The following is a 243,793-nucleotide window of genomic DNA, read 5'->3' as shown; positions in this document are numbered from 1 at the left end:
TTATACAAGAAACATTAGGTACAGAAAGAGGTAGTATATGGTAGTCCGTGGACATGCTGAATATGACCACAGCCGAAAACTATACTTCTCTAGGCGCAGCATGTACAAGTTTAAAAAAGTGTGTCATTTCTGATTTAGTAAACAACGTGTAATATTTAAATTTAATGGTGGAAAGTGCAAAGAAGTTTGATAATGCTATTTCAATAACTCATAGAAACTATATACATACACCTAATGAATTCATCTCTTTATTGCATGTTGCTATTTAAAAAAAATGTACAGTCTCATAACACATACAACATTTTTTCTTGGTACTATAACAACAGTCTTGCACCTAAAGACTAAGTGGTTCCAACTACTAAGCTAATAAGATACAAGACATATAATTAAGTTTACAAATTATGCTTTTTCTTTTTGGCATTAATTTAAAAAAACAAACAAAAAACTTTAAAAATACACACCCAAGAGAGAAAAAGTGGCTACTTACACCAGCACCAATCTAAAAAGTAGGTTTTTTTTCAACAATGGCACATGGAATTACCTGCACACAGCTTTCGGGGAAAGAAACGAAAAATGGAAATGGCAAAGAAGGCCTACCAGGATGGCCACACCAAAATGAGGATGATTAACAAGGGCGAGAGGAACATGCTACACAAACTTGCTCCTTTATGTGACTCTCCCTCCACTTGTCCATTCCTTAAACTGTAAAACAAAGCCATTTTCAAAAGACAGTTCCAAACTTGAGCCAGATCAAATTTCTCCCACTCTAAATAGAAAAGAATATATATAGAGGCACTTTAGTTAAGGAATAGACAAACCCACTAGCACATCCCACCCCTTCTCACCTCCAAACTTTTTTGCGTGAAGTCTCGTCTGCACCTTTAATGTGGTGTACTTGCAGACCTTGGGACCTAGGAGCTGGGGGGAGCGTGACGTCTGCTGTGTATTTGTGACTGTTTTATTTGCTAGAGTCATTTACTTCCATATAATGTGTAGAAAGTCGCTAAGTTTGCAATGAAGGGGGCAAAACATAAAACCACGGCTCTTGCCAACTCTTAGAGCACTATTTCACAGCTTTCACGTAGCGCAGAGACCTTGGCATCTGCGCTAGGCATTATAGTTTATACAAATTATTTTTAAATAGCACAATTCCTGTACAGCGCACGCATTGGTATTCTTTCTGCCCCTTAACCATCCCCGTTAGAGCATAAGCTCCTTGAGGGCAGAGGCTCTGTCCTGCTTACCATTGTAGCCCTACTATGCCTGGCACATGGTAGGTGTTTCAATAAATATTCGTTAATTGACTGAAAAACTCAATTTAGTGAGTAAACAATGTTCTAGTGCAATTGGACAAACTACTCTCTCCACAGGAAACCCAACCACAACAGGATCGATGGAAAGAACATAGAGAACCTTAGCTCCCCTCCCTCACGACAAATAAATAAAGCAAAGCAAAAAAAAAAAAAAAAAAAAAGAAAAAGAAAAAGAAAAAAAAAGTAACAGTCCTCTTTATATATCATATAATTTAAGGATATTAAGAGTTGGTAGGTTAATGGTAAGCATCTATATCTTATTTTCTAATATTCATTGTTTTTATTCATTTCTCCCTGAGAGCTTTATCTTTTGGACTGAAATTTTACAGGTAGTGTTACTGACACACAATTTAAAATGACAACATATAAACAGCAAACCACTTTGAACATAGTTAGAGATAAATAGCTCTTGGCATCTCTGTTGGTGGTGTTGAAATTTTGTGCATTCACTAAGTGTCCTTTATTCCAGACCTATAATTACAGAAGATGCAGCTAGTCCTACAAAACAGAAAATACCAAAAAGAAAAAAGAAAAAACGAAAAAAAAAGGCACCCCATAAAATTTTTTTAAAAATAATTTTTATCCCTTCAGAGAATTCCTCCTTTTAGGTCTTGGGTGGGAAATTATTTTTAAAGTTTATAGATCTATACTGTTAGGAAAACAAGCACATTGTGGTAATTTTGTCCTTTAACAAGAGCATTGATTGCATTTAGATAAATAGTGTTCTTTCCAAAAGCAATGTAAAGAAATCATCAAGAGTGCTTGGCAGAGAACTCGATGAAATTAGGGGAAAAAATTGATGTCCAAGTTTTAAACAGATAAAAGAACTCTGATTGACATTCTATGTAATTCAGATGGTGTGCAAGATGTTCTCAATAAACATTCACAGACTGCATCCCCATACCAATGTCAGAAATTCTACGCTGGTCCTATCCGCTACTGCTGCGATGCACCAGCACCGTATCGTCAACTATCAAAAACCATTTTAAATCTATATTTTTCCAACACCACTTTCACCAATGAAAATAATTTCAAAGTATATCAAGCTTGGAAACCATAAAATATTTCTCAAGCTTTATTTATTTTTTTGCTTTTTTTCTTTTTACTCTAGGGAATGTCTCTGTATCTCTTTGAGGAGATAGTATTGTGCTTCTGAACAGTCACGGTGTTCAGGGGAAGAAGGTGAACCACTCGATATGAATGCATACACAAAGGGGTTCTGAGCACATACATAAACATAGATTTTTTTTTTTTTAACCAAACATATACGTCTCCAGACAACACTCAGACTTCTATATACATTTCTTAATATATACACACACACACATTTATATACACACACATTCACGCATTCCCTCACAGATGAAAGGAGAAATTGCCACTGTTTGGATTGCAAGGCAGTGTAATGAAAAGTTCTAGTCACTTCAAAGGGCCGCTAATGAGCTTTCTAAAAAAAAAAGGTATTCAAGGGAAGTTAGAAATTAAGTTTTGTGACCGGTCTCTCCCGGCTGCTGTCCGTCATCTGGTTGGTAACGCGCTTGCGATTCCGTTTCAGTTTAGAAAGGTCTTTGTCAAACACTTCTCCTGAGCGCAAAGCGGACACCAGGTCATCAAACTCTCCGCCTTCTTCACTGTTCTCTTTCGCTTTCCTCATCTTCCGTTCCCTTTCACGCTGTTCCTTGAGCTGCGAATGGAAAGCAACCACTTAGAGAAGTGTCGAAATAGCGTGTATTGGTATTCGGTGGAGACGAGCTCTGTGGAACGTGGCAGCGCTTCAGGCCCACTGAGCCATGTCTGCCGACAGCGGCCAGCCCCCTTGGATGTCACGAGAGGGTGACTGGGCTGTGAGGGCTCAACACAGAAGCAAGGGACAATAGAAAAAATGACCACCACTTTGTGATTAGATTCTTGCCGTCTAGAATCTGGGTAAACCTCATGATATTCAGGTTAAAAAGAGAGCAACCGAGGCTACTCATATGTCTATGATGGAATGAGAAAGTTATCACTATTAAATAGACCCCCAATATTGGCCTCTTTGGTATAGAGACACTAAAAGCAAATGCTCATTAGGCCAAGTTCCTGACATCAAAGGCTAAGCCTGTATCTACCGTGAATGCCTGGAACCCGTGATGCAAGAGTTACTGTTAAAAGAGCTAAATAATATGCATACATTATAGAAAATTCAGATATTCAAATAAACAAAAGGGGAAAAATAATCCTTAATTCTATCAAGAGATAACCATTATGAACCTTCTGGGGTATATCCCACCACTAGTAACATTTATTCTACACACACACAAATATTTCACATAGAAACAATTCTGTAAGCTTTCTCACATCATTAAATATTCTTTAAAGACACGACTTTTAAGGACTACATAAACAGTCCACTATGTAGCTATTATATCATTTAGGACGAATGCCCAGTTGGTAAACACTTAGGTTGTTCCAGGTTAGGGCTTATTATAAAGACTGCCTCTCTCTTTGTGCAAATGCATGATTATTTCTTTTGATTTCTAAGAAGTGGAACTCCAGATCAAAGGATGTGGATATATATTTTTTAGGCTTTGGATATAGACTGCCACATTGCCCACGAGAAACTTTATACCGATGGAAACTTCCCGCAGCATTCCAGAGAGGACTTTGATGCCCTCCTTCCTGCCAGCATCAGAGCGCTTCCTAAAAACCAAGGAGATGTGGCAGTGGAACTTCCAAGAGGTGGAACTGGCCGGTTAACCACGCTCTTACCTGAGCCTCCATGCGAGCTCGGCGCTCTTCCTCCTCCTTCTTCTTCCTCATGTTTTCATTCTCTTGCTTGGCTTCTGACACAGCCTGAAGAAACTGATCAAAAATGCCAAAGAACTCATCTGGCTGTATTTTGCTGGCCTCTTCCCCAAAGTGTTTCACTGCTTTAGTAAACTGCAAAAAAGAAGGGTTTAAGAAGTTCGGTGTTCCAAAAGAATACCATGATCACGTAAATATCAATCTCTCAAGGAGCTAAAGCTTCAACTGAGTCAAACATAACTCGCTGGATTTATCTACCTCTATATTTACCTAACAATCGTTTCTAAAGGAAAAAATTTAATACTCCATGACTTGGGAAACCATTCATTCTTGTCCACCTCCTTTCAGCTTAACGTCTATGATTGCATCCTATGATTTTTTTTTTTATTAACTGAACAGTAGTAAAAACAAGAAAGCAGAATATCACAGGGCAGAGCACTTCGGACATAAAACTAATAGCAAACACAGCAGGGGTAAGGAAACTTGTACTTTTAACTTTTCTTTGAAGTAGTTTAATACCATTTATTGGTGCCATGTGGTTAATATCAAAAGCAAATGGGATACAGTGTTTCTTAGCTGTTTTTCCTAATCATAAATAATGCTGGTATTACTATACTTCCTGGGCCTCAATTAGAAAACAATCACTGATTATGGAATCATTAAGGCAACCCAAAATTCATGACTGAGAATGCAATTTTATTCTAAATCCTTTGTTTTAGAACCCCTTTCAAGGCAAATCTTTTAAAAACAGATAAAATGCAAAATATTAAGGGAGAATTTTTAAAAATTAAGTTAAAAAATATATATGGCAACAAAATAGCATAGCCAGTCTTTCTAGTTGTAACATTTCTGTTTTCAATTCTTCTGGTAGTGAGCTTCATAACTCGAGACAGTATGCTTTCAAGTGTCTTAGCATTATTATGACCATTCAAATCCTGTTCAGTGCCAGTCAAGTTGTTTTTTAGAACTATACCTCCTTCTGTTAGGATCTAATACTATTACGCCTAAACTACAAAGGACGGTGTTTCTAGCTTCAAGGTTGAACGAATTCTCACTCCCTATGCCCAATCAACCACTTAAAAATTTCCAGATCTTTCATTTTCTTCACATTTAGAAACTCGGGTTGGAGAGGATTGCATAAATACTTCATGGTCTAATTGCTTTGATTTTTCTTGCATTACTTGCCTTTAATATATTACGTTTTTCTGATATTTTGGCAATACTATCTACATAAAGGAAATATTTTCAACATTTATTCTTAAGACAACTTTCAATTGTTCTTTATATATGTATTTCCTATCTTTAAATTTTTAATAATGTTCTTTTTCTCTTCACCGAGGCATTCTCAATCTTTTACTTATTTGGAAATATTAGAAACTAAGCTCTTAAGGGAAAAATACAACATTCTTCACACACCACACACAGTGCTTTAGCTTGCTCCATGGTTTTACAAGCTAATTTCCAAAAGTTCTGGTATGAACAAAACAGCAATAGATAGCCTACAATTGAGTTTCTAAAACATTCAAGTTCATGCACTTCAAGCCATCCTGAATGATCTTTTTATCTAGGAATTCTAGTGACGATGAAGTCATGTATATTTTAGTCTTAGAAATCTGAAGAAAAGTAGTCCCAGACTAAAGTTCCCACACTAAAATTACAAAAAAAAAAAAAAAAAAAAAAAAAAAGTAGGGTGTGTATGAATAAAAAATTAGCTATTCCCCTGATTCTTAGAAAAATGTTTGCGCCCTTGCTGCAGTAGGTAGTGTATCGCCTGGTTTGAGGTGGGGGCCATCACAGTGGAGGCTGCTGACATCAGTTCACTGATTTCAATCAGGGGTATCGGGGGCTGGACTTCTAGCAGCGGTCAAACATACCTTGTCTTCCATTTATTTGATAACATTGGAGGGGGGGTTTCATGTCAAGATTAGCTAATGTATCTTAACCCATTCTGCTCTGAACATTAAGCAGTAGGTGTGTATACTTGCACACACCATCACCCATATCTACAACTGAACAGGGGCCACAGCAAAATGAGACGCATTACTCAAGCTTCAAGGGAAAGGTTCAAGTTAAAGCAAGAGTGTTGTCGCAACTGAGAGATGGGCGGTGCGGAGGAACTCAACAGGGTGGGTAGCAGCGTAACGTCGGCTATTAACAATGAGAAGGGGATAAGAGAACGTGTACATGGACGTGAATGTGTATGAATTGTGGAAGAGGAATTAAGCAGAGAGAGACAGACAGAGAGACATGGCAAGGGGATTTTAAGGTGTTGGTTATTTGCCAATGAAAACTTTTCCTTTACGGGAAAACAAGATTTTGTAATACCAATATTCACTTTCTAAAAAAGTCTTATTAAAAATATGCCTTTTGCAACAAGGCTGTGAATTAAAGTGCCTATCATTTAGTAAGCTCTTCTAGAGATTTAAAGAGGGACTATCCTGTCCTCCTAAGTCTCTCTCTCGGGTAAGCATCTCAGGTAAGTTTCTGAAGCACAAGGCCTCGGGCACACCTGATCTTACCTTTCATCCTGCCCTTGGTTTTCATAATCTACACTTTTCTGTTTCCCAGAGATAATTACTTTGATCCAATAACAACCAAGAGAAAATTATCTAAGTATTTACTTGTTTTACACCATCCAGATACTTCAAGATCTTATTAACCTAAAAGCAACACAGGCCAGTTAGACAGAAAGGGTGTGTTTCAATTGATCACAGTCCTAGAAATGAAAGTATACTTATATCTGAAAGTACCAGCCCTGTCAAGAAACACTCAGTGCACAAGGCGAAATTTACCAGGTCTTTAGCTTCTGCTAGAAGATCTTCAACGTCAGAGAAGCTGAAGCTGGCTACGGTAATGAACTGGCTGACAACAGACACAAACTTATCTCCAGGCTGTGGGGGCTGAGACTTCTGATATTCCAGCTCCTTAAACACAGGAAGTAGATAATGTCAGCGCAGGATTCACGTGCAGATACACCTTGTCTCATTTTCCTTATGCCTCAAATTTAATAAGTCAGAATGGCAAACACTTCAAAACTAATATGAAACATTTTATGACAGTCCAGCTCTCCTTGCCCCTCCGCCCACCCTGCCAGAGCCATGCCCATGTGCCCACACACACTTGCAAAATGCAATTTAACCAATCATCCAAGTACTTTATCAGTGTGATTTTGTATACTGGCTTTAGAATGTAAGTAGATTAGCATTTGGATGAAATTAATAGAAGTTAAACAAATAATGGAGAGCAAATTGAATTGAAAGCAAGGGAATTTGATTGTTGATATTCTGTGCTCAGAACTCTGGTACTTTTGATTTTTTCCTTCTTTCCATCTCTGCCGAGTCTACTTATTTCCTAAGCTGTGATATCTAGGTCAGTAGAATTTCCATTGTAGCGTTCAGCACCATTATGTCATTTTTCTTCTCATCATCAAATCCATAACGTTTGGATTTTGTGAGCAGACAAGTAGGAGTATTAGTGTCTTATTAATTACCCATCGTCTCCATTACCAGGATGATGAACACAGATTATTCAAATCAATTTCAATAATAATTTCAACCACTGCCGGATGCATTTTCTTATTTCATCCCACAAAGTTTCCGTGAGTGAGGCATTATTATCCCAATTGTACAGACACATAAATTGAGGTTCAGAAGGATTAAATTCTTTGCTCAAAGTCAAGTAGCTGATAAGTGATAGAGCCAAAATTTGAACTCACGTCTGCCTGACTCCGGGGTCTCAGTAACAATCATTCTGTATATTCACTGACCTAATCTAGATCTCTATTTTCTTCCATAACTGCTTTGGCAGACAGTCTAACAAGCAGGAGGGTAGAGATCACCGGTTCTGATTCAGCTCTACTGCTGATTTGGTTCTTATCCATGGCAAGTAGCCTGAGCCTTAGTTTCTTTACTCATAAAAGGAGGGCAATATACACATCCTCATGGGAATCAAACGAAATAAAAGTGGAAACTCTTATAAATCATGAAACTTGCTCTGATGAAAAGAAATTGCCACGATTCTAGTTCTTTGAATGGAAAGGGAGTGTATGTATGTGTGAGATGCAGAGATGTAAAAGCAATTTTGAAGTGTTTCATGAAAGTATAATTTCATAAGAATTCCATCTGATACCTTCAAACAATATGGTCAATTTGTGCAAAGCACAACTGGGACACATGAATATTTGGACAGGTTAAAGTCTGCCTCCCAATATTTCCTTCCTCTTCACATTTAAGCTGCCAGGGGTGGTGGGGGCTTCTGTAGACCCTTTCTTATGAAGAGTGTGTGGGCCTGTATGACCCAGGGGCTGGAGAGAGTTCAGCAAAACAACCCTCAATAAACCCCCTAAACACATAACTTCTTTGGGACCCCACTCTCACCCTTGCTCTGAACTAGCTCAGAGGCAGGGGTCAGAGCATCCATTATCAGGCTTTAGGACTGTCATAACTGCCACGTTAGTTTCAAGAGAGCTTTTTACTGGGAGGAAATGGCAGCAGAGTGAAGGCTATAAAACAAGCCTCGTCCCAAACCACCCTTATCCAGTTTGGCCTCTGAAAGCCGAGGACCATCCTTCATGCTCACTCACTGTCTCTCAGCCCACAGGAGCTGGAAAAAGAGTGCACTCGGTTCATCTCCTGCTCTTTTTTTTTTTTTTTTTAAGGCACACGGGCTTAGTTGCTCCGCGGCATGTGGGATCTTCCTGGAGCAGGGATGGAACCCGTGTTCCCTGCATTGGCAGGCGGATTCTTAACCACTGCGCCACCTGGGAAGCCCTCTCCTGCTCTTTTTAAACAGCGACCCACCCCACCCCTCTCCCCTAAAATAAGCAAAAGAAGAAAACCTTACATGCTCCTTAATTTATTAAAAATAGAAAAGGTTAGATACTGTGACTTGAATTTTTATTAGAGCTATTTCTTCAATGAAGTCAACTACTTTCTACAGCACAATTTTATGATTATAAGAAGGAGGGTCCCCCTGGCATTAGTAATAAATGATCTGTGGGCCACCTTCCCGAGCTGCCTGCCAACCAGCCTCCTTCACCAAGTGCCAAGCCAGAGCTCTGTCTGCTCCCCCAAGCGAGGCTTCTCACCCCAACCCGCCCCCATCCTGGAGGCGCCCCTGTGCAGTATCCACGCAGAGTTAAGTCCACCGGCTCCAGCACTCTGGCCTGCCTTCCTTCCATGGGGCCCAGGCCCAGGTCATCTTGTATGCCTGGGGACAGCCTCCCTCCTCTGTACCTAAGTTCATCCTACCTCCTTCTAAGCTACAGCTCAAAGTTCATCTGACCCAGAAGAGAAGCTTCCTCTCACACACACCAGCCCATTCCCTAAGCCTCAGGCTAACCTAAATCCCCACTTCCTCCTCAAGGCACCTTAGGAGGTGAACTGGACTGACTGCTCCCGGCCCCTGTAACACCTGGAGATGGCAAGGATTCTGTCATCGTGATCCCCTTGACTTGAGCATGGACTGTCCCCTAAGGTGATCAAAAATTAATCCCCAAAGGAAGACCTAAAGACAATAGAGAAGTTCCATTGCTCCACTGAGAGTAAACATCATTTATGAAGAGAATAGGGACACTGAGAGGACCTTGAAGATCCTCTAGCCCGATCCACTTTCATGAGTCCTGCCTCACAGGTAGGAAAGTGGTGGAACTCTGGCTCCAGTTTCCCAGTTCCTGCTCCCGTGATGCCCCCATGACATCCTGCTGCCCGCCACTGCGTCACCAGGCTAAACACAGCCTGCCTCTGCTTCTCCGTTGTTAACTTTTTCTTTTTTTAAACAATAAACGTTTATACCAGCACGCCACATGACAAAGCAACCAGCAACTCCTCCGCTGGACACCATCACCAGCACCACAGAGAGTGAAGGGACTGGGAATTAGAGCAAGAAGCAGATACTCACCATCTCTACTGCTTTCAGGCCACTTCTCAAGGTGCTTATTTCTTTGTCCAGCTCAGTCATGCTGTTACAAATGGCAACATTTTAGTAACCAACATGGGACTTACACTTATTGCAGTATATATATGATGAGTTTAAATATTTCATGCTTGGAAGTGCACACTAGTTTATTTTCAATATTTAAAATACACATCTGAACTCTGACAGCAACATTTTAAACTTATGAAATTTAGGTATGGAAGTATGTTTTTTGTTTTCCACAGCCAGCAGGTATAATATATGTAGGTTAAAAGGGCAGAATAGAAATACATCGTGTTTCAGTCTCACAAAAATCTCACTTAAGCACATTGCTGTATGGAAATAAATTTCTTGCCACGTGTGGCTCCCTTTGCACAAGGGAAGGAAACAGCTGGTCCACAATCACGTGTGTGCTGAGCTCTTGTTACTTGTGTTGCTTTTCATGACAGCTTTGGTAGTATGAATATTACGAGGTGATGGCCTACATTTCAATCAACGATGATTTTTCTTAAAGTTTTAAACAGAGAAAGTTTCCTGGGTTTCTCACATAATACGTTTTATTTGATGGCTTTTAAATATTAGAGATTGTAACTTAATTCCCACAAAGAATTCACATGTAAACAAATTCACCGATACTTCATTTACTTCAACATTTTCATGTCTTACATGGTACATTTCTACCAAACTCTACAAAGGGAAGACATTAGCCTGCTCATCAGATTTTTAAAAATCACTGCAAAAAGATGCAGTTTAAATATGTTTTTTAAAAAAGGGGGAGGGGGGCAAAAGGAAGCAGGAAGAGCGGTAAGGTGACGTGCCTGCCCCTCACGGTCTCTGAATAGTGGTGTGAAGTGTGTGGGAAAAGTCTGGCGACTTTCCACTTTATTTTTAGTTCCTTCATTTGCATAAAGACTGCCTTCCATTAAAAGGTTGCTTGGTTTCGGGAGTGTGTGCATATGGGAAAATTACTAGCAACACCCTGACCTGTAGGACTTCTATTTGCTTAAAAACGTATCCTCGTATCCTCATTTAACTAAGGGTGCTCCCACCTGTATTTTAAGAGCACCACCCTTTCCAACTACTAGTGAAACCACACTGCTCCCCTAGACTCTTCATAACTCAGAAAATTAGGTTTTGTAGAAGTTAAAAATTGCACCCAGGAGTATTCCAAAACAGCTAGAACAAGTATACACTGACCCTTGAACAACGCAGGTGTGAACTGTGCGGGTCCAATTATATGCAGATTTTTTTCAATAATTATGTACTATATGATCTGTGGTTGACTGAATCCTCAGATGTGGAGGACCCCCATATAGGAAGGGTTAACTATAAAGTTATATGTTGGATTTTCAGCTGTGTGGTGGGGACTGGGCGGTGTGTTGGTACCCTTAACCCCGCTGTTCAAGAGTCAACCGTATATTCAAAATCCTGTAGCACATCTCAGTGACTTGGATAGGATTCAAACTTTATTTCATATACTATTCAGGGGAAAGCAAACAGAAGGACCCTCTTCATGTGATGCTAGCTATCTCAATGGCTAACCCCCAGTCCAATGGATTTAAAAAACTGAAACAATTCACTCTGAGAACTTACTTTACTTTTGCTGCTTGAGGAATGTCCCGCAGCTCCTCATTTAGATTGAGAACCTTGGGGTATTTATTTTCCACAATGGTTATGAGATAGTGCAAAAGCGTAATGTTCCTACAATTAAAGAAGGAGAGAGTATTAAACATGATTAATATCTGCATATGATTTGTATATTCAAGTGACTGACTCCACAAGAATGGTATATTCCTGCATTTGTAGGTTCCTGAAAGGCAGGGATTCTTAAGAGAAAGGGAGAAAAGGAGAGCCTTCATGGGATTTACATAAATATGTGTCAGGAGGGGAGAGCAGGGGATAAGAATTACATTTTTTGCCCATAACGAGGATCCTTTAAAATCTGGGTAATGTGATGGGTGATGGAAATGAGTCTGAACCATTGCCAATGGGGACATCCCCTCATGGTGCATCCACCCAAAGGCGAGGCCTGACCTGCGAGTTCCCAACAAGCAGGGTGGGGTGGGGAGTGAGGGATGTTCAGTCCACTAAAGAGGACAGCTAATTTTCAAGTCTACAAGTACAGAACAGCAACTCATTGGTGGGAATTACTGGCAATTCTCATTTAAGGTTTCTTTCAACTGGGTGATAGTATTTTTCCCCTCTGACCTCATTTGTTTTGCTGTTGCAGCAAAGTATGGCTGGAAAGTTAGAAAGCCCCCTATTTCAAGGCCGGGCCTGGAAGTGGGCCAGGACTGTGCCATCGTGGATATGATACCCTCACAGCCTAATTTTAGCAACACTTCAGCTCCTAAGTGCATAACCAACTCCCTCTTCGGTGGTGACAGGGCTGAACCCTGACTGACCTGGGTTGAAAAGGCGGGTGTCTGATAACACTATCTATGAGGCCACGCCATGGTAGTCTGGTCCCCTGTCCCCAACTCTGACGCACATTACAATCACCTGGACCCCAGATGCATAAGCCAACCTGAGATTTACTAAGTGGAATAACCTGAGATTCATTAGTTGGACTGAGGTGCGGCCAGGTGTGGGTACTTTTAAAAACTCCTCACCGAGTCTAACAGTCAAGATCAAGAACCACTTAGTCTAGTGAAAATTACCATAATCAGGAGGACACAAATGCATTTCTTTAAAAGCATTTCCACAATTTTTAGGCAGTCCGCTAATTCACAAGGCTAAGTCACAACAGTTTCCCCCTGCTCCCCTGCCCTTCCTGACCCCAACTAAAGTGAACCAGTGCTACCAAGCAGTTTCTTCCCCATATCAATGCAAACCATTTCTGGCTACCCTAGCAGCTTCCTCTAAGTCAATGGAATCCTATTCCTCTGAGTCAGTTGGCCCCCATGGAAAAAAATTTCCCCTTATTTTTCTTGCTTTCAATAATTAGGAAAACACTGCTCAGCAAAGTAAAAACAGTGGCTAATAGTTCTGGCCACTTATTTTGTAGATGTTCAGCTGTATTGTTCCACTTCAATTTTGCCTTTCATAGAGTTTACATATCCGCCACGTGCCAGCTGTGTGAGGGGCAAAATCTCAGCGCCCATCACGAGAAAGACTATGCCATTTTCCTTCATTGTTTCAGAGAAATGCTTTGTTATTTAGAGAAATTTATTTAACTAACCATATGTACCTTTTTTTTTAGTATAGAAAGACTTAAAACCAGATCAGAACGTCCACATTTGTTTGCTATCCAAATAACACATTTGAGTGAATATAAATTTCTAAATAATAGAAACAACTAAACAGCTTCACATTTGATTATTTCTTGGTCATTACCAGAAACAAGCCTTTAATGCAGAGTGAAGACGGAAAAGAAAAAGATTAGAAATATTTTTATTGTTTTGAAAAGGCTTATTGTGTATTGCATAAATTTTAAAGCATTAACTAGCAGATAATCATGTAGTTAGTGCCAGGTTCTCGGTAAGTTGGAAGGCAGGGGTGGCAGGGATGGGGGGGTGGGGGCAAAGGGTATTACGGGCCTGTGTATGTGTAAGTGAGTGAGTGAGTGAGTGACAGAGAGAGAGGGAGAATAGTACTGACTGGTGGTGAGGGCTTCCTTCCTCCCCAGCCTGCAAGCCCAGTTGAAGAGACTACCCTTCCTTAAAAGATGGCTGCTCTTTATGCGCAAGTAAGAGGCAGCAGTTACCTACTACGACCTCCAAATAAAATCAGTCTGTCAGTAGAGCACAGCTGTGGGCAGACCACTAGAACAGTTGTCAAATACCTGTAAGGCCAAACATCTTGCTGGTCGTGACCTCAGACAAGCTAAATAAGCCACCTGACCCTGCTGCCTGACCCCGCCACCTGACCCTGCCTCAGTTTTTCTGATAACAGGTGATACAGCACTTGGCCTGGGGACGTCACAGGCTATTGTGACAATCAAATGTGAACGGGAATCTGAAAGGATCAAGGGCTTAACATTAAAAATAAAGTGGTGTTGATAGAATCAGCTGCCCTTTGCTAAACTATTTCTACGTGATGCAAAAATAAGGCTTAGCCCTACAACTGAACACACTGCTTGTTTCTTATTGGATGGATTTAGCATTATTTGCCATAATGCTATGCTTCACTAACCCTACAGAAAATATAGAGTAAAAAGCCTCACTGGCTGGGAATAATTAGGGTGAACAGCCCATATTTTTAAAAAGAATTTGGGTTATAGAGAAGTTTACCTTAAAAACAAATTCCTTCCAAGTCAGTGAGAACCTCAGAGAAACACAGCTCTCAGGGAAGCTAGAGTTAATACGCCTAACGCCCTTACTTGGAAGTGACACTAGCACATTTTCACATTCTGGTGTCACTTTCTAGGAAGCATTTTAATGAGTCTTGGGATGAGCAGCTGAACACCAACAGCCAACATGCATTTATATATTGTCAATTTTTCATATAGCTGCTAGCTTCCAGGTACCAAGGAAAACATAACCTAAAAAGCCGACAAGCATCACATTCTATCATCAGCTGTCAGTTTTTCATTTCTGTGGAGGAGCTGCAATTAGGAGAGGTCAGGAGGAGGCTACCAGGATGCTGATAATGTTCTGCTTCTTAATCTGGGCACTAGTTTACACAGATGTATTCAATTTGTGAAAATTCATCAAGCTGTACATTTACGGTGAGTGAATTTGTCTTTTGTGTATTACACGCTTAATAAAAAGTTTACCCAAGAAAACCCCAAACACAAAAAACTTGGACTAGATGATCCCGTGGAATGAAAATGAAGGATAACTGGCCCAGTGGGAACTGGGGGATACGTGCGGTCATGAGACAGGTAAGAGAGGAGCCAATGTTGGAGAAGGAAAGAGTAGAAGAGAAGTGCAGACCAGATGCTTCAGTATCAGGAGGACCAGAGGGTGCAAAGCTGAGCCCCGACCTGAGCGCCTGGGTCTTCCATACTTACTTGTCAATACTGGATTTTGTGTCAGCAATCTTATTTAGGCTGGATATCTTGAATCCATATGCATTGCCTCTTTGGCCTTTATTCATGTAATTTCCAAATGCCAAAACCACTTCTAGCAACTGCTTCAGGGCACCACTCCTAAACACCTCTTCTGAACCAGAACGAATTGCTTCAAAACAAAATACACACAGCTATCACAACCAAGACTTTTCAATGATACCCATCCTAAATCCACACACCTGATAGCAGATACTGGAGATGTAAGATGGGGTCTTTAGACTACCAGGGAGCACTTTCTGAACACCTATACCAGAAGCAAAGAGCAAGGGGGCGAGGAGAGTCAGCTCAATTTGTTCAAGAGACCCAGAGACAGCTGCACAATCCTAGCCTTGCTCAGTCTTTTTCTCAGCTGACTCACCGACTGTAAGCAGTTAGGAATATGTACAGCAGCAACTGCATTTTCCACATTCCTTTGCAAACCCTTTCTTGCCTGGTGGGAGTCAGATCATAGGACTATTGATCAATTTCACTGATAGAAAAACTTGGCAAACGTGTGACATGTCACAGCTGGCAGGTGTCATCAGGACCCCGAGGTCAGCCTGCACTGTGTGGCTGTGCTCTTCAATTGCCCACATTTCAAACACCTAAAAATTTAACAGTCTCTAAAATTAAACCATATACCAGTCTCAAATCTTCCCTTAGAAAAATCCAGTAAGGCCCCGTTATAAGAAAGCTAACTGTAGGTTTAATGCCAGTAGCGATCAAATAAATTCCTCACCAACACCCAGAGAGCAAAAGCTCAGTTCTGCAGAGGAGTCCAGGGGGTGTGCTGTGAGTTCCAGAACCCAGGCTAGGCCAGCAAGCCAAGTGCAGACCTTAAGTAATTATCTGCCAGAATTCCAACAGATTTCAAGCAACAAACAAATAAACAAACAAAAAACACCAAAGGGATCCTATTTACTACATGCACTTGCACTGCACTTGTAAATGGGCACTTGAACATCATTTCTAGTCTGGGCGGCTTGACTTTACCTTCTACTTTGGGTTTCACTTCTGCCACACGCTCTGCAAACTTCTTTTTGAAGTACAGCGATTGCAATCTTTGCTGATAATGATTAATTCTGCAAGAGCAAGCATCAGAAAATGAACATTTACTTAATACACCTGTGGTCACTCAATAGTTATGGAGGGGACGGTATCTTAGAGCAACCACACGTGCGTGTGCGGACACACACACACACACACACACACACACACACACACACACACACACACACACACACTTCCTCTCCTGGACAAGAGCACAGGGCCTGAGGCCAGGTGCACCTGGAGAGCTCGTTTCCCACTGCCCTACAGGGAGTGTTCGGGCAAGTGCAGCAGGTCCTTAGCCCCAATCAGCTTACACAATTTCTAAAAGAAAGTGAGAGCTAACTGCTGTTGACTAAAGCTCCCTTCCCTGAGTCCCAGTAGCTCTTAAGAACAGAAAAGAGATAGAAAGGAATGAAAATGTAAAGACTCCCCACTTCTGCCAATAAAGGGCTGTTGCCTGCACTCTTCCCGAGCTGATCCACTTTCCACAAAGTCTGCAGAACTGTAGGATAAAACTTGCCTCCAGCATTCTCTCTTTACATCATCCTCTCTCTACTCACATCCCCCAACCTTCCACTTTCTTCACAGCTAGGTCCCTATCTCTGCCCCTCAGGGCTAGAAAGCTCTGCCTTCCAGGATAGCAACTAGTGACCAGGGGTAACAGGGAACTGGCCTCTGGTCACCACCAAGATAGGCTGCTTGGTGTTTCTCAGCAGGTGAGGGAGGCATTCCTGCCCAGGCCTTCTGAAGTCATTGCCTAACCTGCTCTCTGGTGGAACCTTCAGTCCAGTAGGACTAGGGATCAGCCCTCGTCCAAAACTATACCATATAATCAGACAGATGCAGCCCAGGTTCTGCTTTTATTAGGTGACCTTGAGTAGGAACCTTAACTCCCCCAATCAGCTGGCACAGAATACCTCCCTGCCTGACAGCCCTCCCAGCAGGGCTGATGGGAGGATTAAGACACATGCAAAGATCTAGAGTTACTAAGAGGTGATTATTGCAGGTGGCCATGTATTTGTCCACACAGCGTTGCTGGGCACACCTGTCAAAATTTCAAAACCATCCTTTGTTCTACAGTAGCATACAAAATGGCAAGTTGAGATGAAACAACAAAAATAAGCCCAGATAATGGCAGAAGTGCAGACTGAGAGGCATGTTCACCTTGGCCACCAGGTAGGCCACTGGCACTCGGGGGAGAAGCTCTGCCCTGGGGTGGACTGAGAGTTTCAGGACCACTGGTCCTTATCTAATGCCGAATCAATTCGCTAGGCCTGGAATGGCAAGTCAGCTCAGCTCACACGCCAAACTCAATTACAGAGCAGCGGCTGCCGCAGGGCTTTCTGGAGAAGGGCTGAGGACGCTTGCCAAGACTCCGTGGGCGGAGTGCCACGATGGATTAGCGACGTCTGCATGTGTCATGATTTGACATCCAGACCCTGGCTATTTAGTTATGTGGGCTCCAGGTAGATACCTCTGAGTCTGTCCATTTTCTTTTTCCTATTTTACAATAACCTTGAAATGTTGAGGTACAAAAAGGAGTGAGCTGGAATCCCAAGAGATCAAAGTGGTGAGGAGAAGGACACTGACTGGAACCCGGAAGTTATGACTTGATTACGTCAAAGTACATGAGCCAAAGAGGCCCAGAAATAGAGATAACTGTAAAGAAACCTTGACCTTGGCTCACCCATGGGCGAGAACTCACATGAACAAAATAATCACGTTCCACACAATTCAGACTTGAGGAGATTTTGAGATTTAAAAAGGCTTCAAGTTAAGACAGGTTAATTGGCGCAAATAATTCAACAGGAATCAAAAGTTTCACTTCCTTAGAAAGGCCAGGGGCATCTTTGCTTTTTAAACATTTTCAAACTCACCTGCTCATCTCGAAAAGGAATCTATCAGCCTTGGCCATCCGATCCAGTTCGTGTTTATGTTCTTCCAACAGATCAATGTCACTTTTTTCGGGAACAAATTTCAAGAGCTAAAAAGTACATGCAAATATTAAAACTGAGGTTTATAATTTAAATTCTTGCCCTAATTTTTCACCCGTTTGGTTAAATTTGTCCCAAGATGAAATTTTAACTTTTAATTTATAAGCTTTCCTCACAGGTGATTGTTAAGATACAATGAAGTGATTAAATCTTTCCATTTAGGTGGCCATAAGGTACAAACTTCCAGTCATAAGACAAATCAGTGCTGGGGTGTAGGTACAACATGATGGTTATAATCAACACTGCTGCTTGATATACATGAACGTTATTAAGAGAGTAAATCCTGAGTTCTCATCGCAAAGGAAAAAAAATTTACTTATGTGAGATGACGGATGCTAACCTAGCTTATTGTGGAAATCATTTCACATTTATAAGTCAAACCATTCTGCCATAACCTTAAATTTATAGTGATATATGCCAATTATAGTTCAATAAAACTGGAAAAAATACTTTCTATTTTTACTTGAAAGTAATTAAACTGGTGTAAGATTCATTTCTGGTACCTATCTATTCTATAGTACCTCTCAAATCAGAATTGGGAAGTTCTTTACCAGAACCCACTTTACATAGACCATCAGAGGGACCTTGGAGATCCAACCTTCTCATGAGAAGATGCTACAACTGAGGTCCAGAGAGATTAGGCCACTCACCCAGGATTATAAAGCAAGTGCATGTGATCTTCAGAAATAGAACCTGGGTCTCTTCCAGCTCTATGTTTTTTGTTTTCCTTTTTCTATTACATCATACTGAAATGAGTAATTCTATGTGTATTTCCCAATCAATTTGCTTATTTCTTTGGCTCATCTAATTTCATCTCATTTTTTGCTCCACGTAGAGTTGGGTGAGAGGAACACAGTGGGATTTGAAGTTTTTGATTCCATATTTTATTTCGGAGGAAGAAATGAGCATGGGATGTGGAAGAGATAGCATTAATACTTAAAGTTGAAAAAGCACTTCTGTATGTGTCTAATTTTCTTTAAAGGCACAAATGTGTATGTGTATGCCCAGGCCTGTGCTTCTGTGCTATTTTCTAGATCAAATATTCTTGGACTTAAAAAAAAAAAAATTACACTGAGCCTCTGGACACCGAGATCCTCCCCATAACTTGATGCTGGCATTGGCTGGTCCATTTAGCAGGTTTTCAAATGTTTGTTGGATTTAACTAACGGACCTCAGAAAAGGCAGTCAGTCTGGGTACCACCAGCAGAGAAGGAGAACTGGAACTACAGGGAAGGAGATGAACAGTGTGAGGAAGGAAATATATTCCAGGCAGAGTGCTATTATGCTGGGCTCTGGGATGGGCAGCACAGCACTCACGCAGGAGGAAGAGTGGCTGTCACGGCAGTGCGGGCGCGCAGTGGTGGGCAAGGTCAGGGAGGAGCAAGGGCCTCGTGAGAAATTTAGTCCTTATTTTGAGGGCATGGGATGTAACTTAAAATCTCAAGTAGGGGGATGAGTTTGCACTTTAAAAAATCACTCTGCCTGCAGAATGGAGAAAGAATTAGAAAGGATCAAAAGTATTAGGGGGTTGTGATTAGATCGTTGATGGAGTAATCCAAGTGAGAGATGGTGGTGGCCTGGAGTAGGTAGTGGACAGGTTCTAGAGCTATTTAGGAGGCTTGAACTGGCCTGACCTGTTGACTGTGGTAGACGAGGGTCAGAAGGATGAGGTCCAGGCTTCCGGCTTAGGCAACAACGTACACAGAGTACAACAGGGAACCCAGGAGGAGAAGGTTGGAGGAGGGTGGGTGAGGAGAAGGTGAATTTAGTGTTTGAAATACTGGCAAGGGAACCAAGTAGTGACTTCTAGTAGGCAGGTGGACAAATGGGTCTGAAATTTTAAAGAAATCTGGAAGATAAAGCTTTAGTGTGGATTACAACATGCATGGATGTGAGTAAGGTGACCAGGGGGCCCATCAAGAGAAAAAAGCAGGGCTGGAGAGAAGCCAGTATTTGTGGGATGAGGACCAGAAGAAGAGGAACCTTCCTAGGAGGCAGTGGAGGGGCCTGTGTGGAATTGCAAGGCCAAGGGAAGAGGAGTTTCACCCTGGGGCAAGTGGCCATCGGTGTCACACACCACCAATTCATCAAGAAAGATAAGGACTGCAAAGTGTCCCCTGGCTCTGTCAACAAGAAAGCGAACGTCCTTTGTGAGAACAGCTTCAGGGGGGTGAGGAAAAGTGAACAAGCTTTCAAGAACTGACTGTGTCAAAGAAGAGAGGACAGTAGCAGATGGAGATGTGCGGTCTTAAGAGGTGTGTGTGTGAAGCGCTGGGACTTGAACAAGTTACATGTTGAGAGGGTGAGGTGGAAGACCTCGAGGAGAGGGGCAGGGCCCTCTGACTGGGTGGGGTCCCTGAGCAGAAGGAAAGGATGGGCCAGAGCAGAGTCCAAGGACACCCCCTCTCTCCTAACGGGGTGGAAGGAGGAAAGATGGAAGGGGATGCCAGGGAGTTTGCAGGTCTGGCAGCCTGAGAGCTTCTAGACATGGATGCTCTGAGGTTCAAATGGTAACAATGGACAGGACAGGTATCTTTCTGTTCTTCCTCAGTGCTGGAGGGAAGGTAGCGGGGCAAGGGAAGGAAGGAGGAAGAGAGAGGACAAGGCTTATTTTTCCCCGAGTTTGGATTTTTACCTTCTGGACAAGGAAATTCAGTTCTAGTTTCAGGGGTCTCCCCATACCTGCCTGGCTGAGCCTACAGGCCCCTGTTCAGGAAAACACAGATACTTGTTATTCACAAGAGCAAGTGAGAGGCGCAGGCTAAAGGCTCAGGCCTTCGCAAGGTAGAGTCAAGAACAGGCCATGTATGGACAGTTTTGAGAGGAATGAAGGTCAGACAAACGCCTGGAGATAAGGAGAAAGGTGTGCATCCCAAGAAAGAGGACAGCATGGATCTCACCTGCGATCTGATCTCAGTGGCTAAAAGCAGCAGGAGAGGAGGAGAGGAATGTGGCTCAAATGCCGGTTATAACGAGCAGTAAAGGACGCTGTGCGAAGGCAAAGGAAGCAGAGGAAGGGCGGGCAGAATAAGGAGGAAAAGAAAGAGCCCAGGAGACAAGCAGACAGCAAGACACTCAGAACTATAAGGAGACTCCAGGTCAAATGTATCCCACTTGGCAGATTCTGCTTCAGCAGACTGATTTTCTTACTTGTATTTATTTGAAATACATTCTATTTGCACTACAAGCCCTTTTGGCAAGATTCTGAAATCCCTTCCCTCAAGGAGGAATTTTGCTGGATGCAATTTCATAGTAAACAGATCTTGAGGAATTTTAAACATACAACCTTGTTGATAGAGACTGAAGACCTAAGGACTAAAGCAGCTTTCTGCCTAGTTCTTCAGTCTCGGTGGAGCAATTTCTGATGCAGGCATTTGGAGCACAGGGTCACCTGGGGGCCAGGGAGGGACAGAGGGCAGCTGGACTCCACTCTCTTGGGGCAGAGACTCTGTTTTGACTGGTAGTCTGTAAGGGAGGGAAGAGTGTGCAGAGGAGCTGCAAAATGCTCAAAAAGAGGAATTTTCAGCTTAGGAATACTTTTAAACTATTTATACACAGAGCACCCTAGCGGTCTTGGAAACACGGTCATTAACTATTTTGGGAACTAAATCAAACCTTAAAAGGACAGCAGGAGAAGTTTTTCCACTGTTAAGTGTGAGGGTTTTCACCCAGGATGGCTGCAGAGGTTTCAGGGAGGGTTGGGTCCACATAGGTGTGGCAACACTGCATACATCACTCCCCCCTGCCATGTGTCTAAGGCCTTTTGGGAAATCAGTGAGAACAGTGGAAGATGCACACGCAAACAGGCACTCCACCAGGAGCAGCTCCACCACACGGGATTCCTGTTAGCAGTGCAAAATATTCTTTTCCTCTGCTCCTGGGAGCTGAGCACGCCTACAGGTGACACCTCAAGGTCAGCCTGGAATCATGATCACCTGTGTTTACTGTTGACCTTAAGTGGATCTAGCTCTAACAAACGGAGGCCTCTTGACCAAAATTTCTCAAAATGTGCTTCTGTAGCAGGGACAGTGAGATAAAGAGACAGAACAGGCTTGGAGCATTTAGAGACTGTCCGAACAATACACAGAAAAATTTAGGGCCAGGCTGAGAGAGAGGTAACAATCCCTGGGGCATCTGCTAGTACAGTATCATCAACAGTATCATTTGGGAGATAACTGAACCAAGCTGCTGACAACACACCACATGGTTGGAGGGGCTGCACGGAGCATGCTACAGAAACAATGCATGAAGAAAGGCTAGGGCACCACACCTGATTTATTGCCTGGCCACAAAAAACACAAATTACCTTCCGATACCACGGACAAGGATGTATACTGACTGTGTATAAATCTACCCTACACTTGCTACCGCCAGCGTCTGAATTTACTGCCATTTACAACACAGGAAGAGTGCCCCACAACGTGTGGAGACAGGGCACCGCCCCAAGAAGTTTACACCCCACCTTATGACACATACGAGTGTTTGGATGAAGATGACGGTGCTGGGGGTTAACAGTGGCTTTTGTGGTTGTGGGAGTGGTGAGCCAAGACCAACACACAAGTTGTGTCAGGGATTAAGTGATGACTCAGTTTATGCATTGCAGTCCGTGATCTCACAGTGCTGAAATTCTCAGTATTCCGGTGATGTTTTCCACACTAAAGCTAGGAGATTTATAGGACCTGCTAAGGAGTAACAACTTGATGGCAGGCAGCATGAGAGACAGATTCCAGCATCAAGGGTCCCAGGCATTTGACAAACCCTGGACCGTCCTTCTTACCCATCATTTTGGAAACAAAGGAAGAATCAAGTCCTAGAATCTTCTAACAGAGCCGCGTGGAACCTTGGTTCAACCTCCTCAATTCAGAGATGAGGAAATCGGCTACTGGCAACAACCAGGTTTCTTTCCTCAGTGCCGGCTCCCTGCTGAGAGGCCGTCACCTGTGCTCTGAGTGCTGCCTGGCAGCTCACCTGTTCCAACATGTCCTTGGGCAGATCCTCCTGCTCGTCCATGGTTAGAATTGCCCGTTTGATTTCATCATTGGATAATTTCAACCTGGAGAAAGAATATTTTATTTGTTGTGAATGATATTGGCTTGAGTAGTAAAAATTTAATATTAAGGTAACTCATTTTGCTACTGCAGCTGCTGATATTCAAGTGCCATTTGTTTTTCTCAAAATCTCTCAGTGAAAGCTTATTTCCTGACAATGTTGCACCTAAAAATAGTATTTTGAAACTGCTTTAACATTCTCTCAGGGCTTTGTAATGCTCTGCTGACACAGAGAACAAGGCTGTTATGTTCTACCATTTAGTTTCCTTAAGCGTGGGATTGGAAGATGAGAATTGGGAAACACCCCCACAGCTGTTTTCTTTACTACATAGTATCCATGAATTGCAGGTGAAAGGGGAAAACTAACTTTTCAACTTATGTGTCAGGAGTGTTTAAAGTTTGCTCTCTTATTAAAGATGGATTGTGAGAAGCTTAGCAGGATCTATGTTACTGTTAAAAAACTGAACAGCTGATATACAAGATAAAATGTATAGCTGAGGAGTTTTCATATATACTATTTCATTTGGCATTCAAATGAACTGTGACGATTTTTTTTTTAACTGAGGAAGAAACTGAGGGCTCAGAATGGCTAAGTGATTTGCCCAAGGTCAAACATATACAAAGAGGCAGTATCTAACACAAGCCCAAGACTTTTGATTGCTAATCCTAAATTCTTTTTACAAATAATTCTTATCTAGTTAATATCTCATAAGGAAGGATTTAGGCAAAAACCCAAATCTGTTTTCTGTTTTTCTGTCTACCATTAATTCATATGATTTACTAATTTACATTAAGGATTTGTGTCTTGATTCTGGCAGGACAACAAAGTGTTGACTATGAAAAGAGTTGACATTAAAACATACTTGTAAAAATGTGGTTTTATCACATACAACCAAAAGTCTTAACCAGGGCAAAAAAATCTTAATCAGATTATTAGCTGTAACAATAGGGTCATTCTTTTGTTCTACTTGTAAGCATCAGACCCAGACTTATGTAAAAACTCTTACTTCCTCATAAGCTACCAGTAATGTGTTACAGTACCATTATTCGATCTGTTCTTCTAGTTTATGATCTTCAAGAAGAATGACATTTAGGACTGGGGATAAAGACATAAACACACAAACATAGAGCAAGGCATACAGCCTTCACGTGTAATGTCTGAAGGAAGGGGCTGTGGCATCAGACAGGCTGTGCCCACGTCCTGGCTCTGACACGTCTTGGTCAGTGTGACCTTGGAAAAATTTTCTTCTTCAGCCTAAGTTTCTTCATCTATAAAATACAGGTAATAATGGCTATGTAAAAAAAAAAAAAAAGGATTTGTGTGTGTGTGTTAAGTGAAATAATGCATGCAGAGTGGTTAGCATAGTGTCAGGCCACAGAAAGGGCTCAATAAGCTATATATACACTCTGCGAGGCAGACGTTTGCACTCTGGGGACGGGGGGCTGGGGGGGTGGGGAAGCAGCAGTACTTATGTACTGAATAACAGAAATAGTCAAGGGCAGCTGTTTGATCAATAAACAGCGCTTAGGAGGGGTTTCATGAACTTCCCAAAGTGCTCTCACACCGTTATTTCACCCGAGTTTCTTCTCTGTATATAGCACCCATTAGGCCCAGGAGTATTAGAATTAGAAGATATGGTACTTATTTTAAAGGTGATTATAATGTTTGAGAGAATCAGATGATAAGCTGGAACACTGCACATACGCGTGCATAAAGCGCACGTGCTTACCTGTGCTCTCCCAGGTAAACGAGGCGGCTGGACGAGCACAGGGGTGGCCACAAAGCCCGTGAGAAAGAGCCCGGGGGTGGAGCTGGATGAGACACAGCCCACTCTGGACACCCCTGGCTTGTCCTTTTCTCTAGATTTTGACATGATCTTGTTAAAACCATCCATCCTGCCATTGAAACTGAATGTTGTTTCACGTACCAATAAGTAGGCCCAGGAAGGAACAGATTTGGGAAGCCTATTGTACAAATACCTTTCGTTTCTATTTCATGCTTTCAAACCCAAATAGAGCACCTAGGCAACATGCTAAATTGTCCATGTTCTAGAATAAGACCCATTCTCTTCCCTAGTCCAAGTTGTAGCGCCATCATAACTCCTGGGCTGTGGACAGTGACTCTAGACCTGGGCAGATGCCTCCAGATTGATTCAGTCATTCTGGAGAAAATCATTTTCCATGAACATGTTCACTAGAACATCAAGATGGAAAACCCCCAAACTTAAGTGGAACAATTTAGCCAAGTTTGCATGGGTGAAACATATGATGGGGGAAACTGTATCCTAGCATCAGGGTTTCCACCATATGGGCCCTGAGTAGCCCTAGATTCCGGGACCTAAAGGCTCCTGAGTCCTGTAAGGGCAAACGCCACCGTGTCGCCATGCAAGGCCAAAGAAGCGGGACATTAGGGAGGGCTGAAAATGCCACTAATGAAAACCAGCTGGCTGTGGAAACATCTATAGTCATCACAAGAAAAGCTCCACTTATTAAAAAAAAAGAAAAAGATTAGTTCTGTTCACACTGACTTGAAGAAACTACTTTATGGTGTCTTTCTGCTGAGTCCTTCTGTTTTGCATTTAGGAGAAAAGGAGTTGAACATCAGAGTGAGAACAATACTTGAAGTATCAGATTTGCATTTCATTAGCTCCCCATATGGAGTGCAGGACTTCTTGCTTTTGAAATTGTATATACTTATGCTGCTTAACCCCCAGAGGCTGTCTGGACTAAACACTAGCTCTAATTCATAACAATTTTGGTTTCCCTTAATGTGGCCCACAAAGAGACTTGAGACTTTAATGGCTAGTACTTAAGAAAATCTACCTGTCAACATCCTGCCTTGCACGTGGCCTGTGGGAGCAGATAAAGAAGCTGTACCTTTGGGGAAAGAGGAGAAGGGTACACGGCCCTCCAGGAGGCATCTATAAGTTGCCAAAGAGTTCTTAGTATCGTCTGTCATCCACAGAATGAGTTGCTAATCTCTGTAATTTAAGGACCCTACCAACCCTAACCTTTTAATTGCTTTTAAAGCTTGGCAGTGTTCTGATGTGCGGGAGGGTGGCAACTTGTGAGACATCCACTTCAACTTTCCTTGCAAGGCAGGAAACAAACTGGCCATTTAAAACCAGTATTTAACTCCACCTTGCTCTACTCAAGTATTTCAAAAATTTGCCAAGAGAGCTAGAACATCCAGGCATAATTCGACTAAGTTAAGGATGGATGGCTAGATCAGCCTTAGCTCTGCTTCAGTGGATTTAAGCCAAATTCCTCTACTTTAAAATAGCTTTTTGTGGTTTACTACACCCCAGCTGTCATGTTAAGTGAGCATCTGGAAAAAAAGGATGGCAGAACACTTCATAAAAGTGTATTTTAGGTAGGTTCATTTTGCAGTATAAGCCAGCTTCCAAGTTTCTTTCTTCCTCCCCTCCCCTTTCCCTTACCTTTCCTTCCTTCCTTTTTTTTTTTTTTTTTTTTTTCAAATGGAAGGGAGAATTTGTTTTAGGGAATAAAGCAGAGTGAATTTTATGTTGCCACATGTCGCCTGCGTGCACACAGCAGAGAAGCAGTTGCTGGCTCTGCCAGGGGCCTGAGGAATGGCTCTCATCGTGTCCATTCCACTCACTTCTCAAGTCTGTGAAAGGGAAGGTCCCTGGTGGCCTGGAACTTTACACCTTCCAGACAGCCCCTTTCTGGGAGCTGTGAGGGACCCTGGCCACTCACGCTGTGAACACATGAAACGGGCCTGCACTTCCTCCCCTGCTTGGACCCTGGGATGAGAAGGGCTTTCCTTCCAGTTGCCTTCTCTGCTCCAGGTGAGGCCGTGGCAGGTGCCCCTGGCCAAAGGGTCCACGAACATTCGCAGTGTGGGGGTAAGGAAGAGCTTTTAAAGATAACCAAACACTGCAGACACACGCACATCACAATTCTGCCCACAGAACATGCCACGGGCTTTCACTGTGGTGGAATTTGGTGTAATGGCTGCATTGCTGGTAGTTAAATTCCTAGTCAGCAAGATAAGACACAGAGAGGGCTGCCAGTCTTTGGGAATGAAATAAGTAGAAAAGAAGAAAGACAGTAAGTGTGGAAAGGTAGGAAATCTTGACATCAAGTTGGAAACACTCGTACTCATTGTCCCCAGGCACAAAATCAGTCTCCAAATGCTAGTGACAGTTTTCATCTCTCTCCAGTCTGTCCCTCATCAGGTCTTAGCTGGGCAACAAAAAGAGCTTCCTATCTGATGGCAGCCTGTGTCTCCAGCTCTCGACCCTTTCTGACCTATGCTGCAAACCCGTGAGAGATCAAACTCAAAACCTTAAGACAGTGTTCTTCTCCTCCGGAACAAACGGCACCAATTCCAGATGGCCCGGGTACACACACGGGCCACTAACGGAGCAGCTGCCACACGCAGGCACTCTGTCAGGGCTTCTCGCAGGCTGAGGCTCATTCTTACAAGCCCACCACTTTCATTACCTCCACTTTATAGACTGACCCTGGGCTGACTCAGGCCCTTTACAAAGGCATCAGGTCTGGATCTCAGGCCCTCCTGCCTGGTCTCATTTAATCCAAGTGATGATCGTCTGCTGCAATTGCAGGGCTCTCTCTATAGCTCTGCCTGTACCCCATCCGGTGCCTTTGCTCCTGCTGCACCCTTGGAACTGCCTCCCGCCCCCCTGCCCGTGTAACTGGTAATGCCCCTCGAGGCCCACCTTCTCGGGGAAACCCTGCTGCTGCCCCTCTCTCTCCCCTGGTTGGGCTCCCCATCTCCTTCCAGCCAGACCCGTCTAGGGCCTGAGCTGTTCACAAGTCATCTCGCCAGTGTCACTCTTCTTCTCCAATGAGCCACGGGCTGCGAAGGGCAACAGTGTGATCTCAAGTCTTGGGACGTCCTATGGCACCCAGCACAGTGCCAGGCAAATAAATACTCCAAAGTGGCAACTCTAAGGAAAAAGTATCAACACAGGTTGTCACAGCCCTCCCCTCCTTGAAGCCCCTCGCTCCTTCTGTGTGTAGTCATGCATTGCCAGCGAAAAGGGGAGAGTGAAAGCAAGGTAAACGGCTGACAGGTTAAACAACTAAATAAAAAACCAAATTAGTTTTGCTTAATTTCTTTTGCCTTTAGCCCTGTTCTTTCCTGACAAGAGAGTAAAACTATTGACCAACGAGCAGAAAAGCATGTGGTACTGAATCCTCCGTGGCAGAGAAGGTTTTAGACCTTGATCAATAGACCCAATCACCATAAGGTGAACTGGGTCTCAAAATCGCCTTGCTATGCATAATACATTTTTAAATTATGCTCATTGTAATACTTATTCATTAAATTGGATATTCATGACAATTTAATAGATACGAGGCAAGTTTTTGAAATTGCCTTCTACAGAGTTTAGACACATTCAGGTTCTAAGTCACCTTAGCCTTTGACACTTTTGATGTAACAAGGGAATGACGTACCTCAAATATGAAACAATTCCTCCAATAATGGGATGGGAAATTTGCCAGAAAGAGTTATAACCTTATCTATAACTAGCGTAATTACCCTCGGTGGCCTCTTGTACTGAGAATAATCTGTCTGTGAGGAACTGGGTCACAGCTGGAGCACTTAAACGCTATAAGAATTCAGAGTGATGGCTCCCTTTGTCAGGTTGCTGTAAAGTGCTCCTCCAGACTGCAGAAGCACAAAATAGAGGGGGAAATTCTAGGGTTTAAAAAAAAAACTTTCCCCAAATTTTCATTTAATTTTGCTGTTAAGTAAAAACATTATTTATAAAAAGAAGTTGTAACAAAACATACTGTATAGACTATAGAAAAAAAAAATATGTAGGCTGTTAAAACTATTTTCAATGGTGTCTTCCTGAACAAAAGTGGGGAGAAACACAGGGCCTGGCCATTTACACAGCTTCCAGCCAGAGGCAGAAATTAAATGCTAACAGGACGGTTCATGTTACTTTACTAAGCTGTATTAAAATTCAGGGGTCTTACCAAGTTTCAGTTTCTCTTTCACTAAAAGAAACACTTGCTCTCTAAGTAATATATGTCCGGCTATCAATCAAGCTTCTATGCTGCAAACCAAGGAGCAGTGCTTTGTGTTCAAAGAAACCTACTCTAAGGACCATGTGAAAAATAAGAACTCCTTTCTGTCTTTATTCTCCCTAAAAGTCACCTTATACCAGCCTTGATACATATACAACATTCTTTCCAGAACGTAACCAAAGTGACATACTTAACGCCCCAAAGTTCAGGGTTTTTTACATTTTACCTCACTTCATCAGCAATAGGTATCTCTGCCTAATGTGAAAGTCCCTTTTAGAGAAAAGAAGAAACTAGATTCAGAAAAGCTAGTTGAAATGCCCAGGACAACCTGACACATTGCCTGAAGCTATAATCAGATTCCAGACTTCCAGATTTCCTTTCTTCTTTTCAAGTTCCAAGGCCATGATGGTTCACTAACTATGAGAAATACTTCTGAACAGGGCTGAACTGGACGAATTAGCACTTCACTGAGGCTTGAGTTTTACATATTTTTTTAGTCATAAAAATGTTCACAAAGAGCACAAAATGATATAATATTGAAGAATAAAAAGGTGACTTTAGAAAAACCAAAATGAAACAAAGAGGCTTCATGCCTTCATCATGGGTGCCGATTCTGCAGCAGTGTTACTTCAGTGGCCAAAACAGCTCTAAAGTCAAGAGGTATAAATAACAGTAAAGTCCGTTTTATAGGCTCTCTGGAAAAACAAAACATTGATTTGAGATGTTCTGCTTTTTAAAATTGAGGAGTCTGTGGAAATTAAACCACAAGAAAGTAGGCATCTAGCTCTGACATATTTCATGAGGAAAAGGAAGCACTAATGGTCCTCTTCACGTCAGAGAGAAGAAATTCAGGGAACTGACCCTCAGCAGAGTGCAGGTGAAAGAACAAGTTCCAACATGTGGTTTGGAGCCACATGACAGAAAAGTTGGTCCTACCAGAAATGTTTAGACAACATCAACAATACCTCGATAGAAGGATGTTGCAATTCTGAGCTCTCCGACCATCAATCACCGAAAGCTCTCTGACTTTAAGTTTGGAGCCCAGTGTGTCATCAATGGCGTCTGCTTCTTTCTATAAAGAGCATGAAATAAATACATCAAAGTCAAACTGGGACATTCCAACTTCAGACACACAGCTTCCCTTTATAATTGCTGTTTACACACACACACACACACACACGCAGGCGCACGCATGTACACACGCACGCGCGCACGCGCAAAGCCGAGATGGCAAGAGGGGGAGGGTAGGGAGGTGGTGGAATTGAAACAAAGGCTAAAATTTAGTTGACAAAGGAAAATAACAAGAAAAGCTGACCACCCACATTTGAAAAAGCATTATTTGGAAGAACAAAGTGCTTCTAAGTTGAAGATGCATAAATTATCAATGAGCAGTACCCTCCTTTTGTCCCGCAAATCCCGATGGAGAGCAGACAGAAGGACTGTCACTATGAATCAAGCTCAGCTGAGGCGTGCCACTGCCGGTCCAGCCATTGGCAGGGCTCATTCACCCCAGAACCATTTGCATCCTGAACACTCAGAAAGCTGAACAATAAAACCTCCCAAACGTCTTCATGTGCAACAGGAAGCTCCCAAGCCCAGATGGTACCTTTCATTACCCTGATGGACAACGGGGAGGGCGCAGTACAAGGCATTAGTTCAGTTTACTTCAATTAACGATAGAACACTACTTGCACACTCTGCTGCTGTACAGAGAGCTGTAGGCAATGAGGGCCAGGCATAATTTATGGTGGAAGAGCCATAAGACAATTGTACATAAAATACTGTTTGAGTAAACAGGGCATCGAGGTGAAAACACAGACTGACTTGATAAATAGCAAGCTTGATTTTATTCAAGGTCAGGATCACTTTAAAAAATAGATCATGGCATTTAAAAACTGTAAGAACGAAAGATAAAAAAAGAAAAAAAAAAGAAAAAGAAAAAGAAAAACTATAAGGAAACCAAAGAGTTCTGGAACTGAATAACGGTTTAGGAAACAAAGACAACATGGAGTTTATAAGAGGTACCATGTGACCAAACTTTACCTGTTTCATGTGCTGAGATTTCAGGCGTACCTCTAAATAGTCAGTTAAGAGTTGAAACCCAACATGGAATTAACTAGGCATTGCATTACTCTATCAGAAAAAAACAGAAACAAAAACAAAAACCAAAAAAAATGGGAAAACGAAGACATTTTGAGCTTATAGTAGGCTAAGCAAGGTGTGGGTTTTAGCTCACTTACCTGCTTGGAGTTACTGTTCACAAAGAAATCCTACAGCCATGGCAGAGGCATGGAAAAGGCAAATCAGATACATGCAGTTCAGAAATCACAGCAAGAGATGGGAGAAAGTCAAGGAAATCAGTGACATGGGGTAAGAGGTGATTTCTGCCCCCAGGAGCAGCCGCAAGAGGTGATGAAGAGGAGTCTGACTGAAGAGCAGGGCACTAAGCATTCAGGGTAGAGAGAGAAGACGGCATGTGCTATACACAAGTTTCAAAGGTGGCAAGTCAAATTCAGAAATGAAAAGACTTAAAACACCCCCGAAAGACTCAAATTGGGGAAGGAACCAATCCTCTTTGAAGGGACCACTGGGCTCCCTTCATTCAACAAAATGATTTTCACTTGAAATAGGGAAACTGTCAATCAACTCTATCGACTTTGAGGGAACTACTTCCACTGTCATGTACCACCAGCAAAACATGCTTTTTTGAGATGATAATCTCCTGTCTTCCTGTGTCATAGGGAAGGATTAAGAAAAGAAATAAGACAAGTTCAACAATATAGGCCAGTAAAACCAACCCTCAGTACCCCTTGAGAGTCCAAACAATACCCGTGGGTGCTCTGGGTAGGTATGAGGAAAAAGGCAGAACTTGCAATTAAGAGACAATCAGTGATTCATGGGCTGTGCAGCCATTGGTGGTCCTGTCCCCACTGCCTCGGGGCCGTTCATGCGTACAAGGTCAACAGCCTCTGCTTAAAATCGTTCATAGAAAAGACTTGGAGTGAAGAAGGGAAAGAGGAAGGAGTAATTGACACGTTATGAGAAAGGCAGTTTTCTTTGCATATTTTTGCCATGATGGCACGAATAAAGCTTCGGTGTGCAAAACACACCCCAGCTTTCAGGCCAACTACTTGCACAACCGGCATTTACTCAGCAGATTCCTTACGGCCTCACTGTCCCAGCAGCACTGCCAAGGCCCATTTTACACAGATGAGCTGTTTCATATCATTCTTCGAATGGGAAACAAAAGGTATCCTCCCCTTACTCCACCCATGCAAGGAGGGATTACTTTTCTGGAATGGCATTTTAAAAAATAAATTGATAACCACATGAAACCTTGCTTTCCTCTGATGTCACAGTTTTCTTTTGTCCCTGTTGTAACTGTCAAGTTTTTTACCCTGAAACTCCTTAGGACTCTTTCCCTGTAAAAGCAGTTTCTGCTTTCAAGGGCAGAAAAAACTTTGGTGACGTGAACTCCATGAGGTCACCTTACCCTACTTTTTTCTCTTAAAGAGACAAGTTGCAAGTTGAATTTACACCCTGCTCTCCCTGTCTGGCCTTCAAAGAAGAAACTTCCCGCGCATCGGGACCGGGGTCCAGTGCGGAGAGCCCTTCGTCCTGGGACACGGGGCGCGGCCGGAAAGGCGGCCGTCCCCTTGCCCGTCATGCACCACACGTTCATGGGGAACCTGGTGCTAAACCATTCGTAGACAACCTGCTTCTGGGTCGGGGTTTCGTATGTAGCAGAGCAGCTCCCTCACTGTGATCTATTGAAAGTCAGCCCTCGACACAAGGGTTTGTAAAAAAAAAAAAAAAAAAAAAGAAGAAGAAGAAACTTGTATGAAGCTCTCTGGCAACTCATTCTCCGTAAACTCCCACTGTCAGGAAATTAAGACCTCTGACCCCTACTGTAGCGGGCTACAGAACCAGGCCCCTAGCATTTACTAGGGATGTGACTTGGGGCTCAGTTTCACCATCTGTAAAATGAAACAACTGGATTATTATTGTAAGGATTAAATGTGATATGCACGTAAAGCATTTTGTACAGTACCTGTCATATTTATGAGCACAGAAGCTATCATACATAACAATTATTTTATCTTTCAATGCGATGATCAAGTCCATTTTTTCGCCTTTTGCTCTGCTTTTCAGCTGAGTTGAGAAACAGCTGGTCAAGATCTCCCTCCCATTTGTAACCAGCAGCAGCACTAAGTGTGACAGTTAATAGCTAAGTAATGTATCTTATCTTTTGAGAGGTGAGGATGAGGAACGCCAAGGGAGAGTTCGGTTAATTGGAGGTCTTGAGATTCTCCTTCTTTCAGAGTCCTTCACTCATCACATTTTAAATAAAATCACAACGCTTCTTAGATGGGGAATTTTAAAAAATAATGATACTTCTGGGCCTATTTCAAATAAGTTAACATTCTTTTTGAAACTTTAAATTATTCACTAATTGGCTTGGGCCAAACCCAACAGAATTGTCTACATGTGGCTCCACCTAACAGGATGTCTGATTTTTCCAGATGATTTTTGGTGTAGGGCTTAGGGTTTGGAAAATAAATAGGAAGTTGGGGCTTGCATTTTTAGCAGTCAGTGCTGATAAATTCCTATAGAGAGGGTTTCACCATGAAATAATGACTTGACATTTCGTAGACAATGACAACCTTTACATGGGTGGTTCTTAATCTTTTTTGTACGTTGAGATCCCTTTGCAAATCTGATAAAAGCTGAAGAGCCCTCTCCAGAGAAATGCACGCACTAATATTTATATAAAACCCTATATTTAATTAACTCTCACTATGTTGTCCACTTATAGAACCTCTACCTTATACTTTGGTCCTAAGAAAAACCACCATTTACAATTTTTATCTTCTGCCTTCATGTGCCATGACTAAGGACCAAGCTTGTTGAAATCAATGTCCTAAATCATATAATTTTTCAATGTAAAAACTAGATATGCAGAATGGAAAACAAAAAAAGAATAAGAAAAGAAATTTCTTTGACCATTCACAAAAACTCAGAAGATACCACTGAATACTCCAAACGGGACCCCAAGGATGACTTGTATATTACATGTTAGCAGGAGAATTAGATTCTGGAGCCCAGGGTAGTAGTTATCCTTTGTTCTCTAAGTCAGAGTAAAGAGGCTTTGAAATGTTATACCATGTGCTGATAACAGGACCCATAAAGAAGGGGTGTTCCCGGTAAAGAGCAGGGACGAGGAGTGGAGATAGCCAGCTGTTCATTTGTTGCTACATAGATATGGGCTCCTTTTGGTAAATGTAGTACCTTTTCCCTCTGTCCAACTGCGTAGATAGAAAGAATGAATTTATAATATCTCAAGATGAAAATTTCCCACAAAACAAATATGAATATTATTTAATTGTATCTGAAATAGCACTACTAGGCAATGTGCAACATTATGTATTAAAATGAGTCTTTTGTGGCTGGCCTAGAAATAATGTATAGTACAGTTTCAATGAAGAAAAGAGGTTCTGAGATTCAAGACATTGACTTTCAAATGAACTTCTGGAATGCGAGCAGGGTGAATAACTGTGTGGTATTAAATTCCATTTCATGTGGCACACAAGCTTACATAATCAGCTCTGCCCACCTTTGATATCCACACTGGAAAAAAAAAATCCTGAATAGAAATAGTCTTGTTCTTAATACTGGAGTTAAAGAAAATCCTTTACAAAGTCTAACCTTCATAATCAATAAAGCCAAGCTGTGAGAACAAAGGGAAACTGAGAACTGTGCCACTTGTGCACCTGTCTGGACACTGAAGACACCCTGAGCCATATTCTTATTATGTGTGACACAGGAATAATAATACTCGCCTCAGAGCTGGTGTGCGGATTAAATGAACAAACAAGTGTAAGAGTTCCTTGAGAAATAAATTTTAGGGTTGACGAGAGTGGGACTGCATGTACTGGACTCAGCACCAAAAGCATAATGGATACTTAATACTGATGATTGCCTTTTAGTCTGTATCCCAGTTATTTGCAGATTCTCCTCATCCCTGCATTTATGCCATAAGCTGCATTACAGACCTGTGCAACAGTTTAACACGTGTGTCCTTTGAAATACTTCATATATAAAGCAGGTGGTACAAATATCTGTTGTTTTTAATGATTCAATATTTCTCATATCACCGGGGCGTATCTTGTGTGTGTGTGTACATTTACTTATATCAAATCTCTCCTAAATGTGATTAATCAGTGTTCACCTAAATTATACTAATCTGAAGCTTGAAATTTTTTTCAAAATCTTACTCTGTGTGGTGTTCCTTTTGCATGCACACACACAATGGTATTCATGTGTTCTCTGCCTCCCTGAGAAATTTACTTGGCCACACAACGGGCTGAGATCCAAAGAGTCTGACCAGGGTTTTATAACTCTGGAGGGAAGAAAGAGGAGATATCACTGGAAAAAAAAAGTTCCCGGTATTCACTTGGGAGTAGAAAAGAGAGCAATTCAAGTGTGACAATAATTATATAGAGCATTGCCAAGACTAAAATGAAAATGCATAGGTCTTGACGTTGCCACTACTTACGAGACCAGGGGACACAACGACAGGCACCCTGTTTCCTTTATCCTATGTGTTCCTACTAGTCTGTCTTCATCTTTTGATTTTCTGTCTCTCAACATTCAATAAGTTCAATGAAATGGCTCAAATTACCTTTATTTGGGAAACACATTATGGTTTAAAAATTCTCATCTCACGTTCTTACACCAAGAGGGGAAACATACTTGAGTCAAGCTGAGCAGGTGTGCTGAAATCTTTCTCTGGGAAGTACTGTCGGAAATGTCACAAATGATTCTACTTGCCGGTCTACTACTTAGTGTTAAGTGCAACTGAAATGTTCTGGTCTATCCTGACTGGCATGACTACTGATTACTTAAACAGTAATTGGTTGCTAGGAGACAGTTACCCAATTGCTAGGCTCTCTGCAGCCCTGTCTCCCGGAGCTCTTGAGAACTGTCCACATATTTGTCCCAGAGCATTTTGGCAGCATCCTTCTTCACCTTCTGCTGAAAGCCGGTTAATTATGAGTCTTGTAAACTTGGGTCTTTCAACCACCTGCCTTCATAATAAATGCAGCCCACAAGCTCAGACTTGAATAGCATCATTTGGAATGACTGCTGTTTTCTTTTCATTTTATTTACTTCTCTAAGTTCCCAAACCTTCATCTTAGGCAACCAGAATGGACCAGTATTAGTGACTGAAACTGAAGCAGGAAATCAAGGTGATGTGTAATGAGGTCAGAAGATTATTTGAATCTACCAGGAAATTGGCTAAAATGTCCTACTTCATGTTAAGGCCCAGAGGAAACCTTCATGGGACAGGGAGTGGGTGGGGGGAGAGAGAGAGAGAGAGAGGGAGGGAGGGAGGGAGGGAGGGAGGAGGCCTGTTGGGGCCATTTAGGAATGAATCTGGTCCAAGTACCTGCCATACAAGAGCTCTCAACACATCTTTTGTTTGTCCTTTGAAAGATAAGGTATCTTGCTTTCAACTAGACAATGTCCTATCTTCTTTTTCTTCATTTTCCTTTATTTGGTGTGTATGACATTGCGCAAGTTACCTTCATACTTTGTGGGGGGAGCGGGGTCCCAGCTGAGGGCTCCTATTTTAGAGTCATCCTGCCATGGCAGGCAACCACCTGCATTTTTGTACTTTATTAAAATAGCATTAAGGGCACCACAGAGAAGCATTCCCTCACTTCAGGGAAAATATTCTGCCTAAAAGACATACTACTTTTTCTTTTCAGTTTTAGTTGCATCAAAGGTCACTTTGAAAAAGAAAACCCTCAGCTGTTGTTTCTCCCCCGTGCCAGTCCGTCTTCTCCCTCGTGCTTGGCAGTTCTGTCCCGAGATACTCTTTCTTGGGAACCAGGCCAAGATGAAGCAGACGAGGAAGTGTGCTGCTGGTCTGAGGATGCCCCACCCTAGGCAGGATTCACGCAGGAGTTAAGGGCCTCCCAGCAAAGCCCAAGGAAAGCCCCTGTGCAGATGCCCAGCATCTGCCTGTTCCTGTTTAAGACGCATTCTGCTCTCATCATTTCTCTCCTCAGTCCCCCTCAGCACTTTTCTCCTTACACTCTGGGACTCACTTTTTCCCTTCCCAGATCTCCGATTGACCGGTGAAGACCCCACTGCACCTTTTCCTTGTTCTTCTGAGTCTCTCTGCACCAAGCCACTTTGCTGTGAACCCTACCAAGATACCCTCTCGGGAGTGAGAGGCACCGCACAGATGTGGCTGAGCCCCACAGAGGAACGCTGCCGGCTGGGCCAGGTCAGCCCACAGCAGACCAAATGGCACGTTCTCACACCATCGTGCTGTTCGCCTTTCAGAAGCTCCTCGGGTCCTGTCTGTCCCACTGCCATCCCCACGCTTGCTCAACCTTCACAGCCCCACTGCTGAGTCGATCAAGTTCATGACAGAGTAAAAGCTCTCTAGGTTCTATCTAGCTGCCAACGTATAGTCATTTACCAACCCCCACACTGCTAAAAGTTTCACCTATTTCAAAAAAGCAGTCCCCTTCTGATAATAAGCATTTGAGATATAATAACTAAAATAGCTTCAGACACAAACACTGTGGGACAACACTACAAGTTAGGTAACTCTCCTATTAATATTTTCCCCTGATGACCCCTTTGACTAAGCACAAATGACAATAAGATACAGAGCTCCTTCCACCAACGGAGACAAGGTTGCAGAAAGACACCAGAGTACGAAACTCCCTAACAAGGAGCTTCCACATGTACACACACACACACACACACACACACACACACACACACACACAAACTGACAGGACGCACATGCAGACCCACATGCCATGCTATTTGCAGGAATGTACCAGGGCAGACCAAACAGCCTAGAACTAAGATGCCTATCATATCACGGTTATGGCAGATGGCCTGGCGATCATGCATAAGAACATGATTTCTTAATTATTTTAGCCTCTGGAGGGTACGTGCTCTTACCTGCTGTCTTTGGTAAGCAGAGAACGTTCTTTCCAGGTCTTCAAGATCTAGAACTTTGAAGACTTTTGTATCATCGATTTCGGTCCATACTGTTCCTTCCAGTTTGTTCTGCAAACACCAAGTTAATGAGGGCTGGGGTTTATAGTTAGACATAAAAAGAACAGATGTAGTTATTTTTTAAAAAGTGCTGCTTTCTCAAATTTTTCACTCTACCAGATGCTCAGAGTGAGCTGGCTTCAAATATCATGTCATTTATTTCAGGAGCTTTATCACTTACATATCTGAGCTGGTATCACTTGCATATCCGAGTCCACACTAGAGAATGAAACCTGATGGCCATTCCTGCCTCCCTGTCAGGGACAGCACAGTGGACCACTAATGCTATCCATCAGAGGGGAGACTGGAACAAGTGGCTTACCTCAGGCAGCTTAGACCAGTTGAAGGATTTCAGGGCATTTGTGGGCTGAGGAATATTCTTCTTCTTGAGTGCTAGACCCAGGGGAGCACCAGGAGGTGGCATGATTCCTCCCAAGGGAGGAGGTCCTGGGGGAGGAGGGGGACCACCGGGGGGGAGGGGAGGGGGGGGGGGAGGAAGCATTCCACCAGGCAGAGGTGGGGGCGGTGGGGGAGGGAGGAGAGGCCCTGGCACAGAGGAAGGAAAGGGCCCCCCAGGGGCTCCAGGTGAGGCTCCACCAGGGACTGAAGCGCAGATGGCCCTCTGAAAAATAAAAATACGAAAAGGGAAGATCAACGGAAGAAGTAAATTCACTGGATGATTTTTAGGGTCTGAAACTTTGTCTACCATGTACATTATGGAGAAATTCACACATCTGAGAATGTGGGTTTAAAGGGGCAGTAAGTCAACCGGACTTGTGTGTGGCACTCTAGTGCTTATTTGCAAAGGGCTCACATGTCTCTCATTTCTGGTACCATCCTCCAGTTTGGTTTTCATGAAATCAGTTTTCATTTTAAGAAGCTCATGTGATTTCCTTGCTCTTGTGAGAGGATCTGCACTGGAGAACACACACCCCAACCACCTCTGCCAACGTGCAAGGCAAGCAGAGGCAGCAGGTCACACCACCACCACGATGGGTCAGCAGCCGGTTCATGCTCTATTCCCCCTACCCCGGGCAGAGCTGTCTACTGAAGGGCGGGGGCTCCGGGATCAGGAGGCCTCAGCAGCTGCCCAGCAACAGGGCCCCGCGGCCTCACCCTGCTGAGCTCGTGGAGCTGGGCCGTGAGGTCCGCCACCTGCTGCTTCACTTGCTTGTGCTCAGTGGTCTCCTTTTCAAGTTTCTCTTTCATTTTATTTAAGGTCTGCATCATCTCTTCCTTCTCCTGGGTCTTGGCATCGCATTCTCGCTCTTTCTTTTCCAATTTCTGTTGTAACTCATTGTGTTCTGCACGTGAAAACAATTGGACATGAAAACGGCAAACTCTTCAAAGCTGAAGCATTTTCTCTAAACAGAAAATCGACAGAAGGTGAGTATGAGGCTCTTTATTAGGTAAATAGCATTCCTCTTCTCCATCAAAGGAAGCAACTCATGGGCTCAATGGTGCTTGTGCTTCAAGGGGGCTTTGGATGAACAACTTTATCAACTACCTTCTGTAACAGGCTGAAGAGGCCCTCCAGTCACAGTTTCAAAGATGGGACACAGGTGCGAGCAACTATTTGTGGAGGTGAATGGTGGTGGCTTGGTATTTAATTCAGAATCCTGTCCTAGAAATGGCCCTTTAGTCACACTAGGGAAAACAACTATTAACAGGCCCTCTTTTCACAGCTTAGAAATGAGAACAAGAGTACACTCTAAATATATGCAGTTTATTGTCAAAAATAAAAATAAAAAAAATAAAAAGAAATGAGAACGAGAGAAATGCAGTGTTCATTAGCTGGGTTTGCTGCCTCAGGTCCCACTAGCAGGGGGCTGAAAAGGAAGATCCTGCCCTGGGAGGATGTGCCGGGCCAGACCCAGGGTCTGTCCCAGTGTGGCACTACTGCTCCCACTCCCCTCGGAGGGCCCCTTGGACTTGAAGTGTTCCATGCTCTGACAAACAATCATTAAAACTTGCGAAAGCAAATGTTATCATCTTAGCATTACACACCTGAGGGGCAGTTGTACCTGCTGAGCGTGAGAATCACCATAATATGAGGAGAAAAATATTAGCTCTCAGCTGCAGTTGCACTGACTCCCCCAATTCTGCTATAATGGAATAAGGCATCCCATTTAGCATAATGCTTACCTACGTTGCCAACACGCCTGCTAACTCTAACACTGACAGGAGTGATGCTCTTTGGAAAAGAGGACTAACGAAGTTTAGGCTGTAGATTTTCATTTCAAATATTTGGCCTCAACCTCTAGTCTTTTTATATCAATAAACCCACTAGAGATAAAACCTACTGGGGCAGAGCTATACAGAGTTGGTCTCTATTTCTGAATTTGATAATATTCAAATTCTTGCTTTCTCCGTCTCTTACTTTCTCTTTTCTCTTCTGAGTCCTCCAAAATCAGAGATTGCAGAGAAGGGTTCAAGTCACTAAAACCCTTGGATTTTTACCAGCCTTGGAGTTAAGATAACCATCAACCCACTTCTACCACTCTGTGGATGCTTCCCTGACTTCTTTGGCGACATCGACCCCACTGCATCCCACTTTCCTTCTTCTATCTCCGTTTCATTCCTCTTCGACAACTGTCAGACCTGACGTCCTATTACTGGTAATTAGCCTTTGACAAATCTGGCCACGCCTCAGAACCACCTGAGAGATCTTAACATTTTAGGACCCCCAGACCCCATTCCAGGGAGTCTATTCTATAGATCAGGGGCAGGACTTAGGAACCTGTGGTTTTCAACTACTACTTAGAGGATTCTGATGTAATGCCAGGTTTGGGAAGCTCCAGCCTAAAGGATTATCTCCACAAATGGTCCCCATTTGCTAAGCTTTTATTCAGCACTTTCTGGGTATACTGCACTACAGAGACTTCTCCCCATACATTCTCCATCTTTCAGGTCCATAGAACTTCCTGTCTCCTCACAGCCTCCAGCCTTTGAGAAATTCATCAGCAGGTACCCTATTTAACAGAACTTTGCTACTTGACACTTTCAGAGAAGAATTAATTTTACTGACAATATTTCCTTTGTTGTGCTCTACACATGACCTCACTTTAAACCATCCCATTCCTCCAACTGACCTTGGCCATTTCCTCTTGTACCACCTCAGCCGTCTAAATCCCACAAAACTTTCTATCATTTATAGGCAACTAATCAATGCCAGGTTCTATGCTAAAGTCCTTATACTTGTCATCAATCTTCACAACAACCCTGTGAGTTAGGTGTAATCTTCATTTTCCAGGCAAAGACTGGAGGAGTAAAGGGCATGACTTAGCCTACCCACACAGTCAGGCGGGGGCAGAGCTGAGACTCAGACCCAGAGCCCAGCGCAGTCATCCAGTATGCACCCACTGCACGCAGGACTGAATGACTCCAAAGCTTGTGCCCTAAGTACTCCCTTCAACTTGCACACCCGAGTCTCCCTGCTCTAGGGTATATCCCTAATACACCACTCATTGACCATCTTCTCTGGTATAATTCTCTCTTTACCCTAACTTGTAGTCAGTGTCTCTATTCTTTCTATAGCAGTTTCTGGAATTAATTTATAAAAATGTGTATGCAACCTCACTTATTTGAGGTCAATCTGAATGCATATGAGAAAACCATAATATAACAGAACTTCATTTTTGGTATTTTCCTGCATGAGTGGTGAGTCTGCTTTTCTGCTCAATGGGCAAAATGTAATGAGAGGGAAGGAAATGCTTCAGCATCTCTTGGACCATCTTCTCAACACATTGAATACTGGGGTGAGTGCTACCTATGTCATGGGCTGTGACTGAATCACTTGTATAGGGAAAAGGAAGTCAGTTAACCAGCATAGTCAAAGAGTAGTGGCTGGGAGTATGATTGTTTTCTCAAAGGGCCTAACTTTAATTTGCTAATATTTTGAAGGAGGCGAAAAGTTATACTCATTCTGTGCGTGGCTGGCACGATGACAGGCACAAATGACCCCCCCAAGTCATTTGATGCTGAGTGTTTATATCAAAGACACACTGAGATACTCACCAATAGCTGGTCTGTTAATGTTTCATAACATGCACATCTACAAGGGTCAGTGATTTTCTGCATGATTTCTCTTTTTGTAACTGGTGGCAAATTAAGGTCACGTGGAGAATTGGGTCACTGAAACCAAGTGGCTCGTGCTTCTCTTTTAAAACTCTGGGTAATCCCTGGTGTCCCTGATTATAGTTCTTAAAATCTAGTGTGCTTTAAAGAGCAGTTATGAGGAAGGCTGGGATGAATGGTAGTTAAGAAAATCTGAATTAGTGAATACTGAGCAGCAAATGCTTCAAAAAATGTAGATGATTATAAAGAAAGGATAAAATATTTGGGAATCAGCAAGACAACTAAGATAGTCTGATTCAAGAAAAACCGGGCAAAATGCCCTGAAGACATTGGGAGAAAAGGCTGTTTATGCACCAAAGTCAATAAGAAGCATTAATGCAAATTTCTAAAGTATACAGTAAGGAGAGCTGTCCAGTAACTGGTAACACGACCTCTTCTTTTGTCAGGACCTCGTCATTTACCTTTTCTCATTTTTTCTGCTTGTTCTTTCCACTGCTTAACTTCATTTTCATTAACCAACCTGTAAAATAGTTAAAGGAGCACTCATTACAAAAAGCGTAAAAGACCCACTGCTAAATGCATGCTCTCTAGGTACAAAAATTGTTTAACGCAGAGAAAGTCCTCAGCATGCTTGAAACTCATTTTAAACCCAGATGTTAGGTACATATATTACACGAATACTCCTATCTGACCTCTAGAACATTTCGGTTCTCCCAGCTGCTGTTGTGAAGTAGGATAAAACAAATGTCTTACGTTGTTGCTATTATCTCAAGGGCAGCAAAATAAGAAGAAACTTACATCCGTACGACATTCTTAATATTAAAGTTTTCCAAAGGCGTGGAGTCAGGGTCCTGACCTTTGTCATTCTGAATAACTATTTGCTGTATAATTCTATCTAGGAGCAGCCAGTACTGAACGGTGTTGCCACTTCTCTTGTCTGAAAAAGAACAGAACCGTGGAAATACTTCAAGTGGTTCCAAAACACGAACGAGTATTTTCCAACAGTGGTCACCTGCCAGAGCCACAGAACCAGACAGATGTTTACAACCCTTCCCAACGTTTCTGCAATTCTGACACGTGATGATCATTCACATGATTGAGAGGCACTTTCTACCCCCTTCTACATGTGTTGGAAGGCATATATGTATTTTATTTTTAAAATCAAAGCAAATTATACTTCATTTCATTGTGAGAATGTCACAACACCCCTTCAGCTGTGCAGAGACACACTGGGCTGTCATAAAACCAAGGTTTGGAATCCCTGGAGTGCACCCAACCTAAGCCACACTTTTCAGAAGACAGAGCCCTTTGGATCATATCCAAACATTCACAAACACATGTGTAAGTCACAAATACACTCACAAGGCATTTGGAGGCAGTGGTGCAGGATGGACATGAAATGAGGGTAAGCTTCACTGTGGGTCAGCCTCTTCCTGGTCAGCTCAAACATCTGAGTAGCACTTTTTGTGTCTATGTGAACCTGTTTCATATGAAAAAGAAATCTAAGTCAAACATCCAAGTTCTTCAATCCCTGCAAGGTAAGGTAAGCAATTCCAAGGCAAACAGAAGCTAATCCTGCCACTTAGATAGCAAAACAGAAATCTGATTTTGCTCTTAGGTTACATGTCATCTCTATTACACACGTTACAACAGGGAAATTCGTGAGCTGCTGAGTCCAATCAGAATAACTGTAAGCACACGTACCAGTTCAAATCTTTTGGCAAATTCTAGTTCGTCTTCATTTCGGAGCATTTCAAAAAAATCTAAATGCCTGAAAGACAAAGAAAAGCTCTTAAAAGTAGAACATCCTACAAACACAGGCACATAGGAATCAGGACATAAATATTAAGGCCTTTCCTAAAATTCCAGAGATCTCTCTAAAAGAAGTACAACAACAAAATTCAAATGTCTTCTTTTAACTATGTTCTAAGGAAAAAAAACATCACCTAACTGAAATGAGATCACCACAAGAGACAAATCTAAAAGGCTAGGATGCCGTACACAGAAGACAATTCCTAAGAGTTTATCAAATTCAAAAACAACCATATCCAGATTCTACTCACAGAATCTCTTAATGGAAAAACAAGGCCGTATAACTAACTTGACTGACCACTGAATTAAAGATTACAAAAGGAATGTTCATGCCTTTCGCTTATTCATACAAATATTTATTGAGCCCCTACTATTGACACTGGGGATGCTCAGTTCTTTGAAGACAAATCCATCCACGTAAAGGGAGTAGAGAATGATGGGAGGTGAGGTGAGGTGAGGAATATGAACACAGTGGCTGGAAAAGGTCTCTCTGCATGGGAACAAGGGAACAAGTGGTTTGGACATCTGTGGGAAGACCTTTTAATGCTGAGGAAACAGCAGGTGCAAAGGCCCCGAGGCAAGAGTATTTTGACATATTTGTAGAATGTCAAGGAGAAAAGCATGGTGGAGTGCGTGAACAAGGGAGAAGGGTGGTAGCAGGAAGGCTCAGAGAACTTGTAGGGCATGTTAGAAATCATAAAATGATTGCAGACAAGAGCAGATGAGCAGGAAAATGGAAATTAACATTCACAGAACGTCCATCAAAGGTGCCACGTGATTCCACATGTTTTACAGTAGACTTTCCTAACAGCCCTGAAAGACAGTGTCATCAACATCATTACTTCTTCAGGTATAAAAACAGGAAGGTGAGTAACTTGATCAGAACACACAGCAAGTAAGCGGCAGAACTAGGATATGGATTCAAGTCGAATGGCAAAACCTACACTAAGTTCTCTACACATGTGCTGCTGCTTTCACTGAGAAAGTCTTACTATAAAAACATCATTACCTGGTTAACATTTTGGTACAAGTTCCTTAAGTCACAAGTAGTTCACAGACTAGCACTATACACATGGAAAATGCATGAACTATCTCATATCGCAACAGCGTGACTTACCTATCTAATGTTGAATTTTCATGTTCCCTTAATTTATCTATTACAGGTTGAATTCCCAACATCAGAAATTCATAGCGAAGATGAAGTCTAAAGTCCAAACTTTCCTGAAAGTAAAAGGATGATGGAATACACTTTTAAGCTCTTTAGACTACATAGTTGGTAATGTTTTTTAAAAAAAATTCTTCTTTAATAATATATGTTTTAAATTGTGGTACAGAAGGCTCTTACCACGCCTGCACCTTGGCTGAGCACTGCATTGATGAAGGACATGATGGCAGTCTTGAGACTCACTTCATCTCGATACCGCCCCGTGCTTTTATCCAAGTCATTAATTAACGTCTACCAAGGAGGCAAATGTGAAAACAAAGGGCTGAAGTTACTAACCATATACTCATTTCATTAATTTTTTAATACTCAGAAGTTAATTTTTAAAATCTGGTGTTTAGTCAGAATTACATTGCTCCATAGAAAGCTACCTTTTCCCTCTTAAGATTAATCCTAAAAACTTTACTTTCAAAATTCTTACATCATATATGTTCATGTGTACATGTATACAAAGTACAGAAGACTGTGCTTTGTGAACTCTGCTCGCTTTTTATATTTGAGTATAAACTTGGTGACATAATCCCACTGTTTATATTGATCCTAAATGAAGACTAGCAACACATGGACTTTTCAGGGAACACCCATTTAGTGGCTCGAGAAGTGTGCTATATAACGTGTAGGAAGCAGGGCTACAGTTTTAAGTTCAGTACAGTAGTCTCCCCTTACCCACAGGGGATACGTTCCAACAGCCCAGTGGATGCCTGAAACTGTGGATGGTACTGAACCCTATATACACTCCTGCACAGACTATGTTTTTCCTATATTAACAGCTGGGTGGTGTACACAGTGTGGGTATTCTAGACAAAGGGATGATTCACATCCTGGGAGGGAGTGAGCAGCATGGCACGAGATTTCATGTTACTTGGAACAGCTGCACAATTTAAAACTTATGAATTGTTTATTTCTGGAATTTTCCATTTAATATTTTCAGACCACAGTTGACCCGGGTAATTAGCACTGTGGAAAGTAAAAATGCAGGTAAAGGGGGACTACTGTAAATCCACAACCCCAGACTGGTCAACTGCAGAAAGAACATTCTACTCTCTACCTAAGAGGAAGGAAATGCCTGAAGTCACAACATGAATGCTCACCACAGGGGGAAATCTCAAGTTATATACGTTCCCCCTTCGGTGCCAGGAGAGGCACCTGTCGGAAGGCAGGAATGAAGAAGTGGCGAGGAAGCACCCACCTGAAAGCGGGTTCTCTCGCTGGCGTACTTCTGGTAGTGCAGCATGGCCTGCAGAACCTTCTTGTGGCCCCCAGGAACCAGGCACACAGCGCCCAAGATTTCCAGCACAGCCACCTTCGTCTTAATGTTCTCTGTGCTCAGACTCTGAGCAATTACATTAATACTCTCAGAATGAGCCAGGACGTGAGCCCGCCCTTGAGAGTTGTTCATTAGCGCCTTTATACACCCAATGAGAGAGGTATGTACGCGAGACTCCGAGGTCTCGTAGTCCATGGTCTTTAGAAAGTTGAGAATACACGACAGGCCGTCCAAGTCAATGAATCTGGTTACAAACCTGTCACAAGGAGAGAGTTAAAATCTATCAGACTTCAGTCTCTTTGGAATTTTTTTAATGGCTCTTAACAGAAAAGTTTAGGGGGGTGGTGGGCAGGAGGAACTAAGAAGAGGTAGTTCCTGAAGTACTAAAAGGCTGACACTGATGAAGGCTTCTTAATTGGAGGCCTCTTCCTTGGCACAGACCTGATGGCCAGGTCTAAGCAGAGTGCTAAAAAATCCCCATTTAGTTAAAAAGATCTTAACTGATATGAATAACCAATTAACAGATCGTATAACCACATAAAACCAGGAACAATTAGACGCTCAGAATATCCGCCTTAAGTTAAAGTCATCTGCTGATCCTGTGGTAAGATAGCATCCAGTCCCCATGCATGTTTAAGTGTTGATCACTGATCCAGACAGGTCACATACCAAGAGCATCCTTAAACTCCAGGATATTTACTTGTCAAACAAATGATAATCTATCTCCTCAAGATTTTATAGCAAAACCCTTCTTTTGTTTCACATGCTGTATGGAATCCCAATATATAAAATAAAAAACAAATAAAAGCAATACTTTATTACTGTACATTAATTTTTTTGGATATTTATAGCACTTATTTCCTGTAAAGTCAATGAGAATAATTCACAGTGCACATCTGTAGGTTAAGCCTCTGAAGAGCTCAGAAGTAAGTAACATAACCTTGATGTGACTTCTCCAGAAATTTCCAAACTTATTTAGCCTTGGATAACCATTAACATCTGAGAATGCAGAACACACACACAGAGGGAAACACTGATCTCATTAGGACAGGCCAGGAAACTTCTGATATACAACTGCATATGATTTTTGAGGAATCAGAACATTTTTATTAGCATTTTATAGTCAAATATAGGGAATTTATTTTCCAGCTATTTCACATCACCCAGATCTAGCCAAGCTTCATTCACAGCACTTGTGCTAATGAAATGCACCTGTATGCACCCCCATATCTCACCAAACCTTAGAGGTGTTCATGGAAAATGAAGGTGTGGGAGACACACAGTAGAAGCTGATTACTCATCTATTTCTTTTATCACAGTTTTATTGAGATATAACTCACATGCCATAAAATTCATACTTTCAAATGTACAATAGAGTGAGTTTTAATACATTCACAGAGTTGTGCAGCCATTGTCACTACTTGATTTTAGAACACTTTAATCACCTCCAAAAGACCATTTTCCTCTCTCCCTAACCCCAGGCAACCACTCTTTTTTCTGTCTCTATAGATTGGCCTTTTCTGGATATTCCAAATAAATGGAATCATACAATATGTGGTCCTTTGTGTATGGCTTCTTCCACTTTGCATAAATGCTTTCAAGGCTCATCCATGTTGCAGCATGTATCAGTACTCCATTCCTTTTTATGGTTGAAAAATATTCTGTTGTATGTACATGTCACATTTATCAATTCATCAGTTGATAGAATTTGGGTGTTTCCAACTTCTGGCTATTATGAATAATGCTAATATTTGCATACAAGGTTTTAGGGATGTGTTTTCATTTCCCTTGGCTATATATCGAGGAGTAGAATTGTTGGGTCATGTGGCAACACTATGTTTAATATTCTGAGGAACTGTCCAACTATTTTCCAGAATGGTTGCACCATTTTACATTCCCCCCAGCAATGAATGAGGGTTGCAATTTCTCCACATCTGCACCAATACCTGCTAGTCTCTGCCTTTTTTTATTTTAGCCATCTTCATGGATGTCTGTGTAACTTTTAATTGAAGAAAAACAATTTATTCAATGATTCAATGATTAAAGTATTTCATACATGGTTTGATTACATGTTTTTAATTTAAGACTTCCTCAAAAGTTTGGCTATTGCAGAAAAATGAAAAAGAAAGGAAGGGAAGAAAGAAGGGAGGAAGTAAGTAGAAAAGAAGAAAAAGAAAAGAGACAAGTGCTATATGCTACCCAGTAAAAAATTACCTCATTGGTTTTGTCCTTAGTGCTGTCTTCAAACTCTCTATAGTTTTACTTCTCTCTTCTTCCTCTTCCTTCTCTAAAGCCAGCAGAGATTTTCTCTGTGCAAAGAAAAGTTACTTCTTCAAATTCTATGTTTTAACTATAGTACAAGCAAGACAAGTCCACAGATTACATGCTTCTATCACTTCTAATACAAATAATCAGTAATACTATGACTAAAATTTACCACAGGCAAAATGTAGCGCAAAAGCACCAAGAATTCCACAAATTCATTCTCTCTACTACGACTTAGTTCTTTTGAATTTAAATAGTTTTAAGAAATTGTTGAGAAATCTCTTAGAGATTAAGTTGTCCAAACACTTGTGTAACTATTCTATAACTACACCCTGATGAAGATATTACTATTTATATTTGGTAGAAAGAAGATTAGACCTGTAGTTAAATACAACATTCTGGCAATTACAGTTAATAACATTATCACACTATCAAACAGAAGTGGGCAGCAACGTTCCCCTGCTCTCTCTCCTCTTCCTCAGCCAAAAAGAGTAATCTTTCACACTCTTTACTACAACAAATTATTTTTTAAGAGGAATTATTAAATTGGACCTGATACAAATATAGACAATTCCTTCAGAGTAAGTGCTTAAGTTTTAGAAATGAATCAACACCATTTGGAAATCAGGATATGGTGGGTGGGTGGGTGTGTGTGTGTGGGGGGGTGTGTGTGTGTGGGGGTGTGGGGGTGTGTGCGCGTGTGCGCGCGCGCACTGTCTTCCTACCCAGGTATCTACTAGAGCAGCGCTTCTCACACTTTAACATGGATCTGGGGATCTTGTTAAAATGCGCGTCCTGGTTTGGCAGGTCTGCAGTGAAGCCTGATGCTGCACTCCTGACGGGTTTCCACGCGATGCTTATGATGCAGTCTGTGGACCTCACTTCAAAGAGCAAGGCCCTAAGGCAGCAGATCTCAGCTGATATTATTAAGTCATGAATGCTAGTAAGGTGCACAGGCTTGTTAAAAAGCCTTTCTCATTCCCTTTACCCCATGGTCAGCTAGATGTACTGAAAGCATCCCCAAGTCTCATGGCCCCAGGTGCCTCCACCCACGGAACCACAGGGCCCTTGCCGTCCCCCTACTCTTAACATGAGCTTCCCCAGTCTCAGTCTTTTATTTTTTATTTTTTTTACCTATTACCTATTCTGATAAAATGCATGGTTGGGAAACAGATCGGGGTATTGAAGAAAACATTTGGTTCTTATCCACGTGTTTCAATGGTCCAGTCTCTCTCTCTCTCTCTCAGGACCATATATCATCAAGGGGTGACTTTATTTAATTTTTTCACGTTAACGGTACAAAGCATTAAGTAACTAAATGCTAACTAAAGCCTAAATTTGACTTCACACTTAGGAGGATAAAGCCCAAAGCAAACATATATCAGTGTCATTTATGGCAAGTGAAATAAAAATCAGTAAAGTCTTGTTGTGTAAACTTGAACTGTTTCTGCTGAAGCTGTCCTCTTGCTGGTGACATGCCTGGACAGCTGTCACCAGAGGATGGCAGGGGAAGAGGCTGCGTGCAGAAATAGCCAATGAATTTCTTTACAGCTCCGTGAGACCCATCTCCTGGAAAATTTAGCACAAATCCAGCCAAGTACGTTTAATCCCCTGTGGCACAGCTGAACTTGTTTTAGACTCTCAAGTCATCACTTTGAATCTGTAGCCCAGAATCGAGACTCTAATGAACATCACTTCTTCTTCCTAAGTTTAGTCACACAAACCTCTCCTGAGTTAAAGACTACACACCTTTCTGACTGCGGCTCACTAATACTAAATAAAGATCCACATATTGATCCTCTTAACAATCTCGGAGAGGGTGGAACCTCTAAATAAAGGCAGACTACATTAAGACTCTCCCTAGCAGAGTTGGGAGATTTATGAAGAGTTAAGAAATTTAAATTGGAATTTCCTTTCTCAATATAAGGACTACTACTTTCCTCTCAAAACAGAAGACAGTATGCTCTTTTCTGTGTATAGTACTATTAGAACTGAATCTAGGATTGTTTATTGTATTGAGAAAATTGAGGTTATATCGATGAACCTGATATTCTAAAGTGACTTTTTGAAAGAAAATAATCTATATGAAGTCTCAAGTTTTCAAGCCTCACATTTATAGAGAAGTCTAAACTTGCAGCTTTTCACAGAAAAGTGGGATATGCCGACATTTCTGAGGATGGCTGCTGAGCCAGACACCCAGCACACACTGGCCAGGCCTGTGGTGGCTCCTTGGTGCTCTAAGCACTTACTGAATCCCTGCTCACATGAGGACTGGGCAAAGGACAAAGTGCATCCCGGCAGAGGATCTTCCAGTCAAAGCTGCTAAGGTTTACACTGGAACACGGAAGGCCGAGAGGTGCACAAACCAGACACAGAAACCATTCCTGGCTGGGAGTCTGGAGCTAAGCTCCTGTTTGAAATATTTCATTGGTGTCAAATTAATAAGCCAACCCACTAAGCACACTGAACTTCACCTCACATCCTAGCTCCCTGAGAGTGCACGCACAAGCCACACACCAAGAAAGCCCAGGTCCTTCTGGAACACGCACTCTTTTATTATACTGTTTTTCACTCTTTAAAAGCCAACAGATCACTCAGGGGTCCTTTAAAGAACAAAGCATTCTTGTTATGAGGCTTCCGTAGAGTAACTGAGCTTGTTCCACAAAGGGTTTCACAGACCAGTAAGCGCTGCAGTTCTTTACCTGGACTGTTTATCAGACTCTCCAGATGCCTGTCCCACCTCAGAAAAGCTGGGAGGTGGGGGCATGGGTGGGATTACCAGGCCTCTTTCACGTGCCAAAGGATTTTAAAAACTCAGAGAGGCCAGCTGGAAAGGAGTCTTTGAGCTTAGACTGATAGGTTTAAATTCCAGCTCTACCACTTCCAAATGAGATGACCTTGGGCAAGGTAACCTTTCTCTGAGTCTCAGACTCCTTATCTATAAATAGCACTTAGAGCATAGGGTGCTTGTAAGGATTTAAAACAGCATGTAAAGTGCCTGGTATTCTGCCTGTCACATGAGGCACACTCAACAGCAGTAGCTGCTACCGATGCTGAGGACAATGGCTGATGACAACGTGGATCAACACCCCTCCAACAATTCCCAAAGCAGAGAGCCAAGAGCTTAGCTGCAAGGCCCAGAGAGGATTCAGAGGACACATGCGCCTTTGCAGTCCCCAGGGACAATGTCTCAGGATTTCTGCTGTGTGCTGTCAGGAACTCTTCCAACACAGAGAGTGGCTAGAACTATGGGGGGAGGCGGTGGCCACATACAGGGTGAAAAAAACCAGGAAACTCAGCATAGGGTTTCTGGTCTCATCAGGCCTCCGTGCTCCTTTATGGACGCAAGAGTGGTAAGGCCTCATTATATCATCAGCTGTTTTGATGTCTTTTACCCTTAACCCTGGAAAGAAGCTGGCTTTGTCCTTCAAGGAGCATTAGAAAGCTTTGTTAGGTGTTTAACCCACAAAGAAGAGCAAAGTGACAATTTAAGAGCCTGGAGGCACTCTTGGAGAGAACTTTGGATCAGGAAGCAAATATAAATAACTAAAATGTAGATGACTCATGAATGTTGTCCAAGGAGCTAGATGAAGGAGAAGGGAGACTCTTGAAGTGCCACATACCAGCATGTCACAGACCCTCTAGTGCAGGAAATGAGCTAGGCTGACTCTGGACAAGGCATGGAGTAAGTCACTAAAGGCCAAAGTAACCTAACTGCCCCAAAATTTGAAGAAAGGAAAAATCCATAGTTATTTAGTACTTCTCCATTGATGGAAGTGAATTCATCAGCAAAGGAGCAACTTCCTTTGTTAGACATCAAATAAGGCTGACTTAATTGGAAAGAGAGACAGCCTGCCTGACAGCTCTTATTTTACCTAACAGCCAAGAACAAGAATTCAGAAAATAACCTTTACGTGCAAGAAATGTAAAAGGCTCTATATTGTAATTGCTTAGGCGGGTGTAGAGAAAATCCCTGACGGTTATCACAAGCCTCATGTTCTGATAACATATTTGTACAAATGCTGAGATCATCCTTTTCTCATCTTTGTCATTGTGCAGGAGGCCTGGGATATGGATTTGGTGGTTATTTTCTGTTCTTTTCTGCTATGCTTCTAGAGAAACCCTTGGGCAAAAGCTCGGGCAATTTCTTCTATAATTTATACAGCCCCGTTCACATTTACCATGGTGTTTATTATTCATTGTGTGATAGCAGAAGAAGCATCTTCAAAGAAAAAGCTAGAAAAGAGGAAGTTACGAAAAGTCAAGGCCTCTGAAAGTTTAGCAAAAGTGTGACTGATTCACATATTCTAGTCAGTTTTTAACTGTTGCAGCAGCAGCAACATATTAGACAATCTAGAATGTTTATTCCAAGTGATAAGAAACAAATTCTCCACAAGGACTCTGGGGACAGCAGGAAAGGGAGAGGTAGAGAAAGTATTATGGAAGCTATCACCTGCTTGAATTTAATAAACTCAAAGTTGAACCTAACAGATTAACTCTTAAAATCGTAAGTGTGCCCATGGAGGCAAAGACTGCTCTACTGTGGGCAACCTCCAATTTTTATCAACACAAACAGGATTCAGGCTATTAAGGCTCAAATGTGGATGATGTGTTTTCTGCTGGATCAACAGATGCCCCTCAAGCAGCTCAAAACGCTGACATCACAGAGACATCCAGGTGATCAAAATGCACTATTTTAGACACGGAGAATGCATTTTTAGCAATTATGGAATCAAAAATCCATGTACTAAAGATTTCCCAAGGACATCTCAGCATTTTATTATTATTATGCCTTTTCACTAAACCATGTATTCCATGAACTTTTTTGTTATTTATATGAATAAAAGAGTACCTTCATACCCTGTAAGATTAAGAACCCAGGAACTAAGAAAAGTCCTTACCTTAAAAAAAAGAAGAAGAAGAAGAGAAAAGGGATGGGAGAGTTTCATTGTACTATTCTTAAATGGTATTAACTTTTAGAACGGTACCGCTCTATCAAAGTTCCAAATGACTGGTAAGAGGAATTGCAAGTTAAAGTTGAACAGAGGCCAGATTTATGATTATATTTCCTCTAATAATATTGAACTCACTTATATTTTAGTATGTGCTGATTTTATGTAAAACATGCTAGAAAAAATCATTTTGCCAAGTACCACTCCTGCCTCCTCTTGCTCCCCCAACACTGAGCATTATGAATGGATTTGGGGAAGATAATGACATTTGGTGGTTCTTACTCAAGTGAGCTTACTGTGCAACTGTGTGCTTCCTACTAAACTTGCATTTTAAGCTATGTGTTGGAGAACAGAAAGGATACCTACAGCAGCCATGGAATTGAGCTGATCAATGTAGAATTCAGGCCAACTTGTTGCTCCCTTGTTTTCTTCCTGGTCCTAAAGAGAAAGAAAAAAAAAAAAGTAATATACCACCAGATGTATACACACAACAGTCATAAGCACATGTGACTTTCAGAGCCTCTAGATGACGGCCCATACAAACCACTAGAAGACACTGAGATACAAGATATTTGTCTTTTAATGTTGGCTTTAAATCATCAGACTGTCCCCTTCATCAGTGTGGTCTTCCTGATCCAATTTCCACAGAAAGTGCTAAAGTCAGAATTAGGTGTGACAAAGGGGACATTTTCTGAACCAGGGATCAAGGGGAGTTGAAATGGGAACTTAGCCACACATGGTATGATGCTGTTTTCCTTCAGTGGCACAATAACATTGGGAACGGCTCTGTGTTTGCTGCAAAGGACAAAGGATCTCTAAGTCCTGTGTTGCACTGAGGACAGTATTGCTGGATTACACCTGGGTGTGTCTGGATGAAACCCATGAAAGATGGAAAGTTATCTTTAAAAATGACTGCAGGATTTGGTCAGTTGTTAACTAGACTTTTTCAGCTAGTTTATTCAGACTCCAATAGACAGTAAATATTCTGAAGAAGGGTCTCATTTGATGTGACCAAAATTAGGTGGTGTTTCAGACGAAGAGGTAACATAAAGCCTGACATTGGATAGAAGGTAATGAAACGAACACACATTAATCCCAAGTTCAGCTCTCATGCCATGATAGCTTGTGAGTTTGAGATAATGTAATATATCTGAGCTGAAGAGAACTGAAACCCAAGGAATTCAGGAACCCATTCCTCAACCGCTCCAGTCAGTCTTGCATCTTACAAACCAGGGCGAATTGAAGCCAGCACCAGAGCCCCCAGGGCTTCTGTGGGTGGCAGATCTATGCCAACCTGAGCTCACACCTCCCCACAAAATCAGGTGGCTGTGCCCTCTGCTCCATTGGAGCATCGAGCCCACTTGAAGATGGCACTGTGGTGGGAGATTTCCACACGTTTGCAAACCTGTGTGGCTGTAAGTCACTTGTGTGATCAAACAAACTTGAAGGGGAAATTTTCAGCTCTTCTCCAGCTTCACATTCAGAGAGCACCGTAGTACAATCGCTGTCTCCTGTCTCCATGGAGAAGAGCTGGGCCAGGTACACGGAGCTGCTACTGGACAATGAAGCAGTTACTGCCTATTTACTGTCAGGATCCCCATACTTGGGATAACAGCTTCAAGGTAGAGCTATTAATTTCAGTCCTACACTTTACTTAAAAGAAAGGAAACAAACTGTCTCTAAACAAATCTTTCCCAAGTCTACTCTGGTGACATAAAAGAAACAGTTTCAAAACTATTCTTTAGTCACAAAAAGGGGCAAAGTAACTATTGCTTACAGCATCTTAAAAGCTGGCAGTAACTGATATCTGAACTCAGAGAGTTACATGAATTTCATCTGGAGACTGACCAGGCCAGATGATGGGGACAAAGGCTGTAGCAGCAGCTTTGAAGTTGGACTGGATTACACTTCCATGGTTTTAAAAAGCTTAGGAAATCTGATGAGTTTTTAGAACAGCCCCTGATTATTATTTTATATGTTAATAAAATAGCTACAATGGTAGTGTAAATGCTGAACCCTTCTCTCCTCTTAAAATTGAGTATTCGAGTTAGCAAAACCCCCCTCTTACCAATGTATTCAGCAAGCCAAAACCCACAGTGATATTCAATGGTATTTGAACCTATAAAATGAAATAGAGGTGCCAGATCTTTCTGGTCCCTCAAACTAGGGTAAATTTCCAAAACTACAACAAAATCACATCCCATGTCTGGGGTCCCATGAGAGCCTGATGTAAGCTTAATAGTCATGGTTATGGAACAGAGATCATTTTAGAAGCTTAAGATTAGTATATAGAGAGAAATCTTTACACTTTGAAAATGCTTTTAAAATAATATAAACAGATTAAGAGTAGATCTAGATTCTGCAGTCAAAATAAGGGGGAGAAAGCTGCATTTTTGTTTTACATGCCTCAGCGCTGAGAAAATCAAATGAGCTAACGTATGTGAAAGCTCCTTGTAAAAATACTAAGTGTTATCACTATATCCCTAGGGGGGTGATCCTCAGAGTTCTTCACTTTAGCAATGAATCTTCAGTTTCCCCTGTGCCATTCCCTGGTCCTTCTATACATATTTGTGCTACAGTAGCCAAGAGAAACTCACACCTGTGAACCAAATCTCCCCTTCTTCATGTGACTGTTGGAGTCTGTAGTAATACAGAGACACCAGCAAGAAGGAGGTGGATACAGTTGTTCTCCGAGATCCCCTAAAGGGCCCTGGACCCGGAAATTTGCCAAGGGGGAGACTTTCTCCTAAAAAGTCCATGAGAGAGATCGTTGATGGAAGGGTAACATGTATAACTTTCCTGGAAGGGAACTGGGCCCTACATATTACCAATCTCTCACACGGGTTATGCTTTGAGCCATCTGTCTTGGTTCTATTTACTTGTTCTGGAGAAACAAGTGGAAAAATACAGAAGCTTGTATAAACTGTATTACTGTAGTTGTAATGGAAGCAACAGCAATATCCAACACATACAGAGCTTACTCCGCGTCAAACACTGCTCTAAGCACTGTGCTCTTCATTCAATCTACTCTGCGAGGTAGATGCAGTTATTACACTCATTTTACTGAAGAGGAAACAGAGGCAAAGGGAGGACAGATGTGTTGCTAAAGGTCATCCTGCTGGAAATTCAGAGGCAGTGGGAAAGAATCATGGCAACCTCTTTAGATTACCTCAGGTTAACCACAAGCAACACACGCTGAGTGCAAAGCTGGCCTTTCACTCTTCACCACTTCACTGTAAGAGACTCAGACACGGTTAGCAGCCAAAAATGAGTTCACCTTCCCCTAAACCCTTCTGAATATTATTCTAAGGCCCAATGTCTTACCCAGGCTACCTGTGAACCCTCTCTCTAGACTTTCTGCAGGAACTCTTCCACCCCTCTATCAACACCTCATCTATCTTTATAATGTGTGCATGCAGACGGCACTTAAGAAGCTTTTCCCAACCTGTTCTCCTGTTCTGTTATACACCTCACGTTACCGGCTGTCTTCATGGGGATTTCTCAAGAGCCACTGAAGATAAGCCCATAGCACTGACCAGCTGTGGACACTGAAACTGTAAACAAAACTCTTCCTCAACCATGTACATCTAACCCTACTTGTGGCTACCTATTTCCCTGATTCCATTAGAAATTTTCTATAATAATCAAGAATATTGCCTTCATTCTATTATTTTAAAAAGTTGCTTTTCCCTTCTCTTTTAAAACAGATTGTAGGTAATCCTCAAAGACACCTAGAGAAGGTTGCCCTATGGGAATACAAGTTCTAGCAATCACATTAAATGCTCTTTTTATTCTACCTACAGAATGGATAATTCATATTAATGTTTAATTTTGTTTCCTCTTGAAAATGTAATAAGCATTTATATGTCTATCTTTAGAAGGTCCGTTAGATGATTAGAATTGAAATGACAAATATTTTGTTATTAAATTCTCCAGTGATAACTGCTTTTTGAGAATATTTGCAGACATCACTTATATTCAGAGAGATGATATGAGGGAAAAATGACCAGACAGGCCATGCAAAGATGAGATTCCAGAACTTATTTGTTGGTTTAGTCAATCAGCATCTCTTGCTAAGTTTGATTATCTTTGGGACTTGTTTTTTTTCTGTTCAAAATAACAGGTGAGACTAGACTGTTTCTAAAGTCCCTGCAAGCTCTAAGATTCTACATGCCTCTAATAGTGAGATGTCATGGAAAACACAGTTTGTTACTGTATTTAGCCTGAGAGTCCAATTTCTTTTTTTTTTTGCTGTTGTTGTTTCTAAATAATTGATGTGATTACTGTTAAGTTCTATTTTTTTAAATAAATAAACAAATTTATTTATTTATTTATTTATTGGCTGCATTGGGTCTTTGTTGCTGCACAAGGGCTTTTTCTAGATGTGGTGAGCAGGGGCTACTCTTCATTGTGGTGCATGGGCTCCTCATTGCGGTGGCTTCTCTTGTTGTGGAGCACGGGCTCTAGGCGCGTGGGCTTCAGTAGTTGCAGCACATGGGCTCGATACTTGTGGCTCATGGGCTCTAGAGCACAGGCTCAATGGTTGTGGTACATGGGCTTAGTTGCTCTGCGGCATGTGGGATCTTCCTGGAGCAGGGATTGAACCCATGTTCCCTGCATTGGCAGGTGAATTCTTAACCACTGCGCAACCTAGGAAGTCCCACGAGAGCCCAATTTCTACAATCAATAATTAAAAAAACAGTTTTTAATTCAATGTTATTTTATTATCTCTCTAATCCAACTCATCCTGTGTTCTCAGTAGCTTGACAGTCATCAATAAGAGAGTATTCATGGACAAAATTTCCTGCTGGATGAACACTTTGACACTCTGCCTTTGCTTTCAAACTGCACTGACTACAGCTTTAACCTGTTTCCTTGGTTTTCCACTTTGCTCCTACAATCTCAGACTCTAAAAAAACAAAACAACAAAACAATAAAAACCTCTTTGCTAGAAAAGGCAACTTGTAGAGTGCAAGGGACCTCCAAGAATACTGACTTTTTTTTTTTTTTTAAATCAGGCTCTAATCAACCAACTCATTTAGAAGGTAAAGAAATAAATAGTCTGTTTCTAACCTTACTTCATTTTCAACAGGCACATTTTTCACTCCGTATCTCTGGTCAGTGGCTATTTAAAAAAAAAAAATCCAAGAGATCCTCCCTCATCCTCTTTTAAATGCTCAACAGTGCATTTGTTTTTCTCAGCATCAGTTTGCCCACAAGAATAAATTTTGCATTATTTATTTGTTTGCACGCTTTCTGAAGTAAGCATTCACAGCTGTATCCCAGACTTGTCTCTCACTTCACTATCACCTCTCTCTCAATCCAAGCTGACTGTATTCTACTTCTTCTGCCATGATGAACAGACAGGCATTTGAATCCTCAGCTATTCACTACCTTAAGTGACTTCTAGGCAAGCAAGGTAAGCAACCTCTGTGTGTGACTCAGTTTTACTTTCCTTTTCTGTAAAAGGGGTACCTACCTCACTGGGTCATGGTGAGGATTTAATAAGTTAATACAAGTAAATAAAGCTCTGGGAACAGTACACACAGAAATGCTCAAAAAATGTTAGCTAAGATGATACTGTTTCAGGATCTCCAACTATGGCCATTCTAAGTCCTTGTTACTAGGACTGCAAAAATTTGGAGAGTTTGGAGGTAAATTTTGGCAGTAGTTGTTCACATTTAAAACACACACAGCCTTTGACTCTGTAAGTTTACTTTCAGGAATTTACCCCGTGATTACACTTGCACAGATACATATTACAAAGATTTGTTTCACTGCAGTGCTGTTTGGAAGGCAGCTATGCTCACCACTATACCACCAACGCAGGCTCACTGCAGTGCTGTTTGAATTAGCATATAATGAAGTTAATAAGTATATGGAAAGGGGAATGGTTGAATAAACTACTTTGTAGCAGTAGCAAAGAGCGAAGTAGAGTTGTATAATGATATTAAAAATGAACAAGTACATGATGGAGGGGAAAAAATGCTTCAAAATAGTTTCCATCTATAAAAATATACGTGGGGCTTCCCTGGAGGTGCAGTGGTTAAGAATCTGCCTGCCAATGCAGGGGACACAGGTTTGATCCCTGGTCCGGGAAGATCCCACATGCCATGGAACAACTAAGCCAGTGAGCCACAACTACTGAGCCTGCACTCTAGAGCCCGTGAGCCACAACTATTGAGCCCGCGTGCCACAGCTACTGAAGCCCGTGCACCTAGAGCCCGTGCACCTAGAGCCCGTGCTCTGCAACAAAAGAAGCCACTACAATGAGAAGCCTGTGCACCGCAACGAAGAGTAGCTCCCACTCACCACAACTAGAGAAAGCCCACACGCAGCAACAAAGACCCAACACAGCCAATAAATAAATAAATAAATATTAAAAAAACATATGTACACTACACACAACCATTGCTGCAAATAGATATAATAAATGTAACAACAGCTACCCCTGGGTAGCAGTAGGAAAAGTCTTTTAGTTATAAACTTTTGTACAATTCAAACTTTCATTTTACTAAGAACATGCTCTATTTTCACAGTTAAAATAGAAGTAAGTTTGAAAGCATTATGTGTTCTGTTAGGACAAAAGCTTTGCTTTTTCTAATGTTTTGTGTGACATGAATTACATCAGGTCAACACTCTGCAACATTTGGGGTGTTCCTGTTCTCCATCCCTGGGGCACCCCTCTGCTCCCTACAGCAAATTATTTTAAAACATTTCTCTAATTATCTTCTCTTACTGGATTTTCTATTTCTAAAACAGACTGCTAATCCTAATATCAGCAGTTTATGCAGCCAAAGAAACTGTATGATCTGGGCTAAGACTGATGTACCCGAAGCATGCTACCATTTTCTAAAATTTCTACACTTACATATTTGCATTGCAAATAGTTTCCTGATAGCAGCTGAAGCCTTTCAGTGACAGAAGTGGGTCTCAAAGTGCAGTTTAAATATTAAGTCTTAATGTAAAGAATACTTCTTTCGAAATTAGCACAGGACAAATTCTTAATAGGATCAAGTCGTAATATGTAAGAACTGGTACAGTTTTTCTTTAGTTTAAGATGCTCTTAGAAGGCCCAAAATAGGCTGTGCGAAGGTCAATCAATTGTAAAGGACACATTCTGTGGTTGTTCACTAGACCACAAATCATAGGCTAGAGCAACATGCACTTGGCCAACTAAAGCCATAAATCTCTATTCAGTTACAAACCCATGAGGTTCTTAGATAACCCGTTAGGAAAGAAAGACACACTCTTTCACCATCTAGATTGGCTAAAAATCTTCTAGCGATATATTAATATAATAGTACCATCAACTCAGAAACAGTAGAGACATATTGAGGTTTAACTAAGTGAATTTCAATAGCAGAAAGGTACTGTTCCAGTATGATACAAAGTAAACTTCATTCTAATAATGTTCATCACAGGACAAAGGCAACTAAGTACTAATAAAAACCTGTACTGTTTTTAAAGAAAATGCTATTAGAAAATATGTTAACTATGATTGTACAGGCTCAAGAAATTCTATCCCTTGTTAATGATCAAAATAGTCACCTATTGCATTACATTGTCCTTCCTGTTGTGGATTTCACGGGCTCAGACCCATATACTAATAAATACAACAGATGTTAAATTCACTCTATATCTAGAATTTTTATAGAATACTAGGCAGAAAGGGCCAGACAGGTCAAAATATTTTATTCTATTAGGTATGTCTCCAAGATGTGTGTGGCATCTAATAAACTCAACTGAACCACAGGAAGCAGATGCCAGTGCGGGTGAGACCAGGTCTAAGGAACAGGGAAGGAAGAGCAGGATGGATAAAAGATGGAAAAATATTTTGTGGAAGGCCTTGCTAATAACTTCTGCTAACTTTCCCTTCTAGCTCAATAGTAGTATAATTGGCATCTTCTTGAAAGATGGCCATGATGAAGTATGGAATAGCCAGCTTTTTCTGTAAAGGGCCAGATCATATATATTTTAAGCTTTGTAGACCACACAGTCTGTTGCAACTACTCAGTTCAGCTCTGCCCTTGTACAGAGTGAAAGCAGCTATAGATAACATTTAAAGAGTGAGCCCTGTTATGCTTCAGTAACACTTTATCTACAAAAACAGGTTATGGGCCAGATTTAACCCACGGGCCATAGTTTGCCAACCCCTGTGCTAGATTAAGCTTGGTTCTCAAGAGGGCAGGAGTACATCGATCAAAATTCTTACTTGGTCACCAACTATTTTCCAAGCCTTCTCCTCTCCTTGAAGCCACTATGTGTCCAGTAAACCCCAGTTATAAGTTCAGATGAGCACATAAGTGTGTGGAACTTGCCCAGTAATGTGCACTTTTGCAAGAGAAAGAGCAGGACCTGCCACAGCCTGAACAGTCTACCTTCTTACCAAGCTCGCTGGTTCCTGAAATCTCATTTTTTTAAATAGCACAGAATCATTAGGCCCTTTAAATCCTGATATCTGCCTCCAACTCTTTCCCTCTTGTTCTTTTCTCATCAGGAAGAGAAAACCCAACAGGTCCACAAATCTGGATTTCTGGGACGGTAGATTTACTCAGTCCTTCCAACACCTACCTCTGACCCCTGGCCGTGGGCTAAAACTATATCCTATATCCGAAGTTTGCCAAAGGCAGGCAATTGGTTTCAAAAAAATAATTCCTATGTGGTTACATTTCAAGATAGTCATGTGGTTCCTGGAACTGGCAAACCTGGTTACATGTTTTGGCCACTGCCACAATTACACAGCAAATGCATTTGCTGCCAAAATCCGGTTTGGCCCACAGAAGGCATGGTTACAGAACAGCAGCTTCTTCATCTGCCAGGAAATCCAACACCTCCTCCAAAGCCTCAGGATGTCAGTCGTTTTCTGCAAAGACTGGAGGGTGACCGGCAATAACAATAGCTTTCATATTCAGCATTTAGAATCACAGAAGAGCAAACTTCCTTCCCCATTTTTCCTAATGCTACAAAACATCTGTGTGTTTTTAAGGCAAGCCATCACATAATTATATAGCTACGTCTTTGACCCTAGAGACCCCCTAGTCTGAGTTTCGCCTCACAGGAATTCCTTATAGAAGGTCACTGGCAGGTGACTGATCATATGTTCTCTGAGAGAAGGCTTCAAGGGTCCACATTGTTTGGAATCAGCACTCTCACTGACTTAGAAAATTCACCTCATAACTGAATTGACAGATGTCTCCTTGTAACTTCAAGTACTTGTTGGCCTTAGTTTTGCCCTTGGGAACTACATGGAATAAGTCTAGTTTCTTCTATGAACAAGAACCCAACAAATATTTAAATGATTTGAATAAGGCCATGATGTCCTCCCAAAGTCACCTCCTAATGAGGCCAAAAATTCTCCACTGACTGAATAGCGAATGTTTATCTTCCTCAATTCACAGATAAATCTAAAACTTTCCATAAGTTCATCACACCCTCATGTCTACTACTTGGAAAAACAACTCCAATATATCCACCTGAAATCCTATGAAAGGGCGCTTCTCACGTGCTTGTCAGTGATGTTCAACTCTACATGGTCTCTACTGAGAGGGCACCAGGAAGATATCTGACTGGAATGTCTCTCCAAAAGGAAACAGAACAAGTTCTTGCTTTCCTGATGGTCCACAACAAATAACGATTATGATTTAGAATAAAAGATATATGAAACAGAGGTAAACATGGATAGTCCTTATCTTATCAAGTACACATATTTTAACAAAGTTAGCCATAAATTTAACAGTAAAATTGGTTTTCCTATTATAAGATTGAGGACACTTTATCTCTAAAACATAAATATAAGTTAACAGAAATTAAATAGGACCTAGGCTCACTAACCGCCAAGAAACTATAGGGAAGTTTAGGTTCCTTTAGAGCACTGTTTTTCACGTCTCTGGACTGTACATCTGCTTCCCCTCCTGTACATCCATCCCTTCAAAGATCACAGGAACTTCTTGCATGTTTGAAGCCTGACACCTCTTCTGACAATTGAGTTCTGCTTCTTCCCCTTCTCTGGTGGATGCAGATATAAAATTCAGTAAAACTGATATACAATGAATGTTTTCTCCTAGGGGGCTTACCACTCTCATACAATGTACTCATTTAAAATATGACTAAAGATCTCAGATTACTTAAGGTATCTATCAATTCTATGTTTAACCTTCTGAATTGATAAAGGATAATTTTTTTTAAAGGTAAAATCATGGCATGAACTCAAGTCAAAGATTTTGTTGAACTCATTTATAAATGAGAGAGAACCAGTAAGATGTTACAACAGGTTCAAAAGAAAATCTGAAGAGCAAAGGTATATATAAACATTGGTTTACAAACAGATGCAAAACTGGTCAATAGGGCAGTAATCAACTGGATTAGACACAAGTCATTTCAGTGGACAAGAATCATTTGTGTTGCTATCAGTTTTTTTTGAACAATTTGCAGACTTATTAAATAGCTCAAAGATAGTAAAAAATGGAGACCACTGTGAAGAGTGCTATAGGCAGAACATTCAGCAATTTTTTTTTCCTCTGGCATTTCAATATAACTACAATTTAGCAAAAATAAAAGATGTATGACTAGTACTTCCTGGTTGAAGAGGACACAGTCTACAAAGGTGGAATGTGGAAGCCAAGCTGTATGACCAACATCTTGTACCAGACTCTCACACCTAAATCACACAAATGCTCAGGCTTGCCCAAAGGTTTTGCTGAAGAACACCTATCCCATCCTGACCACTTCACCTCAATTCTGCCTGTTTCTGTTGCCTTGTCTAGTCTGTGTGGCATGCTTTCTATTTGTGCATCCTTGAGTCTCTGACTTAAAACCACTGAGACTATTCTACTCTACCCCCCTTTACCCACAGGTGCACCTGGTCCTTTATCCTCCCTAGAAATTTGCTAGGCAAATAGCTGGAGTACTTCTAAGAGAATTCTTGCACTGCTCACCAAAAAAAAAAAAAAAAGCAGTGAACTTGGTGAGTTTAGACTCACTTCCCACCTCTCCTACCCCCACCCCTCAGCCATAAAGAAAACTACACTTGACCACTGTTCCCTTAAAAAAATCTGGCTTGTGCTACTCCTCAGCCAGCTATCATTTTTGTTCTCCTTGAAATCACATACACCAGAAAAGCAAGTAAAGGGTTCCACTTTAAAGACATCTAGTCTCTCTGTGGGAACAGCAGCAATGAAACAAAGAGTAACAATGTGACTTCCAGAGTAAAGAAACCAGCTGCATTTTTTAAACAGCTCAGGGGCCCAGTCTGTTCCAATACCCTCTTCATTCCTGAAAAAGCCTTGGCAGACTTCACAGAATTGAAATCTTAAAAGTCATATGCTACAGGGTCCTGGGGGAAAATGCATTTCATGTGCTAATATAGTTAAGAAAATAGCCACAATCCTTACCTAGAACTAAAAGCTGAGATGTACAGTCCACTTTACAAACTATGAGACATTTATTTTATTTATTTTAACAAGTCACTTCTTTGGCAAAGCACTTCATGGCATGGAATATGACTGGAGCCTAAACATCTCAATCAGTGTAATTCCAACATCTGAAGCCAATTTTAGATGACAATTTCCCTTCATTTTCACGGCAAAGAAAAAGAAACAGGCTCCAATTATTATTTTCAGAAATGATACAAGCCCACATTCCCCTGTTGCCTATGACACAAAGGTGTGCAATGACATAAAACAAATTACTTCTATGTAGCTTGGTAAGAGTCAAGTCTTTGACCCACATGTCATCTGAGAGTGCTATAGACCCAGGTACAATTTAGTCCAGCTGGTTGGTAAATTAACATGTTTGGACACACATCACTAAACCCTTATGCAGTGTGGAAATCCAATCAGTGGTGTCAATGGCCTTTCTTGCCTCACATCTTGCTACCAGATTTGCTACCAGACCAGCCTTTCAGAATGTTGTAAAGCAGGTTTTGATGGTCTGTAACCTGCTCTTGGGAAAACAATCAAAGTGTTTATGATCTGCAATATAATGCTTAACACAAGGCCATAAAGAGAGGACTTTGGAAAATAGTAATTAAGCTATGAAGAAAATCAGGGGAAACAGTGAGCCCATAAAGGCATATTCCATTCAGGGAAACAGTCTCAGGATGCCTGTGAAAGATGCTACCACGGGGTTAACTGTCCCCTAGAAGGAGAGTCATAACCATAGTTCTGATTTTAAGCCATCATTGGCTCTACAGAATACTGCTGAATTAATGACAGCATTTTTGGCAAAGAAAGAAGAAAGAAAAGCATCAGTTGGAAGATGTCACTGTCTCAGAAATGTCTAAATGTGAGGATGTGGGGGAGTACATCTTAGAAACTGAGGAAATATAGACTGCTTTTCCTTATGTATGGCGACAGGTAAAAGGATGCCATCTTAAGACTCCTCCAGTCAAATGCTGTTGCATAGTGCATTCAAGAATAACAAGAGAATTTAAGACACTAATTTAAAGCTGGTATTCTTCAGTAGACTTTCTACGGTAACCCGTTTTAGTTCCACATATTACTCAGTTCCTGGAGTATAAGGAATCTGGAGAACTCTGCATAGGAGTTATTAGTGGCACATTCTAACTTACACTGGAAGCTCAAGGCTTCTTCCTACTTCCCAAGGAGGAGAAGCTCTGAAATGCACCAACCGCAACGTGGATTCAATAACATTAGGTGTGCTAGAGCTATTAGTGAAAAGAATGAAATGAATACATATATACAAAAAACTCAGGAAAAGTGGCTTTTTTCCTTCCCTGATCTCTTTTCCAAAGTGGATACTTTCTTCTACTGATGTCTTTCATAAACCTATCTCCCGCAGCTGGTGAAGTCAGGCAGGCTTGTGGTGGTCTTTTTACGAAAGTAAGTGCCATAGCACCTAGAGAATCTGCAGAGAACTAGGGAGAGACCCAAGGGAGAGAAGCATGGAATGTGATACTTATGTATGACCACAATCCAGGCACAAGAGGAGCCTTCAAGGGCAAGGAGGGCAAATATCTGCTACATGTGCCACATCCTCCCATCAGGTGTCATGGCAGACAGTGCTATGCAAGTACCTCACTATTCACATTGAGATCCTTCATAACCTCCAAATGCTTCTCGAAGTGCTCCAGGCTTCAACCCCTAGTTGTTTAGAGTTAGCAATCAAGATAAATCTTTTGCCATCTCTGCTTGGAGTTATTCATAGTGCACTCATTTAACCATGGAAGGAAGCCACGGTCCAAAGGAAAATGGAAACAGAGGGTGCTTTGTTGGTCTGGAGTGTCTCATGAGCTACATGTCCCTGGGCTGGTGATAACCGGAACAGGCTGCCAGTTCCAGATTCTCATATGTGAGATATAGCAATCCTCCTTTCCAGAGACAGTGACAGCTGAGAACACTCATTCAATGTGCAATTCTACACCTGCACGTTGCAGAATTTTGGAAATGCAGTGGAGCTGTGCATATGTGCTTCAACACACAGGCAAGGGGCTCAGAGGGCCTCACAGAGTTGTGTTTATTTTTTTTAAAGAGTTTTTTTAATAAATTTATTTATTTATTGGTTGCATTGGGTCTTTGCTGCTGCACACAGGCTTTCTCTAGTTGGGGCGAGCGGGGGCTACTCTTTGTTGTGGTGTGTGGGCTTCTCATTGCTGTGGCTTCTCTTGCTGTGGAGCACAGGCTCCAGGTGCACAGGCTTCAGCAGTGGCAGCACGCATGTGCACGTGTGGGCTCAGTAGTTGTGGCTTAAGGGCTCTAGAGCACAGGCTCAGTACTTGTTGCTCACAGGCTTAGTTGCTCTGTGGCATGTGGGATCTTTCCGGCCCTGGGATTGAACCCATGTTCCCTGCATTGGCAGGCGGATTCTTAACCACTGCACCGCCACCAGGGAAGTACCATAGTTGCATTTAGAACCTTGGTTCCACAATAGCACTGTTGACAAGTACTCTATGGCAAAGACTGAGAGTCCCAAGATTGTCACGTATTCCAAACTCTGCAGTCGACCCTTGATGGAATTTGTCCTATAGCCGAGCTGTCAGAAGGAATCTGCTTAAGAATTAAGACTTGGAAGCCCAAGACAGCTGCTCTGCAGTAGCTGAGAATGACTGCCCTCCCAGGGCCTCCATTCAAACCCACAGCTCTAAGTCTCTTCCAGTGACCGCAGCCGATGCAGGAGTGTTCTCCCCACCAATGCAGGCATGAGTGACAAGCACAGAGTGAAAGCTGTGGGATTTGCTTCTCCAGCCCCTATTCCAGAGGGGGAAATAGAGTTCCACAGGACACACAACCCCCACACTCCCCACGACTCTGTGTTAATTGGTTTGTCCAACTGAGATACCTTACTTTGTCTCAGTTATATATTGCTTATTTTTATTGTTGTTTGAAAGACTGTAAGTGAATGCAAAACACAGGGTCATTCTCTCCCACCCTCTTCTACCCTGGTGTTCCCTATTTAGAGGGAAAGCAGGGCCTTGGATAAAGGGTGTTACTCACTGAAGAAACGCAAGTATGAAGAAGCACAAAAGAGAGACAGCAGCCACAAAGCAGATACATATTCACTGTTTTTACAATGCTGCAAAGAACAAAGCAGAGTGAAGTACTCATAGACTGAAGAATCAACAGTCCCCAAATCCGCGAACTGACTAGTACATGGAAACCAGCCAGAATTTAGGCATGGAGGCTGGACGGTGGGTTACCCATCTCAATTTCTCAATATCTGAAGGAATCAAGGAGTACAAGAAAGGGGAGGGGCTTTCACAAGTTGTATAAAGAGATGACTGAGATAAAGGTGCTCTGGTTAGAGGAGAAGAAAGTAAACGATTGTGTGCTCTTGCAGTCACCGCAAGTGTGCCTGATGGTGCACATGTGCCGATGCCGCACCTGCACCTTAGTCACCCACTAGGGATGCGGTGGGTACCTCAGAGGAACTTCCTGTGTTTGGTGATGGCATATATCAGTCAAGCGCTGGCTAAAGATAGAAACACAGTTTGCCTGGGTCTGGACCTGAGGGTGCAAAGAGGTCTAGAGGAGAGGAAGAGTGAACCACACAGCAAGCAGTTTCCTTTGCAGTCACACCAAATAAACATAATGCTGAGTGAATGGTCCATTTTTAAGTACTTGGAATATTTTGTACTTTTGTCCAGTGTCATGGATATTTGAACGGAATGCTTTGATTTTCTAAACTTGGGTTTTTCTTTTTAAAATGAAATGTTTACTTTCTATTCCAGGAATTTTTACTTTAATTTGATTTGCTAAGATATACAGGAGAAAACTGAAGAACTTATTACAATGTCTTGTACCTAAAATTACATAAAGTGATTGATCAGGACAACCAGACACTAGTTCCTTCCCCTCAGACAATACCAAGCCCTCAGATGGTTGGCAACTAATTCACTGCAGGTATAAACTATTACAACCACTTTAGAGAGCAATTATAGATGAAAATGTTCAAATCAAATGACCCAGTAATGACATGTCTGGGTGCCCACCCTAGAGAGATTCTTGAACACATACATAAGGATGTTCATTGCAATTTTTTTTAAATAATAAAAACTTGTTAACAGACATTATCCAAAGGGGGATAAAAATAATTAAACTGTGGCATGTTCATATAATGAAGCACTATATTGCAGTTAAAATGAAAAGATACCATATATTGTCTATGAATAAACACATTCAGAATAAGATAATATATATATGGGCAAAGCAAAAAACACATACCACCTTCAGAACAGAGGTCACCTTTGGGCTTCAACTATATTTATAATGTTTTACTTCTTTCTTAAAAATCCAAGGTGAGTATGATAAAATGTTAGCATTTGTTAATAAACACGGGTGTTTACTATAGTCTGTACTTTTCTGTACATGTAAAAATTGCACACACACACCATAACCAACCAGAAAATACTAATTTATCACATGATTGAGGAAAAAGTTATCAGAAGTTTGTTAGTTTTCTTTTTTAGAAATTTTAGAGAATGTCAATTTGTTGGAACCCAGAATGTCCACTCTGGTAATTAGGTTTAAGACTCCTAACAATAGCAGCCACTCTGGAAAACAGTATGGAGGATTCTCAAAAAACTAAAAATAGAACTACCATGTGACACTGCAATTCCATTCCTGGGTATATATCCCAAAAAACCAAAAACACTAATTCGAAAAGATATATGCACCCCAATGTTCATAGCAACATTATTTACAATTGCTAAGATATGGAAGCGACCCAAATGTCCATCAACAGATGAATGGATAGAGAAGACGTGGTGTATATACACACAATGGAGTACTACTCAGCCATAATAAAGAATGAAAAGTTGCCATTTGCAGCAACATGGATGGACTTGGAGGGCATTAAGCTAAGTGAAATAAGTCAGACAGAGAAAGACAAAGATCATTTATATGTGGAATCTAAAAAATACAACAAACTAGTGAATATAACAAAAAAAGCAGCAGACTCACAGATATAGAGAACAAACTAGTGGTTCCCAGTGGGGAGAGGGAAGGCGCAAGGGGCCAGGTGGGGTAGGAGATTAAGAGGTACAAACTACTATGAATAAAATAAGCTACAATATATCGTAATATATTGTACAACACAGGGAATATAGCCAATATTTTATAATAACTATACATGGAGTATAACCTTTAAAAATTGTGAATCACTATATTGTACACCTGTAAATTCCATAGTATCGTACATCAACTATACTTCAATAAAAAGACTCCCAACAATAACAGTATCTGCAACTGTGGTGAAACTTTTTTATTACAATATTTCCTCAACAGTGACATTTTGTTGTTGTTGTTGTTTTTTTAACTTAATTTCAGAATCCATACAGCTAGAACCCACTGCTGGATTATAATACTGCAACTCTGAACAAATTTTGTTACTGAGAAGAGAACCTGTAAATATGGTTCATTCTGACCTAATAAGCTACTCATTTGTGAAAACCGGCTTGTTTAATGGAACCTTTTGGTGTTGTGTCCTACAAAGGGACCTTCCCCCATTGCAAACATAGAAGTTGCAATGTTTTCATCTAAACCTATTCTTTAATTGTCTTATTTTGAAAAACTGAAGATATTTATCAACGACTTGGCTTTCCTAGGCCACAAAGAAGGAACTTTAATTTTATTGAAAAACTGGCTTGACCCACACACATGTCCACTTCCTAGAGTTCAAGTTGTGTTCACAATTGCTTGCCAGGCAAGCCCAGTGAAGTGAGCATCTCCACGGGCTGCCCGGGGTCAGCAGGGACTGAGTGCTGCGGTGGCAGATGGATGAAAGGAAGAAAAAAGTGGAGTTTGACTTCCTCTTGGCCTCCATTATCCAAGACATAAATTAAGGATGTTCCTGAAATCAAGTTCAGGGCTCTACCCAGAAGTTAAGGGACTGCCTGTTGACCACCACTACCCTAGAAATTTTGAATTAAAAGGGACCCCTTTTTTACCAACTTCTGATGCTCACAATAAAGACTACTTGGTCTCTTCCCTTATCTACACAACGTATCCTCCTACCTTACTACCTCCACCTCCAAACTGTCCTTTGAGCAACTAAGGAAGAGGTGCTTTTGAAATCCTCACTGCTGTTCTGAGAAAACCAGGTATCATTATTTACTAACATGGGGCTGAGTCCCAGGCTAGCACGAGTGTGAACAAGCAGACACTCAGTCCACACCACTGTTTCAATTATTGTCACCATCACTGACACTGCCAGTGATAACAGCTAACACTGCCAGGTCCCAAGTTCTCCAACAACTTCGAAATCATATTTTCTCAATTTTCACAACAATCTTATGAAACTGACCTCATGGTACAGAGAAGAGAGAAATCAGAGGGGTTAAAAAATACACCCCAGGTCATACAGCTAGCGAATAAGGGGTATCCTGCCTTCTCAGCTTACCCTTTGGATGGCCTTTAACTAAGCAAAGTCTTTCTCATAGCTATTACTCAGCTTCTATTTATCTCGGAAAAAAAAACCCAGCATCAGACACATTACACCACAGTATAGAACAACTGTGAGGGACAAACATAATTTAGGAAACCTGCAGGCAGATCCATTAATGGAAAGACTTTTGGAGCCAATCCACCCCAAGGGAGGTCCTCTCACTGACAGTATCTCAAGACTAAAAAACAGAGAACTTGACAGAACTGGAGTGTAACACCCCAACAGAAGAATCCAGAAGTTGTCCACTCACTTCAGCAAGTACCAAAGAAGAAAGATAGATATGTTTTGGTTCATTCTATGGGCAGGTTTGTTCACTGCTTCTTCATTAATGAAGCTGAGTCAACGTTAATTAAAACACCAGCCGAGTTCAGGACCATCTGGACACTCCATGGCAGGGGTGGTAGCAGGCGCAGCTGGAATGATAGAATTGGTAACACTGGGAGGAAAAAATGCCCCCAAACTGGTACTATTAAACAAAGGGATTATAGGAAGAGGAGGCAAATAAATACTCATGAACCAACTACCCTTTATTGGGATACAACTTGGGTTTAAGGGCTGCCAGCGGCAGAGAATCCTTGAATTTTGTACTCCAATTCTAAGATCTGGTGCTCATTTTGATAACTCTGGCTTTGGTAACAAAAAGAAAATAAAGACAGAAAATGGGTCACTGGCTATGAGATTATGCTACTTCGGGGGGAAAGGGCCATGAAAAACATGCCTTCAGTGGATTTCTGGGCAGAGAGCTGAGGCCATCTCATCACGGCCAAGAATCACCATGTTTTCACAGTCACTGCCTAAAGAGATAAATAGTATTGAAAAACTCTGGGTGGTTTACAGATTTATCTTTGTTTTAATCCTCCCAGGGAAGGGTAAATAGAGAGAGTAAAAGGTTCCCGAGCTAAAGGGGGAAAAAAAAAAAGCCAGGGTTGTCTCTACAACACAAGCACTGATTGCATTTTAAATAATATTTATTTTTCCTCCTAATTTCAAAGAGAAACATGTGGTGGCTTAGTAATGTTCAAGTTGGCTAGGCTGAACCAACTTGCCCACATCCTTTCTTGTATGTTTCTGGATGAGGTGAGCCACAAGAGACTCTCAAGGGAGCCGCGGAGGGTGGCAGTGAAGCAGCAGCCATTTTGTAGTCCATAGGCGTTGTCCTTTATCTGCTGGCTCACCCCATTGGTTTGGAACACTAGGCAGGTCTGCAACTGCTCCACCTTTCCCTGGATCCTCCTCCAGCTTCTCGTGGGTCAAGTGTATGTGTGTGTGTATTGAGCTCCATGACTAATGGCTCAGGCTTCTGCAGGACACCCACCCCAGCGTCAGGCAGTGAGAACTGCCACAGGCTTCAGTCTGTCCCTGTGGGCTCCAGCCTGTCCTCGCTACCCTCCACCACTTTACATCTACCCTCCTTCCCAACCGCCTGCTCCACGGACAGGAAGCAAAGACAGCAGCTTTCGGGGGAGTGCTTAGCCAGCTTCTGTGATTACATAAGGGTTAATCTCTTTGCTCTGCACGTGTGTTTCCCCCAGTAGTCCTGCGTTTATGACTGAAACCTGACAGATACAAAATACACTATACACATTTTTTTAAAAGAGCAATTTTATTTTTACAATCAGAAAAACAAACAATAAACCCACCTTAACCCAAGGTAGGAAGAAGAACAATGCACTGTGGAAAATTTGGGAAATATTTGTATAAGGAAAAAAATAAATCAAATAAACCACCCACAATCCCACCAAACAACGGTTTCTGTCTGCCTATTTCTATATCTACTCTTTGCAAACTTTCGATCATACTGATTACAGTTTTATATCTTTTTTTAAACTTCATCATTACATGCTGAGCAATTTCCCATGTCATCAAAATTGCCTTGAAAGCATGACTCCTCAGTGGGAGGAAGATGCTGTTATGGTTGTGTACGGCAACACAACCCTCCCCCTTTAAGGGGTTTACCATCATTGGCTTTCAGAGACCACACTGCAAAGAACACCTCACACACAGTTCTTTGCCTGAATCTTTCATCACTTCTATGGGATCAACTCCTAGAAGATGCATGTTTCAGGCTCCGGATACGTATTATCAAGTGGTTTTGGTCACCATCTTTAGGCCCATCAACATCTCATACTAGGCCAGTGTTCAAAATATTTATCAACAGAATAACATGGACATCAATGGATTGGAACTAATGATGCAATATGGGAACAGGGTCCTGGAGTCCCCTGCTTGTCATGCTAGGAGTTAACCCTTGAGGCCGTGAATCATGAAGGAAGACTGGTGGGCTCTTGGGGGGAAGGTCAGATTGTCAGGGCAGTTTTTATTTGGAGGGCTTGAGGCAGATGCTCTTTACCATCGGAACTGGCTATATTTTGACAGCTACCACAGTTTCATTGGGGTATTTACACCCAGTGAACAGTCTGAGTTAGTGTTTTCACCTGACTTCTCTGGGCTGAACAAACCTCAGCTATTTCAGTCTTCCCCTCAGTGTCTTCATTTTTCAAAAGTTTAAGCCTCTCTATAGATTTCCTATCAAGCTCTACAAACTATGTTTAGTAAAGATCAGATTACCCAACGGTCTAAACTTGACCTTTTAAGCACTGACAAAAAGGACAAAGAACAAAGTACAAATCAAGAGGGAAAGGGTGCAGTGTATGTAAACACAACTCAGCTGTTGGAAAAGGAGCCCGTTTCTAGATGATGGGATGAAAGCATGACAATCGGCTCCCTCACTGGCATAACCCCAGGAGGGATCGAAGTGATAAAGGAACTGCCGTCCCCATCACACACATACCCCCCAGAGCTTGGAGGCTCCATCCTCTGTCCCCCGAGCCTGTCTGTTTACCCCAGTATGGAGCTTATGGAAAGACTGGGCAATTATTTGATTTTATCTGCTTCTTCTACCTGGGTCGTCCACTCCAGGAAATTTGACTGACTTGTTTAATCATCCTCAGAATCTAGCCAACAGTCTGCCCCAGATACTCAGTACACATCAGGGTGAATCACACACCAACTAGCCCCTTGCCAACTGCATTGCTTCACTGACTGAAGTACCAGATCTGCAAAGCTTGTTGTTTTTTTACTGCTTCAATCTGGGATTAGACACACATCCTCATTTCTCACAGCCAGGGAATATGCAGACAAGGTAGGGAGTTTCAGAGCCTGGAGATACCCATTGTCCTTCAGCTACTGTGCTTCCCTCATCTATGCTTCAGAGAAGTAGAGGGGGAAAGACAGCACAGTCTTATTTCTAATCATTTTTACTTCTGCCACATTCTGTAACCCCTTAGCACTTAGGAGTACAAATGTCAACTGGAATTCATTATCAGGGTGAAAACTCAATGGCAGGAGACCAAACCAGGTACTTCTAAAGAAATCTAGAAATATAGTTATGGAGATCTAGTTTTCTCCCTTTTACTGGCTCCCTCTTCCAAATCTCAACATCTAGCAAAGTGGGCACCTGAAAACCTAACGCTCACTCTACTGCATATTCCAACAACTATAGCAAAGAAGGATGAGGAGACCTAACCTCTCGTCCTTCTTCCCTTCCCTTTAGGAGATTGGGAACAACCAGAGGATTAACGTATCAACATCGCACTTCCTTGCTGTCCAGCTGGTTTGTCTGACAGTTGTGTAGAAGACCGATGGTTCCTTTTGTCTTTAATTCCACTACTTTAGCATATGTTCCTTTAAATCCCTGTTTTGATCAAAACACTTCCTCCCTGTGCTCCAGACACAGGAAGGCCTCCACTCTCCAGGATCAGGTTAGACAAGATTCTTGAGTGATTTAATTAAACTGGAGTCAAACATAAACTCGGCAGCAGAGTAAAAACTCACCTTCTCCAAACTAGAGCTTAAAAGACACAGGAATGTAATATGGAGAACCCAGAGCCACTTACTTAAGGCTTGGTTTAGGGACCAGAAATGGAAGGAGGAAAAATTAGGCATAGTCATCAAATTCTGATCTTTGCCTCAAATATCTGATGTCACTACAGCTAACAGCTTCTAATCCTGTTCACTTACTTTGTGAACTCTGAAGCTCATGGAAGCGAAAAAAGTATTTTCTGGATATGTATAAGGTCTGGTTAAGTGGCAAAACTATTGCAACTGCTCCTATGAAGAAGTGCGATTAAAGAAGATTTCTTCCTGTGCTGATAAGATTGCTGTTGCCATAACACAGTGAGTACACCATCTTAGTTTCTCCTCTCCGAAGTCCCGTTCCTTACTTTTCCCAGGGTTTAAAAATCATGTTAACAATAAGCAAATACCGCATGGCCAGATGCCTTTCGTGGTCAGATGGTTCATTGTTTAAAAAGCTTCAGTTTAAAATCCAAAAGATTGTTAACAGATGCAGTTTCTGGCTGGAGACTGGGAAAAACCTCACTTAAACAAAAGAGCATGTTGTGATTGGAACTAAAAAGGGAATTACCTTTAAAGATAAGAACCACAAACATTTCCTATTTGAAAATACCCCCAGCCCCACCAACAGAACCTTTTTTTGGACCTTTTGTAAAAGTAAAAAAAAAAAAAAATTGACAGTGGGCTGCTGCATATGACAAACCACGGCTGACCAACCAGCTCCGTCATTTTTACAGATCTGTTTGGACTTTCAGCAAGGCTGCAGCATCCATCTCTTGCTCTCCCCCGGATTACTCCATTAGGCAAAACCCCAATTAATTTCTTTCCAATTATTTTAGCCCCAGAAATACATTTGCAGCTTTCATTTTGGCTCTGGAAATGGGTTTTCAACCAGAGGACTAAGATAGAGCCGTTTGAGAAATGAACACAGCTCGATAAGCAGACAGCCACCACCGGGACTCAAGTCTCTGTTGGATGGAAAGGAGCCACTTGGCCGTGGAAGGGCTGGCCCCATCTTCAGTTCCCAGTCCTGCTTGTCTCCATGACTGCTGTGCACTTTTACACAGAGAGTCTGCTTTTTACCAGCTCTGTTTCTGTTGGCGTTTGTGGGCCCTTACTCCATGGCTTCACTCTGTGTGAGAACATCTACGATGCCCTAGGTTCTAATCTTGAAAGATGGAAAGTCTGAAGGAGCCATGGGGGTGTGGCTTCTCCTTGGCCTGAGAAATGAATGTGGTCGGGCTTGCTGGTGACAAGTCTGATTTGAAAAGGTGATGCAAGAGATGGTCCAAGGAAAACAGTCTGTTCTCGGTGTTAAGCACGGCCACCACGGGCTGCCTTCTGAGAACGGGCGACCTGTCCCGAAGGACGTTCTCTGAAGAGAGGCAAACATCGTGCCCTTTTTGTGCTTAGGTTTTTGTGTTCTCTTATTCATTGTGTCACTTCCCGATTTATTACAGGGCCCCGAAAGGTCAGTTTCAGACCAAAGGCACAGCATAGTTTTAATAGTGTGAGAAGCTCTAATCAATAAAATCCTTAGTCAAGCCATTTTAAAGCGAGGCAGATCTATAAGCCCATGGGATTCCTCCAGAAGTTCAGATGGCCTTTCCATCAGCCACACCACTGATAAGTCATAAAAGGAATCCAAGCTGCTGGAATGAAGCTCGCAGCAGGACTGCACTCCCAAGGATCTGTGCACTCCCAGGTCCTTGCAGGAAGAGCCCATGCCTCAGGAGATGGGATTCTGAGGCCAGTGGCCACAACCATATCCAACCTCCTGCAAAAGCCAACCCCACCACGTACACAGGAGACAGGGTTTGCAAGGGGATTTGATAGGCCTGGAAATTGAAAAATGAGCAGCAGCTGTGAGCCCGAGGTCATTACTATCCTCCAGGGTTTGCCTTTTCTAATCTAAGGGGCAGTAGTTTCCATGATTAACTTTCAATTGCCATCAAGGGTGTAATAAAATCTGGGAAAGAAGAAAACCTTCCCTTTGGTAAACTGCTCCCATTTTCCTGCCCTTTCCTTTCCTCCAGCATATTCTCAATCCCCACTTCATGTTGTTTCCTAATTTTGAGGAAAAAAATCTGCGCTCGGATGAGCCAAAATGGACAATGTCCTGTGTGTACTCAGGTACTTAAGGATTTTTCTTTCTTACTTCTAGGGGCCAGGTCTTGAAGACAGCTGCATGAAAAGTTCTCTTATTTTTCAAGACCATACAATACCATCACTCTCGGGACAGATCACATTTTAGTTTTAATTTTAAAATTCTTTTATTTTAAAATCTTTTTCCTGAGCCATTGACCATCAGTTCGACAGAGACGTTTTCTAGTTGGGAAGATGTGCACAGAGAGAAAGAGAAGAGGACATACTCATTCACAACACATCCTACTGGTCACCACAGGATTAGGAACCCTTAAGGCTCCAACTTGATCTGACCTGATAGTGGCTCAGAAATTATCTTGAGAGGCTACAGCTGGACATGTCTCTTAGCAAAGGCACCTGGAACCAAACCCCACACATAGTTTTATCAATTACAATGGCTCAGGTGGAAAATCAAATGTGCTTTAGATTGAGAGTTAGGTATAACACTCAGGACAATTCAGTGGTTCATTCATCATACTTTTGCTTTTAAGTATCAGATGCTGGAGTTACAAAGGTTATAAAGCTGGCGGGAGAGGGGCACACACAGGTCACTGCTAGAGAGATGCTCCCGGGCAGGGGCCATGCCACTTACACAAGGCAGCAAAGGCGGGGTGGGCGGGAGTGGGGTGGGGGCGAGAGCAGCCATGGGGGCAAATGGAGGTCCCCAAATGTATCCTAGTCCCCCAACGAAAGGCTTCCCTGGCTGATACCATGTCTTGACAAAATATTGGATTGCTATAGTTTGTTCCCCTGCTTCCAGAGGTTAGTCATTGAGCGTCCACTCCTGTTGGAGAGACAACATTTTTCTTAGGTGCTAGCCCGGCCCTTCCCACTTCCCCGTCTTGATTCAAGTATCTCCCAGAACAGAAGGGAAAGTGGCAAAAAGTGGCCATGAACAGAACTGGTTCCAAAAATGAGGGAGAGAACAGCCTAAGAATTTGTCACAGGGTTTAAAAGACGGCAGAGTGAGCTTTACTGCAGGAGATACAGGCCATGGGGTGATGCCTAGTGCCGGGGAAGCTAGGGAATAGAGTTAGGTGTGTTTGCTGCCCTCTACACCCTTTCTCCCCTCCTCCAAAGGTACTAGCACCCCCAGCTTTTATGTGGGGATGACCACCCGGAATAAGACTGCATCCTGGTAGGGGGGTGTGGCCACGTAGCTAACAGTGCGATGTGAGAGGAATTCGGGTATGTAACTCCCGACTGTGGCCCTAAGAGCCGGGGCCATATTCCTCCCTTTCCTTCCATCCCTAGTTTGGAATGTGAAATGGCTGGAAGAGCCACCTCGCACCATGAGGACAGGCCACACCTAAGAGATGGTGAAATGGAAAACCGGTAGAAGGTAGTCACAGGGGACTGTGAAAACTACAACTGTGAAACCACAACACTAGTCCTCACCTACCTACATACAAACTTTCATGTAAAGGGCAAGGGAAAAAAACACTTCAATCTTCTGAAAGCTGATGTTATTTTGGGTCTCATTCACACAGTGTTATGAATAATGGTGTGAGGTGAGGGGCGCAATGAAGTGTTGATGAAAACAACATCCAAGGAGCTGGTCCTTTACCAACATGCAGCGCTGAGGCCACAACAGGACACATTCAATCTGGTTTTTATGTTGCAAAGAGCTGCCTGAATGCCGGTGGTGAAATGGGAGAGCAAAGGGCACTAAAAATGATAATTTTCCAGTTAACCATCATCATGAATATCTTACCTTTTTCTTGCTACAGTATATTTGCCATTTTTTCTCTGCTGGAAGTGCAAACATGGCTTCCCTGTGTTTGTCTGTGAGGTCAAGTTCATCCTGAGAAGAAAAATAATAATAATTATTTCACAGATGAAATGTTATTCCTACAAGGGAAGTTATCAGCATCATCAGGGTGAGAAAATGACACCAACGCATATTTAGATGAACTTGGGAAAGACCAAGAAGCTAAGTGAGGTGTATGTTAGCAGCATTAAGAAAGCAGGTCCTCGGCCTGGGGCAAGGCACGGAGCACAGCGCGAGGGACAGGCACAGCCCTACACCTACCAAAGGGCTGGGGGCAGGGGGCTGAGCACGGGCAGAACTGTCCTGGGCCACCTGTACTGCTGCAGAGGGTCCATCGAGCAGAGTTAAAGCTCCAGAGTCTGGAAGGATTTAATCATACTACAGTTGAGGGTTTGGTAAGGATGGTGCCACAAACACTGACTAGCGGGATGGGCCCTGAGGGACATGATGAGGGAGTGGAGGAACAGAACCAAAGGCCGGGATGTGGTAACAGACTGGAGTGTTTGGGGGACACTGACAGCTTAGCTGAAGCATTGGGTTTATGCAAAGAATCATCAGATGAAAGATTTGAGAGGTAAGGAGTGACTCATTTGTGGAAAATCTTAAATGCCAGATTAGGGAGTTTATTTTCTTGACCAAGAAGAGCCAATGAAGAGCATCCCCATAAGCATCACCAAAAGCATCACCAATATTTGTTAAGCCCTTTACATGCCAAGCGTCGTGCAGGCATTTTCTCGTTTAGCTCTCACAACCACCAGAAGAGGTCCACTCATGACTACATCCTCCTTGTAATAATAATACCTGTTGTAATACAGCTGGGGGAAATTTTGGCAGAAGGTTGGGTAAGTAACCTGCTCAAAGACCACACGCCTGGTAAATGATGGGGCTGGCGTTTCAGTCTAGAGCTGTCTGACTCCAGGGCCCAGACTCTTAGCCGCTAAGACCAGTGTCCGGAAACATTAATTTTATAGCGGTGTGCAGCTTGGATTGGACACTAACAGGTGGCAATTTATGAACATCCATAACTAACGAACAACAATGGGATGATGACTATAAAGCGCACAGAGAATAGTTCTTGGCATTTAATAACTCACTCCATGGTCAGCATTATTATTGGTGTTGAGCATCTGGTACATTTTTATTCCTATAGGAAAAGTTAAATCTATTTAAGGGTGGCAGATTGATGGGTATAAGACATATTTTAAATTGCTATAAATTAAGCACAATAATAAGGTTCAGATATCTGAGGCGTATAATGCCTTCAGAGTATACCTACAGCTCTTCCACTCATGGACAACGGCCTCCCATCTTACACTCCTACCTCCACTGGGTCATCAAGCCCTATCATTTCTTCCTTGAAAAACCTTACAATTTTCCCTTTGTTTTGTTTCCAGTGAAACCACCCAAACTTATGCCCTAATCACCTCTCCCCTGGCTGTGGCCCCAGCCTTCCCACTGTTCCTCCTTGCCTTTTCCATCCTTCCCACAGCATAGCCACAGATACACCACAGTAGTAGTCCTCAGACTTGAGTGAGCAAAAGAATCACCTGGAAGGCTCCTTACATCATTGACTGCCCAGCGCTGAGGACTGAGCAGGTGGGAGGAAATGCAAAATGTCATTGGTTCCACACTGCCTGCAAAATTAATTATACATCCCTCAGCCTGTCGTTTGAGACCTCCCACTTCTAACCCCAACTTAATTTGCCAGGCTTGCTTCTGGCTATCCTCTTATGCTCTATCTTGTTAACACCTGTACCTCCAGGGCCCAGCCATGCAAGGTTTGATACAGGCAGGCTGCCGGGGAAATTCTTCCTCTCATTAAGCCTTTGCTTCCCCATCACCAGGATGGGCCTGTCATTTCTCTCACAGGGCTATGTGAGGATTAGCAATATCAACTCAGCAGGTAGTAATGCCTGGCACAGGGAGAGGTAACTGTACCACAGTTTTCTCATCATTTAAATACAAATCAGGTGCTATTTTCTTTTAAGCTCAAGGTAAACAGTTATGGCACTAAAACACACACCCACACACAATTACACTCTAACCACAAGAAGCTAGTTAAGAATTTCAACAATGAAAAACCAGAGAAGGAATGAAAAATATTTACAGAAAATTCCATTATAAGGTAATGTGTTAAAAGTGTTAAAATTTTGACCTGCAACCATTATATATGTGAAGTAATTATTTTTCTTCCTTTCTTCCTTTTTTAATTTCCTGTAAGTTACGCCTGCTCTCATCTATTAATGGACGGGGGGCGGGGGGGGGGTGTGGCAGGGATGGTGACATAAATCACTTCCCAACAGTTAGGGTTTTCTGGGGATGGGTGTGGGGGTCAGGTCAGTTATTCAAACAGCTCGATAATATGGTGCTTAGTCTGGGGGACAGGGCTGTGATTTGTGAGAGAGAACAGTGCTATTAATCTTGCATCCTTTACTACACTTCAGCACTGTGTTTTCCCTAACTGAGCAGAGGTGTGAAGAAACATGTGAATCCTAAAAACCTAGGAATTCACAGCAAAAAAAAACACTGCTGCTTTGCTGAGACACAGAAATGACCAATTTGGGGACTTTCCTGGTGGCGCAGTGGTTAAGAATCTGCCTGCCAATGCAGGGCACATGAGTTCGATCCCTGGTCCAGGAAGATTCCACATGCCACAGAGCAACTAACCCCGTGCGCCACAACTACTGAAGCCTGCACACCTAGAGCAGAAGCCAAAGCAATGAGAAGCCTGTGCACTGCACCGAAGAGTAGCCCCGGCTTGCTGCAGCTAGAGAAAGAGCGTGTGCAACAATGAAGACCCAACACAGGCAATAAATAAATAAATAAACAATGAAAATAAAAGAAAAAGAAACGACCAATTTTGAATTGAGAGGACTCAGCTGAACGAGGACTTCAGGGCAGAAGGTTTCATGCAAGGAGAGAATTTCCAAAAAATAAAAAAGTTAAAAATGGCTATAGGTCCTCCGAATATAATTTGGGATTATAGTAAGAAAATGGGACGGCATCCGTGGAGACTGCTGATAGTAATAGCTCACAATTATCGAGCACTCTCTGTGTGCTGAGTAGTAGCATTTTATATGGATTAACCCAGTTTATTCTCACAATAATCCTATAAAGTGGGGAATATTACCCCACTTTCCAGGAGACTGAATCAGAGAGAGTAAATCGCCTGCTCAAGGTAACAAAGCTAGTCAACGGTGGAGGAGGAACTTGAGGCTGGGCCGTCTGGTTCCAGAGCCTGTGTTCTTAACCACTAGTCCATTCATTCTACTGATCATTCAACAGGTGGGTAAAAGCATGACACGTATGCTAACAGGAAAACACATCCATAAGCTGCACTCTCGGCCTGCGGGGCCCGCTCGAAGAGGAGGATTTTGTTGTCAGACATCCCTGAGTTCTAGGTCTGGCTCTTATGGATTACGTCACCTTCAACAAGTGACTTAACCTTGGAATGTCAATTTCCTTCACCTCAGTAATGAGAATGATAATATATATCTGGTGGCCTTCTCTCAAGCAACCAAATTCATGCAACCAAAACATGTTTTGAGCATCTACTAAATGTTAGGCATGCGGGAGATAGAAACGTATCACAGAGCTCATGTGCTGGGCGGGGCAGAAGGGAAATCAAATAACACAACCCAAGGGATGATCACATGGAGCTGAGCTGTGAGAACCCACTTGCTGTGGGGAGAGGAGGGGCAGTGAAGGCTGTGAGAGAAGTGAAGGGAGATCTAAGAAATAAATAGGAATTAAATAGGTTAAAAGCACCGCAGACAGTGAACAGCAGCCTTGCAGGCCACTGTGAGCTTTGGTCTTTATCTTGAGAGCAATCAGCGGTCACTGGTAGATCTGAGCGAGGAGTGGCATAGATTAAATAATAATTGGGAGTGTCTAGGCACAATGCCTAGAGTGTAATGAGACCCCCCCACCCCTCCATTCCAAAAGTATCTCTGCTGTGACTCATTCTGGTTTAACAATACAGCTGAAAGAAGCATGCAAGACTTTAAGAGACTATCACACGGCCTTAGAGATCAATCAATACCTACTGGATGTCCTACCCATTCCAGGACCACGGCCAGACATTACAAAGGATGCAAAGATGAATAACAGAGCTGGATCTCATGGAATTTAGATTCTAGTTAGGAAGACAAGATGACAGAAGGCTTCGACAGTTCCTCTTCTTCTCAGGGTAAAGCCCAAATTCCTTCGCTGGTAGGTAGGGCCCTTCCTGATTTGGTCTTTGCTGACTTGCCCCGCCTCTCCTCCTCCTCTTCCTCCTCCTCCTCCTCCTCCTCCTCCTCCTCCCCTCCCCCTCCCCTTCCTCTTCCCTCTCCACCAGCAGCCATCTTTCAGCACTTGGCATTACAAGTTGCCCATTTCTGAAACTTTTGCACATGCTGTTCCCTTTTCCCAGAGAGCCCCTCCCACCATATCTAAGGATAAATCCTGTTTATCTACGCTTTTTCAAGGGATCCGTTATTCCCCCCAGGCAGCCTACCCTGACTTTCCTGGGGCGGGCAGCCCCTCTCTGCTCTCCTAACCTTATGGCATCTATCACATTGCTGCAGCTATGTTATTGGCGTGTCTGACTCCCTTTCTAGACTCACCCCCAGGGGGCAGGAATGAATTTATTCTGTTCATCTTTGCATTAATTGGCAGTCCCCCAAACAATATCTGATATAGCTGGATTACAAAAAAAAAAAGTCAGTGAGGGAAGGTGAGGCAGCTGGGAAGGAAAGAGAGAGGGCATTATGGTGGGACATAGTGAAGATCAATGCATTTTGATGATTAAAACCCATTCTTCTTTTCTTTTTCTGGCAGTAAGATGTACATACGGTAAATGCACATTCTTAAGTATACAATTTTCGAGTTTGGCAAAGGTACACACTGAAATCGTTTTTGCACTTTCATGCTTCAGAGACTGGTTGTACCATTTTACTCTCCCACCAGCAAGAGATGGCAGTTCCAGTTACTCCACATTCTCATAAACATTTGGTGCTATGTCTTTTTAATTTCAGCCATCCTAGTTTATATGAAGTGGTATCTCAATGTAGTTTTAATTTGCATTTTCCTGATTACAACTGATGCTGAATATACCTTTGAGCAAGTCCATGTGCCATTCAAACAGACTCTTTTATAAGGTATCTACTCAAATCTTTTGCCCATTTCTGAGTTGCCTGTCTTATTGCTGCAAAACATGTCCTTTGTCAGAGGTATGTACTGAGAGTATTTTGCCTCACCTGTGTCTTTTCATTTTGTTAAGTCTATTTTGATCACTGTGTTTTTTTTAATGAAATATAACTTATTAATATTATTTCTTTTAGAGTTAGTGCTTTTTGTCTTCTGTAAGAAATCTTGCAAGTTGCAGATCAGATTAAAAAAAATATTCTATGGTTTCTTATGGAAGCTGCTAGTTTTAGTTTTACCTTCCATGTGTGAATCTACACCTCATCTCATGGACACCACTCCTGGAGTCATTCTTTGGTTACAAAATGGATGGATTGCTTTTGGGTTCTTTCCAGCTACTTGTACTCATTTAGATACTCGTTGTTGGGCAAGTTGGGGAATGAAAGCACTATTAATGGAAGGAGGAAAAAGAACAGAGTACAAACTAATTTGAAATCATCTCACACATTAGTTTCTTCAAAGCTATGAAATTACTTCAAAGTAATATTACAAGAGATTTTTTCATTTTGATAATTCAAATACTGAAAGAGGCAATCATGAAAAACAAAATAATCAGGATCACTGTACCTCAGATAGTATCTCTTTACATTAATTTTTTTTTAAGAAAAAAGTCAACCTATAGCAGCAGAAGGCAGCTCAGTGGGTGCTTGGTGCCAGAGTCAGGAGCAGAGATTGACTGCAAATGGACACAAGATGGAGATGAGATGATGGAACTGTTCTAGAATGGGATTGTGGTGAAGGTTGCAAAACTATGTAACTACAAAAACACATTGAACTGTACACTTACAATGGATCAATTCTATGGCTTGTAAATTACATCTCAATAAAGTTCTAAAAAACAAAAAATCAAGCCTGGGTGTTGGAGCCCCAGAAAAACAAAAAATTCAGAGTAAATAGAGCCTTGTGTACCTAGTAAGGAAAGAAAATTCTGGTTGAACATTAGATAAACTGAGGAATTGTTTAGAAGAGAAACTGACTGAAAAGAAATGTATGAAGAGGAGGGCAAGGGAAAAAGCAGACCTCTTTAGAGTAAGTAGTTCAATCTGGGAAATGTTACAACTTCAGATACAAGTTTTTGTTTGAAACCAGGATCACTTCCACGAAATACTCTCCTCCTTTCCTTGAAAATTACATAGATTCTGTTAGTATGCATTCCATTTAGGCCAAGAGATAGGCAATGTTTCCCCCAATGTCCCTTAACATTAAATTAGGTGATTAGGTTAATATCAACGGTTGAAGTCCTGAAGAACTTTTTCAGTGCTTTTTGTTTTTCCTGCGTGGTGGCCTAGAGAAGAGTATTGGCTCCTCTGTGGGTTAATAGCCAAGTTTTTACACTAAGATTAACAAATAAATGTAGTTAGCCCAATCCCAGGAAGTATCTGCTGCTTCTAGATCACTTTACTTTTACTTTTTACCTCTCACCTTACTTTTTGGGTCCCCCCCCCCCTTTTTTTGCAATCTGGCTATGTCAGATATTGTTTTGGGGACTGGCAATTAATGGAAAGATAAATAGAATAAATTTAATTCCTGCTAATATAACTTAGACTAGGATGGCCTAGCTCCTTTCATTGGCCTAAGAATTTTTTTTCATATTATTCTTTCTTGGATAGAGTTTTAAAAGTTAAAGGAAAATGATTTAGCAAATGATAAAAAAAGAAACATCTGCACCAAGCATCACTCCTCTCCACAGAAAGCTCAAGTTTCTTAAAAACTGAAACCAATGAAAAAAATCCTAAAGGCTCTTTTTCTTAGAGAAGATATCAATTATATTTTCCATATCTTTATAAAATATTTATTTCATATAGTCATAATACCTTGGAGAAAAGGTAATAATTAGATATTTTTTTTATTAAGAAGAAAAGGACTCTGAAGGAAGCCCAGCTGTGGGAACTAAAGTTCTAGGAAGCCTAACAAAGCATATTATTAAGCCCCACTTCTAAAAGATTCTGCACAAAGAAAACCCCACCACTCTAGAGTAAGCAGGCAGCTCTATAGAGACATCTATATAAATCAGAAAACAACTGGCACAGTACAAATAAACTGAAGGAAATGGATTGATCTGCTAGATAAAGCAAGGGGAGGAATTTTGAAATAACATACAATAAGGGTCTTGAATGAGTTGAAAAGCTCTTTTCAGAGATGTAAGCTAAAGTGAAATATGGGATTATTTATAACACCTTCAGTGCAGTATTTAAAGCATTTATTCTTTGAAAATCTACCAAGTCAATAGATTTCAGTGAGCCAGCAAGAAGTGAGTTTTTCAGCTAAAAAAGAAATCTCTAATAAAGGAATTCAGGATTTCTATTTCTAATGAGTTAAGCTAACTCTAGATTCACAAAGAAGTAGGAAGACATTCGATGAATGCTGGGAGAAATGGAGATTAAAAATATGAGGCGAGAGAGAAGCTAAGACAGGTCCTTGGGGCTACCCTGCCAATCAACCCACTGTTGTGTATGTGTTTCTATTTGAGGTTGTTGGGGGTTTTGTTTTGGCTTTGTTTGTTTGGTTTTTAAATGTTCCTTGACAAGGTAATCATCCATCTGACTTAACATACAGAGCTCAGAGAATTTTTACCATTTTATTATTCAGACAAGGCTAACTTTTCTCCTTCAAATTAAATACACCAGGTATTTACCTACAGCAAACAGGCCCAAGTCACCTATCCTAACCCCACCCACCAAAGGTCTCCCCTATGCCCCGCAGGCAGCAACCCCCTGGTTCACCTCACATACACCCAACATCAGCAGTGCCTTCCCTGGACTTAGTCCTCTCCCTTGTCCACCCTTACCTCCCATCCCACAACTTAACACCACCGATATAAGTCTAACCCTCTCAGAGGGACCAGTGACCAAGCCTTAAGTCACATGACACGGCGATAAGTACCACACCGGGGGAAAAGGCCAGACAAGGCAGTGGAGGGCTGAAGGCTGACGCTTTGGCAGCAGCAGAATTACACTTTTATAAACATAGGGAGAAAATGTACTATTCAGCTGTAATAAATCATTTAATTTATGAACATCCATCCTTAACACAGCAAATGACCATCACATCCAGGAGTCATGAATTGCCATCACAGCTCTTAAAATTTAACCACAATGATCCTGAGAAGAGTATTTTGTTTTCATAGGGGTGGTGTGGAAACCTGAAATTTAGATAAGACTTGTGTTGGTTTAAATAGAGGTGTATTCAGTGAATTATTACCTGTTCCTAACCAATCAGGAAAGGCATAAATGGGAAACAACAGAGAATGTTAAGTCCCAAACGGGATGTGTACACACAGAGAACAAACCTTGAGGGTTTTCAGCCTGTCAGAGTTCTGCCAACGTTCTTAGTCATTACAAAAAATGCCACAATATGACTCACCGCCACCTACACAGTAATGTTCTCTGTGTCTGACAGACGTGTTTTCATTCGACATATAAAAATAAGTGAGAAATCCCACAAGCAAAGGCTGACTAATAGAAATAATTTTTAGCTTCTTACTACCCACGGTTAATTGTTTTATACTATTTCCTCTCCTACTTTTAATAGTAGGCAATGCAAACTATATCCAGTTTGCTTGACAAAGTCTGCTGCTCAACCCGTAGGCTTCTTATTTGGCTTCTCTGTGTTACTTCAACTAGAAACTCATTAGAGTAACTTTAACTTTTAATTAGTCTGCATCATCAGCAGTTTTCCAGTAATCTAAAATAAATAACTCTATTTTAATTATATGTTAAAATCACCTCCCAATATCCATCCAGCCACCCAAATTTCCAACTTTTATATTTATAATCTAATACAACTTTTGTTGACAAGGCTTAATTGAGAGAATTTCTAAGCAGTGTTTTCCTAATTGAATGGAGGGATTTTGTCTCCTGAGACACAGAATCAGCTTGTAGAGTGACAGAGGAGAGAGGCACCCTAAGGCCCTGTGGGCAACTGCGAAGCTGAGTTCCACAAACATCCCCTCCCTCAGTGACACCAGCACTACTACTGCCCAGACCCCTCCCCCACCAGCTCAGCATGTCCTCCAGAGACTTGGAGGCAGCTCAGCAGACACTTTTAGGTTTTAATTGGGTCAAAAGATATCTGGCACAATAAGTCTCTTCCCACACTGCAGCTATTTATTTATTTTACCACATAATATAGGGTAGAGAGACTGTTAAAGACAGAAAACATTTCTTAGACATCATCACCCTTAGCCTTTTAATCTGCTGTCCTTCAGGCCAGCCGCTCTGGTGCTATCACAGTAACTGCCATCCACATGAAGAGGAAGAGTAAAGAGAATGACAACGAGTGGGTAGGGATGCAGGAAGAGTGCGGGAATCAGCCCAAATCTATCACTACTACTTCAAGAATAATTCAAAATAGGAACCCAGCTGCGGAATGATTCAGCCGTCATTAATTCCTACACGCACGCACACACGCATACACCCACTCTCACACATCCAATACTTCCTGAGCATCTCGTGTGTAATCCTTTAGTATTTAGTTATTCATCCAGGCCAAAAGCATTTACTGAGCGTTGATTCTGGGCCAGCCACTGCTCTAGACCCTGGGGATCCTGAGAGTGGAAAAGCCAGATACGATGTATCATTCTGCTCTCAGTGCAAAGGTGCATGTTCACAGTGGATTTAACATGATGAGTGTCCATGTGTGAATAAGCTCAAACCAATTGTTTAAAAGATGGCAAAGGACTTTTTTCCTTCTATATCCAAGAAATACCCATCTTTCCTGAAAACAACCCATGTATATATTCTAAGTGACCTTCCAGTCATTTGGTTTAGTTTAGTTCCTAAACATTACATTGTGTGATGAAATAAACAGCTAGCAGCTGCAGGATGTTTCCAGTGGATTCATTTAAAATTGGATATGAGGGGGAAAATTCCAACTTTTTTAGGAATCTGGTTTTCTAAAATATATATTATATATTACATATATTATATATATATTTTTTTCCTTCATCAATGAACAAGAAAAATCATAACTAAAAGATGTAGCTAGCACTGAGCTCCTACAACCTGAATCAAGAAACAGTTTGAAATTCCAGAGGAATTCTGGGAATTGAAAGTAGAGGAGGGGGGATTCCAATCATAGTGGATAAAAAAAGAGTCGAGGATAGCTTAGAACTGAAACACACGATCCATGTATTGGGATCCACAGGCCATGTGACATATGCTTTGTGAGAGCAAATGGTGTTTAAATGATTTCCAGTGCATCAATATATATTCTCAAGTGCAGTTTTTTGTACTAACTACCAGATTGTTCTAGCCATTACTGAAACACATTTTCAAAATTACACTTTAAAGCTTACCTAAACCACACTACTTATGGAGATCAAATTATCTTCCCAGTCTTTAAAACCTATATTGGTTTGTATGGGGACATGTAAAGAGTTGGCAAGTGGTGCAGTTTGCTGACTTTGTGTAACTCACACATGGTAGCCTGAGGATTACGTTAAATAATCAGATTTTAAATTGTAGCCAAAAGCTACATACTGCAGAGCGTCTCTTTAGGACCCATAGTAATGAAAATCATCTAGGCCAAGGGGACTCATAACCATTTTCTCAAAAACATTATTAGTTCAGAGATGGTTCTACAGTATTTGTATAAAAAAAAATAAAGTTTTCATATTTCTTTCCTCCATCTCTTCCTGTGCCCCTACCCCATTTCAGTCCCTAATCTAAATTAAGAAGCACCCAGAAATAAATGGATTGATAACAGACTATCTAATATGAAGTAAAGAATGTAAATTTAACAACTTGGAGAAAACAACATTTGGAACGGTCTTGATGAGATAAAATATAAATTTAGGACCAGGAGTAAAATGGTTTTGTGGTTTTATTTTAAGCTTTCCTGGATTTGTTTTTGTGAATCCGAAGACAAGAAGAAAACTTTGAAAACCATCTTGACCATCTTACTGTCTCTAAGCAGCCAGGACCTCAACCAGTAAAAAGAGGTGTACACGTATATTGTCCATTGGAACGAAGATCTACTGCCAATCCTACTTGATTCCTGGATGTATTACAAAGTTCTATTCAAAAGTAAAATTGATATGAGCAAGCAAAACCACCTATATCAACATCCCCTGTATCACAAACTATCAGCTGTTCTCAGGGCCTAAGTTATTTGTTTATAAAGTTCTGGGTTTAGGATCATTTTTGGGTCCTCTTTAAACTGACTGTATATTGGCAGTAGTTCATACCCACCCCATAGGAATTTTAGCACTGAACACATTTAAGCCCATATCTACATTCCCACTTTCCTTTGTGAGGCACTGCATGTTTTCATACTGTTTCAAACATCTTTCTACGAACCTATCTAGTTGATTTATTCAAAAATGCCACAGTGTCAAGGGAATATCTACTTAATATTTTTTTTCTTCTCTGTCAACTAACCATGTCTTTTAGATAAACAGAATTTTCTCTTTTGACTTTTATAGGTTTGTCAATTGAAAAGAATTTTTAACTTCATGGAAATTGAACTATTTTGATATCAATTCCTTCATTAGACTACGATTTTTGGCTTCCAGACAACTGAACACTGAGACTATTCTAGATGTATCTTTGAAGTCTTTATACAGTCTGATTTCCTCTGCTTAATTACCAAGCAATCCTTTACACTCCAATTAAGAAACAATAGATTAAAACTATGACTTCTTATAAGCAGTTTTTTGGTTCTTCCATTGGGTTAAAATTAAACATTCTTCCTATCCAATTTTTTCATCTTTCTTGGAGACAAGAAACGGAATAGCTCCTGCAAGAAACTTTCTATTCTTAGTTGTGGTCTTCATATAAAGGGCAAATTTTAAAAATAAACAGATAAAAAGTATTGAAACTTTTAAGTGATTCTGGTGATAATGGAAGAATTTTATTATTAAAGAGGGCTTATAATAGGCCTAGTAATAAAAGAAATTATGTTGACAGCCTGAGAAGATGGGTACCAATTGACATGACTAGTAAAAGAATAAAATCTGTACACTGGTAAATCATAAAACTAACTTGGATTCCTGTAGCTCCTTTCATACCAAAGTGACTTCAGAACATAATGAAAAATGAGGAGATTACAGATGTAGGTTCCCAAGGGAATTCACCTGGCACAGCTTACCTTGTCTGTGAATTCATCTAACTCTGATATATCAACTAAATCCTCTTACTCCTACTATCTTCATTTCTCAAAGTCTATTCTGGTTACTAATGCTGAGTGTCCTCAGGACTTAATAATAATAAAACTGACCCATACGTAGTAAGTGATTATGAACATACAAATCTTCTCATTACCCACCATCACTATCTTCCCCACTGAGCTGTTCACTTTTGTTGACAATTCTCAATTGTATAAAAGGTGATCATGAATGAGTTTCTCAATAAGTTTCTTTAAAATATTTTATGTTTCCTGGAAGGCACAGCACTGTATAACAAATTATCCCAGAACATTAGATCCATTGGCCAAATAAATGGAAGACTAAACATGTTCAGGTGTCTATGTATTTGGATAGAAAATTGGAAGGGGACTCTTCGTAAATTCTCTTCCTTTCCATTTCAAAATTGAAGTAGCCAGAGGAGGTAAGCATTGAAACAAGGCATCTCACCTCAACAACTGGACTCAAAGGAAAACATACTCAAAATCTACCCAAGGAGACATGACACTTTTTGCTAAAGCTTACTGACACCTCACAGAGACTGCAGTGAGCAAGGGTTATTTTTGTAAATATAACCAGATAGTGAAATATTTTGACGTACTTTGGTATATTTAGTTCATTGAGAAAAGCTGTAAGAAAGCAGAGGTACTGTCCTTTGGCTCAAATAAGAATCTGAGCTATATAATTAAATTAACACAACCATCCTCATCCCCTTTTCCTGGCTCTCAGAATCCCAGTCTGCCCAGGCTCCTATTTCACGCTCCATCTACACTGAACTTTCAGTTCCTTGAGCCTTCCCCATTTTTTCTCTCACCTCCCAGCCCTATACATGCTGTTTTCACTGTCTGTAACATGCTTTTCTCTCCTCTTTGCCTGAATAATTCCTTCCTGTTTTTCATGTCTTACATTAAATATCACTTCCTCCAGGAAGGTTTCCAAGATCCTTCCACACTAGATACCTGTGAGGCTTGGGGGTAGATGTCAGTAAGTAGCATCTTCCTTCTCCAACAAGAATGGAATTAAATGACAGCTAGGTTAAGAAATCAAGCAAATGGAGATCAAAATACCTCCCTCTTCACTCCTGAAAGCTGGGTTGGAGAATCCAACTTTCATTGTAGACAAGTGGGCTTGTTGAGATTTCAGTGCTGAATTAGACACTTCGTCACCAGTCATGGAGTTAGCTGAACAACAGCAGAACTCCCCAAGGGGGTTCAATTCTATGAAATTTATAGCACCAAGGGTCACAGAATGTATGCTTTCTGAAAGCAGGCTGAGTTGCAGAGAATTACAGAGAGGGAGAGAGCCTAAGCTATGTATATTCCAAAGAGGGGATGGAAGAGAAGCCGAGAACGTTAGCCACTTCCTGGCAAGAGAGCTAAGGGTGATGGAAATGAAACCTGTGAGTCAGCTCTCACCTTGTGAACAAAGGGGAATAAAGGTTCTTCCCCAAGAAACTGCACTGTTAGAGCTGCCCCTCTCATAGCCCTCAGTCACAGCGGATAAGAGTGCATGTTCTGTTGCCTGTTTTCCCTGCTAGACCTTCAACCCCACAAAGTCATTAAGGACCAGTCGTCTCAGGCCCAGCACAGAGCAGGCACTTAACACACACACACATACATCAAAAGAATTACTCTGTCAATTAATAACACATTCTTCTGTTTATCCCAAAGGAAATCTTCCACTGCCAACATTAAGATGGAAAAAGTTACTTGAACAAGGACAGTGCACAGAGCTATCATCCCCTAGTAGTCTTCAAATATGTCGGTGGGGATAACCTAAGACCTAAAAACCCTGCGGAAAAGACATGACTTTAGCTGAAGCTTATTTTCTGGGAAAAGTGCTGAGTCTCAGATTGCTTACGTTCTTGATTTGTGGCTGAGGCAGAGGACAAAGCAGAAGTGGAGAGGGGAGGCGGGGGAGGCAATGCAGAAAAAGGATTGATGCTCAAAAACCATAAAATATATGGTTACATATATTACACTAATTCTCAACATTTTATTTTTAAATATCCCAAATCATTTAGAAATTGTTGGCAGGAAGACTTTATTTCTATTTGGCAATTCACACACACACAAACACAAATTCCCAAGCTACACGCCCTCAGTTCTCCAGGAGGTACAGAACCACTGTAAAAGCAGCTGGTCAATCGGTAGGGAGTGGAAAATAGCAAGAGCTGGCAAAGGTGTGGAAAAACTGGAACTCTCACATACTGCTGGTGTAAATATAAAATGGTGCAGTGCAGCCACTTTGGAAAACAGCCTGGAAGTTCCTCAAAAGTTATACACAGTGTTACATATGACCCAGAAATCCCACTCGCAGGTATATATCCAGGAGAACTGAAACTATACTTCCACACACAAAAAACTTGTATATGAACGTTTAGAGCAGCAATACTCATAATTGCTAAAGACTGTCAACAACCCACTGTCCATCAACGAGTGGATAAACAAAATGTGGTATGTCCATACAATGGAATATTATTCAACAATAACAAGAAATGAAGTACTGATACATGCTACAACTTGGAAAAGCCTTGAAAAGATTACGTTAAGTGAAACGAGGCAGTCGCAAAGGACCACATATTATATGATTCCATTATATGAAATGACCAGAATAGGCAAATTTACAGAAAGTAGATTAGTGGCTGCCTGGGGATGGTAGGGTTGAAAAGAAGTGGCAAGTGGTGACTCACGGGTAAGGGAGTTGTTTTGGGGGGCGATGAAAATGTACTAAAATGTACTGTAGTGATGTGGGCACTACTCTGTGAATATACCAAAAGTCAGTGAGTTGTTCACCTTACATAGGTGAATTATATGCTATGTGAATTGTACCCCCACAAAGCTGTTACTAAAAAAAAAAAGCGGGGGGGGGGGGGAACAAATCTGATTCTGGGACCTCCAGAAACCACTACATCCTGAAATTGGAATGCTCCAGACTGCCTCACCTATGGCACGGAGACAGAGTGTGAGGCACTGCTCAGGGCCCACGTTCTTTAAAGATTCACATGGCCAACCTCCCATCTAGGCTTGCTTTATTTATGAGATGATAAGGTTGCAGTAAGCAATTCTGAAAGTGACCTATTTGATATCACTTTTAAATACATCAAATGAGTGACTCATCGGAAGAGACAAAGGAAACTTGCTTACAACAACTGGCCCTGATGAGATGCTTTCCATCAGATAGAGGCAGAATGGCCTGCGAGTTAGGACCCAAGCTGGTGCACTCACAGAGGGCAGATCAGCTTTGGAGAAAAGGAAAAACCTGGGATATTTGCCTGGGGTGTTGTGCCCAGAAAATAGAATTATCTCCCATCCTTCTCGCTGCTCTAGGATATGGGGTATAAAGTACCCATGATTAGGTGCCAGCCTTTTAAAAGAAGTTGTCTTTAATCTTCGCACTAACCCTATCAGAGAGATGGCATTATCCCCATTTTATAGGCGAGGAAATAAACTCAAATTCCAATAGAAACCATCTCAAAGGCAGTTATCCTAGACTGTGGCGTGCTCTGACTCCAGGGGCCACACGTGCTCCGCCTCCCCACAGGGCTTCCCTCTCCTGTGCATGGGCACAGGCACGACTGCTCCTGCAACTGCTCGAGAGAACCCAGTTATCCTAGACTGTGGCGTGCTCTGACTCCAGGGACCATGCGTGCTCCGCCTCCCCACAGGGCTTCCCTCTCCTGTGCATGGGCACAGGCACGACTGCTCCTGCAACTGCTCGAGAGAATCCAGGGCAGAGGCTTCCAGTGGCTTTGAGCCCACCTCCCTTGTCCCAGGACACCCCTGGCAGTTGGATGGGGATTTGTGGTACAAGTCCCTGAAGTCCAGAGTAGACAAAAATCCATCCATCGCTCACCAGGACAGATACAAACCTCAAGATAATTTGTTTTCCAATGGTTTTGGCTTAAAGTTCTGGATTGGCATCGGCTTCTTAACAACTAACAGCTGTGGGCAATTTTCACACAGAATAAAGACATCGATAAGGCAGAGAGTGGAATTTTCTCCCTCATGAATACAGAACAATGAGCTGTCTTCAAGATGTACATGGAGCTGCCACCACACAGGCTTTGGCGTGGGTCTCATTTTGGGAGGCTGACAGGATACAACTGAAAGGACGATGGAGGTGGACGCTTTGAGGGTGCTGGCTCTGCCCATCAGCTCCACCACCACTGAGGAGGCCTTCATCTATCAGCAACATCTGTCTCCTTAGGTGGACTTTTCGTTTTAAAATACTTTAACTGGCAATAACGCCAAGCCCCTCAAGGCATCATTCCTGCCTTTCTTGATAGCCATCATGACACATGAGTCACTGCCCTTCCCTGGGACAGGACTGTGTCCTCCACCCATGCCAATGACCTCGGGCTCAGCCACGTGACTTCTGCTGCCAGTCCTTTCAGAAGGATGATACGCCCTGACCCTGTGAACTCAGGAGTGGTCATGTGATTTGTGTTGGCCAAAGAAATGTGGGCTGAAGTGAAACCTGTCCTTTCCAAGCATAAGCTTAGAGGCTGCTAGCAGTTCATTGGGCTTCTCTTTCCTACTCCACCAGGCCTAGGTCCTGAGTCGCAGACGGCACAGAGCAGAACCACAGCTGACTCACAGGTGGACATGCGGCCTCAGCAAGAGAGACGCCTCTGCTGTTGTAACCACTGAGGTTTTGCTGTCATAGGAAAAACTAGCTGCAGATGACCAAGACAACAATGATCCCCTCCACTTCTCTCCTCACTTTTAATCCCTCCTCACAACTCTCACCTCCTCCAGAAAGTCTTCCCTGACCACCCTCCTCATCATTGTGTCCTACACCTCACAACACATCTACACAGAGGTCTGTGTGCTTCCTCCTTCAGTAAGCTTACACCTCTCATACTACTGAGACTGTTAGCGCTTTGGGATCAGGTTCTCGTTTTCCATGTTGAACCTCCTCACTAACATCTAGAACCGAGTTCTGCATGTGGTGGAAATGGGAGAGGGTAGAAATTCCTGAAACGCTGAAAATATTCAATGTAATCAAGTGTAAACATGCTGCCAGGAGTCCTCTCTTCTTTTCCCCACCAATTTTCGTTGGTAATCAGACCATCAATCCACTCAGGAGGCCAGAACTCAAACATCAGCTTCACAGTACTCTCTCTTCTTGACTTATCTCATAAGAGAAGCTTATAGATGAATCCTGGTCCACCAAAGCTGGAGTGATGCCATCAGTTCAGCTATGCCCTGGAGGGCAGAGACACAGCCTACGCTACTTTCTTGACCTAAGACTCATGTAAAATGATAGCAGTCTCTAGCATCTGTTGAACAATATAAATGGTCTGATTAGAACTAAGTCCATTACAAAATGCCAGTGGTGATCAAGCGAGGACAGAGTCCTCATGTAACATCTATTCAGCACCTAAGAAGGGGCAGGCTTTGGGCCATTCCCTCTCTGCATTGTTCTCATTTAAACATTACATCAAACCTAGGAGAAAGTGGGTTTTTTCCTTCTACTTTCCAGAATATAGGCTCAGAAAAGTAATATGCTTTTCCCATACTGAGACAGATAATGAAGTCAGAGCAGTAATTTGAAGCAAGGCCTTCCTAATGCCCGTGCCAGGGCTCCTGACCATGCCACAGTACCCTCTGAAATGCAGAACGGAAAGAAACACTACGTCGCAGATGCTTGAGAAACTAAGTTGAAATGAGCACCTACATCTCTTGATGAAGGGGTCCGACACTAGATACATCTTTCACTTCAGTACAGTGGATTCTAAAATATGATAGCATCTAGAAAAGGCTTCCCACAACAGTTATTATTGCAGTCCTATCATTAGGCTAAATAATTATCCTCTACTTCAGTAATGATGTCTCTCATCCAAGGATCAAGGACAGGAGGGACAGTATGACTAATTTTTTAAAAGACACTAATACTACACACGAGGAGTGGCAGGAAGTCACTGGGGGAAGCCCAGGAGGTGCGAAGCAGAGGAAGGAAATATTTGCGCACACAAGCATCTCAGGTTGGGATGGGGAGGAATTAGAAACGGCAACTTAGGATGCAGTAGTGCCACATATTTGAAAACCTAAAGGTCTAAATCCCTCCACTTAAAGCACCAGCAAAGCCCTCTGATATGGCGATGCTACCCTTTTCTTTCTCCTTTTCCACAGGCTCAGTGCTGACAGTGGGGGTGCAGATCTAAGGGACAGATGGGGGCCATTTCAGCAAAGAAAGGCAGGCCCGTGTCTAACCAAACCGTCCACATCCTCTCCCCTCCCTCCCGGCTGCTAACCACCCCTGGGATGGAAGTCTGAGACTCACCACGAGTTCACTGAACATGACGTCCAGCTCCTCCACAGGCGGCATGGGTAATGCTGGCTCCATGGTCTGAAGCGCAAAGTTGCTATCATTTCGCAGCCGATACGTGATTTCTGGGTGATCATTATTTCGGAAACAGCAGAAGATGAATGAAATCCCTCGTCCGCCTCTCTTCCTCGGGGCCATAGCTGAATTCTGTTCTATTTCTTGACCGATTAAACTCTGCCAAAAGAGGACATGACACGTTAAGAATACAAAAATGGATAATGTATATATATTTTTCAAGTCAGACCAATTCAAGAAAGAGCCCCATGTGCTGGAAGTAACATCAGTGGAGCTGACAGCTGGAGGCAACGTCCACAGGGCATAGAGGACAAGCCCAAGAGGGTCTGCAGTCCAGCTGGGCAGAGAGCACATGTCTGTCTAGTCACTTGTTGAATGTTTCCTATGACCCACTGCTGAGCAAACAGTACCACTCCAGGTACCCCACCCCACGGCACATGCTCCAATAGCACTGGGCTCCTGGCCATTCTCTGCACGTCATGTGCTCTTTCTTGCTAACCCATATTGTTCTTGTTACTTCCCTGTAAGAATGACCTTCTCTGGGACTTCTCTGGTGGCACAGTGGTTAAGAATCCACCTGCCAATGCAGGGGACATGGGTACGATCCCTGGTCTGGGAAGATCCCACATGCCGTGGAGCAACTAAGCCCATGTGAAACAACTGCTGAGCCTGTGTGCCACGACTACGGAAGCCCGCGTGCCTAGAGCCGGTGCTCGACAATGAGAGAGGCCGCCGCAATGAGAAGCCCATGCACTGCAACAAAGAGTGGCCCCTGCTCGCTGCAGCTAGAGGAAGCCCGAGCACAGCAACAAAGACCCGGGCAGCCACTAAATAAATAAATAAATAACTTAAAAAAAAAAAAAAAAAAAAAAAAAAGAATGACCTTCTCTTCCTTGCCACCTAGAAGATCTCTTACTTATCCTATAGGGTTCGATGGCAATTTCTCCTTTACCATCACCACCCCCCCGCCCCACCCAGTAGAATTAATCATATATTTGCTAAGGCATATCTATCCATTCCAGCTCATGTCACAGTCTAAGTTCCTTAGGAACGTGTCATCCTGTTAGCCTGGGATAACTCAAAGCAGGGGGAAGGGGCTGTGCATCAAGCGACTTGGTGGCCTTAGTGCCCCGCACAGCACCAGGAAGACAGACACTCAGCTGATGTTTATTGTGTTGAATACATTCATAACAAAGGAGGAGTGACTCAACATGAGCTAGAAGGGTCCGATATTTCTAAACAGAAAAGATCAAAAGATTTCACTGATAGAGAGATGGTTAGATAAATTACAGTATATTCACATAATGGAATATTACACACTCACTAAAAAGCATGAGGCATCTGTGCATGTAGATGTGGAAAAAATGTTCAAGATGCTATATGATATGTATACTATATACTACAGGATTACAAGTTTTAAAGCATTTATGAATATACATAAGGAAGTGTTATCAGCAGTAACCTCCAAAATAAAAAGAGGGGATCGGAAAACTACTCCTTTTCACTTTATACCCTTTTGAATTTGAATTTTTACCCTAAAAATACATTTTTACTGACTGCAAAGTTCTTTTTTAAGTTACAACTATATGTATTGTCTTAGAAAAATTTCTAAGTTATAATGTCAAGTGAAAAAAGCAACTCAAAGAATAATGTGTATAACGTGCCATAGTATCTTTGAAAAACAATCTTATACAAAACCCTAAATAATTTACATGAAGCTGCAAAGCAAAAGGCCTGGGATGATACACAGCAACTTCCTAACTCTGAGAGAGGAAGGGGACGGTGAAAAGGCAAGAAAGGAAACATACTTTTTTATGATATATATTTTTACGATGACCACATCTTCCTGTATAGCTTCCACTGATTTTCAATTTTTAAAAAGAGATGGGATTGAAAGGAAAAAGAAAGGTGGAATAGGAGTTGGCCCTTGGTGAGCTAGAAGGGCAGAGGTGGAGAGCCACATCTGTGCCGGGAAGACGGCAGGAACAGGGTGTGTGAATTCCAGGGAGGTGCCACAGGCGTCAGAGTAGAGAGAAGGGCTGGTGTGGAGAAGCTGCAACCCAGAGGGGGGAGTCTGGGTATATCCCAGCAGCAACTGGGAGTCTCACTTAAAAGTCTCCCCTCCACTTTTCTCTTCAAAAAAATAAAATAAAAAATAAGAAAAGATTAGAAAAAGCAGATGTGGTTAGGTCTTGATTATTCTCATTCTTTAGTGCTATGGGCAGGTGACTTTGATGGAGAAGCTACAGTGACCGCTGAGCATCACAGAGAGTGCTCTACAGATGATCAGAAAATGTTCGAAAACGTATTAATGCCCCCGTCCTGACAAGCACAGCACGTGCGAGATGCAGGGCTAACTAACACTTCCTGAGATGGAAAAGAAAACCTGAGGGGGAGGCAGAGGCCCGCAACTATCCTCAAACTGATTTCTATGGGCTGCTCCATAGAAACAGGATCAGAGCGGGGTCACCCCCCAGGCTGGGTTTAAAATCAATGGGTAGAAGCTATAAGGAGACATAAGGAAGAATTTTCTAATCCTGTGATTGGGATAGGATGCAGGTGAGGAGTCCCTGGTTCCACTGTCTTCAGACTAGCGTTACCTGTTAGAAATGCCTAAGGTGTAAGGTACCCCAACTCTTAAATGGGAGACAGAAGAGAGATTAGAGATTTTCAGCTAAGTGCTGAGTTGAGCTTCTCACTCCAGCTTCAATTCCAGCAGCTCCACTTTTATCCTTTTTGGATATGATATATGAGGTATCAATCTTTTTTATAAAAACATCCTGTGGCTACTCACTGCAATTATAAGAACATGCAAAGGCCACGCAACAGCCTCCAAGGGGCGTCACAATCTGGCTCCTGCCTGCCTCCCCACCTCACCATGTAGCACTCTCTGTATGCGTCACTGCACTTCAACTACACTGGCCATGCTGGGTCCTGCCTCAGGGCCTTTGCATCAGCCATGTCCTTGACTGGCATGTTCTGTCCACATCTGTGCGTGGCTGGTTCTTCTCATCATTAAGGCCTCAGCATGAATTTCACTTTCTCAGGAAACCATCCCCAACCACTGTATCTGCTGCAGTCCTGTTCCATGCTCCAGTCACTCTCTATCCCTTTACCCCGTTTGAAGTTCTTCAGGACAAATACCTTCAGGGCAAATAATCCTATATGATTATTTCATGAGGGCAGGGGCCTTGCACATATTGCTCGTGGCTGGGCCCCCAGCACATGATAGTACATGGGACACATGTGCATTGGATATTCATGTATTTAACAGTAGACTTTTACATAAAGTCTCATTTAAACAAAGTACTTCAAAAAAAATTTTAGACTATGGGACATGGGGATGAAAGTCAAGGGGTCCTTAAGTTTTATCTGTAAGATTTGAATTTTTAAAGAACAATGTATCCATCCATTCTTTATGCAATTAAAAATAAAAGTGTACACACAGAAGAGAGACCAGAAGCAAGTGTGTCAACATTTAACAATGGTTAATTCTGCATAGTGAGGAAATGCAGGCCTTCTTTGAACTTTGTTCTTAAGTCTTAAAAAGTAAAACCCAACTTATGGACTTATGGGATCACTTCCAAATCAGAGAATCCAATTTCAAAATCTGTCACCAGTTTCTTGATTGTGTAATTTATGATACAAACTCAGGTAAAAAATCTCATAAATAACTATGATCTGCAAACACTTCTAGAGAAAAGCTCTCCACTCACTTTAAGCGGCTGTGGCTTCCAAAAGCCAGCAACTGGAAGCCTCTGAGCTGGGAAGGGAGAAAAGAGGTTAACAGCAAGGTATCTATCATGGAGCCCTAGGTGATGATCTAACTCACTCTGGAATAAAGACTTAGCCAAGGTACCCAATATCCCATTCTGTGGAAGCAGACAACTCCTGGCCTAGGGAGAACTTGTGCAAGGTCATATGAGACACATGCAGTGCCTGGGATTCCTCTGGTAAATGTGTATTAATATGTACCATATACCAGGTATGACAGTAGGCACCTAAGGATACAGAAAGCAGTGGGTCACTAGGAGCTTCTAATCTGGTGGGGGAGAGTAGTGCACCAAATAAGTATAACAAAAGCAACATGCCACATCATACAGTAAGTGCTATGTAATTAAGCAGGAACTATGTAGGGGAGAATCTGGTCCCTGATGCTTGTGTGGAAGTTTGACAGATATTAGAAAGCAAGTCACTTAGGCAGAGGGAACAGTGCAAACAAAGGCATGAGTTAGGAAGGGGCATGGAATACATGGGGAGTGAGGGGTGGTATGTACGGGTGATGCTGTGTAACATCTTCCTGCAGCTGAGCCCTAGAGGGTCTCATCTCCTTACTCAAAACCTACCATTGGCTCCCCAACACCATTCTAAATTGGAGTTCAGTGTGCCATCAAATCCAATCCCAGCTCGCTGTTTCCATCTTTTCTATTTCCTTAAAAGTAACCTACGCGTTAGCCAATAGACCGTTTTCCATGCCCCATAAATATCTTGCACTTCTGTCATCTTGCATCCAGATGGTCCATTCATTTCTTCTGCCCTTATCTTTGTCAACAGTGTCCCACCCCGACAGTACCAATCCCGAGAGTACTCAGTGCAGGAAGCCTCATCTGCTGGTGGTACATGAAATTTGGTTCAATATTTCTGAAGGGCAATTTATTCATTTATTTATTTATTTTTAAATTAACATTTATTTTATTGGCTGTGTTGGGTCTTTTTTTGCTGTGTGAGGGCTTTCTTTTTAGTTGTGGTGAGTGGGGGCTACTCTTCGTTGTGGTGCACAGGCTTCTCATTGCTGTGGCTTCTCTTGTTGCGGAGCATGGGCTCTAGGCGCATGGGCTTCCGTAGTTGCAGCACATGGGCTCAGTAGTTGTGGCTCACGGGCTCTAAAGCGCAGGCTCAATAGCTGTGGCGCACGGACTTAGTTGCTCCACCGCATGTGGGATCATCCTGGAGCAGGGATCGAACCCGTGTCCCCTGCACTGGCAGGCGAATTCTCAACCACTGCGCCACCTAGGAAGCCCTGAAGGGCAATTTATTAAGGCCCTAAAATAGCCACAATTTTGACCTAGAATTTCTACTTCTGGAAATATATCCCACGGATATATTCAGAGATACTATCAAAGGTGTTTTTACAAAAATTTTCAAAGCATGATCTATATGAGCAAATAAACAAGGGCATAAAATAGGTGCTAGTAATAGAGAACTATATGAAAAGGGTAAATAAATTATGGTACAACTAGATGATAGAACATTATGCCGCCCTTTGAAAAAGAATACTTAATACAAGGATATACTATACAGCACAGGGAATATAGCCAATAATTTATAAAAACTATAAATGGAATATAAGCCATAAAAATTATCAATCACTATGTTACACATCTGAAACTAATATAACATCGTAAATCGACTATAACTTAAAAAAATTAAAAAGAATATTTAATGACATGCAAATATTTATGATATATGAAATTTAAAAAAAGTACGCAATGTCCCATTTATGTATGAAAAAAATGTATATATTGGGTTGGCCAAAAAGTTTGTTTGGGCTTTTGGCAGCATCTTATGGTAAAACCCGAACGAACTTTTTGGCCAACCCAATATATGGGCAGAAAAGAAGGACGAAAAAATACACCAAAATATGAGCAGCAGTTAGCTCACGTCAGCTGTACGGATTACTTTAAAAAACCCCAAAACTCTTGTACTTTCCAAGATGTTCTCACAATGAAGACACACCACTTTCACAATTAATGAAACGACAAGATTTTTAAAAAACACTTTATATGATTATTTGTTTATGTAACAGAGGAGGGGGAAATGTGTATGCAAAAATGTTCCTAACAAAAACTTCTAAGTTATGGTGATCTACACACCAGCTTCTCAAACTATCTGTGCTGAAGGACAGTTTTCCCACCAATCTGTTACAAACATATTTTTGTAAAATATGGTACAAATGTCTCAGTAATGTCACATTGCTATAAGGCTTTCTCTAAGTGTGTAGTCCTTGCACTTCGTTAACCAGCACAGGTAGGCAGCAATGGCGCTGATGTACACCAGGAGACAGGAGGTAAGACATCTCATTAAACTGTAACTGTTCAAGTTTGTCTCCTGTGTGTATCCTCAGGGCAGGAATCACATCCCACTCAAGTGTCCTACAGACCCCACCACTCCCAGTCTGTAAACTGAAGAGAGACTGTTTAGAGGCTACTGACATGGTCTGACTGTGTGCTCACCTGTGGCAGGGGGTGGGGGAGGCAGTGTTCAGGCTGCTCGGAGATGAAGTCAAGAGAACAAAGCAGGAGAAGGCAAGTTCACGGAGGGCCACAGATCCATGCTTAGCCTTAGAGTTCACTGGCAGGCAGTCTTGCTAACCTACCCACCCATCTGAAAGTGATCTGGGCCCTGTGAGCATTTTGAGACCCCTACCATGCACAGCCAACAGGTACGGTCATCTGTGGTCTGGGTTTTTCTTCCCCCATTGAGGAGTCAACTTCACAGGGAAAAGTGCCCACAGCATGTGTTGTGCCACGCCTCACACACATAGGAGGGCAACCAATGTATTTGAGAAATGAATAAAGAGAGTAATTACTTTACTTTTGCATTTTACAAGTTGTTTCACTTAAACACAAGTTATACTACCTTCTGGCAGTACTGGAGAGAGGCACAGGGGAAACATTAAGATCTAAGAAAAATCACTCCAAAGTTCAAGTCTTAAAAATATGCCAACAGTTCTATAAACGCAGGAATACTAAGGGGTCTTGGCTAATTTCTAAGATGGGTAATAAGATATAAAGCCTATTACATTTAAGGACCTAATTGAAATCATTTTTATAAGGACAAATATTGCCTTTGATAGGTAATTTGCGTTTAAAAGCCTCAGTAAGTCCTGAAGACCAAGTTTTTAGTCTGGCCCCTCTGTGGAACCCCAAATACAAGGGCCTCCACTAAACCCCTCTTTAAACTGTAGATGATGGCAAAACTGAGATTTCCAACAAACAGCCATTTTTAACGCACTTATCTGGAGCTCCACTGTTGAGAGCCTAGCTTCCTAGACATAGATCAAAACAGGAAGCAAAAGTAATCATCCCACTTCACCCCTCAGTGGCAGAAGGACTTCTGGCCCGCTCTCTCTCTTTTTTTTTTTTTATATATTTATTTATTTATTTGTTTATTTTTTATTTTATTGGCTGTGTTGGGTCTTTTTTTGCTGTGTGAGGGCTTTCTTTTTAGTTGTGGTGAGTGGGGGCTACTCTTTGTTGTGGTGTGCGGGCTCCTCATTGCCGTGGCTTCTCTTGTTGCGGAGCACAGGCTCTAGGCACGTGGGCTTCAGTAGTTGCAGCACATAGGCTCAACAGCTGTGGCTCACGGGCTCTAAAGCACAGGCTCAATAGTTGTGGTGCATGGGCTTAGTTGTTCCGTGGCATGTGGGATATTCCTGGAGTAGGGATCGAACCCGTGTCCCCTGCATCGGCAGGCAGATTCTCAACCACTGCGCCACCTAGGAAGTCCCTGGCCAGCTCTCTTAACTGCTCTAGCACTGCACTAATGAGTGATCCCAGTGACTGCCTGTGCACAAGATTCTAGAAGCACATTCACACCCATCACTTCTTTCCATTATCCCCATTTGACAAGATGAGACTTAACAGGAGACTTGGGAGAGAGCAGGGTGATTAGGAAGAGTAATTTGAGAGAGTCTTGATTTGCTGGAGAAGGTGAAGAGATGCTTATTCGGAACAGCCTGATGGTTGGGAGTGGGGAGAGAGGCTTGCGGGGGTCAGAACCTGCTGGCTTAATTCAGCTGGAATCCAGTCCCCACCCTCTCTAACCTCAAGGCCACAACCTTAGTTCAGCCTCCTCTCATCTCTCATCTGAATGACTACGATGGTTTCTTAACTCCTCTTCCTGACACTAGTCTAGGGGTTGACAAACCTTTTCTGAAAAGGGCCAGATAGTAAATATTTTAGGCTTGGTAGGCCAGTAAGCCTCTAACACAGCTGCTCAAGCCTGCCACATCATGAAAGCAGCCACAGACATCTGTGAACAAGGGCATGCGTGTGTGCCAATAAACCTTTATCTGTGGACACTAAAATTGAATTTTATATAACTTCCTCATGTCACAAATATTTATTTTAAACCATTTAAAAATGTGGAAACCATCCTTAGCTCACTGACCATACAAGAATAGGTGGCGTGCCCATGTGGACCTGTGGGCTAAAGGCTGCAACAGCTGCCCTAGACCATCGCATTTATCCATTTAGTTCATTGTGTCCAACGTTCATCAGGTATCAATTAGGTGCCAAATACTGTGCTAGGCACTAAAGAAAAAGGGATGAAAATAAGACAATGTGCCCTCAGGGAACCTACCTGATTTGAAGAAGGCAGCGGGGAAAATCAAGTAAACTAAAGCATAATTACTGATTTTAGTTAGTGCTACAGGGGATGCAAAGAGAAAATGAAAGAAAATGGTGGTGGTGGTGATGGTGCTGGTGGGAGGGGACGGCTCCTTTACATAGTGTGACCTGAGAGGGGGCATTTAAAGTGCGCTCTGATGTATAAATGGGACCAGCTCTGCAAAGCGTCAGGGAAGAGGACTCCAGGCAGCAGGAGTGTGTGCAGAAACCCAGGGCAGGTGTGGACCTTGGCACTTTTGGGTCGGGGAGGAGGACCGGCGGGGCTGGAGCACAGTGAGTAACGGGGGTGCTGTTAAGAGAGACGAGGTGGCAGGGGGCAGGGGCCCAGACCCCCTAGGGCCTCGCACACCGGAGTGAGGGGTCTGGGATTTATTCTCAGCACATCATAAATCCGACTGTGCCACTCAGTTCTTCAGTGTCTCCTGGATACGGTCCAGCTTCCCAGGCGGGACCACAAGACCCTCCACGGCCTGCCATTGCCTCCTGTTTTCTACCCTCTTCTCCCACACCCTGTGCACCCCCACGTCCACCCCACAGACACGTCTGCCTGCAGCAGTAGTTGCACCTCTGAGCCCATCCCTCTGCAGTCCCCTCAGCCTAGGTGCTCTTTTCCCTCTTTACCTGGCTATCTTCCACTTTCCAGTCAAGACCTCACTCCAATACTGCTACTTTTATGAGCCTTAAATGTCCCAGAGATGGTCACACATTTCTTTCCGCATTCCCAGCACCATATACATAGTTGAGTCTTTTTTTGTTTTTTAAAATTCATGTCTATTTCCCCCACCAAACGATGAAATCCTGAACACAGGAACCAAGTTTCATTTGGTGCCTGGCACACAGTATTTCGCAGTAAATGTTTGTTGAATGCAAAAGCACAAATGCCTAAGTGAACAGATGGTCTCATCTCTGAACTTCAGGGTGGTGTGACTGGGTATTCTTCCCACGGTCGCCTGTAGATCTGTTTTTCACAACTGCCAAAACGTTCGAAGGCAATCAGATCGCCAAGTGCTCTTTAGCCACTTGTCAAGATTTTTGATGCTGACAATAGCCTCACAAACAGACTTCATCCTCAGGGTATCTGCAGCTTCCCTAGAGTGAGAAATTTCTCACTGGCCGAACAAGCTGGTACTTGGTTTTTCCACCCATCCTCGAGTAAACTCCATTGGCAACAGACCTGTTGACAGAATCTTTTAGACACTTTCCCCACTCCTTATGTGCAGTGAACACTTCACCCAAGTAAGATGTATTCACTTACTCAGCTGTCGTACCTGAGCCTTCTCAACAGGCCAGACTCAGTGCCAGGTGCTAGAGAAACAGATGAAGAAAACTCACAGATTAGGGAGGTCACACCTAGTGGGGACATTTAGGGAGCAGTGAAGTTGGTCCTTTTGTCCACTGAAGAGGAAATGTGTAGTTACTGAAACCAGGGGCGGATGTTTCTACACCTTGGCCCCCTTCTTAATCAGATCAGCCTGAGGGCAAGGACTAATTCCACCAGGATAGCTGGGCCCTCAACCAGAACACATCTTCTCATCTCAGCTTCTGGCACTGCTGCAGAGGGGAAGAAGGCACTTCTGGGACCTCCAAACTGCAATCCATCTATAATATTACAGATGACTATTGCTATGCCGTGCACAAGGAAGCAATTAAAAAGCTACTTAAGATTCTGGAGCAGGTGCATTTTGCTTAGCAAAGAATCAGAAATTTAATCCATCTGTGGCCTAGCTTGAAGTCAGACTCATTTGTACTGCTCTTTACCAAAACAAACAAGACTCTCAATGTGATAACAGTCAAAAAATGAGGACCAAATTTTCGGGAATGTTGATGATGATTGAAAAAAAAACCACTAGAGAACAAAAACAGTCCACAAGAAAACCCCTTTAATACTTCTCCTTTGATAATGCCAAGTCACAATACATATATAATATGGAAAGTTTGTTTTCCACAGAGCTACACACAAGCAGTACCTAACACATGGGGGAAACTGGAAGTTCATGTTGACAAAATAGACTTGCACAGATAGGTACATCATTCTAACTGACTCATCAGGGACTTAGGCCGCACATTTATGAGATGGCTGAAGCACACCCTCACTGGCTAAGTTACCAAGGTCTTCCTCTAACTGAAGTGGTTACAGGGGAAACAACAGCTTACATGCTGGAGAAAGGGAAAGAAGCAGACGGTGAGTTGCTTCCTGCCACCAACTTGGTGAAACAGTTTCTGCTTGGACACACGAGGCACAGTGGGGACCATATATGTTGAGCCCCACGTCTATTATTTTAATCAAGATAGACAGTGTTTCACATTTAATTCTCCAGTTATCATTTTACCATTAAAATATTGTCACTGTTTATTACAAATGATCTCTGGAATTTCTGAAACAATGTCACAGACATAAAAAGAAGGACAAGAAAAAAAAATTATGCCACAAGAGCAATTTTAAGGAGAAGGGCTAAGAGAACCCTCAGTTTTAATCATCGAACCTATTGTTTTCAGAGCTGCAGCTTACCTCACATTTTGCAGAGGGCCCTGACATACGACTTGGGTTTCAACATGTTAATGTTAACCCAAATTTTCTTATCAAGAAGAATGTGAAAGGAAAAAATTGCTTTGCTTCTTTCCTTGGCCATCTCTCTCCCATCTCACATTCCTCATGTCTGGTTTCATTTCCCAAGAACACCAGATGCCAAATACTATTTGGAGCTTTAAAAAATGATGGGATGCAGTCTAAGGGTTGTAGGAGAAACGCTCGAAAGGGAATGTGTTTCCCCCGTAAGTTTCAACATCCTCTCCATCAGGAAACGGAAAGGGCGTTTCTCAGTAAGTGTGTCCAGTGGAGGGACAGCCCTTCCCATATACTTGGTCCCAAAAGGATGTTCTAATAGGGCACTTCTTGGATTGGCTCCTGGAAATTCACCCAGCAGTCAATCCTCTCAACCCAGTCACTTCTCTGAGACAAGAGGAAAACCATGAGGGCATCTCCCCATGGATGGGGAAACCAAAATCCAAACATTCAGATAAGCCTCTGGCACCCTGAAAACACTTGCTGCTCCCCTGTGTAAGCAGGGCAGCGAAAGCAAAGCACACGCCCTCCTGTGTCCGCCTGCAGCAGTGTAGGTGGGGGGCAGGCAAAGTGGAAGCCAGAGCCAGTCCTCTTCCTTCCCCACTTCCCCCTGAGATAAGCGAGGAAGGAGCCCAAGTGAGGCCCACGCACACCCTCAAGCCAAACCAAGCCTCAACCAGCACGTAATTAACAGTCTTGTTCCAGGCTTCAGCCATGGACTCCTGCCGGAAAACAGCCACTCCTCAAGTAAGGAGCAGAAGCAGCGACCTCCAGGTCTTCACCCTCAAAAGTTGGCAATGACTATTCTGTCATGACTCAATACTTTCACCATGGGTTTAGGACATAAATCCCTAAAGCCAATAGAACACAGATCTCGAGTTAGGAAGTTTGTGCTATTCACGTGACAGAAACCAGTCTGGAAGCCAGGACATCTCGTCTAGATCATCTGGGAGAAGAGCCAAACCAAGTGTTACTGGAGCTCCCTACCAAACAAAGCACAGCCTCGCTGGAGGGCCTGTGCCCTCGGGCCTGCAGGCCTGTTGCTAGTCTGTGAATAAAGTCAATACACAAATTTAAACCCAAGCTGAAAGAAATGCAAATCATTTTCCCCCTTTGAGTTTCTATCTCCCTGCCTCTGAAGGACCCGTTCAGAGTCTATAAAGACAACTTTAAATGTGGGGGTTATATAAACATAAGAAGCTACAACTTAAGTGCCAGCTTTGTCACATCAAAGCTCTCACTCTTCCAAGAGGCCAAGTTTTAATCTTCAACAAATATGTAAAAGAATGCAACTTTCCTGGATCACCTAGCAGCTCTTTCAGAAAGGGTACGACAGTAAGATATCACAGCCACTAGAAAAGGTACTTGTACATTTTAGGACACCAGCAATCACTTGTAGTCTATATGCTCTGGTCCTCTGCTGATTCAACTGAAATAACCCCTAAAGGTCAGAGTCTTCACCACTACAGGTCAATGTAGTGCCTCTTAAAATGTCTCCCCACCAAAATGACCACACTTGAAGTACTTAACATTTCAGACCTTCCCAAACAAGCAGCCAACCCTTTGGTGCCATCCACAGAGAAAATGCAAATGACAGTAGAAAGACAGTGTTTAAAAAGAAATATAGTATTAGGCATTTGGGGGAACCTCCTCATAACTGAAATAATTCTGGCAAATTCTGAGAGAGAAGAGGGTGAGCAGATCTATACAGCTGACCCTTGAACAACGAGGGGGTTAGGGGCTCCGATCCTCCATGCAGTCGAAAATCCGAGTGTGACTGACAGTCGGTGCTCTGCATACTCAGTTCCTCCTGTATCCACGGTTCTGCAAACAAGGATTCAACCAACTGCGGATCACGTAGTACTGGAGTACTGCAGTGCAAACCCGTGTTGTTCAAGGGTCAACTGTACTTGGTTTGAACAACTGTTTTCCAAATCTTTAAGCAAAGCTTAGTGTGATTTAGAGAAGATAAACGGGGGGTACTCTAGGCCAAGGACTCTCCCCAGTGAGGCCATAAGATGTGGTCCCCGGGAAAAGTAAGCACTGCTACTGACCCTCACAGCCGCAAACCAGATGCTCTTCAATATTATTCCTTCTCAAATAGTATAACTACATTTTATCAAGGCCAAGTAGGTATATTTCTATTTCTACACAAGCCGCCATGGAAAATAACGTCTCTAGGTATCGTAGGGAAACTACAGGTCTCTGGACTGAAAATAAAGAACTAAAAACATGCCTAGAGGGTTTATATGTTTACTGAAAGCAAATTTTAAAACTCACTGATTACCTTCGTCTTTTTCATGTTCTTCTAACTACTTTTATGCTGAGATTACAATTGCAACAGGAGAAAATAAAACACCATGTAAAACAAAACCTCTTGGTTAAGATTAGCCTCACTGTCTGGTAACTGTTAAGAAACTCCCATCTTTCTCATGGCAAATGTAGCTTTTCAGTTAGGGAAGAACAGATGAGCAGATACACTATGACAGGCAGCCGTGGAGTCGCGACCTGGGTTCAAATACCAGCTCAAACACTTTTATTGGTGAGTGACTTTAAAAAAGACTTCGGCATCCTGAAGTCCTCTATAAATGTTTGATGGATTTTAAATGGAAGTGAGAATTACATAAAAAAGTTGAAAGGGGGATTTATATTTGTTAGCTACTGTTTGGTGGAAATATTTTAACCAGATTCCTTTCCCTGACATTCTTGTGTGTATCAGCAGAACAAATTCCTGGAATGAGGCTGGTTTAATCTCCATAGGGCAGTTGTCACCACTAAATCAAGGGCTCTGTAGGTTAGTCAGCTTATCTGCAAATTGTGGGAAATTCTCTGAGGGTTTTGGGGCAGTGTGGAAAGTGCATTAAAACAAAATAGCCTTCCTGTATATTTTGAAACATTCAACAGGTTTAATATATCGATCTAACCACTTACACGAAAACTACTTACACGAAAACTACGACACAGCACACCCAACTGAGTTACCGCAACGATGCTGACATTTGCAACACTGACCTGATTCCCCTTCACATTTTCCTCAGTCACTGATCTCATCTACTTATTATTCTACTTTCGACATCTGAAGGCATCTTGTCTGCCCAGGAAAGTAATTGTGAATTGGTCACCAAGGTAGAAAACCTACGGCAAGCACCTGGGGCCACTGGCTTTCCCAGTTTTGCCTCAGAAAGAACAGTCTGAACAAGTGTGAACACAGCCACGGCTCACCACTATAGATGTGAAAAATGTTTATGGAAAGCTAAGTACACGGTGATTCCTGGGTTCCAAATGACAGTGTGGTGAGCTGTTTACTAGATAGATGCTGAGTCTCTCCACAGCCCTGCTGCTCCACGGGGCTCGTCTGGGCAAGGCCAGCACCACACCCACGCTCGGGCTGCTCCTAGTGAGTCCTGCTCGTGACGAGAGAGCAGCCACCCAGAAACAACTGGGACCAGAGGATGGAGCCACATTATGAACACCGGAACACCCTTCAAAAGAGCCACCCTACCCTTTATACAAATTCTTCCTGTAAAAAAAAAATCTACCTATAAATTTTAATTTCAAGAGAGGCTTATGGAAAGATGATAGTAAAAGCTACCACTGCAGGCAAGTTCAGGTGTAGAGAAGAGGCAGTAAAGAGGCACTCTGGCCTCTACCTGTTCAGTCCTGGTGGCTGCTGTTCTTAAATCAGAACCACCCAGCCCTGTGAAAGATGCGCGTACCTCTAATGAAGTGAAGGCGGGACTTTCATGTCAGCTTACGAAACTAATTTCCAAAGACACAGCACTAAAAACACCTAGAGAAATAAAGCCTTGACGTGAGATTTCCCCAATATCCCTTCAAGCTGGGAACCTTCATAAGCATTTAGATATACAACCCTCCAAAATCAGAACAAACTTTTTTATAACTGGGGTGGGAACAAGGCAGCTGAGGGAGAAGACCAGTTCAAAAACAAACAAACAAACAAACACTCTGCCCCACAATGGGCATCTAATAACCAGCGGATGGGAAAGTCAATTGTATGGCAGTCTGGTAGCTTCTACTGTTGTTTATCATGCACTAGTGCACTGACCCACATCTAAGATTTCCTACATTCCATATCTAGGAATTAATCTACAGACATGCGTACGCATGAGCACAGAGATATATGAACAGGAATGGTCACTACTACATTGTAGTAGAAAGAAAACAGAATTCATTATTAATAATAGAGAATATCTAAGTGTCCTTCAAAAGGGGAATGTTTTAAAATATGCTGGGGCACCCATAGTATAAAACATTGGTTCTCATACTCTGACACCCAGGCTTTATACCACACCAAGCATACAGACTCTCTAGCACTGAGGGCCCAGGCTTGGGTAATCTTCCAAATTCCACAGGTGATTCCAGTGTGCAGGCAAGTTTGAGAACTAGTGCTATAGAATTCTATACCTGGTTTCAAAGAATGTGCTAAGTCCATGGATACTGACAGGGGAAGATCTAACATGTTCAGAGTGGGGAAAAAAAAACCAAGAGAAATCAAGTTGCATATTAATACATATATATCACTATTTATGTTAAAACTTAAAACTGTATTTGTAGCTACACACAAGCACACACACCCACACACACACCTACACCCCTGTATATATGAATGCACAGAGATGCTTCCAGAATTGGAAATATTAACTGTAAAGTCGCTAAAGTATTTAGCCAAATGTTTGGCACATGAAAGGTGCTCGATAAATGGTGGCTATTACTTCCATGTGTGTTCAAGTTTGGGGGAGCCTACTGGAATAATTTCACGTGGATAATGAACTCTCATAAGTGCATCACGCAGATGCAAGTTTTCTACTGAGACTAGAAAGTTTGCAAGATTTCTCAATAAAACACCATGAAAACTCTAAGTACATACCTGAATAACTCGTTAATCGTTATAATGATTCTTTTGTTTAAAATTACAGCTTGCTTTCTGCATACTTGAAACCGACGCCCAAAAATGCAGACAGCTTCACTGGCAGTATTATACTGATTTGTAGACCCACCAAAATGACCCATTTAAAAGTTGTTGTATGTCAGCCAACAAATCTAAAAGCTTCAATTGTAATGCTTGACATAACCTTAATGAACACATAGAGGAAGAACATTCCCAAGGCTGCAAGTACCAGCTATAGGGATAGCAACATGACAATCTTTAAAAAAATGTTTTGTTGTTATAAATTCTGCATGTTGGAGAATTTCTGGTTCACAAAATCCATTATGTTGGAAGTTCTTCAGATGGCCACAGGGCTGGTTAAAAGAGAGGTTGGGAAGTTTTATTATTTTTTCCTTTCATTTGGCTGTTTCAATTATACTCCTATTGTGGATCAGAAATGATAAGGGTATCACAAATATAGCCAGATCAGGAGACTTCAGGATGCTCATACATGAAGAAAACTTAGTACTTGGTATGCTTTTAAGATGCAATCAAATATACTCTAAAATTGTGTTTTTATAAAGGTAAATTCAGTACAATTTTCAAAATTCTTCTCTACTTTCAGGTACTCTGAAAAAAGGTATGCATAATCCGTATTGTGCTGTGTGTTTGGCTACAACAACTTTAAAGTTGGTTTCCAGCAATTTTCTCTCAAGTGCATGTTCCTGAGGTTCCATCTTTAAAAGATGAAATGTTTGAGAGCCTCCTTATCAATCAATAAAAATGTAATCACACTGCTTGTGGAACCAAATGAAAACATGGTGATTATATGAATTTATGAGGCAAGAGGTGGTCTTTCCAGGACCACACTAAGATTTTATCAAGGAGTTGTATGACATTGAGGTCTGAATGCGGACAACAGTCCAATGAGATAAGATTCTAATTATTTCCTGGCCACACCTCCCCAAAAGTTTATGTCATTGAAATCTGATTCCTTAAATATCACTAAATATTAATTGCAAACAGCTGGGAAGAAAATCAGTGATTCTGAGAACTGCAGAATGATTACCAGTATACTGGTATCAGTCCCAACAAAATAAAGTTACCATTACTTTGGAGGCAAATGCTTAATGTAAAAGGTAGAGTAAAATGGATTTTTCTGAGATCATCAGAAGACACTAAAATCTAAGCATGCGCAGCTCACAGACAATGATGACAGGGTCTGAACAAATCAGCATCAGTCAATGTGACATGCTTATCAAGCTTTGGGAAAATATGGAAGACTCCAGCAACTTATTCTGATGTCTGTTAATAAGTTCCTCTGGCCATTGAGTTCCAAATCACTTCCAGTCCCCTAGCTGGCCAGGGGAGGATTAGATAATGATGCCATTGCTGGGTGCTGAGAAGTCATACAAAAGTAGAGCCTTAAAGAAGTACAAAGACGAGGCACGTGCTCTCAGAAAAACAGAGTGTTTTCCTTGTAATGTGCACCTCAGAATTGCCTAACCTGTACACAAAGCAATGAAAAGACCTTGAGGGTAGGAGAAAAGATAAAGCTGTGAGAGCTAAGTGTGCACATACTAGGACACAAGAGCATGTGTGTTGAGCCAGTGAATTGATAAACACAGATCATCTCTTTTCATCAAACAAAGCTAATAGTAAACCCAAACAGAAATTACCAGCAGCTACAATAAAGAGTGTGTTTTCTCACTGGTGATCTCTCTCCATATGATACATATCCTTGGGAAGGGATTCACATAGCCTAATAAGCAATTCCAAAACTGCAGGCGCCAAACAAATAAAGGAAGGATCCTTACTAAATTTTCATCATTAATTCCTACACATGGATTACCACAATCTTGATTTAAACCCAGGCCAAAAAAAAGTGCTCCCACCATCATCAAAAGGAAAGTGTGAAGGAAGTTGATACTATCCCATATGCCCACTCCACCCAACGCTGTAATGGTCTATATAATTGGGTGAGAGCAGTAATTGCTTTATTGGGTAATTCAAGAAGACTAGACACTACAGAGACTGCCTATCTTGCAAAATTTGTTCTAAATGAAATAACAAGAAAAGCTCTGTTTTACATTGTTACTTTGACTCACTTATCAAGCCTGGAATAGTTGTACTGAGGTTAATATTTGGACTTCATATTCTGAGGAATATTGCTAAACAGCCAAAAGATACCATGTGGCTAAATATGGGAAGCTATCAATACGAGACTGGTTAAATGATTTAGGGTCCCTCTGTGTAATGAAATACCATACAGCCATTAAAAAGAATGAGCCATCTTTTCTGATATTCAGAGGTCTAAAGTATATCAAATAAAAAGCCCAATTTTCATAATAACCATGGTATATCATAAATGTAAGAGGGATATACTTATTTAAGTATGTAAAGAAATTAGTGAGTTTGTGATAAAAGAGCAGATAAGCCCAGGAAGAGTGACTACTTCTGAAGAATAAAATGGAGATTGGAGAAGGAAGGGAACTCGCTTGCATTTAGTTCCTTCCATTCCTATTTTTTTTTTAAAGCATGGGCTTGGACTGCATTTTTTTGCCTTAATTATCAAGTCGTTTCTGAAAGTTTAGAAAGGTTTAGCAATATTTGTTCGTAAACTAGTCTTTTTTAAAAGAGCAAATATTTTGCTTGCTTCATATAGCAATTCGCTTTTACTAGTAATTTCCATATTCCCTGGAATATGGTGCACCCAGGAGAGGAACGAAAAGGATGTGGGGGTAATGTGTGTGTTCTTGAGAAACAGGCAACACAGAGCTACCCCTGAGAGACTAACATTCGGAACTTCAAACAAGACACTGGACTCCCACTTCTGTCCATGAAGGATTAACTGCTATTGGAATTGCACTACAGATAACTACAAAAATGGACAAAAATACATGAAACTGAGAGAAGGATATTCCAGGTGAGGTGAGCCCTACTGTTTCCCCACCTTGCTCCAGGCAGTAGTGCAAGAAGAGGAAACCCAAGCCAAGTTCAGGGGTCTTGCTGAGATGTAGAGTCAAAGTCCCAGGAGGCTGAGGCAGCTAGTTGGAACCCTGCATAGGGGTCCCCTCAAATCTTCAGTTGAGTACTGCTTTGCACATGGACCTAGGATCCACACAGGGCTGGGAATGATTTGCATTCCCACCAGCCTGACGAGAAAGAGCTCCGACTACGTAAAACATCAGGAAAAGTCTCCAAAAGGGTCCTAGACTCAGGCTGCTCTGGAAAAAGCTTAAAAGCAACCTCAAAAGGATCTCCATGATCCCAAGGAACTTAACCATGTGCCAGAACAAAGGCCACGGCTCTTTAAAGGAAGTCCTTCGGGCAGAAAAATGGATACCAGGTAGAAATGTGGATCCACCAGAGCAATGAAGGATGCTGGAAATGGCCAACCTGGGGGTAAACAGAAAACCAGACGCTGCCTCAGAGGTTCCTGGGGCACTGACCTGTAGGATGTGCTTTTGTAGAAATCCTCTGATGACAACAACAGGGTCAGAAGGTCAGGATCAAAGCAGTTCCCAAGTCTACTACTAACTATCCCCCTAACCTCAGTCAGCCTCCTTACGCTCTCCTCTCCAGGCTACTGTTCCCTCAGAATGATGCTCTCCCTTGAACTGCCGTCACATTATATAATGACTATGAAAGTGCTTTGGAAATTTCAAGGATTCAGCAAATATTTATTGAGTGCTTTCTATGTACGTTTCTAAGCCCTGTATGTCTGGGCCTCAGTTTGCTCATCTGAAAAATAAAAATAACAATAGTAGCCAGCCCGCAGGGCTGATGTTCGGATTAAATAAGTAAATACATGTAAAGTACAAAGAACAATGTCTGGCCATGGTAAGCTCTCACAGATGTATTTTTTATTATCATTATTATTACTATTATTATGCTACTACAGCTACTACTGAGTAATGCTACTACTAGGCATATGATGATGAAAAGGACCAATTTGTTTCTTGCCCTCCAAGTTCATATTTGAGCTGTCATAAGGAAAACAATGCTCTGAAGATAATTTGTTAAAATTTTGCCTGAGAAAACTGTGAGGATAGCTGGGGTAGAAAAAAAAAGAGAGAGATACTAGTCTGAAGGGAGACCTAGACTTAATCCCAGCTCTGGCCTTAAGTAGCTCTGCAACCCGGGTTATTTAGCCTGTGGGAACCTTAGTTAATCCTTAAAGAGGGAGGATGAGAATCTTTAAGATCATTTCCAGTTCTAACATCTGATGATGTGAACCAGAGGATACATTTTAGATGCATATTTTTCCTGTCTTTTGAGCAATTTAATCCTCAGAGTGTCAAATCCCCATAAAGAAAACAGTTAATTTTGACGAAGGGAAGTTTATGATTCAAGAAAGCTGGGAGATATAAGCTCTAGATCTAGGATTAGTGTACATGTCTACACAGAAAGAACCCAAGCCAAGAATCAAAACTACCTGATTTATCCCTCTAAAAATGAGAAGTGCAGTAGCCCCACTGTTTCTACCCAGAGCTGGGTAAGCCATTGTTTTGATCTTTGAGAAGCTAAAGAATATAATTAGAGGAACTAGGGAACTCTTGCTTCTGGTTCCAATTTTTGAATTGGTTCCAATAAAACAGAGAAGTCTCTCTCCTGTCTACAATTCTATAATTGAGAAAAAACATGGTAGTACACCGTAGAAGTTCCTTATGCCTGAGAGACAAGAAATGCATAAACAGCTAGCTGCTTCTACCCACTGTTTATACCAGCATGCACCACAATTGGTAAGCTATCGACTATAGACATAACAGCTCCCACAAAATTAACTGGTTCAAACCTTACAAAACACAGATAATTTTAGCCAAGTCTCAGAAATCAGTGTTTTCCTTTTTGGTAAGCATCATTTCAAGATGAAGGTTCCACTGGAAGAAATAGGAAGTGGCTGAATCCTAAGAGGATGATTCTATGGCTGATCTTCCAAAAATAGTTGTGAAAGGACCTTTCCTAAAGTTTTGCCAACACTTTGCAGAGGACAAGCCAGAGATTTTGCAGAATCTTTTAAAGTAAAAAGCCCCTATTAACTTTACTGGAGAGAACTGTTGTGCAACAGTAAAAAATTTTCTTTGTTTATATACACAAACTGCTGTACATGATTTCAGGCAGGAGCTGGATCCCCTGGAGCTCACCACATGGGCCTCAGCCCCAGAACTCTAGATTAAAGTAACACACAACCAAAACACACTGAAGAAGTCCTTAAAACACATGTACCTACATGCACACACACCCACAGAGTAAAATTTAAGTACACTGTGTCTGTCTTTGGGACCTCTGATCACTACCCCTAATGGGCCTGTCTCTAACCTATCTGTCTGCTTCACACATCTTTGGGAACGTCTCCATCTCCTCCTCATATGATTCTAATGGAGTAATCCACCAAGCGGCCCTGCCTCTCCATCCACAGAGGTGGACACGTGGCATTGGCTTGGCCGATCAAGGCACCCCACCCCCTGGACTGAGTGACTGATCTAGGATGCGCACATAACACAAAGAAGACCAGAGGTTTTTACATGGATGGATGCTGCAGATGAGAGGGTTGCTCTCTTTTTTCCTGGAATCACCAGATAAAAGGGCCATTTACTCCTGGAATTTACAATAGCTGCTTTTTCCACCATGTGTTGGAAACTGCCCAAGAATGAAGCCAGCATAGACAAAAGCAGAAATGAGAGATGGGACAAGGGGGATAGGGAGAGAGGGAGGCTTTAATGACATCATTTAACTACTAGATCCAGGTAAGCCTCAACTCAAATATCCTTTGAACTTTCCATTGCATGATTCAATGAAGTTTCCGCCCCTCTCCTCCCAGGCCATTTTAACTAGGATTTCTGTCCCTTAACAATGCAAACAACACTGATTCATGCTCCACTTGACGAAATGAGATGGAAACAGCCACCTACTGAGTGCCTCCCAAGTGTCACAGATAAAGTGGGACATCAACATGCATCATTTCAGCTCATTTTTACAGTCATGCTGGGAAGCAGGAATCACAGTTGTATAATCAAGAAAGTAAGATACCAAGAGCATCCACAGAACCAGGAGATGTCAGCCAGGATTTAGACCCTGCCTGTCTCGTGGCAAAGCCCATTCTCTTTCTACATACCACACCCCCTCAAACCACAGTCTTTCAAGCTACTGCATTATTATTTTCCAAGAATCAACCTAACAGTCAACCTAACAATCAAGCCACAAATCCAAACACAAATGTCTCGTTTTAGAGAAGTCTCTAAAGATTTTGCTGCTCACAAATCAGTATGACTAACGTAACACCTCTTTTCTCAAAGGGTTCCTATTTTGGAAACAAATTTTGCAAGACTGACTTTCCAGGAATCTTAAATAAGCCTACGGGGGACTTGTTCCTTGAAGCTGGGAAGTAACGCAAGTTTTGGTATGTGTAGTGCTGAAAAGACAGTTACTAGAATGTAAAAGTCATCATCATTGCTAGACAGGGAGCATTCAGAAATCACCACCACTATTTCCCTTTCTCAAAGACAGGCCACAATCCAAGATTTTAGCCATTCATTTCTAACTCTGTCCCCAGCAGTAGAGCTTGAGAGAGAAGCTGTGTGCAGAGAAGGAATAAACCAAGGGCAGGGAGGGGAAAAAAAAAAACATACAAGGAGGCAAATTTAAGAAAAGTGTCAAGAATCTGAAAAGTCCACCATTAAGCCTGCAAGAGAAAATGTCACAGGGAAAGGCAGCAAACTCGCTGGGGGTGGTGAGAAAGAGATTGGAGAGACTGGAAAAGGCAAGGGGTGGTGAGCAGAATACAGTGCTCTGCACTGGGCATAAAATTCATTAGTTATCTCGCTCTCTTTTTCTACCTAGAAAAAGAACTAGCAAGGCAATAAGGAAACTGTGTCTAATTGGGCATTACCATCCTTTCTGCAGGATTTGGAGGTAACAGGTAGAATTTGAGGCCCCTACTTGGGTAATAGCCAACTGTCCTAATTACAGGTTGGATTACTTATTTCATAGAATCACAAAAAAATCTAAGTGTTAAAACCATAGGGCGTAACCCTCCTTTATAACATGTAATAGTATGTTCCCTTCATAAAGTAACTTACAGTTTTCTAAGTATTTGTGTATGTGCCACATCATTTGATTTTCCCAACAAATTTTTCCTGAGAGAGGCACAGGCAATCAGATATTGTCTTTATTTCTACTTTACAGATGAGAAACTTCTTTGAGCACTAGCATGACCTCCACAAGGTCAAAATACTCCTAAGCAGCAGAACAGGGACTTGAATTCAGGCCTGCTTTTCCCAACATTCTGCACTGCCATCGTGCCCGCCCTAGAATCACCTCATAAAGTAGCCTGAGGCTCTTTCACTAAAAGGCCCTGATGGAAGAAACATCATATAAATTATGTGTGAAATAGATGATTACTCTATCATCAACACATTTGATGTTTTAGAGGGTAATACGTTATACTTCCAGGAGGTGTCTAGATCAGCAAAAATCATACAAATATAGATATTCCAGTGTTTTATTGGGTCAGCTGCAGCTTTACTCCCTCTTCCATTAAGTAGCTATTTGTCAGGAGTTATACGTGAAGGATTAGGAATACAAAATTGAACAAGCCATCCTCTGTGCCTTTTAGAAGTCAAGTAGATAAAAGGGGTAGGCTGCCCTGCAGACGTGCGATGAGAACACAGGGGATGGAGAAACTATACGCGTGACCGTCTCAATAGGGTGGGAGACAGTGAGAGAAATCACACTTGGGTCCAGTCATTCAGGAGCTTACAGTCTAACAGAGAAGAGACTCATGAACACAGCAAAATACACAGCACTAGACATAAATGCCACAAAAGAGGTATTAAGTACTGTAGGGACTCAGAGGACATAAAGGGCACTTCCAATTACGATGACCTCAGCAATTTCTGCAACAGATGAAATATGAATGGGCCTTCAGAAAACTGTTACATCGTCACAGAACAGAAGGAGAGGCTACAAACACCAGCTGCCTGCTCCGTGTGGAGAGACATCCTGAGAAACTCTGCATTCCATCTGGGGCTGTGACAGCCATCTAGCTGAGGACAGGGGTGCTGCTGGACCCCTCTGAGCTTTGCTTCAGTCACAAGGTCACAAAGGCATCTCATGAAACAGACAGATAAAACTGATAAAAGACAACCAAGACACTCATCTTACTAGGACGTGAGCCATGATGTTAAGAATATGAATTATTGGTGCTTCCAATATTTGTCTCTAAAAAGCCTTCGTGCCCACTGATGGCAAGATCACAACGTAGAGAACAAATATCCTACTCTGTAAAATTGTCAGTTATATCCCCACAAGTCACTCCAAACAGACCATTTCGTTTTGAAGGAGAAGCAAGTTGTGAATATATCATCTAAAAGCATGCTAATAGCTTCAAAGGGATCTATGGGCTTCACTAATTTTCTCAGTTCCAGAGAAACTGGAGCTAGCATATGTGCTCAACTAAAATCACCCCGAGTTATAAAAGAGACTTGAAGAGACCATCTTCATTTTAAAAATACTGAGACTTTGGGAGATTAAATGATTTCTTCAAGGCCACACACTAATTTAAGACACAGCAATTAAATAAGACTCAAGGAGTGATTCTAAATAGATTCTTGATAATCTAACAGCCTGATCTAGCAAATGAATCTCAAAATCCTGTATGACTGTGTTTTTCACCAAAATTAAAAACAAATTTAAAAAAACCTATATGAATGTTTCTGGTTTCTAATGATGCTGTTTCAAACATTGTTTGAAATTTTAGCAAGATTTGTACACTCTAATTACTTAGTAGAATGAGTCAACTTTGACTGCATTCTTTCAAACACTCAAAGAAGAAAACCAGAAACCCAGCTCCAGAGGCACACTATGTGACATATCATTTGTGAACCCATGATCCTTCAAACAACTGAATGAGCCAGTTCAGAGACACTTCCCACTGACCAGCTGGTTCCTGCTTTGGGGAGCAGACTGGGAGGAAGGGAGAAAGTCCAGGGACTAACAGTCTCTTCGGCTTCTAGTGTTGCAGAAATCCGTCTGCCAAGAAACCAAGCACCACACTCGGAGGGTTGGAAAACTCAGGTTTATTAAGCCAGCGGCCCCAGACAGGCTAATGCTCCAAAGTTCTGGGCCCAGAACTCAGGGTGAGCTTTACTTTTATAGTGCACATGTTTACAAAGCATGGAAGTTTCCAAACAGAAACTTGCAAGAGCAGGTGCAGAACATTCCCTTTTTTAGCAAAACATCTTAAAGTTACATTGGATTGTTAGGTCATCCTGTTTTTTTGTTTTCCTCCGCCCAGCAAGCATATTTCACAAAAGCAAAACAAGCATGGAGTTATTTTTAGCTGAGTATAAGTTTCTAACTTTCCTCTTCACTAGGAGAGGGGGCCTGTGTCAATTCTGATGTAAAATGTTTTACAGATTCAAGTTTTCTAAAGTATGCTCAATAGCATTTAGGTATCTTTGAGTTTATTTCTACTTCAGAAGGAAAGCACATAAAGTGCTCCAAAATTTCAGATCAATCCATCTTCTAAATTTGCCACATTAGCCTAAACTAAGTCCTGTGCTGGCTTAGCCTAGCCACGGGTGGTCAAAATAAACCTTTTCAACTTCTAATTCTTATAAATATTTCTCCTGGTGTTTCCACTGCAATGCTAGACTGGTATTTAACTTTTCTGTTTCAACACTCTCTAATATGTACTCCACCACATACAAACGGGGTGTCTCTCTTTTGGAATGTTCCTATCATGCTGTGCATAATTCTCACTACACATTCCCTTCTAACACAACAGGAATAGGTGTTCACACTTTCCTAGTTGTAAACCAGCTGAACTGACACTTCTGGACCCTCAAAACTAGAACATTTACTATCTAACACCTTATAAAAAAAGTTTGCTGACCTCTGGTATACACTAAGCACATGAAACAAAAGAATTTGGGGGAGGTTTTCAAAAATGCTTATATTAAAAATAAATTCAACATACAGATGGTCAAGAGGTACATGAAAAGCTACTCAACATCACTATTTATTAGAGAAATGCAAATCAAAACTACAATGAGGTATCACCTCACACTGGTTAGAATGGGCATCATCAGAAAATCTACAAACAGTAAATGCTGGAGAGGGTGTGGAGAAAAGGGAACGCTCTTGCACCGTTGGTGGGAATGTAAATTGATACAGCCACTATGGAGAACAGTATGGAGGTTCCTTGCAAAACTGAAAACAGAGTTACCATATGACCCAGCAATTCCACTGCTGGGCACATAACCAGAGAACACCATAATTCAAAAAGATACATGCACTTCAATGTTCACTGCAGCTCTATTTACAATAGCCAAGACACGGAAGCAACCTAAATGTCCATCAACAGATGAATGGATAAGAAAGATGTGGTACATATATACAATGGAATATTACTCAGCTGTAAAAAGCAAGGAAACTGGGACATTTGTAGAGACATGGCTGGACCTAGAGACTGTCATACAGAGTGAAGTGAGTCAGAAAGAGAAAAACAAATATCGTATATTAACACATATATGCGGAATATAGAAAAATGGTACAAATCAACCAGCTTTCAAGGCGGAAATAGAGACACAGATGTAGAGAACAAACATATGGGCACCAAGTGGGGAAAGCGGGGAGGGTTGGGAGAATGAATTGGGAGATTGGGATACCAAATTGTACACTCTAAACATATGCAGTTTATTGTATGTTAACTGTATCTCAATAAAAGTTCTTTAAAAAAAATAAATAAGTAAATTCATCTAACAAGCATATACTAACCACCTTTGGAAGCTGTTCTAGGCATTGGAGACCCATCAGTGAAACAGAAAGATGTGCCCCCCATCTTCACGGAGGTCATATTCTAGTGAGAGGGGACAGACAAAAACACAACTTCAGATAGATAAAAAAGGGTATTTAGAGAGAGTGGCCAAGGATTCTGAAGGGGTAGTGATTCTTTAGAAGACGCAAAGTCATGAAGAAGACAGCTGAGAAGATGTTACTGGAACAGATCTTTGAATGAGAAGAAGCAGCCAGCCATGCAAAAATATAAAGAAAGACTGTGCCAGGCAGAAAGAACAGCAAAGGCTGGAGGGGAGGAAATGCTAGGCTGCTCAAGAAACAAAAAGGTGGCTAACGTACCTGCAGCACAGCGGCTGAGAGAAAGAGGCGGAAGGCAAGGTCAAAGGGCTCAGCAGGGGCCAGACCATGCGTGATGAGTAATGAGCAAAATCATGATTCTAAGAAATTTCCATCTTCAGATCCTTAGCTACTAAAAACCATGACTGGATAGAAAACTACTCCTTGTGTAAGGATTGCTTTTGCAACTCTATTTTGCTGCAACTTCTTTCTTTTGATCTGCTGAAAATTACCTGAAGCTTCAAATGCCTAGCAGCTCAAGAAAGAACACTTTGTTAGAGACAGTTTCTGTTAAGGAAGTGATTATCCCCTCCCTGCAAAACAACTGACTGCCTTCCTCACTGTAAAGACCATTTTATGTCATTTCAAATAGGATTTTTTTTTAAGAAAGGGAATTTCCCGTTATTAAGCATAATTAAGCCTATTTTCCTAAGTCTACCAGGCTATTCATTGGATGAAGTGAGTTCTGTCTCCTCGACACCTCTGTGTACCAGCTGTGTGCATGTATCAACAGAAATCTTTCAAAGCAGTTGGCTGGTTTGGACAAAAGACAATATTCCTCGAAAGCCTGGAAAGATGTACTATATGGCTTGGTTTACCATCTCCAAACTAAATGGAGGGCTGTTTCAAGGGAAGAGAATTTCAATATGTTGGTGAACAGCCACCAAATCAATCTCCTTTGTCAATTCCCTTTTCCCTCCAATGTTTTAGAGGACTTAAGAATCTGAAAAGACAACTTTCTACTTTTAGATCCAAGAATAAAAAAAATCAAGGGCATTCAGAAGAAAGGCCAAGTCAGAGGTGCTTTGATAAAACCATGACTCTCAGTGAACAATGTAAATTTAGGAAGAATGAGTAGTTATGAAACATTCTATGGGTGTAACATCCAACTGGCCTTCCTAAGATGTGACAATGTGCAGAACAAACTCTCCTTATGGCGAACGCTGTGAGGTGACAGGTATGGACGTTTATGAGCACACCTGAACAGGCTATCGAAGGACAAACAGTGAAAAGTATGCAGAAGCATGAACCTTCCAGCACCACTGCTGGAGAAACACCAGCGCACAACTTCCCAAAGGAATTAACTTGCAATCAGTTTCCTCCCCTGTAAAGTGGGGATAAAACAGTACTAACCCAGAGGCTGGTGGAGAGTTTACGAAGTGCTCAATAAATAGTATATTTATCAAATGTGCCAATCACTTCACATGCCTTACCTCAATGAACCCTCATTAAGCCCCAAAGTCAGTACTACCATGCCACACTTACAACTGACTAGAAGCAAAGGCTCAGATGGGTCACATAAGTTGCCTAACGATACTCAGCTAGTAAATGGTAGCACCTAGATTCAAAGCTGGCTGGCTCCAAAGTCTGTACTCTTAAACACAAGTTGCATATTGGTGGTTCATTCATACCTTTCTTAGACTCAATCAGTGTTGACTGGTAATATAGTCGCAGCTAATGTTTGTTAAGCACTTAACTGTATATGTCAGGCACTGAGTTCTTCTAATGGACCTTCTCATCACCTTCTAACTACAAGCCTATGAGGAGGTTTTTATTACTGGCATTGTTTTCCAGCGAGGATCGGGGGCTCAAGGATTAACTGTATGGTCCAAGGTCATACCTGAATAAATGGCACGGCTGAGACCTGAACTCTGGCTGTCTGGCTTCAGAGCCAAGCTCTTAATCTTTAGACCAAACAGCCGCCTTAAAAAATAATGTTTTAAAACGTAATTTTATTTATTGTCAAATAGTTGGGCATTCTATTAACACAGGACTTTAATTCCCAAGCACAACAAACGGATGCAGTCAGCCAGGATCCCACCACTCCCAACACTTTCCCCAACGCCAAGCCCAGGAGCCAGCTGCCGGTTTTCATCATTATCACTTGCACATAAGTAGAAAGATGGCAAAATAATTCCTGGGCTTGCATTTCTATCAAAAGCGGGAAAAGAGACAATGGTGTGCCACGTGTCTGAAGAAAAATGGGAGACGAGTGGAAGTGAATATTCTTGTGTGTTTAATATGCAAAATGAATGATTGCTTTCCTTCCCGTGCTGAGTTGTGTTACCCACCTGCTGAAACATTTAAATTTGATCCGCCTTAACCTCTACATCATTATAAGCAGCAAAAGACATGCTGATAGCAAGTGTACCACTGTTCAAAAGAGAAAACCTGTAATTCTGACAACAGGATAATGAAAGGAGTCCTACATGCCATGGAACAATGCTTCTTAAATTCAAATGGTCAACTTAATTAATATTTTTGTTTTTTGTTTTGTTTTTTATAAATTAATTAAGTTATTTATTTCTTTATTGGCTGCATTGGGTCTCCGTTGCTGCACACAGGCTTTCTCCAGTTGTGGCGAGCGGGGGCTACTCTTTATTGCGGTGCGTGGACTTACTGCGGTAGCTTCTCTTGTTGCGGGGCCCAGGCTCTAGGTATGCAGGCTTCAGTAGTTGTGGCACATGGGCTCAATAGTTGTGGCTCATGGGCTCTAGAGCACAGGCTCAATAGTTGTGGCGCATGGGCTTGGTTGCTCTGTGGCATGTGGGATCTTCCTGGACCAGGGCTCAAACCTGTGTCCTCTGCATTGGGCAGGTGGATTCTCAACCACTGCACCACCAGGGAAACCCCTTTTTTGTTTTTTTAAGTGTTTACTTTGCTTGGATAGAAAGAAACCCAGGCCCCCCAGGCCCAGGAAGAGGCCCGATATTACCCTGAACACTACTGCTTCTGTGGGTAAGGGGACCCCTGTTTGTAAGAAAACGCCTCCAAGCGTCCCTGTCCACCACACCACCATGACCACCACCACCATCCATCGCCCTGCTCGCTCAGCCCTAATGTTTGCTTCCAGTTACACCAGTCTCTGTGCTCCCCTAGTCAGACTTCTAGTTGGCAAAGGCTCCGTGAGTCAACTTCCACTATGGCCACCTGTGGGAATCAATTTGTAAGGAAGTGGCAAAAGGCCTACCCAGATACCCACTGTTTCACAGAGGAACAATGGATTTGTCATGCGGTTGGCCTTGTCTGCATCACAGCTGAAACTCCATTTGTAAAGGAAAGAGAGCTAATGACAGGCCTTGAATTTAAAATCAACTAAGGTTTACACCAGTAAGTTGACAGAGCTAAATTTACCCCGTCACTGTTCCATTATTTCAAACATTCTACTATTAAAATGGGTTTTGCGGGGAGAAACTTATTTGGCATTCATTGCAACCCAATGAATTATTTATAGGCAGGAAAATAGACCTGGCCACCCATCAGGATGGAAACACCAGCCAGAGCCATGGTTTCCCTGAAGGGCCTCTGAGAGCTTGCTGAGGACAGACGCCGACACACAAGGTGGGGGAAAGCCTCCTTCCTTTGAATTTCAATCAAGAAGTGTATTGGACTTCCTAGGTGGCGCAGTGGTAAAGAATCTGCCTGCCAATGCAGGGGACACGGGTTTGAGCCCTGCCCTGGGAAGATTCCACATGCCACGGAGCAACTAAGCCCGTGCGCCACAACTATTGAGCCTGAGCTCTAGAGCCCGTGAGCCACAACTACTGAGCCCATGTGCCGCAGCTACTGAAGCCCACCCACCTAGGGCCCGTGCTCCACAACAAGAGAAGCCACTACAATGAGGAGCCTGCACACCACAATGAAGAGTAGCCCCCGCTCGCAGCAACTAGAGAAAGCCCGTGTAGAGCAACGAAGACCCAACACAGTCAATAAATAAATAAAATAAATAAATTTTAAAAAAAAGAAGTGTATCAAGCAGGTTTTATACAACCTATTTACGTTTACCAAGTTGTTAGAATTTAGGACTACACTGTTGACCACCTGTTACAGGGCTAATGAATGGAGAAATATTTCACTGTACTTCAAAACTGAGAGCAGAATGAATACACAAAGGGCCAGGATAGATTACAAGTAAATCTGGGTCTTCCTTTTAATCTTATTTGTATATTTCAAATCTTGGTTTTATCTCTAAGAATGATGTCAAGTGAATTTCTAAATCAAACTCAACAACAACAAAAACAAATGCTAAATAATACACTGGCGTCAAGAAGATCTCCTCCAAACGTAATGGAAAACAAACTACAAAAAGCATCCCCTGCTCAGTGAAAACCAGGAGTGTCTTTGGCAAACGTGCTAAATCAACACCTTCCACTGCTGACCTGTAAGTCTGTGCAAAATGACATACACTGAGGAAATACCCAGAGGACATCTTCCAAATCAGCCCACTGAACTAAGCTTCTTAGTTTCAATACTTGCTGGCTAATCAGAGCTACAAATATTCAGTCAAATCCTCATAAAAGAGGAATTAATTAGACTACTTCTCCAACATTTTCTAAATATCATATAACTTAAAAAAAATCAATTGCAGATTAAGGTGTTTGAGAACTCAGGGGGAGAAAAATGGAGAATATTCATTCTACCAATGGATGGCCATTGGAGAAATAAATTACTTGAAACCTGAGGTAAATCTGAAGCAAAGTAACCTTTAGATCTACAACACTTGGGGGACGGGGGAGGGAAGAGGTGGGGGAGGGAAGAGGTAGGCAAGGAAGACACACGGTTTATTCAGATTACAGACTGACCAAGTACAGAGTATGCTGGCCTCCAGGTGGTTCTGGGCAAAGAGAAGAATAAGGAAAAGCCATCAAGCACAGTACACATAAACCCGGGGTGGGGCGGGAGGGGGGGGAATTTGAGTAATGAAGCCCAAATATAGGAGTGCAATCTAAAAATAACCCTTCTGCTTCTACAGAGTTATTTCCCTTTTAGCATCCACTTAAATGTACAGGAAGACAAAACAGTTTAAGTGAATTTCCAGATATCATCAAATCAAGTGATGCTCTAAACCATTTTCAACCAATTGTAAAAATGCAATTTCCCCCTCTAAGTGGGGGGAGGGGGAAGGGGACAAAGACTAATACTGGGCAAGAATGTCATTTCTAAATTCTATGAAAAGCTGATATTATCTTCAGGTAAAATATCTTAAAATCCAACTTATGTCATGGGAAACCATTAGCTCCTTGGAATTGTGTCGGTGAGAACCACTGTAATTATTTTTTTTCCATAAAGAATGATGAATAGAGGATGACAATGTTGACACTGTAATTACATTTTCTTATGCCACAAATTTAAAAGATTTCAGTATCACTGCTAGGGTGTTTTCTGTCCCTGAAGATTAAAAAAAAGAAGAAGAAGAATATGGTAAGAAAGGCCAAAATATGTTGTAATTCCAGCATTTCTTCAAAAAATATTTAACGGGCATCTATTAGCAACCAGGTTCTATGCTCGGGGCTGCCCCCAGTTGAGATAACAGCCTTACTTCTTTTCTCCCCGCTATTTAACATTATATAATTACAATGGTAAAGCAAAAAAGAAAAAAATAATGGAGTACCAAACGACCCTACTATATAAGAGTGCCTGCCTTCGGAGCGGTGAGGACCACCCATTCCATAGCCCTGGGTGTGCACAGTGGTGCCCAGCAGTGAAGATCCTTTCCTCTTTAATCTTTCTCAACTTCTACTTCTCTGGTTAATAAAAGGGGATGGAGGTTTAACCCAAGCTCGTAGACACAAGGACAGAGCATGTTAAGTTGCCCCCTAACTTCAGAGAACTGAAAATCCTGCTGAAATCTACGGTTATGTTTGCCTGTCTAGCGTACTGATTTTATAGGGAATGACCCACCCTTATTCCTTACACTCTTGGTGTCTCGCTCCCACCCCTCCAACCCTGCCAAAAATGTGCCAGTGCTGAGCAAAGACCTAAAATAGGCCAAGTCAACTTTCTCCCTAGAATTCTAAATCTCCAGAGCCACCTGTGCTTTCCAGCTTTCACTAGGGCTATCCCATATTCTTCTGGCAAATTCTTTTTTTTTCCCCCTTAAGTTTAGTTTCTCTTGCTTGCAATCAAAATAATTCTGATGCATCAACTAAATGGAAAAGAACAAAGAAATAGCCACTTGGTGCTACTTGGTGGCTTCTCTATACTCTTACAAAACTACAAACCAAGTCAGCCCAGAGAACAGCACACAAGGAAGTAGACATTAGTTCAATCCCCCTCCACTTAGCTGAATGTTCCAGGGAAAAACCTACCACCAAATGGATTCCAGTGGAAAATGTCCTGCGCTCCATGCTCAAACTACTTGAAAATAATAAGAGGTATCAAGTGACCTTTCAAATGCAAAAAAAATAAATAAAAATAAAATAAAATAAATCATCCTCAGGCAACAAAAATACATTTGGAGTATATATTCCATTAGATTCCTTTCAGTTGTTCTTAGTTGCCCCAATGCCATAAGGCTTGAGTTTCTTGACACATAAATAAGAGTTCAATGTGTATAAATATCAATCCTCAGATACACATGAGCAATGGTATTACTCTTTCAGTAGCAAGACCTCACATTTTATAGTACTGTGCAAAACGATTCCATGTACTCCTTCTCCTTTGATCTTCACAAGCCCCCTCTAAGTACACAGAGAAGCCAGGCATCATAATATTCAGTTTATTGAAAGGGAAATTAGATCAAAACTTCCCAGACTCAGAGCTAGTAGTGGCAAAGCTGACACAGGTTAGGCTCAAATCAAGATATCTGCCCAACAAATCCAGCACTCCACTGCACCCAGAATCCTAGAGCCATACTGTATCTAGTTCCAGAGGTCCTCAGGGCCTAATGGAATAAATGGGGCTACACAGATCTGTGGAATAAGATGCAGGGAGGAAGCAAAGTCAAAGAAAGGAGCCCAAGTCCTATTTTGTGTTAGAAAAACACTGTTTCATCAGTGTTGCCTCACTAACCACATTCATTTTTTGGCTTCATCAAGAGAGCTATTAATTATCATTAATAGATTCACAGTAAGTATTGTTGGAAGCAATAATGAGTGTGGTTCAAGAGGAAATCATGTAATAAACCAGTTCATTGTTCAAATCTAGGCAAACATTTTCAATATAGAATATTCAATTTTAGCACCTTCAAATGTTAACAAAAATTAAAACAAAGAAAAAACCAAATTGAGCATGTCTGCTCTAGAGTTAATCAAGCAGCCAATACAGTATAAGTACTATAGCTTAAGTACTTATAGCTTAAGAACAGGGGATAAAGTAAAATATATTGCCTTTGCCTTTTAAGAGGTTAAAATTTTGTCACATTCCATGACATTTGGAGGACAGAGACACCAATTCTCTAACCTCCTGAGTCTCTTCCTCAGATCATTCTATCTCCTGCCAGAAGCTTCTGGTAAAGCAAAATCTCAAGAATAGAGGCCTTGAAACTTTGTTCAAATGCTTAAAATCAAGAAATAAAGTCAAGACAATACTTTTCATTGAGGTTCAGTGATTGGCAATGGATGCCATTCTGGAAAATCTGGGTTTTCAAAACAAAAAACTTCGTCCATAGCAGAAACCACTCTTGGGTTCAAACACAATCTATGGCTAACACCCAGACAAGGTAAATGTATACATTTGAAGCAAGATGTTAGACCACAGTTAAGAATGAATAAAAGCATGGCTAAATGTAGTACCACAGCCCCTGAGGCAAAGGACTGGGCAGCAAAGGAATACTTGAAAAGGCAGGCTCCTGAGAGCAAGAAGCCAGAGTAGGTAAATAAAGACTGGATGAATCAGAATGTCTTACGGCCAAGTTCATATTCAAACCAAACCTTATATGTTTATATGTTCACAAACATATAAAAGACATTGGCACTAAGTCTTAGGTAGATCTAAGATCCAGTTCTGGGGAGCAGAAATTCCCATTTTCTAGACTTTAGTCTGAGTTTTACTCTTGGAGGAAAGCGTATTGTATAATAGTTTGCACACAAACTTACTGTGGACTAAAAAGAAGCCAACAGATAGCCAACCTTCTGTAATGACAGATATATTCTATCTCTGCGATGTCCAACAGAGTAGCCACTAGCCACATGTAGCTAACAAGGGTCTGAAATGTGGCTATTGTAACTGTGTTCTTTTTAATGTTGGCATTAGTTAGTAATGGTGCCTATATCAAAATTACAACTATATCCCTCGCCAAACTTAGGCTAAGTGTATGATGCTGAAGAGGAACTTAACACACTCTACTACTACCCCTATCACCAGCCTATCTTCAGAAACTTTGTAGGTGAGGTTGTATGAGTGTGGTTTGGGGGACGTTTTTGTTTGTTTGCTTGTTTGTTTTTTAACAATCTTTTCCTGCAGGCTGGAAAAACTTACTCCACAGCACTTAGTCATAAGCCCCTGGGGAGACTACAGACCATGCTGTAGGAGCATCCTGGTCCTTGTTCTCTGCTGTCTTCTGGGACGAGCAAGAGCACTTTCAACTTTTCTTACAGCACTTCAGGAAGTGGCTTTACATTTTCTCCTTCATGAAGGATCACTCATTCTCTGTTCTTCTGTTATGTTTCACACCTGCTTATAAATAGCCACATACAGCTGGTGCTACTTTACTGGACAGCACAAGACATGTTTATTTAGAGGAATCAGATCTCAGACTTCCATTCATAACTACAGTTAAAAGCCATACTGATACAGTCAGAAGCCCATCAAAGGTGAAAATGTCACAAAGAGAAAAAAGGATGATGTTCTGTGGATAAGTTGTAATGTAGATAAATCCACTCACACTACTGAAGATGAAGGTAACTGTATGAAGTGTTACGGTGACTGACGGTTGATCAATCCCTACTGCCTTAGAAATCGGTCAGACACACTCACAGGGAGCTAGTCCTGAGGCCTAGCATGTCACACAGGCTGCCTCTCTGGGGCAACTGTGATCAGTAACAGATTAGGAAGAGCCAGTTTTCCACTCCCTACCTGCATGAGAAGCAGCCTATTTTTAGACATTTCTCTTTCTCCCAAGACCAGGTCAAACATAATGTCAGATGAACAAATGTGTATCAATGATTTGTTTTAAAAAAAAATATTAACTGCTGGAAACTCCTATTTGTGGGAGTTTAGGAAGGCATTATGAACTCTGAATCCGGTCAAAGCATTGGCTGGGCCAAAAACAAGTCAAAGGAATAAATATGTATTGTATGTATTTAAGTTCAATTTTTTATAGCTCCAATTGAAGTCATTAAACCAGATACATTAATTACTACAGAAATTACACAATGGGCTAGCCAACAGAAAATACATCAACTGTTACTCTAACAAAGTATTCTAATGCTTCATGGAGATGGGAAACTGACCCTTGAAATGGATGAACTTAAAAATTTTTTTTTGCCTAATCTATGAAATGTAGGCTGAATAAAATGGGTAAACAATTTGCATGGATGTAATAAACAGACAGCTGTCCAAAAACCACATACCCATACATACATACATATACCCCCAACCTCATTTTAATGGAAGAAAGATATTGATTTGACAGAGGTAATACAGGACGTTGGAAGAATGTGCCTGAGATGGACAGTTTTTTAATGGAGAGGAGAAAGGAACATGGGGTCCTCTCCTGATTTGCGCAAGGCATTTCAGGGAGGGACTCTGGGAAGTCAAAGGAGGTATGGCTGGAGAGTGCTCAAGGAGGAGACAGCCAGCTAAAACAGGCCTGGAGGGGCCCTAGGAACACCTACCTGTGTGTAGTGAGCCTCACCCACAAGGAGAATGACAGAAGCACACACTGAGTGTGTTAACAAAAATCTGGAGGGAATCTACCCTTGCAACCATCATTCATAAAGTTCCGCTCTGACTAGAGAGCTAGTAGGAAGCTGCTGTATAGCAAAGGGAGATCAACTTGATGATGGGTGATGACCTAGAAAGGTGGGATAGGGAGGATGGGAAGAAGGCTCAAGAGGGAGGGGCTATGGGGGGATATGTATAAATGCAGATGATTCACTCTGCTGTACAGCAGAAACTGGCACAACAGTGTAAAGCAATTATACTCCAATAAAGGTCTGAAAAAAAAAAGTTCTGCTCGGCAAGAAGATACATGGCGGTGGGGGTTGCAGGGGGCAGCCATTATTTGTACCAGCCTTGGGCCCCCATCTGGTTTCCTATTTGCAGTTACTTGAATACAAAAATATATATATTCTATTCTGGAAAAAAAAAATAGGTGGAATGTGAGAAAAGTAGTCATAAGAGGCGCGTCTTCTCTGTTACAGTTTGGTTTCAGCAGGCAAAAGAATCTGGTTGCTTACTGCCAATATATGACCAAAAGTAACCAAGAGCGGCCAGAAGATAGTGGGGGCTGTCAGATCTACATTCCAGGACTACAAAATGATGTGTCTTCTCTCTTGGTGTTCCCTTCCCTGCCTACTCCTCAGGTCGGCCACACAAGGCAAAGGCGCTGGGATCTTGCTTTCGGCTGGCGTCCTGGGCCATCTCCAAGATCTCCAGACGTGCCTGCCCATGGCCCCGGTGGGTTACGGTAGGCCTCGTGACCCTGAGCTCAGACGGGGCAAATGCAAACACTACTGCCTGCTGCAGTCCTGAAACAACCCTGAGAGGCTGCGGCCTGCAGCAAGCTTGAGCCGGGGGTGGGGCTGGGGGGCCTGCCAACAGCCAGAGCCCGCTGACCAGCATCCAGCCACCGCTTCTTTTCCAAATACCGACTCAACAAGCCTTGATTCAGCGCGTGTGTTACACGCCGGGGGAGAACAGCACACAGGAAGCACCAAGAGAATGATTTTAGAGAAACTATTCTGGGCATAGTCCAAGTACATGTTCCCCCAGAACTGTTAATAACTCAGGGGTCCTTTATGTTTATTTGAACCTTCCACGTCTAGCTGAGGAAAAGACGTATTTCTTTTCTCTCCTCAGGGAGAATAAAAGCAGGAAAGTAAAAATCCTGGTAATGTCATATCCATTCAAACAGGAAGGTTTGTAGGCTAGGGGCTGAAAGGTTTCCAGAGCTACATTCAGCCAATCTGAAAATAATTTATTTGACTTTCATTTGTTTCGTTTCCTCCAAAGTCACCATTCAGCTCCCTACTCCCACAGCCACCGAGACAAGAAGAAACATTTAGTAAACACAACAAAAAGAGTGTTCAAGAAACAGCTGAGCTGTGGAAAACTGGAACTCTTATTCAATGTTGATGCGAACATAAAATGGTACAGCTACTTTGGAAAACAGTTTGGCAGTTCCTCAAAACGTTCAGCATAGAGTCTCCATATGACCTAGCAATTCCATGCTTAAGTATTTACCCAAGAGAACTGAAAACATATGTTCACACAAAAACTTATCCATGAATGCTCACAGGAGCATTGTTCATAATTACCACAGAATGGAAACAACCTAAATGTCTAAGAATAAGCAAATGTAGTGTATCCATAGAATGGAATATTATTTGGCAATAAAAAAGAATTAAGTCCTGACATATGCTATGACATGGATGAAGTCTTGAAAACATTACACTAAATGAAAGAAGCCAGTCACACAAGACCACATATATCTTATGACACCATTTATATTAATGTCCAGAAGAGGCCAATGCATACAGACAGAAAGCAGATTCACTGTTGCCTGGGATGGAGATGCGGGTGAGGGGAGGAGAGGAGACACAGATGACTGCTAATGCCTATGGAGTTCCTTTGTGGAGAGTTGAAAATGTTCTAGGATTAGCTTGTGGTGATGGCTACACAACTCTGTGGATAAACAATGAACTGTGAAAAAGCCAATTAACTGTACTCTAAAATAGGTGATTTATGTATGTGAGATGTACCTCGTAAAGCTGAGGAAAGAAGGGAGGGAGGAAGGGAAGGAAGGAGGAGGGGAGGAAGGGAGCAGGAATGAATGAAAGATATTAGATCTGAAGTGAAATGTCTCACCTGGAATGGTAATCTTCTTCTCAGGGTATTTTTCTTTTAACTTTTTAATCTTGCCATAATCTTAGACATAAGAAATTGCAAAACAAAAAAGAAGAAAGAGGAGGAGAAGGAGAGAAAAGTCCCTTGCTTCCCTCATTGGTAATATCTTACATAACTATGACATTACCAAACCCAGGAAACTGATATTGACACACATCACAGTTAACTAGACTACAGATTTACTCAGATTCCTAGGGATGCCTTTAAGAAACAGCTTCTGGATAATAATCCTTCAGGTTACATTCCTACTCTTTTACCTGAAATAGCTGTTACTCTGGTCATGATTACAACAAGCTAATCAATAATTCCAGCAGCACAGATACGATCTGTGGACATTTTAACACCTCTGAGACCCCAATATGCCTTGAGAAGAAAATGAAGTTACCATTAGTGAACTATTTCCACCAAAGCACATTAACTTTGTATATACTTTGAAGGCCCTTCAAACTCATTACGTGACTCACCAAGCTCTCCCCCACCCACCAAGCTCTCCCCCACCCGCCAAGGGAACCTGGTGAGCCGCTAGTGCATTGGTGATGAGCTATGATAACTAAAGCTCTCATACAGAGTCTTCCCTTAGGCAGTCAAAGAACCTGCAGTACCATCCTAACTTACTCTGAAAGAAAACTGACTTGTTAAAGGGCTGATAGATGATAGGGAAATATCTCCTGTTAGAGACAACAGAGAGTTTCAGTTTTCTGACATAAGACTCTCTTACCGTTTGTTTTTTTTTTTTCTTTCCTCCTGTTATTTCCTAACTCTGGGCACTTCTACTTTAAGGAAAAAGTGAACTGGTCCAAAGAAAGTCATTTCAGTTTCTCAGCATCAGGCCTGTTAAAACACATGGGAAAGGAGCAGGCTGAAACTGTTGACTGAAGTGACAAGGTCGGCTTTGCCGCAGTTACCAGAAAAGCATCTCTGCTTGGGAGATGACCTTCCTGAGGAGCGCAAGGAAGCAAGCTCTGTCAGGGGTCTGCGGGAGCAGCCAACCCAGAAGAATCTGAAAGGAGCACTTACCACCCCACACCCAGGCGTGGAGCTGGGATGCACACAGCACCCTCTGCAGACTGTCACCAGACACTTGTTCCAGTTACTCCGGATCACCTACGGCCTCAAATGTGTAAGGTAAACTGAGGTAAGCAAGTCTTAAAAATCACAGTGAGCTTTAGAGGGACATTTGGCTTCAAACTAACATCTCAGGGAAAAAAAAAAAAAGGTAGTCCAGACCAGGTATGTTAAGTATCAGATTTGTCTGGTATCTTGATGGCATGTTGATTTAATAATGATAACAGGTGACCAATGCAGAGAAATGAGCCCCACAGGTTGTTCTCTGACAGACAGCAACATTTAAGAAAGAGACCAGAGACTCTGCTTAGACAGTGATTAAAATCAGGACAAGGTAAAGCATGCCACAAACATAGCATGGGAAGGAAGCATAGCACAGCACAGGAAGAAGAGAAAGGAAACTGTCTTCTGCGCATAGCATCACTCATCACTGTTTTAAAATAAAATTAAGTTAAAAACATAAAAAAGCTTCACCATCCCTCCACCCACCGCAAACAGTGAAAGAAGCCCACACCCAAACAAGACAAACATTTACAAACATGTACACCACATAACCTTTCAGTCAAGGGTGGAAATAGATTTGAGTCCCCTGATATTACAACATAAACAGTTTTTCTTTCCATATAAGTATGTGCTAGACTCAGAGCTGGTGGTGGTGTTAGCTTACATCCTCCACTGTCCTACGAATAGCAGCTCGGGTAAGGGGATGAAGAGTGGCCTGCAAGTTGGACAACAGCGGTCCTTATCCTGGCTCTAGTGTTAACTAATAGGGTAACCTCGAAGCACTGTTTAAAAAATAGGCAGGTAGGATTATCAGTGGTTTTCAATTTTAAAAAGCTGTGACACCTTTTATCTAAATGAAATCTCATGGAGATCCCCAATATATAGAAGAGTTTGAAGTAGACAGGCTGGTTAAAGCTGGAAAGGGTGTGAGGCAAGGGGGGCTCCCCCGACACACCTCCTGGAATTGGGACTCCACAGTACACAGGATGGAAACCACTCATGAGGTCCCTTAAAAGAAAAAAGCGATCCTACTTAAATTAAAACCCAGAAAAAAAGACAAAAGTAGTATAGAATAATGATTTCTAATGCCTGACCCTTGGTGGGTGGGAACTGGGGACGGGGCGGGTGAGGCAGTTGGAAGTGTTACAAGGAGTCTTTCATTCATAAGCATGTAAATGTTTTGTATATATATGTATGCCCATTTCGCCAAATGAATTTATATACTGTGATTAATAAAACCGAAATTCCTTGAAAGTGTTATTGAATTCATGGTCACGTGGAAATCTATAATTTTTTTAATTAAAAGGGAATCATCGCAGCCAGAACCACTGCTAAAAATAAAGCAACCAATATCCCACTTGAATTAAACAACAGAAGTAAATTTCCTTTAAAAAACTAGGAGTGGCCTTTTTTCTTTTAAAGATTCTACTACCTACGATGTCAAACTAGTTAGAAGTCCTTGTTTATTAACTGTAGCTATTAGAATGTTGCTTTGAGATAGATTCTGAAGCCATGTCCAGGCTGGGTAGGAAAGAAATATCACATTAGATAAGCATTAGATAAACACTCTCCGCTGTGACTGTTGGATGGATAGGAAGTGAGGAAAGGAACATGTGTATCTAACATGCAGAGCTGTAACAGGTAATCAATCATCTAGGATGTGATGGTAGTGGAGACTTGAGTTATAACTCTGGTTCTGTCATTACACTAAACTTATTACTAGGCAAATCACTCATTTCAGGTTTCAACTTTGCCAGATTTAAAAAGGACTCATCCTGACTTCTGATGCAGGACACCGAGGGTCAACTCAGACAATGAATGTAGCACCCCTTTAAAAGCCACTGGAGGACTTCCCTGGTGGCGCAGTGGTAAAGAATCCGCCTGCTAGTGCAGGTGACATGGGTTCAATCCCTGGTCCAGGAAAGTCCCACAGCGGTGGAGCAACTGAGCCCGTGTGCCACAACTACTAAAGCCCGTGCACCTAGAGCCCTTGCACCACAACAAAGAGTAGTCCCAGCTTGCCACAACTAGAGAAAGCCTGCACACAGCAACAAAGATACAATATAGCCAAAAATAAATAAATAATAAATTTTTTTAAAATACTTAAAGAAAAAAAATGTTAAAGCCACTGGAGACAAAACCATCACAGAACTGGTGAGCTAATCCAAACCTCACATTTTACATGTGAATAAAATGAAACCCAAGAGACTGTGGGCCAAAGTGACACAGTAGATAATAGACTAAAGAATCTGCATCATCCCACTGCAGAGTTTTCTACAATGTGAGCCATAATATATGGTTTGAAATTTTGACTTAATTACTTGTATTAGTTCTGCTTGGGACAACTGCTAATTTAAAGGCTTTCTGTCTGATATTACTTTTAGAAATTCCCACTTCAAAAAAGTTCAGACCTCTGAACTAGATGATTGAACTAAATTAATTATAGCATTATTGCTATAATATGGACATATAGTTTGTCACTTTTAAACCTGGGTATTAAAACTGTTTCTTCAATAGAACAAAACAAGATAAATAATACATTTGAAAATCTCAGTAAAGACAAACCAAATAACAGTTGAAAATTAATGATGTTACATCTTACCTACTTAGGACCAACCCCTTTAAAAAATAAAACCTACATTGGGACTTCCCTGGTGACGCAGTGGTTAAGAATCTGCCTGCCAATGCAGGGGACAAGGATTCAAGCCCTGGTCTGGAAACATCCCACATGCCATGGAGCAACTAAGCCTTGTGCACCAGAGCCCTCGAGCCACAACTACTGAGCCCACGTGCTGCAGCTACTGAAGCCCTTGCCCCTAGAGCCATGTTCCACAACGAGAAGCCACCGCAACAAGAAGCCCTCGCACCACAACAAAGAGTAGCCCCCACTCGCCACAACTAGAGAAAGCCCTTGCGCAGCAACGAAGACCCAAAGCAGCCAATAAATACAATAAATAATAAATTTATTAAAAAAATAAAACCTACATAAAGAAAGTTACAAAATGTGAGTCGATCATATAGTCCACCCAAAACTTTTATAAGAACAATTAACAGGGAATGGCTGAATCAGAAAATGACACAGCAGTCTTCTATATTTTTAAATCAATTTTTGTAAGTGCAGAAAATAATATGGAACTCCTTCCCATTAACTATTGATAGAAAAGTATGTTTGACTAATTTTACCCTAGGATTTTATCAGCCACAGAATAAAAGACTTTATAAACCCTATTCTGTTTCATATTAAAGATATTTCACAAGATTTTGCTACTGTGAATCAATAAATTACAGAAAATTAAGACAAAACACCTCATAGTCCATTTTACATTAGAGGCGTCATTTGTCCACAGAATGTGTGAGTAAAGTGTCTGATTCTTTACTTAGAAAGGCATTTGGTACTCTTGAAAATTCTGTTCCATCAGTAAATCTATACTGAATCAAACCACTTGTGCTCTGAATGGTGTCTAGGAACTAACGGATCTGCTGGGCAGAAATACCCTTTTCTAGGCGAGGTAGTCATGAATTGATATTTAAGGAAGGGGAATGCGAAAGTGACCTTCTCCCCGTGGATCTTGGTCTTTACTCCAGAGAATCCTTTCATAATAACCTCTGCACCACTGGGTCAAACCATTTCTTTCAAATGAACACACAGGTTCGACCTGCCAACATTTGCCTTACCAGAAAGCGCCACAGAATGTACTGTGCATTTTGTTTGTTACTTCTTGAGTGAAGATGGACAGTGCCTCAAAGTAGAGTTCTAGAAAAAATATGTCAACAGAACCATGATAATTCTGAATAAATGGTCTTCTCTAAAAACTGCTGGGAAACACAGCGTTATATTCTACTATGAGTTACATACCTATCTAAAATTAGTTTCAAAACATGAACCTCTCTCTCAATGCTTGCAAGAGTATTTTTTTCTGTTTAAATCAGAACAAACCTAAAGTGCTTAAATGTAGGAGAAAAGCCACATCCCCACAATATTGATTTATGATATATTGACATGAAGACAATCAGACTGTGATGAGTACAGCATTATTGTAATATTAGCTGCTGTATAGGCAATGCCTTAAATATTTTAGCCGAGGAGCTGAGTTTCTGTTTTGCGACACCATTTATAAACAAAAAGAAATGGGTATAACATTTCTTTTATCACACAAACCATTCTAATATAAACCTTTGCCTCCCTCCTCATAATATTTGGATTATTTCATTGTTGTACCTCATATTCTTCCAAACATCTTCAGTCCAGTGGAAAAACTACATATCATCTCCCTGTTTTCTCTGACTTCAGGAAAGCCTTCTGTATAGCCTTCACTATCAGCAGAAAAACCACTTACGGTAAGAAACCACTGAGCCAAACTCCAGGAAATGCAAATTGACCATAAAACTGCAGGAGTTGACCTAAGGTTTCCCTCCAGATAATGAGGAAAGGGCTTGTTAACATAATTAATTATGCAAATCTGTAGCCAAAGACCCTTAATCACAGAGAAATACTTCAGGTCATTTTAAAATGTGCCTAGAGATCTCATAAGTTTTCTGCTAAGGGGTTCCATGATTATTAGTACATTTAGGAAAAGTCCTGGTAGCTTCATATTTGCACTGCTAATTATGATCTTTTCTGATCTGCTCAAAACACTGGGATTTAAAAAGATAAGTGTGCAAATAGACCATTTGAGAAAGGAAAAGTACAAATGGCCTAGAGAAAAAAGTTCTATTTAACAAATTTTTATTTGTTTTTATTTTATCTAATGCAAATTAAAATATAGTGTGATAGCATTTGTCAGTTGTTAAATCACAGATAAATGTAAGATAACATTCACAGCACAGACATGAAATGAAAGACACTTTAATATCCTGATTTAATGTTAACTGGTGAAACCTTTCTTGAGGACAATTTGGCAGTACTTAAAAAAAAAATCTTTAAAATTATATACCTTTTGACCCATTTATTTCATTTCTAAGAAATACAACCTAAGAAAATAATCTGAAAAAGAAAAAAAAAATGTTCATAATAGTTTTTAATGGGAAAACAGAAAAATGATTACCCTATACTACACATAAAATGGAAATAAATGCTGTCATCTAAGAAGTACATTAAAAAGTTTTAATAACCTCACACCCATTAGGATGGCTAGTCAAAAAAAAAAAAAAAAAATCCAGAAAATAACAAATATTGCAAGGATGTGCACTTTCATTGGTGGGAATGTAAAATGGTAGAACTGCTAGGGAAAAAGTACGGCTGTTTCTCAAAATATTAAAAATAGACCTACCATACGATTCAGGCTCTGGGTATATCCCACCTCTTGGTATATATTCAAAAAAATTGAAAGCATGGCCTCAATGTGATATTTGCACATCCATGTTCATGGCAGCATTATTAACAATAGCCAAAAGTCGGAAGCAACCCAAATGTCCACTGATAGGTGAATGGATAAATAAAATGTGGTATATAGATACAATGGAGTACTACGCAGCTTTTAAAAGGAAGGATATCCTGTCACATGCTACAAAATGGGTGAACCTTAAGGGCCTTATGCTAAGTGAAAAAAACCAGCCATAAAGGGACAAATACTGTATGATTCCACTTATATGAGGCATCTAAAGTAGTTAAACTCATACATAAAGAGGATAGAATGATGGTTACCAGGGGCTCGGGGAGAGGGTAAAGGGGAGTTGTTTAACTGGTAAGAGTTTCAGTTCTGCAAGATGAAGAGGTTCTGGAGATCTGTTTCACAACTATGTAAATATATTGAACACCGTAATATATGTAAATATATTAAGCTGTTTACTTTAAAAATGGTTAAGATGGCAAACTTTATGTGTTTTCTACCACAATAAAAAAAATTTTTAAAACATGAAAATGCTTTGACAACATTTAGTTGGAGGAAGAATGCAAAAGAGTACAGATAATATATAATCAAAAATATTTTAAAAACGTCATAAAGGTATTTTCCCATAATGTTAACATTATTTGCCTTTGTAAGAGTTTTCTCTATTTCTTTATACTTTCCTATTTTTTGATTTTTCATATAGTAACCCGTATTAATTTTAAAATCAAAAAATAAATAACTTTCGACTTAATAGTTATAGAATAGCCTTGAAAATCCCCATGCTGGGCAGGACATCATTTGTCAGAGAAGGGGCTACTGTTAAGAAAAAAAACAAAATTTAGAAATGGGCAAAAGAGACTACTGAGTATCTATCTTTTCAGTGGCGTGCTATTTGTGGTCTAGTGCAGCGGTCCCCAAACTTCTTGGCACCAGGGAGTGGTTTCGTGGAAGACAATATTTCCACCATTGAGGGGGGAGGGAGGTGGGGGGTGGTTGTGCTGAGGACTGATTCAAGTGGTGATGCCAGCGATGGGGAGCAGCAGATGAACCTTAGCTTGCTTACCCACCACCCACCTGCTCTGCAGCTTGGTTCCTAACAGGCCTCAGGACTGGTACAGGTCTGCAGCCCAGGTGGTTGGGGACCCCTGGTCTAGCAGGTTCTCCAGGGATTATCTTTGACTTTTTTTCCCTTCTAACTAGGCCAATGATTCTCAAAGGGTGGTTTAGGGAGCCCTGGAGACCCTCAGATCTTGTCAGGATGTTTACAAGTTCAAAACTATTTTCATGGTAATATTAAGATGTTACTTGCCACTTTTGTCTCTCAATCTCTCAACAGGTGTACTGTGGAATTTTTCAAAACTTTCAGTACCCATGATGAAGTCATCAGTCAGATAACACGAATTGGGTTTCATTGCTGCTTCTTTTTTAAATAAAGAATAAAGTGTTTCAACTGATTCCAAGATTTGTATATTAAACAAATTTCATTGACTTATTCAATATTTAATAGGGTCAAAGTGTCCTGAAATGAAAAAGTTTGAGAATGTGCTGGGCCAGACTATTTCACAGCTCTGTAGGGATAGGAATTACTTTGTGAAAAACACACAGCAATGTAATGGCTTTTATCTATAAGGAAGCAAATAGATTTTGTCTGGCAGATACAACTGATTTACGTAAATATATAAAAGAAAATACTACATTGTATCGCCCTTTAGGATATTAATAAGTTTTGTATCCACTAGCAAATTTATTTCAGCATTTCTGATTGTGGTTGGATGGATGGATAAATAGACAAACATATATATTTTCTTCAAATTCTCCTCTGAACTGATCTTGACAGCTTATTTATTCCTTCACTAATTAATAAGTTAAATAAAAATTGTTGACGTGTTTATTTTATAATTTTGAGAATCTTATTTTTAAACTCTTTGAAAATTATCCTTTAACATTATCTACAAACAGATCAGTTTCTGTATTACAGGCCATAAGACTAACAAAACCAGAGAGTTTAATAATAACCTTCTAAAACAGAAATCACCAGGCCCAGATGGATTCACTGGTGAATTCTACCAAATACTTAAGGAAAAAATTACACCAATTCTCTACTATCTCTTTCGGAGGATGTAAGCAGAGGGAATACTTCCTAACTCTTTTTATGAGGCCAGCATTATACTAATAACAAAACCAGACAAAGATATTACCAAAAAAGAAAACTACAGACCAATATTGTTCATGAATAAATGCAAAAACCCTCAACAAAATATTAGCAGATTGAATCCAAAGTGTATAAATAATTAGACACCAAAAGGAAGTGGGATTTATCCCAGGTAAGCAAATCACGATAATATCAATAGATGCAGGAAAAGAATTTGACAAAATTCAACACCCATTCATGATAAAAACTTTCAGTGAACAAGGGATAGAGGAGAACTTTCTCAACTTGATAAAAACTATCTACAAAAAACAGTCTGCAAGGGCTTCCTAGGTGGCGCAGTGATTAAGAATCTGCCTGCCAATGCAGGGGACATGGGTTCAAGCCCTGCTCCAGGAAGATCCCACATGCCATGGAGCAACTGGGCCTGTGAGCCACAACTATTGAGCTTGCACTTTAGAGCCCGTGAGCCACAACTATTGAGCTCATGTGCTGCAACTACTGAAGCCCACACGCCTAGAGCCCGTGCTCCGCAACAAGAGAAGCCACAGCAATGAGGAGCCCACGCACCACAACAAAGAGTAGCCCCCACTCACCGCAACTAAAGAAAGCCTGCGCACAGCAAAAAAAAAAGACCCAACACAGCCAATAAAATAAACTAATTAATTAATTAATTAAAAAAAAAAACAGTCTGCAAGATACAAGGTTAATAATAAAAGTCAACTGTTTTCCTATATACCAACAATGAATGAGTGGAAAGTGAAATTAAAAACAACACTATTTACACTAGCACCCCAAAATGAAATACTTAGGGATTCATATACAAAACATGTACAAGGTCTATATGGAGAAACTACAAAACTCTAGTGAACGAAATGAGAGAATAAATGGAGAGATATTCCACATTCATGGATAAGACTCAATATTGTCAAGATGTCAGTTCTTCCCAACTTGCAACATGCATTTGTTTACATATTGTCTATGTCTGCTTTTCCCACAACAATGACAGAGTTGAATAGCTGACTGGGTCAGATAGCCTACAAAGCCTAAAATATTTACTATCTGGCACTTTACCAAAAAATTTCATATCCCCCATTCTATGTTATTATGCTCTTAATTAAGCTTTTACTTTACTCAATCCAATATTATTTTTTTCTCCAAAATAAAATTTAAACTAGACAGCCTCTTCTACTTCCCTTCAATGGCAGTCATATAAAATTGTTCTCTTAAATCAATATTAAGCATTGCATTTTTTAAAATAGAATATTCCAATGGTTAGGATTTAAAATATACATCACCTTCTTTGAGGCCAAATGACATGTCTCCGGAAAGGCTACAGATATGAAATAACTAGCAAAGTCCTATTACAGAAAAGCAATTATTTCATGATCTTCATAATTTAAAAATATGGTTAACTTTCCAAAGTTCAAAACTGAAATACCTTATTCCTTAAAAAAAAATTTTTTTTTTCCTTTTATGGAAGCTAAAATTTGATTTAACAAAAACAGGCTGAAGGACCAAACAAATCCAAGTATCACATAATGAATCTGTATGTGGTATATTTTTCACAAGAATTTAAACTTCACTAATTCATTCACTTTAAGTATATAACACTTAGACTGTTCTCAGTAATAGGAATCTGAAAAACCTAACATAGTTGCCCTACTCCCAAATATATATCTAAATAACTATACATACATGGATCTAGTAAACTATATCTACATATTCTGTTTACGAAATAAGCTTTTCTACCTCTAGTGACCAGATAGGTCCATGGCATCAATTACTTTCATCTTAATTAATTTAAAGGAAACAGGGGAAACAGAAATATATGAGGTCCAGACTGTAGGAAGTGCTATAGGACAAATAATCCAGTTCTTTTCACAAGCAAGGTTGCAAGGAAAAAATACTACATGGGAGTTAAAGAGGCTTAAGGAACATTAAAAAAAAATTGTAGTGTATGAACCTTACTGGAATCCTGAGTTGAGCACACTTTAAAAAAAATCAACAGTAAATTTGAAAATTGATGAAATGTTTGGTAATTTTAAAGAAATGATACAAATTATTTTAGTTATGATAATAGCATTTTAGCTATGTTTTTAAAAAGAGTCCTGAATACTAAATAGATACTAAATACTAAAGTATTTACAGATGAGATTATAAAATGTCTGGCATTTACGTCAAAATAAGCCCAGAGTTGATGGAAAGCAGATGGAGGTAGAGACAAAAGATTAGTTATGAACTGAAAGCTGGTGAAGCTGTGGGTATATGGAGGGTTCTCATATCAGCTCTGTCAGTCATTTTGTATGTTTGTGTTTGTGTGCAGGAAATTTCAATAACAAATCTTTTTTTAAATCTTCGTTTTCTCTCTACTTGAAACACGAAAAGTGGGGATGGAAAGTAATACAGCTGAGGGGGGGATATCTTAAAAAGACGGGGGGGTCCTGAAGCATACTTGTGAAGTGTCATCCATTTTGGGATTTTGGATTTTGCACCTTAATAATCATCAGCAGTATATAAGCATCATTTCTGTTATCTGGTATGAGAGGCAGAACTTTAAATAATGCCCCATAATCTTTTGAGGGTGAGTGGAACCTATGAAGATGATGAGCTCTCACTCTTGTGATTATGCTACATTATATGGTCAAAGGGAGATTATCTTGGGTGGGCCTGACCAAATCAGGTGAAATCTTAAAATCAACCCTTTCTCTGGCTGATTGCAGAAAAGAAGACACCTAGAAGAAAAAAACAAACATCCTAGAAGAAACCAAACATCCACATGTGAACTTTCAATGTAGGCCATGAGGCATAAAATGTAGGTCACCCCTAGGAGCTAAAAGCAGTCTCTGGCCAACAGGTAGGAGTCTTCAGTCCTATAGTCGCAAGGAAATAAATTCTGCCAACAACCAGACAGCTTGGAGGAATCCCCTGAGCCCCAGATGAGAACTGCAGCCTTGGCTAACACGTGAGTTCTATCCTGCTGAGACCCTGAACAGAGAACCTAGCCACAGCATGCCCAGACTTCTGACCTGGTGGTGTTTTAAGCCACCAAATTTGTGGTAATTCATTATGTAGCAATAAAACTAATATGTCTGGGAAAGCATCTTATACCCGAATAGTACCTCAAAGTCTACCTCTACACATGAGTTTATGACTCCAGTGGCATCAACTGAATACCTAAACATTCAGCAATTTAATTTTTAATGCAGTGTTTCTCAAAGGATCATGAATCCAAATTTGAGAAACCTTGAGCTACATAATCCCTTATAAATGAAATATTCTTTCTCCAACACACACAGTTAGCTTTACAGACAAGATTGTATACTTGAGTGCTTTTTACAGTGTGAAGGCTTCTACAGCAGAAAAATCCTGCAAAATAATCAAATGGAGCAAATTTAAAGCAAATTGTGACTAAGCCAAACATATCACCAAAACCTTAGCCTATCATCACAGCACATACAAAATAGTGCAAAGTTTTCTATCCTTTAATGCCCTAGCTCACAATTAGGAGGTATGAGAAAAATATGAGCCAGATTCCAATACAAAAAACTTTCATTATAACAAAGTTTCCCATGGCTCAGGTGGTCCAGAGGAATTGTCACAACTATTCTTTGTCCATGTTATACATCTATTTATTTAAAGAAAAAATTGAGATGTACATGAAAAAAAGAAATAGAAAAGTAAGTCAAAATATTATACCTAAAGCCTAAAATTCTGTTTTTAAGGTTTTAGTTAGTCTGATTCTTTTCAGCCTTCTTTTTTTTTTTTTCCCTTTTTGGAATAATAGCTTTGTTTTGACATAATTCACACACCATAAAATTTATTCATTTAAAATGTATAGTTTAGGGGTTTTGGTATATTTACAAACTGTGTAACCATTACAAGTAATTTTAGAACATTTTCATCACCCCTAAAAAAAAAAAACCCTGTATTTGGCCTTTTTTTTTTTTTTTAATTGTCATTCTTTCTTTAATACTATGTTGCACTAACAAATTTTTCTCTACTACTAGAACTGGCGATCTGAGACTCAAAATCAGCATTAAGGGGAGAAAATAGCTGAGGGTAAGAGCCTTGATCTGCAGGAATAACAGATATTGGAAAAACTGATTTGGGATTGCAGAGCCTTGCTTCCTATAACTGATACTAGGAACATTCCTTTGAAAATGTGGATGTGATCCAAATAAGCAAAACATGAAATTACTTGCCAGTGAAAAGCAAAGACTCTTTCACTGGGGAGAGTCTTCACCTATTGCACAACGTAATTTGTTTATTTCAGAAGCTGAAGACAGAAGTTAATGAGCTTTATTTAGTGAAACAAGAGTTCTGTATTCCAAAGGGAAAAATCTGGGATTTAAAACAGGATCCTGATATGCTCACACCCAGTATCAAAACATTCCTCACCTGCCAAGCGAATAAACAAACGATGCTTTAAAGTGTCACTTCCATAGCTTATGAGATAGTCCCTAAAATGCTCAACAAAATATTTTCCCCTTAACTTATTCACTTGCCTCTGCTATGCTTGATAGAAATTTGGATCTAATCTGATTATTCTAAGTAAAATTCAAGTAAAAGGAGCCATTTTATTGTATTTCCCACCTTTGGTAGTTATAACTTGGGACTTTGAAATCCTCCATGAATGGCCCATGGCATAGGATAAGGAAGGAAACTTGCAACAAACAAATCTGCCTCATGTTTATGAAGCCAGAGATGAGTCTGACAGGAAACTCACTGAGTTAAATTTAGCTGTGAAATACCTAGATGCTGTCTAGAATCTAGATTTTTCTAGAATAGAAGCTAGTAAGAGCTTTTACTCCCATTCTCCCACTCAGTTTATCTCAAGGGCACTCATGGTATTGGCCTTTGGGTGGTTTCTGTTTCTTTTTCTTTAAAAAAAAAAATAGGTTAATATGCAAATTCAATCCCCCCAGGGAAGCACCTTGAAAAAGAGGATAACTTCCACAAGTTTTTCAGTACAGCCTTACCAGAACATAAAAAAGCTTCAAGATCATTAGAAGCATTAGGTTCCATGTATTACGTAATACACACCATACCACATGTAAAAGACCTACCCTTTTTACTAATTCAAAATTCTAGAAAAGTAACAAAATATTCACATCACAATGGACACAAAAAAGTTAAAAACAAAGCTGTGCATTTAACCACCAGCCATCCAGGCTCAGCACACATTTGCAACGATAACCACATTTCCCAAACACAAGGATCTTGTGTTCTTTCCACTGGTTTGCAGTCCTGGCTAAGTATCAGAATTACCTTGGGGAGCTTTAAGAATCCTGAAGACTGGGCCCACACCCTAGATCTAGTGAATCAGAGTCCCTGGGCATCTTTTCTTTTTTTTTTTTTTTTTTGAATAAAATTTTTAAAGATTACATTCCATTTCCAGTTATTACAAAATACTGGCTATATTCCCCATGTTGTACAAGACATCCTTGCAACCTATCTTATACACAGTAGTTTGTACCTCCCGCTCCCCGACCCCTAGACTGCCCCTCCATCCCCTCTCCCCACTGGTAACCACTTGTTTGTTCTCTACCAGTCGGCTTCCTTATTGTTATATTCACTAATCTGTTGTATTTTTTAGATTCCACATATAAGTGATATCATAGAATATTTATCTTTCTCTGACTTAGCATAATGCCCTCCCAGTCCATCCATGCTGCTGCAAATAGCAAATTTTCTTTCTTTTTTTTTCAGTTTTTTTTTTAATACATCTTTATTGGAGTATATTGCTATACAGTGTTGTGTCAGTTTCTGCTGTACAACAAAGTGAATCAGCTATATGTATACATATATCCCCATATCCCCTCCCTCTTGAGCCTCCCTCCCACCCTCCCTATCCCACCCCTCTAAGTCATCACAAAGGACCAAGCTGATCTCCCTGTTTTGTGCAGCAGCTTCCAACTAGCTATCTGTTTTACATTTGGTAGTGTATATATGTCACTGCTACTCTCTCCCTTCATCCCAGCTTCCCCCCTGCCCCCGTGTTCTCTAGTCCATTCTCTACATCTGTCTCTTTATTCCTGCTCTGCCACTATGTTCATCAGTACCATTTTTCTAGATTCCATATATGTGCATTAGCATATGGTATTTGTTTTTCTTTCTGACTTACTTCACTCTGTATGACAGTCTCTAGGTCTATCCACTTCACTACAAATAACTCAATTTCATTCGCAACGTTTCTTTTTTATGGCTGAGTAGTATTCCATTGTATATATACCACACCTCCTTTATCTATTCATCTGTTGATGAACACTTAGGTGGCTTCTATATCTTGGCAATTATAAATAATGCTGCTACAAACACTGGGGTCTATGTATCTTTTCAAATTAGTGTTTTGTTTTGTTTTGTTTCAGCTATATACCCTGGAGTGGAATGGCTAGGTCATATCATAGTTCTTTTTGGTGTTTTGAGAAACCTCCATACTGTTTTCCATAGTGGCTGCACAAATTTGCATTTCCACCAACAGTGTTGAGGGTTCCCTTTTCTCCACATCCTTACCAACATTTGTTTGTGTGGTCTTTTTGATGATAGCCATTCTGACAGGTGTGAGGGGGTACCTAGGCGACTCTTTAAACCACCATGGAGAATTCTGATGTCCATCCAGGAGAGAGAACCAACAGCATTTAGGAAGAGGCATAGATCCCTTCAGAAGTCCCACCTATTCCTTTGAGAAGAGACTTGACAGTTTATGTTTTAAGTGAAACTGTGTGCTTCCCTAAGCATTATCTTTGCATTAGGTGCTCAAGGACTGAGCTTGGGCTGGTTAATTAAAACTTAACAACATTCTCCGATGCTGAAACTTGGCTAATGTTTTTCTGAGAGGCAAGTTTGAATGCTGCCAAAGTCCAAGTTTTTTAGTCATTTTTACAGACCTTCTTTTTTGAGAGAGAGGGGAAAAGCGGGGGGTGAGGGGGCATCAGTCTGCTGCTAATCCTTTTCAGAGCTCTTCCCTCACTGCGGATTTGACATAAACTGTCATTTTTAAAGGCTGACGGCTTTTTTTTTTTTTTAAGCATTTTGGTCTTTGACAATAACAACAGAGATGACCTTTTCTTCCCCCAAAGCCTCATCTTCTTTATCCACAGATAACTTTACTGACCTACCAACACAGGCTATGGGCTTCAAAGTTGTTTACCCACTGGCTCTGGTGGGCTTGCCCTGACCCAGCATCAGTGTCTCACAGAGTCCCCTGTTGTGACCAAGGACATGTCCTTAAACGATGCCTGGCCTCCCAGGCAGCGGTCACGGAAGAATGGAGACGTGACCCTGAAGGGTCTAATCCACTGACCTTTACTTTGCTTTAACCAACTACCCAAATAAATAAAAAACAGCAGGATAGCTCGGTCTCCCAGATGAATTCCAATTTATTCCTAAATATCCAAACCCGGTCCAATGTTTAAAATTCCCAGGCCATCCAAAATCTGTCTCTGGGCTCTCAGCTGGGCCCAATTTTGCTCCCCAGGGGACACTCGGCAATGTCTGGAGACATTTTTGGTTGTCACAACTAGGGGAAAGGTTGCTACTGGCATCCAGTGGGTAGAGGCCCAGGACACTAATGAACATCATACATGCACAGCACAGTCCCCAACAACAAAGAACGATCCAGCCTAAGATGCCAATAATGCCGAGATTGAGAAACCCTGGATTGGGTCATTGCCACCCCACTGCTGGATAAATGTCTGAAGAGACTCTTACGGCAATTTAATTTAGTTTAAAATGGGGATCAAAAACTCAAATGCTTTCAAGGGCCAAGGAGGTAAAGAACTATCACAGAAACAAAAAAGTGGCTGTGTGTGAGGCACTAGGGTGTGGTGAGGTGAATGACAAATAAAGAGTGTAAATGCTCCCTAAAACCATTCCCTTTCTAAAAATAACACTGTGTTGGCCAAATAAAACATGACTGTTGGTGACATCCATCCTGTGTGGCAATGATGGTAATGAAATTCTGGTTTAAAAAGATGATCAATTTAAAGAGAACTGGATGCTCAAAGACACCATCTAGCCTCATCCCTTATAACCTATGGAATTTTCTAAGCCCCAGGACTGGGGAACGTGACTAGAAGCTGTTTAGTTAAGGAGATTACACTACAGATCAGATCTTGAAGGTTTAGCTCCAGCCAAGAACAGGGTCTCAGAAACACTGCACTAAGAGCAGAGAGACCAACGTTGGAAATTCTGAAGGTGAAAAAAGAGAGTTCCCCCTCACTGACCTCCATTCTGGGGAAACTCAGTGGACATTACATCAACATTATACAGTGTCATATAAGTGAGGTCATTATGTTAAGATGAAACCGTTCTGGTAAAATTTTAGAATTTTCACACTGTTTCACAGATGAGGAAACAGAGGCCCAGGAAAGTTTAAAGGAACTGCCAAGATTATCCAAATCTGAACCTAAAATTGAATGGTGTTTCTTTTTCCTCTGTGCAATTGCCAAGCAGCAACCAAAAGGTGAAGGGATTTCATTCAAGGTGTCAAACATTTGTGTATAAATGCGCGACCAACATAAAGAAGTTAGACGTAGATGTTAACCTTACTCAGCATCATCCCCTTTCCCCATCAGGAAAACCATTAATCCGCTTGCCCCAAGTTGTCGTTTTTAGATCTCTTTTTCACATAACAGAAAAATGTAAAGCAGGTTAAATATTTCCAGCCCTCCTTTCAGATTAAGCTGGAGAGAGGAAAGCCAAGTCAGCAACTGGAGAACAAGGAGAAGGAAGCCCCAATCTGAACATCCCCACGTGGATGCATGCTTTCTGTTGGAGGAATTCCTGGCCTGAGGAGACAGTATAAACAAAGGCAATCCAGAGGGAAACAAATGATAAGATAAGTGAAACCCAATAGCTCCCTCTGTCCTCCCTTCCACCTACTTCCCCCAACTTGTTCCATCAGAAAAACAGTCTGAGCTTGGGAGAATTACAGTGTAAGCCATCCCCTCTGCTGCCACACCGCTCCCTATTCTAAGTAGGAGGCTGAGGAGGAAGACCCTTTGTAAGGTCGCTGAGTGTGGCTCCCCTGGTGTGGAACCTGGCCACAGGGGACCATGGTCTCCCTTTGTCCACAAGGAGGCTGTGAGAGCAGAACTGGGAAGGAAGTAGGTCACTGGTCCTTCAGACTCAAATTTCAATCCAAGGAGTATAGTAAGAAGCGGTGGGGTATGGAAGAAACGCAGCTTAAGTCACAGCCTGAAAAGAAATTGGGTCAAACTAAAATATGTATACATAAAACATATATATGTATATGTGTGTGTATATACATGTGTTTGTGTGTATATATGTATATGTACACACACATATACACATATATGTGTATATGTATATATATATATGTGGGGGGGTATTTTTTTTTTTAATCAATTCCTTAGCAGAAAATGTGAAGCAAGGCAGTCTCTTGCCACAGTTCCTGGAACTGTATTTGGAAGTGTCACCTACTCATTGAGTGTCAAACCCTAAATGGTTCACAGAGGTTTTCTAGTCCAATCTAATCTCTATTCTTGATTTTTAAAATACAAAAATATCATAACATGACTGTCATTTAACCGCCTGAGGACACAATGAAGGCTCAGCTATCGGCTTCAGTTCCAGCAAGATTCATTCCACACCCTCTCTGATTTTTAGTCTGAATGACCACTGAGTGCTGGGCTGGGGGAGGGTACCTCTACTGCAAGCAAGATTGCTGCACACAGAATGGGAAGCAAACAGAAATGGTATTGTCATTTCTTTTGCCACCATCGTCCTAAATCAAATAGCCACCACTAAAATGGAGTAACTACGGCAGTATTTTTTTTTTAATTCCTAGATCATTTACCTTGGCCAAAACCATATGACATTTTCTATATCCACAATTTCACCAACTTTCAAGAGCAGAGAATGCAGCAAGGACCTTTAAGTGGTTTAATTTGTCCATTTCATTTCCTTTAACTTTTTACAATAAGTTTTGTAGTAAATTCTCAGGAATTAGAAGGGTCCCTAGTGTAACCCTCTTGTCACAGAACCGTAGGTTCTAACTTAACTCGTTTCTAGACATTTCACTGCTCAGTTTTACCAAATCTCTATGAAACAAATACAAATGTAAGCCTAGACACATGTGAACAATCTAACTCCCCTGGTGGATGATGTTGGTCACCATCCTTCACTCTTCTCCCAGGGTGCAAATCTACAGAAGCTTTACAGGAGAAGGAAGAGCGAAGCCCAGAAGGGGCACCAAAACACATGCTAATGACTGTGGTCACGTCCTCAAGAAAGGGAAAAGACCAAGGCTATGTTTTAAGAAGCTGCCCCTAGTCCTGACTCACTCTTCACAGGACACCTGTCAGAAGCACAAGCGTAGTTCCTTGGCAAACTTGCCTCTAACTTATGGGGTCTGAAAACACTAAGACCCTCATCAGTTCCTTTTATAACATGGCACCGTCTTTTGCCCTTAGTGATAATGGCTATGCACTGACATAGCCTCAGGATCTATCCACTGTCTAGTGTCCTTTGTGACCAAGCGCATGATGAGTTTAAAAAAAAAAAGTTACTAGGATTACAGGTGCAGTTTGTGGCTCCAAGACAAGGCAAAGCTAACCCATGCCCTTGACCTGCTTTGTATGTCACTAACAAACTGAGCTTAACCACCAAGCCAGAATATAAGAACTCATCTCAAAAAACAAAAGATGGGCATCTCTATTGCCCAGACAATGCCCAAAGCTCAGATCTGGGCTATCTACACTCGGAAGTCTAAATTCAGACAGTCCATCAGATGGGCAATGTTTGCCAACCGTACAGAAGGTTTTTTTTTTCAGACCTGAAAAGGACAAAGACCAGTTTAACAGGCGACCCTAATTGTGTGCCTGGCAGAAATACAAGGAATCGTCAACTCCGATCCTGGTACATTTTATAGAACAGAATGAGCTCAGGTCATTACTAAAGGTGAGTGACATACTTAAAAAGTGACATACTTAAAAAAAGCTTCTGAAATCAATGTCTTTTGAATGAATATTATTTTTGAGCAGCCTAAGGGCTAACAAGTCTTTTGTTTTCATTTTCCTTTCCTGGCAATATGCTCTTAGGGCATAACTTTCCTATTATTTCCCTAAATGACACAGTTTGTGTTTTATTCAATTGTCTTCATTAAATATTGTCAAAGTGGCACAATATCCAGTGTTCAGCCAAAAGTAAAAGATCTATTGTAAGTCAGGAAATCACACCAACTACATTGGAAATTGAACTTGCTTCCCTAGTTTTCCACATTTAATTCACAATAATGGCTACAGTTTAAAAGAATTGCAATTGTACGTTTGGTGCCAAATTTGCTCCACTGTAAAAATAAGTCTCTCTTCTAAGGTGAGGAGGGAAAAACTTATTTTAATATCTAAGGATACCCAATATTAGATTATGTGTTTGACTGCTGCTCAAGTTTTCATCTCCTTTTCAAAAGAGCTTTCACAATTTATGTTAAAAAACAACAGAGAGTTGGGAAGCTAAGAAGTTATGGGACTCTTAACTCTCAAGACAGGCTTCTGTGGCCCTGTTCTGGGAGAGAAGGGCTTTCTTCAGATAATGGATTCAACCTACTGAAAAGTCATCTCAGTTAACAGGAGGGTCTAATGCTGGACAGACTCCAAATAGATTCATAGATGGCACGTAAGAGAATTTCCTTTTTCAAATAATTTGCTTATCGTACTCAGAAAAAAGGAGGGAGTTAAAAACTTATCGTTCAAATAAACAAAGGCAACATTTTTAATCGCATGCAACATTTTCTGTTCCAAAAAATCAGACTCTAAGGAACCTTTAAGTGAAGAAGCAGTTTACCCAGCACTGTTTCAGAATCAAGAGACACAAAGGAAGTTGTAATTCCCCCAACTCGATGGGGAAAAAAGAAGAACATGTAGGAAGAGCAGAGGCAAGGCAATAGTGGGGGGTGTAAAGAACTAAAGCCTGGGTCCCTAACGGGGTCTGCCAGTTACTTGCTGTGTGACCTGAGCTTGGTGAGTTGCTTAACTTCTTCATGCTTCAGCTTCCTCAGGTGTAAAATGGTAATAACAGCACCTACCTCACACAGTTGTGGAGGAGTCTATGGTTAAGCGCGTGTGAAGTATTAGGAGAGGCCTGGCCAAGCTTAGCTCCTCACATCCCTTGACTACTGTTATCACATTTGGTTGTGTAGTCAGGCTAAGGGCTCTAAGGAGGAAGGAGCCGGGGGTGGTGGTGAAAGCAGAGTGACAGGCAGGGAAGGCTCCCCAGCAGCTATGGCATTCAAGCTGGATCTGAGAGCACAAGGAGAATTCAGATGCTCAGAAGAGTGTTCATCGCAGATGAGGGGAGCCATGACTGCAGAGAGTCACAGATGGGGTAAAAACCAGGTGTGCTTAAACATCGGCAGGGAAAAGAAGCTCACCAAGACTGAGGGTGTATTTGGTAACCTTAGTTTAATGGGTGGGGGGGTGGGGAGGAGGTTCAGGCTCTGTGTGCTTGTTGCTGTGCTTCTAGGACTTAATATTTAAATCCTTTTTAGACATGTGTACTATGAATGTAAACTCACTCTGAAATGCTCATTTCTCTGTTTTTGAAACAGTGGAAAGGAGGCCAGAAAATACAAAGGTAAACACTTTTTTTTTTTTTTTTGCTGCGGAAATAGTCTGCTAGAGTGGAATGTAGGTCACCAAAATTAACTTGCATCTCATCTTCATCTGTCCCTCTTTCAGTGGGGGTACTAAGTGGTAGCTTGAAGCAAGGGGGAGGAGGGGCACTTCAGATCCATCCTTCAATTCCAATCTCTATCTGCCGCTCCAAGCACAACCCTCTAGAGAGGTATCCTCGGACAGCCCCAGCCTGCCCCACCCTGCCCTGCCAACCTACAGAAACAGACCTCCTTACCAAGTTCTGAAATATTACCTGTGCTAGCAGTTGCCTCTAAACTGAGCTCTCAGGAAACCACTATGATCCAATGCTGTGTTTAAGATATATATTCACTTAAAATATTTACTCCATTATCAAGTTAGAAACTGTGATACCAAAATAAGTGACAGTAGTCCACATTCCTTATCCAAAGAAGAAAAATCACAAAGCAGAAGAATTTTCATTTTGACCGGTGACCCCTCTAGAGATTAAACAAGTTTGCTAACCTAAATTGCCAAAGTTGCTTTGTTTCCTGCAATATAAGGATACGCGTAAAATGTGGAAATACCAGGAGCATGACACGAAGCCAGGGAGGGCCCCACAGAAGTTATAGGCCTTGTGATTATTTCCTGAACCAAACACCTAAGGCTCTCAGTGGTACCAAACTTTGCTGGAAAAGCTTGTTTCCCCTCATCCAACAGCTGGAAGTTTTTAAGTAATTTCACAGAAGACCTCAAGACTCTCAAGCCAAAGCCACTCTTTACACTATCCCCAAAATATTTACAAAATGAAACACTTTCAATATCAACTGTGTTTTGTTTGTAAACACCTTATTTGTTCTGATGACCACAGTATCAACACCCAAAGCAGCCTTTTAAACAAAGTAGCTCAAATAAAACCACGCAGGAATTCTTAACACCCAGAGGCGTGTCCACAAAGCAAGAAAGCCAAGATTCAAATTCCTTGGCACCTGTTCACTGAGCTCCTGTAAGCACCACCCAAGGACATGACCCACTGCGCCCTCTTTACTGTCACACCTCCTCACTAATTTACACTTCCGAAAACCCACAGAATGCAACTTACTGGAGGATAACTGAATGCTACAAATATTGGATAAATGTCTTTTACCCTGTTCCCCTCTCACATTAGCCAGCCTGAACAACTTACCCTGTTTATAGAACAATCCCACCCCAAATGAGAGAGTTATTGTCCACTCTTCTACCCAAGTGGTGCCTCTGGGGCCACTGGCGGCCTGGCAAAAGTCCCTAGGTATCTTTGCCTTGGTCTCTCCCCCGATTCTCCTGTCATACACCTCCTGGGAAAGTTATCTGGGCCAAGGACAACAGAGAGAAACCTAGAAATGTCTGGTGTGGGTAATAAGAATTGTATTAAGAATTACAGGGGGGAAAAAGTCTACGTGAGTGAATATATTCCAAAAGCAAATAGTTACGATTCGATTATTTCAAACACATGGAAGGCCTTCTATACCTCACTTCACATGCTATACAGGAGTTTTGGTTTATGCTGAGATGAAATTGCTTGACAGAAAACTAAGAGGAATATTACAAGTGATGACAAAACTACCAGTGGAAAGAATACAGATCTTGGATCTCCAATCATGGTTCTACTAGTTAGTAGCGATTCAAGAAATATTTATAAAATATCTACCAATAACCAAACTGCTTTCAATGCTGGATAGACAGGAATAGACAAGACAAAGACTCTGCTCTCAAAGACCTTCAGGGAGAGGGAAAAACACACACACATTGGAATTGTTAACAGGATTATACGGAGTCAAGAAATAAGGAGATGACTGAAGGAGATCTCAGCCAGTGCCAACTTCTGCAACAAAAACAGTGAGTAAGAAAGTAACACAACATTGTAAAACTGTACCCCAATAAAAACAGAAAATAAATAAATAAATAAATCTACCAAAAAAAAACCAGTGAGTAAAATTTCTGATCCTGTTTCCTCATGGGGATGTAACCACCTACTTAAAACAAGATGATGAATGTCCACCGCCTGGCACACAGCACCCCCAAGCATTTACTTGCACACAAATGTACATGCATAGATGCTAACAGATATGCACTTTCCTCCCTTAAATGTAATATCTGTGACAATCCACTTTGGTATGAAATGAAAGCAGAAGGTAAACAAAATGTTTGTATATTTCAATTACTCTTAATGCAATTAAGTTACAAATAACTGCATTCAACAAGAATCTATAAAAAGTCAAAACCTAAACAATTTTACAGCAAAAGGATAAACAGAAGTCCAGGTTCTGGGATAGTAGTAGTAGTAGTAGTAGTAGTAGAACTAATATTATAAATACTAATATAGGTACCTTGCCCACTTTGAAGAATTACCATGAAGAGCCAGGCTATTCTGCCATACAAATAAGGCTCAGAGATATTAACCCAATGTCACAGTGTCAGAAGCTGCACCTCTTCAGATTTCTTTGAGAAAAAAGACAATGAACAACTCCTTTTTAGAGTCACAAGATTTTATACCGAAAATCAACTTTAGGAAACCCTCTATGCCCCTCTCCCCACATCACCAATGACTGAGGTCCCCAGAGGCAGAGGGTTCACCCCAGAATAGGGAAGCCAGAACAGGACCCAGGCTTCCTAGATCCCAACCCTCTCAAGTATCTGCATCCTCTAGACAGGCTTTTAGATTTCATGAGAACCACAAGGGATAGCAGTGACTTTCAGAATTCAATTTCAGTTATTACTTGTCCCTAAAAACTTCTAGTGAATTGCACCTAGGGCAAATTGAGGACCTTTACTGGTGGCCAGGGAGCTCTCTTCACACACAACAGAGAACTCCCTCCTTGAGAAAGCTGCCTCCAACACCATAACATACGTTAGTAGGAAAATGATGCAGCTAGCCTGAAAGGGGAAAGAGATCTTTTGATCGTAATTTTCACAGTTTGCCTCAGGACAAAGCCTCTTAACAGCTTTTTCTGGGGAGGGAGGTGAAGAGACCAGGTATGGGCACTCGAGAGGGAAAGGGGTCTAAAAATTGTGTCCAAGTTATTTACAAGAGAACGGAGAGAGCCTGGGGCTGTGAAACCGGTGACTAGCAGGGAGCAGCTGGGCCCAGGGCTAGCATCCGACCACACCTACTGGCCACGCCCTCCCAGCTGCCCGCAGAGCCACATCGAATTGAAACAGCAGTGGGAGCAGTTTAGATTCCGACGGCAGGAGTCGCCATGGCAACGGAATTCATCTTGCAGACAAACTCCGCTTCAATTCACTAGGTCCTTCTCGAGCCTCAAGAAACTACCAGCTCAATGGGCGCAAAACGGTCACGGGTGGCATTTGCTCTTGATGCTCTTCTGCGCGTAAAGATAGGGGGCGGGGTGGGGAACGGGGGTTGGAGTGTATTCTATTCTGGGTCCACTAAAATATTTTATGGGAGCAAGAGACAGAACGCCCCAATCTCAGGCTGCGAGCAACTTGAGAACAGAGCCTTCAGCAAGGGTTTGATGAATGAGTAAGAGAAAAGACATGGGTGCTAGGGAAAGGAAATCCTGAGGACTTTACAGAGTTCTCGGGTCTCGCGCATTTCTCCAAGCGGATCACGAGCAACTGGATTTTCACCACCAGCTGCGAAAACCGATTACCAGTCCTCCTGCCCCACTGCGGGTCGTATCCTTAGATTATTCGACACTCCCCACCGCTTTATCACCTCCCAGCCCAGAGCTCCGGGCAGATGCTTCGTCCTAGCTCACGTACTCTCTGTCGAGGGAGCCATCAGTGCAAGGGACACCAAGATGCGTCCTAACCAGAAAGACTAGAGGCGGGAGCGCTCTGCGGCGCCTCAAACTCGGTCCGCAGGCTGCGCAGCCGACCCTCGCCGCTGTCCGCCAACACCCCTCGCTCCTTCTGCAACGCGGGTTTCCCTCCTTTTTCCCGTTTGAGATCTTTAGCTTCCAACTTTGCCTAAATTACCGTCACCCCATCCCTTTCGAATGTCTTGAGGTGAGGGTGCCCGGGATGGTGGGGGTTCGGCTGGGACGCGAACGAGAAAACGAGTCCCTCCTCTTCGGTCGCCACCTCCGAGTCCACCAAGCCTGCCTCGGGATTCTTCCTCCCGGAGCCTCCCGGGCCAGCAGCTCCCGACAGCAGCAGTGCCCGCAGCACCCAGCCGAGGCCACGGCCCCCAGCACCCCAGCCCCGGAGTGTCAGCAGCAAGGCGGCGAGTGGTACCCTACCGGCTCTCTTGGCATCCGAGCGCCTCAGAAAGAAAGAAGGGAGGCACCCCCGTCCTCTGGGGCGCCTTCCCCCGGGCTCGCTTGCCTTGCGCCGCGCTTGCAGCCATTTTCCCAAACCCAGCTTGGCAGCCGGGAGCTGTCTAGGTCCTGTTCCCACCCAGACGCAACCTGAAGGACGAGTTTAATATTTACCTACTGGCCCGGGAGCTCCGGGGAGGCAGCGAGAGGGCGCGCCGGGAACCCAGCACCGGGCCCGAAGAAGCGCGCCCACCCCCGCGCCACCGCGCGGTGCCACTTAATGAATGAGTGCGGCGGGCGACGCGGCACGTCCCCCTTACCTGAGCAGCCCCTGCATGCTGAAAAGGCGGCTCTGCGCTCGGGGTACAATGGGATCCGGTTAAACAGTTTCCTTCACAGCCGCTCGTAGGTTACCAACTCGCAGGTGACATCACTCTCTCCTCGCCTGATAGGATACAATGTGGCGCCCACTGCGCATGGACTCCCGGACCAGGCCCGCACGCTCCTGGGAGTTGTAGTTCACTTCCCACACACAGAGCCTGAGTAGCTACGCTACCGAGGTTCCGGAAACTACACTTCCCGAGGTACTCCGGGGCCTCTTCGTCCCCGCCCCCTATCCCCGCCCCCTCGCGACCCGCCCCCTCCCCGCCCTCCAGCCTTGCAGTGTTAACGGTGGTCGTTCGGAAGCCGAGCTGCGGTCTCCGCAGGCGAGGGGCGGGGGGAGGCACCCTGCGGTCGTGCCCTTTGACTTGACCCCCACTCGGTCCCCTGCGGGCTCCGAGGGACCAGAGGGGTCCGGGGCTAGTGCGCACCCGCCAGGCAGCTCTGACCAGCCCGGCTCTGTTGGCCCCAGCTGGAAAGAGAAGATGAAGCCTTTCACTGCCTTCCCTACGCGTAGCAGCTAATTAATAGGACGCGTTGGTTTCTGGGTTAAAAGCGGTCCTGGAATTCCCCCGTGTCCCGGAGGATGAGGGGCGCCGACCCCGAAGGAGAGAAATCCCCCTGTGCCCCACATTGTACAAATCACCTTTCTGTCTTTTCTTTCCTTCTCCCATATAACGGAGTCAGGGTGACCAGCCAGAACTCGGAGAACAGCTTAGTCGGCTGAGCTGACAGAATAACGGAGGGTGTCACTAATAAAAATGCAGTGTAACAGACGCGTTAGTCGCCGCAACCCTCCGTCAGGGAGCCTGCTGCTGCTGCTGCAGAGATAACGCTATCGCGCAGCCATGCTTTTGTTCTTCCCTGCAGCAGACTTCCCGCTCTCGTGGCTCTCATCTCTCAGGAAGGCAACATCCTCGCCTAAAGTTTTAATAACTGACATATATGTATACATGCACTTTAAAATCCACAACACTCTCCTCTCAATTTACATACCTTATTCTTCATATTTTTTAAATGACCTAAGCCAAACAATATCGTGCTGTTCAAGAACTGCTGTGATATTAATACACCTAAATGTTTATTTAAAGGCAAGCAAAAGGTGTGTAGCAGAATTCTGAACCTTCAGGAAATTTTAATTTTTAATTAATTTAAAATTAATATTTTAATAAAATTTTTGCGTGGCACTTTTCATTACTCAACAAGTCCCAAATATTATGAAAAATTAACATTGAGAGCACATTTCTAGGTGTCTTTTTAAATGAAAAATAAATCAATACGTCTAGTTATTCCAGTTGTAAAGGCAGAGTAAATTACAATGGCATTCGATGTCTTAATTACATATAAGGATCAGTTCACACCCCTATTTCCACTAGCAAAACCTCTAGAAGGCTATACCTTGTGAAAAGAAAGTTCACAATTAAAATTTCAAACAACTCTCCACCTAATTGTTGATAAAAGTCTTCTTATCACTCATTTTCTCATGTTATTATGCAACAGCAACTTGGGTTCAAGAGAAAAATATTCATGGAACTAGTTGAGGATCTCAGGGGAGAGGGAAATGCTTTGTTTTGCTGAGAGAGGGACTTCAGTACTGAATTCTGCTTTTCTTTTATCAAACCAATTCCTTACAGCCCAGACACATTTTTCTCCACTGAAGGAAGATAACTTTGAATGTTGCTCTCTTCTGTCCTGAGCCATTCTGTCCATTGCAAATATTATCTTAAGTGGAGCCGAGACAATACAAATGTTCCATTGGCCAGCAGATCAAGAGTGTAATCAGTGATATTCTAGCTAACGGGTAGACTTAATGTATTGCAGTTCATTGTGGAAAAATATTCAGAAAGAAACTTGACCTGGGATAATTCTAAAAGCTCTCCCAGTCTTGTAACTGTGTAAAGCTTTTAGATGGAAATATAATCAGTGAACTTGAAATTTATTGAGTCAAATTGGATGTGGAGGTTCTTTAAAAGGCAGGACTTAGCCTTACAGATAAAAGTATATTACAATATTGAGGTGCACTCTGAGGAGTAACTTTATAGGATAAGTCACCTTACAGAAGTTCTCTTGGGTCCTCAGGAATGAAGGAGAGGATGAAGTCTGCCTGAAGAAAAAATTCCATTCTCTACAGCAGTTAATATTATAGGGATGTGCCATGTTACATAGCCCATTTCTGTCTGTAAAGGACATCATACACACTAGATTAGAAGCACAGAAATGTGTAGATGTACACACGTGAGCTACCCTTCCTATTAAATAGATATAAGTAGAGACAATAAATATTGAAAGCAAGGCATTGTGTTTGGAAGCATTTTGTTATGCGTGATGGATTTGAACTGATCCCTAGACACTATTTCATTGGTAACCAGGGGAAACAAAGATGGCTCTTCAGCATCAGAAATGCAGAAGCTTAACAACTTCTATGGAGACAGAAAGAAACTCTCTCTGTCTTTTTCTCTCTCTCTCATACACACACACACACACACACACACACACACATTCATATACACTCACTGTGTGTGTTTGTATTTCTTTCTAGGTGACTAAGTAGTCTCATACACCATTGAAAACACCCAATCTGTCTAGCTTAATTTATATTCTCAGTCAAAGGATTTCATTACTTGCTTTCTCTTCTTTTTAAAGGACTGCTGCTGTTCTAGAATGATCTTATGATCATTGCCTATAATCACTGCCTATTAATTAGGAATCCACAGAACCAGTAAGAATATATTTGACCATCTACAGGTGAAGGAGGGGGAAAGTCACCATGTGATATTTTGCTGATATTTCAAAATCATCTCTTTCAGTTCTGGTTACAAGGTTTTACTCTAGATGTTGGGTTTTAGGTAAGGGTGGAAGAGAGATATCAACAGAGAAAGAATTTTAAGTTTGTAGCCCTGCATGTGTTTTCACACAATAGCTTGGTGTTTTGCAACAATTGAGGTTGTGTGCTGAGCCCAGGTTTGGGATCATGCCATTTTCCTGCTTTTGAGCAATGTGACTTTGCTTATTTCTTGTTGCTTATTTTCTCTGAGCTTCAGTTTCCTTATTTTTCAAATGGAGCTAACAATAAAGCTACTTCATAAGTTTTTTAGGATTAAATTAGGTAAGACATATAAAAACACTTTTCAAATTGAAAAGAACCATACAAATGTTAGTTCTTGTTATTATTTGCAATTTCCCCCTGAAGATTATCTCAAGAAATGTCAGCCCTAATTATGGAACAAGTTAATAAAAACCTAGTTAAATAAAAACACTTAAATTCTTAAGAAGTTATTAGAAATTATACAATGTGCATATATTATCTCAGTAATTTGTAAGTTGTCAAAATGTTCTTTGAGGAAAAAAATGAGACATCCAAATTAAACAGTGTTGGTCCTCAGCTTGTTTTCTTATCCACACTTTGTTTTTCCACAGCCCCAAGCTGTCCTCAGTATCCCAGGTCATCTTCCTCAAGCTTGCCAGCCTGGAGAGGCACTGCCAGGAGATTGGAGGCAGTAGGAAGGGAGAAGCCAGGGTGCTTCTTTACTTCCACAGAGTTTCCCTGGGTGATATTTCTGGAAGCAGCGGCAGCATTTTCCCTGTTGGGCTGTTCATCATGGTTCCAGCTTCTTCCAGGTCACCCTGGAAGGTGACCTTGGCTAATGCCATCTTCTCCCATTGTTCCTCCAGCCTACAGGTGGAGGTAGCTTTCTGCTGTTGCTAATCTCTTGTTGCATGTTTGTCTTCTCAGACCTTCTATCACCTATGTGACCAATTCCCTGTGCTATATCTGCTTTAAATACTTAGAATGGTTTTTGTTTTCGTGGTGGAACACAACTAATATATTCATGTCTTAGTTCAAGTTCTTTTAGGGGCAGGCAACAGAAGCTTTCTATGTCCTGTTTATGCAAAATAATGAAAGTATTAAGATTTATTCAAAGGATTGAACAACCAAGGCTCCACCTAAGAGCAGAAGCCAGACCAGCTCTGGGAATCTCAACAGTGGTAGGTTTTGGACCGTCTCTCCAGAGCATTGCTCTAATAGCCCTCAGAATCTGTGTCTCTTTGTTCCAAATTTCAAATTCCTGAGAGAAGCTGACTGCCCTATCTCAGAGTGACTATCGCAGACTTAATAATCTACAGCAGTGATTCTTCAAGTATGGGCCCCAGATCAGCAGCACTAATGTCACCTGAGCACTTATTAGAAATGCAAATGCTAGGGTCCCACCCACAGACCTACTGGTAAAGGTCTAGGGCTGGGTCCCACAATCTGTGTTTTGACAAGTCCTGAAGCTTATTCTGACACCCATGAAAGTTTTTGAACCCATTGTCTATAGCAGAGATTACAATATCGTGTGGCTCAGATATGATCACTCAGGACCTATCCCTGTGTCTCTGGGAGTCTTCCCAGAGAGGAAAAAGTGCTGTGAACTTGGCAGCCACCCCTAAGAGGTGTCAAGTAAAGCTGGTAAATCTGTCAGGATCTTAATGGTAAAATTTGGTTCTTCCTGAGGGAGAAGACTTTGCAGCGTTCTGAACCAACTAAATCAATTTAGTCACTGCAAAGGCATTTGGAACAGATTCATTTCACTGTGTTTAATTGAGAACTCAGAAAAGCTGAAAAAACCAGCATTGGGCAGGACAAGGGAGACGGAATCTTACAGAAATCTAAGAACAGTAATAATAACGTCAGGCCACAGTAACAGAGGATATGAAAATAGCTGTAGCCATTCAAACTTTCTCCAGACCAGTCTCATCTGAACAGCTCCTGGAATTCGGAAACAGCAACTCTTCTTTGACTATCTTAGTTACAATCCCTGTATCAGCTTATGTATAACTGGCCTGTGCCTAACCCATCTATGAGACCTGCACTTTTCAATTCTGTAGCCACTGGCCCCATGTGGCTATTTAAGTTTAAATTAATTAAAAGTAAATAAAATGTAAAAGTTCCTCAGTCACAAGAGCCACATTTCAAGCAATGAAGCCCCACGAGGCTAATGGATATCATATTGGACATCTCAGGAAGAGAGTATTCTCATCATTTCAGAAAGCCCTATTGGACACCACTGCTCTAGACTTTCACCTCATGAATTTTCAGATCCCACCATGCTGAAACCTACCCTTTCCCCCCAGTCTTTTTCAGGTCAAATTCCAGGGAGAAAGAAAGAATAAAAGAGAGAGGGGGGAAAAATCTGATTGTTCCAGTTCACCATTTTAAGCCAATTCATACTATAAATCACCAGCCACCATGAAAAAAAGCATATAGCCAAACAGAAAAATGGCCAAAATCTTGAATAGCTACTTCATACAACTGCCTCCGCCCCTGCAACATTCAAATGGTCAATGAACATATGAAAAGATGCTCAAATTAATTAGCCATCAGGGAAATATAAAGGCCAAAATGGGATGCTACTACACACTCATCAGATTGGTTAAAATTAAAAAGACTAACTATATTAAGGATTGGCAAAGACAAGAAGCAACTTAAATCCTACATGGCCAGTGAAAGTATAAATTTGTGTAGCTGCTTTAGAAAACTCTTTGTTAGTATCCACTAAGCGTGAACATTCATATACTTTATATAGCCCAGCAATTCAATCCTAGAAATATACCCAACAGAACTGTGTATATACATATGTTCACCAAAAGACACATATTTAAATATTCACAGTTATGCTATTCAGCCCATGATTGCCATGCAATATTTGGGGTATACTTATATTAAAAACATTCTTTGGGGTTGTTTGGCCTGAGCCGACCCAGATTTGGACCTTGCAGGCTCTTTGGCAGGGCTGGTGGAGAACTCCAGGAGGGCTCACACCGGTGAGCACTTCCCAGAGTGCCTGCTGCCAGTGTCCCCATCCCTGCAGTGAGCCACAGCTGTCCCGCACCTCTACAGGCAACCCTTCAACACCAGCAAGTGGCACAGTGGTTAAGAATCTGCCTGCCAATGCAGGGGACACATGTTCGACCCCTGCTCCAGGAAGATCCCACATGCCATGGAGCAACTAAGCCTGTGTGCCACAACTATTGAGCCTGCGCTCTAGAGTCCACGAGCCACAACTATTAAGCTTGTGTGCCACAACTACTGAAGCCTGCATCCCTAGAACCCGTGCTCTGCAACAAGAGAAGCCACCACAATGAAGAGCCTGCACACCACAATGAAGAGTAGTCCCCACTCACTGCAAGTAGAGAAAGCCTGTGTGCAGCAACGAAGACACAATGCAGCCAATAAATAAATAAATAAATTTATAAAAAATATTTGTAGTGTCCTCCTGTATTTGCTGATTTGTAAGGTGCATGTGATCTTTGCATATTTTTCTACTAGGTTATCTGCCTTTTTCTTATTGATTCATGGTTCTTTATATACTCTGGATATTCATCATTTATCAATTATATATACAGTAAAACCTTGGTTTGTGAGCATAATTCATTCCAGAAGCATGCCTGTAATCCAAAGCATTTGTATATTAAAGCGAATTGCCCCATAAGGAATAATGGAAACTCGGATGACTCATCCCACAATCTAAAAATATTCATATAAAACTGATTACAATACAGTAATATAATACAAAATAATAAAGAAAATACAAAATATAAAGAAAAATAAACAAATTAACCTGCACTTAGCTTCTAAAACCTTCATGGGTGGTGTGAGGGAAACGAGAGAGGAGAGTTATTGTGTAGGATGATTTTCACTACCACGAACGGAATCACTGCTATCTATTGGTTCAATGGAATCTTTTTCTTTTTGTGCAACTTTAACAGGGAACCTATCCAATGACACTTGCTTTTGCCTCCTTTTGAGGATTTTGCGGAAATGTGACGTTGCATTGTCGTTAAACAGATTCATTGCTCGCACTGCTACAGCCTTATTTGGGTGGTGCTTTTCTACAAAATTTTGCACTGTTTCCCACATTTTACACATCTCCCTAATCTCATTTGAAGTGAAGGACTCCTCCGCCTTTTTCTCCTCCTCTGCAGATGAGATCTCCTCCATAACCTCTTGCTGTTGCTCTTGATGCAGATCCATCAGTTCATCCGTGGTCAGCTCCATTGGCTCAGTCGTGATCATGTGACATTCGGCATCACGTACTACTCGTATTGCAAGACATCGCTTGTTTATCAAGTTAAAATTTATTAGAAATGTTTGCTCGTCTTGTGGAACACTCGCAGAACAAGTTACTCACAATCCAAGGTTTTATTGTATTGCAAAAATCTTGTCCCAGTTTGTGGCTTGTCTTTTCACTATCTTTAAAAAAATTCCTAATTTTGATATTAAAACAAAACAAAACAAAAAAAACATTCTTTGCTGTTTGTCTGAAATTCAAATTTAACCAAGAGTCTGTATTTTTATTTGCTAAATCTGGCAACCCTATTATAGTCTCAAACTAGAAACAACACAATTGTTCATCAAAAGTGGAATGCATAAATAGATTGTGGCATAGACACATAATTAATACTATATAACCAGAGTCAGCAAACTTCTTCTGTAAAGGGCTACATAGTAAATACTTTAGGCTTTGTGGGCCCTATGATCTGTGTTACAACTACTCAGCTCTGCCATTGTAGCATGAAAGCAGCCATTGATGTAAATGAATGAGCAGGGCTGTGTTTCAATAAAACTATCTTTACAAAAACAGTCAGCTGGCCTGTAGGAAATAGTTGTACAGGCTATCCAGCAATAATAATGCACGAGTCATGTCTACATGTAAGAATGTGAATGAACCTCACAAAATAACCTTGAGTAAAAGAGTGTATATTGTGTGATTACATTTACATAAAATTCAAAAACAGGTACACCTAATGGTGATGTTAGAAACAAAACAGTAGTACCTTCAGGGGACAGTGATAGGACAGAGCATGAGATAGAAAGTCTCTGGGGTGCTGGTATTCTTCAAATTGTTTTATCTGAGTTACACAGGTATTTCACTTTGTGAAAGTTCATCATGCTGTACACATGATTTGTGTAATTTTACGTATGTGCATTATAGGAAACCAAAAATTTGTATAAATTAAAAACTAGGTCAGGGACTTCCTAGGTGGCACAGTGGTTAAGAATCTGCCTGCCAACGCAGGGGACACAGGTTCGATCCCTGCTCCAGGAGGATCCCACATGCTGCAAAGCAACTAAGCCCGTGCTCCACAACTGTTGAGCCTGTGCTCTAGAGCCCGTGAGCCACAACTATTGAGCCTGTGTGCCACAACTATTGACGCCCATGCACCTAGAGCCCATGCTCCACAACAAGAAAATACACTGCAATGAGGAGCCCATGCACCGCAATGAAGAGTAGCCCTCACTTGCCACAACTAGAGAATGCCCATGTGCAGCAACGAAGATACAACGCAGCCAATAAATAAATAAATTAATTAATTAATAACTTAAAAAAAAAAAACTAGGTCAAATTATCTTAACGTCATGCCCATAAGAAATTGTTTTACGAATTCTGGTACCCAAGTTTTTTCCTTTTTCCTAATTATAACAGGAATTCATGTTCTTTGTAGAGAATTTAGAAAATATCGCTACTTAAGGGGATAAAATCTCCCATAAGTCTACAAATCAGTGAGAAATATTAACATTTCTTTCCCCTGCCCCCCTTCTCTTTCAAACTCAGTATCATTTTTATAATATAATTGGCTTATTTTACTTAAAAATATATCTTGGGGATTTTCTATATCATTGATTTTTTTTTTTACATTTTTTACATTTAATGGATGCATTTTGATGGCTGCATGATGTTTTATCATGTGAAGGTAACCATTTTTTATTTAATCAATCATCTATTATAGAATAAGTCATTTCCAATGTTTTGATATTATCAATAACTGTGATGTACATCCTAGTTCAGTTGTGCCCATTCATGATTATATCTTTAGAGTAGAAATCTAGCATAGCGGGATATAAAGGCTTTTAATGCTTTTAATACTGCCAAATTGACCAGATACTTGTTTTCATTATTTGTTCATACTATGGTCAGTGTTTCCCATGAGCCCACATAGGTCTGACAACCTCTCTGGGAGAACTGAATCATGTCCTGAAAACAACTTAAACTGTTTGAGACCAAGTCTATTCATGCTAATGTGCTGGTTGAGGTAGGAATGAACGTCCAAGGGTAAGGGAAGTACTCCTGTTGTCTGTAGTTCTCTGGCCTCTGGGATATGCTAGGTGTATTCATCTGCAAGGGATACATAACAAGAGTACCACAGACTGGGTAGCTTAAGCAACAAAAATGTATTATCCCACAGTTCTAGAGGCTGGAAGTTCAAAATCAAGGTGTGGGCAGGTTTAGTTCCTTCAGAGAGTTGTGAGGGAAGGATCTATCCAAGGCCTCTCTCCTCGGCTTGCAGATGGCCATCTTCTCCCCACGAGTTTTCATTTTATCCTCCCTCTACGCGTGTCTGTCCCTGTGTCCAAAGTCTCCCTTTTTGCAAAGACACTAGTCACAATGGATTATGAGGTCTAATGACCTCTCTTTAGCTTGATAACCTCTGTAAAGACCCTATTTCCAAATGAGGCCACACTCAAAGGTACTGGGGGTTAGGATTTCCACACTCAAATTTTTTTTGTGGTTGGGAGGGAAGAACACAATTCAACCCTGAACATTAGGTAAACCCAAAGAAGAGAAAACTGGCTTTCTTGCTCTCAGCACCAGTGTTATATACCAGTATGCTATAGTCACATACATTTTAAAGCCGTTGCACATTTGATCAGGAGATATAGGTAGGATCAAAAACCTGAAGACTGCAAACTGAAACTTCTCAAGAATAACAGAGAGCTTCCCGGGCTTCTCTGGTGGCACAGCGGTTGGGAGTCTACCTGCCAAGGCAGGGGACACAGGTTCGAGCCCTGGTCCAGAAGGATCCCACACGCTGCGGGGCAACTCGGCCTGTGCGCCACAACTATTGAGCCTGCGCTCATTAAGAAGCCCGCACATCGCAACAAAGAGCAGCTGCCACAGAGTAGCCGCCACTTGCTGCAACAAAGCCTGCGTGCTGCAACAAAGCCTGCGTGCAGCAACAAAGACCCAATGCAGCCAAAATAAATAAAATAAAAAAGTAAAAATAAATAAATAAAAATTTTAAAAAAGCAATAATAACAGAAACAGAAAATACAGAGTACTTCCTGCATTATATGTGGAAGCCTTGATTCTGACTCTTTCTAGTTTTGAAGGCTGATGTCTTGCCTCCAGGTACCCAGTCCTGTCACTCTTGATCAAGAATCCTCAGATGAAGACTCCACGGACTTTCCATTGGTAAAAATTCTCTGGCCATACATTTTAGACAAACCATCCCAAGTTAGCTTTCAAAATATCCCCTACTGAGTGTGTCATACAATTTTCATTTTCTTTTTCTCTTTAAACATCAAATCTCTGCATGAGCTCTTAAACACTAAAATGGGCAGTTCATGTGTGGCAAAACCTTGTCTACAAGTAAAAGATGGGCTGGGTATTCCTCAGAGGGAAAGAATTCTGTTTACTTTTTCGGTTTTGTAACTTTCCGAGTTGGGAATTATCCTGGCAGATATATTCTCCTTTGTAGCTGAAATATTACAGCTTGTAGGATTTATGTAAGAGCCTTGTTTCACAGCAGGTTGTGCTAGCACTTAGACGCTGGATTTGGAGATTAGGGATGACTTTAGTCCTGTATTACGTGAGAACCTTGTGATGTGGAATTTCTCATGGAAAGCCACACTTCAATACAATATGTCATGGCATATTATCTTTGTGAGAGTATTTTCTCTTCACCAAACTGTGATTGTAACCTTTTCTCTCGGGTTGTCTGTGCCCTCTCCCTGTGTCTCAAGCGCCTAAGATAATATTTTGGGTTGTCAGAAGACTAGCCACCCAGTTAAAGGGGGAAAGGAGATATTGGAATGCTTTATTCTGGCTTTGCTTTCCTGCAAGTGACAGGTTTTCTTCTCTGGGATTTATGTTATTGTTTTAGAAAATTATACTCATTTAAATCTAAACATAGTTAAAGCAAGTAACATATGACCCTGTTACTTTTCACTCATGTAACAGTGATTCTGAATAACAGTATAATCTCCCTCATATGCATGTTAACTATGTTGGAAGCTCTTTCACCTCTGACTACAAACCCACTAGATGTTGCAAGTTGAGTAGCTTTGAGTAAGGTCAGTGCTAGGATGGGAACTTCTTAAAAAAACCCAGATGTCTCAGAGATGAATACAGGATTTGAAGTAAGTTTCGTTGTGTCCCTAATACTCTAGACACAGATCTCTACAACCATCATTTCAGGAAGCCTTTTCACTATGCATATCCCTTCTTAAAATGTGCAGGTGAAGCATCCCGCGCTCAAGGTGGATCTACACTGGTGGTGTGCTGGAGCCCATGGCACTGCTTCACAAAAACCCACTGTGAAATTTCAAGAGTTTTGTTAGCCAATTGTTAAACACAGTTAATATTAAAAATTAAAGTATAAAATTACAGTTAAATTATATTAAAAACACAGATGATAAATACTCATAACTCATCACTTAGTACAAGGGTGAGTCAAAAACTATCCGCACTCCAGTTATATTAAAACTTCTATAAATTCTACAGCCAGAGTGCGGATAATTTTTGACTCACCCTCGTAATTGCTACATTTTACTACTATCCGATCTTGAGGTTCCACCTGAATCTGAAGGCAGAAATACTACATCATGGTTTACTGCTGCAATTCTCTTCCCAAATCCACATTCAGTGACATCACATTGGTAGCTTGAAATCAGTCAGCGTGGAGTAGTTACATCATGGAAACCTGCAAATGCTACAAAGTAGGGCTTCTCCCACCATTCCAGTTGTTGAACAGTTTCTGGCATCTTCCTCCCCTTACATTTGTTGCAGAAGAGAAGACCCCTCCTCTAACTCCTCTGCAATGTTCTGTATTTTTCTCTCCTGACTTTATTCTGCTGTTGGGTCCTAGAAGTGGATTCCATGTGTCATAACACTCAACTTGGGCATAAGTGTAGCATCAGATCCTGAGCTGAGGGGAGCCTCGTTCCAGATAGGGTTTGGGGAGCTGAGCATTTTTGCTCCAACAGGAAAGAAGAACTTGGTGATAGGTTTCATTGGGGGCTAGCGGTTTTGAACCAGGAAGGGAAGGAAGTCAACTTGGGGTTATTGTAGGTATCAGAGGGAATGCAGAGAGAATTCTAGAATAACAGCACCAGCACTGGGGCTGTATGACGACATAGCTGCTTAGAACAGAGAACTACATGCTGTCTTGAAAAACATTTTCAAGAGTCTACAAAATAATGATAAAAATAATCTTAAAAAGACAACGTGGAGAGTTTTCATTAAATGAAATTTTTTCATGAAAAGGACTGTTCTTTATTCAGGGATCATAGCTTAACATCTCAAGAGTAATAAAGGCAACTTTACTAGATGCATGGGCTATTATATGTAGTTTATATCTTATGAATTATTTTGTTCCCAAAGTCCATTTTGTACCCATTTCCCCTGCTTGCACTAGAAAATACTTGTTTTTTCTCAAGAAAATTTAATGTTATAAATGGTGACCAGGTTTTCGTGCTAGACCAAAAAAAGTAAATATACTCAGTTATTCCGGGAGTTGAGTCAGCGCGTTAATCTTGTTAGCCCCAAATCTGAATGGTAGGGAAAGAGGTAGTCTTCACAGGGATAAAGGATGGCAGAAGAGAAGAAAAAAGCATACGTTTTCCTTCTCCAGAGCCAATGGATGGCGCCCTAGGAAAATCTGCACCAGTGAAGTTTGCCTTCATCCGTCCCCTCACCTCGCTTTATGCCTTGCTCTGCTAGTATCTGATATCCCTTCTCACCAGGCTCCCATCCCCTCATGACACCCTGCATCCTCCACTACGGTACCTTCAAAGGTCTGTCTGAATTGCTCAAGTGTGCCAAGTTCCAAAAATTACTTACTCCCTCCTGCCTTCAATCAGAGCCCATCCATCCATTTTTCCAGCACAGCTGGTCTCAAGTGTCACTGGACACGTTTACACAAATGTGTGAATGGCTGAGAGTCCCTAATTTTCCAAAACCATTTGAATTTTTACAAACGGATTTGGCAAACATAAGTTATTTCTAACTGGCAGTATATTGTGAAATACAAAAAAACAAACAAAAAATACAAAAAAACCAAGAGAGTAGGAGTCAGGGGCAGAGTGTCGGAACAGAAGGGAACCGGGCACAGAGCACACTACAAGCTAGTTGCTTAATCCTTTAAAATGTTTGTGATTTTCACAAACTCCTCCCTTTGCCCTACAGATTTTCCTGAACCTGCCAAACTTGGATTTGAACTAATCCTTGTTTTGGTAATTACCCACTGGTACAAGCAGCCCCAGAATAACAAATGTTTCAAGATTAAACATTACAATTCTCTACATTTTTTCAGATTCATACTTGAAAAGCTCCACATTTCCCACAAGGGTTTTTTTTTAATGGGAACTGCAAAGCCATAGAAGGGGGATGGTGTAAGTGCATGTGTCTGTGTGTGTGTGCACGTGCACTCACGTGTGTGCTGGAGTAGGTTGCAGGTGTATGGACGGATACCCAAGCTATTTATCATTTTGCAAGAAGAGCTCGATGCATAATTAAACACACAACAGATTCTAGCCTTGCCCAGTTTAGGAGATGTCTTAGCTCTAAAATCCAAACTCACATCTATAATTCCTTCTTCTCCCTTCTCAGACCAAGATCTTCCTGCTGTGGTTACTGTGTATATTCTATTTACAATTACAGTCTCATTGCTGCTTTTTTCCTAGTTCAAAGTATACTTACTTCCCTATGCTTTGCAAAAAGCAGGTGTCCTCTGGTGCTTAAACTGCCTGTTGACCTATTGTTCAGAGTTAACCAGAGCCCTCCAGTCTCATCTCTCAATCAGCCATTACTCATTAGCAGTGAATGCCCATCAATTAGCTATAAATCTAAACACTAATGAACAACCGCAAATGTTGATAAACAACCACCGGTATAAGCAATAGACGGGAGCTTGTGCAGATGGTGATCATTGTGGCCATTCATAGTGGGTGAGGAGCCACGTGAAACACAAAGCAGTGTGGCTTCTGGCCTTCAGGAACTGAGAAATAAAAAAAAAAATAAGAGTGCATCTCTCATTTCACCACAGGGAACTTCACCAGAGAAAGAGGGAAAACCTCAGCAATTTGAGCTAAAGTCAGAGAGCAGTGTTTTTGAAATGGAAATTGTGCTTCTCTTTGGACTGAGTTGAAAGGCAATAGAATAATTACTTGTCACTTATATTTTCGACTAGGCTGCACCTACTTACTTTTTTGTCTTAGAGCATCACTGTCTGATAGAAGTATATGAGCCACAGACATATTTCAAAATATTCAAGTACCCACACTAAAAAAGTACAAAGAGGAACTTCCCTGTTGGTGCAGTGGTTAAGAATCGGCCTGCCAATGCAGGGGACATGGGTTCCAACCCTGGTCCGGGAAGATCCCACATGCCACAAAGCAACTAAGCCCGTGTGCCACAACTACTGAAGCCCGCATGCTGCAACTACTGAAGCCTGTGCGCCTAGAGCCCGTGCTCCACAACAAGAGAAGCCACTGTAATGAGAAGCCCACGCACCGCAGTGAAGAGTAGCCCCTGCTTGCCGCAACTAGAGAAAGCCTGCACACAGCAATGAAGCCCTAACGAAGCCAAAAAATAATTTTTTTTAAAAGTACAAAGAAATGTTCAATTTTAATATATAATTAAATATATTCAAAATATCTTTTCAACATGCATTCAAAAATTATTAATTGGATAGTTTACATCCTTTTTTTCCACACTAAATCTTCAAAATCAGTGTGCATTTTACACAGACAGCATACCCTGATTCAGACTAGCCACATTTCTAGTGCTTAATAGCCACACGTGACCAGTGGCTACCTACCGGACAGTGCAGAGCTAGAACATTCCACCGCAGACAGTGCTCCATGTGTACTAAAGCTTATATTTACTGAGCAAGGGACTCTTTGCTTTCTTGTTCTATCTCCACCTCCTTACAGTCAGAAATTGGTTGGAGGCAGTAAAAGAATAGGGCAAATCATTTTTAAAGTTTCCAAGGAGCAGTTTAGCAGCGCTTGTTGTCATCCCGAGGTACAGTACTTAGGGACTGTAATGGGTCCTTGGTCAAAAGCAGATGTTCTTTGTGATGAACGAGAAGAATTCCCTGCACCTAGGGAGTCTGATTTATGTCCCTGCATGCTCACTGCCCACAGGCCTGGCACAGTGTCCTCTGTGGTTTGGGTTGAGAGGAGTTCCCTGACCCATACTATCTTTCGTACCTGGGACTATCCAAAGATAATTCACCCTGGATGCCTTGCCTTCTACTTCTGGTCCCCTTTAAAATGCCAAGGCTCTGCCTCCAAGCGCATGTAACTGATATCAACAGCTTCCACCTCTCTGGTGTTTGGACCTTGCAGAGCAATCTCAAGGGTGCTATGGTGCCTCATCCTCACCTGCCTCTGTTAGGACTGGCGCTTTGATAAAGGACCTATGTTTCTGAAAAAAATCACAGCGACTTTGTGATTAGTCCCTGGTAAAGGTTTTCACATTTTAACGAGCGTAGGAAGGAAGCTTTGAGGGTGTTTGTTGCTACTGATACCAGGGCTCCTTGCCCTGAGGGTCAGGTCTGTGCAGAGCTCCATTTTTAAGGAGCACTGCAAGTAATTTTGAATCATGTGGCTTGGTGCTCTACAGTTTAGAAATACAAGTGGGTATTTGAACCCAGGTTTCTATACATGGAGGTCTTTGCTCTGTGTCCTTAGCTGTACCAGCACCAGGAGGTAACACAATAAATCACTTGCATTTTCATATGAAATTATGTTGCAAATCCTTTTTGTTCATCAGAAGGTTTCCCTGGCAGCATCAAATTCTGTGCCCTTTGGGAAAAGGAGTTGCTGGATAGTTTTTTGTTTGTTTGTTTTGTTTTTTTAAGGTAATAAAAGGGATGTATAGAAGCTAAATAAAATTAAACATCACCTAGGGTGATACTAGATTTGCCACTGACATTTTCTTCCCTATCCTTGCAAGGCTTTTTTTTTTTTTTAAATCAATCTTATTACTTAATTAGTAAGGGTCTCGATAGATAAGTGAGAAAATACAGATAAAATGAAAAGAAAGTTACCCAGAGATCGCTCATTCAAAAATGTTTGCATCTTTTTCACCAAATGGATTCCTAAATAAACACAGATTCTGTTTGTATTTGCCTTTTTCCCCTCCATTTTTAACTTATAATTAGTTTTGAGTTTTAAAATGTCTTCATCCATATTATTGTTTTTAATGATTGTTTGTTCTCCGGTATGCCATAATTTCATCAAACGTTGAAACTTTAACGTTGTTTTTCTTCTTTCTTTCTTTTTTCTTTTTCTTTTTTTGGAATAGACCTTATCTCTTTAGAACAGTTTTAGGACCACAGCTAAATTCAGAGCAAGGAACAGAGATTTCCCATGTACTCCCTGCCCTCACACATGCACAGCCTCCCCGGGTTAACAACATTCCTCCCAGTGGTACATTTGTTACAAGTGATGAACCTACACTGACACATAATAATCAACCAAAGTCCATAGTTTACATTAGGGTTTACACTGGCAGTTGTATACTCCACAGGGTTCAGCAAATGTATAACATGTATCCACTATTACAGTGTCATGCAGAGTGGTTTCACTGCCCTAAAAATCCTCTATGCTCTCCTATTCATCCCTCCCTCCCTCAGTCCCTAGCAACCACTGATTTTTATTTTTTTACTGTCTCCAGTTTTGATTTTTCCAGAATGTCATATAATTGGAATCATACACTATGTAGCCTCTCAGATATTTCTCCTCCTCCCCCTCCCCATCCCCTCCTTTCCTCCTCCTCTTCCCCTCCTTTCCTCCTCCTCCTTCTTCTTCTTCCTTTTTTTTTTTCTTTTAACAAAGCTATGGTAAAGATTCTTTATATACTTCTTTTTGGGGAGAAGGGTTTGAATTTTTAATCAATGAAAACATAGAAAGCAGAAACTAACACCCATTTTTCCACTACCCAGAAGTAACCACTATTAATGTTTCAATTAATTATTTCCCAGCCTTTCTGTGTATACACAGATCTGAAATGAATACAAATATTCTTCTTTTAAAAAAGATGAGACTTTTCCAAGTAAAATGAAAATTCCCTCTGGCTGTCATCTTGTAATCTGGTCCCCTTCTTCCCCTGCAGGTGAAACGACCATGATGAGTGTGGTGCCTATTGTAATCCATTTTTATACATAACACATATATCTGAAAATGTCTAGTAACATCTTGTTGTGCTTTATTACATAAATAATATCGTTCTGCATATATAGTTCTGCAGTTTGCTTTTCTCATGCAGCAATATGTTTTTGACATCTGTTCCTATGTAGTTATACATAAATCTAATTCAGTCCTTCACATTATGACTTCACTGCTTCTTATTTATCTGTTCCCTATGCATGGAAATTTAGGCTCTCCCCACCCCCTCTTTCTTTTTTCGTCCATTAGGGAAGAGTTTGTGAACATGCACTTCCTTATGTGTTTCTCTTTGCAGATATGTATCTTTTTCGCTAGGTTAGATACCAAAAAGTAGATTAATTGGGTCACAGAGTAAACATAGTATTTTTTTAAATAGATAGTGTCAAATTGGTCTTCCAAAGTGGGTATACCAAGTTAGCTTCCTTTAAGAATATATATCTGTATTTTCAGAAACTTGACAATGCTTAAAATTAGAAAAATTTAGAAGAAATTGAGTATCATGGATGAAAAATAGCATACTGTTTTGAGTTTCTCAGATAAGTAGTGGGTTAAGTATCTTTTCAATGTTTATTAGCTAAACATATAGTTATGTATAACTATTTGATTATATTCTCAGGAAAAATTCCTGTCTGGTCAAAGACTGTATCGTAAGGCTTTCAGAACATATTTTGAAATTTCATTCTAAAATTTTTGTAACTATTTATATTCTTGTCAAACCCATGATAAAATATCCATTTTCCACACTCTCACAAAACTCAATTATTCATTTTAATCTTTGCCAATCAAATAAACAAAAAGTGTACCTTATTTTAATTTCTCATTTCTTTGATTACTGGCAAAGTTAAATATTTTTTCTTTTTTAAAAATATATCCTAGAGGAAAACATAGGCAGAACACTCTATGACATCCAACAAAGCAAGATCCTTTTTGACCCACCTCCTAAAATAATGGAAATAAAATCAAGAATAAACAAATGGGACCTCATGAAACTTAAAAGCTTTTGCACAGCGAAAAAACCATAAACAAGACTAGAAGGCAACCCTCAGAATGGGAAAAAATAGTTGCCTACGAAACAACGGACAAAGGATTAACCTCCAAAATATACAAGCAGCTCATGCAGCTAATACCAAAAAAAGCAAATAACCCAATCCCCAAATGGGCAGAAGACCTAAATAGACATTTCTCCAAAGAAGACATACAGATGGCCAACAAACACATGAAAAGATGTTCAACATCACTAATCATCAGAGAAATGCAAGTCAAAGCCACAATGAGGTATCACCTCACACCAATCAGAATAGCTATCATCACAAAATCTGGAAACAACAAATGTTGGAGAGGGTGTGGAGAAAAGGGAACTCTCCTGCACTGTTGGTGGGAATGTAAGTTGGTACAGCCACTATGGAAAACAGTTTGGAGGTTCCTTAAAAAACTACAAATAGAACAACCACATGATCCAGTAATCCCACTCCTGGGCATATACCCAGAGAAAACCATAATCCAAAAAGAAACATGTACCGTCATGTTTATTGCAGCACTATTTACAATAGCCAGGACAGGAAAGCAACCTATATGCCCATCAACAAATGAATGGATACAGAAGATGTGGCATATATATACAATGGAATATTACTCAGCTATAAAAAGGAATGAGATGGAGCTATATGTAATGAGGTGGATAGACCTAGAGTCTGTCATACAGAGTGAAGTAAGTCAGAAAGAGAAAGACAAATATTGTATGCTAACTCATAGATATGGAATCTAAAAATGGTACTGATGAACTCAGTGACAAGACAAGAACAGGGACACAGATGCAGAGAATGGACTGGAGATCTCGAGGTTTGGGGGGGTGGGGGGTGAAGGGGAAGCTGAGATGAAGTGTGAGAGTAGCATAGACATATATATACTACCAACCGTAAAATAGATAGCCAGTGGGAAGTTGCTGTATAACAAAGGGAGTTCAACTCGAGGATGGATGATGCCTTAGAGGAGTGGGATGGGGAGGGTGGGGGGGAGTCGAGGGAGGGAGGGAATACAGGGATATGTGTATAAAAACAGATGATTGAACCTGGTGTACCCCCCCAAAAAAAAAAAAAACAAAAAAAAAACCAGATGATTGAACTTGGTGTACCCCCCCAAAAAATAATAAGTAAATAAATAAAATGAAAATAAAATAAAATAAAATAAAATATATCTATATTTCCTTTATAGATCACAGTTTATAACTTTAGCCAACTTTTATATTGGACATTCTTTTTCTTATTAACCCACTGTCATATAATTTACAAATATTGTCCCAGTTGGATATCTCTTTTAGCTTTGTTTATAATAATTTAGTTATAGACATATTTTTAACATTTTAAATATTAACACATTTTTGTTATTTTTTTGCTTTCTCTTTTAAGTAATAGCTTTAATTTCTTATCTCAAAACGCATGTTCATTATGAAAAATTGTTAAAGTGCAAATAAATTAAAAGAAGAAAGTAAAACCCATGTAATTTTACCACCTAGAGATAAGAATTACTAATATTTTGCAGTATATCCATCTAAATTTTTTCTATGCATATATAATATTCACATAATTTTTAAAAAGAATCATTTAGAACACAGCATTGTAATTTTATTTGTTTATTGGCCATGCCACACAGCATGTGGGATCTTTTAGTTCCCTAACCAGGGATCATACCCACACTCCCTGTATTGGAAGCACAGAGTCTTAACCACTGGACCGCCAGGAAAGTCTCAGTATTGTAATTTTTAAAATTTAAATGACATTAAATGTCTTTAAGAATTATAAATTATAATGCTATAGGGTATTACATTTGAGGATGTGCCCTCATTTACTTAAGCCAATCTTCTATTTTTAAATATTTAGATTGTTTCCAAATATGATTACTTTCAAAGGAGAACCTGTCTGGTGCCTTCACAGGATAAGCGATCTTTCATACACAGTCTCTATCCGAGGGGAGAAAGTGTGCTCTTTCCATAAGCGTCAATCTATTCTAGGACTGAAAATTTACATTATCCTGTTACATAGGATTATTACACTGCCTCCCCTTTAGGCTCAGCCTTGCTCCTGGAAATCCTAATAAGTAAGGTAAATGTTTGGGGCTGTCATGCTTCCTCCACCCTCTAGAAGTCCTCAGTTAGCAGGGCCATGGCCATTTACCTGAAAGGTGGCCTCTAGAAATGTGCATTGCCAACCAACCTGCACAGTTATAAGTGGTGGCCCTGCTTCAAGGCGGTTTGTCCACTGGATCATTAGGCCTGGGGATCAAAACAGGTGGGATTTGCATTTTTTCTGGCAAACCTGCTGAGCATGTGATTCAGGGACATTGTTCTAGGCCTGTGAGGCTCCAAGTTCAGCACACATCAGAACCACCTGAAGGCGTTTGTGAAAACTATAGGCAGTGGATCCTACTCTCACAATTTCTGATTCAGTAGGTCTCTGAGGGGACCTGAGAATTTGCATTTCTGACAAGTTCCCAGGTGATGTGGACGCTGCTGGTCTGGAGACCACACTTTGAGAAGCAGTTTTAGGCTCTCTCTCCAAACCATCACATTGCAGTCACTTTCCTACTTAAACCCCTTTTATGGTTTCCTTCTGTCTACAGGACAAAGTCCAGACTGCTTGGCAAGGCACTCAAGTCTTTTATGATATAGCCCTGAGCTGCTTCCTCTCCAGGCTCACTCTTCACACTTGGCCCAGCTCTCCGCCCCAGGAAGCTGACCTGTGTGGACTACATCAATAGGTTTTGTGCTCTCTACCTTCTGGGTCAGCTGACAGGAAACTGGAGGGTGGGAAGAGAAAGAGGTCGCAGGATTTCCCCGTGGGGCTTCTTTCCTCCAAGGTTTGGCAGTGGCTACACTCCTCTACCTAAAGTCCACACCGAGTGGGATTTTTCCTACAGCTGCAGCTCTCACTGACTTCTGGTTATTTTTCTCTCCACTGGACCGTTAGGCCCAGGGAGCACAGCCACCTCCTGATGTGGTTGGTCTCAGGGAAGCGTCACCGTCCCTTTTGGGCTCCTTGAACTTTGCGTACACGTCTGTGGGCAATCTCTTCATCACATTCTCTTTAACTCCCTCTTCTGATCGCTCCTTCTCTTTCCTGCTGAAACTCTGACTGATTCAGACCCTCACTTTACTTTCCAGTCTCATTTCCCACTGACCTCTTTCTGGCCATGCGCTGACCACACATTTACCGAATCCCATGTCGTTCACACTTCCTTGCTTGTCCCTTTGGCTGAAAAGTCCTTTTGCTTTTCTCCATGTGGAAAATTACTCCTCATCCTTTAATCCATAAATCTTCGTAAAGCTTTTCCTTTCTCATTCAAACTTACTCCATGTTTCTGAGATTTTTGAAAAATATACAGATATATTGAGAGATAAAGTTTACATACCATAACATTCACTCATTTAAAGTGTATAGTTCAGTGCCTTTTCGACTATTCCCAGAGTTATGCAAGCATCACCACGACCTGATTTTAGAACATTTCAACACCCTTGAAAGAACCCCTGTGCCCATTAGCAGTCACTCCCTGCTCCTCTCAGCCCACTAATCTTACTTCCTTTCTCTATGGTTTTTCCTATTCTGGACATTTCACGTAAATGGAATCACGCAATAAGTGACCTTGTGTGGTTACCAAAGGGAAGAGGCGAAGGGTGAGGGACAAATTAGGGGTGTGGAATTAACAGACACAAACCACTGTATATAAAATACATAAGCCGTGAAGCTATACTGTATGGACAGGGAGTTATACCCACTATCTTTTAATAACCTATAAGAAGTATAATCTGCAAAAATACTGAACCACTATGCTGTGCACCTGAAACTAACATAGCATTGTAGATCAGCTATACTTCAATAAAATACATTTAAAAAATAAACATAGAAAATAACACAAAAAGAACCATATCTCTACTATAAATGAGGAATATTTTTTGGGCCTTGAATAATTAAGGATATAATACAGTCAATATAAAGCACAAAAAAATTTTCTGGTAAGGCACAGGATTTTTATCATCTAGGCAGATTATACTTAAAGAATGACCCGTCACATTGTAGGCAAAGTCATTAATCGGTAAAGAAAGAAAGAAAAAAAAAAAAAAAAAGCAAGGCCATCAAAACCGAGCAATTATTACTAATATTTTTTTTAAACACACTTCATAGCTTTTTTTAGACTCAGGTACTATAAACTAAGGCAAATAAAATTCAGTTTCTAAGTTTTGTCCTTCAAATTCATTCCAGGATTCATTTTCTCACTATAAGCGTGTGGTACTTTGAGTTCTCTTCTGAACCAATTATAATATCTTACTGGTTTCCTCAGTAGTAGTGAGTTGAATACAACTTTTCATATGTGTTTATTTTATATTTATATGAGAGTTGTTATTTTATTCTCTTGTAAAAATAATTCTTTAACAGATGAGATACTAGGAACAGAGACACCACTTTTTGCCACATGATTCTGTGACCAACAGCTCTCACAGGATGGCAGGCAGCAACTTCCCTCTCTAGACTGAAGAATAGGAATTATATCTTTCCATTCTTCTCAGCACCCTCTCACCCTTAGGGTATTATCAGCTATCTCAGAGTCAGCCGTTTTGGATATCAGAAACAACTCTAGTACCGACTTTCATGAAGGAAATGAAAATCTGCGACATAGTAACAGGCTTCCGCTTCATCCATCTTAAAAGTCAGATTATGTAATTTTTTTCTCTTTGTAGTTTTTTCTCTACATCTCAGCTACCTTGATCTTGCTTTCAAGATTTTCATTTCCAAGAGCTTTTTATTTTTTGCTCCTTTAATTTTTTATAGTATTTTGTTCTTGTTTTATGGGTACAATATCGTCCCTAATCTTGATGATGATATTAATACTATTTTTTTAAAAAAGAGTTCTCCTTGCCTAATTTTTATTTCCTCAAAGCATTGTCTTTTTTTTTTTTTTTCAGTTTGGTATTCAGTCATCCATTTTCATGTTAGGAGCTTCCATCAGAGCGTGGCACTCCTTGGCTGCTCGGGTCTGAGAGCAGGAACCTGAAAAGTGTCCTGGAAGCTCTAGGTGTGTTGTCTTTACCTGGCACTTCTTCCCTCCACATTCCCCGCTTTCAAACACCCCCTCTCCACTCTCCCCTGCTCCCTATTTGGCTCCCTCCCTCTTTTCTTTCAAGATTCAACTCAAGCATTACCTTCTTTTGGAAGTGATTTTGGTGTCCCATTCTGCCCCAACACTTTCCCACACTCCTAGACCACCCCACATAGACTGGGGACAATCTGTCTCCCACTCCTGGTGCAGCCACACAGGGCAAGCAGTTGTGGAAAGCATGGATGTGTGAATCCCACCTCCAACATGCACTTGATACGCATTACTTCTTTTTATCCTCGTGATAACTCTGGGCCAGTCTGCTTTTTTGTCATGGTTCTTTTCAATTGTGGAAAAATCAGAAGACGGACAACAGATAGGATGTTGAGCAAATGAACATACCTGCAAGCAAAAAGAACAGCCTTCATATTGCCATGTAGGGTTTTTTCTTTAAGCTCTTTATTGGAGTATAATTGCTTTACACTGTTGTGCCAGTTTCTGCTGTACACCAAAGTGAATCAGCTGTATTTATACATATATCTCCACATCCCCTCCCTCTCGCGACTCTTTCCTACCCTCCCCATCCCACTCCTCTAGGTCGTCACCCATCATCGAGTTGATCTCCCTGTGTTATGCAGCAGTCTTCTAGTAGCTATCTATTTCACATTTGGTAGTGTATATATGTCAATGCTACTCTTTCCCTTTGTCCCAACTTCCCCCTCGGCCTCCCCCCCCCCACCCCCCATGTCCTCAAGTCTGTTCTCTACATCTGCATCCTTATTCTCACCCTGCCACCGGGTTCATCAGCACCATTATTTTAGATTCCATATATATGCGTTAGCATACGGTATTTGTTTTTCTCTTTCTGGCTTATTTCACCATGTAGGTTTAAAGCAGAGAAGTAAATGGCAGGAGAGTGAGATTGACAGGGAAGAGAGAAGGCCTCATGTATACATGGCAATGTGTTAAGTAAGCATTTGTACACTTTAAATTATTTCTCAAAACAACACATTGATTTATAGACAAGAAGTTGAGGCTCAGGGAGACTAAGTAACTTGCCCAAGATCACACATCTACTATTTAAAATCAGGTCTCTCTGGTCCCTCTAAGCCTGGCTCCAGGGTGTCTCTGGGTGAATCCAGACAGGCAGGGTGTTGGCTTTAGTGAGACGTTCGGTACACTGATGGAATGAGTCCGGCCCCAGCCCACTCAACTCCCTGTGCCTGCCCTTAGTGCACTTATATACTCTTGATTTAGAAGGCTCTTGTGCTTTTGGACTGAAGCGTTCAAGAGAGCCAGGAAAGCAGCCTTACTAAGTCACTTGTAACTGAAACCCTTTATTTGGTTTCCTGTGTCCAGCCTAGTGAATGTCTCAACTGCTCAGGGCATAATGCCTTATAAATGTCAACTTTGTATTTATCAGCACAATTCTTAGTTATAGCAATCCATAAGACATACCCTTTTTTTTTTTTGCTAATGGCTGCATTAAGTGGCATCTGTCCCTTTGCATTAAGAACTCACATTATACGGGTCTGCCGATTGACCGAAATGAAAGAGCGTTTCCAACAGCTGTACCTTTTTAACTGCTGCTGTTTTTCTTTTGGGCTTAGCGCTAAAAAGGCAGATGAGATGAACAGAATGGGACTCCTAGTTTCCTCGCCTTGCCTTTACGTGGGCACTGACCATGGAACTAAACTAATAAATGAGCTTTTCAGGCCTGAATGTCATATGCAGCATTTCTGACGTACGGGAAAGTTCTGGAACTCTTTTCCACAAGCCATTTCTCCACTTGGTAGTGTCAGAGAACTCAGCCAACAGATGTGACTGAGCGCAGAGGGCTGAGGAAATGGCACGTTTGTATTATGGGTCATCATTTTTTATATGTTTTTATTCCCAGATCATTGGATTTAGGTCCAACCTACCTTGGGGAGGTCCAAGGACAGCTGACACAGTGATAATCTTCATCAGCAAAGCAATATTGTGTATTTTCCCCACATCTGATTAATGGATTATTTCCTTATATATATTGTAACTTTCTCTATGTTTTTCAAACAATCAATCATTAAATCTTTCCCTCAGGCATGCAACCGGGCCTTATTTTTGTGCTTTTTAAGAGTATTCTTTCAACAGAGTAAGTTATTAAAACTAAAATATATTCCTTCTCTTCTCAATTTGTGGATCTGAGCCACCATAAAGCATTCTGACTACATAAAGAGAGGAACTGTGTAAAAAGCAAGTGTTGTTAATGTATTGCTTCCCCTGGGCACATCTGCCAACCAAAATATTAAGCTGCCTTTAAAGAAATGCTTGGGAATTATTAGTTTATCCCTCAGTTAAAGGTTTGCGTTTGTAAAAATATTCCAGCCAAGCTTCATGTGCCTGGTAATGCAATGTCATATGTAGTCTTCCAAAAGGGATATTTTGGGGTCTGCAATTTCTCCTGTTTGGGTTGTGATCTAATTTTTGTTAACTACTGGAATGCCAGAAAAGTGTGCTTTTTAGCGTAGGCCAGTCCTGGATATAATTGTCAGTGTCCCTTTATGTTGAAACTGTAAATACCCAAATGGAATAGTTTCTATTTACCACTTTTCTGTTTAAACATGTTGCTCACGTCTGCTACAAAATTAGATGAAGTAAACCAACATGTTTATTTAAATCCAAATAAAAATCATTGGCCCCATTTATGTCCCATAAAGGATCAGTGTGTTAATTCTAGCTTAATTCTTCTGTTCTGCTCCCTGCCTCTCTGCTTTGAATTCAACACTTGAAAAATCATCCGTCCATTTCTGGTGTAGAATCGGGTGTGACGCTCCCACCCCACCCCCTGCCCAAGCAAGGTGACGCTGAGCTTGTGGCCGGGCCACACAGGACCTGACCCCATCTGTGCTCTTGGAGGGGCTGGACAAGCAGTGCTCACAACAATACAACAGCTGTCCCAGACCAGCCTCCTTCTTTCCCAGCAGACCAAGCAGGGGGCCAAGTCTCACTAAGTGCATTGGACATCTATATAGTTTTCTTCTCTGAAAGAGCAAGTGGCCCTAACGCAGCCGGCCTCCAGCCCACCCTTTCCCAGCCAGCTTGCCCATCCGCAAGCAGTAAGTTAGTCACTTGAGGCTTTGGAGGTGACATAGGATGCAACAGCAGGCAGGGAAATCTTAGACATGGAACAAAGCCATGTGAGAACGGTCGCATCAACTAGCACTTTGATTTTGTGTGTTTGTCTCTTAAATGCTAGTTACTATGGCGACCACGAGCAAGAGATAGGAAGGTGATAATGGAACCAGTCCGTGGCTTTTCAGGAGGAGTGTGTATCACAGTTTTTTCTTGAGCTTTACTTGCACTGACTGTGAAGTCAAGGATACCTGCTTTAATTACTGGTTAAACGGGAGTAGAAAATGAATCGTAATTAGCCACCTGACATTAATCATCTGAAACCTCAGAGTAAGATTTCCGGTGTTCCAATTTTCTGCCAGATGTAGAAGTATGCATGTTATAGAGCTAATCAGGAAGAGAGTCTCAGAAACCCACTTTAAGGCTTATTAATATCATTATTTATTCGGATTTAAATGCCCAATGTCAAATTTACCCTGTTAAGTTTAAATTGTAGAAACAATTGAAAGCAATTTCCCTTCTCTCTGCTCTTCTTAAGTGATTAGATGAGCTTTTCCCCATGTCATTAGACACTGCAAAGATTCAAGCATATGAACCACAGAGTCTCACACAGAAGTCATAAAGACGCTATAAAAGCTGAAGACCAACCTATACAACTTTATGGTATTTCTCTGTTTTATAATCTATTTTCTCTTCAGTGGGCTGCATGTTGTCTAAACAGCCATTACAGATTCACACTTTCTCTTGCACCAAATTACTAGCTGTATAGTCAGAAGCGAAATTTTGCTTTGGTAAAGTCTGCACTGCAAAACCAAACAATACAGAGACTTACAAAAGATCTCCTCCAATGTAACAGAAAAGCAAAAAGTAAAACCGCTTCTCTGCTCCTGATGGAAGTGATTATCAATTCAAGATTATCCACAAGAGAAGCTTCTCTCCGTGATGCGTGGAGGTTTCCAGAACATAATCTAATAACAGCAAAATAAGTAGGAATACTAAATACATAGCCCAACAAACCCGTGGCTCACATCACGAATGGAAATCCAGAGTGCCGACAGTGTGTGGGTTTTTCCTGTGACCCAGCGCATGTAAGAGGCACGCACCCAACCTAGGAGATATCATATTGAGGTGTGGAATGTCATTGTGTTTTTCCATGTGGAAAAAGTGATGTACAGAAAAGGCATATGGCTCGCCCAAGGAGGTGAACTTACTATGGACTCAAGTATCCTACTGTTCAGCTAGGCTTGGTCTTCTAATTCATTGCCTTTTCTAGCACCTAAGCTCTCTTTTCACCATGAAGCCTTATTATATTTTCCTTATAACTCATGGAGTCTAGTGTGGTGATCAGAAAATAATTATTTTAACAATAACCTGTTAAATGTATGCCAGTAATGCGTGTTCATTCATTACGGAAAAACTGAAATGATAGTCAAATGAAAAGGAGGATGGGGGGGACTCGAGGCGGGGGGAGTCAAGGAAGGGAGTGAATATGGGGATATATGTATAAAAACAGATGATTGAACCTGGTGTACCCCCCAAAAAATAAAAAAAAAAGAAAAAAAGAAAAAAAAGAAAAGAAGGAAATATGATCAACTGTATTTCTATCATTTGCATTTTAGACTTGCATATTCCACTTTTAGACATTTTACTTGGCATATTCATAGTATATATATAATACATAAAATAAATATCTAGTCTTATTTTCAGCAAAATAGGATTGTATATGACAATTTTATAATTTTGTTACACATGTAGATTGCTAATATATAAATATGTTAATAAATATTCTTCTACAACTTCATCTTTAATGGCTAAATAGTGTTCTATCATATAGGATTCCATAATTGTGAATTTTATGGTTTGGGCATTTAGTTTTTTTCCCACTTTTAAATGAACTTTTTAAATGAAAAGATGTATTAAATAGAAACACTGAAAACTATGGGGACGAACATTTTTATAATTAATATTTGTACACATCATTAGTTACAAACACATAATTATTAGCTGATAAGTATTAGTCTAATGATGTTTTTAAGCCCAGCAACTTATAGCTCATGTGCACCATAAAAGCACATTCCTTCTGAAGGACGCATATCCTACCTCCCTATGACACCACACAGATTGTTATCTGTTGAAAGTGACCTTGAACTTTACAGTCATTTGTACCTTGGCAATATAGGCAGGCAGGATTTTAGCACTGGGGAGAGAGGAGAGAGGATGAAGAGTTGAAAGTTCTGATTAAATAAATAGATTCTTCATTAGTGCAAGAGTTCAGTGCCAGCCCATATAGCAAATTTTGAATGGAAATATTCTCTAAACGCCAAAAATGATAGAAAATACTATCCGTGCAAAGGGACAAATTGTGGAGAATAAACTGTGAAGGTCAGATTATCTTCTAAGAAACCACATGGAGAAAGAAAACTCCTGATGACAGAATCCCATTAACCAGCAGATCAGCCTTGAAATATGAACTTTCATGGGATATCATGAATCCTTCGAGGAACTACAAATCTCCTTGATCTTTCTGCCTGCAGTGTTTTGGAGATGTTTACAGTAAAACTGTAACCTGAGACTTGCCTTTCAGGAAAAGAATAACTGGTTATCCGATCCTAGAAAGCTTTCTGCACTGGGATTTTCAAATAGTGGGCAAGTGGAAGGATTTCCCTCCCACCATGCCCCACAAAGGGAAAGGGGCTGGGAACCAGCATGTCCTCAGTCGCTTCTGTGAGCTGGGTGCTGTGGTAAGGATGTGCCTCATCTCTGCTTCCTCCCAACCACCTCAATAGTGACTCACTGTTTTTCCATTTTATATAAGAGGGAAACTGAGATTCAGAGGGATTAAAAAATTTACTCCTAATCACACAGTTGGCTGGTAGCAAAGACTAAATTTGATCAGAGTTCTGCCAAACTGCAAATCACATGTTTTTTCCACCACACTGATGTTTTAAAAGGTCTTTAGCACATCTCACCCAGAGCTTGGTCCTCTTTGCTGTAAAGCTCAGTCAGTTTAGTGGGTGTGGTCTTGGAGGTTACAGTCTGACTGGAACCAGTGTCCTGGACCTTTGCTTAGCTCTCTTCTGTATAGGCTTAGCTATACTAAAAAATAGAACGTAACCCAATGTGTCTCATTGGAAAAGAAATAAGATTTGTGTGTAAAGAACACCAGTTCACAATTTTAAAACTTATAAAATCTGCAACTACTAAAAAACAAATCCCACTACCTTGGCCTTTTAAAACTCAACTTTATGTTTGTCCCAATGAGTTCTTTTATAGCTGCACATTAAAAACAAATGCTAACAACACGCTCTGGGGCTGGTTTTGAATTGTGTTCAAGAAAAAGCCGACATTTTCAAAGCTGGCCTCTGCTTTCCAAAAAGTCTTTTAAGGAAGTAGTTTAAGTTATATATAACTGAAACTTAGAGAAGGGTGTGGTTATTTACATAGTTCGGAACTCCCAAATTACCAATAATATCTAAAAACAGAAAGGTTTTTCTCTGTAAAGAGAAGACAAAATGAAGTAAAAATCAAAGCTTTCTTCTTAACATTCCATTTGGGTCTCTGAAGGAATACTTCATGGAGGTAGGTGAAAGAGTAATTCTTTCTGCGCTCTGCATAAGCCCATTAAAGCATAGTCACATTTGTATTTGAAAGACTAAGACTAACCAGTCAGAGAAAAGTGGATTGGAAGGTATAGAGTAAACAGGAAGATGGAGAGGCATCTTTTCAAAGATGGGCTACTCAGGTGTTCCTCCTGGTCTCCTGTTACAGAGAAGTAGGCAACCACGGAGAGGGCTGCTGAGAACACTATTTCATTCTCTTTCTTTCCACATTTAATCTCACATGTTCCTCTTTTACAATTTAGTGTAGCTACATTTTCTTATTTCTAGCTAAGGAAAATTTTTGAAATGGAGTGAAGAAAATAAGAATGGCAGTTTTTTTATATTTTTTATTTCACAGGGTACTTGGTGAGGGTGCTGGGGTGTGAAACCTAAGAGGGATTTTAATATGCCTTTGCACAACAGAGGACAACTTGGGGAGGCTCAGTGTTGAGAATGCTGTGCAGATGGCAGGCCTAGGGTTGAAAAAGAGGGGGAAAGGTAGTGAAGACAAGCTTCCTCTTACTCAAGTAAAATTTGCTAGGTCTCTAGTGTCAGAGGTTCAACAACCCCTGCTTTGCCTGTTACTATAAAACACCTTCACGTTAGCATCAGCTCTTTAAAGAACATACCCGCGAAAAGGCGGAAATAATCATTTTTTTCTTTTTCTTTTTTGAATTATGAAAGCAAGATTAAAGACAAATGAACAAGACATCGCAAATGTTGGTTACATACAGGTTGGCTGTTGTTGATGTTAGAAATGCAAGGTTACTGCATTAAAAAAAATTAAATAGAAGCATTTTTTTCCTTTAAGTATAAATATGTAAATATTTAGTGTAAATATGGCATGTCCATTTTTATAAAATAAGCAAATGGAGTGAATGACATCCCAATTTGACTGAAATATCCAGGAAATATAATCGAGGTCCAAATCAGTTTATTTAGACTTAATCTGTGTAAATAATTACTTTAATTCTTCCTTTACTTTATTTGTTTTTTTTTTTTTTTTTTTTTTGGCACACAGGCTTAGTTGCTCCGTGGCATGTGGGATCTTCCCAGAGCAGGGATCGAACCCGTGTCCCCAGCATTGGCAGGCGGACTCCCAACCACTGCGCCACCTAGGAAGCCCTCTTCCTTTACTTTAAATGTTAGATCAGCCCCATGCATTATTTTGGAGTTTCTTTACCCTATTCTACATATGAGGGTTTTACTTACAAATACCTGGTAGGCATCTGTGCTTAGAAAACTCCTCTCTCATTGCAACCTACAACATTACTAACTGGTAAAAGTCTGATATGAGTTCTACATACAAATAAGATCAAACCACTTGGGAGATGATCATGTGTCCCTCTGTTGGTGATGGATTCTCAGCCTTGGGCAAGAATGTGATCAACATCATCAAATATTTATTTTGTACCTGCAGGAGTGCTGATTCTGCACTGGGCTCCATGCCTGCTCTCTTCTGATGGTTAAATAGAGTTGAAACTTTAGCCCCTCAAAGAAAATCCTAAGAATTCACTTGTGAACTTAGCTCTAAAAATTAGAATTTTTACATACTTACATCTATTATTTTATATATTTACAAATATATGTAGTATATTTAACCTTTAGATGATTCTGTTGTAGTTACTTTATCAGGATTTTAATTTGGGGGGCACTCTCTGAGTCCTTCAAAAAATAGTTTTATTCTCATATTATTTTCATCAGTAGTATGTAATTACACATCTTCACCAGGCAGAGTGAAATCCTGATACTTGGGTCTTTCCTTCATAAGAATAGTTTATTTCAGTATGTTCGTCTCCCTCTGGTTGTGAGGTAAAAATTGGTGGCTTGGAAGTGTTGTTTAACCATGATAGCACGGGGCCAGCTGGAAAGGGAGGAGGGCCTAGAAGGAGCGCTACCTCCAGAAATAGCGCTGATGCTGAGAGATAGACCTTGGAGAAGGGGCTGGCAGGAAATCCAAGTAAGCAGAATACATCGTCTAGTGTAGTGATCTTCCAACATGAGTGTTCATGAAAACCACCAGCACAGCTTGTTATAAACATGGAATTTTGGACCCCACGGCCAGAGGTTCCGATTCAATGGGGTAGGGTGGGTCAAAATAAACATTTTAAAACAATTCTCCTGGGTGATCTGTGGACCACACTTTGAGAAACATTGCTCTAGGGGGTTGCAAAATGGGTAACAGGTGATAGTCTGGGATGGTAATTGGCAACAGGAATGTTGCATCCTGGGAGTGGGCTGTCATGGAAGATGAATAGAGTCTTAGCTGAGGAATTCAGAAACAGAAAATATTCTGAGAGCTGAACTGGCACGCAGTTGTAGTAGGAAAGTCCCAAAGATTCCATTTCCCAAGTGAGATAAGTCTCCAGCCTTTGAAGGAGGACTGTTAACAATAAGGCAGTGCTGTATCCTGGAGGACAGGGGCTCAGACCAAGGGAACAAGGCACCCATCTGGCCCGGGGCATCAGGAGGAGACTGGGACTTAGGAAAATACCCTGAGTTGAATTGTGTCCCTCAAAAAAGATATGTTGACGTCTCAATCCCCGGTACCTCAGAATGTGACCTTTCTTGGAAATAGAGTCTTTACAGAAGTAATCATGTTAAAATGAGGTCATTAGGATGCTTTAATTCAATATAACTGGTGTTATAAAAAGGGGAAATTTGGACAGAGAGACAGAAGCTCACAGAGGGAGGATGATGTGAAGCCACACAGGAAGAAAACGGTCTTGTGACTGGGACGGTGCCTCTGCAAGCTGGGATTGCTGGGAAATGCCAGAAGCTGCAAGAGTCAGGAAGGATTCTCTGCTAGCAGTCAGAAGAGGCATGGCCCTGCCAACACCTTGATTTCAGTCACATGAGAATAAATATCTGTTGTTTTAAGCCACCCAGTGTATGGTACTTTGTTACAGCAGCCCTGGAAAATTAATACAACCCATATACTTCTTCCCATCCCCATCGCCCCTACCCTGGCTCCAGCCACATGACCATCTGTTGCCTGGATGCCTCTAGCAGCTTCTTGATGAAGCCCTCCTCTCCAAATTTGTTTCTCTCCCCTCCATTCTCAACTCTTGGCCAGAACAGTTTTTCTAAACACAAACCTACCAGTTCATTTGCTTGCTTCCAATGCATCGGCTTCTCATTTCTTTTAGGATAGAGTTCCAACCTCACGTCATTGCTTCTAGCGTTCTTCCATCTGGCCCTGCTCACTCGCTCATCCTAATATCTTGTGATTTATTCTGTTTCTCTTACCCTTCTCCCATTCTACCCGCCAAAACTAACGCTTAGTTCTTAGAATATGTTGTCTTTTCTTTCCTTTTAGGCTTTGTAGATACTGAACCCTCTGTTTAGGACTCTTTCCCCTGACTCTTTTGCTGCCTAAGTCACACCGTACTTTAAGTCTTATCTTGGATACCATACCTGTGACACTTGGGTTTGATGCCCTTCTTGGTGTCCACAGCACCAATGAGTGTCCCCATCAGAGCACTTATAGTACTTGGATGTCACTGACTTCTTACTTGTTGGTGTTTGACCCGCTAAATGTAAGTTCCATGAGGGCAGGGACCAGATCAGCGGTGGCTTCAGAATTTACGTTACGAAAGGATTTGAGTGGCAATCTGGTTATAAGAAGGGATAGGAATTTATTTGGTGTGGGGGCTAATGGAGAATGTGTGGTGTCTAAAGTCTCCCCAAACTATTCATTGTATTGCCTTTGGCAGGCATCATACTTACCTTGTTCACTACTGTTCCTGGCACATAATAGGTACTCAAACATGTTGAATAAGTGAATGACTGACTGAATATGTGGGAAGATTCATAATTATTTCTTGTGCTCAAGGTCAGATCCAGATATACTGAATCTCAAGTGGAACTAGAACATCTTAAAATCATTCCTGCCTAAGGTCAGGATTGGTTGTTGGTGGCTCAAGATGTTGGAAGACGAGAGATGCAGAGACTGGGAACCAGGCTAAGCTCCATTTTGGGAAAGGCTGACTAATCATTCCATCCTCAGTTCCTCTGGCCAGTCCTTCCTGCTGCTCATCAAAAGTGAAGCTCTCGTTATCAACTCCTCACCAGCTGCTTCCTTCTTTTGAAGCAAAATAAAAGGGCACCATTTCTCCAAGATGGATGGTCTACATAAGAATGATTTTACTGACCTCTAAAGATGCCACACAGCAGCCATCTTATATTTTTACTGGAGGGACATGGCCATTCAGGATCCCATAACATTATGTCCCTTTAGGGAATGGTAACAGCTGCATTAAAAAGGGACGTCAAAATAGAAAGGGATAACACAAAAACTCCTGGAATTGATAAACAAATTCAGCAAGGTAGCAGGATACAAGATTAACATACAGAAATTAGTTGCATTTCTTTTTGTTTTTTGTTTTTATAAATTTATTTATTTATTTAATTTATTTATTGGCTGTGTTGGGTCTTTGTTGCTGCACACAGGCTTTCTCTAGTTGCTGTGAGCGGGGGCTACTCTTTGCTGTGGTGTGCAGGCTCCTCATTGTAGTGGCCTCTCTTGTCATGGAGCACGGGCCCTAGGTGCGTGGGCTTCAATAGTTGAGGCACATGGGCTCAATAGTTGTGGTTCACGGGCTCTAGAGCACAGGCTCAATAGTTGTGGCGCACAGGCTTAGTTGCTCCGTGGCATGTGGAATCTTCCTGGAGCAGGGCTCGAACCCATGTCCCCTGCATTGGCAGGTGGATTCTTTACCACTGCGCTGCCTAGGAAGTCCTAGTTGCATTTCTTTACACTAACAATTAAATATCAGAAAGGGAATGTAAAAAAAAAAAAAAAAATCCCCTTTAAAACTGCATCAAAAAATACTTAGGAATAAACCTGACTAAGGAGGTGAAAGACATGCAAGAATTATAAAACATGAATAAAGGAAATTGAAGATGATTCAAAGAAATGGAAAGCTATCCCATGCTTTTGGATTGGAAGAATTAATGTTGTTGAAATGGCCAAATTACCCAAAATAATCTACAGATTTAATGTGATCCCTATCAGTTTCCCATGACTTTATTCACAGAACTGGAACAAACAATCCTAAAATTTATATGAAACCATAAAAGATCCAGAATTACCAAAGACATCCTGAGGAAAAAGAACAAGCAAGAAGTATAACCTTCCGAGACTTCAGACAATACTACCAAGCTACAGTATTCAAAACAGTGTGGTACTGGCACAAAACCAGACATATGAATCAATGGAACAGAATAGAGAGCCCAGAAATAAACCCACACACCTACAGGCAATTAATCTTTGACAAAGGAGGGCAAGAATATACAATGGAGAATAGACAGTCTCTTCAGCAAGTGGTATAGGGAAAGCCGGACAGCCATATGTAAATCAGTGAAGTTTGAACACATTCTCACACCATACACAAAAATAAACTCAAAATAGCTTAAAGACTTAAATATAAGACCTGACACCATAAAACTCCTAGAAGAGAACATAAGCAAAACATTCTCTGACATAAATCATATCCATGTTTTCTTAGGTCAGTCTCCCAAGGCAATAGAAATAAAAGCAAAAATAAACAAATGGGACCTAATCAAACTTACAAGCTTTTGTACAGCAAAGGAAATCATAAACAAAATGGAAAGACAACCTATGGACTGGGAGAAAATATTTGCAAACAATGAGCTGACAAGGGCTTAATTTCCAAAATATATAAACAGCTCATACAACTCAATAACAGAAAACCAGACAACCCAATCAAAAAATGGGCAGAAGACTTAGACATTTCTCCAAAGAAAACATACAGATGGCCAATAGGCACATAAAAAGATGCTCAACATCACTAATTATTAGAGAAATGCAAATCAAAACTACAGTGAGGTACCACCTCATACCAGTCAGAATAGCCATTATTAAAAAGTCTGCAAATAAATGCTAGAGAGGGTGTGGAGAAAAGGGAACCCTTCTACACTGTTAGTGGTGATGTAAAGCGATGCAGCCACTATGGAAAACAATATGGAAGTCCCTCAAAAAACTAAAAATAGAGTTGCCAAATGATCCAGCAATCCTACTCCTGGGCAAATACCCAGACAAAATTATAATTCAAAAAGATACATGCATCCCTATGTTCATAGCAGCACTATTCACAATAGCTAAGACATGGAAACAACCTAAATGTCCACCAACAGATAAATGGATAAAGAAGATGTGGTATATATACAATGGAATATTACTCAGCCATAAAAAGGAATGAAATAATGCCATTTGCAGCAACATGGGTGAACCTAGAAATTATCATACTAAGTGAAGTGAGTCAGAAAGAGAAAGACAAATACCATAGGATGTGACTTATATGTGGAATCTACAATATGACACAAATGAACTTATCTACGAAACAGAAACAGACTCAGAGACATAGAGAACAGACTTGTAGTTGCCAAGGGGGACAGGGGGTGGGGAACGGATGGGTTGGGAGTTTGGGATTAGCAGATGCAAACTATTATATATACAACGGATAAACAACAAGGTCCTACTGCATAGCACAGGGAACCATACTTAATGTCCTGTAATAAACCATAATGGAAAAGAACATGAAAAATAATGTATATATGTATGTATCACTGAATCACCTTTCTGTACAGCAGAAACTAACACAACATTGTAAATCAACTATAGTTCAATAAAATAAATTTTTAAAAAATAAAAAGAGAGGGAGAAGAAACATAACTGAATGTTGGGTAGTGAAGGCAAACTTTGGAGGGAGAATATGTATTGAGGTTGAAGAGACCTTGGAAAAATCCTGACAATCACATTGTTAGATAGCCAACAGCTATTTATTGAGTATCTTCAAGGAGCACTGTTCTAGAAGCTAATGAGGATGTGGAAAAGGGGCCACGACTTCCACAAGTGCATTGTACGCATTAATGGAGTATGTACAACAGAACGTCTGTGTGTAGCTAACACTGCATTTCTATGATATATATTTGTGAGAGGACTAGAGCAGAGGAAGAATCCAGCAGCCATGTTAACACTGTAGGTTCCCCACCTTTATCTTTTCTAATGGAATTGTAGGCTATACTCTGAACCAAAAAGGCAAACTGGTTTCATTTCAAGCATGAACCAAGAGGGATAATAACTCAGATGAGAGCAGTTGGGGTTAAGAAAAATTCTAAGAGTATCTAGGTTCAGTGAGAAGAGTGCCATGATCAGTTAGTGATGTCTGCCAATTAACGGGGTTGAGGGTGGGGGGAGAACAAATGCACCATATATTTGCATAAATTTTCCATCCCTGTTCTAGGTCATTGGCAGATATCTGAGTATCCTCTGGGGCTTTCAGTTCCAACTTCCTTCCTAATTATATGCTGGAAGTTTGCACTTCTAGACATTCTTTTCATGAGATGGTAGATTTTGTCTTCTAGGTTGAAAAATAAGAGATTCAATTAAAAATGCACAGATACTTAACCTACTTCAATAAGATTGCTCATGAATAATCAAGGAAATTAAAACAAGTAAAATACTCTTTAAAAACCTATTAAATAATAAAGATGGAAGAAAAAAGAAAATTCAGGAAAATGTACACTCTCATACAACGCTGAACAGAATGCAATTTGGTGTAACCTTTCTGGAAAGTCATTAGAAAATATATAATCAAGAGCCCAAGATGTTCGTATCCCTTTACTCAGTGATTTTAATGCCCCCAATTTATCTTAATCATGTCACCAATTAGCTACAAGGTTCTATTTAAAGATATTTAATGCAGTGTGTTTTTAAACAGCAAAAAGCTAAAAATAACCTAAATATCTAACAAAATGGGATTGTATAACAAATAATGTTAAGAACATTAAATAGAATAATGTGGTGGCTACCCCAAATCCTCACAGATTATTAAAAATAAATTATCTATTCAGTGAAAAATGCAGGCTACAAAGCACTGTATATAATGTGGTTGTAAGTTACTGAAAACCTTTTTTCTCTTTAATGGTGTGTGTTAATTGTATTAATAATGTGTCATAAGCACACATACACCGGGACCAAAGTAATACAGCAAATGTCAGCAGTGATGATTTCTGGATTTATGGGTGAATTTCAATTATTTTTATTTTTCTGCGCTTTCCAATATTTTTCACACTGAAATGTAAAACAGAGAAAGAAGATAACTGCGTCTTAAAAATTTACCCATGCTCTAAGTTAACCTCTGGGTGGTTATGGTCTAGCAAGCTACTCCTCTCCAGCTAGAACCAAACAGAATTCTCTATCATAGTCTGTTACTTTGGCATGTATCATACAAAGCATGCTACGAGCGATACTTTCCATAGACAAAGAGATTGAAAACATTGGAGTGAAAGAGGGGACATAAATAATTAGGGTAAAGTCAGGCTGCAAGTCATTGGCGAGACCTTAAAGAAAATTTGAGACTCCAGTTTCCTAGCCCCACACTTAGATCCCACCACCACCCTCTATCCCATTGTTTAGACCTATTTGGCTGTCACTTGCCTGCTAATCAGTTAGAATTCAGTCTTTGCAGAACTGGATCATGAATAAAAAGTTTTTTTTTCCTCTTTTGTCTCAACTGCTGCTGAAGTCTTCTCTGAGGCCTCCAAACTAAATGGCTTTCCAACCTCAAAGGGCCCTGCCTATTTTTGTGACTATAGGAAGTTTGCGGCTGCAGGTATTTCATGTAGCCATTCTTTCCCCAAGGCAACACCAATGTTAACTTATTAACATATTAATATTGACTTATTATATATTATTTACCATTGGCATTTGTAATTTTTGAGGTAACATATACTTCTAGATACTGCGAGATTGTTATCTCACCAGTTACTACAAATGAAAATGACAAAACCAGGACTTTTTTTTTCATCCAAATGACACAATTAATTCCATCAGATTGGTAGAGCTGGTTAAGGGGTATAGAGGCAGTCTATTTGTGATGTAACAAAGAAGGAAAGAATAGGCGTAGAAGCACAGAAATCTGTCCATTCTTTGTCTGATTTAATCTCTGACTTGCTCATAATTCAAACTGTTTTTTTCACTTTCTCAGAGACCCAGTGTCTCAACTGTAAAATAGAATAATTTATGCCCTTCACATAAAACACAGGATTGAGGCAGGCGGCCCACTCAAAGTGGAGATTAGTTCAAAGTGATACAAATACCTTACAAGTTCCATCAACTTCTTAAAGAAGTATTTCAAATAGTAAGATATTATTAGACGACTTTAATATTTGGTTAAAGGTAATACTAATATACCTTACATTTGTATAGAACTTTTTAATGAAGTAGTATGCTAAGGTAAAAATGTATTCTCAGTTAAATGTGTCATATTAACTTCTAAAAAGGCTTTTTAGGTATTTAATAAATAAAATAGCATTATTTACTATAAACAATGTGAGTGTATTTTATGTGAACTTGAATTATCTGCATTAAAATAGCACAATATAAAAAATAAAAACAAAGTTTTCTTTAATGCACAGAACTTGAGATGAGAATCTCCAAATTAAAAATGTATCACAAATCACACGACTTCAAAACTGGTGGGCCCAGTGGATTATTGATACTGTTGCCTGGAACACGAGAACTTCATTTTAACTTCCTTTAACAGAAATACATGCTTTCTCTCATCAGGACTAATCTTGAATAATACGGGTCTTGAAATAAATGTGAGCCCTGAAGTAATCAAAGTCTCTGGGCATGTATCCTTTGTATAACATGCTCCTGTTCCCTACATAAAAACAATTACGGGATGTCAGCATTTACTACCTTGAATGCCTCTCATTTTGATTTTGTATTCAGATAAAAAAATTAGACCAAACAATGTCAGCATTTTGAATCCAGTTAAACACGCTGTCTGTATTTGCAGGGACACCACGTAGCTGGCCTATACTCTTCAAAGTCACGATAAGACTCCTACAACTTCCATCAAGAAAGTAGTTTATTCCTAATCCCAAACAGGCTCTGATGACTTGAAATGACATTGTCTTCCCTGCTCTATTTCCACGGCGCTAATAGCTTTTAAATGGCTAAATCCAAAGATCTATATTTGGACCTCTTTTCTTGGCTTCCCTGTATTGTATTTGCTTCTTGAAACCCTTCCCTTTGCTTCCCGAATATGACTCTCTACAGATCTCTTACCACTCAGCACTCTGCTTCTGTCTTCTGCTTGTTCCTCCTTTTCTGCCCATAAATGCTGGTGTTTCAGAGGGTTCCAGCTATTGTTCTGTTTCTCTTCTTACTCTGTAAACGCCCCCTGAGTGATTTCACCTGTTCCCTTGACTTTAGCCTCCATCCATACAGTCATGACTCCTACTTAGGACCATCTTTAGCTCTGCACACCTAATTGAATAGCCTCAGGCACCCAAACAATTCATTATCTCCACTGTCCTCAGCAACTTGTTCTTGGCCTTTTTCTCTACCTATATTCCATTTTTCGTCAAGGTCATCACCCAGGCTCCAAGCTAGAAGACAAAGCCATACCCAATAACTCCTTATCCCTCATCTCTAACTATCCAGTTTCTCATCCATTGTTAATAATTCTATTATAAAACTATATTTTAAGTTTGATTCCTCTTCTGCATTTCCATTGCTACTACTGAGCAGGCTTCCTCATGCCTTGCTCAGCCGACTGCAATAGCATCCTAGGCTGCATCCCTGCCGCTAGTCTCTTCCTCTACATAGGTCACTCCCCACACCACTGTCAGAGTGAGCTTCCTGGAAAACAAGGCTGCTCATGCTTTAAAATATTGGCTCTCTGACCAATAGAAGTGTTTGAATAAATGAACAATGGATTTCTTTAATAGAAAGTTAATATTGTGTAATGATTAAGAGTCCAGATTCAGGAGTCAGGAATAGTTTCACTCAGGAGTTTATTATCTAAGTAACCTTGGATAGTATCTCTATGCTTTCGTTTCAGCACTGCCTAACCAATTGAGTTTCAGAAGTAAAAGACGGTTTCCAAATGAATGAAATGAAGTCTGCAATAATTCTGCTTGCATGAGTACTTGCTCTGTCTTTTCAGTCACAATATGTACTCATTTCCAAAAGGTTGATTAAGATTAGGAATGTCCACATATTTGGTTATAACCTTTGCAAGGGCTTAGCTATTTCTCAGAGGATTGCAAGCACTTATTGAGACTCTAGCTCATCATTCTTTACTCCACTTCCAAAAAAATTTCTTGCACATAGCTCTGTAGCCATAAATCATTTCGAGTATCCCAGGCCTGGACTCTCCAGAGCTGTAGATCATCATCTGAACATAATTCTCAAATCTCCGGGTGCCACTCTGCATACCCCAGCCCTGCATTGCTTTGGCCTCTTCTTTGATGTTCGGAAGTTGGTGTCTTCACATGTACATTCTCAGTGATCCCTTGTTTTCATTTTTGGAGAGAGATTTCTTAATGTAGACCAATAGCATTTCTTTTTCAGTACATTTTATCCATAAGATACTCTGAGGCACAGACATCCACAGTGCTGGCATAATCTTTCAATGAACTTAAATTAGAATCATAAAATAGCAGAGCTAGAAGTGGTCTTAAGAGACCATCTGATCTAGCCCTCTGCCCTTTAGCAGCTTCCACAGGCTTTTCTCTTTGGGGCAAATTGGATGATTTATTTGTTTTTGTCACACCTGAACAGCATGAGTTTCATGTGAAAGGGGTTTAAACTAGTTTAAGATGAGATGGGTTTGGTCAAAGGAAAGGCCATACTCTTTACGTCAAAGGAAATGGATGCTGGGAGTAGATGAGCATATATCACAGAGTCTGAACAACAAGTTTCCCCAGGGTGGACTGGAATTCCAGTGGTTCATGATCCTATCAAGTGGTGGAGAGGAATGGGCTCCAGATTTCCTCCACTGCGGCTGAAACTTACAGATGCTAGTTAGTGCTAACACGAGAAATATTAGGACCTTTATTTTCTCCCATATAAATTATTATGCAGGAAGGAAAATAAAGATTATTGATCATTGGGTTACAACTTCAGAAGGAACAGGTGTTCTGCAGAGAAACCAGTTTGGTTTTGTGTGGAAAAACAGGCCATCCCGGGAGCAATGGTGATAATCCCTGCTGAGCCACATGGTAAAAGAAAGCAAATTTGTTAGCCATCTGGGATCGGTCAAGGGAATCTGATTGTTTTGTAAAGGTCTCGGTGTCAGCCCAGGACTATTTGATAGGGGCTCTGGTATCTGAGGCTGAGGTCTTTTATGCGTTTCTTGCACGTTTACCATCTGGTTGAGCCTGTGTTTTCAGAGTTAATTCATTTCAGGTGTTATTAGACCTGGAGGAAACCTTAAAGATCATCTGGCTTCTTGGTGGCCAGTTCATGTGTGCTCACGGGCCAGGTACTAATGTAAATGTGTGTGCTGCTGGAAACGGGTGAGAGAGAGTAGTGGGGACTAGGGTGGTCTGGGGAGTGGAACACATACTACCACCCACCCACCCACCCCCCACCCAGTGTACAAACACTGTACCTGTCAGGGGATATATGGCGCCAGATGTGACCCCTGGGCCACAACTTTGTAACTGCTAAGTCTCTAAAACCGGCTGACTTTGTAAAGGAAGAAACTGAGGCCCCCCTGTATGACTGATGGCAAAGCTATGAACAGAATCTGGGTCTCTGTTTCCTAACCTGGAGGTTTGGGGGAATGTGTTCCTAGACGTGCAAGAAATGCCATGTCGCCAAGAAATGCCATCACTTGGTGTGGCTGGAGTGCGGGCTTCAGAGAGGGAGGGAGGAAAGTGACAGGAGATGGGGCTGGACCACGAAGAGCATCCTCTGCCCCTCCAATGAAATGAGAGCCAATCTTGCAAAAATGGAAAAGAAAACCCAAAACCTGGGGATCCGCTAAGTTCCAGTACAACAACCTGTCCCTGAGAGAACGCTGTAAGGAGGGTCCACACCTTCAACGTGGGAGAACCCCAGAAAGTGTGCCAGGCAAGGTTACCTGAGGCCAGGCCAGGAGGCCAGTATTCGGAGGTGTTCTCTGCTCTTCACAGACTGTGCTCAGCCCCCCAGGCCAGTGCACACCTCAGTTCCATCCTATGGCAATCGTGTTAGATACGGAACCCATCCCAAGGGTAATCTCCCTTGTCGACAGAGTTGGGCAGAAGTAGTGCTGGGGGATGAGAATATCAGCGATCATATTCTTGAAATTAGAAGCAGGTAACTTTAAAGATTCATTGGTCTTAAAGAGATGATCTAAATAAGTAACTGATCAGAGATAAAAATTCTCCTAAATTCATTTCCCAAGGCCCTTATTATCCAAAGTCTTCTTTCTGTCTCCATCCTAAAATAATGTTATCTTTTTAGCAATCACCTCATCTACTCTAAAAAAATAATAGAGAAACATGTGAATTGCATAAGGAAGTCAAGACTTTTCCTCTTAGTGTTCCTGTCTTACAGTTTGGAAGGTAAGAAACCGTGAAGTCTCGTGGTGAAATGACTAAAGGGTCTCAGCAGGTCCAGTCATCAGTATAGGGACAGCCTGCCCATCCCCGGTTTCTTCTTTCAAAGCTTAATGTGTGTTGTCTCTTTCTTCTTCTTCCCCTGTGGGGAGACATCTGTGAGGAATGGGGGGAGATGCTTATAACCCCTGTGGGTGGCATCATGTGACATAATCCATCTTTGGAAACTTTGGTGTTTAATTAGCATCAAGGAAATGACAAGCATTTCTGGGCTATCGCTTACCAAAATCCGCAGCTTTCTGGGAGGTTACAGGTTACTTTTTTCTCCTCTACAAAAGGTTATGGTGAGAATGAAAATGCACTCTAAAAATGCTTAATTTAGACCTGCTATCAGCACTCTTTCTACATAGGACGTGTCATTTGACTTTTTGGGGCCCTCCTATATGTTGATCTCAGTATAGACAGTCTTCAACTTATGATGGTTCAACTTATGATTTTCCAGTTTTATGATGGTGCAAAAGCAACATGCATTCAGTAGAAACTGTCCTTCAAATTTGCAATTTTGATCTTTTCCCAGGCTATTGATATGCCTTACGATTCTCTCTCCCGATGAGAGAGAGCGGCAGCTCCCAGGCAGCCACGCAATCACGGGGGTAAAAAAAACCCATATACCTACAACCATTCTGTATTTCACTTTCAGTATCACACGAGGTTTTCAACACTTCATTATGGAGTAGGCTTTGTGTCAGATGATTTTGCACAGTGTTCTGAGCAGGTTTAAGGAAGGCGAGGCTGCGCTATGACGTTTAATAGGTTAGGTGTATTATAAAAGCATTTTCGCCTTATGATATTTTCAACTTACAGTGGGCTTATTGAGACATAACCTCATTGTAATTCGAGGAAGATCCGTATTATCCCTACCTGTTAGACTCTGCATCTTTACTTCTTTCTCTAATCTGGTTTAGATTGACTACCCATCATTTTATTCCCTCCCTTGCTAACTCACTGGCCAGTCTGTCTGTAGTTGCACCGAGGGAATGAATGGCTGCTAACTGGGGGCTACACATCACCGAAGAGCTTCCTATAAATTGGAGGGAGGTACAGACCAACCATCAGGATTACCAAGCCAGGACTCTGGGATATAGTCTATACATGCATGTGAGTACGAAAAAATTTCAGTGTGATTCTGACACAAACTCTGGTTAAGAACCACTGCTCCTACCAAAACCCCTTGATGTCTAATCTAGCTATCTGTCTTTTCTGTGATTGCATCAGGAAGCTGAGAAGTGCTGGGGAAATATCACATAACACACTGACCCTTATCACTACAATTTCACCATCGCCAGCCTCCGCTGGGCGCCCAACACTGCCCATGCATCCTGCCAAGTTTCCCTTGACTGACCCACCTACTCTCCATGGTTACCATTTCAAAGCTTCCACGCTCTTTGGCTTCTCTTCTTCTCTCAGTTTTAGCAGATTATTGTGCCTCTGATGTGGGAAATTCACAATTTATTTGCAATAAAATTTACAAACCTACCAATATCTGTACCCATTCTCATTTCCTCCCATTCTGTTGCAGAGAAGGAGGAAGCTCCTCTCCTAGCCAAAACTAATCCTTTCCCATGTCCTCTGGATCTCATTCCTTCCCAAACAGGCAGGAGGCCGAATTCAATCGACATATTTTTTCCTAGTCACCTTGACTTCTTGGAGTGTTTTACACAGTTGGCTGCTCTGTCCTTCTCGAGCTACTCTTTCCCTTAGCTTCTGTGATACTACACATTCTCTTGGTTTCTTCTGTGTCTCACTGCCTCCCACAAATCGTCTTTACTGGTTTTCCCTATTAACTTTTGAATGTCGAAGGTCCTCAGGGATATGCTGTACCATTTTGTGTTCCACTCATCACTTTCTTCAAGTCTCCCTCTTTGTATCGTAAAGTGTGTGTGTGTACGTGTGTGTGTGTGTGTGTGTGTGTGTTCAGTCATAGGAACTCAGGTATGCAAAAATACAAGTGTTTCAAAAACATTTCTCCTGTGTTTATTTCTGTTGATGGTGGTAACTCAGTCACTTTTGGCTCAGGGTTTCTCACCCTCACTGCTGCTCACACTTGGGGCAGGATAATTCTTTGCTGGGAGGGCTGTCCTGTGTATTGTAGGATGTTTAGCAGCATCCCTGGCCTCTGCCAAGTGCATGCCAATAAGTATCTGCCCTCCCTCTCTGTATCAACTGAAAAACATCTCCAGACATTTTCAAATGTCTCTCAAGGAACAAAATTAACTTCTGGTTGAGAACCACGGCACTTAGGGTTACATAGTTCATCTCTTCTCCCTTCTCCTTCTGATCTCCCCGGGAGCGGTCAAAGGCTCTGGGGGATTTATGTATGATCTTGGCATTGAGAGGGGAACCTGGGGCTGCAATCGCTTTTCTGCTGACATCCACTGTTAATGTAAGTCAGAGACTGGTGTCTCAACAGGCTCACCTCAGGGCAATTGCTCTGTTGGGTTCAGCCTTCTACCCGATTGACAAGGCTCCAGACTCCGCTCTGGCTGGAACTCAGCAACATCTCTGCCTCGGGCTGCCCACTCTGCAGGCTCTGCAGTCAGATACCCTCTCCCTCCTCTGCAATCCCACACTTTAGTTCTCTCTGTGCTCACTCAAGTCCCTCCTGCAGGTACTGCAGGGACAAAGGGAGACTGAAGTTGCCACCTGTGTGATGTGGGTCTGACTCACATCCTTTCTCTCCTGCACCTGCCCTGTCTTTCCCCTTCTACTGTGGCTGCTCCACGTTGGTGTTGGGGTACCCAGGAAGCCATTTCCTCCCAGCATTTCAGACCGGACACAGGGCACATGTCCCCTCCTGTCTTGTCTTTCCACATCTTTCTGGGGGTTTCTATCACCCTTTCCCTCCTGGGGATTTGGTCCCAGAGGGAACAGTGTTAAGAGGCCCTTTTACAGAGACCTTCGTCATTCACTCCCTTTAAGTCTTTTCACTCTGCCACATCTCTCTAGCTTCCTCCCTCAAGTGTTCTTATTTTTTCTTTGTGTTTCAGGAAAATGACACTGGACTTTACCGTATAAACACCACGGACCGAGCACTTCAGGTTCTTTTCCTTCTGGAGCTCAAGAAAACTTTGTTTTCCCCTTTTGAATCAGCCTCGTCATAGGTTTAAGAAACTCTTTTGAAATTCAATACAGGCTTTCGAGCCAATGACTTCACTCTTCTGTTCTTCCTGGGATTTTTGGTGTCCTCTCTTCATGGGGGCAATGAGTCTCAGCATTAATGTCCAGTATAAATGATAGAAGGATTGGAGAATAAAAAGAAAGTACCAAGAAGAAATAAAAGACATTATTCACACTATGTATGTCTGATTTTTTAACTTTTGCACTTCACTTTGCAAAAGCCTTTGGCAGGGCTCTTTTCCTTGGAGGTGGAGGATGTTGCTACCTGTTGCTGGCCTTGAACGGGACATACAGGGTTATACAGAGCTGACAACTATCCCCTTTTTCCAAACTTTGGAGTATATGAGCCATAAAATAGTTTGAGTCATCAGGAGTCAGCTTTGAGAGGTATCACTGGTGTAGAACCTTCAGTCTACGTGGACATAACCAATAAAAAATTTGAAGGGAGTGTAAAGTGTGTATCTATGTGCTTAAAAAGTTATTGGCAATACCTGGTTGTTTCACTGCCAGTAACGGTCATTCATTTTTTTTCCCCAATAATTCTATTCAGCTTCATTCTGGACTCATTCGGATAGGAAGCCGACACGATGTCTACCAAAAATCATTTTAATCTCCAAATTCCATAAAACAATATAAGACACTCGTATAACTCATTTTCCTGGAATGAAAGTTGTAGCAGCTAAAGTGCTTCCAATTTTATTTTTAGAAACTGGTTCATGCATTTTACATTGAATTAAGGCTCGTTTCTTTCTGTGACAGTTGGGGAGTTGTTTTAAATCACAGCCAGTGGGTAACGGACAATTTGTTTTTGATTTAGATTTTTGCTTGGAAGAAACCATTCGCTCTATGAGTAAAACAAATGCTGTTTTTGTTTCCTTGAGAAGCCACAACCTGTACAGTCTCTGCCTGACAATCTGAGAGAAAATGAATTGTGATAAAATAGATTTTATATGACAACAAGTCAACCTGACATGGAGCCAAGGGACTGGTCCTGAAGAGTGACAGTCACCTTTACTGCATTTCAGAGCCAAAAGTGCTTCGTGGCCCCTGCCCACGAGTGCTTCTTCATGGAATTTCCAAGCCCTTGCAGATCTATATGCAGCCTTTCAAGATAGTGTATACCTCAGCTGGTTCCTAAACCTCAAAATTACTGCCCAGAGACAAAAGCATAAGTTAGGAAAGAAACTCTCATAAAAATACACCGATAAAATATAGGTTGAAAATGGTGTATAATTACTGGTACATTACTGATCATTACTGGTGCATTAGGAGTTTGCTCTGATTAAAGAGATAATAAATCTTCAAGGAATTAAATAGTTTTTAAAAGGCAAAGTGACAGTTGATGATGGATTTCTATGTCCCACTAGGAAAAACTAAAAAGTACATTTATGTGGGAGGTAATTTTTTTTAGTTTCTCGAAAGACAGGATAAACACTATCATTTTTGGTTTGAATGTGCAGATTGAATAACAAGTAAATCTTTGGTAAACCCCTTGCAGTCTGGAATTGGCTCAGAAAAAACAGACAGGAGAATTCAGAAAAGCCACAAGGATGAGAGCCGTTGGCTGATAGATGACAACCTCTGAAGTATAACTGCTGAAGCGCTTTACATGCAAACCTCAGACCACTTGTATTAACGGATTGGCCTTCAGCATATGCTACCGATCGATCACTAGTATCCTGCCTGGTGACTTCTTTTAAAATTAATATTGTTTTTAGGTTTGTATTTATTATTTTCCCCAACTTTTTATTTGAAAACTTCAAACCTAGAGAAATGTTAAGAGGATAGTAGGAAATAATTCACCTAGATTCACTAACTGCTAACGTTTTACCACATTTGTGATACATTTGTACGCTCTTTGTACACATCTCGCCCAACTATTTGCAAGTAAGTTCCAGCCCGCTATACCTCCTAAGAGCAAGGACATGCCTCCACATAAACAACTACAATACCACGATCACACCAGGAACTTTAACATGATTATTAAAACATTATCTGATCACACAGAACATACTCACATTTTCCAAATTGTTTCCAAAATGTCCTTTATAGCACTTTTTTTCTGAAATAGGTCCAATCAAGAATAATGTATTGTATTTGGTTGTCTGATGTCCTCTGTCTCCTTGAATCTAGAATGAGGGTCAGCATTTTCTGTAAAAGATCATATATAAAAACACATATTTATGTGTAAGTAATATATAATATAATAATAATGTAAATATAAATATTTTAGGCTTTGCAGGTCATACTGTTTCTTTCTCAACTAGTCAACTCACTGTAGTACTGAAGCCCTAGACAATATGTAAAGGAAAGGATGTGGCTGTTTCCATAAAACCTTATTTATGGACACTGAAATCTGAAATTCATATAACAATCACATGCACAAATATTTTTTTCTTTGTTCTTTTTCAACCATTTAAAAATATACAAGCTGCTCATAGCTCATAGGGCATAAAAAAACAGTAGGTGGCAGAAATTGGCCCAGGGACCATAATTTGCCGACCCCATATCCAGAGCAATCCTCCTTTTTTTAAAAAAATTATTTATTTATTTATTTATTGGCTGCATCAGGTCTTCGTTGCTGTGTGCGGGATTTCTCTAGTTGCTGAGATGGGGGCTACTCTTCATTGCGGTACCCGGGCTTCTCTTGTTGCGGAGCACGGGCTCTAGGTACGTGGGCTTCAGTAGTTGTGGCATTCGGGCTCAGTAGTTGTGGCTCACAGGCTCTAGAGCGCAGGCTCAGTAGTTGTGGTGCACGGGCTTAGTTGCTCTGAGCATGTGGAATCTTCCTGGACCAGGGCTCAAATCCGTGTCCTCTGAATTGGCAGGCGATTCTTAACCACTGCGCCACCAGGGAAGCCCCCCTCCTCCCTTTTTTTTAAAGCAAACATTTTATTGAAGTATGTGGAAATATATACAATTTTAAGTGGACTGCTTCATGATTTTTCACCAAGTGAACACACTCAATAAAACTCAGAGCAAGAAATACCTGTGACTTTTTTAAAAATTAATTAATTAATTAATTTATTTATTTTATTGGCTGTGTTGGGTCTTTTTTGCTGTGCGTGGGCTTTCTTTAGTTGTGGTGAGTGGGGGCTGCTCTTCATTGTGGTGCGCGGGCTCCTCATTGCCATGGCTCCTCTTGTTGCAGAGCATGGGCTCTAGGCGCGTGGGCTTCAGTAGTTGCAGCACATGGGCTCAAGAGTTGTGGCTCACGGGCTCTAAAGCGCAGGCTCAATAGTTGTGGCGCACGGGCTTAGTTGCTCTGCGGCATGTGGGATCTTCCCGGAGCAGGGATCGAACCCGTATGCATTGGCAGGTGGATTCTTAACCACTGTGCCACCTAGGAAGCCCTACCTGTGACTTTGTTTTATTTTAAAAAACACTTATTGGTGTCACATAGGTTGACCCACAGGTGATGAGCACCAAGTCTATGTGCCCAACTATAGATTCCTCCTAGAAATGTATTTGCTTGTTATCAGAGTTGCTACATTCTGTCTACACAGCAAGGGGATGTGTAGTGATCCAAATGTTTCATTCCTGACAATTAGCCCACCTGTTGGGCCAGCCCAGCTAATCCTCACACTTGGAGCCGCAGGATAGCTCCTCTAATTTCCTTTAACTGCATCACCCTCTCTTCCCTGGCTCTCTTCCAGTTTTATGCATCACCTCCGAGGGGGCCCCAGCAGGAAGGTACTATTTTAAGAATGAGCTCAACAAAAGGTGGAGAGCAGCATGACCCCTAGTCTGTCAGGTCTGGGCTAAGTGAAGTTCACCTTTATCAGCAAACCTGCTGTGACGATTTAGAACCATGTCACAGTCTGGCTGGAGGGAAACCCTCATTCCTGACCGTTACCTGGCTGATGAAACCACTCAAGGTGGATACTGTGTCCTGTTTGTTACATTTTATTTACCATGGGGTGCAAAAATCTCTTGGCTTCATAAAAACAAAACTTGAAAAGGCTCCTTTAGACATGGGAATGGTCATGAGTTACTCACGGGATCTCCTCCCGAAACAGAAATAAGCGGCCTCACAAGTTCCCTCTAGTGGGTCCCAGATTTCCTGTTTACTTGGGGCATTTTAAGTCTGTTTACAATATTTCTAGGGATTATTCTCAATGTGAAGTGGGGATTAATGCATTCTTTCAGGATGCAGATCCTAGCGAAAGTCTCAGCTTCTCTGAAGATGGCAGGATTGTGTGGATGGCTGTTTAGGAAACATGTCTTAATTATGTACAAATATATGATGGTCCAGTCTTGAGCCTCAGCACGTGGGCTCAGTCACCCAGCTTTACAGGAGCGAATTTGTTTGCAGAAGCTTAATCCCGGGGCTATGTCCACTGCAGAACTTTAATAATCTCCTGGGGGATCTCACACTCACATTCCAAAATAAAGACTGTGTTTGAGAGGCCCAACGTCAACACTGAAGAACTGAACAGACCCGGGGGCCAGTTTCACTCCTGAGGTTCTCAAGTCCTTCCTTTTTTTCCTACTCTCAGACCTAATTTTATATTAATCTCCAGCACCACTGCCCCCCACCAGCGATTTTCTATGTTCACATTACAAATAATAAAATGGCACGATTAAACTAAACAACATGGCAGAGAATCCCTAATAGAGAAAAGAAACCAATCAGATATTATGTATTAGGGAATTCCAGTTTGGGAAGGAAAAAAAAAGATGTGATGAATCCTGGTAGCTTTTTCTTCTCAGGTTTATTTATCACAACGCAACTTGAAGAGATGATGGGCTTTCTTTTTATTTACGATAAGACAGAGTTGTTAAGTAAATCCCATTCTCTGGCTTTCCCACTTAGCTCATGTTTCCAGCTCAAAGCATCATAAATAACCAATGAAGAAAAATACTGTCTAAACATTAAGAGACGATTTCTATAAACGTTCACATTAAAAATGCATGACTGGGATGAAGACTTAATTTTAGCCATAGTGCAGTTTCTGTGTTTTGCTGTGGTCATATTTTTCTCTGCATTGTCTGTCTTAGCTATTTAACTTTGAAGCCTACTAAAGATGAAAAATGGGCATTGATGGAGCAGGCGCATATGGCTTTAGCGGTTCAGTTGCTGACCTGGCATTTCTCCCTCTGTAGCATCAGCCATTGTGTTCTCAGCAATGAGCTTTAACTAGCAAAAAAATCTCAAACCTGAGAGGTGGTGGAGAGAAGAAGGAGCAGTAGGTGCTCAGTGATGGTATAGAATTTGACTATATTATTTATTTTGCCTGTAAATAAAGTAACACACAACTAACAGCTCCTTCTACCCCACCTGAGTGAATTCTAGAGCTGTGCAAAGTCTTGCCAGAGACACTCACTGAGATTAATGAACTTTCTGAGTCAGAGCCTAGTAACATAGACGCAGTGCTCATACGGTGACTCCCATTTCACTGAAACCAAACAAGAGCCTTACAGAGAAGGACCTAGAACAGGTTATTAATTACTATTATTGCTGTTGTTGTTTAAGCAAGCTGAGGAGCTTCTGGTTAATTATTATTTTTTTGTCATAACATGCTAGTAAATATCCTGAAATGCACATTGTGAAATGGTTAAAGTTGGGAATATAAGCAATATAAGTCCCCCCACCTTTTTAAAAATTCTTGGCTACTAAACTTTTGCTAAATGTGGGTAGGCTGCTGAGGTTTCTGTGGGAAACATCATGTTGGCCTTGGGAGGATTGCAAGGCTCAAGTCGGGCGGGCGTAATTCAGGATCGTGGAATCTGGAGCTGTTTGGCTGTCTGGGAAGAAAGGTTGAGAAAAGTCCCCTTTATTTCCACTGGGAAGGGGCCACGCCAAGACTTATTTTCTTTGCCTTCCAGTACCAAAAATGTAAGTGGCTGAGATATTTTAAGTCAAACAAGTAAAAGTGGTGGAGAAAACATGGCCATGATAGGCTAAGGATAAAGAAAGACCCTACGGTCAGACAGGAAGCTGTAAGTTCAGTGTCTCTGAGGAAAAAAGATCCAGGAGCATCTAGTTAGACTGGGGCCAGAATTTTAAAAGAGAAATTTTGATGGTTTTATGAATAAAACTCTTCTTCCAAAGTATATTCCAAATTTCTTAAGGGTTGAGGTCCTTTGCTTCTTTGCATCTTCCACATAGAACTTTCAGCAGGGAATCTTCCAAATTGTAATGGTTCAATACATGTCTGTGGACTCATATATTACTCCAATGACAGATGAATGGATAAAGAAGATATGGTACATATATAAAATGGAATATTACTCAGCCACAAAAAAGGAACAAAACTGGGTCATTTGTAGAGATGTGGATGGACGTAGAGTCTGTCATACACAGTGAAGTAAGCCAGAGAGATAAAAACAAATATATATTAACGCATATATGTGGAATTTAGAAAAATGGTACAGATGAACCTATATGCAGGGCAGAAACAGAGATGCAGACGTAGAGAATGAACATGATGACACAGTGGGGGAAGGGGAGAGTGGGATAAATTGGGAGATTAGGATTGACATATATATGCTACCATGCATAAAATACATAGCTAGTGGGAACATGCTATAAAGCACAGCAAGCTCAGCTTGGTGCTCTGTGGTGACCTAAATGGGTGGGATGGGAGTAGGGGTGGGAAGGAGGTCCAACAGGGAGGGGATATAGGTATACATGTAGCTGATTCTCTTCATTGTACAGCAGAAACTAGCATTGTGAAGCAATTATACTCCACTAAAAAAAAAAAAGAAAAAGAAAAAAATCCTCATTGTGTTTTGCCTCTGTGTATATTTTGAGTATTACTGTGATGGTGAATTTTGAAGTAGAGCTAAGTCACATTCTGTTCTGTAAAGGATGCCCATGAACTAAATGTAAAAGAAGTCAAGAAATAGCCACACCTAGTTTCTGTCCTTAGATTCACGAGCCTTTCTAATCTGAGATGTTAGCAGAGTCAACACCGCCACCTTCTGGTAGATTTGTGTCATCCTTCTTTCAGCCTACGGATGGCAAGCCTGCCCATTCATAGTTTGTGTTTATGTCAGTAAAGATTTAATTTGTTTTGAAGTTTTGCAGACTTTAAATCGAATGCAAATAATATATTAGATAAGATGGAGGAATATTAAAGGCCTGGAAATAAGGCCCTTGACTTGGAGAAGGATACAATTTTGATATCAAAGAAAATCTTACCCAGGCTCGCTGTGATGTCAGTTTTAAGACCCACTATTTTACTGGAGTATTCTAATAGACCTTGAACATGACCAAGAATGTTCTGGCATTAGGGTTGGGGATGACGGGAGTGGGTAAAGGGAGAGTATGAGGAAAATTCACAGACAAGTTGTATATGAAAAAAAATGGATAAGTGAAGTGGTCAGACAGTCTGCCTAAGTGGTGAGCAGGTGAACAGGATTTTCCACACTGAGATTTCAGTCTTGCAGCTCACCTTACTCGGGGTTAAATGTTTTCAGTTACAGGAGCAACTGTGACTGTAACTTTCAGGGATTCGTTTCCTGGAACCTCATGTGGACTCACAGCTCCCCTAGAGCTGGGCATATAGTAGGCATCAACAAGAATTAGTTGCTTGAATGAATGAATGTGAAAATATCTCTGCTTTTATAGTTCACCTCTGAAATACTCTGGTGGTTCTGATGCTGAGGAGTAAATAGTTAATTTTTCTAATCTTTCTTACTGATTCTCCATTCCAAACCCAAATGGCAACTCATAACGGAAGGAAAGTGTTCATGACTGAATCCCATTCATTTTGCTTCCACTTGATCCATGTAAGGAAACACTGAGACGTTGGAATAAGCACACAAGATTAACATATTTTCAAGGGAAGGCTGTAACCACTGGGGATTATTTGCCTATAAGAACATATGCACCTTTGTCCTTGACTAGGCTGTTTCATAATTCTGCAGAGATTACAATTAACTTGTAGAAAACCGAGAGCAATGCAAATGTCAATAAACATACAAATAAATTCTGTCCAGTAGAGAGTTAATTGACTTTCTTCCCTTCTCCCAGCAAAAAGCACCAGTTTTTTGGTTTCCATTTACAAATTCTTTTCAATATTCCTGACTTATAAATGTCTCTACCTTTTGGCTTCTGCTTGGAACTGGTTGATGATGGAACTGTTCCCTCGTAACCACCAAGCAATCGTGCTCTATCTATTTAATGGGGTTTCCTGTTGAGTTGTCTGAGAATTCATTTTACCGGTTCCCTCACTTAATGAGATAAATGAAAGCTTTGACATATTTGTTTTGCATCTGTATGAGAGTCATGACTATGCTTTTTTTTTAAGTTCCTTTAACAATCTATATATATATATTATTTTAGTTATAAATTCTTTTTTTTAAGCTCTTTATTGGAATATAATTGCTTTACACTCTTGTACCAGCTTATGAGGTACACCAAAGTGAATCAGCTGTAATTATACATATATCCCCATATCCCCTCCCTCCCGTGACTCCCTCCCACCCTCCTTGTCCTGGCCCTCTAAGGCATCATCCAATCATCGAGTTGATCTCCCTTTGTTATACAGCAACTTCCCACTAGCTATCTATTTTACAGTTGGTAGTGTATGTATGTCTATGCTACTCTCTCACTTTGTCCCAGCGTCCTCTTCACCCCCCGTCCCCCCAACCCCATGTCCTCCAGTCCATTCTCTGCATCTGCAACCTTATTCTTGTCTTGTCACTGGGTTCATCAGTACCATTTTTTTTTTAAAGATTCTATATATATGAGTTCGCATACAGTATTTGTCTTTCTCTTTCTGGCTTACTTCACTCTGTATGACAGACTCTAGGTCTATCCACCTCATTACGTATAGCTCCACTTCATTCCTTTTTATGGGTGAGTAATATTCCATTGTATATATATGCCACATCTTCTTTATACATTCATCTGTTGATGGGCATTTAGGTTGCTTTCCTGTCCTGGCTATTGTAAATAGTGCTGCAATAAACATTATGGTACATGTTTCTTTTCGGATTATGGTTTTCTCTGGGTATATGCCCAGCAGTGGGATTACTGGATCATGTGGTAGTTCTATTTGTAGTTTTTTAAGGAACCTCCAATACAGTTTTCCATAGTGGCTGTACCAACTTACATTCCCACCAACAGTGCAGGAGAGTTCCCTTTTCTCCACACCCTCTCCAACATTTATTGTTTCTAGATTTTTTGATGATGGCCATTCTGACCAGTGCGTGGTGATACCTCATTGTGGCTTTGACTTGCATTTCTCTAATGATTAGTGATGCTGAGCATCTTTTCATGTGTGTGTTGTCCATCTGTATGTCTTCTTTGGAGAAATGTCTATTTAGGTCTTCTGCCCATTTGGGGATTGGGTTATTTGCTTTTTTGGTATGAAGCTGCATGAGCTGCTTGTATATTTTGGAGATTCATCCTTTGTCCATTGCTTCGTTGGCAAGTATTTTCTCCCATTCTGATGGTTGTCTTTTCTCTTGTTTATGGTTTCTTTCGCTGTGCAAAAGCTTTTAAGTTTCATGAGGTCCCATTTGTTTATTCTTGATTTTATTTCCATGATTGTAGGAGGTGGGTCAAAAAGGATCTTGCTTTGATGGATGTCATAGAGTGTTCTGCCTATGTTTTCCTTGAGGAGTTTTATAGTGTCTGGCCTTACATTTAGGTCTTTAATCTGTTTTGAGTTTATTTTTGTGTATGGTGTTAGGAAGTGTTCTAATTTCATTCTTTTACATGTTGCCGTCCTATTTTCCCAGCACCACTTATTGAAGAGGATGTCTTTTTTCCATTTTATATTCTTGCCCCCTTTGTCAAAGATAAGGTGCCCATATGTGCTTGGGCTTACCTCTGAGTTCTCTATTCTGGTCCATTGATCTTCCTTTCTGTTTTTGTGCCAGTACCATACTGTCTTGATCACTGTGGCCCTGTAGTATAGTTTGAAGTCAGGAAGCCTGATTCCACCAACTCCATCTTTCCTTCTCAAGATTGCTTTGGCTATTTGGGGCCTTTTGCATTTCCATACAAATCGTAAGATTCTTGTTCTAGTTCTGTGAAAAATGCTGTTGGTAATTTGATAGGGATTGCGTTGAATCTGTAAATTGCTTTGGGTAGTACAGTCATTTTCACAATGTTAATTCTTCCAATCCAAGAACATGGTATGTCTCTCCATCTGTTTGTATTGTCTTTGATTTCTGTCATCAGTGTCTTATAGTTTTCTGCATACAGGTCTTTTGCCTCCTTAGGCAGGTTTATTCCTAGGTATTTTATTCTTTTTGTTGCAATGGTAAATGGGAGAGTTTCCTTAATTTCTCTTTCTGCCTGTTCATTGTTAGTGTATAGGAATGCAAGAGATTTCTGTGCATTAATTCTGTATCCTGCTACTTTACTAAATTCATTGATTAGTGCTAGCAGTTTTCTGGCAGAATCTTTAGGGTTTTCTATGTATAATATCATGTCATCTGCAAAGAGTGACAATTTTACTTCTTTTCCAATTTGGATTCCTTTTATTTCATTTTCTTCTCTGATTGCTGTGGCTAAAACTTCTAAAACTATGTTGAATAATATGGTGAGAGTGGGCACCCTTGTCTTGTTCCTGTTCTTAGAGGGAATGCTTTCAGTTTTTCCCCATTGAGAACAATGTTGGCTTTTGGTTTCTCATATATGGCTTTTATTATGTTGAGGTAATTTCCTTCTATGCCCATTTTCTAGAGAGTTTTTAGCATAAATGGATGTTAGATTTTGTTAAAAGCTTTTTTCTGCATGTATTGAGATGATCATATGGTTTTTATGCTTCAATTTGTTGATATGATGTGTCACATTGATTGATTGCATATATTGAAGAATCCTTGCATTCTAGGGATAAACCCCACTTGATCATGGTGTATGATCTTTTTAATGTGCTGTTGGATTCTGTTAGCTAGTATTTTGTTGAGGATTTTTGCATCTACATTCATCAGTGATACTGGCCTGTAATTTTCTTTTTTTGTGACGTTTTTGCCTGGTTTTGGTATCAGGGTGATGGTGGCCTCGTAGAATGAGTTTGGGAGTGTTCCTCCTTCTGCTATATTTTGGAAGAATTTGAGAAGGATAGGTGTTAGCTCTTCTCTAAATGTTTGATAGAATTCACCCGTGAAGCCATCTGGCCCTGGGCTTTTGTTTGTTGGGAGATTTTTAATCACAGTCTCAATTTTTGTACTTGTGATTGGTCTGTTTATATTTTCTGTTTCTTCCTGTTTCAGTCTTGGAAGATTGTATTTTTCTAAGAATTTATCCATTTCATCCAGGTTATCTGATTTATTGGCATATAGTTGCTTGTAGTAGTCTCTCAAGATCTTTTGTATTTCTGTGGTGTCCATTGTTACTTCTCCTTTTTCATTTCTAATTCTGTTGATTTGTGTCTTCTCCCTTTTTTTCCTGATGAGTCTGGCTAATGGCTTATCAATTTTGTTTATCTTCTCAAAGAACCAGCTTTGAGTTTCATTGATCTTTGCTATTGTTTCTTTCCTTTCTTTTTCATTTATTTCTGATCTGATCTTTATGATTTCTTTCCTTCTGCTCACTTTGGGTTTTTTTTGTTCTTCTTTCTCTAGTTGTTTTAGGTGTAAGGTTAGGTTGTTTATTCAAGATTTTTCTTGTTTCTTGAGGTAGGACTGTATTGCTATAAGCTTCCCTCTTAGAACTGCTTTTGCTGCATCCCTAGGTTTTGGTTTGTTGTGTTTTCATTGTCATTTGTTTCTAGATATTTTTTGATTTCCTCTTTGATTTCTTTAGTGATTTCTTGGTTGTTTAATAGTGCATTGTTTAGTCTCCATGTGTTTGTATTTTTTACAGTTTTTTCCCTGTAATTGATATCTAGTCTCATGGCATTGTGGTCAGAGAAGATGCTTGATATGATTTCAATTTTCTTGAACTTACCAAGGCTTGATTTGTGACCCAAGATGTGATCTATCCTGGAAAATATTCTGTGTGCACTTGAGAAGAAAGTGTATTCTGTAGTTTTTGGATGGAATGTCCTATAAATATCAATGAAGTCGTGATGGTCTAATGCGTCATTTGATGCTTGTGTGTCCTTATTTATTTTCTGTTTGGATGATCTGTCCATTGATGTAAGTGGGGTGTTAAAGTCTCCTACTCTTACTGTGTTACTGTCGATGCCCCCTTTTATGGCTGTTAGCATTTGCCTTATGTATTGAGGTGCTCCTATGCTGGGTGCATAGATATTTACAATCATTGTATGTTCTTCTTGAATGGATCCCTTGATCATTATGTAGTGTCCTTGCTTGTCTCTTGTAATAGTCTTTACTTTCAAGTCTAATTTGTCTGAGTATTGCTACTCCAGCTTTCCTTTGACTTCCATTTGCATGGAATATCTTTTTCCATCCCCTTACTTTCAGTCTATATGTGTCCCTTGGTCTGAAGTGGGTTTCTTGTAGGCAGCATATGTAAGGGTCTTGTTTTTGTATCCATTCAGCCAGTCTGTGTCTTTTGGTTGGAGCATTTAATCCATTTACATTTCAGGTGATTATTGACATGTGTGTTCCTATTACCATTTTCTTAATTGTTTTGGATTTGTTTTTGTAGGTTTTTTCCTTTTCTTATGTTTCCCACTTAGAGAAGTTCCTTTAGCAATTGTTGTAAGGCTGCTTTGGTGGTGCTGAATTCTCTTCACTTTTGCTTGTCCATAAAGCATTTGATTTCTCCATTGAATCTGAGTGAGATTCTTGCTGGGTAGAGTATTCTTGGCTGTAGGTTTTTCTCTTTCAGGACTTTCAGTACATCTTGCCATTCCCTTCTGGCCTGAAGAGTTTCTGCAGAAAGATCAGCTGTTATCCTTATGGGTTTTCCCTTATATGTTATTTGCTGCTTTTCTTGCTGCTTTTAATATTTTTCTTTGTGTTTAATTTTCATTAGTTTGATTAATATGTGCCTCGGTGTATTTCTCCTTGGATTTATTCTGTATAGGACTCTCTGTGCTTCTTAGACTTGATTAATTATTTCCTTTCCCATGTTGGGGAAGTTTTCCACTATAACCTCTTGAAATATTTTCTCAGACCCTTTCTTTTTTTTCTTCTTCTTCTGGGATGCCTATGATTTGAATATTGGTGTGCTTAATGTTGTCACCAAGGTCTGTGAGACTGTCTTCCATTCTTTTTATTCTTTTTTCTCTTTCCTGCTCTGTGGCAGTTATTTCCCCCATTCTATCTTCCAACTCACTTATTCGTTCTTCTGCCTCCATTTTTCTGCTGTGTATACCATCTAGAGTATTTTTAATCTTGGTTATTTTGTTGTCCATTACTGTTTGTTTGCTCTTTTGTTCTTCTGAGTCCTTATTAACTGTTTCTTGTATTTTCTGTATTTTATTGTTGAGATTTTGGATCATCTTTACTATCATTACTCTGAATTCTTTTTCCTATTTCCTCTTCATTTATTTGGTCTTATGGATTTTTTCCCTGCTCCTTTGCCTGCATGGTGTTTCTTTGCTTTCTCATTTTGTCTAATTTATAGGATTTGCTGTCTCCTTTCCCTATGCTGCCTAGTAGTAATTCTTCTTTTTTCTGCCCTCTGCTCCCTGTGGTGGGGTTTGTCCAGTGTCTTGAATAGGCTTCCTGTGGCGGGGGGGGCGGGGGGGGGCGGTCTGGTGTCTGCTTTCCGGTGAGTGGCTCTGTGTCTTTTCTCTCTGATGAGCAGGGCCATGTCAGGTGGTGTGTTTTAGGGTATCTATGAGGTTAATATGGCTTTAGGTAGTCTGTGTGCTGATGGGTGGGTTTGTGTTCCTGTCTTGTTTGTAGTTTGGTGTGAGGTGTCCAGCACTGGCAGTAGCAGACAGTCAGATGAAGCCGAGTCTTAGACTCTGATACAGGGCTCTGTGAGAGTTCTCTGCAGTTCATCTTCCTTGTGTCTGAGGACTCCCTAGTAGTCTAGCAACCTGGATTCAGTGCCTCCTACTTGACTTCTGATGGAGTAGTCCAGACTTAAGAGGTTGCCTGCCCCAGCAATAAAGGGGTTTAAAGAAGACTGTCCAAGCCCCAGACTAATGGCAGAGTGTTCAGTCAAACAAATAGTAAGTCAAGGAAACACATACATGTATAAGACACACAAATACTGAATCCAATAGAACATAAGGCACTAGAAAGACCTGACAGAAGAACTCCAGGAAGCCATCAGACAATCAAAGAGAAAACAAACAGAAATTCAAAACCAAAAAAAAAACAAAAACAAAAACAAAAATCCCCACACACAAACACAAATCCAGGGAGATTTTGAAAGCTGGGATCAAACATAATAAGGAGCAAGAGTACCACCAGACAGACTGAAGATTCTCAGAATGAAATCAGACAATTATACTTAGAACTAAGATAAAGACAAAATCTAATAATAAAAACCAAAGCAGTGTGTCATCTGGAGATTAAAGCAAGGAAACAGCAGACTGATAATATTGCTTATAAGTATATTAAGGTAAAATGAACTAAAAAAGGATAGAAGAAAGGGCAACAGAAGAGCATAGTGTGACTGGAAATATGAAAAGAAAAAGAAAGAAATAGAAATGTATAACAGACAGAGATGAAAAGAAGGTAGGAGAGATACAGTCAGCACTACAAAAAACTTAACTAGAAATAGAAATATATAAAAAGACTAAAAATAAAAATAGAATAAAAAATATGTTATAAAACATGTAGATCCCTTAGGACTAAGATTGTAATAAATAAAAAAACTAAGACTGACCCCAGAATGGACCAGATCAATGGAATTAATACTAATATTTCTGTTTCCTTGGGGTCTCAGCTGTAAGTGTCCTTCTACCCACCCTGGGTTTTTTTGTATTACTCTGAGACCAGCAGAGCTTCCTTTATTTTTCATCTGTAAGTGCCAGTGTGTGGGGAGAGAGAGGGTACAATAGTGGCTCCTTCCCCTGGGAGTGAGTGAGCAGTGGTGCCCTACCTGGGTCATGGCAGCTCAGCCAGCCATGGTGGTGCCTGTTGCAGAGGGATGCCAGTGGCTCAGGTGTAAACAGAATGTCTCCAGAGCTGGGCCACTCTGTGGACTTTTGCTCGGCTGAAGGCACTCTACGCCAGCCCAGTCCGGGGGCCTTTATTATCCCTGAGTGTGTTAGCCAGGCCCAGATTGGTCCTTCCTTTGTCCGTCACAGGCGCTGAGAGAGAAGCTACACCCATGGCTCTCCCCGCTGCTTGTGAGTCAGCAGTATCGAGCCGCCGCCATGGTCGCCCAGCTTTCCATGGTAGGCACTCTCTGCTGTGGATTTCTTCCCTCCTGTCCTCTCAGTCTGCCTCCCCACTGCCAACAATATTTCTCACCCTAAACCAGTTCTCCGGTTCCCACGTTTCAGCTCGTAGACCCCCTGTTCAGCTGTGAACCTATGTCTCAGTCCGGACATGCTGAGCTGCGGTGCAGACCCTCCATGTATTTCTCACTCTTTCCCGTCTGCCACAGCTCAGCTGCTTCACCTTCTTTGAACAGTCCCAAATGCCTCCCTTCTGACCTAAGGAAATTCCCTGTTGGAGAAGGGGTTTCCCCATCAGATAAGGGACGTTTCCCTGAATTCAGCAATCTCCCCTCAGTTTCAGATCCCTCCTCCCCAGGGTGTGGGACCCATCCCTTTCCTTTCTTCTCCTCTTTCTCCTTTTTTTTTTTTCCCCTCTGTCCTACCCAGTTATGTTGGGATCTTTGCAGTCCTTTCTGGTGTCCGAGGTCGTTTGCTGGTGTTCAGCTGGTTCTTTGTAGGAATTATTGCATCTTTTGGTGTATTCCTGATGCATCTGTGGAGAGGGATGCATTCCACATCCTTCTACTTTGCCGCCATTTTTCTTCTCTAACAATCAATATTAAGAAACAAATGGAGGAGTGGTTTGGGACCTCTTCCCGCTGGGTTTCTATGGGAGTGCACCACAGGTAATCCATAGTTTCATTCCCTTGCCCTCCTTGAAGTAGGGGGTGTGACTGAAAGTGACCAAGACTGTATGAAAACAAAGGTAGGAGACTGTCCCCTTCTCAATGTGGTCTTCCTGTTGGGTGGCTCTATGCTCTTCCTAGGGATCCAGCCTCTGTGTAAACCATTTCTGAAGCTCCTCTGCTGGAAGTACTTTCAGAGCCAGCTGCATATTCTTTCAGCTGTCCTTGGGTTTGCAACATTGGGTGAATTTCACTAGTTATCTGGCTTTGGTGTTGATCAGGTCTGCTTCATAGTCTAACTGTCCTGTGCACTATCTGAGGGATCTTGTGGAAGTTACTACAGATCATTGTATACTTACAGTGGGGTTATGTACTGATAAACCTACCATAAGTTGAAAATATTGCAAGCCAAGAAGGCATTTAGGGGCTTCCCTGGTGGCACAGTGGTTAAGAATCCCTCTGCCAATGCAGGGGACACGAGTTTGAGCCCTGGTCCAGGAAGATCCCACATGCCACAGAGCAGCTAAGCCCATGCACCACAACTACTGAGCCTGTGCTCTAGAGCCCATGATCCACAACAAGAGAAGCCACCACAAGAAGAAGCCTACACATCACAATGAAGAGTAGCTCTTGCTCTGCACAACTACAGAAAGCCAGCATGCAGCAACAAAGACCCAAGGCAGCCAATAAAAATAAATAAATAAATAAATAAATGAATGAATGAATAAAGTTAAAGAAAACAAAAACAAAACAACCACCCTCCAAGCAATTAGTATTAAAAAAATAAAAATAAAAGAATGCATTTAATACTCCTAGCCTAATGTGAATGTTCTCAGAACACTTACATTAGCCTACAGTTGGGCAAATTCACCTCATACAAAGACTATTTTATGTGAAGTGTTGAATACCTCATGTAATTTATTGAATACTGTACCGAAAGTGAAAACAGAACGGCTGTCTGAGTGCAGAATGGTTGTGTGTAAGGCTTGTTTACCCTCACGATCGCGTGTCCACCTGGGAGCTGAGGTTCAGCGCTGCTGCCCAGCGTCAGGAGAAAGGATCGGACTGCCTTTCATTAGCCCGGGAAAAGATCAAAGCTCAAAATTCCAAGTATGGTTTCTACCAAATGTGCATTGTTTTCACACCATCATGAAGTCAAAAAATCATGTTGAACCATCATAAGCCACAACCCGTCAGTGGATGTTTCTGGTTTGCTCATCTATAAGGCTGTTGTAAAGAGTGAATGAAATAATGCAGTGTGCCTGGCATAAAAGTGCTCCCTAAATCTTACCTATTTTTGCTATGTGGAGGGAAAAGTATAGCCCTGCGTTCCTTCTTGGCCCTGCTGAACTGGAGCTGTGCAGTGTCATTATGCGAGTGGTGTTCTGAGGTCACAGTCAAGTCAGACAGGACTGCACCCAAGTGAGCCTGCACAGGGCCTGAAGGCTCTAGATGGCTGGTTGGACTGCATTAGGAAATTTCCTGGAGTATGCAGACAGGGTCGAAACCTTTCAATTGCTTGAATTGGGGGAGGTCCACGGAGTCCCAGGGAGGGCCCAGAGGTCAGGATATGGTGAGTGGCAGGTGGTGGCCAACGACAGTGTCTGTGTACCAACGGTTATGGAGTATTTCAATATTTAATAACTGGTATGGCCCTGCTAAGTAAAATTCAGCCCTCTGAATAGAGTGAATGAGCTGAATTGAGGTTGGGGGACATCTTCCCAGACACCCCAAGGTATTCTGTAGGGATGGCCATAGGCAACCAGGTGATCAAGTAAAGTACTCCTGTGCCCTCCTTCTGATGGATTCTAAGTGTGTAATGGGGCAGCTAACATGGAGAAGTTCTTCAGTCATGGGCTTGTTCTAACATGCTGCCCTTCTAAGACAAGTTTCAACTGCCAATAGCTATTACTGTTGAACCAGGGCCACAAAATAGAGGCTTCCTAAACATCACAATGGTACAGTCACTCTAGAGATTCCTCAAAGGTGGCAGTGATGCAAACCTTACACCTATTCACTCTCTTCCCCTCAACCAATAATTTTTATGCAGTAGGAAAAGCTGATGCTGAAATTTGCAGTTTAGGCCCAGAAAAAGGAATTCTGACATTCATGAACCAATGTAGTTGAATTTTAATTTTAAAAAGCTATAAAAGAAGGTTTTGATGATCATGTGTATTATTATTTTGGTTACCTTCCAGTGTTACTGATGTTTAACTTCCAATATCCAATAAAGGGCATAAAAGGAATTGTTTGGCTCACTATTTGAAAATAGGATGTGAATAGCGAAATGGAAAGGCACATGGATTTTATGTTGCAATTTTCAGACAGGGAATAATAAACAGTTTTTAAACATCAACCTGAAATATATTGCAACATTTACTTTTATTTCCTACCTATATCCTTTATTTAACATAAAATACTTGTCTCATTTCTCTAGTTAGATCTATTATATTGATATTTATAAAGCACATATGAAATCATTAAATAAAATGTCAATGATTTAGGATGGATAAACAGCAAGGTCCTACTGTACAGCACAGGGAACTGTATTCGATATCCTATGATAAACCATAATGGAAAAGGATATGAAAAAGAATATATATATATGTATAACTGAATCACTTTGCTGTACAGCAGGAATTAACACAGCATTGTAAATCAACTATAGGTCAACAAAATTTTAAAAAATATTAGGGATTTGTATTCATATCTATTAGAGACATACCAGAAAAATACACAAAACTTTAGTCTGTGATGACGTGGTATCCACAACAAGCAAAGTTCCACCTCTGGCAGAAACTGTCCTTTAGAATAGTGCTCTACTCCCAGGGCCTCTAAACTCAGGACCTCTGTCCTGAAATGCAACCAATGGCGTACAAGCTTCCTTCTGGGTCTATCTGTGTTGTACCCATGCAAGCTGGGAGCAAGGAAAACTGATGCAAATGTGCAGATGCTCATGCTGGTTACTAGGTCATAATAATAAAGTCCTTGGTCTCCGATCCAGGAATCTCATGTTTTTTGTTGTTGTTTTTTAACCAGCATCCACGAAATCATGGCAGGCTAATTTTTTATATTTTAAGTGAGCTACAATCTCAGATCCTTCACAGTTCTTGACAGTATATAAAAGCACCCTTACCACAGGTTCAGTACTTTTTTTTTTCCTTAGCCCAAGTGCTTGCCTGGTGAAGTCAACAATGACAACTAAAAGAAGTAGGCAACTTGGCCAGGATCACAGAGTTCATTTCAAGCTGAGTCTAAAACCCTGGACTCATGACTTCTAGGTCTCTGCTCTTTTCTTCAGGCTGTGGCACTTCGCTAAACATCCCAGGCAAAGAATATGCAAAGAGAACATCGTTTTATCAGGATAGTTAGACAATCTATCTTGCAAAAGAAATGCTTTCTATTGAGCCATTGGTACTTGACCCAAGTCATCCTTAGGTCATCTCCTCTAGCAGCTTTTCCATGTAAAGACTTATGGACTGTGCTTTGTCAGCAGCATTTTCATAGGCACTTTGCGTATGGACTGTCCGATGATACACAGCATATATGAAGGAAACTACATGGCCAACACGCCTTGGGATAGATGGACCTGCTGAGCTGGTGCATAAGTGAGGAATTCTGCCCAGGAATTTAAGGTGATGGAACTCACAGGTAGCTACTGGGTGGACTATGTGAGAGAGGCTAGATTATGTTTGGGGCGGATGGTGGCAGGGGTGCAGAATTGGGAGGGAAATATGAAAAGTAATTCCACTCAAAATACTACTTCCTTATAAACTGTTCAGTGCCTTTTGGTCAGTGAAAGAAAAACTTAAAATCTTGGATGTGAAAGCAGCTGGAGAGCATTAAGCAGTCATCAAGAGTGAGCAGACAAAGAGAGCAAGAGGTTGGGATAGATTCTCAAAAACAGAGAATGCTTGAGTTAACATCCTGTTAGGAAACTTGGCTTTGTTTTGGACATTGCTCCTGCTTAGGTATCAGAGTTCCAGTCAATAAAATACACGCATATTCTTTACTTTGGCTTAGAGTATTCCTGTGCCAGTAACATCTCTGGGAGGACACAGAGAGTCCTTTTCTAGTTATTAGTTCATTTGGCAGCTTTAGAGTCAAGCCTGAGCAGACACAGAGAGGACAAATGGTGCAAAGTGTCTTTGTCCTTAAATAGCTTACAATCCTGTAGGGGAGACAGATACATAAACAAATAACCACAGGAGGGTGAGATGTGTGTAATAATATAAATACGCAGGAGAAGGTCATAGGAGCATTAATTCCATCCTGAGGTAGAGCCTAATGAAGAGGTTCACAGAAGAGATGATGTCTGTGTCACTGGTGGACTCTGGTTCATTCTTTTAATATAATCTAAATGGTCTGGTTTTCCCTGTTAATAGCATGTACTACTCAAAAAATTAAAATGGGTGGTTTCTTTCCTCATCCCACCTCATGCAGAACTAATTTAAAGGCCATCATAGGTTGTCTGCCTCTTTGAAATGTTTTCCAACTATAGAGATATAGATCAGAGCCTTTATGCAGACGGTGTCAGAATTACTGAATGATCCTGCAATAAGAGATTATTGATTTTGTCACAGCTATGCTGAGGACCAGTTCACTTACTTACTTCAGGTTTGAGTTGAGCTTAACAGACGAGCCACTGAAGACTTGGTGACAGAGAAGAAGGTGCAACATCTTTTGGACCTAAAGGCTCGCATCTTGAGCACCTCTGATCCCAATGGCAAATGCTAATTTGGAGCATGTAACACAGGAACATAGCAGTTGCTAGCTTTTCCTGTCATTTTAGTCATCCCAATTTCATCTACCAGGTTCTTCGTGATAGTGTTTAGTATTTTTATGGTAATCTTCCCCTTGCTTTCAGGAGTGTCCTGTGGGCAAAACACTCAGACACTTGGACTTCACGTCTTCAAAGTTCTTTTACTTTTTCCTAAGGACTTTCAACATAGCAGAGACTTCTTTTTCCCTCTTTAACTTGCTTCATTATTCTTTCCCAAAGAGAGGATTTGTCCATTTAGTATTTAAAGGTTGACTGGTTCTCCTAGGAACCTTTAAGTCTACTGGGGATGGCTGGGAAAGGCATTCCAGGTGGAGGAAACAGGATACATATAAACAGAAAGTTTAAAAGAATAAGGCACTCAGTATCACAGGAAAACAGCGGGCAAGGGCAGGAGAAAAGAGTGGGAACTGAGCAAGAGAGGGAGGCAGGGACCAGCTGTGAGACCAAGGAAGGGAGAGTGACTTTGAAAGCTATCTTAAAAGGGAAAGTAAAAATAACTTCATAAGAGAATTGACTTAAGGGATAAATAATGGACAGGTAGAAAAGATGACTATGAGGTTTCTGATTTCGGTGAGCAGTTAAGTGGGGAAACCATAACAAAGGAGGAACACTGAAGCGGGTACAGGGTTGAGAGACCAGTGTAGCCCTGACATCACTGAGGAGTGTCTAGTTGAAGACATTCGGAGGAAGAGAAATGCAGATCTGAAACTGTGACTAGAACTTTGATAATATACAGTCCGTGGAAAACAGCAGCAGTAGAGAACACAGGAGGAGGTACGCTCAGCCAGTGAGCTAGACATCAGTAAGTCTCTTTTCCCATCCACAGTCTCTGCCTTAGGCAGCTGTGTGTCTACCATTAGTTCAACATTCACTTGACAAACACTTTCTGAGCCCCCATTGTCTTAGACATTGTGCCGAGCATGAGTGATCATATGGTTAACAGGACACGTGAGGGCTCTGTCTCATGGAGCTCCCATTCCAGTTCATGAATGAGCAGCAGCAAGGACATATACAGCAGCACTTAGGCTGGAAAAAAACCCTGATGTGGTTTATGAACTTCATCATGAAATGAAGTTAGAGAGGAAGGCAAGGCCAGATCATGTGCGGCCTTGAAGGTTATGGTGAAGGGAAGAGAGTTCTTTCTAAGCCTCTACGGATTGTAAACAGTGGGTTATCGACATCTGATTTATCATGTCCCATTCCCAGCCACGGTGGGTTGGATTGGGAGTGGGGCCCATTCCGAGGCTGAGAAAGACTAGTGCAAAAAGATTAGCTGGACCAATCAGGATTCTTTCCTTGGGGAGTTGGTGTTGAGAAACAAGGAGGAAATGTGGCAATTGGCAGTGGTTGCTGATGTTGAGAAAATGCTACAAGATAGAAGAAAGAAAAATTATGGTCTGTGTGCAAACTGTACCTTGTGAGGAAGCAGAAGTCATAATGCAGCCTGGGTGATGTGGCAGAGGGAAACAGAGTACACCCTGTCATTTCATTCCATTCAGAAACTTTGTCCTTTATTGCCCCATGTGTGTCATTATAATAACTCTTCCCTGTTTGAATCTGCTTGTGAATGTCTTATAATTGAAAGGGTCCAATTAAGACATCCAGAAGAGCAGGTAAAGAGAGAAGAGGGCAGGGTTCACTACTTTATCCTTTGAAACCCTGTGGGCAAGTCACTTGTACACATTTTTATTGTAGCACTTAAGCATAGATGAGATCACACTTGTTTGTTTATATGCCTCTCCCATGATTTGCATGTCTTACTCATCTTTGCATGTACAGCACTGATCATTACGCACAGTGCACTGGTTGGTACTCAAAAACCCTTGTGGAATTGAACTGAGGAAGGAAACTTGAAAAATATTTGAAGGTTGAACTCAGTTGGGGGGAGGGGTGGAATAAGTCCACAGAGCAGATTTAGAAAAAGGAACTACAACCTTAGATGGGGAACCAGAAAGACGTGGTGTCTGGAAGGACACTGTGGGTATCATAAGAAGGTGTGATCAAGGAACCCAGGGCTTTATATAGTTTAAAATAATGAGGGGGCAAATAAATACCAAAGAGGTTAGCAATAGTTTTATCACAGAGATGGAAGGAAAGGTCATATTGCTATCCACGGAGGAGGCAGAGTCAGCATGGGTGGATGGTGTTCAATACATTATGACAGCACATACTGATCTGACTGATTTCCTGCAATCAGATAGTACAAACTTCCATTCACATATCACTATGAATCCAAGGATAAATCCTCGGTCATTGAAAAGAGATGCATAATGCTTTCTATCATAAACAAATAAAACATTAAAGCCTGAATACACTCGGTTGATATACATACTCATAATTTTTTTAAAAAACAAGAATAATAATTGGGTCTCTCATTTCATAAAATGGAAATCTGAAATTTAGTCTGTTCAGTGCAGAGTGTTACACATAAAGTTTCATTTAGGGAGGTGTATAACTGACACACCAGAAGTGAATTCGTGAAATATGTAAATCAAAGTGTTCATCGTGCATGCTTCAAATAGAAGGCAGCCTCAGGTTTTCATATTCAGTAGGGTTTGCATTATTTTCAAGTTCTTATAGATTAATATTACATATAGCATACTTCAATTAAACTTATACTTTATAATTCTGAAGTTAAAAAGAAGCAAATGATAGTTGCTTAAAATTGTTTTTCCAATACGGGGATATGTGTATAAAAACAGTTGATTGAACTTGGTGTACCCCCCAAAAAACAATAAATAAATAAATAAAATTAAAAAAAAATTGTTTTTCCAGGTAACTTAATTTTCATTGGAAGAGATTAAATACCTAGGAGATTAGTCTGCTGGTTAATTCTAGTCACTTAGTTATACGTGCTTTAAATGTCACAGTGACTGTCTCCTAATCCTGGCAACCCCTCTCCTCCCAGGGAACCATTCGATGATAGCCTCATCAGAGCACGCAGGTTTGCTTTTATTTTTTTTCCTGTCTTTCCCCCTTGTTTCCTTTCCCCTCCTCTCCTTTCTGCGCTTTCTGAATCCTCACTCATTTGGTTTCCTTTTTAATTATTCACAATTTCCTTCTGAATGCCACCAGAGAGTTCTTGGAGAGAAAGTTCTGGAAATGAACAGTCAATGGGCAGAAGACTGGACATTGAAACTCTGACTTCCTGTGTGTTTTCTGTAGACTTCATCCTAGTGCTAAGGAGGGTGTGGGTGTGTCTGAAAGCGGGAGGAGCCCTGTGGCTCTGATCTCACTCCAGAGTCACTGTCTATAACGAATCTCTTCTCTTGGACCTTATCGGAGTCTGACTTTTCAGCTTTAGGTTGTTTGCTTGCTTTTACTTCTCCTTCACTGTCGGCCTCAAGGAACGCCACATCCTCTGTAGATAGCAATTTTGGTTGCCCTTCCTTCTCTTTGATTGCTTTGCTATATTTTGGGGGCTTTGCATCCAAAACATGGCTCTGCTGAATTTTTCTTTTTCTAATGTTAAAATGCTCAAGCACTTGGGTTCCTGTCAAGGACATCCTGAAATCTTGGCAGGTGCTTTTTGCCCCGAGGGCTGTGCTGTGAGAGAAATGGCCCTCAGCCATAAGCGTCCTTTGCAGAAAGTTCATGTCTGCTGTGAGGTGACTCCAGCCTTAGTGTTCTGCTTGGCCTTTAATGTTTTTTCTATGCTGCTCTATCTCACAGCATGTGGATAAGCAGAAGTGGTCTATCTCACCTCACTTAGATAAGAGGTAGTGGTCTCCTGTAACCTTTTGTAACTAGATAGATAAGGCTGTCCAACTTCACACCTTGAGAAAGTTTTCCTCTGCCTCTTTAATGATAAGAAGAGAGTTTTTGTCTTTCTCAGCTTTTTTTTCTCTCCTCATAAGCCAGGCTGAAAGATAAAGAATCTTCCACCATTTCAGTGGACCCCCGCATAGCCTGGTATAGGAGTGGGAGTTGAATGACAGTGACAGAGGTGACCTTTGCAGCAGCCAAGTTCCGTCACACACCCCACACCCCCCCACCCCCGGGACAAATCTGACACCATTACTCACTGCCATCAGCATTTCAGGACGTTTAGCTGTGAAGAGGGAGCAGTTGCCAGAGCAGGGGCAGGGTTAAGGGAGAATGTTACAATAGGAAGATGTGAACTTATCTGCAAACTGAAAGAATCCAATAGAGAGGGAAAAGCTGAAGACAGTTGTCCTATCAGAAGGGTCCCTTCCCAAGGCATCGACCTGATCTAGCAAATGACACCTAACTTCCCACCACACAGCAATGACCTCTTGCCCATATCAATATTTTTGCTGCCATGACCACTACCACTATTTGGGTGACTTTGGGACGTTTAGTGGAGATTAAAGGGTGAGAAATAATAATAATAAAATTTCTCCAGCCACGCCTTTGTACCATGATTGAAACTTTTAATCATCTGCTGAAGACTTTGCCCCCATCCCGACTGGGCTCCTGCATCATCATTGTTCACACAGACGTCCTTACAACTTCTTGATGTCTTTGTTCCTTGACACCCTCATCTCCAGTGACCTTCTTGACTCTCTCCAGCCACCCCCTCCCATGCACGTGCCTACAAGACTCCCATGCAGTGATCTAGCTCCTGAATACCTCCTCACCTGCATCTTGCAGCTCTTTCCCCCTCACTCTCTGTGCTCCAGTTTTTGTTTTTTTGGCTGTGTTGGGTTTTCATTGCTGTGTGCAGGCTTTCTCTAGTTGTGGCGAGCCGGGGCTACTCTTTGTTGCCTTGTGTAGGCTTCTCATTGAGGTGGCTTCTCTTGTTGAGGAGTACAGCATCTAGGCGCGAGGGCTTCAGTAGTTGCAGCACGTGGGCTTCAGTAGTTGTGGCTTGTGGGCTCTAGTGCACAGACTCAGTAGTTGTGGCACACGGGCTTAGCTGCTCCGCAGCATATGGGATCTTCCTGGACCAGGTATCGAACCGTGTCTCCTGCATTGGCAGGCAGAGTCTTAACCACTGCGCCACCAGGGAAGTCCTCTGTGTTCCAGTCTTGTTGAACATCTTTCAGTTCCTCTAAACCATGTTGCTTCCCAGCTCACTTGAGGCAACACTTGAGGGAACACATATATTTCTCCTCCTGAAACACTTTCTCCTCCTGAGCTGGATCGCAGCTATTTACCTAGCTTCTGCTTACCCATCCATGAAGTTTTAGCTTAAACAATGCCCTCTCTCTCTCTCAGGAAAGCCTTCACTGACACAAATGACAGAGTGAGGTCTCCCTGTTTTCCATTTTGAAGGCATTGGACATTTTTCCATTCCAACATATCTTACAACTTTGATAAATTAGTTTGATGGCATAGTAGCTGGCATACAGTATACTCAGCAAATAGTTGTTAAATAACAAATGAATCAATGAATGAAAGAATCTGAAAGAAAGAGGGAATTCAACTGTGTGTTTTTTTTAATAAATTTATTTATTTATTTATTTATTTATTTATTTTATTGGCTGTGTTGGGTCTTTTTTGCTGTGCACGGGCTTTCTTTTTAGTTGCAGTGAGCGGGGGCTACTCTTCGTTGTGCTGCATGGGCTCCTCATTGCTGTGGCTTCTCTTGTGGGGGAGCATGGGCTCTAGGTGCATGGGCTTCAGTAGTTGCAGCACATGGGCTCAAGAGTTGTGGCTCACAGGTTCTAAAGTGCAGGCTCAGTAGTTGTGGTGCACGGGTTTAGTTGCTCTGCGGCATGTGGGATATTCCTGGAGCAGGGATCGAACCCATGTACCCTGCGCTGGCAGGCAAATTCTCAACCACTGCGCCACCTAGGAAGCCCCAACTGTTTTTTTGAACATTAATACAGTCTATCAACTTTACTCAAATTTCACTAGTGTTACATGCACTTGTTTGTGTGTGTGTGTATATTTAGCTCTATTCAATTTATCATATGTTTAGGTTTATGTGGTCACTGCTGCAGTGAAGATACAGAATAGTTTCATCACAAGGATCCCTCATGCCATCTTTCATGGCCAAAGTCACCTTCCTCGCTCCCTTACCCCTTTCTAACCACTGGTAACCACTAAACTGTTCTCTATTTCTATTTTTTGTTATTTCACGAATGCTATATTAATGGAATATAAAACGCAAACTTTTGAGATTGGCCTTTTTTTCGCACAGCATAATTCTCTTGAGACCCACCCAAGTTCTGTTTATCGATAGTTTTTTTTTTAATTGTTGAATAGTATTCTGTGGTATAGATGTAGCATAGTTTGTTTAATCATTTACCCGTTGGAGGCATTTGGCTTGTCTCTGGGTTTTAGCTATTACAAATAAAGTTGTAATGAACATTTTACATGGGTTTGGAGTGAACTTAATTTTTAATTTATCTGGAATAATTGCCCAAAAGTGAAATTGCTGAATCATATGGTAAGCACACAGTTTTTTAAAGAAGGCTTGATCACAGATATATGTATACTTGATATTTTGCTTAATCTTGCTAGTATTTGTGTTCTGTAAAAATAAAATTGTACCATATGCAGGCTTCTGGGACTTACTTTTTCAGTCAACATCAGATTACCAAGATTTCTCTATGTTGTTGCATGTAGCCATAATTCATTCATTTTCAATGCTGTATAAATATTTCCTTTTGTGACTATATCACATTATCTAATCCATGGTGGAACATGTTGCACTATTTTGTGAACAAAATGCATCATTTTATGAATAAGGTGTTCATGTGCAAAAGTTTCTTTGGGCGTATTCCTAGGAATGGGGTTGCTGAGTGCTGAAGAATTCAAATATTTAACTTTTAGGTGAAAAACTGTATTAGTTTCCTAGGGCTGCTTTAACAAGTAATCACAAATTTACCGGCTTAAAACAACAGTTCTGGCCTATCACATTTTGGAGGCCAGAAATCTAAAATCAAGGCGCCAGCAGTGTTAATTTCTTCTAGAGGATCAGATGGAAAAATCTGTTTCATGCCACTCTCCCAGCTTCTGGTGGTTGCCAGCAATCGGCATTGTTTGGCTGGTAGACACATCGTTCCAATCTTTGTCTCCATCTTTACGTGGCATTCTGCTCTGTGTGTTTCGGGAACTCTTTATGGAAACCTAGTGGTGGTGGGAAGGATATGACCTAGAAACAGGTAAGAGGGGATGGAGGACATGGTACACAGTGTGCCATGGTTTACACAATGTTACCTCAAAGGATCCTCAGATCAACCCTGTGCAATATACATTATCTTTATTTCTATGATTAACAGCTGGAAAATTTCCAGAGCTGGGGTTGGAACCTAGGTTGTCAGAGCCTAAATCTGAGCTTTTTCCAAGTTGGATAATTTCCATGTACATCAAACTGAGACCTATCCTGCTGAATTGCCATCTGGATATTTTAATGTGTGAAATATCTGGTAATATTAACTGTTTTTAAAATAGATTTTGCATATTTCCCCCTCTTGGGTTATAACCTAACACTCTTTTGACTCCGTTTGCTGATAATTCTTAAAGCAACTGCACTATGCACACTTTAAATTGAAAATGGCAGGGATCTGAGACCAAGATCATACCAGGGACAGTAGGGAGCTTTAGAGAGCTGAGCTTTCCTGCTGGAAGGCCGTGCTTTCCTCGGATTTTCCATGGATGATACTTATAAGTTTTCTCACCAAGGCCTTGACTTATCTCATAGCTTTTGCCAAATGTGTGATTCATCTTGTACTTCCTGGATTTTGTTGCCAGGTAGGTGAGAAGCAAAACCAATTGCCAACCTTGAAGAATTTCTCGTTTCCTCCAAAACAACACCAGTCTTTAAATGAGCACGTGTCATTGCTTCAGTGAATTTCTGCCACTATTACTTAAAATATATCACTTTAAACATATTTTGCAAAATACTGTAGATTGCAGTATATTATTTCAAATTGTCAAATGAAGCTAACAACATATTCAAACACTTCTGCAGTTTTTGCAGGAAATACCTCTGGTTTTTCTACTTTAGAGATGGGTGACAAAGGAGTGTGATGCAGCAACACAGCAGTAGTGGAAGGGACACATGGTTAACTGTCTCCTGTCTGGCCTTGTGTGTAGGCTTTTATTGCTCTAAAAAGAAGGAATCATTGGAAAGGACACTTTGTTCACTTATTTACTTTCACTTTACAGAAAGCAAAGAAACTTCTTTTAATAGAGTTTATGTGATGTTTTCTTAGGAACAACTGAAACTTGTATGTGGTTAACCATGGTATCAAGTGGTCTGACCTCCAGGGACAGGGTCTTTCCCTCCCTTTTTTCCCTGCTATCTTGTTATGATTTTCTTCATCTTAGTATTTCTATACTTTTACTTCATTGGGATTTTGAAGGGACAGAAAGCCAAAGTTTTGCCTAGTTTATCTTAAACCTGACGTTTATCTTTTAAAAACTTTAAATAACATATTTATACTTTTATTTCTAGTCCCATTAATTTAGCCAGTATTTCAAGCCTTCTCTATATAAATGGGGCATTAACTATCCCTACCATCCTTGATCTTCCCTCCCCACTTCCCCCTTCCACTTCCCCCATCGCTTCCAGCAGTGATGCCTTTATATTGATATTATATAGGTTTAAAATTTTTATCTTATGTTACAAGTCTCCACAGATGTTCACATTATTTGGAAAGCAAAAATGAAGAAGCAAATGATTGGTGAAGTGAAAAGAGACTAGATTGTCAGATACCTTGGGCTGTTTTTTTTTTTTTTTTTTTTTCTCTTACTTGTTTCTACTTGCTGTTTCTTTCTCCCATTGCCTGGCTATTTTCTATTCATCTTTCTGGTCTGAGCTGAGCTACATTTCTTCAAGATGCCCATTTCTAACACCAAATCTTACTTTTGATCCTTGCTCTCACAGTAACTGTTCTCCCTTAGAGCACCCACCATGAATTTTCATTACACATTTGCTTGTGTTCAGTTTTCTCCCCCTAAACTATGAGCTCTACAAGACAGGAATCCTGTCTATTCGGTTCACCATTGTAAACCTAGTACCTAGCTTGGTGCCTTCGGTTCACCATTGTAAACCTAGTACCTAGCTTGGTGTCTGGCATCCAAAAAATATGTATTGAATGAATTAATTGGGTGATTTTAAACTGAGACTTGAAATATTAATGGGTCTTAGCTGATGTAGGCTTTATGTTGAGAACGTCACGGCTGATGCAACAACATCTATTCTACCCCCGTGGCCATCGTGTCATGGCAGTACAGTCGGGGAATTTGCCTCTGCCTCAGGATGCATACTAATCGGTCTAACCCGCATTAATAATTCCATATCCCTTGTCACAGATGACAGGTCTCTACCGCCCATTACTTGTTCAGCGGTAGACCCATGGCCCAAGTTGGCCTCAGTTTTGAGCGGGAAGAAATGTTGCCCCATAGTTGGGGAAAAACATTTACTCTCTCTTCAGTCAGACGCGAAAGAGGAACATGTTGCCACATCTTATATCTATGCGAGTTTATAGAATTTAAAAAAATGTTTAACATAAATTTATTCTAAGGCATTTTCCTCACTGAAGATATTTTAAACAGGTTAAAATACATCAATATTTAATGAAAAAAATACCTAGTAGAAGAATTTGGATGATACCTGTAACATGCATGATCTGATGCTGAGTATTCATTCTTTTCACTTTAAACATCATTTTTTTTTTAAAAAAAGTAACAAAAAGGATAAGGATTGCTGCATTCTTCATATATGCTTTGTCTTATAAATTTTAATTCAACTTCCTGTTCTTTTCTCAACTGTACAGGTTAGCAGTATTTGGTCCTGTTCTTTGAATGGGAAGAAATGTTTTGAACAGAAACATTTTCTGTTTTTTTTTTTAAAGCTCTTTATTGGCATAAAATTGCTTTATAGTGTTGTGCCAGTTTTTGAGGTACACCAAAGTGCATCAGCTGTATTTATACATAAATCCCCATATCCCCTCCCTCCTACTCTCCCTATCTTGGCTCTGGAAGTCATCACCCATCACACATTTTCTGTTTTTTAACAGTGATATTTAGGTCTTCTTTCTCTGATTCGTCAAGAAAATCCGTCATGCTGAGTTTGAATAGTAATCAAGGGTCTGGTCCAGAAAGCAGTGGGCACTTACAGATCTCTCTCATTTTGAAAGTCTGAGGGATGAGGCTATCCAGCTGCTCAGTTTGTTTCCATGGGAAGGGCACATGGATAAGCATCTTGGCAACTTGGGATGACCATGAAGACTCTGTGCAAATTCCACCTGCTCCCAGAACACTGAACTGGCTCTCAGGTCCACACACGCCTTTGCAGCAACCTGCAGTCCAATTTTGTCAGCTTCAGCCCCCAATGTTCTACTATATTTTCTATCAAAAATATACCCCTGTTGGGACTTCCCTGGTAGTGCAGTGGTTAAGAATCCACCTGCCAATGCAGGGGACACGGGTTCCATCCCTGGGCCAGGAAGATTGCACATACCATGGAGCAACTAAGCCCATGCACCACAACTACTGAGCCTGCGCTCTAGAGCCCACAAGCCACAACTACTGAAGCCCACGTGCCTAGAGCCCCCATGCTGTGCAACGAGAAGCCACCGCAATGAGAAGCCCCTGCCCAGCAACGAAGAGTAGCCCCCGCTTACAGCAACTAGAGAGAAAGCCCACACACAGCAACGAAGACCCAATGCAGCCAAAAAATAATAAAGTTCTTTTTAAAAAAATTATATGTATATATATATTGTATATATATATACACACTCTGGCAATTTAAACTATATCTACCAGCCCCAAAGTGCCAAACTATCTCAAGGACAAATGGCCCAAATCATTGTGAGAAACATCAGACCTGGGAAATCCAATAAGTGAACAAAGCTAGCCTTTTCTGCAGCATGCCCAAGTACTGCATATGCTAGTTCATGGCCCAGAAGGATGAAACAGAGCCTGTGGGTGTCAGAGCAGAGAGCATAAAGAACCTGGGTCTTTGATGATAGCTAAGAGACACTGCCTCAGCAAGTTCTGATACCTGACCCATCTCAGAGAAGCAGGAAGAGAAAGAATGTTCCTGACAGAGGGAACTGGTGAAGAAGCGCTACATATTTGAGAACCAGAAAGACTGTTGTGACTGGATTATTTATTAACCTGTGAAGAGGTTCCTGAGATGAAGCTAGAATGGTGAGGAGGGACCAAGTGATACAGGGGCTTGTAGTCCTACTAAATACCAGTTAAGAACCCCATTACTGGAACTGAGCAAATTCCAACTCTCCCATTTCCAGTGGGGTAACCTTGGGAAAGCTACTTAATCTATCTGAACCTCAGTTTCCTTTCTTGTAAATGAATGGCAACATACAAGCCTCTCCACAGAGAAATGAAATATTGCAATTTTCATAAATAAGACAAATAAGTGAAATAAAAAGCAATTACAGCTATTATTGTTTGGGGGCAGAATTTATGTGAGATTATGATATTAAATACAATGATTTGGGGCACTAAATTTAAGCAGAGAACACCAGGATAAGCTTCTATTTTATAAAGTTCCTTTAGCCTGCAAAGTGGATACACTAGAGAGGAGCAAGCGTAGAGGTGGGAGACCAGATAGGAAAGGCTATTGCATATTTCAGGCAAAGAATCTGGAGGCTTGAATTAAGACAGAGGAAGTAAAGATGGAGAAAAATAGATGGATTAAAGTTACTCAGGAGGTAGAACTGGCAGAATGTGATAATTGATTGAATATGAGAGGTGAGGTAGAGGGAGAGAGAGAGTTGACTCAAAAGTTTCAGACTTTGGTGCATTTATTAAGCCAGGGAACCCTGTAGGAGGAATGGGTTATATATGAGTACCTGCAGGAGTAGTAGGAGGAGTAAATAACTTTAGTTTTGAACTTGTTGAGTAAAAGCTACCTGTGAGCCATGCAGAGGGACATACTTAGTCAGCAGTGAATATATATATATATATATATTTTATATATATATATAGCCTTTAGAGGAGAGGTCTGGTCTAGAGATATAATTTGATTGTCAACATATAGATGGTTACTGGAGCTATGGGGATGGATGAAAATTGGGAAGAGAAAAAACGACCAGATACTAGAGGAAATCCAAAGATTAAAGGCCAGTCAGTGAGTCAGAAATGAGTTTGGTTGCAGATATTAGACCAACCCAGACTGGCTTGAACAATAGAGGGTTATGACATAAGGACACCCAGTGGCAATGTGGGCTTTAGGAACGATTCAATTCAGCAGTTTAATCAGGTTTTCACTTTTCTCCCACTTCTGGGTGCTGCCTTGTGTGGTGTTAGCTTCCTTCCAAGGCTGAGTTCATATGCAGTCTCAGGATGGCTGCCTGCAATTTCCAAGGCTACATGGATCTCTTTCCACACTGAAAAAGGAGAGAAAGACGAACATTTCTCCTCCTAAGTCCCTTGTAAAAGCTCTCCTTTCATTGTCTAGAGTTAGGCCACATGCCTATGTCTGAGCCATAATTTGGTAAACCTCAGAATGGGATTATGGTGAAGAATCTGAACCACATACAACCCACACAAATGCTGAGACTGAAGTCGAGCACTCCATTGCTTACTGGTTGTGAGCCTGAGGCTCAAATATCTGGACAACATTGGTTCAGTTATCAAAATAAAGGAGCCTGGATATTAAGGAGGTAATCACAGTGCCCACCAGAACAAAGCAGTGAAACAGAGTGAGAAATGGCTTGGGGATTACAAAGAAAATGAGGAGAGGACATTTAGTCCTCTTCGTCATCTTAGTGTTTTACGATGTCATCTTAGTGTATTAGGATGGAAGGGATGTCATCTTAGTGTTTTAGATTGGAAGGGGTGGTCTTAGTGTTTTAGGATGGAAGGGATGTCATCTTAGTGTTTTAGGATGGAAGGGATGTCATCTTAGTGTTTTAGGATGGAAGGGATGGTCTTAGTGTTTTAGCATGGAAAGGATGTCATCTTAGTGTTTCAGGATGGAAGGGATGGTCTTCTGGGGTGGATATTGCTGAGACACCAAGTCAGGTGAGAAGAGAAAGGGAACATTCTCTGGGGAGCTTAGTAAGGAGTTGTTACAGGAGCAGGTGGGAAAACAAACAGATGAGAGTTAAGGAGTGAAGGGAGGTGAGGAAATGGAGGCAGAAAGTGCAGACATCTTTTTTGAGAAGATAAGGTAGTAGAGGCATAATGAAGAATGGAGGGAGTATTTCTGTCTGTTGGCTCATACATTTGCTTGTTTTGAATAAGATAGACTCCAGGATATTTAAATACTTGTTGAAATAATCTTTTACAAAGGGATAGGCTTTATATAAGTGGGATGGAATATTTTAAAATATGTACTAGAATACTCCACATTGCTGGACCAGTATTCCTTGATATTTTGTCTGACAGATTCTGCCTTATAACTGTAAGGATCCTTAGTCACAGCAGAGATACTTTTGTCTGACAGGTGTGTGAAGAGTCCAAGAATCCCATGTGTACTGTTGCACACTGGAAGAGAAACACCTGTGTAGGGTATTCAGGAGGTGAGAGAGAGGGGCTCCTAGCATGGGTGAAGGAATTGACTTTGGGAAGGAGGCATGCCTCTTCCATTGTGATGGGAAGAGAAGGAAGTGAGTTTGATCCGTAAAGTTGAGGAGGTCTCACCTGGTGATTTATATTTTACATAAACAAGGAGGCAACTGCTGTTGAGAGATGAGGGAGAAAGGGATTCAGAGGTTTGAGGAGCATGGACAAGGTCTGAGAATATGAGAATAACACGACTGGAGAAATGGAGTAAGATTCTTGGGCTCTGTTGCCTTCACATGAGAAGTTAGAGACCTTGAATTTATAGAGGGACAGGTTTTCCCGGCTGTGTGATTTTCTTCAGCAATATTCATTTGCCCGTGTTCAGGAATGGAGAAGTTGAATAGTTAGTGTCAATCCAGGTTGTTTGGTTAGGGTCTAATGAAAGGATGAAGGGTCAGGAGGATTAGGGGAATAAATAAGAAGAGTGATTAAAACGAAGCACT

General features: G+C 41.2%; 1 protein-coding gene across 10 annotated transcripts; it reads right to left on the bottom strand.

The window, feature by feature from the left end:
- Positions 1-230: 230 nt before the first annotated feature.
- On the bottom strand, positions 231-162,766 carry DAAM1 (dishevelled associated activator of morphogenesis 1). Of its 10 annotated transcripts, XM_057731770.1 has the most exons (26): positions 162,648-162,737; positions 124,782-124,860; positions 98,075-98,293; positions 79,420-79,509; positions 54,171-54,242; positions 48,802-48,896; positions 46,510-46,843; positions 45,444-45,554; positions 45,216-45,319; positions 43,991-44,057; positions 43,649-43,766; positions 43,085-43,223; positions 42,748-42,806; positions 39,326-39,513; positions 38,532-38,831; positions 38,114-38,221; positions 30,088-30,194; positions 23,016-23,100; positions 17,931-18,037; positions 15,997-16,085; positions 14,965-15,133; positions 11,604-11,711; positions 9,996-10,056; positions 6,890-7,021; positions 4,062-4,232; positions 231-2,997 (listed from the first exon to the last, which is right to left on the bottom strand). In XM_057731770.1, exons 2-26 carry the CDS (start codon positions 124,812-124,814, stop codon positions 2,788-2,790), a joined length of 3,276 nt encoding a protein of 1,091 aa, XP_057587753.1. In that variant the 5' UTR covers positions 124,815-124,860; positions 162,648-162,737; the 3' UTR covers positions 231-2,787. The 10 variants fall into 10 exon arrangements, with proteins under 10 accessions (XP_057587753.1, XP_057587755.1, XP_057587757.1 ...); XM_057731772.1 differs by lacking the exon at positions 124,782-124,860 and having other exon boundaries at positions 162,648-162,766; XM_057731774.1 differs by lacking the exons at positions 124,782-124,860; positions 162,648-162,737 and adding an exon at positions 162,502-162,514.
- Positions 162,767-243,793: the final 81,027 nt, after the last annotated feature.

Source organism: Hippopotamus amphibius, chromosome 4 (assembly GCF_030028045.1).
Source record: "Hippopotamus amphibius kiboko isolate mHipAmp2 chromosome 4, mHipAmp2.hap2, whole genome shotgun sequence".
NCBI lineage: Eukaryota > Metazoa > Chordata > Mammalia > Artiodactyla > Hippopotamidae > Hippopotamus > Hippopotamus amphibius.
Note: the sequence above shows the minus strand (reverse complement) of the source record. Positions and strands in the feature narration are given on the sequence as shown.

Bases quoted from the DNA above. Each gene is read 5' to 3' on its own strand.
- DAAM1 (XM_057731769.1), bottom strand. From the start codon at position 124,814: ATGGGTCTCCAATGCCTAGAACAGCTTCCAAAGGTG. The intron at 42,807-43,084 runs GTAAGTTTCTTC...ACTATTTTACAG, and splicing joins ATTAAGAATGTCGTACGGAT to GTTGGTTAATGAAAATGAAG. The intron at 4,233-6,889 runs GTAAATTTCGCC...TCTTTTTTGCAG, and splicing joins TAGCAGAAGCTAAAGACCTG to TTTACTAAAGCAGTGAAACA.